At 33.6% G+C, this 216,747-nt stretch overlaps 21 protein-coding genes and 5 non-coding genes across 33 annotated transcripts in view; 14 read left to right on the forward strand and 12 right to left on the reverse strand.

The window, feature by feature from the left end:
- Window positions 1-1,980: 1,980 nt before the first annotated feature.
- Window positions 1,981-6,371, reverse strand: LOC105348011 (homeobox protein EMX1). The gene is made up of 3 exons (XM_011457272.4): window positions 5,633-6,371; window positions 4,368-4,531; window positions 1,981-2,399 (listed from the first exon to the last, which is right to left on the reverse strand). Exons 1-3 carry the CDS (start codon window positions 6,060-6,062, stop codon window positions 2,229-2,231), a joined length of 765 nt encoding a protein of 254 aa, XP_011455574.3. The 5' UTR covers window positions 6,063-6,371; the 3' UTR covers window positions 1,981-2,228.
- An 8,823-nt stretch (window positions 6,372-15,194) lies between these two features.
- Window positions 15,195-18,616, reverse strand: LOC105332249 (swi5-dependent recombination DNA repair protein 1 homolog). 2 transcript variants are annotated; one of them, XM_011434782.4, is made up of 4 exons: window positions 18,466-18,616; window positions 16,931-16,986; window positions 16,071-16,562; window positions 15,195-15,558 (listed from the first exon to the last, which is right to left on the reverse strand). In XM_011434782.4, the coding sequence occupies exons 1-4, from the start codon at window positions 18,599-18,601 to the stop codon at window positions 15,367-15,369; spliced, it is 876 nt and encodes a 291-aa protein (XP_011433084.3). In that variant the 5' UTR covers window positions 18,602-18,616; the 3' UTR covers window positions 15,195-15,366. The 2 variants fall into 2 exon arrangements, with proteins under 2 accessions (XP_011433084.3, XP_034329915.2); XM_034474024.2 differs by lacking the exon at window positions 18,466-18,616 and adding an exon at window positions 18,138-18,191 and having other exon boundaries at window positions 15,197-15,558.
- Window positions 18,617-18,745: 129 nt separating this feature from the next.
- Window positions 18,746-30,867, forward strand: LOC105332250 (armadillo-like helical domain-containing protein 3). The gene is made up of 27 exons (XM_011434783.4): window positions 18,746-18,865; window positions 19,295-19,421; window positions 19,695-19,751; window positions 20,821-20,886; window positions 21,002-21,082; window positions 21,424-21,531; window positions 21,647-21,739; window positions 21,934-22,008; window positions 22,223-22,309; window positions 22,478-22,534; window positions 22,779-22,822; window positions 23,052-23,112; window positions 23,791-23,837; window positions 25,441-25,516; window positions 25,725-25,806; window positions 25,966-26,070; window positions 26,243-26,301; window positions 26,424-26,489; window positions 26,595-26,664; window positions 26,811-26,871; window positions 27,070-27,158; window positions 27,289-27,374; window positions 27,617-27,743; window positions 28,126-28,201; window positions 28,469-28,547; window positions 28,703-28,819; window positions 29,360-30,867. Exons 2-27 carry the CDS (start codon window positions 19,296-19,298, stop codon window positions 29,447-29,449), a joined length of 2,085 nt encoding a protein of 694 aa, XP_011433085.3. The 5' UTR covers window positions 18,746-18,865; window position 19,295; the 3' UTR covers window positions 29,450-30,867.
- A 792-nt stretch (window positions 30,868-31,659) lies between these two features.
- On the reverse strand, window positions 31,660-51,155 carry LOC105332251 (man(5)GlcNAc(2)-PP-dolichol translocation protein RFT1). 2 transcript variants are annotated; one of them, XM_011434785.4, is made up of 14 exons: window positions 50,901-51,155; window positions 49,175-49,260; window positions 47,096-47,212; window positions 45,540-45,729; window positions 44,875-44,976; window positions 41,354-41,485; window positions 40,872-40,950; window positions 40,718-40,768; window positions 35,721-35,851; window positions 35,148-35,292; window positions 34,460-34,565; window positions 34,020-34,148; window positions 32,885-33,005; window positions 31,660-32,092 (listed from the first exon to the last, which is right to left on the reverse strand). In XM_011434785.4, the coding sequence occupies exons 1-14, from the start codon at window positions 50,961-50,963 to the stop codon at window positions 31,928-31,930; spliced, it is 1,617 nt and encodes a 538-aa protein (XP_011433087.3). In that variant the 5' UTR covers window positions 50,964-51,155; the 3' UTR covers window positions 31,660-31,927. The 2 variants fall into 2 exon arrangements, with proteins under 2 accessions (XP_011433087.3, XP_011433088.3); XM_011434786.4 differs by lacking the exon at window positions 35,721-35,851 and adding an exon at window positions 39,922-40,037.
- A 160-nt stretch (window positions 51,156-51,315) lies between these two features.
- Window positions 51,316-59,106, forward strand: LOC105332252 (T-complex protein 1 subunit eta). The gene is made up of 12 exons (XM_011434788.4): window positions 51,316-51,388; window positions 52,033-52,186; window positions 52,411-52,517; window positions 52,647-52,772; window positions 53,277-53,329; window positions 53,435-53,606; window positions 54,040-54,204; window positions 54,317-54,450; window positions 55,539-55,691; window positions 55,834-55,985; window positions 58,242-58,430; window positions 58,542-59,106. Exons 1-12 carry the CDS (start codon window positions 51,383-51,385, stop codon window positions 58,760-58,762), a joined length of 1,632 nt encoding a protein of 543 aa, XP_011433090.3. The 5' UTR covers window positions 51,316-51,382; the 3' UTR covers window positions 58,763-59,106.
- LOC117690574 (small nucleolar RNA SNORD35) lies at window positions 54,536-54,613 on the forward strand. The gene has a single exon (XR_004602537.1). It is a non-coding gene; the product is annotated as a small nucleolar RNA SNORD35 (small nucleolar RNA).
- LOC117690573 (small nucleolar RNA SNORD35) lies at window positions 55,290-55,368 on the forward strand. Its single transcript, XR_004602536.1, has one exon. It is a non-coding gene; the product is annotated as a small nucleolar RNA SNORD35 (small nucleolar RNA).
- Window positions 59,107-61,056: 1,950 nt separating the features above from the next.
- LOC105332253 (protein FRA10AC1 homolog) lies at window positions 61,057-69,834 on the reverse strand. The gene is made up of 13 exons (XM_011434789.4): window positions 69,689-69,834; window positions 68,704-68,762; window positions 68,180-68,266; window positions 67,953-67,998; window positions 67,725-67,801; window positions 67,482-67,559; window positions 67,149-67,233; window positions 63,975-64,020; window positions 63,635-63,748; window positions 62,591-62,633; window positions 61,688-61,788; window positions 61,344-61,449; window positions 61,057-61,120 (listed from the first exon to the last, which is right to left on the reverse strand). Exons 1-13 carry the CDS (start codon window positions 69,722-69,724, stop codon window positions 61,078-61,080), a joined length of 921 nt encoding a protein of 306 aa, XP_011433091.3. The 5' UTR covers window positions 69,725-69,834; the 3' UTR covers window positions 61,057-61,077.
- Window positions 69,835-69,849: 15 nt separating this feature from the next.
- LOC105328567 (exosome complex component CSL4) lies at window positions 69,850-72,895 on the forward strand. Its single transcript, XM_034474020.2, has 8 exons — window positions 69,850-69,994; window positions 71,417-71,538; window positions 71,671-71,742; window positions 71,972-72,060; window positions 72,280-72,313; window positions 72,436-72,486; window positions 72,590-72,671; window positions 72,759-72,895. Exons 1-8 carry the CDS (start codon window positions 69,967-69,969, stop codon window positions 72,872-72,874), a joined length of 594 nt encoding a protein of 197 aa, XP_034329911.2. The 5' UTR covers window positions 69,850-69,966; the 3' UTR covers window positions 72,875-72,895.
- Window positions 72,896-73,205: 310 nt separating this feature from the next.
- LOC105328505 (uncharacterized protein C6orf163 homolog) lies at window positions 73,206-83,405 on the reverse strand. The gene is made up of 4 exons (XM_011429416.4): window positions 83,170-83,405; window positions 82,211-82,413; window positions 76,146-76,348; window positions 73,206-74,954 (listed from the first exon to the last, which is right to left on the reverse strand). Exons 1-4 carry the CDS (start codon window positions 83,300-83,302, stop codon window positions 74,537-74,539), a joined length of 957 nt encoding a protein of 318 aa, XP_011427718.3. The 5' UTR covers window positions 83,303-83,405; the 3' UTR covers window positions 73,206-74,536.
- On the forward strand, window positions 81,769-90,272 carry LOC105328504 (peroxisome proliferator-activated receptor gamma coactivator-related protein 1). 3 transcript variants are annotated; one of them, XM_011429415.4, is made up of 11 exons: window positions 81,769-81,922; window positions 84,308-84,445; window positions 85,073-85,141; window positions 85,410-85,452; window positions 85,652-86,713; window positions 86,949-87,029; window positions 87,133-87,259; window positions 87,357-87,478; window positions 87,683-87,741; window positions 88,195-88,281; window positions 88,522-90,272. In XM_011429415.4, the coding sequence occupies exons 2-11, from the start codon at window positions 84,337-84,339 to the stop codon at window positions 88,644-88,646; spliced, it is 1,884 nt and encodes a 627-aa protein (XP_011427717.3). In that variant the 5' UTR covers window positions 81,769-81,922; window positions 84,308-84,336; the 3' UTR covers window positions 88,647-90,272. The 3 variants fall into 3 exon arrangements, with proteins under 3 accessions (XP_011427717.3, XP_011427714.3, XP_011427716.3); XM_011429412.4 differs by lacking the exon at window positions 81,769-81,922 and adding an exon at window positions 83,556-83,677; XM_011429414.4 differs by lacking the exon at window positions 81,769-81,922 and adding an exon at window positions 83,654-83,730.
- On the forward strand, window positions 84,597-84,680 carry LOC117690575 (small nucleolar RNA snR60/Z15/Z230/Z193/J17). Its single transcript, XR_004602538.1, has one exon. It is a non-coding gene; the product is annotated as a small nucleolar RNA snR60/Z15/Z230/Z193/J17 (small nucleolar RNA).
- On the forward strand, window positions 86,788-86,871 carry LOC117690576 (small nucleolar RNA snR60/Z15/Z230/Z193/J17). Its single transcript, XR_004602539.1, has one exon. It is a non-coding gene; the product is annotated as a small nucleolar RNA snR60/Z15/Z230/Z193/J17 (small nucleolar RNA).
- On the forward strand, window positions 87,524-87,607 carry LOC117690577 (small nucleolar RNA snR60/Z15/Z230/Z193/J17). The gene has a single exon (XR_004602540.1). It is a non-coding gene; the product is annotated as a small nucleolar RNA snR60/Z15/Z230/Z193/J17 (small nucleolar RNA).
- Window positions 90,273-92,151: 1,879 nt separating the features above from the next.
- LOC105328506 (sodium- and chloride-dependent transporter XTRP3B) lies at window positions 92,152-103,019 on the reverse strand. Its single transcript, XM_066069497.1, has 14 exons — window positions 102,785-103,019; window positions 100,496-100,630; window positions 98,739-98,877; window positions 98,575-98,607; window positions 98,258-98,390; window positions 97,268-97,486; window positions 96,860-96,966; window positions 96,417-96,541; window positions 96,172-96,275; window positions 95,701-95,841; window positions 94,902-94,998; window positions 94,583-94,662; window positions 93,779-93,970; window positions 92,152-93,186 (listed from the first exon to the last, which is right to left on the reverse strand). Exons 1-14 carry the CDS (start codon window positions 102,909-102,911, stop codon window positions 93,004-93,006), a joined length of 1,815 nt encoding a protein of 604 aa, XP_065925569.1. The 5' UTR covers window positions 102,912-103,019; the 3' UTR covers window positions 92,152-93,003.
- Window positions 103,020-106,405: 3,386 nt separating this feature from the next.
- On the reverse strand, window positions 106,406-122,247 carry LOC105328509 (uncharacterized). The gene is made up of 4 exons (XM_011429419.4): window positions 121,892-122,247; window positions 117,864-118,003; window positions 109,205-109,254; window positions 106,406-107,919 (listed from the first exon to the last, which is right to left on the reverse strand). The coding sequence occupies exons 1-4, from the start codon at window positions 121,969-121,971 to the stop codon at window positions 107,791-107,793; spliced, it is 399 nt and encodes a 132-aa protein (XP_011427721.2). The 5' UTR covers window positions 121,972-122,247; the 3' UTR covers window positions 106,406-107,790.
- On the forward strand, window positions 119,721-145,177 carry LOC105328508 (cytoplasmic dynein 2 intermediate chain 2). The gene is made up of 14 exons (XM_066069498.1): window positions 119,721-119,841; window positions 129,518-129,573; window positions 131,890-132,012; window positions 132,129-132,213; window positions 133,845-133,983; window positions 134,106-134,185; window positions 134,344-134,396; window positions 136,603-136,784; window positions 137,076-137,218; window positions 137,373-137,452; window positions 137,790-137,974; window positions 141,582-141,739; window positions 142,253-142,476; window positions 144,809-145,177. The coding sequence occupies exons 1-14, from the start codon at window positions 119,821-119,823 to the stop codon at window positions 144,939-144,941; spliced, it is 1,662 nt and encodes a 553-aa protein (XP_065925570.1). The 5' UTR covers window positions 119,721-119,820; the 3' UTR covers window positions 144,942-145,177.
- Window positions 145,178-149,995: 4,818 nt separating this feature from the next.
- Window positions 149,996-151,674, reverse strand: LOC136269604 (ninjurin-A-like). The gene is made up of 3 exons (XM_066069499.1): window positions 151,424-151,674; window positions 151,195-151,245; window positions 149,996-150,813 (listed from the first exon to the last, which is right to left on the reverse strand). Exons 1-3 carry the CDS (start codon window positions 151,616-151,618, stop codon window positions 150,367-150,369), a joined length of 693 nt encoding a protein of 230 aa, XP_065925571.1. The 5' UTR covers window positions 151,619-151,674; the 3' UTR covers window positions 149,996-150,366.
- A 1,768-nt stretch (window positions 151,675-153,442) lies between these two features.
- On the forward strand, window positions 153,443-157,949 carry LOC136270800 (cytoplasmic dynein 2 intermediate chain 2-like). Its single transcript, XM_066069500.1, has 3 exons — window positions 153,443-153,896; window positions 154,371-154,594; window positions 157,590-157,949. The coding sequence occupies exons 1-3, from the start codon at window positions 153,861-153,863 to the stop codon at window positions 157,720-157,722; spliced, it is 393 nt and encodes a 130-aa protein (XP_065925572.1). The 5' UTR covers window positions 153,443-153,860; the 3' UTR covers window positions 157,723-157,949.
- A 4,678-nt stretch (window positions 157,950-162,627) lies between these two features.
- Window positions 162,628-164,760, reverse strand: LOC117690298 (ninjurin-A). Of its 3 annotated transcripts, XM_066069501.1 has the most exons (4): window positions 164,466-164,750; window positions 164,228-164,281; window positions 163,827-163,880; window positions 162,628-163,446 (listed from the first exon to the last, which is right to left on the reverse strand). In XM_066069501.1, the coding sequence occupies exons 1-4, from the start codon at window positions 164,658-164,660 to the stop codon at window positions 163,000-163,002; spliced, it is 750 nt and encodes a 249-aa protein (XP_065925573.1). In that variant the 5' UTR covers window positions 164,661-164,750; the 3' UTR covers window positions 162,628-162,999. The 3 variants fall into 3 exon arrangements, with proteins under 3 accessions (XP_065925573.1, XP_065925574.1, XP_034329907.2); XM_066069502.1 differs by lacking the exon at window positions 164,228-164,281 and having other exon boundaries at window positions 164,466-164,760; XM_034474016.2 differs by lacking the exon at window positions 163,827-163,880 and having other exon boundaries at window positions 164,466-164,753.
- Window positions 164,761-167,737: 2,977 nt separating this feature from the next.
- LOC105320608 (ninjurin-1) lies at window positions 167,738-169,346 on the reverse strand. Its single transcript, XM_066069504.1, has 3 exons — window positions 169,003-169,346; window positions 168,769-168,819; window positions 167,738-168,531 (listed from the first exon to the last, which is right to left on the reverse strand). The coding sequence occupies exons 1-3, from the start codon at window positions 169,117-169,119 to the stop codon at window positions 168,085-168,087; spliced, it is 615 nt and encodes a 204-aa protein (XP_065925576.1). The 5' UTR covers window positions 169,120-169,346; the 3' UTR covers window positions 167,738-168,084.
- Window positions 169,347-176,118: 6,772 nt separating this feature from the next.
- Window positions 176,119-182,825, forward strand: LOC105320688 (cilia- and flagella-associated protein 58). Its single transcript, XM_066069503.1, has 16 exons — window positions 176,119-176,244; window positions 176,760-176,822; window positions 177,181-177,545; window positions 177,962-178,118; window positions 178,319-178,513; window positions 178,672-178,809; window positions 179,117-179,276; window positions 179,404-179,486; window positions 179,727-179,918; window positions 180,040-180,201; window positions 180,438-180,725; window positions 180,921-181,144; window positions 181,278-181,389; window positions 181,585-181,809; window positions 181,905-182,038; window positions 182,386-182,825. Exons 1-16 carry the CDS (start codon window positions 176,236-176,238, stop codon window positions 182,501-182,503), a joined length of 2,625 nt encoding a protein of 874 aa, XP_065925575.1. The 5' UTR covers window positions 176,119-176,235; the 3' UTR covers window positions 182,504-182,825.
- Window positions 182,826-184,045: 1,220 nt separating this feature from the next.
- LOC105320777 (putative transferase CAF17 homolog, mitochondrial) lies at window positions 184,046-191,412 on the reverse strand. The gene is made up of 7 exons (XM_034474000.2): window positions 191,360-191,412; window positions 190,832-191,150; window positions 186,043-186,177; window positions 185,735-185,915; window positions 185,292-185,438; window positions 184,923-185,022; window positions 184,046-184,651 (listed from the first exon to the last, which is right to left on the reverse strand). Exons 2-7 carry the CDS (start codon window positions 191,123-191,125, stop codon window positions 184,426-184,428), a joined length of 1,083 nt encoding a protein of 360 aa, XP_034329891.2. The 5' UTR covers window positions 191,126-191,150; window positions 191,360-191,412; the 3' UTR covers window positions 184,046-184,425.
- Window positions 191,413-192,813: 1,401 nt separating this feature from the next.
- Window positions 192,814-196,060, forward strand: LOC117690295 (location of vulva defective 1-like). Its single transcript, XM_034473999.2, has 4 exons — window positions 192,814-193,116; window positions 193,229-193,343; window positions 193,688-194,322; window positions 194,529-196,060. The coding sequence occupies exons 1-4, from the start codon at window positions 193,074-193,076 to the stop codon at window positions 195,632-195,634; spliced, it is 1,899 nt and encodes a 632-aa protein (XP_034329890.2). The 5' UTR covers window positions 192,814-193,073; the 3' UTR covers window positions 195,635-196,060.
- Window positions 196,061-199,641: 3,581 nt separating this feature from the next.
- Window positions 199,642-203,045, forward strand: LOC105334836 (cytochrome P450 26A1). The gene is made up of 5 exons (XM_011438466.4): window positions 199,642-199,850; window positions 200,089-200,290; window positions 201,229-201,726; window positions 201,840-202,262; window positions 202,369-203,045. Exons 1-5 carry the CDS (start codon window positions 199,735-199,737, stop codon window positions 202,720-202,722), a joined length of 1,593 nt encoding a protein of 530 aa, XP_011436768.3. The 5' UTR covers window positions 199,642-199,734; the 3' UTR covers window positions 202,723-203,045.
- A 12,751-nt stretch (window positions 203,046-215,796) lies between these two features.
- Window positions 215,797-216,747, reverse strand: part of LOC105320997 (myosin regulatory light chain B, smooth adductor muscle) — a 6,394-nt gene continuing 5,443 nt past the window's right edge. For both annotated transcript variants that reach the window (XM_066070442.1, XM_011419558.4), the window contains exons 5-8: window positions 216,661-216,747; window positions 216,370-216,448; window positions 216,188-216,236; window positions 215,797-216,042 (exon numbers count right to left, since the gene is read on the reverse strand). The exon at window positions 216,661-216,747 is cut by the window's right edge and continues 15 nt beyond it. In XM_066070442.1, the coding sequence (XP_065926514.1) occupies window positions 215,944-216,042; window positions 216,188-216,236; window positions 216,370-216,448; window positions 216,661-216,747 (314 nt within the window). In that variant the 3' untranslated portion in view covers window positions 215,797-215,943. The remainder of the gene's footprint in view (window positions 216,043-216,187; window positions 216,237-216,369; window positions 216,449-216,660) is intronic.

Consider the following 216,747-nt stretch of genomic DNA (forward strand, 5'->3'; position numbering starts at 1 on the left):
CATACAATATGATATATTCATGCGATTTAACTAAAATACAAATTATAATAAAAGAGGGATTACTAAGATTAAAAATCATATAGGCCTAGTATGTATGACTAAATACATGAAGGTTTAATAAACGCTATAAATTTAATTCCAGATGTTCTGCTTTAACGATATATTTTAAAGTATGTTTGACATTAGTGATAAACTAGAACAGTTATTGATTTGTTCAGAACAAAGAGATGTTGTTTACAACATTCCAATTTACATATAGTATAGGCTGTTTTACTGAATCATTACTAAGTCTTTTCAGTTAATTCATAACAAACAATACAAACATTTCAATAAAATGATTGCAGTGAAAGGGTTAATTGTGGTATAATCCAAGTCTGGGAAACAAGATAAATGCATGCTATAAATATCTAACATTAAGAATGCTTCATTAGAGGTTTTAGGAAACGTACCATTATTAAAATTAATTTTCTTTCAGTGATATCTGATAATGAATGTCATAGATGCAATCATTGAGTTAGATACCTAAGTTTCCCATTAAAGAATCAATTTCAATGAGAAGGCATGTTTTGTTTGTTACACCGATAAATCTAATGATTAATTAAACGTATTTATGTCTTTGCCACATACTAAGTCTTTTGAATGAATAAAAATTTTATGAGATGGAAAACTGATAGTCTCCGATATTCATATCAATTAAATTGGAGCGTAATATGATTTAATTTGTCATCGAGAACTGCCTTATTAGACCGTATAATGAGACATTTGTACTGGGGTTATTGACAGATGGATTCGGTGGCCAGTCGCGTGTAATGAGGCGAGTTAATTAATGACTACTTGCATTCTCTGCAGCCACTGAGTATTTAAATAATTCGAACATTATCAGAAAAAGCTATGATTTCATAGTTATTAGTGTTGTATTGTTTGTTTAGGTTTGGCAATATCCATGTGAATTAAATTAGTTCTCACGCCACGGAGCGATCGGTAGAGATATGGTACTTTATGCTTTTAAATGTCTGGTTTCTAAATATGACCGTTAACAGTTTTCCTCTACACGCAAAGTCACGGTAAAGACCTGAACGATAAGCGACTCAGGGGAGAACTTCCATTGCAATTTGAACTAAAAGGAGTGAAATCAACAGCTTATGAACTGTATCGTTTACTTTCGGATAAACTTATTGTGGTCTTATACCACCAAGAGCGCAGCGTGTTAAATGAATACCAAATTTAATCGCTCGAAATAGAACGATTGCTCCTAATCGTTTTGTTCTTTTAACGAAAATAGCTTCATCATTATTAAATTGAAAATGTTTTATTAGTGTAAAAGACCCCCCCCCCCCCCCCCCGTTTTTATTTTCATCACAAATTTCAAGCTATTTGTCGAAATATGTATACATGTATTATTGTGCCACTCTACTTTTTTGATTCATCTTCCAAATATTGTTTGTGTCTATTTTTCAAAAGAAAAAAATGTTGTTATTTTATAAAAATTATTCCTTGCTTATCAAAATTAAAAAATTACATATAAGGTAACAGCCTTGATTTATTTGTTGATTTAAAATAAGGCTGTTTTCATACGAAATACTGACAGTGTATTAAACTTATGATTCAAATAATTATATTTGTAGATCTAAAGTGAAAATCTTTAAAAAAAAAATTAACAAATATTGTATAATACAAAGAAAATTACATAGGAAACAAAGAATACATTATGTGATTATTAACATATGTAAATAGATATTCTGTAGTCTGCATTTCACAGGACATTTGATTTGAACATATTTTATTGCATTATATATTATAATGGGATTGGGCCCAAGTTATCAAACCTTAATTCGCCCTCTCCCTACATGTTAAACAACAAATACAATACTATTGCAAATACGTCTCAGTTTGTACTTATTACACCAGTACGTAGATATTTGATAAAGACAGGATATTGTGAATCAAAAATGAATTTTAAAAAAAAAACAAGTAGGTGAAAACATCTTATAATATTTATTGAAAATATGGTTACATCCTATTCAATATCACAACAACAAAATTTATATTGAAAACAACATCCAAAATAAGCCTCCATTACTCTTATCCGCACTAAGTTTACACCTAAAAGTCATACTTCACAAAGCATTTCAGTGATAAATGGACAACAAATCCAAAGCAATAATAGAAGAAATGAGAAAAGTAAATGCACCATATACTGCCATTGAAGCAAGCCACTCTCATTATGGTTAAACATCTATATCACTTTCCTCAGACGAAGAATCGTAGCGACAATCGCTTTTCTTCGTCACCTGATCCCTTATCACGTGACTTCTATTTTTAGAAGGGGCCATTGTCATGTCTTCTTCTGCTTTCACTCGCTTGTACTTTGTACGTCTGTTCTGAAACCATACTTTCACCTACAAAATGGAAAGAAGTTTTTAGATTTCTGTGCAAAATTGGTTGTTTTAAAGTTACTTTTGCAATTTCCTGTTACTAGAGTATTAGTATCTGATCAATATTTATTATGTTTTATGTTATGTCAAATTAGATATTTGAATACAATCCACATATTTTTTTCTGAATTTTACAATGTATTATGTATCTTGTTTGGTTTTTTTTGTGTGGTTAAGCTTCTAAATATATATATTTAATGATACTTTTCTGTTCATTTTTTTTTAACATACAGCTTATATATACCTGCATATCTAATAAGGATACAATTTGTTTTATATGTATACACAGCACTTTGCATGTCGGAATGATAAAAACTATTGTTTGTTTTGATGAAAAATATGAAAATGATACCTTAGTTAGAATTATCTTTACTTCAATCTGGGCGGTATTAGTGTTAATGTCCTTTGCCTGTTGAGTGAACCTACTATGGGTGACAGTCATTACGAAGCTAAATTGTCAGTAATGCAAAAACAAAACTCCCTAATTTGGCAAATCGTTTCTGACCTGTGGCCTCTTCTGCTTATCTGGAGTAAACTTTTATTGTTTAAGAAATCCTAAACGTGAAACACCCCACACAAGATGTCACAGGATTACATTAATACAATCCATTAGCATTGTTAGTTTACGCCTCATTTCTTCCAATCAAATGTCGAGATGAAATATACTGCGGTGTCGTGCTCATTGACAGAACCCGTATGATAGTGATCAGAAAATGACAAGTACTACATTGTTTAAACGTGCTATGTATTCCAGTCTGTTACACAAGAACAAGCATAAAAAATAAGTTTTTGCATTTATATCCATAAAAACTTTAGGATTCTTTACAAATGATGGTGTAATAGATGTTGATACACATCAGGTATAGCGAATGTTTGTACATTAAGGGACCATCGAAAAATCCACCATAATGAGGCTAAAAACATAACCAAATTTTTACCAAACGAATATGTTACAGAATAGATTTTTTTTCATTAGAAAAAAATTTAAATTTTCATGGCAAAAATTTTTTTTTTTAAATGTTGTTGCATGGCATTTACAGAAAGGATTAGGTGCAATAAAAAAGTTTACGTGACAAAAGAGACAGACGGAATTTATCATACAAATTCCATGGATCATTTTTTTTTTATATTTCATTTACAGGTAATTCACGAACGTCCTTGGGAAAAATTATTTCATAAATATAAAGCATGTATTGTCTCGAATTTTCGTATTCTTTTTTTTTCTTAGATAGATAAAGATTATACATACCATTTTGTTTTCATTTGAAATATTCAACTACATTTCGTACTTTTTTTAATTGATGAATTCATCTTATTGATTCTAACAATTTAAAATCTATTATAATTATAATCATGAGTAGTTTGTATAGGTTAATCTTTTTTGATTGACATTATTTCCTGCCTTGAAAAATTTAGAGATAAATAAAAATTGCACTTTACAAATATTAATTAATGATATCAATTTATAATCCTAATTGTATATTTTTTTCATTTATTCTACGTTTTAAAATAACAAAAATAGTACATGTATTTTGTCTTTTTTCAATAAAAGAAAAAAATGAAAAACTAATAGATTTTTGTTTTTTATTTTAAGTCCCTGAAATACATAAGTACGAATAAACAATTCCTGACGTAAAACAAATTCAGAATGGGAAAAGATATTGTAAATATTTATTAATTAACATAATTATTTGATGAAATTCTGATCAATGATAAAAATGATGTTTTATTTGAAATTTGATCTAGGTTTTATTGGACTTAGTGCAAATGATAAATGCTCATAGATATAAAATAAAACTACTATATCCATTAGACATATTTATCATTATTTTTAAATCAACAATTTCATAATATATCTGGTAAAGTATGAGCCCTGGAACGTTCCATTATGTGTCAGAGTTTAAGTGTCAATGAAAGGCAATGACATTTTACCTGCGTTTCACTGAGGCCTAATTTAAGAGCCAGTTCTTTTCTCTCTTGGCCCACCACGTAATGGTTCTTCTCAAACGCATGCTCTAACTGTAGGAGCTGTGTAGGGGAAAAAGCTGTTCTTATTCGCTTGGATTTCCGAAGATTTGGTAGCAAAAGGGACGAATCTAAATGTAATAACCAAAGTAAAGTTTTTAAAAAATTAAATTTATGTGAAAAAAAAATCAACTAAAAACCAAAAAAATTATTCCAGAAAATTACGAAGAAATAAAAAAATCAAACAATGCACACACGACAAGTTTAACATGCACAATACGGCTTTACAAATCTAGATCTCAGCTGTATTCATTTCTATATTTTTTCTCTTTTTGTGCATGTCAATCCTTTAATTTTCAAGCCGAATTGTGTCTTTATGAATCATAGCACATTGAAAAATTCGGTGAAGTAGGTTCAATTTTTTAATAACCGTCACTCTTTGATAATAGCCTTCAAACATGTTCACTTTTAACCTTTCAGTTTATTCATCAGTTCAGCCTTCTGAATAAAATGGGAATAATTGACTTCATACCTGTGTTTTTAAAAGGTAAATAGAATTATAAACTTGAGTAATTGTATTTACATGGTCAAGTTAATGAAATTATATGTTATATGTCTGGCATTTTGATACTGTTAATGCTCTGTAGAAAAAATGATGGCATTTGAGGACAAGTGAGACATTAAAGTGGCCTTGATTTGTTGATATATGAGGCAAAGGTAGAATTATTTCACTAACAAGTTTGTTGTCATTTGGGAATCTCCGTTCACATACGGCCCAATTTTTTGAGTAAGTTTAAAACTTTAAAATTCAATTCGATACTAGTATTAAAAAAGGGTGAATTCAGTCTAGCTCATATCAATGATTTTATTTTATGAATCATACTTCAACGATTCAAACCAAAGAAGTTTTCTGTTTTCTTGAAAAAAAAGAAGCTAAAATTCAAGTTCAATTTATTCACTGTAACCAACATAGTTGTATAAAAGGAACAAATATGAAAAATACACAAAAACAAGCCATCTGAGGCACATACATTGATGCATAGTACAGCATAGTACATAGCATGTGACAACGGAGAGAGAGAGAAAACGGAAAATAGGTTACATATAATTGTGCTTAACAATTTGATATAAAGGAGTAGATAGTAAGAACAGAAATGGGGAACGGACAATATCAGTAACACATGTAATAGAAATAAATGCACAGTCTTCTCAGACTTTTGACAATAACTTACCTATGAAGCGCGAGAGTGGTCCCTGACTTGGATAGCGGTACTGCCATGGAGAAAGGGGGTCGTGGTACCTAGGGGCCCCCCAATATCTCACTCGACAATGCCCTAGTTGCTCATTCTGTCTCTGCAAAAGCACTTCCCTTTGCCGCTCAGAAATAAACCCAAATGTATGCTCAGAGTCATAGTCACTTTTCCCATATGCATGAAGACTGTCATCCCTCAGGTTAAGGGTAGAGTAAGAGATCCGGTCAATTTGATTTCTCTCGAAATCAGCTCGTCCTTCTGTCACAATTTTGCCCTCTCCTTTGGGGTCTGTCTTGCACAAAGTTTCATTTTGCGTTGTATTTTCGTTGTCTTTAGGTTCTGCTACAGTCTCTTTGATGCCAAGTAGCGAATCGATGGAAAAGGGGTTCGATTTTGGAGAAATTAACATTCTCCTAAACGCGACTTGGCGGGGTCACTCGGAAAGAATAGCTTAAGAAAAGCGATCACATCATTTTATCATTTTAAAGACATATATCCGTTGTAAAATCACAATAATACGCTCATGCATCAAAAGTAACAGGAAATCGAAACTATTGGTGGAAAACACCAAGCACAAATTGACGGGTATTAATTATTATACGTTGTCAAACCCTCCGCTCCGGGTCAGCGGAGAAGGACAAAATTCGTTTGGCCCGTCGTCTCGTGTGGTTCAGATGATTTGACTAAACTGCGGGATATTAATAGTTAAAATAGTCCCTCCTTCTGAAGTTAATATGAAAGTATGGAAAACTTTGTAAAGTCGCCCATTGTAATAGACCTGGGTTATTAATTGTATACAGACACGCATGCTTTTGACATTTTCATTTAATTTTAATTGCTTGATAATTTATTGGTAAAATTATGCTTTTAAAGACTTGACATTAAAAGAATACAAATAACCCCAATGCATTCATTTTGTTCATAATAGCTTTAGGAGGGCGATCTCACAGGCCATATATTAAAGCTTAATGTGAAACCGTACCCGCCGCAAAACCTAATGTTGCCCACAATTTTAATACCCCCCTTTTACACCGGCAAGTACCTTGTAAACGAATAGGGCGATAAATTTCGCTTGAATGAAAAAAATAAACATCGTGCAACACATATCACACACTAATTCGTATCTGGTAAAAGATAATTTCCCTACGAAAGAAAAAGAAGATATAAATGTAATTATGTGTGCTCTCTTTCTTAATCGCGCGCGCGCGAGAGAGAGAGAGAGAGAGAGAGAGAGAGAGAGAGAGAGAGAGAGAGAGAGAGATGTTAATTAATAGTGTAACCTTTAACATTATGCTGAGAAATGGATGGTCATGGCCATTTTTAGACTGAACAAATCTCTTTAAGAGGAAGATCTCTGTATAAAGATACAGGGAAACAGTAAAATTTAATAAAGTTAAAATGTATGGATTTTTTCTTTACTTAACAATAGTTTAAAAATAAAACAAAACCATTAAAAAATTGAGGTAGATCTGATGGCTATTTGTTGACAAACCAGCTTCCTTAGATAAATCATTCATAGTAACATAATTAACACATATCAGTATTTTTTCTATAAAATTTTGAAAATTTACCTGTAGTTTTATGCTGATACCCAAATGATTATGTGTTAAAATGGACCAGCTAAAAAAGTGAAAAACAAAAATAATCACACTTTAAAAACACTTTTAATATAAAATCGATTATTAGGGGAAAATGAAACTTCTTAAGCGAATCTGGGGAAGGAATTAATATTTGAAAAAAAAAAAACAATGCTATTAATGAAATGGGTATTCTTTTAGAAGAAGGATATACATACTTGAACAAATATATATATATATATCCCTGACCCTTGGTTCACAGTATGCTATTGACATTTCATGCTACGGCCAGGCAAAATAAAAAAAAACCCATTATAAACTCTTGTCTTCCTTTTTTTTTTACTCTTAATTACATATGACACGAATATTGTCAACATGAATTCACGTTTCAAAACTGCACTGATACAAAGGAGAAAATGGTTTTTTTGATTTACTGTTAGTTTAGAGAGGAAATTAAGGAGATATTCCTGGTTTTGGTACACAAAGCAGTTTTTTTGTTTTGGTTTTTTTTTCGATTATTAATGTTTGTTTGTTTCTCTCTTTTTTTTTCTTTATTTTTTTTTTTGCATAAGATTGAAAGTAAGTATTCACTAATGTGATTTGGAAATTACGATCGAGAAAAAATAGATCTTCCTTGGCGGCTGGTACAATAGTATGCCCATGTACATATCATGAAGTTATTGCTAATAACGGCAAAAATACACTGTAGTGGAATGCCTTTGATATGGATACGCCTGTGATACCTATGTCGGGTTAGATGTTTCAACATTAATGGCTGTGTAAATTCAACCAGTCTTTTTATATTGGGGCACCCCGGGTCCTGATGTCAATCGATTTTAAATTACGCTAAGTATTCCAAAGTAGGGCCCGCTTTGTTTGTCTCATTGGGAAATGATTGCGGTACGAAGACTTCACTTGACACCTAAGGATCACTGCACGGTCCAAGTCAATCATTAGCCTTTGCAAGTCTTGTCGAAGAAGTCTAAAGATGGCTAACATCAAACCAATTATGTTTCCTTAAAAGAACATTAGAAACTCTAATTATCTGTCAGTCTACCGGGGCTTAATTTTCTGCAAAGTGTGGGAACTTGATCCGTAAAAACAACATGGAGTACATAGAAATTATCAAAGTCAACTACAAGTGCTGATAAATTGATAGCTTTGATGGTCGATGGTTAATATCGCATTAGTCATGTTTCTAAATAGTCCCGGCTAAATAGTGTCAAGTGCAGGCCGTGGACACTGCACAGGGGCCCGCGGAATAACAAATCGTTTGAGGAATCATGTCCACCCCCTAACGATCTCCTTGATTTGCGGCTTACAGCGACGGAGAATCGAACTTGTCTTGTTCTGTATAATATTGACGTTTTTTCCTTGACCGGAAGTGGACGCCATAAGCACGATTCTAACAGCCCAACACTTCATCTTGGTCTTATACTTAAATATTTTTAAGATTTCAAATAACAGCAATTAATTTAAAAAAACCAAGAGTTTCTTTTCAATAAGAAATGTAGAGGTTCATACAATATAAACAAAAGACTGCAGATTTTCTCGATATTAATTATGTAAATTACGCTTATTTAATTAGAATTTTACATTAAGATGACAGGATTCCTGTGATAGAGTTCAAACAAAATATATGGCCGTTATATTGGTATGGGGCGTTGGTGTTCCATAGCATATTTGGTGCATTAATCAGTCACGAAGGGGAAAGAAAAATCTAAGATTCAAAATTTGAAGAAAAAAGACACAAGAGGGTGACTAAGTGCGCTGTTTGTAATGTCCCCAAGTAAAAAATAAAGCATCTGAAGACATTAAAATTACCTTTGTTGTAAATAGGCACCCTTAACAATACAAGTGGGGAAAAAAAATTTAAAAATTACACAGCTTCATAATGATATAATTGAGGGGATTCAATGGAGCTGTGCGTGATCCGCGATTGTCAATAAACATTTAGGATGAGTTGTGTAATTTCCACGTGTGAGTTCTTTGTGTGGAGCAAATGGTATATTACAGCAATTAACTGTTACCGGCCAATAGATTACATCATTCAAAACAGAGGGAATGCCAAATCACAAATACATCTAAAACGAGCTATTAGATAATTGAGTAAATACTCAGAAACACCTCAATTGAAGTGCTGCATGAGAAGCCTATTTCAGTTTAATTGTAATTCCATTTGTTTTTCCTAAAAAAAAAAAAAATGGGGGGAGCAAGCGAGACAACTGAAACCAACATTTTTTTTTTTACAAAACAATCCCGCACAAAAGAAAAGGATTCTATAATTAATGTTTGGTGGAATTTCAATTGAAACCTTTTAAATATATTTGATTCGTTTATCAAGCAGCATTGCAAATGGTAGAAGCATTTGATGCCAATTACATGAATTAGTTCACTTCATTAAGAAGTGATGAGCTCTATTTTCAAAAATTAAAACAAATATAGAATACTTTATGACCAAGTTAATGTGTCAAACATAATTTCATTTGCTGTTCAAAGCTCATCTGCATTAAATTTTCAACTCATGATGGACCTGTTTTGTTACTTTAATTGCACACAAAATTGCAATACACTGTACATGTATTCGTCTCATGCAATGCTATACAGTACGTTAGTCTCTCTGGGTTTTGTTAACCGTTTTACTGCTTGCGTCTGTACATACCCTCTCATTTCTTTGCAGTATTAATTCGCCAGTTCGATGAAATTTGTTATATCTACTTATAATAATACAAAAGACAAATAGTGCAACATACAAAAAATATTTATCTCGTTAGTTACGATAATAGAAAGGATCTGTGGTTACAAAATAACCATCTCGTGAAAACAAGAAAACATCTCGCACAACTAATAAAACCTCGTAATTACGAGTTACCTATTTCGTTTTTACGATTTCTTCCCTCATTTTACGGAATAATCATGATATGCATACATATGATATTATGTATCTTAGATTTGGACACAATTTTAGCTCAAAATTTGAATTTTATTTTTCCAATTTTAATGTTTAGAATGATTAACATGGGTACTTTTAATGCTTCATCAAAATTAAAGTCAAATATTGAGCTATATAGTGTAGCGGCTTAGGTCAAAATTTCAGCAAGATATTTCACTTGTGGAGACAAGCACCAAATTTTGCATGAAGATTCCTTGAACATCACTTGATTAAAAATATCGTTGGCCATTCAAGTTTTGGCCTTTTTAAAGATGGTCGCCTCTTATTTCAAAATGGCGTCTTTTTCATAATGTTTTCATGATACTTAAAATATTTCCGGGTAATATTTTTATTTTCTGTGAAATTATGAAAAAGAATTTGTTGTATGATATAATTTGAGGTTCATTCCAAATATGAACATTCTGCGCATGCGTTTAAAAACATGCTGCAGTTTAGTTTTGAATGTACATGCTCTAATTGTCTGAGTAGTTGCAGCTGCAAAGAGCAATGCAAAATAATTCGGACTTGAAACATTTGCAATTCCCAGAACAACTAATATTACATCAACATTTCAGTTGTTTTTGACATGAAGCCGCAATTTGTGGTAAGGATGTCCCTTGTAACACCGAAAAACCGCAATCTTTATCCCAACCCCATCTGGAAGATGGGATGGTGTGGTTTGTCACTTACATAGCGACTGACCCAGTGTATGTTCAGCTTGCAATACAGATCTCTTAATTAGCTCTACAAGAGCAGCTCTTAAGGGATCGAGGGATGCCATTGTATGGTCGCTGCTTACGAGCAAAGAGGTCAAGGCGCGTGTCATTTACTTTATTGGCAGTGCTGGACCGAACGTAGATGATGACTACAAGTTCTTCTAGTTGATTGATTATATGTTCTGTCACACCGTCACAAGGAAAACTTAAGAAACTGAAAACCTCTGTAACGTTCTCAAACACATTCAGCATGCCATGCTTGACAGTCATTTTACCTGTCCCAACAAATGCGGAATCTGTATCACAATTCGTGTATGCATGAAAAAATGACAGTGCATTTGATCTTGGACCATGTGATCTAACAATGTCATTAATTGGTATCCATCACAAATCCAACGTTTCAGAGGTATTTAGATTCTTAAGGTTTCCTTGTGACAGTGTGACAGAACATATGATCAATTCGCAGACATCATGTACGTTCAGTCCAGCACTGCCAATAAAGTAAATGACACGCGCCTTGACCTCTTTGCTCGTAAGCAGCGACCATACAATGGCATCCCTCGATCCCTCAAGAGCTGCTCTTGCAGAGCATATTAAGAGATCTGTATTGCAAGCCGAACATAGTACATTAAGTCAGTCACTATGCAAGTGACAAACCTCACCATTCCTTCCAGATGGGGTTGGGATTAAGATTGCGGTTTTGGGATTTCACACTGGACATCCTTACCACCAATTGCGGCTTCATGTCAAGAACTACTGAATTATGTAATATTAGTTGTTCTGGGAATTGCAAATGTTTCAAGTCCGAATTATTTGCATTGCTCTTTGCAGCTGCAACTGCTCAGACGATTAGATCATGTACATTCAAAACTAAACTGCAGCATGTTTTTAAACGCATGCGCAGAATGTTCATATTTGGAATGAACCTCAAATTACATCATGCAACAAACTCTTCTTCATTATTTCACAGAAAATGAAAATATTACCCAGAAATATTTAAAATATCATAAAAACATTATGAAAAAAAAGACGCCATTTTGAAATAAGAGGCGGCCATCTTAAAAATGACCAAAACTTGAATGGCCAACGATATTTTTTAATCAAATAATGTTCAATGAACCTTCATGCAAAATTTGGTGCTTGTCTCCTCAAGTGAAATATTTCCCCCACTATCCGCTACACTAATAAGCAAGATACAGAGTTTGAAAATCTTTGTTTTGTAAAGAAATCTCGAGCTTTGTTATGGTTTACATATGTGTTTTATTGGTATAAGTCTCAATTAATTTCAATTTCTTTATTGCAAAAGACATACGTCTTATAGCACTCATAAGGTGAACATTACAAAATATAGGCAAAAAGGGACGGTCAGTACTTATAAATCTTTTAGTTTGTGTACAAACTCATTTGTTTACAGAATAATTTGTGTTTGGAGAATGACATACAGGTCACTGAAAAATATACACACAAAAATAACACATAAATATTATAAATATATTGATAGTAATAACAATTGAAATCAGCAAATGTCACAATATAGTTGTTTTTTCTGTTTATCATATTATCTATGAACAAATTGAATCAGTATACCTTGTTTGCCACCAGTCATTTGGTCAAAGAAATGGTAATTCCATACTTTACATTATTTGTAAACAAATATAAGACTCGAGCCTTGTTTACATAACAATGATTTCTTACCTCTGTATCTTTCTTAAAACTTGACTTCTAAAATTCAAATTTTGGTCAATCATTCAAAATGAGCAAATAAACCATTTTTTACATAAAAAAAAGAAAAAGAAAATTTTGATCTAAAATCGTGTCCAAGTCCCTTTAAACCATTTTGTTTATAGGAAGCCTGATATAACCCCCATGCCCTGGTAAAGGAAGGGTGGTGATACGAGGGACCCCCCCCCCTCCCGCTCCGGAAAATTCAAACATATTAAAATTTACATAGTAATATCGTAATATTACCAAAAATTGGCCTCGAAAAAATACCCCCCCCCCGACAAACACAATTATCCCTTGGACCACCCCCCCCCCCCTGGACAAATTTTCTGGATCCGCGCATGAACCCAACACTTTTGAGACTTTTTTTCTCAAATCATCAGAACTTTAACCTTACGAGATTCGAACTCACAATCCATCAGACAGGTAGGGTAATTACTAATCACAATATAAGAATAATTTGTGAATAATGGAGATAAGTCAGTTTGATATTATCTTCCTCCCCGTTAGAATTCTATCTACCCTTACCCTCCTTCGCTTTCTATTTGCCCCCCCCCCTCCTCCTCCCATCATTCTACCTGCCCATTCCTCCTCGTCATTCTATGGGCTCTCTCCTACGTACCTTGATTATACATGCCCTCTCTGTCCTGACATTCAACCTGTCCCATCTCCTTCTATTATATGTACCCGCCCCCTTTCCTCTCCCTCACTCTACCTGCCCCCCCCCCCCTCCCGTAATTCTACATGCTCCTCTCCCCTCCCCCTCCTTCCCCGTAATGCAAGCCTTATAACGCCATTTGCTCAGAAAAGATGAAAATTCCTCGAGTAGTCTAGTTTTATGTTTGTTCAAGGGTGGGCCACAATGCGGTATCAAATGTTTACATAGGAATATATACGGGAAAAAATTTGAAATCTTTCTCTCAAAATTAATTGGCCAGTTATCAGAGGTTATCAAAGCAGGGTGTGTAGACTAGACTCAAGTTAGACCAAGTTTTGGGCACGATTTGTAATGGACTTACCCGGTAGTACAAAGAGATATATAGGGGGAAACCTTTAAAAACTTCTCAAAAATGATATACCTAAATAAGTTGAAAATTTTGTGGAAACATCCTCAACAAATTAGATTCAATTAGTTCAAATCATAATCCCTGGAAGTTGAGTGTGGGGCCACCATGGGGTATCAAATTTTTACATAAGATTATATATGTATAAGCATGTGTAGGAAAAAAGCTTCCCAAGAACTTCAAGGCTGTCATTTATAATATTACTATACAAGCATAGCGTTAATTCTTAATTGTTCAAATTGTAACCGCCGGATAATTATGGGGCATCCTTTTCATTCATTTATTTCAATCTCAACATCATTGCACAATGGTACACAGAGATTATAATGATACAATATGTGGTATTTCTTACTAATTAACAATGCATGCGTAAGAGAGAGAGAGAGAGAGAGAGAGAGAGAGAGAGAGAGAGAGAGAGAGAGAGAATACACAACACAAATGTAAAGTATGGAGGTTCTAACTTCATCAGAATGGGCATTAGAAATGTTGATACGTGGTATATAATTTAACTATGCAAATCAACAAAGTTCATATTCTAGATTGTTTAAATTGTGACATTTGGACTAATATTGGGGTCCCAAATAGGAAATCAAAGTATATGATAGCAATACAGTTTAGATTTTCTTTGAATTGTTCAAACCATAGCCCTCCTAACTAATACTGCGATCTATGGAGATGTTAAAAAACATGTACCAGAAAAGTCTTTAAACACATTTTCAAGATCTTCAATGGAATACTATTATGTATTATAGCATCTTGGTATTGTTATTGTTCTGAATTGCTGAGAAACAACACTGTTGCCAAAAGTGGGATAAATGATTAATATACACGAATACCTGGATATAATCTAATTCTTTGTTGTTTATATACTCCACTTCATCATCCTGATATTTTTGTATTTAACTTTATAAAGCTGCTTTGATGAAAGTTTTGACCATTGTCCGGTGAGCGATGTGGCATCAGAGCCTTATGTTTATATAAACAAAAAATAAAAGAATTAAAACTCTGGTATCCAGGGGTTTTACAAAGATTTAGCATGTCTGCTGTGTTGTACTGAATAACAGTTTTTAACAGCATGGTTAAACAATTAATGGTACAGTATGTTAACATAACTTTTGATAATTGATTTTTTCAGAATTAATGCCGAATTTATTAAAATTATAAAAATTAAATTAAAGACTTGCATAACATTATTGATCTAGATACCGTTTATTCAAACATAATTATGTGTATTCATGAATGATAAAAGATCTCATATATATTAAACTCAAAAAGAGAACTCTTTAGATGTATGTATTTTTTAAATATAAAAATCATGCACATCATACTGGAGTCCATATTAGTATAATTACATGTAACACTACATGTACCCTAGTCATACTGAGCATTCAGTGATGATAGGTATATGAATAATTGTAGTGAAAATAAAAAAATCTACACTTTTTAAATTGCATGTAGTTTTTTCTTGGAACTATTTACTTGTACTGAATAATTTATACGTCAATCTTATCAGTCAAAAACAATAAAAACATGAAATTTTTCTTCTCAAGTAGTTGCTACTTTTCTTTATTTTTAAGCATGAAAAATAACAAATTAAAAAAAAAAACAATGCACAACAACAACAAAATGAATCAAGTCAAGTATTTCATACATAAATATAAAAAAGCTTTCTCTGCAGTGCGAGATATGACAGTGGCCATTTTCATTCTGTGTATGCAGTAAATGATTGGTCATCCTTGTTATAGCCAATCATACTGTGGTCTATGCCCAGGTGATCTATCAGCTCTGTCAGCTCGGGGTGGGGCTCAGGCATCAGGTTCAGTAGATCCACTAGCCCTTCCTGACAAACTTGGTACCACTTTCTTATCAACTCCTCCATCTTTTCAAGGTCATGCTAAAAAAAACTGAGAAAAATTAATATAAGTCTATTTCTGCAATGATATATCTATATTAAACAAATTCAACCATGTATTTAAGTTATTTAACATTAAATTACATTGTGCGTGAATGGGGGTGGGGCCAGGGTATGGGGAATTCCCCTGCCTATAATGACTTACTTACCTGGCTAATATTGCATTTCAAACACAATCTTGCTATAAGCTAGACCCCCAGACCCCTCTTCTACATGTTTATTTCTTCCTTCTACTTCAATTTCTAGAGACAACCCTAATTCTATTACATGTACCAGTATTACTGTTACTGTATTCACATATCATTGAGAACTATCTACCAATTAACAGATAAAACTACTAGTTTCTTGAACCAATTGTAATAGAATGAAATTCAAAAGCTAATTTGACAACTTGAAAACTTACAGTTCTATTGCCCTTTTTGTGAACAGGCCTTGTTAAAAGCAATACACATTAATTCAAACAATTTCAAGCAGTGGCCTGAGAAATTACAAACCTTGTTTTCATAAAACTGGACAAGTCTCAGCTTCCTCAGCACATCTTCCTTTTCCTTTATTGATGCCTGAAGCTGTTGTGTCCTTTTATCCTGCTCCTGTCTTTCACTGTCGGCAGACTCATTCATAATACTAGAGGAAGCCATCTTGTCACAGACCGGGTGATCCTGGGAAAAGTCTAATCTGTGTGGTCTAACTAATCCCGACACAGCGGTCTTGTGTCCAGAATCAGGATCAGATGTGTGCAGTTTTTTTGTGTCAACTGAACAGTATGAAGGACTAAGGAAATCCATAGATTTAGAATTCGCACTGACTGAAACTGGGCTTTGTTCTTCACCTTTTTCTTTCTCAAGAGTCTGTTTGGTGCCATGTTGCTCAGCAGTGGCTAGCAGAGGGGAGGTGAAATGTGTCCTTCTTTGTGCATTCTGTCCCATCACCGGAGAGGAATGGTATCTGCCACATCGTTTTAATCTTTCTTTCAAACCAGAGCTCATCTGAGAACATCAGTGGAAAAATCATATCATTTTTACAGATTATCTTACAAAATATAGGTAAAACATACCAAGTAGTGATAACAAATACAGTAAAACACGCTTATAACGAAGTCCGAGGGACGGGTGATTTTGCTTTGTTATAAGCATAATTCGTTATATCCGTCAAGTTTACTACAAGTAATCAGGTCACAGGGAATGAAAATCACTTTGCTGTAAGCATCAATTCATTATAAGCGTGTTCGCTATAATTATAACCGTGTTTTACGGTTACATTGTTCATTTAAGTAAAAACATTGTACATGTTACATGTACATCTGTTTATAATTGTAACATGATTATTCATAGAGGCATACATGTCAAAAGACTACCTGAGATGAGGAGCGATGTGGGGTCAAATGGTTTTCCTCTGTCATTATGTCATCTTCTGAAAAAAAGATACAATTATACAAACTGCCTGCTATGTAATTATCTACAGTATCATCATTCATCACAATTTAATTTTTTCCACTATTCTACTGTTTTTTTTCAAATTGTGCAGTTAAAGATATTGGGAAGGACTCTTTAATTTGTCAATTAAGTCTGGTATGGCAATACTGAATACAAGTTAAACTAATAAATTGGCTCCAAAATTTCCATTCTGATTGCTAATATATACTACAAATAAAGAATTAGAAAATGACCAAATTCCCTGATGCAGTAGTCTTGTGTAACAAAGCTTAGTAAGTTGAAAGCTGTACCATATGTAAAGGTAACATCCAAGACTTTTTAATTTTTTAATTGGCATGCATGTTATATATATGTATTTGCATGTTCTCCTACTTTTTGACTAATCTTTTCTTAAGCAGTATAACAATTTTTTTACATACAAATGATGTTTCAGGCCAAATGTATACCGTATTTGTTCTACACTAAACAAATGAGTGCAATTGTTTTTCACTTGACCTGTGAGCTAGATTATAGGAATATTGACAGTAGAGTCCAGAAATGAGGCCATGTTGTATTTTAAATAAAATTGATCTTTTTAAAAGATCATAAATTCAATGTACATTAATGTATGTGACTTCTGGCATGCATTTCATTTCAATCTTTTTTAAAATGTCCCATCAAGAAATGTCAGCGTAAGTTACTCCCCCCAGTGGTAAATATCATAAATAGCCTTTGTCTTCAGAAAAATGTAATCAGAAATGAACAAAAAATGACTTCCATTTGGTGGTAAAATACACGTAGGTAAACCATATAAGTGTTTGACAATCAAATAGGGGTCAAACCACCAAACAGAGCTCTGCCTAAACTGTTTCACCTGTGTTATTTTAGGCCTACAACACTTGCAAATGGCTTCGCAGTCTTATCAATAAATTCGCTCAATATTCAGTTGTGTTAAAAGTACCGGTAATATAAATTTGGGACATTGGAATTCTTAAATTCACCCGCTGACAACGAAAGCGAAAATTAAACGGGGGCGAACCTTTTCCCGCTATATACAGGTACTAGCCAATTTGAACACAAACATACGATTGACTGATTTCTCCCATCTAGAAAATCAATGCAGTCTGACATATAAAACATTATACTAACGTCATGCGTATGGCTGGTGTCACAAAACTCTCACAACATATCCTAGTATATTTGATTACATGTATGTCTGATAAATGACTACATCCATGACTATTCTCTTTTGAGAAGTGGACAGGCATAGCCTACATGCCTGTCCACTTCTCAAAAGAGATACATCCATGACATCTGTAGTATATTGTACGTGGCCATATAAATTATAGCCAGCTGATTGGTGTTTTGACCAATGCCTATTGGTGTTCGAAGATTAAACCAGAGACATAAACATGTTATTTATGTCTCTGATTAAACTCATTATGCAAAATTGTGTTTCGAAATGTATCTTTCTAACCTGTGCATTCTTCTTGAAATGTTCGATGTTGAAATCTGTTTTCATTTTTGACTTTGCCGCAAAAATCAATGTTAATATGAAACACATTCACTCCATCATGCAAGGCCTTTTTCAAAACGTTTTTCTGACGCCCCATTTTCGATGATTTTAACATCCATTAAGGGTATTAAAAACACAATTTTCAAAGTAACTTACTACATGTATCGCACAACATCACTAACTGTTTATATATTGTTTATCTTTGATTATAATTATTTTATTAGGAAATGTTCCGGAAAACGTTTTTCCGTATACAACACTTTAATTTTAGAACATCCTCCTAGACAGGAAGTTGCAGATGATGCAGACACCTAAGCCAAAGAAAATCATTTAGACTTTTGTTTTAAGGAAATTCTTATATGTAAGTTTAGTTATAAATACTCTGCTTTTAGAATAGCCTTTCTTTTACATACGCCTTCCAACCAAAAGATTAATGAGTTTATTCATGATCCAATCTATGCCTTAGAACTGTAGCATAAGACGTGTTTTGTGACTATTTAAGTTTATGATAATCATAAATACATAATTTCACACCGGCAATTGTTGTGTATAAGAAAGTTAAATCATAGGTATTTTGTAATTTGTACAAAGTCTGTACCCAATTATCAGATCATCCGCTACACTGAATCTAAATTCGACTGTAAAGGAGTACATTATTTATCAATTTATGTTAAATATCTACATACTGAAGTATAACGTTACAGAGTGAGTTATAGTTTGGAATTTTGATTTACAATTTGTCACTTAATTTCAAAGCATGTACAATTTGCAAACATTTGAATTGTTTAAGAATGAGTCAAGAGGCTATAACGGACCTTAAACGTACCCATGGACACGCAGCGCTGTTACGCAAAGGCTCCTCAAACAAAATGGCCCTGAAGGAGAAAATTGTTCAGATATATGAAGCATTCTTTCAGGTAATAGTCAATTTCTGATGTTACTTAAGGTATTGTTGTTTTATAATTTTCATTCTAAAGTTACAAATCATTACATGACAAATTAATTTTTCATTAAATATTCTTTTAACTTTAGATTGAAAATTAGTAAAGAACAAAATTTAGAATCAACACTTTTATTAAAAAAGAAACTGATTGATAGATCTGATTTTTCAGACAACTTTTTAACTTAATTTTAACGAATATGATTACATTTAATTCTGTAATATTTATTGGTTTCTTTACTGGTTATAGGGAGAGGACCCTTCTTCAGGCAACCCAAACTTCTGGGATGAATTTTTCTTGCTTAAGGTATTGTAAGCTATGTCTAAATGTTAGTTTTCATAATTTTTTTTATTGTTTACTATAGTTCTTCATCTTTTAAAATTAAGCTGTGTTGCAAAAGAATGTGATAACTTTTTTCAATATTCATGACTTTTTGTGGTAAAGACAGTATTAAAGACCAAATGTTTGGATAAACAATACTGAATATATTAACAAAAGGTTTGTTTTATGAATTATTATTCAGACAGTAATGACTTTCATGCAGACCTTGTAATATACTTGCAGATAAGGGGCTATGGGTTTTTTTTTTTATTCTGGTGCAGAGAAATTTTAACTGGCACTGAATATTTTACTGAAGTGTGGAAAATTTTTACTGCACTGGCTCCTGAACAGTGTACAAAGGCTTATGGAGAACAATTGTTTACAGTTGAATTTCTTGCATTATTTCTCTGCATAAATATATTAGAAATTGGTTGTTTTTATCTTTCTTACAAAGGACTATATATGATAAGGGCCTAAAATGGCCCCCTAAAATGAACATCATTATTTTACTATCATTCTTTGTTTTCTTAGTACAGATATGTATGTGATGTGTTTACATAATATTCATTTTGGTTCAAGTGCCCACAATTTAGAACAATGACATTGTAAAGACAACCTTTTCCCGCCATTTTTGCATTTTTAGCGTAAAACAGCTTGTTTTCAAGCAGTTTTTCCTTCCGAAAACAAAGAGCGCATTCTTGAACAAATAAAATATTTTAATCAGAGATGTATCTAGCCAAGACTAATAAGTGACAAAAAAAATTTCCTTGTTCAAGCATGCGCTTTATATTTCCCATTCGTAAATAGATAAGAAAAATTTCAATTTTTGGCTGATTTTGATTGAATTATAGAAATGGCGTCACTTCTGACGTCAGATACTGCCAGTGAGTGCAAATAGATCAAATAAATAGATGAAAAATATATGTTATATCAACTCTTCTAAAAAATTAGTTAACATTTCATTGTACCCGAAACACTTAAAAAATGGCGAATCAAGGGGGCCAAATTTAACTCTTATCATATATAGTTCTTTAATTCCTCCCTTGATTTACAGCCAAACATTCCATACATTGAAAGTGAATTTGACAAAGTCAGTGGAGAAGGACTCATGATGTTAAAGGTGAAGTATCATTTCCACAGTAAATAAATTAATGACAGAATATTTTACCTTTTGCCTACTTCGTATCTCTTTTGTGTATATGCAATAATTGTAAAACATTGTTTATTTTTTGCAGGAAAATCTGAATGCTCTGTTTTACAGAGCAGTGGAATCTTTAAAGGAAGACAATACCATCCGAGTAGTCAATGCAATTTATGTAAGTAATTAAGTCATACAAAGGACAAAGAATTATACAATATCATGAAATGATCTTAATCACTTCACTCAGATACTGGAATGCATTTTCTTGCAATGTTCATATCTTTTAACATTACATAAACTATTATTGTTAGAGTTGATACCTACTGTGCAACTATTATGCATGCAAAAATTACAGTGAGATTGTAGTACGTGCAATGAGCACGAAACAAAATACATGTATGAGAAAGCTTTGTGAAGACATATTTTAGATTATTTGACAAAAACAATAGCAAGATTAATTAGGGCAGTTATAACTTAAAACTGATTTCCCTGCTGCTGTTTTTTTTTTCTTTCCAGACAATGGCGGCATTAGTTCGTGGGGTATGTAGAAAGAATTTTGGAGATTTTGGATTTGATGTTATCAATATATTGATTGGCTTTGATGCTGCAGAAACTGTTATGCAGGTAATTGCTCCTTGATTATGGGTAAGATAGAATCATGCAGATGGATTTTTTTGTGATTTACACCTTGGGTCTGGAATCATTCATTAACATGTGTACTTCTTTTATTTTATATAAGGAATTGGTTGAAAATTTGAATCAAATCCTCAATGGAGAATATCCAACAGCTTTAAAGCAACAAGTTCTCAGATTCATTATGGTTTTAGCAACAGTAAGTGTTCAGATCTTTTGAGATAAATCTTAATTAGTAAATTGAATGAATGAATTTTGATGAGAATTGATTGATATACCTTTCTAGGAGGACTTTGAATTATACACACATTTTAAATGCTTAATATTCTTGTGCACACTGTGTGTACATGTACATGTTTTCAGTCTGTTTATATGAAATTCTTTCTTTTTTAGGCAGCTGATAACATCAGTCTGAACACTTTACTGGAGTACCTCATGATCAACAGCGTCTTCGAGTCCCTGATACAGGTATCACTATAACAGTACATTGTAGTCACTTCCTTTGAATGAAAATGGTGGTCTGAAAATTTATTTCATAAGGTTCATAAATTATGGCACAGGCCACTCTTCTGTCCTTATCATGTTTATCACCATATTGTATTGACTTTGCGAAAACCCCAACAGATTAGAAGAAAAAAATATGTCTGTGTAGATCGACTTATACATCTCCGCATTCCATTAGATTTTAGGAGATGTTAACCTGAGACAGATGCTGGGAGGTGATGCTGTGCAGGTCCTTACTCTGCTGGTGCAGTATAGGAAATATGAGGTAATCACTGAATGGTTTAATATACCTGTACCAGCCAGGGTAACTAATTTTCTCTTTTCAAGACTTTATAAGACTGTCGACCCAGATCAAATTGTCCGCATCACAAGCTGTGGGATTTGCAGTAATCAGTAACATACTTAAATTGTGCCTTTTTTACTTTTATTTCAGTCGGCAAATCCTTACATTGTTAAACTCTCCATATTGGACGACGAGTTAGCATTGACTGTGAGTATGCATGGACTAGACCATTGTCAAGTTTGGTTTTAATTTATGTAATATATTAAAGGAAACATACAACCAGATAGCTGTATTAAGTGTAAAACTGCAGTGAAATGCTCATGGTAATAGTTTTGAAACTTTTTTATTGTTCAGCGACATGAAAGTATAGTTTACATGTATATACATGTATGTAATATTCCATTTTTTATTAAAAAACACAACAACACTAAATATTTGCTGTATGTTTCAGGGTTATGCCCAAGTGGTACTGGGAGCTTTATCAGACTTTAACAGGTAGGTACATTTATATTGCACACATATTTGTTTTGTAAGTTTCTCTTGTATAAAAAAAGTTATTGTTCTTTCAATATAGTTTTAAAATAAATAATAATAAAACATAAACTTTGATGAAATAATTTGTTATTCAGTTGAAAATTTTTATTGAACAACATTGGAAATGTATGACGATATTACATGTGAAATACTTTGTTACATACCAACATGTATTTATTTTCAATTACAGGGAATACCACTGTCGTAGTACTGAGGCTCAAGCAGGCTGGTTTTCTGCATTTGCAAGCATGGTAATTAATTTTTTGTGACAAATTGTGATGAAATTATTTTATTAATTTCAGGTTGGGGATAATTTATGATTTTGATAGAGTTATTGTTAATGAAGGTTCTGTGTTGAGTCAGAAGGTACACATGCCTAGCGTAACAAGCCGGCGGCATGTCTCATGCATGGAGCATGTCCCCACCAGTCATCATGTAACAGAACCAGAAGGTTTCATTAACAAGCAATCAGTGGTGTCATTTCTGCTTATAAAATTTTTGACATTTATTTTCTCATCAGGAGGAATAATTAACATATAGGAATGCAAAATTCAATTTTTTCTGAAGAATTTTCTGTCAATCATACCAATTATGACATCAGAATACACATATTCATACAAATTAAATTATGGTTGAAAAAAGTGGCAAAATACTTGAAAAATGAGGAAAGTTCATTTAATTTTGGTCATTGAAAGATCTGTATTGGCAAAAAACCTGAACCTTGATAATGTTATATGAAAAAATCAAATTTTATTTTCTCATAAAGTTTTGATTAAGTCTAAGTTTATTGTGATTTTATTTTAATTACATTTTTATCTTTTGTTTTTAGATGTCTACTCTCTCTATAGATTACCAAAAAAATTGATTTAGAGGATGTCGAAGTCTTGGTTTTCTGACAAGGGAAGTAACTCTTAAAATTGTCTTTGTAGGTTGGAAACATGTTTGTACCAGATGAAAAGCACATCTCAGCTGTAAGGTATGCATTATTTTTATATGTATGGTGCATTTACATCTATGTACTGAAAATAACTTTTATTTGTTTTGAAGATAAACCTATGTATGCATATCTTTGACTTTAGTGTTTTTGATACATATGTACATGTATCAGTTAGTACTAAAAAATTGCTTATATCGTAGTTTTAATTGACACCCTTGGATAAAAATGAATAGGTTGATTTCATCTTAGATTTGATAACAAATACATTTACATGTATATTTAATTTCATACATAAATGAATTTTTTTTGGTGAAATTGCTTTGTATATGCATATAAATGATCCTTTAACATCTATGAATAAAAAATATATACCGGTATACGGTATTGAATACACCAGAATTGAATTGTTGGCCAGTAAACTCTGTTTTAAAGAAGAATATTCATCTGGTAGTATTTTCATCAGATTTAAACACTATCTTTCAAATAATATGAAATTACTGTATTGTTATATATAGATATATCACTCCTTAAAAATTGTAGTCTTTAAGGTAGTCCTATACTCGGCACTAAATGGGCTCAATCATTAAAAGCTTAGCTTTAAATGATAAATATACATTCTAGCAATACATATACAAAAGAAAATATGTATGTTTACGGGCTAGTTTGTTTGTTATCACCTCTCAGACGGGTGTACCCCCTTGCGAAAATTATTGACAATTATGAAATTTGCCAGACGTCCGTTTTTCCTAAAAATAATTACCAATTTTGGGAAAATTAGAATGAACATACAAAATAGAGTATAAATATTTATTTAAGCCATATCTCATCAATGATTTTGCGCAAATTTCTGTAAGTAAGTACGCTTTATGGACCTGATGTATCAAAATAGAATACAAAAAATGCAATGCTAGTATCGCGTTTGGTATTTTTTTAATTATTTTATGGACTCAAACTTAAATTCATGGTGTTTATTCTATAGATTGACATCTTAGAAAAAAGATTTGGTTAAAAAAATTATATGTTGACGGATTACTTTTCACGCTATAAGCTCTAAACCAAGTAGACCCTGACGAAAAAATCCGTAAAAATCACATTTTGCTACAGTTTTCAGCCTAGATCTGTCAACAATGCTAGATATCATTTAAACATTAATTAATTGACGATTGATTAAATTCGAAAAAGCTTCTGTCTCTAAATTTAAACCGGTTTTAGTAAAAGAAAACTTGAAGAAAAATTCGGGGGGGGGGGGGGGGGGGGGGGGGCAAAACAAAGAAGATATAAGCATACCTGAGATCCTGGTTTAATCAGAAACTTCGTTTTTCATTTAACTTTAACAGAATCGAGTTTCTCAACATTAATCATTTAAAATCCGTATTATGACGTAGTGCGATACTCGGACTACTTTAATAGTTATTTTTAAAAAAAAAAAAAAAAAAAAATAGTTATTTTTTTGGCTTTAAAATTTACAGTATTTTCAAACATTTTTAGTTTCCTCAACTCAAATATGATCAGAAATCCATCAGAGGTGCATTGCTGTTTAATATATAAAAGGAGAATACCAATTTGATAGACAGAACTTGAAGAAATTATAAAAACACTGGAAAGAAAGTATATTTAAGATCAGTTTGCTTTTTCTTTGTAGGGCGAACGATTTAGTTCTACTAGCATTGTACGAAGCCATTCACCTAAACAGAAACTTCATCACAGCTCTCACTCATGTAAGAGGTTTTAATTGATTCAATGGCACTGAATAAATATCAAAATTGACAAGATTTTATAGTTATATATCCATATTTTTTAAGACTATTTAATGGAAAGTGACTTCTTAATGATTATAAGTAAAAAAAAAAAAAAATATTATTGCATTGCTTGCATGTTTCATATAGCCGTCATCCTTTCATGTAATTTTTTTTTCAAATTTTTCAGACTCACACCCCATCAACACCGACCACACCCCCTTCCTCCCCCACGGTCCCAGTGTCCAATCCCCTTAACGACCCCGCCCCAGGTAGGAACAGAGCCATCCCATTCATCAAATGTTGTGATTGAAAGACATTTATATATTGTAATACAACATAAAAAATTAAATGCTACAGTATTAGTAAATGCTACATGTACGATGAATGGTTTGTATATTGTTGTGTTTTTCTATTAATGTCTTGCTTAGAACTGCATAAAATTGACAAAGCCCTTCTGGAACAGTCCAGTCACCCGACCAACCTATTGGTGACGTTTCTAGAGTACAGTTCCATCGTGATGCAGGATACAAAAGGTCAGGCATAAAATCTTGTACATATTTTGTTGAAAGTGAAATCTGTGTAGATGTACCGGTACTTAATATTTCAAAATGCATCATCATGATTTTTGTGTAGTTCTGTGATTTTGGTTGTATTTGCAGTAAAATAGGCGATCTAGACTCTGACAAAAATGTTTTTTCTTTTCAGATGAAACAAAACACAGCAATGCCAAACTCTGTCTAGTTATTCTAACATGCATTGCAGAGGTAAGAAAAGGGGTTTTTGACTAGATACCATTACTGATCTTTGATAATCTGAATCTTTTTTTTAAATTGTTTCATTAACACTGAAGACAAACTACTACTGAAGTTTTCATTTAAAATTTTAGGACCAGTATGCTAACTCTCTGATGCATGATGTAAACATCAATTTCCGGGTCACATTACACAGAATGGTGGGTAGATTATTTACAATGATAACAATATCATATCAAACACATGTACAAAAAATTGGGATTTCAAACAATGACAGGGCTTATCTCAAAATTCTTGACTTTCAGCCAATGAGACATCGGAAAATGAAAGTGGAAAAAGACACACCCTCTCGCCCACTTGTTTGTGCCCTATTAGGTATCAATACATACAATTATTTCAACAGTCACTTTCCACATCCAAGTAGAGGGTTAAGAATTTGCTCAAAATAACAACTGTGAATTTAAGATGGATGGAATATTGCCTATAGGGTGTTTCACTGTTTTAGTTTTAATTTGTTTCAGATTTAATGGTTGAGTTTACCATGAGTCACATGATGAAGTCATTTCCTTTAGAGCTGTACAAGTAAGTGGATCATATTTGATTTCTTATTAAAGAATAAAGCCTTGTTTATGTTGCATATTCTGTTGCAATCATTTTGTTAAAACTCTGAGATTTTCTATGAAATTTATCATATCAATTGGTTGGCATAAAGAAAACCGCACATAAAACTTGCATACCCATTACCAGTTACACCCAGTACATATGCATGTTTTTTTTTAGTCGATGTCTGGGAATCATACAGCGAGTCCTTTGTTATCAGAAGAAGTGTCGAGTTCGTCTGCAGTATCCCTGGAAAGAGCTGTGGACTGGTGTGTGTTAAAGATCTTAATTCAACTGTTATAAATGTTGGCTCAGCAATTACGCTACGTGTAATGACCTAAAAAACAATCATTTTAACATATCTCAGTTTTTAAAGTACAGTCATACATTTGTTTTCAGCTCTTATTAATCTCCTGAAGTACCTGTTGTCTAACGAGTCCAATCTCTTGAAGAAGCATAATAACATTTTTCACCTGTCATCCAAGGTAAACTTCTCTCTTGGTAAATTACATTTTGTTATCAACATTTACAAACATGTACTGGATAGTTCATACTGCTTTCTCAATACATGTTATTGTACCATATTCAAAAACTTTTTATTGGTACTATGCATGGAAAATACACATTTTCATAGAGAAAATTATGCACATTTTTGTATTTAAAAGATTTTTTTCCTTTATTCATAGAGTTCAGTGCTCTTGAAATTGAAATTCTTTCACACCTATAGGTAGTTAACATCTTCAACTTGTTCATCACCTATGGTGACACCTTTCTGCCAAATCCCAACAGCTACGATGAATTGTATTACGAGATAATCAGGATGCACCAAGTCTTTGATAATCTCTACTCCATGGGTAAGCACCATAGGAATTTTTTTGCACAACTTTAAACTAATACACTTATGAACTTTACGATGAATGAATTCAATATTATTTTATTATGAATATCTTTTAGTTACATCCTTAATGGATATAATGCTTTTAAATCCATACTCGATAACTTATTGGATAAATGCAGTTACATCCTTACTGGATGTCTTTTGGTTACACCCCTATTGGATGTCTTTTGGTTACATCCATATTGGATGTTTTGTGGTCACATCCTTATCAGAAATATTTTTAAGTTGCATGTACATCCTTATTAGTTATCTCGTAAAATACAGGTGTATTGATAAATGATAGATTTCTTGTTTCTGCATGGTCATATAATTTAAAAGTTCTGTTTGTCTTTCTACAGCATTAAGGTACACCACCAGTGATGGTGAAAGCAAAGAATCTGCTGCCCGACTAACCAATCACCTGGTCAATGTCAAGTTAGTTCAGTTTGTGTTATATTCATTTTTTTTTTTTTTTTTAAAGTGCTTTGAACATTCATAGTTAAAAAAAAAAACTGTGCAAGAAAATATCCAAATATTTACCATTTAAGTTCAACTGAAATACATGTACGGTAGTAAATATTTTGATAATTTTAAGAGCACCTGTTGGATCGGGTATAATTTGTTAAGTGTCTACATAACAGGAGTGATATTCTCAAACTGCACTTGTACAAATGTATTACTGCTTCATAACTTTCTTCTCAGGGCGATCATCAACCACTTCTCTCCCAAGGTTGACTCCTGGGCAGCAGCCAATCAGCTCTCCTCTCTCACCGAGGAACAGGTAAAACCAAGTGGTGGTTATCAACTACATTACTACTTGTACTTTAAATGTTAGATACAATATTTTTTATAAAGTATCCCTGGAAAATTTTTCTTCAATAGTTACTTGCATTTATTTGATTATATTCTGTATGGTACTTTTATCATTTGTTCAAGGTTCTTGATGTGGTGAGGGCCAACTATGACAGCCTTACACTAAAACTGCAAGACAGCTTGGATCAGTACGAGAGATACTCGGAGAAACCAAGGGAAAACGCTTTCTTTACCAATCTAGTGAGTTAAAATCTTTTCATTATAAAATTGAGGATTTTTTAAAAGTATATTGTTGTGTTATTTTCCAGATAGAATTGTTCAACAAAATGATCTTGTTATATTATATGATAATAGACTGTTGGATACCAAACGTGGAAATTGTCTATTTTTTTTTTTTCAATTAATCTTCATTTGTTGATTATACCGGTAGTTAAAACATTGAGGGTAGGAATGGGGGGAGCAAACTATGACCTAATGAACATGTTAAATGTGCATGTAATATGGTACATTATTGCTTAACTGAACATGTACTAGTAATGATCCTATTGACCTGGTACAGATGATGTTGATAAATCACTTGTAGCACATGCTCTAGTAATTATTACGAAGTTGATAATTTACAAGGATTATGATGTGCTGATTAATTACCTGTAGTACATGCTCTGTTGACTTTTGTACATTGACTATAATGTGCTGATGAATCACTTTAATGACATGCTTTAGCAATTAACTCTATAGAGCTTGTACACACGTTGTGATGTTCTGATTAATTCCCTGTAGGTGCGCGCCGTCGTGATGGATGTGAGGAAGAGTGTGAGCAACCTAAGCCAGTATCATCAGCACGTCCTACAGAGTGTGTCCGAGATGTGAGGATCCAAAAAAATGGTGGAAGATTGTCGGACTGGTGGGATTGGGCGAGATGTGAAGATCCGCACTGAAAACGGTGGATGTTTGTCGGACTTGTGGGATCGGACGGTTCAATAACAATAGCATTGTTCATTAAATATTTGTTGGGCTTCATTATGAGAGAGAGAAGGATGACTGTTTGTATTTATTTTTCTTACATCGCATTGTACATTTTTTGTGTATTGGGGTTTCAACTATCGGTGCCATATGTACCTAAAGAATTCTGTTGATGTTGGTATCAAGAAACTGTACGAATAATAGACAAAACAACTTGGAATATCATCAAAAGATGTAATAATCAATACTGTTATAAAGTACCACAATGTCAAAACTTGTTATTTTTACTGTTGTTTGTATTTAAACGAAATTTAATGGCCATTATTGCTACCAATGTTAAAGCAAAAATGTTACAACCTTTTTAACATTCTGTGTACATACATGTAGTTGTATCAATTAAAAACAATGTACATGTACATTCTAATCAATGTACTAGTCTGTACATAGTTACAATATTGGAGAATATAAGAAACATAGACATTACATATTTACCATTGGGCTTTCAAGCGGGTCTTTTCTTTTCTCTTGTGATTCCTCTTTATGATTCAGATTGTATGTGAATTGTACCTTTGATAGTAATGAAATACTAAACTGGTGTTTTCTATGAAAACTGATTCTGGATTGATAGAAAATGTTCCTTGAAAAATTCACTTTATCGGTCATTGCCTAAATAATATACCTGGGCTGCGTTCAAGATCGTAGCCGCTACATAGGGCTACGAAGTTGAACGATAAGCTAGCCTAGCCGCTACGTAGATATTTGTAGCCTAAATATTTTATGCTAAGCATCAAATTCAAGATGGCCACCTTAGTTATCACTTTATAACAAACATGAAATTCTTTTTGTCGATGTAATTAGTCTTTGTTTGAATATTTCTAACTTCAAATCTGAGACCTAGCGGTCCGTTCAATAGACGTAGATATCTACGACCTAGGGGCTAGGCTAGGTGCTATGATCTTGAACGCAGCCCTGTACTGTAGTTGTTATTTATGAAAAATAGTTCAGAGATGTTCATTGGTTTATGTATGATTTTGTTGCAATTAAGTCATAGCTGTTACAGGTTAAAATGTAAATAAATGCATGTACATGTACATGTACATTAGCATATGACTCTGTTGACTATTCATACATGCAAGTCTCATTCAGAACTGGTCAAATTATGAATGGGAAGAACTCTGTATTAAATTATGTAGATGTACATATTAAGTATTGAATCAATCTGTCTTTATTTGTTATGCATGGCAATAGGCTGTCTAAATACATGTATGCATAAATGTATTGTGATATTGAGACTGATAATATTAAACCTCAGTGCAATAGATAAAGTCTGTGGTTGTGCATGTATTTTATAAATGTTGATGAGTATAATGTCTCTATTGTTTGGTTCAAATGTTAGAAGGAAGATTAGTTGTAGATACCGTATAACGGGTAATTTTTACTGCTGTGATTGTTTACGAATTTTACTTAAAATAGGGCGATTTGAATTTTTACGCGTTATATTTTTACGAATTGGACATGTCAGTAAAATTTAAAATCATCTGTGGTAAAAAGGGGGATGATTTCACTGTAACTTTGTTACAGTTAACACACATACAACTCAGAAAATCGTTTTTCTGTTAGCTTCGTATCCCCGTCATACCGGTTGTTATTGACTGAGTCATTGAAATCTAGCTACTAATGTGGCATTATACATAGCTTTAAAAAATACTCAAGATCGACTGAATAGAAAAATCTGAACTGTTATAACCACGTGACCAAAAACACTTTAATATACCTACATATACAGCCGTCAGGGACTGAGCTGAAGGTCATGAACATTATTCTCATACGTACGATGTAGAAAATTTACGTCCGGCGTTTTAGTTACGTCTGTGAAAATTTACGCGTTTAATTTTTACGGATTTATAAAACTCGTAGAAATTAGCAGCACGTAAAAAATACCTGTTATACGGTATACATGAACATGTACAGTGTATATAGACAGGCTAAATCTAAGTAGTACAAGTCCCAGATTTTATTACCATAAAAATGTTCCATTCGGATTGATTTTGCTTATTTAAATCGACACTTTCAAAGTACATTTACTGCCGTGTTGAAGCAGGAGAGAAAAGAAAACGTTCAAAACTTAAGAGTCATTTATTAACTTTTCTCATACATGTATCCAGTTACATGTTCAGATATATTTATTACATGTATAAATTCATGTACCAGTACAATTGAATACTGGAATTCTCAACTGAGGTTTACCGGTACATGTATGAACTGACTAGATTCCCATTGGTGCCAACGACTAGCATCTCTGATATCCCGCGGGATTGACAGATACATTCCTCTTGTTTTGTACAAGTTAACTACACCAACATACGAACCTAAACATAAAATTTGTCAGTTTGTCTTTCCTATTTTGCGTCCCCATAGCCGTGTTGTCACAAATTGTACAAGTTCTCTCTCACTGATTACTATGGTTACCAGAACACACAACAGACACACTCCTCCGATGGCAATGTGTAGAAGTTTGTAAAGATTCCCACCATCACAGCAGAGGTAGTACTGTAAAGAAAGAGCATATACTGATCAGTCTTAAAATAATGCAAAACTTTACTATGGTACTGTATAAAACAGTAATGTCTGTGTTAATTTTCATCCCATTTACACCTGCTGTCATCTTCCCAAGTCGAGGGTTTCTGATCTGCTCCGCTCTACATAAACCCTTGACCAAATTGGCAGAGTCTGGCAGAGTTAGAAACCCTGTTCTCTGATTGGTCGTATTAAAGTCTGCATGACCCAATGCAATTAGAAGCGTAGTTTCAAGAATGATATTATGCATTAATCAATTTTGAGCCATTGTCAAATGAATTTGAGACAGACTAGTAATTGACTTACTGCTATTGTTTTTAGTCCGAGTGAACCCATCTCTTTATTTCAGATTCGCTTTACTATAAACAACAACATTGCTATAGATTTGTTTAACAGGCATTTTCTTATTAGTTAGAACAAGAGGTCACAAAAAGTAAAAAAATAAATGTGTACTCCCACTAGTTGGCACAATTGTAAAACCGCATGTTTTGTCTGTTCGGTCAAGGGTTTATGTAGAGCTGAGCAGATCAGAAACCCTCACACTTGGGAAAATGACCTAATGCCAACAAATCTAAAATGGAACTTTGAGTCACAACTGTGTTCGGGTGACACCTAAACTGGAGCAAAAGTGAAATCTGTGAAAATGATTCTGTATTAATCCTGTATTGTTTAATTAAAGTAGTCAATCTACACACCAATGATACATTTACTTGTTTTTAACTAATGATACATTTACCTGTTACTCTTGAGTATGAGATAACGTACCTCTGAGAATGCTGTTGTACAATAAGCAAGAGCCAGGGCTCCTAGTACAGAGAATGATGGGAGAAATCCCTTCAGTGGCTGGTAACTGCTGTCCTTGTAGAAGTTATGAATAAACCAAACACTGAAAGGGAAAAAAAGAAGTGCGCCTGAAGTAAGATTGCATGTAGTTCAAAAATACTAAGTATATACCGGTATATCCAGCAAATATTGAACTGCACAAGACAAGAAACAATTGCATACAAGAAGGTCTTTTCTACAGAAGAGTCGAAATTGATGATGTATATGTATATATTTACATTCCACATATATTTTGCATGTAAAGCTACTGCAGATATAGCACCATAACACAGACAGGGTACTAAAAGGTTAAATCACGAGTTTTAATTGTGACGTCACAAACGTTGAACGCTGATAAATACAACGTCACAAGCGAAAATCAAATATCACGCTTGTGGCTGTTACTGTGGCTCTTCCATTAATTTGAACTTACCCATAGGATAATACAGTAACTTGAGGTATAATTCGCATTTGCGTCCAAGGCAAGAAGGTAAAAAAATGTAAATATAAGCATTAAATCCTTATTTTTTGAAAGATATAGTCTCATAACTGCAACGGTGTGTGCAAACAAATTTTCATAACGCGCTAACGCGTGTTATTCAATTTGTATGCACACACCGTTGCAGTTATGAGACTATATCTTTCAAAAAATAAGGATTCAATACTTAAGTACAACGTACTAGGTAATAGAATTTCATTTTCAGTATCAATCAGGTTACATTTTCAATATCACTCAGATTACATATATTCAATATCAATCAGGTTACATATTCTAAATAAATCAGGTTACATATTCATTATCAATCAGGTTTCATCGCCAATACTGTAAATTCCTAATTAAACGCGAGGAATTAATATCCGCGTAAAATCGCGAGAAGCCGGTCTCGCGAATTCTAAAATCTCGCTTTTAATTTTGGGACACATGTAAACTACATGAAACTATGAAAAAATTTTGGTATTCGCGATTTTATGTTTTCGCGATTTGATGGTAAATCATTGAATCGTGGAATTAAGTACTCGAGTAAAATAAGGAATCTACAGTATCAATTAAGTTACATATTCAAATAAAACGGGTTACCTTTGAAGAATTCTACATCCTATATTAATGCTGTTTGCTAGAACAAATCCAACACTGCCAAAGATCTGTGTTAGGAATAGGGAAGATCCCAACAGAATGACAGAGAACAGCAGCATTTTGTGGTTATAGCTGTAAAGACATGAATTCCTTCATTAATATCTATTGGATCAATGAAATCTTTAATATATACCTATCTACAAAATTACAAGATCAGCAAACTCCTTGTTATAATGGTCACACATGTTCATAATTTTTAAAAAAAAATGTAAAATAGTGGAAAAACACAAGTGCAAACATTTTTACTATTTTCACAGGAGTTGCACATTGTTCCTAATTTGGATAATTCAAAACCATGTTTGGTCCTAAAAAATGCATGTATACAATTACCGGTAACAGAAATGATGCACATTACGATTCCCCATTTTGCAAACACTTTTTACCTATCAATTTCTTCTTTACTCATAATGGAGAAGTAGAAACACTCTGTGATGCCATTGACTGCCAGCAGCAGGACATACAGACAGTACCACCTCAGTAACAGAGGACCTGCAAAAGATGCTCCTAAACTGTAATGTTTATAGCAACACAGATACAGCAACTTATAAACATTGATAGCAACATGGAAACAGCAACACAAAATACTAGTGTAGTACATGATGGTACATTTATATAGCAAAACAGATACGGCAACTCATAATCCACAAAATACATAAAGTGTATAAGCAATTCATAAACACAATCTCGTGAACAGTAAGAAATAATTCAACCCATGAACTGCAATAGTAGCAGCAACTCATGAACAGCAGAAAAACAGAAACATGGGAATTGCAAAAGACACAGTGACTCATGAACTGCAAAATATAACGTAGAGCAACTCGTGAACTGTGATAGTTAGAGCAACTCATGAACTACCGGTACAATACATGTATATAGAGCAACTCCTGAGCTGCAATAGTAAAAGCAATTCATGGATTGCAATAGTTATAGCAACTCATGAACTGAATAGAACTTCCTGTACAGAGTTCTAAGGACTGTTACAAACAAATAGGGATTAACTGCTTCAAATAAATAATCATGTCTAGTCACCATGTCCCCTAATCATGATACTACAGATGATAAAAAACACACCAGCCCCTGAGGAGAGTAGAGATCCTCCATACAAATCGAGCGCTAGGTAGGCGTAGGGCTGACCAAACACCAGGATGATACAGCCAATCAGAGTGACTGTCTTAAGGAGATGTTGGAGTACGCTGGTCACCAACTCTATGGAGTCCTGTAATGCGGACAAATGCTCATTGAATTCCTTGTTAATAAGTCAGAAAAATTAATTCTTATGAAAACATGAACAAGTAAAAAGTTAACATCTGAACATTTAAAACAAGTGCATTTGTATATTTTCATGATACATTTGACATGTGGTAAAAAAGAGATCAGACAAAAAAAGTGAATTTTTACAATGAAAATCTAAATTTCCAATATTCAGACATCAAAATTATTTTTATTTATTTCATTATTTCATTTGCTTGTGACAATTGTCTTCTATCAAATGGACATATATGTTTCATGCCACTACAAATTAATAGTACATTTATATAATTGTGCAAGTAATTTTTCAATGCATACAAGATTTGACATAATATATGTATAATATTAATACTAATATATAATAAATCACAAAGACATTAGTCAGAACCTACATACTTTGCTTTGTAGTCGCAGACTTTGACCTCTGGTAAACAAGCTGGAGAAAAAGAGACGGCCACTCTCTTCTATTGGTTGAAAAATAAATCGGGGAGCCAGGGAGCCCAAATTGTTAATGATGTCATACACCCCTACAAACAAACATACCACTGGTCAGCATGCCACATTCTGGGAGTAAATTTAATCTGTACTGTCACAGATTCCACAGGTCAAGGGCACCTGCTGGGAACAATATCATAGCTTCCAGGATTTAGGATGCTCTATATAATGATGAGGAAAAGTAAAAGGAGGGGGGGGGGGGGGGGGGTGGGTTCTGCTATGATCTTGACCTCTTCCCTAGAAACTTGATTTTAGGTCATATAGCACATTTTTAAAAAACTGAATACATAAATAAGGCTCCTACAGAGCAATGCCCTATGTCCTATTAGTACTAAGACTAATTCTATTCACAACAAATTAAATATGAAAATCTAAATACATTTGCAAAGCAAATTGCAATCAAAGTAATAATGAAGGATGTTCTTCCTTCTATTATTGCACTCATGCATAATTTCACCAGTAAACTGGAACAAACTGTATATGTATGTACGTAATATATTCCTATTGGCCTTGCTATACAACTTTCATCTATTCTAAAACATAGGTAATCATAGATTACTAAGCTCACCGAGACGGAGCATCACCCTTATGAGACATCACCTTCATAAGAACACCTTTATCGTTTTATATGAAAATCAAACTTTATGATCTTGGATATTCATGGATTCTGTTTGACAAAATATCGTATATCATCTGATAAATTTTTTTATGATAATCATATGTTCATATGTTAATCAATTCAATGATATAAAGAATAATTAGATATGATATTGTAACGTATGATATGACATTGTATTGTGTTATACCTAATTGTATTTGATCACATAATACAATATCATAAAATATAATACAATATAGTATTATATTACAATATCATATTACATAATACATCATAACATTGAAACATGATATTATATTGTATAATATAGTATGATATTGTATTGAGTGACACTGAAACATATTTGATACATTATATGATATTATATCATATAATACAATATAATTTGATTCCAACATTGTATCTTATCAAATGATACAATATTATGTGATAAAGTAAAATATTATAAAATACATTATTATATTATACATATAGTATCATATGACACATTAATATATATTACAATATCATATAATACAATTTCATGTGATATGATAATATATTATATAAACCAATATCATATCATACAATATCGTATGATACAATATTATATAATATTACAATATCATATAATACAATTTCATGTGATGTAATTCTATATTACTGAAACCAATATCATATTATACAATATTGTATGATACAATATTATAGAATTAAAATATTGTATCATAGGATACAATATAATATTTTGCAATATCTTATGTAATTGTACCATGTGATAAAATAATATATTAAAAATACAATATAATATTATACAATATTGTATCATAATATACAATACTATACATAACAATATCATGATACAATATCATATCATAAAATATCAAAAAAATTGATACAATATCATATCATATCGTATAACTTTTTATAATATAACATATGATATCATATTATATCATATCAAACAATATTGTTTCATATCATAAAATATCATAGGAATCATGTTATATCATTTATCAACAAACACATCTATCTATCAAGCTGGTTTGAGTGAGGTAGGAGATTTCTTTAGCATCCTTGATAATGGAGATCAGGCTCTGCATCTGAAGCAACCTCTGCGTTTAATTTATAATAAAGTTAAATCAACTATGCAAGCTTTCATCTATAAAACATGTGACCTGTTCCAAAAAACTAAACCTCATCCAGCATCCGAAACCTATGGCTGAGATTCAGCATTCAAGCCCATCAGGTGCATTGGTATCATAAGACGCATCATCCATGCAAGTTTGGTGAAGTTTGGACCAGTAATAACTAAGATATCATCATCAGAGGGCACTAGCAATTAAAACCTTTACTTCCTCCAGCATCCGCAACCTATAGCTCAGATTCAGCATCCATGCCTGTCAGGTGCATCTGTATCATAAGACACACCATACATTCAAGTTTGGTGAAGTTAGGACCTGTAATAACTAAGAACTATTTTTTAGCATCCTTGATAAAGGAGATCAAGCTCTGCATCTGAAGTCACCTCTGCGATTCATTCATATTACAGTTAAATCAACTATGCAAGTTTGAAATAGTACTATCATCTATTAAACTTGTGACCTGTTCCAAAAAACTTAACTTTATCCAGCATCCGAAACCTATGGCTCACACTCAGCATTCAAGCCTGTCAGGTGCATCAGTATCATAAGACACACCATCCATGGAAGTCTGGTGAAGTAAGGACAAGTAATAACTAAGATATCATCATCAGAGGGCACCTGTTTCAAAAACTTTATTTAACCAGCTTTTAAAACCTTAACCTCCTCCAGCATCCGAAACCTATTGCTCAGATTCAGCATTCAAGCTTGTCAGGTGCATCAGTATCATAAGACGCACCATCCATACAAGTTTGGTGAAGTTAGGACCAGTAGTAACTAAGATATCATCATCAGAGGGCAACTGCAACAAAAACTTTAACCAGCTCTAAAAACCTTAACCTCTTCCAGCATCCGAAACCTATTGCTCATATTCAGCATTCAAGCTTGTCAGGTGCATTAGTATCATAAGACGCATCATTCATACAAGTTTGGTGAAGTTAGGACCAGTAGTAACTTAGATATTGCTATCAATGGGCACCTGCAACAAAAACTTTAACCTGCTCCAAAAACCTTAACCTCCTCCAGCATCCGCAACCTATAGCTCAGATTCAGCACTCAAACCTGTCTGGTGCATCAGTATCATAAGACACACCATCCATGCAAGTTTGGTGAAGTACGGACCAGCAGTAACTAAGTTATTGCTATCAAAGGGCACCTGCAACAAAAACTTTAACCTGGTCCAACAACCTTAACCTCCTCCAGCATCTGAAATTTAGGACCCAGATTCAGCATCCAAGTCTTTCAAGTCCATAAGTAGGTCCAGATGCATCATCCATGCAAGTTTGGTGAAGACAGGACAAGTAATAGCTTAGATACAGGACCTGCAACAAAAACTTTAACCAGGTCCGGACGCCGACGCCGACGCCACCGCCGACGCCGACGCCGAGGGTATAGCATAAGCTCTCCTTGACTTCGTCTCGGTGAGCTAAAAATCAAATCAAAACAAAATCAAAACATAACAAAAAAGTTCCATTGTGTTACATCTAACCTAGTTACCTCTACCAGACATGAACCAGTATATGTATCCCACTATACGATACATATTGCTTTCTGTACCAGTATACTGTGGTTTCATTTATATTCAAGGGTATCAATTTTCGTGGATTAAGTGAAAATCACAGTTTCAAGGATAGGTAAATTCGTGGCCAATGACCCTATCAATACAAAATGTTGAGAGAAATTGCACTTCGATAAACATTTAATTTCGTGAATCAACTAAACAACGAAATACACGAAAATTGGTATTCAACGAATATTGATGAAACCACAGTATGATATTCAGATATACCTGGTACTATACTGTGGAATTATTTAAATTTCTATGGGCAATTTTTGTGGAGGGGGGGGGGGGGGGGATTTGCTTATATATTTGTGGGGATCGATGTAATTTTGTGGACGCCTTAGAACGATAACTTAGTCTAAAGTGGTTTTCATCAAGGATATAAATTTGTGGGGGCGGGTTACCCACGAATACCATGGAAATTGAGCCACAATGAATTCTAATGATTCCACACTGTCTTGATTGTATTCAACATTAATTAACATCATTGTAAATGGCAGCGAATTACAAAAGAGAAGAAGTTTCAGGGAGGGGGGGCCTGCCACTCTCTTTCAAATAAAATATCATGAAGAACTGGTACACAAGTCTTTAATGCTTTTGAGTACTGAAACTAAAATAAAGTGAAGGGTCTGTGGAATACACCTATTCATTTTATAACCAGAAGTTAACTTTTAGTCTGATCAACATTTCATTTCATGACAGATTTATGCACACTGTATTGCTTCAAGAATCAAGACATTCACACAGTACAACACAGAGCGGAGTGGTCATGTTAGTGAAGCTTTGATCCGAGAGACATACAGGTGGCTGTGATTGGAGGGGCAAGCCTCGCAGGAGAGCTGGGTAGAAGAAATACTGCAGGGAGTCATCCAGTTCCCTGAACACCACGCCAGTGTTATCAATGATATCATATAAACCTGCAACGTAGACCACTCTCGTCATTCTAAGCTCATCCCTGCCACGAACATCTGCCCATTTAATAGGAGTAAGGCCAAAAATCTAATTTTTCAGTTTATCTCTAAAAAAATCCTATTAAAAATAAATTGCAGCATGCATGCAGGTATTTTATTTCACTCTGTTAAAAAATTTGAAAAAGGGGAAATACTCAATTTAATTAAAATTGACAATAGAGTTGATACAGTGCTGTAGCACAGTGACTGAGCAACTATAATCATTAAATTAAATTCATTTTAGCTATTTTGAAGTACATAATTAAGTTTCAATGATTTCTTCTGATGTTTATCAAGTCTAAAAAAATTTTTTTGGGCTATCACAATTTTAAGGTACCACAATGTATACACTTGTCTATGCATGACATTAAAAGTATGCTAATTTCATTTTAACAAATGAAAGTACATTAAAGCATTTACAAAATCGAAAAAATGCACACCATTTAAAAATGCATTTTTTATTTGTTAGAATGGCAGATAATAGATTGTCTTCCTCTGACTGCATGACAACAATATAATTTGTACCATTGATATAAAAAAATCTCCATGTACTGAATAAAGTAATAGAAGGTAAAAAACAAATGAAAATAAAAATGTTTTAGACATAACATGCATATAGATATTTACACATGCTGTACATGTATTACCTTGGTCTCCAAAGTTTAAAACTCCAAACACTGTCATCACATATTTTTCACCTGATAAAAAAAAAGCAATGAAAATATAAACATGGTTTTATCATTGTGAACATAATTATGTTACAAAATTTTTGACCTGAACGCTATACACATACAAGAATACCTTCTGTCAGTATTTGTTTGAAGATGGACTGCTTAAAGAAACTGCCAGTTAACGAAGCCAGCCGCTGATCAATAAATGGCTAAAAAGAGAACAAATAAAGATACTTTGCCTGTGTTTTACAACACATATAAACAATAAACATTTCTGTAAAAGCAGATATATTAATTTCAATATCATCAAAATCTAATTTCCTTTAAAATTTTGAAATGCAGTGTTGCCTATCTAATGTCTGGGTTTTGGTTTTTAAAAAACAAAGCTACAACAGTTACTGTAAATACAATGTACATGTTTCTTTGAAACAATCTTCAGATTATTTGAATGTTTAAATAATTATTACTACTGGTAACTGTTTTTAACCTCTTAAAAATGCCTAAATAAAGTTTCATTTTAAGAGATACACCTTACTTTTGAATTAGTATGACTTAAATTGACCATGGACAAAAAAAATAGGGGGACAATTTTTAGCCATCCAGTAGACTTACTTTATCAGGTAGGATTCTGGGAAAGAAGTCCCTGACTGACTGAAATACGAACGTCTCCTCCAGGTCCTTATTCTTAATCATCATGTAAAACACCGCGTAATATATGGCGGAGTAACTTATCGCACAAACCAGCTGAAAAAACAATCACAAAACACTGTATCACAATATCTACACAAAATTCTTATAATAACACAGACTTACTAATAAAGTTTGGAGAATTTACTCCTGAATTGGGTTTACTGAGGAGTATACATGTATCTTAAGATTTTAGTGCAGTGTATTTTAATGTGTGTTTTTGTATCATGTAGTTTTATAGTACCAATAATATACCAGTATTAATAACTGGCAAAGTTAGTAAAGTCATGTATTAGCCCTGTAATTTTTGCTCATATACCTATCATTCTTTGACTGTTGTGTCCACAGCCTCACTTCTACAAAAGGTATACCCGGTATATATACCAATACATGTAGTAGGAAAGTGAGACTGAGATCATGAGTAAGCTTGTCTAAGATGTAATAATGACAAGGTTGTAAATCTTTTCAGCTGACATCACCTTGACCTTCCACCAAGATACTGTTCAAGGTCACTGCATGTCCACACTTTACCCACGAGCACTATGTGAGTGTTAGCCAGATTGGGTCAAAAAGTGGTTTGTCTGGATAAGGATTTTTCACATGTCTTCTATGATTTCAACCTTTGACCTTAAAACTAGTTCAAGGTTAGTGTTTGAAGTATGAGCAAACAGCCCAAAAGAAGAGAATATATGTTCCAGACAAATTATGTCAAAACAGACGGACAGACTGATAGACAAACAAGGCTGAATGGTCATGGCCATTTTGTTTTTAACCAAATCAATCTCCTTTAAAAGAGCTCTTCATAAAGATATATGAAAACATTCAAACTTTATATATCTAAAGTACTATAGTATTTGGATTTTTTCCTTAATAATTCCTTATTAATTCATGGGCAAAAATATGTTATTAAAATTTTAACCCAGATCTAACGTGTAATTTGTTGACTATCCAGCTTCCTTAATACCTGCAAGTATCTGATAACTTCAGACAATGTAACAAACTTTTGACTGGTGTTCTACACAACAGAATCATTCAACAGATCAATGGAAAGTGCTTAGTCAAGCTAAGATAAATAAAGAGAAAATGAAATTAAGAAAATTTGAATGATAAAAAAATTGATTTATAAGTCTTTTTTTCAATCCTATCAATTTCATTACATCATCAGAGACACAAATTTTGTGTGATGTGTATTTGATGATGATCAGATGGTATCATCAAACCAAATGACAGAATGGCCAGCTATAACCTTGTTACATGTGATGTGGGTGTACAAATATATACAGCAGTCATTGTTTTCCCATCAGTTACACTGGGACAGCTTTTATCTAAAATTTATTTTTTCATTAATTTATGATAGTGCAATAAACTACTATGTAACCGATAAACATTCGTAACATCCCTTGTGAAACATTTATCAAAAACTCAATAATTCAATAAGTAAACCTTGAAAAAAATGCATGTCACTTTTTTTTTTAAACTTTCATATACATTGTGCTGATGTCGAATGTAATATGTTTTGATAATTTACCATTATGTAGCCCCTCCTTACCACTGGAAGTTATTGTTTTACCAAAACTAAACATACTATACATGTATTTAAACAAGAAACCCATGGGCTTTATCGGTCACCTGAGTAAATGCAGTGTGGCTGTGGCGATGTACATTTAAGTGCATTATATATAATTACAAGGCTAAAGAAATCATTTTTAAAATTCCAGGATTGTTTAAATTCTAATAAAATTTTCAAAAAATTGTAGCATACCATACAGTGACATAATTGAACAAATCTTTAGTACAAAAAAAATAACTGGTCAAAATAACACCACCCACACACATCATTAGAGGCTTTAGAGCCCTGCCCAAACACCAGTACCCCTGACCCAGGGGCATGAAATTCATAACTTTGGAAGAGGCATTCTTCCTCATCATAATTATGTCCATCTGCTTAATATTCAGGAGGAAAGGAGAAGATTTTCAAAGAATTAATGCATTTTCACTTTATAATCATTAGAGCCCTGCCCTAACACCAAAACCCCTGAACCAGGGGCCAAGAAATCAACAATTCATAAAAAGACATTCTTCCTCATTATAATTATGTACTTGTTCATAGGCTTAATACCCAGGAGCAGAGGAAAAGATTTTCAAAGAATTAATGCATTTTTACTATATAATCATTAGAGCCCCACCCTAGCACCAGAACCCCTGACCCAGGGGCCATGGAATTAACAATTTTGGAAGAGGCATTCTTCCTCATAATTACTATGTACTTAGTTCTTTTGCTTAATATCCAGGAGCAGAGGAGAATATTTTTGAAGAATTAATGCATTTTCTCTATATAATCATTAGAGCCCCGCCATAACACCAGAACCCCTGATCCAGGGGCCATGAAATTCACAATTTTAGAACAGGCATTCTTCCTCATCATAACTACAGTATGTACTTATATAATTATTAGAGCCCCATCCTAGCGCTAGAACCCCTGATCCTGGGGCCATGAATTTCACAATTTTGGTAAAGAGCTTAATGCTTATGACAATCATGCCAGCAGTTTGATTGCTTGGTGTCCAGGGGTAAAGAAGAAGATTATTTAAAGATTGCATTAATTTTGATGGTTTTAGCCCAACCCCTCAGGCCCCATAGGGGCAGAGGCCATGAATTTCACAATTGTTACTCCTCTTCACCTATAGATGCTATATGCTAAATTTGGTTGAAATTGGTTCAGTGGTTCCTGAGAAGAAGCTAAAAATGTTCAAAAGTTTCTGACCGACGAATGATGACGGACAAAAATAGCTAGCAATAGGTCACCTGAGTGACTTTGTGCCAAGTTTGGTTGCGATTAGATCAGCGATTTTGCAGAAGTAAAAAAGTGTAAAAAGTTTATAGACAGAATGATAGTTGGAAACTGGACAAAAGCGCAATTATGCTCAGGTTACTCATTTTCAAGTCAATTCAAAATATGTTTTTATTTATATACATGCATTAATTTAATTCTTTATCATGATATTCATCTCTTTTTCCCCCTACACTAACAGGTGTCTAAATATTACAGATTTTATACAAGTGTACAGAAAGCAATAAAACTTTATGGCTTTAACTCTACTGAGCCTTAAAAAATTCTAAGAATGTTACCTATATTATGTACATAATCTGAATAATAAGGTCATAGATAAAAGCATGATCAACTCAATTCTTATGGAACTTAGCAATTCTAATTGTATTTTAATCAAGATTCTTTAACCCCCGAAAATGAAACTGCTGGGATTATCATTAGGATACATCTGTTACACAGATTAAATATCAATATCAGGTTCTTTATCTTTTAAATGATAAAAATTCCACAAAAAAGAGTTAATACTTCTCTCTCTCTCTCTCTCTCTCTCTCCTCTCTCTCTCTCTCTCTCTCTCTCCTCTCTCTCTCTCTCTTTCTCTCTCTCTCCTACACTTACTTGAGCAATGCAGAAGTTTATTAAGCCCCACTGTGGAAAATAGATGACTAGGAATGCAGCAACAACACATTTCAACAGTTCTGACAATGCCACAGATACAACCTGTAATTAAAAACATATAAGCGCATCTCTGATTGTATATATCACAAATGCTTCACAAACTTATATTAATAATTATCATATAAAGCTAAGAAAAAAGATGTTTGATTTGTTGGTGGAGTAAGTAAATATATGTAACAATTAAGCTGTTCCCTGGGAGGTGGAATGTTTAAAAATTTAGTTTGTATCATGATAAGCTCTAATACATGTACAAAACCCATCTCCAAATATCCAATTTTTAAATATTCTATAAAGTTATATATATATTCGATAAATGTTCCCACATTGACTTATGAAAAAAAGTATTAAAAGGGTACTATAAATGCATGTATTGATAATCTTGCTTAGTATAACTTTATTTTCCATGAAAAATCAAAACAATTAATTTGCATGATACAAAATTAATTTTTCCAGCAGTATATCAAATCACATGCAAAATTAAAATTGCTAATCTCCAAGCAGCTAAAATATTGAAATACATGTATCAAATGGTAGTCAATTCTGTCTAAAGTATGTTCCAACCATTAGAAACATGTAATTATGAATGCTTGTAATAATTGACTTACCCTGAGTCTGTTAAACAAGTGGCACTGTCCAATAATGAAGTGGGGCCTGGCTAGTGTAGTGATTATAGTGTTCAAACAGAAGCACAAGACACCAACTCCATAGTAAGGAATGCTCTCTGGATCCGGACTCTCCAATCCATACATCCAGATAGATCCAAATATAAAACACACAACGATACTCATTGGAAACCTGAAATAGAGATAGTTAGAACATAGGCATCATACATTCAAACTCTAAACAAATTAGTTCTTGACTCATATGCTGATTAATAAATTGGGGCTGCCATGGCCAGGGTAAGTGTACAAGTACATGCAATCTGTAAGTGCAACATCCACACAACTTTGTTCCATGTAAGTTTAACCTACTGAATATAATATATACACCACAACATACACATCATTAATTCATTAAAAACCCAAAACCTATGAAGGTATTTTATTTTTAAATGTTAACATAGTAAAAGCTTTCTTTGAACAAAGTTTCAACTATATAAAGAAGGCACCGTAATGATTTCCCTCGGACCAGCATCAGGCTCCTACTATCACTTACTCACATCAGATTGACTATATATATAGCTATCACTTACGTTAGCCACATCAGATTGACTAGCTATCACTTACATTGGCCACATCAGATTGACTAGGCTATCACTTATGTTAGCCACATCAGATTGACTAGGCTAAGCTATTACTTATGTTAGCCACATCAGATTGACTAGCTATCACTTATGTAAGCCACATCAGATTGACTAGCTATCACTTACATTAGCCACAACAGGTTGACTAGTTATCATTTACGTTAGCCATATCAGATTGACTAGCTATCACTTACGTTAGCCACATCAGATTGACTAACTATCACTTACGTTAGCCACATCAGATTGACTAGCTATCACTTACATTAGCCACATCAGGTTGACTAGCTATCACTTACATTAGCCACATCAGATTGACTAACTATCACTTACGTTAGCCACATCAGATTGACTAACTATCACTTACGTTAGCCACATCAGATTGACTAACTATCACTTACGTTAGCCACATCAGGTTGACTAGTTATCACTTATGTTAGCCACATCAAATTGACTAGCTATTTATTACTTACATTAGCCACATCAGATTGACTAGCTATCACTTACATTAGCCACATCAGGTTGACTAGCTATCACTTACGTTAGCCACATCAGGTTGACTAGTTATCACTTATGTTAGCCACATCAGATTGACTAGCTATCACTTACGTTAGCCACATCAGATTGACTAGCTATCACTTACATTAGCCACATCAGGTTGACTAGCTATCACTTACATTAGCCACATCAGGTTGACTACCGGTAGTTATTACTTACGTTAGCCACATCAGATTGACTAACTATCACTTATGTTAGCCACATCAGATTGACTAACTATCACTTACGTTAGCCACATCAGATTGACTAGCTATCACTTACGTTAGCCACATCAGATTGACTAGCTATCACTTACGTTAGCCACATCAGATTGACTAGCTATCACTTACATTAGCCACATCAGATTGACTAGCTACCACTTACGTTAGCCACATTTGATTGACCACTTGTCGCCAGTCCTTGTTTTCTATCTTGCTGAGGCAGGCCTGATCGAAGGACTCGGTCGCAATGAACAGAGTGGTGGTGTATAGGAGAGTCAATCTGAGAAAACAGAATACATAACATTAAATTAATCTGTATATAAATATAACTATAGATTGACAGAAAAATGACAAAAATACCATAATTAAATACCAGTAGAAGGCATTCACACTGCCTTAAAAAAAAAACACTCGGTTAAAAGTAACGTTACTTTATTTTAATATTTCAAGAGAAGGACAAAATTTGGAGCTCATCATTAGTAAAATTATTATTCATTAATAAATTAGTTTCTTTAATTGCTCATAATATTTTAAATGCAATATGGTATTAACAATTGATAATTTATAGCATCTCAATAGATGGAGGAGCCCAGAAAAAGTCTAATGTTTAGTAAGGGTACATAAACAACAATATTTTATCTTAGGCACCTTAAAGACACAAGCTAGGGCATTACAAAATACCACATCTAACTATAGTTTAAATAATGTTGATTTTTACCCTACAAATAAAAAAATTGAGTTTTACTTTAAAAATAAGCTCGAGAATACACTGTGAAAAAAGTAATTGCTTCCAATTTTAGATAATGCAGAAGATTATATTCGTTGGTTTTTTTTCCTGCTTTGCTTTTTGTGTGGCATATGTACATCATGTATGCTATCTATCTGAATTATAACATAGCAAACTGGCAAGTTGTTTTCATCTAATAAGCTTCAATTTCTGACATTAAAATGGTTGCCTGATAAACCCGTACTGAATGACACATATTATTTAGAGAATTTCCCTTCAAGATGTAGACATGTATGCTTTTAAGAACATCTTTCAATTTGGAAGATAGATAGTTTATTTGTATGTGTGTCAAGACCTTGAACCATACTTCTGGGTTGAATAAACTTATAAAAAATGAGTGGTGTAAATTGTCATCATTTTGTTGAAGATTAATATTTTCATCCATGATTGACAACAAACTTTCTGGGCTGACTATATATACCGGTAGTAATTCAATATCAATCACTAAAATAATCACAATTACTAAATATATGTAGATATGTATTCACTGCTCAAGCTTCTAATACAAAAAAAAAACAAACCATGCGCATGATAAACAAATATATTTATGCTGGGTTTTTTTTTTAAATTCCCCCAAAACATAAAAAAACCAAAAACCAGCATTTGGGTTTTTCCAAACTTGTGATAGTGATCTCAGCTGTTTTGCCCCAAATTGCACTGATCTGCTGTCAGACTCTTAATAGTTTGATAAAACATGGGAGTTCTAAGATGCATCCTAAATACATCAGGTCATAAGTAATGTCTAACTTTATAGGACTTATATTCATATACCAGGTACTTGTAGTTACTCTCCAAACTCCCTTGCCAAAAAAAAGTCAAAGAATAGTGTGCACTTAATTAATTTGCCTCACCAGTGCCCATAGTGTAACAAGGATTTTTTTTCTGTCTTTCTGATTCATTTTCCAAATTTATAACAAAAATAGTACACTTTCAAAATGGTTTCCTTCCACAGGACATACTTAGGAGCTAAAAAAAAATTATCAAGAGTATGACCATTCTTTTATTCCATATGGATAATTTTACTGGCATATCAAACAACCATGCGAACTAAATATCAAGTTAAATGTGGGCATGTAACCTAAAAAAAATTGATATGGGTACATGGGTCCATTTCATGCTTAAATTCTCAGGTCCAGTTCAATGCCTTTAGAGTAGGCAAACACAACTTAACTATTAAAGAATGTGTAATTGTATCTTTATGTTAAATTTGTAATATTTTTTTTAATCAACTAGTTCCAAAACTGAAAAAAAAACTATTCTTTTAGTGACCATTGCCACAGTGTAAGTCTAAATATATCTATTGATAATTGTTTACTACATGAAGACACTGCGTCTGCAGGGTCAAGATTCCACAAATACCACCTGCTTAAACTGTATCATTGATGGACATGGAAAAGCTTTCTCTCTCTCTCTCACTCTCACTCTCTCTCTCTCTCTCTCTCTCTCATATATTACCTGACATTGACCACTCCTAGCAATTCCTTGGAAATATACCTCAGTACAACTCCATTCAGAATAAATGTCATCATTCGAATACATAACTGAAAAATAGGATGAATCAGTAGGTCAGGATTAGATTCATACACTACTACTCTGCAATTATTTTTGGTCAAAGTTTTTTGAATTCATATAACAGTGGTCTTACAACAGCCTCAGTTTTGTACAATTGAAATCCTGATATAATTAAAAAAAATAAACTAAAGAGGTCTACCAACATTTAATTCACTACAGACTAGGACTTCACATTTTAATTTCAAAAATGAATTATATATGAATAATTAAAAAAAAAAAATTCTTAACAAATAATCTGAATTAACGGTATTTATATTTACTATGTATAAAGTATATAAAACTATGTAGCTATAAAACGGTATTTTAATTAACGGTATTTATATTTACTATGTATAAAGTATATAAAACTATGTAGCTATAAAACATGGAGTGCTGCAGAATTTATTAGCTTATTAGCTAGGCTGTTCATAGCTGCAGAACTGTAGCTCTCCGGGAAAAAAAATATTGACAGACCGGAGAGCTACAGGGCCACCCATTGAAAAAATTGTATATTTATTGCGCAGAAAAACGTGCACTAGTTTTCGACTGATTTACCTTATTTATACGCAAATTCTGTGAAAACAATTAGTACCATTAAATTCTTCATGCAATTTACTACTGATATCGCCTCTTTATTTGCCTCAGACTTTCAACGAAACACGCTACCGACCTAGGAAAATCAAGTATGTTGAATTTACATCGAGATTGATAGTCGCCATTTTTACATGTAAACAAAGTGCACCACATGAATTTACGGGACTGGTGATGGTGTTTAAAAGAATATCCGAGGCAAGTGAACAGACGATATCAGTAGTAAATTGCATGAAGAATTTAATTTTACTAATTGTTTTCACAGAAATTGCGTATAAATTAGGTAAATCAGTCGAAAACTAGCGCACATTTTCTGCGCAATAAATATACAATTTTTTCAATGGGGGGGGCCCTGTAGCTCTCTGGTCTGTCAATATTTTTTTTCCCGGAGAGCTACAGTTCGTCAGCTAGGCTGTTCAATAAGTTTATAGAGATAATACCACATAGGTACAACACTCTATTGCAATGTACATCAATATCTTTGAAGCACATCTTTTAGCACTGAAGTGGAAAAAACCAATTCAAACTGGTTTATATATAAATAATTAGCATTGAATACAACTTGCTTTGTTATTACACTGGTTTGTGTTTTGTATCTTGAAATTTAATTCATAATCAGATGAAAACTACAGCATCCCTCATCATATATCATGGTATCATTCACAATCCCCCCTCCCCCATGATGTTTTCTATAGGTAAACTGTCAACTTGATAATTATATCATTTCTCCATTTGATCTTAGATATCAGCACTCACTTTAAAAACATACATCCCCATAGGCTATCTCTTGAAATGAGATGCATATTCGAACAAATACTTTACAGCCAAATATATATATACCATATGATGTATTTTAATTCATTAATTTAAAAAATGGTTATTAAAACTGTATAATAATTTATTTTTTAATTCAAAATATTTATTTACTGCTAAAGTAATATCAGTGTATAAATGTGTGAATTTTGAGAGAAATGTTGTTGCTAATCACTAATCTAAAACTTGCGATCGAAAGATTAATTTATAAACTGTTCATTCTCACCTGTAGGGCCATGTTATAAGTAGCCGCTCTGGCTGCACCAGCTAAAAGATCCTGTCCTTTCATTTTTTTTTTTTAAATCGTGCTTGGATAAAATTACCACAGCGTTAAAAACTACACACTATGCACCAACAATAGCCATGCAAGGTAGAGAAAATCCTTCGAATTTCCTGACATTGCTTTTCTTTGGTGAATGAACTACCAATGAATGCTGATCCAGCTGGCCGATGCCGCAACGTCGACTAAACCGAAAGTGAAACTACAGGTTTGAACCCGATCTTTAAATAAAATCAGGTAAATAATATTATTTGAACATAATGTTCTTTATAAAATAATAAAATAAAAATTAGTGAAAAATTAATTATTTTTATTCAATTTTGTGGGTTATTTCATTCATGACAATGTGCTTCAATGAAGATTTTGACATCAACAGTTACTCCCCTTTATGAAAGAACTCTTCAGTGTGTTATGGTTACCAGTCGAACATGATGGTAAGTGAAATTGTGTTGTCTTAAAATCCATCCCCATCCTCGATTAGCTTAAACTCTTTATCAAATGTGAACATTGTTCTGAACTGCATGTATTGTGATGGTTGAATGTGATCACTTATATATTAGTTTTAACCTTAGCTTAGAAAATGATTTTAATGTCTGTTTTGGAAAATATGCAAGTAATCACATGTTGTTCTGGAATGTTCAGAAAATGACTAACATGACGCTGCAATAGTTTAACAAAACTAAGAAATCTTTCTACCATAAAGAAATTTGGAAATTATTATCATATCAAATGTAACATAGTTCAGCATGCATGAATCCCCAGGAATCACAAGTTATTTTTTTAGAAAAATACTTAATAGTTATGATTTGAGCTGAAGCTGAAAAAAAAAATACATTCCAAACTGTAAAGAAATTAATGAATAAACCATACTCAAGAGCTTGTTATTTATTATTTTTGCTGCCTTCTTAATATAATGATAGGAAATGGATTTATATGCAAATATACAGAATGGGGGGGGGGGGGGGTTAATAGTATGAATTTCAGCTGCATCGAGTCTTGTTTCATTTATACTTATAAGTATATTTTTACTTCAAAACCAGGATAATAATATTTTAACTATTATTTTTTTTAATTTCAGCAACCACAGATCATCTTGCTGAAGGAAGGGACTGACTCCTCTCAGGGGGTTCCTCAGATTGTCAGCAACATCAATGCCTGTCAGTCCGTAGCTGATGCCGTCCGAACAACCCTGGGCCCAAGGGGAATGGACAAACTTATCATCAATGATCAAGGTGCATATTAGTTGGAATAGCTTAGTGTGTCTCAGACAAGCCCTTCACCACAGACTGTAGTTGCAATGAAGCAAATTGGAGTGAATATGCTCCAAACTGATTTTGAAGAAAAGAGTTCAAACTATGCTGCAAAAAAATTCAAAATGTATCTTCACAAATTTTTTTGAGCTTTTGTATTTATATATGTCCCAACATGTGACATACATGTATTCTTTGTTTTGCAGGAAAGTCCATAATATCAAATGATGGAGCCACCATTTTGAAAAATTTAGACATTGTGCATCCTGCTGCTAAAACTCTAGTAGACATAGCTAAATCTCAAGATGCTGAGGTTAGTAAATTTACTAGTTTGAATTTTCTAAATTTACACTTCTTTGATTAAAATATGAAAAGTAATAGGTCTCTTTCAGCTATGTTAAAAGGGCCAAATACATATATAAGTTTATTATTTGATTTTTAGGTTGGAGATGGTACAACATCTGTAGTTTTATTAGCTGGGGAATTTCTTAAACAATCCAAACCATTTATTGAAGAGAATGTCCATCCACAAATTGTCATTAGGGCCTTTAGGAAAGCAACAGATCTAGTAAGTTCAGATCTACATATATAATGTTACTGTAAATCCAAAGAAAAAGAAATTAATCCCTGGTTTGCAGCACAGTTCAAATTCTTGTGTGCTTTTAACTGTTTAAGACAAATTTTTGTCTTTAGAGTTAAAAGAAATACCTCTATGATTTTGGGCCTGCTTCAAAGAGGGTAAAGTAATTGAAGTCGTGAGACTGGGTTGACAAACCATGTTGACTCAGTTCGAACTCCTTTGAACACTTGCAGAGATGTGAGATTGTATTGCATCTTGCTTGTGATTTTCACCGGATTGTTATATGTTGTGTGTAATTTAATAGTCGATTCTTATCGCGATAAAGATGTTGTGGCGTATTTTCTGCTTCCAGCATGTCTCTCTACAGCTGGTTTCAATTACTTAATTCATGATTACTTACAAAAAATTCCAATGTGCTTTCTAACTTGTTACAATTCAGCAATTTGACAAAAATATCATTGCTCATTGATATTGTATTCCTATTTTCAAAAGGCTGTTCAACGAATCAAAGAAATTTCTGTCAAAGTCAAAAAAGATGATAAAGGGTAAGTAATTTGTGTAAAAGCTTGGAAGATGATTTTGAGGAAAAAATGTTTTGAGTGAGCATCTACCAGTAGTAGTTTTAATATTTTTAATATAAATATTAACAGGGAACACAGAGAGCTTCTAGAGAAGTGTGCAGCCACAACATTGAGTTCAAAGCTTGTCGCTCATCAAAAGGACTTCTTTGCAAAGATGGTAGTGGACGCTGTCATGCATCTAGATGAATTGCTTCCTTTGAACATGATTGGTGTAAAGAAAGTCACAGGAGGGGCATTAGAGGTAAGCTAGACTAATGATTGTCCAATGTTAGCTATAGTAATATTTTGAGGGAAAGAATGCAACAGATCCACCGATAAGTCAACTACAAGATTTGTTGCCTATACTTGTGGTGTTACATCAGTGGAAAATAAAGAGCTACTACCTCTTGTATCAGTCTCTGGCTGTTTTAGTCAGGATAGATATGTTAGGGGTACAGCTTTCTTCCTTGAGAGTTGGTCTTGTGCTTTTCTCTGAATTAGACCATAGCTTGTGAAGGTACACTCACATTGAGTAGATTATACTCTGTGCTATTGAAATCAAACAAGTAGTTCATACCAAGCAAGTTTTGAATATAGCTGAATAGATAGGTTACTGGTTATGAAACATTATGTGGACGAAAATTAGTTTCTTATAAGATGCATTTTCATCATTGCTGTGTATTGTTACTTTATAGGATTCCATGTTAGTTGCTGGTGTCGCTTTCAAGAAAACCTTCAGTTACGCTGGTTTTGAAATGCAACGAAAGCAGTATGAGAAACCCTTGATAGCTTTACTAAATGTGGAACTGGAGCTGAAGGCAGAGAAGGAGAATGCTGAAGTCCGAGTAGACAATGTTCAGGTAATCTATCAATACAAATGTCAAACATTGGTTGATACATGTATTAAGGTAGTGTTAACAAGAAAATGAATCAATGTACTTGTACCTACATGAAAACTCTTTATAATTTTAGGAATATCAGTCCATTGTTGATGCAGAGTGGAAAATTCTGTATGAAAAATTGGACCATGTACACAAAAGTGGAGCCAAGGTGGTGTTATCCAAGCTACCTATTGGAGATGTAGCCACGCAATATTTTGCAGACAGGTATTATTTATTTGGCGGGAGGGATTGTTATGAGCAAACACTTCTAAGGGCAAGGTTTAATAAGAATTCATTCCAAAGAGGCAGCTGCAATGATGTTCACTCACGATGGTCTTCTGAAAAATTAACTTGAAGACAATGCCTTATGGCTTTACTGAGCTTGACTGTCTTAATATTAATTGTAATATGGTTGGATGGCTTCACATGTTTGGCTGTCAATTTCAACTATTGAATCATAATTTGAAGAATGAGCAACTATAAGCATTATATAGATGATTTGTTATATCATTAGTGTAGTAACCCAATCAAGCAAACAAAGTTTACACTTGACTATTTGATATGGTATTAGATGGTACAAAACAAAACAACAATAAAGCAGCATGGTAGTTTTTCTAGACATGACAGATGTACTAATACTTTTATTTTTTGCAACTCTTGGGGTGTTGTAAAATCATTTAAGGAAATTCCTGGTGGTTCAATAATCATGGTTTTTATTGGCATTCCTTGCTTAAAAATTTATTCCTTTCACAAATCATGAAACAGTCTAACTCTTTATTCAATATTCATACAAGTAAATCCACAAAATTATTTTCCCATAATTCAGTTAAAATTTTACAGTCCTGAAAAATTGGCCCCAAAGAATTTAGATATACAGCACAATAGATAAAAGAATGCATATTTATACTGATATATTTTTGTATTGATGAGACCACACAAATGAGAGATCATATTAAAGGATTTGTAAAATTACAAGTTGTAATGAAGTGATAAAATTTTAGACAAGTATGTAAAATAATTCTAATGTTCAGTGATAAAATCATTGAATGGAATTAAGGCAACAAATGCAATGATGTTTACTCACGATGGTCTTCTGATTTGAATTCTGAAGACAATGCCTTATGGCTTTGCTGAGCATATTTGTCTGCTACATCTTTCAATGAGAACTCGTTTTTCTTAAAAAGTTCATCACAAGATTTAATTGCTACTCAATGTACAATATTTTAATTTGATAGTTCTTTGATTTCAATTGGGAAATAACTGTAGTGCACTTGTATGCTCTAATCTAACTAAATTTACTTTATGTTATATAGAGACATGTTCTGTGCTGGTCGGGTGCCAGACGAGGATCTGAAGAGAACATTGAAGGCGTGTGGAGGATCCATTCAGACCACCTGTCAGAACCTGGCCAGCAACGTGCTGGGGTCCTGTGAAAAGTTCGAGGAAATTCAAATCGGTGGAGAGAGGTAGATTCTTTTGATGTCAAAAGTGATGACTTGAAATTATTTGTAATTTGTTATTTTAGTAATGAATGCAGCATATACAGGTAATTGCCCCACTTTCAACCATCGTTGTATCATGTTGTAAACTGGTGATTCCCTACTTCAGGTACAATTTGTTCACTGGCTGTCCTCAAGCAAAAACCTGTACCATGATCCTCAGAGGTGGTGCAGAGCAGTTCATTGAGGAAACAGAAAGATCTCTTCATGATGCTATCATGATTGTCAGAAGAGCCATGAAGAATGATGCTGTTGTTGCAGGTGTGAATGTTTGAAAATTTACAATGTAATTAATTTTTAGCTCATCTGAGCTTCAATTAATTGGAATGTGGTAGCAATTTTGGACTTTCTTGTTATTGCTTCCAGCTTTCCTTCTGAAATACCAAGTGGAGTCTCTTGTTAATCTGTATGTTTTTCAAGTGCTAATAATCTTGGTGAAAGAAAGTTCTCAAGATTTATGCATGGAATGTCATTTGTTTGTGCCATTCCATCACCATATCTTTAGACAGATTAATTGTAAGCTACCATATTTTGTTAGTTTTTGTTAAAGAAAAATCATCCTCCTTGTCCATGTGTCAGTCAACACATTACTTAAGTTTTTAGTATAAAGTTTTTAAAGGAGAGTTCCTTTAATGGAGTGGTTTAGCAAACCAACCGGTACTTGTACGTTTAGGTTTCAAGGTAAAAATACACATACTAAGTTCACATTACTTTTCTTGTTTGGCAGTTATTATTTAACGCATACTTGTACTTGTAAATGTTTTAAATTGTAACTTTTATGTACTCTCCTTTTACCCTGGGTATTGATAATCGCAGTGGAAATCTGAAGATAGCAAGTGAACATTGTGTCATATGTATTTATATTTGTTTGTGTCAACAGTGTGTTTAATTACAGATGATAAAGAGTCATTGCATGGTTTAGCAAGAAGCGATGTGTATTAAAACCTGAACAACACAACACATTTCAGTGAAAATATATCATTGAAATCTTTATATTAGTAGTTGCATTAAATGCTAAGGCTTTAGGAAAACAAAGGCTTTTGTTCATATAAATAGCCAACAAGTCAATAGAAACTACATGTTTGATCCTACGTGTACTTCTTAATCTACATTTATGTTTATTCATGTACATACATGCATGTAGAAATTTGTCATTACAAAAACTGATGACATTCATAATGCAAATGTATTCCTTTGCACACTAACTTGTAGGCGTTGGTTTGCTAAACCTCACCATTATTTCATGTGATGTCTTACATTTTAAAAATCTACCATGATTTTGATGAATTTTAAACATGAGTAAAAAAAAAAAAAAAAAAAAAAAGACATATCCTGATGAGTGTCAGTAATAGGAATTCTTTTTAGTGTATACGAATACCAAATGGAGTCTCTTGTTGAACTGCATGTTTTTCAAGTGCTAAATATCTTGGTGAAAGAAAGTTCTCAAGATTTATGCTTGGAATGTCATTTGTATGTGCCATTCCATCACCATATCTTTAGACAAAACAAGTGTAAACCAACAACTTGTTAAATATTCGGGAAAAAGGAAGCCCAATACAAATCGCCTTTGTCCTTGTGTCCCTACTCCTGTTCATCCATGGGTCAATCAACACTTAAACTTTTTTGTAACACAACTACCAGAATAGTTCCTTATTATGATGAGCTCCAACATCATTTCAGTGACCACTTTTTATAAGGCCTAACAAAAAAATAGGTTTGTTTCCGCTTTCAGGATGAAAAAAATTAGGGTCGGTAGGTCGGCTTTTTTTTTTTTACTTTCACCCTGAATCTTACATTTCTCGAGCTCAACTGGAACGACATGTGCTGCCATTTGTAAATAACAAACATCTACACAACACTGATGACATCTAAATATTTGATAAAGTTCTATAAGCGTTTTTACGACTTAAATTTAGAGGACACATTAAATTCTTAAATCAGATAAAAACGAAATTTTAACAAAAAACGGATATAAACGGAAATTTACGAAAAAACTTGAAAAAAAAATTGGGGGTTGGCGGGTTTAAGTTAGGGTTGGTCGGAAAAGCGGAAACAAACCTATTTTTTGTTAGGCCTAAGAAGACTTCAATAAAAAATATTCTGCTATAATTATGACAATTTTCAAATGGGAGTAAAAATAAATTTACATTCCGATTTCAAGTGTCAATGATTCGAATTGATTTTAACTCACCTGAGCTTGAAAGCTTAAGTGAGCTCTTCTTCAGTTTCCTTATTAAATACCAAGTGGAGTCTCTTGTTTAACTGCATGTTTTTCAAGTGCTAAAAATCTTGGTGAAAGAAAGTTCTCAAGATTTATGCATGGAATGTCATTTGTATGTGCCATTCCATCACCATATCTTTAGACAAATTAAGTCATTCTTTAAGGTTGTTTTTAAAAAAGCTCAGGTGTGCGCTGGCCCATTTTGCTGCTCGTTAAGAATCTGCTTGGTGTGGTTTTCTGTTCTATGAAATGTTTTTGCAATATAATTCTCATACAATATTTACTCAAATTTGCAGGTGGAGGAGCCATCGAGATGGAACTAAGCAAGTACTTGAGGGATTACTCGAGGACCATCGCAGGGAAAGAACAACTCATGATCAGTGCAATGGCCAAAGCATTGGAAATCATTCCCAGACAGCTCTGTGATAATGCAGGCTTTGATGCTACAAATATACTAAACAAACTTCGCCAGAGCCATGCAGAAGGTAACTTTAGTTTTGAGAGACATTTCTATTGAAATTTGCATAAATGTAAGTTAATTTATCTAAATTATGTATGTGCTCATGTTATTGTGACACATTACTGTCTGTCTACAGGAGCACTATGGTCTGGTGTCAACATAATGAAGGAGGACATATGTGACAACTTTGAGGGTTTTGTGTGGGAACCAGCAGTCGTCAAAATCAACGCTATCACTGCCGCCTCGGAAGCAACGTGTCTCATCCTCTCAGTGGACGAAACCATTAAGAACCCCAAGTCTGGTGGAGACGCCCCCGGGGGTCCAGGGATGGGGCGTGGTAGGGGAAGGCCCATGTGAAGACAATCTAACCCTAGGAACAAATTATGAACAAAAGGATTCCTGTCGTTTAACTTGGCAAAGTAGATCTGCAAAGTGGTGATTTATTTCAGAAGTGTTTTCAAAATTCCTCCAAAATGACATATACAAATGGAAACGTGAAGTATTCCTGTGTTCAACTGTTCATCTCATCACTGAACATTAACAGCCCTGTTGGGCTCAGTACTTAACTCGTGTGAAATCCCCATTGTGAGAGACTGAAAATTCTGTGAGAGCTGTGATGTACATTAGATTAATGTATGAACTTTTTATTTTAATTGTGCTTTATATATTTATTATTTTGAGAATAAAATCTACTGAATATATACAGCAACTGAATTATTGTGTACCAGTATGTAAGGAAGCTCCACAGCTCTTAACATATTTGGAGTTAACCAGTGTCGTTGCATATTTGTTGTAAACTCACTGGACATATACCTCTTTCACAAAGGTTATTTTGCTAAAGTTAAAAGAACATTAAATAGATGTTAATTTAATGGTGTGGTAGGATGTGGAGAAGGTAAAGATAATCTAGTCCCAAGTTGCTGGATTTGAATCGATAAAAATTTCTTTATCCTAATTTGTGTCCCATATATATACAAACTTTCGATCAGTGATTTTATTTTTAAAATGTCTGGTGTAATTGAAGGGTTATGGTTTCAGTACAAGGAATTCAACCTGGCAGCCTAGCAGCCAACGAAATAAAATTTGATTGGGAATGAGAGGGAATGAAAATGTATTGGTAGTATACGTGCATTGTACCTGACTTAAAATCTTGCATTTTGAAATGGTAATAATGAATACTATAAAGGAAATGTTTGTGTTTAAGCTTCCTGTTATAAATCATGATACTGATGACCTCATCTAGCATGAACTGCCTTAATATGGTGTTGGCCTCTTCATAAGACAGAAGGATGCAAAGAAACATGTCAATGAAGGGAGACTAGCTTGAATAGTTCCTGGCTACTGATAGAGAATTAATGTTGGGGTTTTGTAGCATTTGTTAAAAAGGATCTTGCCATGAACCTTGTTTCTGGGCTTGTGAAGGTGGCTCACTACACTGTAAAATATTTTCTCAAATCAGCAGAAAATTACTTGATTATGATAGATATCATAATGGATAAGAAGTATTTAAGTCCAATAGGCAAAAAAATTTGCAATTTTGGATAAAAAATTACATTTTCAAAAATTTAATTCAGTTAACATAAACAATAGCTCAAGGCAGATTTGAACTCATGATCTACGGTTCAGAAGCCCAATACTTTAACCACTGAGCTACAATGATATACAACCTAACCGAACGATATAAAAAGTTTAACAAAACATTTAAATCGCCATCTTGTGACATAGCTTCTTAAAAGTGTAGTGAGGTACCTTAAAGCTGAAAACTACTTGTTAAGCCTTATTAGGGCCCTTCTTTGTAGGCACCCTACAGTAATCAGTCCATCTGTTCTTCCATTTGTCCATCCAAGATCGCTTGTCCGGAGCATATCTTCTTTCCACTTGGTCCAATCTGGCTCATACTTCACACACAGCATGCCTTTGGGTAAAGAATGTGCAGTGACCCTGAACCATGTTTCTAGGTTGAAGCTAAAGGTCATAGCAGAATTATATGAAAAATCCTCGCCCAGAGCAAATCTTTTTTATCCCTTTGGTCCAATCTGGCTCACAGAGTGCCTATGATCAAAGGGTTTACAGTTATCTTAAATGATGTTTGTAGGTCAAGTGTCATGGTAGTGTTGGATCACACTAAATTATTTTTAAGAGCACGTATATTCTAGCTCTCCACTTGGCCCTATTTGGCTCCTACTTCACATTAACAGAGCTTTTTGGATTAAGATGTGCAGTGACTTGAAAATTTGAACCAAGTCAATGTGAAGGTCATAGTGGATCTCTTAATAATCGGTTTTAGACTGTAGATTATTTCCCATTAGCTTAATCTTGCTCAGGTTGAAAAAAATGCTTGTATGTTTTTTTATAAGTTATAGGTCAAGGTCAAAGAAAAATTCTCTGAAATGCTTTTCATCCTATTGTCCATTATTTCAGTGGGGACTTTAAAGATGGTCACCATCTCAATGTTGTCTAGATTGTTATCCTTTGCCTCTATCCCTACAACTCTCTATATATAAGCCTCTTGCCTTTAAACTGTTTAAAGTATTTTAAATCTGTTGTTTATGTCCTTTTGCATCATCAATCATGATAATTAATGTGTCCACAAACTGGAACTGTACAGATTACTTCTACTACTGTAGTTTCCAGCAGAAAAAGATAATATACAAATTGCATTAATATTTTAATCATAAAAACATATCTTCAAAATAATCTTCAAATTCTTCATCCCTAAAAAAAAAGAAGATAAAATGAACTTAAATAATTAGTATACAAAAGCCAGATGTACATGTATACTTAAAAATATTCATAAGTTAATTCATAATGAAATTTCTTTTGAAAATAAAATAAAAACATATAAAACTTGAAAAGTTCTGAACACAAACATTATTTACATAACTTGATCCCATTCAATACTGCAATAATGAAGTGTGAATAGTTTATCACAAATTACCTTGATTTCTCTTCTGAGACTTTGGCTGGACCACTCCAAATGGATTTCTCATCTTCATTAGAGGTCTCTTTTTGTTTACTTGAAGAAGCTTCTGGATTGTCTTCATCTAAAATGAATTCTGTAAAATTATATTATACAATATGATTATTACTCCTTATATGCTTTACAATATCAAATAGATTGTATTTGTGTACAAGTTAAACAATTTGCAAAATGTAATCTTTTGAATTTGTAACAACTGTTGGATTGAAATGCAAAGTACACATATTTATTGTATCTGTTCAGGAACAAGCTACTTAACCATTTTTGTAAAGAGCATGTAAATTCAGCACCATGCAGTGTACCTGTATCTGGTGTGGGGCTTTCGTGGCGAGATTTGTGTTTCTTGTTCTTGGATTCACTTCGTTTGTCCCTCTTCCTTTGTTTTGGAAGAATTTCTTTCTTTCTAAAAATGCATGTAGAAAACTCATACAATGTTTTATATGAAAACCAAAAATTTTGGTGGTTTTTTTTTTTAAAGATTCAGTTCCCTATTCTTTAAAATGATTTTTTTTTTTCATTTTAATAATTAGGCTTTTGAATGAAGTAGCCATACAATTATTGTTTGGATAAATGAGTAGATTTTTTAATAGTCTAGCTGTCTTGTATAGTTACATGTAGATCTGGGCTGCGTTCAAGATAGTGGCTGCTACGTACACTCTAGCTTTTAAGTCAGACACAGTACCATCAGACCCAACCTAACACCAGAGTAAACCCCAATTAAACCCGGGTTTACTTTGGGTTTACTTTTTGAAAAGTTGGGTCCACTTGGGGTTTACTTTGGGTTTACTCGGGGTTTACTCAAGAATTGCTTTTGGGGTCAACTGTTCGCACTGAGGTGTGAAGCAGACCTGTAATTTATCTTACCATCTAACTGCTTGTAATTTCTGCCCCTTGTATACTCCGAATACACATGTAGTGTCTGCTTTCAGGGGTATACTTCTGATCGGGGTTTACTCTCTGTGTCCATTTTGGGTTTACTCTGGGTCCACTCTAGTAAATCCGGAGTAAACCAAGGGTTTAGTTGGGGTTTACTTTCTTGTTAGGTTGGGTCTGATCAGTACTGTACATGTATATAAGTCCTGTTGAATGCACTGAATGAATTAATGCTGTTAATGCTAAACTAGCATATTGTTCACAGAGCTAGGTAGCTGCCACAATCAAGCATGCAGCCCTGTACACATTCAATTGTGCAATCATTAACTTACTTGTGGTGGTAGTTTAATCTGTATGAACAATCTGGACACAGTCCTAAATAAACAGCAAGTACATGTCAATCATTCTCCAGTAAGTAAGGTACAGTAAAACACGGTCATAGCGAACACTCTTATAACGAATTGACGCTTACAGCGAAGTGAATTTCATTCCCAAAGACTCTATTTCATGTTTTAAACTTGACTGATAAAACGAATTACGCTTATAACGAAGATAATTTGCCCGTCGCTGGGACTTCGTTATAAGCGTGTTTTACTTGTACATATATTTGTTTTACATTTGCATCTCTTGCTCCATATTTCTATAATAAGTCATGAAAGAACTATATATGATAAGAGTTAAATTTGGCCCCCATAATTCACCATTTTTTAAAGTGTTATGGGTACAATAAAATGTTATGCTATAATTTAGAAGAGTTGATATAAAATATATTTTTCACATATTTGTTTGATTAATTTGCACTCACATGCAGTATATGACGTCAGAAGTGACGCTATTATATAATTTTATCAAAATCAGACGAAAATTGACATTTTTCTCATCTTTTTACGAATGGGAAATATAGAGCGCATGCTCGAACCAGGACAAATTTTTTGTCACTTATTAGGCTTGGCTAAATATATCTCTGATTAAAACATTTTGTTGGTTCAAGCATGCGCTTTATGTTTCCTGAAAGAAAAACTGCTTGAAAACAAGCTCTTTTATACTAAAATGCAAAAATGGCGGGAAAAGGTTGTCTTTACAATGCCGTATTTCTAAATTGTGGGCACTTGAATCAAAATGAACATTAGATAAAAACATTACATATATATCTGTACAAAAAAAACAAAGAATTACAGTGAAATAATGATATTCCTTTTAGGGGGCCATTTTAGGCCCATACCATATATAGTCCTTTAATGGTGAAAATCTTTAAGAACATTGAACTTGCCCAAAATATTAAATCTGAACTCGTATAAATACAGTATATGAACAATTTCAACAATGTTGAACAATTCATTCCTGTAATTCAAAACCAGTATAAATCTATAACTTACTTAATTTAACAAGTGCGTTTTTCTTTTCGCCGCCTTCAACATATGCAAAATTAACCTCCCAACTTCGCAGTCCATTCTTTTCATCACATTTTCTGTTTCCACAACTAAAATGACCTACATGTGAAAACAATTCAAAGATGATGCTTTAAAATACATTTATGATAAATACCCTTTTTTAAAAATCACAATTTTTTTTAACAAATGGAAAATTGGCTTGCAACATAAACAAGTATCATCATCATTACTTAAATGTGTCAAATAATATGGTCAAAATATAAAAAGAATTCTGCTTCTATCAATTAAATTGTACAATTAGAGAGTATGTTCACAATGTTTTTACCTTTCCCTTCAACAACTTCTTTTTCAATTCTCCACCTCATGGCAACCTGAAAAGTAGATTACAGTGTATTGAGATCCAAGAAAATACAATTAGAATTTAACTTAATTGACATCTCTGCTTTAGTTAAACTTAATTCTGCTATGACTTTGATATAGAACATGACTCAAGGTTACTGCACATCCTTTACCTGCAGGCAGTCTTTTAATAAAGTCTGAGCAAGAGAGGGCAAAATAGAAAGAAAACACTGTCCAGACGAATTTTTTTTCAAAGATCTGCTTTGAACCTAATTACTGACCAAAACAATTAGTTAAAGTTCACTACACATCCATTTCCTACAAGAAGTATGAACAAGTTTAGGCCAAGGGTAGAGCATATATGGTACAATCGCTGATTTTTCAAAGGTTTAAAGGGACATGGTCACAATTTTGGTCAAAAATTATTTTTTCTATTTTATTGTATACAATGCTTCAGTAAGGCATTTTTGATAAGCAACCAAATTTGGGTATCATTTTTTGGGTCATGAGCAAGTTACAGAGCATACAATTCTTTGCTATGTAAACAAAGCTTTTGTTTACATTTTGAACGTTGAAGTGAAAATTCCAGTTCTAGAACTAAGATTAATGTGTTAAACATTATGAACTGTTTATTTATGCTTATAAATTGAATAAGAAGATAGAAACAAGAGGCCCATGGGCCACATCGCTCACCTGAGGAACAATAGGTATAATAAAATCAGCTTAAGGGAGTCATAATTAATACAAACTATCTGGTCAATGTACAATAATACATGTAGATCCTGTATAAATAAAATCCATTTTTCCTCTGGATATTCTTATGTTTATAATTATTAGTCCCTTTTCTAACAGGATGATTTTATAGTCATATCATATGTTGAGTATTGCAGTTCTCAACAAGATCCTTAACAATAGTTTATATATGGGATATAAAGCTACATCAAACTCTGAACCTTCTTGTAAAGCCAAAGAATTGTCCTGGGGCCAAAGTCTTGACAATTATAAAGAATCATCTGGCTGATAAGTTTCTGAGAAGAAGATTTTTAAAGATTTACTCTATATATTCCTATGTTTAATTTCAACCCCCCATTGTGGCCCCATCCTACCCCCGGGGGTCATGATTTTCACAACTTTGTATCTACACTACCTGAGGATGCTTCCACACAAGTTTCAGCTTTCCTGATCTTATGGTTCATGAGAAGAAGATTTTTAAAAATTTACTCTGTATATTCCTATGTAAAAGTTCGACCCCCCATTGTGGCCCCATCCTATCGCCGGCGGTCATGATTTTCACAACTTTGAATTTACACTACCAGAGGATGCTTTCACACAAGTGTCAGCTTTCCTGGCTGATTAGTTTCTGAGAAGAAGATTTTTAAAGATTTACTCTATATATTCCTATGTTAAACTTCAACCCCCCATTGTGGCCCCACCCTACCCCCGGGGGTCATGATTTTCACAAATTTGAATCTACATTACCTGAGGATGCTTCCACACAAGTGTCAGCTTTCCTGGCTGATTAGTTTCTGAGAAGAAGATTTTTAAAGATTTACTCTATATATTCCTATGTTAAACTTCAACCCCCCATTGTGGCCCCACCCTACCCCGGGGGTCATGATTTTCACAAATTTGAATCTACATTACCTGGGGATGCTGTCACACAAGTTTCAGCTTTTCTGGCTGATTAGTTTCTGAGAAGAAGATTTTTAAAGATTTACTTTATATATTCCTATGTTAAACTTCAACCCCCCATTTTGGCCCCACCCTACCCCCGGGGGTCATGATTTTCACAACTTTGAATCTACATTACCTAAGGATGCTTCCACACAAGTGTCAGCTTTCCTGGCTGATTAGTTTCTGAGAAGAAGATTTTTAAAGATTTACTCTATATATTCCTATGTTAAACTTCAACCCCCCATTGTGGCCCCACCCTACCCCGGGGGTCATGATTTTCACAAATTTGAATCTACATTACCTGAGGATGCTTCCACACAAGTGTCAGCTTTCCTGGCTGATTAGTTACCGAGAAGAAGATTTTTAAAGATTTACTCTATATATTCCTATGTTAAACTTCGACCCCCCATTGTGGCCCCACCCTACCCTCGGGGGTCATGATTTTCACAACTTTGAATCTACATTACCTGAGGATGCTTCCACACAAGTGTCAGCTTTCCTGGCTGATTAGTTTCTGAGAAGAAGATTTTTAAAGATTTACTCTATATATTCCTATGTTAAACTTCGACCCCCCATTGTGGCCCCACCCTACCCCCGGGGGTCATGATTTTCACAACACCTGAGGATGCTTTTACATAAGTTTCAGCTTTCCTGGTCTTATGGTTCATGAGAAGAAGATTTTTGAAAATTTCTCGAAAATTTTCATAAATTCCTAATTATCTCCCTTTGCAAAAGGGCGTGATCCTTAATTTTCACAACTTTGAATCCCCTTAGGCTAAGGATGCTTTGTGTCAAGTTTGGTTAAAATTGGCCCAGTGGTTCTTGAAAAGATGGTGAAAATGTGAAAAGTTTACAGACAGACGGACAGACGGACGGACGGACAGACAGACGGACGACAGACAAAATGTGATCAGAATAGCTCACTTGAGCTTTCAGCTCGGTGAGCTAAAAACAGTTTGAAAAAGATTTTTACTGGTATATAGAACCTATGTAAACAAAAACAGGGCACGAGCCTTGTTTACATGACAAAGAAATGTGGGCCCTGTATCTTGCTTATAATTTTACGATTGACTCTAAAATTTTGGTTGATCATTACAAATGCATTCCTAAAGCATTGTAAATATTAAAAACAGAACATAAAATTTGACCAAAATCGTGACCATGCTCCTTTAAGGTCATGCATTGAACACTTTTTACCCTATGGCACTCTGTAGGGAAAGTACAAGTCAGATTGGGCATATAGGGAACAGCTAGAAAATATGCTCCATACAGTGATGTTGGACGGACTGATCGACGGAAGAACAGATTGTCACCAAAGGGCATTTGCAGAGCAAGTATCATTTCCATATAAGGTATGTACATTGACACTTTATAGTACATATAGTTTTACTATCAATTAAAGTTTGTTTCTGTTTTTTTACATCTTTTTCTAGTTATATGTGTCCTTTCACTTGTTTGTGTGTAGCCGAATACACTGTACTTGTACCTTGTTTTCCTTGTACCTGCTGAGATCTGTGATGCAGTATTCTTTGAATAACTTGTCATAGTATTTCTTTGCCAACCTTTTCTCCCTGAAATATGTATAAAACATAGCTGAGACTTGATTACACTTTCCCATCCAGGAAATGTCAACAGTTTTAACTGATTTTTTCTGCTTTAAGAATGAAACTTTGATTTTTTTTCTCATGCCTATTTTATACACTATTTGTCCCTTTAATTAACTTGTTATTCAGAAATTGTAAAACATAAAAAAATTATGCAAATGAGTTTTAGAAAATTTCTAAAACACATGCAATGTTGATTATGTCCCCTGACTCACCAAGTGTCGGCTTCTTCATCGTCCCACAGAAATTTATGGTTTTCTTTGATCACGTCCAAGTCAGTTTTGTCTTTCGAACTGCATGTATATAAAAAAAGAATATCATTTCCTTCGTTATGCAGACGTTGAATTATATATATATCTCATGTTACCTAAGTAACCCATACAACAATCTTATAGTCATAATATTTTCATATACATTTATTAATTAATCTAAAGATCTGTACATCTACCGTACATTACCTATCTCTTTTGAAGAATTTTTCTGATCCTCCATAATACTGGATGTAGTCATTGACATACTTCTTATGTCGTGTGTACTAGTCAAACTAAGGAAATTGAATGTCAGCAAACAAATGATACCATTAAAACATCATCTTACCCTATCTTTGACATGCATAAGGGTCAGCAGTTTAATAACATTGAATATGAAATGTTATGATTATATAAAGCAGGAGAAGAAAAGGATACTGCATCCATGCTAAGAATTTGCATTCTATGAATTTTGCCTTCTTCCCTGAAATGGAAAATTAAATTGTGGATGGATGGAACATCTTATTATATTATTATCAAAAGCATTCAAATGCCAATTTGTTTACAAATCAAATATTGTGTATTCATTTCTAATATATGTCATCTCTGAATATAACCACTTAAATTTTTTTTCAAGACAAAAGGTAGCTTATAAAAGCCCTTACCTGCCATACTCGTCCTCAAGTTCCCGTTTGTTTACGACTTTTTCTGTAGTTTTTGTTTGCTGTGGAATCAGGTCATACCTTGTGGATCTGCAAAGTAAACATGAAAATGCATCAAACATATATATATAGCTGCAGAACTGAACCTCTACAGGAAATTTTGGATAGACAGACAGTAGAGCTACAGTTCAATCCATACCAAAAACTATATTTTATTAGTCACGTACAGTGCACAAAAACTTGCACATGGGTTCTGACTTACATGTATTAATCTTTCATAGTATACCAAAAAATTTCTGAGACATTTTTACTTTACATGTCATTAATTTAATTGCCTCTGAATATCTTTTAAACACCCTCACCAGCCCTTAACATGATACCGTGGTTTGCTTACAGGTAAAAATGCCAGTCCATCAAGTTGAACCTGAATTTCCCATAGAGGTACAATTATGCTGCTACAAAATTTATTGTGAATTGCTTATTCAATGTTTTAAAGATAAAAGTAACTTAAAAAGCATCATTCCTACCTTTTATCCCTCTCTGCATCGGAATCAAAGTCTGAAGAATACCCTCCACCTGTGTGGATCTTTAGAAGTAAAATGACCCAAAAAAAATATATCATGAAAGTTAACCTATCAAAATTAAAGAAACTGGTGCAAGTTTCTAAAAAAAATTTATTTGTGTTATTCCTATTAAATGCCAATTAAAATCTAGTTTTTGTATGACAGTTTCACAGGTTCCAGAACTGTTTCCAATTTTCCTGAAACTATATTACTGTAAACGTATCATATTTGGCGTGTACAATATTTAGCGGAAAATAGTTTTTGAACAAGTTGGCGTGGATTGGAATTAGCGTATTCCTGAATGTGATTATTCTTATACAAATATGCATGGCATTAAGCGATGTACCTGACTTAATAGAAGCCGCATTCTGCCAAAAACGCTAAATAGAATACACAGCCAAATGTAATATGTTTACAGTATATTCAAACATGTGCAGTCATAAATACAGGGTTATCACAATCTGTGAATGAAAAAAATTGCATACTGTATAACTATTATAATCATGACATGGTTCGTCTATCATACCTATACATGTACCTATACACGTATCAACACATGTATGTCTATAATATCCTTGATGGATGTTTCTTTCTATTTTTCTTTTCATCAATAAGTTCATCAGAAAAAATGTTTGCTCGAGCAGTCTGAGTTTGCAATTTTTAAGACAGAACAAAAATGAAAGTACTTTTATTTCATTTACATAGATACCGTGCATATTTATGAGCAAAGACCCACGCATCTGTGGACAAAACAGTACCATGCAAGTGTAACTTCTAAATGGATTGTGACAATTACCAGATTACAGTAGTCTAAGATTATTGTCATCATTCGTGTGTGATAAAATGCCGTATGATTTAAATGCCAACAATACGAAAACGTTTGGAATCGATGTCAAATTTTAAAAAATCATGAAATCGTTAAGAATCTCTTGGAATGTTGTAACCATACCCGTGAGAAGTCTACGCTCTCTTGTTCCTCTGACATGTTTACAAAGGAAGTGCTTTGGGTCTAACTCATTAAATTTGATATGTTAGTACAAATTGTCCGAAACTTTTTATTTATGACAACAATCCCTTAAATATATCAAACTGATAAAAATGTACATAAAGGTATTTTCCTACACATAAAATTTGGGTTTTAACTCCATAATAAGGTCGGGAAAATTGGGTAATTCGTCATTCGTTTGCCTGTACCCCCTGTATGCAGACGAGTTCATTCATTTAAAGATGGCTGCGCCCACAATTTGTGTTCCAGGTAAAGAAGCAATACTTCATGTCAACTTAATTTTGATATGTATACGAAATAATGTTCTAGTTATCTCATAGATAATTGATTGTTTGAAAAGAATCATTTGAAGGCAAATATTTGATTATTGATGAATCCACCAGATTCATGATGTTTTTTTCTGTTCATGGGCATGGGGCCTAGAGTATTGCTTGTATGTCAAACCCGACTTGAAGGGACAGGGTCTGCTGCACAGAGTTTATAAAGAATACAAAAACATAAAATAAGGGTTTACAAAGTACTGTTTTCAAAAATACCTTTTTTCCCAAACTATACATTCATCCACTAGCATGAAAAAAAGTTCAGAAACGCCTCCTCTATTCCTTCAGTTTTTAACACACAACCAAAAATTAAAAAAAAGGATTTAATTTGCATTGCAAACAACATAAAAAGTACCCTTATGATAAGGTTGAAAAATTGTGCGAGGTTTCCTGAGTATTTTCGAATGGAGATAAGATGAAAACATTTCACATTTCCATAAGAAATCTTGGATTTTCCCCTTATGTCGTTTTCCATTGTACTCCTGAGACAGGTATCTGATGTGTATTCTTGTTGAAATTTGTCAAAAACAGTAACAGTGACAGGAACAGTAACCTGAGACAGACTGTATCCTGGTGTGATTTGTTCCGTATACTCTCACACTAAACGCTTCCCCTAATGATTTTCAACAACTTTAAAAACTCTACCATTTTCAACCTTAGACACAGCATCGAAATTCCTGCCTCGGGAAAGAACTTGGGATGTTGATCTTTGAGTGCAAAGTTCCTTTAAAAGGGGGGGGGGGAGGGGGGGTATGCAGTCATACTGGTTCAATTGCCAGCTCCAGATAGCTTAGTTTAGTTGGGAGAGCACCAGACTAGAAATACTAGAAATTCAGAAGGCATGAGTTCAAATCCTAGTCTGCTCATTCATTAATTCTCCCATACAGTTCATGTACATATACCGGTACATGTACATAAATATTATATATGATGCTATCATTAATAAAGGTTGACTGCATATTTTACATATTAAAGTGACTGGATAAAACCTGGACTAAATACATGTAGATATATACATTGTATAGCCTACTGTAAATCAAATTTGTTTCACAATGTACTAGCTAGTTATAAAGCATTTCACAACAACTTTGTCTTATCTAATAATGGAAAAACATTTGAGGACTTGTAAGTTGTTTCTGGCAAGAAATCCCAGTATGATAACTTCATAATTTTACAAGATTTATCAGATGTAAATGAATAAAAGTTCAAACACCCCATGATGAGACTCACCCGGTAGATCTGCGTATGTAGACTAATGTACATTTTCCATTCAGTAAATACCCATGTATCAGTAATGGTACACATGTAATGGGAAAGTGAAATGTGTTACACTGTACCTTTGCGTTGATAGGTCAGAGGATATGCCGCTTGGAGGAGACTTGTAAAGGAGGAAATGGAACTTACCCTAGAAATGGCTACATCTACTCAAGTCTAGCAGGGTATTTACATACTTCTGAAGGTGAAGGTGGAAAGGTAATTGCCATAGTACTATTTTGTACGTCAAGTACTATTTTTACGTGTCAATAGCTTCAATTATAGTGACTATGCTTTTTATAGTTTACAAGTTATAATAATTGTTCATGTTTTGGTTTTTTTAAATTCCAGTCCCTTATTGAAGTGAAAACACAGGAGGAGCAGAATGTTGTACCCTCAGTGGATGCCATAGTAACAACAAGGGTATTAATTTTGTGAGATTTTAAACTCATATGTAGAGAACAAAATGCAATATTGTCAAGAGAGTTATTTACTGACTTTATCAAAGCAAAGAAACAAAAAGAGAGAGAAAAAAATTAATACATGTACAATTTTCAGTTGATAATCCAATAATCTAGCAGAAAATACATGCATCAGTATTTGATTAATATAACAGCACATAAATTATGACTGCTTGCTTTATCCTTTTTAGATAACAAATGTCAACCCTAGATTCTGCAAATGTTTAATTCTAAGTGTAGGAAAGATTCCACTGAGAGAGCCATTTCGAGGTCAAATAAGGTTGGTAGAAGTGGTCCCAAACAATTGCATTAACAAGTTACCACCTAAAAATATATAAATAATTTTTCAAGCTATTATCATTATTTTTTTTTTAATGTACAATTTTAAAATTGTTTTAAAATTCAATCAAATTTGAATGTTATCACTTATTTTTTATTTTCCAAGAAGTTGGAATAGGCTAAAAGGGGCATAAATATCCATGTTTCTTTATATTTTTAGGAAAGAAGATGTTCGAGCAACAGAAAAAGACAAAGTATTTTTCTCAATATTATCACACATCCTAACATCCAGTATTACTATATAATGATATTTTAAGTTTTTTACAATACAAAGTACTGATACTCATAGCGATTCACTTTTTTCTCTGCATTCCAGGTTGAAATGTACAAGTGTTTTAGACCTGGAGATATTGTTGTCGCAAAAGTTGTATCCTTTTAATTTAAATCATAGAAAATCGAGTTCTGTATCAAAAAACTTTACAAGTTCCATGCATCTATATTTTATAAAAACATTCCTCAATTTATGATAGCTTTCACTTGGAGATGCCCATTCTTATATACTCAGTACAGCAGAAAATGAACTAGGAGTTGTCATAGCAACAAGTGAAGCAGGTGAGTTTTAGAACAAAGTTTTCAGCGTTATGTTGCTTGTATCTTTATCGATGAAATACTGTTTCTAACCGTTTTCTTTTATTTAAGGTGCTACATTGGAGCCCATCAGTTGGTGCAAGATGAAATGCCCCAAAACAATGGCAGAGGAATTTAGAAAAGTAGCCAAAGTACAGCCAAAATATGTACAATACGCAGGAACGTAATAAAAGTTATAAAAATAAAAAGTGTTCTGTCGGGTCAAACTATACCCAAAATAAAATGGTGTTAATTCTTTTATTCACCAGTCTGGTCTCATTACAAATCCAGAAAATACATGTAGAATCTGATTTATTTGGAATACATTTCAGGATTTTTAGAAAGACTGGATCGATTTACCGGTATTCCACCATTCTTTTAACTCATCAAAAACCAATTTTCAATTTTTTTGAACTAGCAAATTCAAATGGATTATGACCAAGACTTGTGAATTAAAGCATACTAAAATGAAATTATAAATGAATTTATAATAGTTTTTAAAATACCAGAGAACAAAAATTAAGAGATAAAGAGCTTTTATTGCTTTGGTGTATAAATTACATGTAGAAAATAAAACAAGTGTATAAAAAATAGTAAACCTGTGACTTATTTGATCAATGGGTTCAGTAAGGCAGGAATACATGTACATCTTGCATGCTGCAATGCTCACCAACTTGACGGTAATATTTCCTGAAGTGAACCCATGTAAATCTTGATACAAATCTTAAATTAATACATATCAAACGAAAATTCACAATCAAAAATGAAGAGGCAACATGCTGTACCAAAAAAGTTAGAATATGATTCACAATTAATGTCTCAAACTTGCATCCACATACGGCAATTATCACAAAATGAGATGACAGTAAATCAACATTCATAAAACGGGACTTAAAAGCTGTTATAGTCTTTACATCTTTTCATCTTTCCGAAAATCATGTAGTCCTCTGAATTAACATGATAGATCTGAGTGTTCATTTCTGAGTGATCTTATACCTCAGTTAACTCTTCTATGGCAATTTCAACAATAAATCAAAAAGGATAACAATTAAAACATTGTCATCTGATATACATGTATGTTTTTGATGTATCAATAAATAAATACATGAACTGTCATCATTTGTTTATCACAGCAGTATATTGATATTTAAAATATGACTAAATATGAAATATATAACAGATATATGAAAGTGACCCTATTAAGGCAATCAGCAGTTGTTTGGGGTTTTTTATATTACCCCGGTAAAAGAGCAAATGATAAAATCAAACATGTACAATGTATCTCATTAAGCATATTGTACATAAATAGACTTAAAAAATACAAAACATCATCAGACATACTTTTATAGAAAAACAATGTCAAATGTACAGGAAATCTACAAGTACATACCAGTACATTCACTTATAAACAAAGGGGAAATAAATAGACAATAAATGCAGCAAACCCTGACCAAAGACAGAAAGATACACGAGTATTATCATTATTCCTTTTCCAGCTTGATATTGTCTGATTTGTTTAAATACAGAGCTCTTGTCTTTCTTATTGAAGATAATGGGCTTAGGATCTATCTTGACCATTGATGAAAAGTAATTCATGGATAGTTGAATGAAGCAATCACAATTTAGAACAATTAACATCTTTATCAGTATCAGTTAGTAAGTTGCTCTCAAAATAATCGACACTACATTTATCCTAGACAAGACTGCTCATTAAGAATGTTTTCCCCACATTTAGACTCGATACATATTTTCTATGTAGCGTTGATTTTTAATGGATAGATCAATACTTTTTAAGGAGAAAAAAAAGACACATAACAGCAGATAGTTGAACCTCTTTCCTCAGAATGCTCCTATATGATGGTAGCCACCCTGCCGATCTCATCAATGTATATAGGTCGGGTCATGTATCCCACCTGCCCTTTGATGGACTCTGGCAAGCGATCAATAAAATCCTGAAAATCGGTTTTCGTATCGTGAAGCACATCCTCCACATTTTTCTTTGCCTTTTCTACACAGATGATCTGAAGATTTAATTTGTCTATGATATCCAGTTTCCCTTTGATTTCCTCTTTTAATCTGGCATTGATCTGCTCATATTCTTTCTTTAGTTTCTCCAGTTGTTCTGCTGCAATCTTTTTCTGCGCTACCTCCATTTCAGCCACCGCCTTTTCTCTCTCTTTATTCTTCCTCTCTTCCAGTTCTTTCAGAGCTTTCTTTTTCTCTTCTGCTGCAACCTGGATTGCTTTTTCAAATTTTTCTTGTGCAGCCCTAGTAAATAAATCAAAATGAAATGTCAATTAGCCTTGCCCCTTTTTTTCCAGTTAACTACTGTAGATTCCTTATCTATGTGATTCAATGGTTCTGCATCAAATTGCGAGAATATACTGTAATTTTTGCCCTTCTACACTTGCAAACATTTTCGCCCCGTCTTGAATTCGACTAGACAAAGTTGTGTTTAAAAAAAAATTAATTGAAGACATCAGAATTCGCCCAGTCTTAAATTCGTCCGTTAACAACGAGGGCGAAAGGGGCAAAAATAAATCGGGGGCGAATATTTCCCTTTAAACAGTAATATCGCGAATGCCGATTTTTCATCATTATTCCAAATAATTTAGATCTGTGCGAAAAATTGAAGCGAGATTTTAATATCTGCGAGATGTGTTTCTTGCGAATTTACACGTTTCTTCATTAATGAGCATTAATTACCAGTAATTAAAACAGTCAAACTACAAATACGTTAGGATTTAATAAGTATCTATCAACCCAACTGATGTCACCTTTTAAAAAATATTATCTGTCCTGTCCTGACTCTGGAAAGTGTTGAAACTTAGAGTAGGTTATTAAAAAATAATTTAATTCTGGTTATAGCGTGGCATTTGATTGGATAGAAAAATTTAGTTAAATTTGCATAACCTGGTTTGCACGTCAAAAGGCACATCACAATGCACCAACGCCAAAAATGTACTAATCCGCTTGACGTTAAGTTTGAATTTTGAACAGATTAATATCATTTCTAAAAGTAAAACGGACTCAATTTGTACATTTAAATTATAAGGAATGAACTCAATATCTACCTAAGTTATACGAGTATAACCTGGGTTGGGGCAATTTACGTTTTTTACAATCTGCTTCCCGGATTATAAAGCGTAAATTGCCCCAACCCAGGTTATACTCGTATAACTTGGGTAGACATTGAGTTCATTTCTTAAATAATTTAACTCTGGTTTTAACACGGCATTTGATTGGATAGAAAATTTTATTTAAATTTGTATAACCTGGTTTTAAAAGGTGTAACCCCTTTAACCTTTCAAAATAAAATTAAATCTTATTCTTATTCTTTTGATAATATCAGAATGGTACTTTAAATTATGAGAGGAGACGACACACGTAGATATGAAAAAGTGGCCTGGTCATTATAGGTCAATTTAAGATTTACAGAGAATGTTAACCATTCCATACTTGGCCACTTTGACAGCCTCTGCAGCAGCAATCTTTCTCTCTTCATCGCGGGCTTTTTCCACTGCCTCCACTAGCTCTTGATGAGCCTGGACCTCTGTTTTCCTCACTGCTTCTTTTAAGCGTTCTTCAGCTTCCGCTCGTTCCTGCTTGACTTGCTCAATAGCCAACTTTTGCATAGCCATCTCAACTTTGAGAGCCTCTTCCTACAAGGCATGAAAAATCAGTTACTTTTACTTTGGAAAAAAAAGTTAGTGGTTTCTAATGTTTATGTCTCATTTTCAATATATTTTGAATAATGTAAATAAAGAGTTCAACAACAATGTTGACGATTTTCAAAAATATTAAAACTTTTTAAAACTTCCAGCATTTTCTCGATCTGCATATATTACGTTATACGTTATATCAGGACTAATATGTTTTAACTGTCACGGGACACCTGTCAGTATCAATATGGATAAAAGTACAATATGGCCATCCTTATAAAAAAAACATTGTTTGCAATCGCCGCCTGGGGGGATTTTTTTTAATTTTTCAAAAATCGAAGTTTAACTTAGGTATTATTAAAAACTTGTTCTCACCATTACGCTAAGCTGTTAGACCTGTAACAATTTTAGGAAAGAAAAAAATTTGTAAATTATACTTGATTTTATTATTTATTTTGATAGGAAGTACTTCACAATATGGAGGTGTCCTATACAGACCTTGACGTACTATCTTTAAAAAGTGACATGTATTTTTTAACCTTTTGTATTTTAACCAATTCGAATGAAAAGTAACTCAGTGAAAATTGAACTGGAAATTGAGCTATATTTCCATGGACTGAACTTTATATATGGTAATGATATGATCTTCTAACTCTTAGTACACAGGAATTAATCTAGGTTTTGGGCAAAACTACCCTCTCTGGAGAAATTGGGAAAATCAACCTGGGTTCAGAGAGCCCTGTTTTGGGAAGGGGGGGGGGGGGGGGGGGGGACCAGAGGGACAAAGCTACCTGACTAAATTTCAGCATTTTAAGACTATTAAGAGTACATAAAATGCTCACACAATTCATATGCTAACATAATTTACATATTTAATCCCATTTGGAGTAGCTATAAGCACAATAAAAAGAAAAAAATTATTTGAGCTTTCTAATAGAGTAAAGGAGGAATTTTTACTTATCAAAAGGGGAAAAGAGGTCATTCATGGAAAATTTTATCCTTGGGGAAAAATACTGAAAATCGGTAGTAAATATGTCCTAGATTAATCCCTGGTACGTGTGCCACAAGAGTATGTTTGTTCAAGGGAGTCCATGACCCTGACATGACAGGTGCAGACAAAATACAGCCAGCCTCATTATAATAATTTTACATTTCACTGACATGTATCATTCTTTATAATAGTATGGTCATTGGGTACTTTTTAATTATGGCAGTAAAATAAATTTAAAGATACTAAAACTTAAATCACATGTACTATATAAGGCCTTAAAAAAAGAAGTTGTGTGTTTAGGGTAACCCGACCTAACCTACAAAAATGCCCCGATCCTACCATTTTTATATGTCTGTTTTTATCCGATTGTGAATTTTATATTATTTCTATTAAAAAATCCATTTTGAAATATGACACAAACAATATTCTTAGGATTCATGCAGAAAAAAATATGATAAAATAAAAAAAATCCCTACCTACCTAACCTAATTTCCTCATCAGTGTTACCCTAAACACACAATTTTTTTTAATAGGCCTAATGTGCACACAACATCATGATATGGACTGTGCAGTGGAAATTTCCACCGTACATGACTGCATTTGTTTACTTTGGCAAAATACAATACATGTACTTTCTGGGCATTATACCTGTTTCAATCCCTTAGGTCAGAGTACTGTTGATTATTTATTAGCAGCTGAAAAAATTACAAAACAGCTTCTATATTTTAAAGTTTCTGAATTTATTCCTACCCTATCTGACTGTCATTGCAAAATATCATGGGAAATTTTAGCCAAATTCCAACATTCTCTACCCACCAGATCAGAGGAAGGGTTGCATAAAGTCCCCATTAATTACACTTGGACAGAAGGGTCAGTTATAAGATTTCAAGACGCTCTTAATTCACCAAATATTCAATCAAAAATCAATAATTTCCTGTCCAGAGCAGATAAATGTACACATGAGAAAATATCTGAATTAATTTCTGACTTTGAAAATATTATTTTATCAGCAGCTGAACTGTCGCTCAAAAAACCAAACTTTAAGAATAAAAATAAAGTTAAAAACAAAAAATGGTTTGACGCAGACTTGGGTAAAATGCGAGCAAGAGTTGTTGCTCAAGGTAAAGTATATTGTAAATCCCCAAAGGACCCCATTATCAGAGGGCACTACTATAAATTATACAGGGAATATAACAAATTAAGGAAGATGAAATATAGAAAATTTAGAAGCGACATTATTAACAAGCTAGATTCTTTGCGGATAGATGACCCAAAACAATATTGGAAACTTGTAAATGATCTAAGGGCAGAAAAAGCTGATTCAACTAATTATCCAGTAGAACCTAATGCATGGTTAAACCATTTTAAATCTTTACATTCATCAGTGGACAAAAACTTTGAAGACAGATTTAGAGAATTAAATTTTCTACTTGCAGAAAAAGAATGTAAACATAACATATTTAATAAACTAGACAACATAATAACAAACAAAGAAATATCTGCTGCAATTTCTTCTTTGAAATGTGGAAAAGCAAAAGGGTTAGATCTTATATCGAATGAAATGTTGAAAAGTGGACACACATTTCTCATACCTTGTTTATTGAAACTATTTAATTTATGCTTTTCCTTTAGTTATTTAATACCCAGAGCAATGGGCTAAGGGATATATCACTCCTATATTCAAATCAAATGATCCCTGTGACCCAAACAATTACCGTGGAATAACTATAACAAGTAATCTTGGCGAACTTTTCAATACTATTTTGAACACCAGATTAGATAACTTCCTAAGTGAAAATAATCTAATACACCCTTGTCAGGTTGGATTCACAAAACATGCCAGAACCTCTGATCATTGTTTTATTGTTAAATGTTTAATTGATAAATATTGTAATACAAAAGAAGGTAGATTATATGCCTGCTTTATAGATTTTCATAAAGCTTTTGATAGTGTTGTTCACAATGGATTGAAACTAAAACTACTACAACATAATGTGGGAACAAAATTTTATTGTATCATTAATAATATGTATATGAAAAGTGAAGCATGTGTTAAATATGATAATTTTCTTACCTCCTCATTTCCTATCAAATTAGGGGTGCGTCAAGGAGACAATTTGAGCCCCACATTATTTAAAATGTTTATAAATGACCTGCCATCATATTTACAGGGCTGTATTGACTCTATATCATTATACTCAAAAAACATAGACTGTTTAATGTATGCTGATGACATAGTAATCTTTTCATCATCACCAGAAGGACTTCAGCAAAAATTAAATGCTTTAGAGAAATATTGTGATGACTGGGGTATGCAAGTTAATTCCAATAAAACAAAAATTATTATATTTAATAAAGCTGGGAGAACAATAAACCATAAATTTAGTTACAAAAATTTCAATATTGAATGTGTACCAAATTACAAATACTTAGGCATTCATTTCGCAGCTTCAGGGACTTTCTCACTGGCTAAGGTGGAATTACACAAAAAGGGACTGAAAGCTTATTTCAAACTACGAAAAGACTTCCTGAGTCTAAACCCCGGGATATCGACTAGCTTAAATGTATTTGACCACACTATAAAGCCAATTTTACTTTATGGCTCTGAAATACGGGGAATCTTTAACGTCAATAACATAAAAATAAAACAGTCTAATGATATACTGATACAACAATGTTATAACAGCTGAAACTCTACATCTAAAATTTTGTAAAACCATATTGGGGTTGAATAAGAAAAGTATGAACCATGCTTCACTTTCTGAACTAGGAAGATTTCCTCTACATTATGATATTGTCAATAGATTACTAAAATATTGCTACAGATTAGAAAATTTAACAACAGAGTTTCCTCTATTAAAAGATGCATTTGTATGTAGTAAAGAACTTCATTTCGCCCAAAATACAACTTGGTATTCCTCTATTGAAAAGCTACTAAACATTCTTAATATTCAAAACATTATGACATATTCTAAAAAAGACTTTGTTACTTCTTTAAAACAATCTCAGACTAAAAAATATTTGATGGATTGGCAGTACTCAAATGAAACACTTAAAGATGGCAAACTTGTTACTTATTTATTTTTGAAAACTAACTTCAGACTGGAAAAGTATTTAACTATATTAAGACCTGAATACAGAAAGCCAATCTGTAGACTGCGGATATCAGCGCATAGACTTTTTATTGAATCAGGCAGATATAATAACACACCTAGAACAGAAAGAATATGCAAAAATTGTACACTTAATAAAATTGAAGATGAAGAACATTTTCTTATCCAATGCAGCAAATTTACAAAAGAAAGAGAGGAACTATTTGATTTAATTTCATCTAAAGCAAAACATTTTACTAGTTTAGAAGATAAACAAAAATTATTTTGGATTCTAAACTGTGAAGAATTAGATATATTAAACTCTGTTGGTAAATTTTTACAAAAGGCATTGCCTTAATTTGTATTTCCTATTCAAATATTGGTTTTTTATTTTTCAATCATATGATAAACTATTTCAAATTTGTATGTGCATTTGTATCTTGACATATTTATGTATGGTGTTTATTATCATAAATATATAGAAGACACTATATTGAATGTATGGAAACATACATAATTATACATATATATATACATATATACTATTTAATTGTTCATGTCTGTCATAGTTCTTTAAATCATCCAGCTCTTTCCCTCTTGTATATGTTTATTGAATGTTTTATGTTCATTGGATGTTGTATGTCAACAGTCTTCATGTTGCCCCTTGAGGGCCCTTAATTGGTTAATAAAGAAATTGAATTGAATTGAATTGTACTTCTGAGAAGTGAATTATTCTCATTATGGATTTTGAAAATATATTGTATATGGTATTTGCAAATATAATGTAACGGATGAGAAGTTAACTAGATAAAATCTATGTGACTTCCCCTATTTGACTCAATTCAAAAAGTTTTTACAAAGTATGTTGCACAAGGTTATCTCATGGAAAATTAACAAGAAGTCCTTCAAACGGTCACTCAGCTTCACCATACCATGGTCGTTACCTGAGTTTCTTTATCTTCAGGTAAATTAGACTTTAGACACACAGATAATTTTTTGAATAAACATCTTTAGGTCAATGCATAGTAATATGGTCTGTTCATACATTCTAGATACTGACTTTATGGTTAACCTGTAGCAACTTGAATGTAGTACAGTGTTCAAGTTGATAAAAATATATATTGCGTAGCAGTATAGCCCTGGGTTTATTGAACTCATTGAGACTTAACCCAGTGAATGACAGTAAAGAATTCGGACACTGCTTCACTGACAGACGGAGCATGTAGCATCAATAATACATGTACAAAATCATGGAACTACTGACCTAGTTAATTGATAAACACCTTTATCTGATAAAACAACTTGTACTTAGTCATTCAATGAATTTGTGTAGCAAGATAGCTAGAGGAGGTGATTTTGAGGAATATTGTGGCATGAAATACAGACTGGCAAACAGACAATGATTGTCACGGCAGCAGCTGGTTACCTCTTTAAACAAGGCCTTTGGATTATGCAGTATGATTTAAAACCTATCAACAAAATTTCCGCAGGGTATGACATTGTTTAGTTTTAATTTTACTCTTAATGACAATTTATGTACTTAAAATTGCCCATGACATTAAGCTGCATCCTACCTTTCAAAATGATTGGCGCATTTTTATTTTGAATATAAATTTAACAATCTGTGTCAGCTTCAAATAAAAATATTGGTTTATAGTAAAAACATGTACAAGCATATTAAATACATGATCTTATTGCTGTTAATTATAAAGATTTTTTTAACACACATACAGTATGAATAACCAAGCATAATATTAGATGTGTATCTATATCCAATACCTTGAGTGCTTTTTCGTGCTGTCTGTTGATCTTCTTTATTGTTCTCTCCATTTCTATGGAGGACTCGTCCCTAGATTTTAATACAGCTGCAGCCTTCATTTGTTCAGCTTGGGCCCACACAGCTTGCTCTGCCTCTCTAATTGCTCTCTGTTTCTCTTCATCATACTTTTCTTGTACTCTTTTCTCTAAATCACGTCCAATTCCTGCATAAATTTAAGGTGACCGTGTATTAGAATTTTAAAACTTAACTCTTGACCAATGGTGCAGCAATTAATGCATAACTAATGGCTTTATTTACATGATTTAGACATTTACACTATTAAAAAGTGTTGATTATAAATTACTTTTTACTTATTGGTATGTATAATGACAACATGATTTATGACTGCATATTCCCTCCTTAAACTTCTCTTCTAAATGCAAATATATCAAAAGTGTTCTTTTACCTTAAATAAAAAATGAAAGTTCACAAAAAAATTTTTTGACTAGACTTGGGGCAAGTACACATTTTCTGATTATTTGTTTGTATGACACAAACTTATCAATTTAGTATAAAGGTTTTTAATTAGGCCTACATTAAAATCTTCCTTGGCTTCAAAGATGTCATCATACACAAATACATGTTTTTCATGTGTTGATAATCGATATAATCATGACTTCATGCATAGGCACCTGAATTTTTATCATTAGCTTAATAAGTCATGTATCAAAAAATTCTACCCCTACTATAAAGTGTATTTATATATGGTAGGGGTAGAAATTTTCGATATATGACTTAAATAAAAATCCAGGTGCCTGTGCTTCATACTTTTGATATTGTCTTTCAATCAACATGTCATTATATACAGAACACAATACAACATCAAATATAGTTGGCATTCATTAGTTTTACTAAATCAAATTATTATGTAGGCAATCATTTCATCTCTGCAGTGTAAATAACCTTTAAGCGTATTAACCTAAGATTTTTCGATGAGCGTGTCCCTGAATAAAAACTGGTCTTGTTTCTTCGTATCTCCTTGGTATTCCCTTATATCTCACTACACCACTCGAGGATAAAGCAGGTAAACTTAACGAAACTGGATCGGCCATTGCCACTTTTCAATTATCTTAAAATAAATATATTGTCGCTATTAATTTCCAAAACTCATGGTTTGTCTTCGAAATGGCATGCCTTACAACACAGAAGGATGTTATTGCCCATTCATAAAATAGAACCTTGTAAGAATCATTTCATTAGTTTACACTCATTTGACTTCATTTATTTGATAATTTTACTTTTTGATACAATAGGTTAACTGTCAAGTTAACAGATGATTTGGAATCAGTCGTTCAAATCACCAGAACAGATATATTGTTATCGCGGATGAATATAGTTTAGCGTGGTTTGTTGCTACTGGAGAAACCACGATTTTCGCGAGAACTCGCGAGATATTTGACGTCATTTTTCTTTGGGAACTTGCCCTGGTAAGTCAGAAATAATGGAAGGGTAGTGTTCGTCTTTATTTTGTCATTAATAGGTATGATAGATGTACGTTTTATCATTCAGTTGGTTTTTAGACTTTTGATTTTGTCGCATTTATTCTTTTTTCATGTCTCTAGTGTCATTTGTCGTACATTATTGAACAAAGATGTATTTTGAACCACGTGGCCAGTGGCCAATTTCCAAAACAATGTTTCTTTTTAAATTGTTCATTTTGAATTTGTGATCAATATTGATTCAATTATTTTCAAAAGATTTCAATGTTTTTATGTGCTGTCATTTGAGAATAGTTTCATTCTGCTTTTTATCAAGCATGATTGCAGCTTCTTGACATGCCATGCCCACGTGCACGTGGTTCATGCCATTGCATGGGCCCCTTGCTAAATGATTTGGTACTTCTATCTACATATGAAAGAAAAATCGTTAGTTTGAAATAAATTTATTTTGTTTTGACATTGAGCTTTACAGTGAACAATGTTTGCACATAATTCATAATTTATGTATCGTTTTGTTTCAGTTTTTATCATGGTTGAAAAGTATTTTTCAAAAATAAATAGTTATAAGATAAATGCAAATAAAATATATTAAACAACAGTTTCTGAATCATGTTGCAGGTAATACTCAGACACTGCCAATATTGAATATGGAGTTAGATCCAGACATTAGTTCAGCCATTAGCTTGGCAGAACTTGACTCAGACTTTCAGCCAACAGAATTTCAACTCAATTTTGACATGCCTGATTTGTTGATGGGTAAGAATAATGCATAAAGAAATATAAAAGTGTTGTAATTTTATTAAAAATTATGAAAAATTTTAAAGAATTTTCTTTTTTAAAGCTTTATATAACCTTTGAAAATTAAGTGTTATGACAATTATTAGAAATTTTAAGATATATATTGGCAGTGATGTAGATGATGAGATCATAGTTCATCAGATTTATAAGTGAAGACCACACAAATGTCTTTCGTTCCTAGCTGATACACACTGCCAAAGACAAAAAAATATTCAAATGTGGAGTGAAAACAAGTTTATGATTTCTCACCAAATTGCATTATAGGGTTTCATTCCCCATTGAAATTAAATACCATGGGATCAACTATGGCTTCTTTCTTATCATGTTTAGTAGTTTGTTTGAACAGATTGATAAATTTAAATGATTTTGTTTTAAAAACATACTATAATAATATCAATACTGACACCATGGAAATAATCAATATTTATGAAGTTGCTGAAAGCTTCACATGGAAATTTGAAACCTCTTTTTCCTTATTAAAATCATTAACCCGCAACTACCAGAATCTTGATTTGAAACAATATGAAGGAAATTAGATTACTTGATGGTTTTATCTAATGTAGCTTTTCTTTTAAATATTTTCAGAAAATGATGGTCAAGATGGTGGTATAGAAGCAGCAGATGTGAGTAGTCTTCTGGAACAGTTTGAAGAAGGTTGGTGCATTTGATTCCTCTTGTCTGTCTAACAAGTTATGTAAAAATTATTAGATACAATGTATTCAAGAACAGGTTTGCTATTCTAGAAGTCTTTAAATGATTAAGGATTTTACTATAAATTGCATAATAGACATGCATTTGAAAGATTTTAGACTTGTGAGGAATATATTAAATAAACTTGAGATTATTTTATTTTGAAAATTGATGGGTTTGTTTTAGATAAGTCTTAATTGTTTGATAATAGTTGTGAATCATTTGATTTCAGCATCAAATTCTATATCAAGCATTGATGATTTAAAGACAAACAAGTAAGAAATGATTTTCATAATTTTTTTCTACCAAGTGTATATTTCTCAAGGCATTCTTTAAATTTTAGGGGGATGACAAATTATGTAGAACTTGTGCTCAGTCATGTTTTACAGTATTGCAAAAAAGAATTTTTAAATCAAACATTTTAAAGCTTCTTCTTTCTGATGCATATAAGAGTAAAGTTATTTTAATTTTCAGTGATATAAAAATTCCTGAAAAAAATATGTTGGTGGTACCTCTGATTGAATCTCCACATAAAAAAGATGTCTTGGAGAAAATAAAATCTTCAAGTAAACGAAAATCAACTATTTTGCTGCCAATGGGAATGCCTTCAAAAAGAGGCCGTGGCCAAGCCATTGCTCTGAAACCTAGCAGCACCACTCCAAGACTGCAGAGAATACTACAGAAATCCTCTGCTGAGATCAGTCAAGATATACTACTTACAATGGAGGAATATTCCCCAAAGAAAGAAGCTGCTTGCATTTCCTCTGATATTCTATCAGAGGAGAAAAATACAGTGAACAAAAATTACTATAAGGATATCTTGGACCATGATTATTGTCAAAATGTTCCAAAATCAGAGGACAAATTACAGGCAGGTTCACCCTCACATCCAGTTGAAGTCTTAGAATTAGAGGATGGGGAAATACTGGAGGAATTTGAAAAAGAAGAAAATAATGACATCAAAAACAAGCATTGTGTTTCTCAAGCAAAAAAGAGTGAATCAAATAAACCAGGCATTTCTCAACAGAAAGGAAAGAAACAAGGTGGCAGGAACTACCGGAAGAGGGATGAGAGTCCAGTATGTGAAAAAGATGATAAATACTTTGATAAAATTCCATCCTATTACACTGCTTTATCTCTAAATGGTGCAAAACAGTCCAAATCTAAAAAGGAGAATATAGTGCCTAAAGAAAATGTCAATGGAGGTATCAGAATACAAGACTTCTTTGAGCCAAACCCAACTCCTCAAGGAGACAACACCGTTTACAGCAGGCTACCAGCCTACCATAGCTGTTTCACTAACAGTACCAAATATGACACTAACGACGTCTCTTTAGAAAGCAAGTCAAGCAGTGGTTATTCTAGTCGTAGCAGATCTCCAAACCTGAGCAGGCGATCAAGTTCAAGGTCACTCAGCAGGAGCTCAAGTAGGTCAAGGTCAAGGGACAGGAGAGGAAGGAGGAGGAAGAGGAGTGGAACATACGACTCCATCATATCAAGATCTAGGTCAAGGTCCCGAGGCTCCTCTTATTCAAGGTAACACTTTTACTCTTTTGATGACTCGTCCCATTTTCGTAACAACCTTTACAATATATTTTTTAAAATTGACAGTGATGTAGATGATGAGATCATAGTTCATCAGATTTTTAAGTGAAGACCACACAAATGTCTTTCGTTCCTAGCTGATACACACTGTTGAAAACAATGAAACTGTGTAAGAAGTTGAATGCTCATAAGTTCATTAATTTTTAAAACCATGGTTGTTTTCTAGGTCATCTCGTTCAAGGTCCAGGTCATATTCCAGGTCCAGATCATATAGATCAAGGTCAAGGTCATCATCAGTGTCTAGCAGGTAATGACTTCTCATAATGTAAAGTGTTGTCTTAATTCTCTCCTCAATGAAATGTGTATGTTTTTGGAAGAATTCTGGATTATTTTGATATCTTTTATTTCAGGTCTCGCAGCAGAAGTAGGAGCAGGAGTTACAGGAGACGCAGTAGGTCAAGAAGTAGGAGTTCAAGTATGTCTCGACGTCACGAAGAGCGACAAAGACTTAGAGAGATTGAAAGAGCCCAAAAAATGGTAGGTATTATTATAACTTCCAAAAAAAAATTCAAGTCTCCATTATGTATAAATATTAAATCCCTGGATAATTTTGTTGTCTTTGATATTATTACAGAAAGATAGAAGAATTATTTATGTTGGAAAAATTCCAAACAACTACACTAAAAAAAAATTGAGAAAAAGATTTGAATGTTTTGGAGACATTGAAGAAGTTAGCGTTCATTTCAGAGAAAGTGGGTAAGTTATTTGTTTAAGAATTTTTTGGATATTATATAAATGGCAGTGTCATAGATGATGAGATCATAGTTCATCAGATTTTTAAGTGAAGACCACACAAATGTCTTTCGTTCCTAGCTGATATGCACTGTTCAGAATCTGAAATAATACATTGACTATAAAATCTTGAAACAGTCACAATATTGTTGTTTATTTTTATTCTAGGGACAACTATGGCTTTGTGACATTTGCATACACTTGTGATGCTTATGCAGCAGTAGAAAGTAAGTTTTAATTGCAGTTGGTTAGTGCTATGGTTATAACTTGAACTAGCAAACAATACCTTTCTGATGCACCAAAGCATAAATTTTTTTCCAATTCTGAACCAGAAAATTTCATTTATATAACTGCTAATAAGCAGAATGCTGTGAAATTGTTGGTTTCTTATTGTAAAACAATAATTGAGTTGACTTTATATTTTCCCTTGTCTATTAGAAAGCGTGTTATAGAGATTGCATTATAGACAGTATAGCGGCATGTGATATTTTACGAGGATAAATATGAAACAAATGGAAAAAATGAAAAGTCAATATTTTGATGTGTAAAATAATGAATATTAATATAATGAATATTTTTTTAAACTAAGAGGTAATGATTGTTAAATGAATAATAATACAATTCCAATTTATTTCATGGCAATGTTAATGAATTTATTTGAAAACTTGCTGTAATTTCAGAAGGCAATCAGGTACCTGGTGAACAAGAGTTTGACCTTTGTTTCGGAGGCCGAAGGCAATTTTGTAAAACGGAATATGCTGATCTAGGTAAAGAGATAGTTGCAGTTTTCTTTAAATCAAAAAATCAGCATTCGTTTTCTGGAAGCTTTCACATGGATAACATACTATTGGCTATAGATTCTACACTAACCTTATACAAAGCAACAGCATTGAATTATGCTTTAGAAGCTTTACATAGAATTCTCAGTGAAATAAAAGCATTACTGTTTGTACATCTAATCTGTTTTCATGAGGTTATACAATTGTTTTCTTTTTAAAAATTTGTAGATGGAAATAATGAAATAATTGAAGAGTATTACCCACTTGTGAAGAAAAGTGATCCATTGGATTTTGACTCTCTTCTCCAACTCGCAAGGAAACAAGCAGAAGATAAAAAAAAGAAAAATGTTTGACGAAAACGCACATGTTAAACTCGTGATGTTCTCAAAAGCCAAGTCTTTCAAAAACAAATTGACAGTTAAATTTATCAGGGAAGTAGGTCGTTGTGTTGTATTACAATGTACTTTCAAGAGATCTTTGGTAGTTGATGTCTCAAAGACGGTTGCAAAGAACTCTGTCCTACTTGAGCAAGTGTTGTGTGAAATGTTATGCTTCATGAAGTGGAATTCATTAGGTGCTCAAATATGAAACGCTTACAACATTTATAATGCAGTTATTTGATAAATACATGTGGTGGGATTTTGTTGACATGTGATGATACAAAGGGTCATGCACTGTTCATATGTACAGTACCGCGGTATACAGGGAGAGTAAAATCACTTTGTTATAATTCAGTCTCCCAACCAAGTTTGGAGACTGCATGATTTTTGTCACTTTTTTTGTTGGTCCACTCAGAAAACCATTTTCAATTTAGTGCACTTGACATTTGTTTTGTTTATTGTTTTTCCAATCTTGAATTTTGATTAACTGTTACGTGACTTTGGACCCATCAGTCATTTTCATCATACACGGGTCTGCCTTTGATCTATTCTTACAACATCAGGTATACATAAACCCTGTGTGAATGTTTTTCATTAGAGATTGTTATGTTATAGGGTGGTGTTTGTCTTTTGTTCTGAAGAAATAGCTGACTTTTAAAGTAAAAATTTGGATGTGTCTTCATTCCGTGATTCATTGCTTTTGTACATCCTGAATTCCCAGCAATTGTTAATTATTTTCTCCAACATGCTTACAGATATTGTAGTGCCTAATTATTATCCATATTTCTTTGCCTTGTACAAAAATAGTGCTTGACAGATCCTGTGTTCTAAGGAAAGTTAAAGGGTATCGTGAAGGTACAATTTGTGCAGATTTATTCCATATTTTGTATAGTGAGGGTGTTAAAAACTTAGTAAGGACTAATTTTGAACAAAGTTTCATCATCATTATCATATGAGGAAATATAAGAACTTTGAAAGTTTTCAGTGAACATACTTGTTGGGCATGTAATCTTTTTGTTTCAATTTGATAAACATATCTAATATTAAGTAAGCTCTAAAACTTGAGGGAAACCCTCAATCTTTTGTACAGTTTTCCAATTGTGTAAATTGATTGCTTATTATTACAATGACTAGTTCTCTTTTATTTGTTTATTATTAAGCATATTGTCAAGATTTCTTCCTCCAAAGAATTTGAGTCGGTGATGATTTTTTTACAATTTATAAGATGAAGACTTGAATATTTTTTATTTCATAAACCTTGTTTCTAACCAGTAAAATCACTATATTGTCAAATGATCATTTGGCTCTTCAAGTTCTTAAAGCATTTTATTTTTTCTGTATCATTGTTCACACCTTTAATATCTGTATTCATTATTAATGCCAATGGTATGTCTCCCTCTGTACAAGTATTTATAACCTTGTCAATATTAACATTTGTGAGTAATTGTTAGTTTTGTATATACTACGGTTATACGTACATGTACATGTGTAACAAAACCATCCAGTTTTCTTGTATCATGCCAGGATGCAAATTCTTGTCTGCACTGCATTTTTTTTTGTGCAATATCCGAGATGAAATAAAACTTAACAAAAACTTAATGATTATTCAATTTTGTCTTCTCACCTGATGGCAGTTATTGACCCAACGATGTCAAAGATTTATATATCGGTTAATGCTATAGTGATGTTATGTAAAATGTGTACTGTATCAAAAACCTAGGATCGTATTAGAATCTGTTGATTTGGTACAGAATTGAACTGCTTGACAAATTAAGCAGTTTAAATTATTACGGGAAGTTGTCTATCACCGAGTAGTAAAATAATGTGAAACTTTATCAGAAGTAAAGTTATCTTTTTATAATTGACTGCTTTATATATTTGAAAGATTGTTATTGACTAAAATGAAAAGGTCGGCTAAATCTATGTTGATTTATGGCTATGCCTATGGGCCACATCGCTCACCTGAGCAACAATAGCCATTTAATAAGATATCAGATATATGGATTCAGATCTAAACAAAACATCTGGACAATGAAGTAAAATACTTGTTCCTGTATAAAAAGTTTTCAAACTTTTCTATTAATGTTCTTATGTTAATCATAGAACCTTTTAAAGACGGGATGATTTCGTAGTCATATCACATATTGAGTATTGCAGTTCACAAGAAGACTTAAACAATTGTTCATATATCTATAAACCTACATCAAATTTTGAGCCCCTGTTAGGGCCCTAAAATTTTCCAAGGACCACAGTCAAAGCAGTTGAGAAATCAATCAAAAATATGGCAAGATGCTCACATATATAAGACTTAGTAAATATACCAAGTACATATATTATAGCATTTAAGTTTTTGAAACTAATGAGAATTTTTTTCCTATGTGAAAATTGGATCCCCAACCCCAGAAGATCGCGATTTTGATTATCTTGAATCTACACAATCTATGGATGCTTTCACCAAGTCATAGCTTTTCTAGACGATTGGTTTTTTTTAAATGGGATTTTTAAAGGTTTTTTTTTTTTTTTTTTAGATATTTTTATGTAAAAAGTGACCCCCTTATCGTGACCCAACCCAACCCAAGGATCATGATTTGAACAAACTTGAAACTACCATACCAGACAAATGACAACTTTTATGGCCAAATGAATTTTTATACATATTCATAAGTAAAAATTTAAGCCTCCTTTGTAGCCACAACCTACCTCTGGTAATCGTGATTTGAACAAACTTAAATCTACACTACCATATGTTGCTTCAAGTTACAGCTTTATTGGTCAATTGGTTTTTGAAAAGAAGATTTTCAAAGATTTTTCTCTGTATATTTCAATGGAAAAGAATCGACCCCGCCCTCCCATTGTGGCCCCACCCTACCCCAAGGGATCATGATTTGAAATAACTTGAATTTACACTACCAGAGGATACTTCCAAACAATTGACAGTTTTTCTGGCTCATTGGTTTTTGCATCGTCGGATACCCACGGGTGATCGCGTCTTTTACTTATCACCCGTGGGTATCCGACGATGTGGTTTTTGAAAAGATTTTTTTTCTATCTATTCCTTTGTAAAACTTCGACCCCCCCCCCCCCCCCCCATTGGGACCCTACCTAGTACCTACCCCCGAGGATTATGCTTTGAATAAACTTGAATCTACATTACCTGAGAATAATTTCAAACAAGTTTCAGCTTTTTTGGCCAAATAGTTTTTGAGAAGATTTTTTTTAATACCAACAATTTTTCAAACATTTTTTAGTTATTTCTCATTGAAACAGGGCATGTCCCTTCATTTAACAAACTTGAATCCCCTTCACCCAATAATGCTTTGTGCCAAGTTTGGTTTAAATTGCCTAGTGGTTCTGAAGATGTCGACAATGTAAAAAGTTTATAGACGGAAGGACTGACTGACGCCGGACAAAAAGTGATCAGAAAAGCTCACTTGAGCTTTCAGCTCAGGTGAGCTATAAAATAAAAAAAAAAACAAGATTGATGAGATAAAGATTTCATAACTTGTATATATATCCATTGCAATGGCATTTTCTCACAAGACAAAACATTTACTGAAGCTTTTAGTTAGACTTGCTTAGGTCTCTGTTGTTTTAATGTTTTATATTTCTTACAACTTTTAACGTTGTTCAGAAATTTGAAAGTTCTGCCATACTCAAATGGCATTAAACACGTTTGACATCATTGTAGGTATTTTAAAAGAATGTGTTATTAAATAGAGAGACTTGCAAGTCTAGCTTTTAGTTCATATCGGAAAATACAAGGAGCAAAGAGATCAACGTCTAAGCAACAACCGCACAGCCATGACAGAGAAACGAAATGTATCAATAAAATTTGTGCGATATACAGTCTCCATTTACAAGCTTTAATGAATGTGTCTGTAACAGTTTAAAATCTAATCTAAGTACTCAGTATTACAACTAACTCCTTTCTCCTACAACACTCTCCAGCCATCGCCTCGAGCCACGACCAGGAGTCTGCATAGCTCTCTCCTACTAGATGGTAAGGATCGTACAAATTAGCCGTGGTTTGCGACGATGGTTTTTTTTGCTGAATGACGTAAATACCCGTGCTTTTGTAACCAGCATATCAAAATAAAATCAACACAACCGTAATTAATGTAAAAGAGGAGTTACCCAAAGATACACAAATCAACCCGTACAAGAATCTTCATTATATGAAAACTCGCTTTCTTTTGCAATACACACATAACCAGTCGAACTTGCATGTTTGCTATGAAAGAAAATTGCAAACGATTTGGTCAACGTTTGTAAATCGAAATTCCAAAGCCCATTTATGATAATACAAAAAAGAATTGGAATGGAACGTTTATTACACTTTGACTAAATCTGAGGACAGGTCTTGGTTGTCGATCACAACTTCTGTCTCTATTTTTGACAACGTGACGTCACTGTTGGATTTTGACGACGTTGTTTGTGGCGTTTTGTCCGATACGTCATATTCACTGCTGTCTGCCGTTTGTAGACTGTCCGATTTCAGTGCCCGTATGCATCTCTAAATGGAAAGAAAATTAACAAATTAAATTTACAACTATAATACCTTGAAGTTATTCAAGTTAATCACACGCCCCTTTACCGGCCCTTCATGGTTACAGATATAGGTAACTACCAAAAACAAGCGTTGAATTTTTTTTTTCAATATACAGGTGTAAATTAATTAATGTGTTTGTTTAACCTATACGTATACATCATTTACATGTGCTAATGTCGGTAACTTATAACTACACTAATCGTAAAACAATGAATCATGGGATTTTTGTCCGTCCATCTGAGATCCGGTATAAAACGTGTAAGGAAACTAGATTATTTAACCTTATGTAACTAATGCTTTAATCAGGAGACAACGTTAAGGAGACTGAATGATCAATAAATCGACCACTAGTCCTTCCAAACATTTTAAAATATGATTTGTTGAGCTATAAACTATAATTATTTAGTAAAGAAACAATCCACACATTTTATCTATTTTCCTATATTTTCAAATTCAACTCTTCATCTAAAGAAGAGCAAAATAGTCTAAAAATGGCATCGACCATCAAACACAATTAATTTGTACGGAAGCAGAAAAAACAATGGTAGATAGATACCTCGGTAAACGAGCCCTTCTCGGTGTAGACGGCGTGGAAAGCCCCCAGTATGAAACCAAAGATGACGGGCCCGACGGCTACAAACCACCCCAAGCACTGTCTGTCGTCACTGGCGACCCCCTCAGCTTTAGGGTCCCTAATGGTGGCGGGGAATGGGTACACGTACACAGCAAAGTAATAGATCAGCATGGCCTACAAACAGGAAAAAAATAATTCTAATTAATTAATTAAGTAACAATTTGATAGATCATCATGACCAGTGCAAAATAAATGTAAAGGCTCTTATTGTATGAACAAACTCAATTAAAAAACAACATTGCCTACAAATTAATGGTAAAAATTGCCAAGACCTCAATAATATCAAACTGTCGTATCAATTAAATACGAGTAACGGGTCATATTTTGCACTCCATGCCAGCAATTAAAATGCAAGTACATTATAATTAATAACAACCGTGTATTGTATGTATAAAAGATTTACATGTAACAGAAACAGGAGTTATATAATTATATTTACATTTATCAGTGTCTTTGCATGTGTACGTTTGATTTTGTACGATACAGTCTAATAAATTCAAATGCATATAATTTGGGCGCAAGCGGGGTTTGCTTTTTTATATTTAAATATTTTATCGTACAATTTCTGAAAATTATCAAATCTATCATAAAGCCCTTCGGGCTTTTTTTGGATTTGATCACGCCCCGACCGAAATTATCACCTCATAATAACCAAAGAATGATTCCTTATTCCTTAAATAAAAAAAAATCAGAAAGCGTATAGTAAATGTTGACTCCGTGACTGACCGCTATAACAAGAGAGGAGGCTCCGTACCACAGACTCATCAGGGCGCGCTCCAGCAGCAGGTACATCAGGTTCTGTTTGACTGCAAGGATACACGATATAGGTCTGTACAATACTGAATATTCTATGGTGTTATATGTATTGTTAATATGTCTGTGGTGTTAATTTTAGAAAGGGTTAATTTTGTGGATGCTTAATATTGTGGTTATACCGACTGCGCATAGCCAATGACTGTGGGGACAATATGGTTTTATCCTGTTATACATATTGTTTATATTATTTATACTGACTATAGCGGTTGATTATATAATCAATACTGACTGTAGCCGATGACTGTGGGGACGATACTGACGATGATCACCGTGAAGATCAGACGGTCCAGGTAACTGTTGACCAGCATGTACAGGTAAACGCCGCTCTGGAAAACCATACAGGTAGCAAACAATGAAAACCATACAGGTAGCAAACCATACAGGTATCAAAAACCATACAGGTAGCAAACAATGAAACTTAGTGACCTGCTTGCTTACTCTACCACCAATATTGTCTAAATGCGCATGGGGGTTTTTTCTACTAGTAATTTGCATTATTATAATATGATATGAACTATGCAATTACTGCACAAAACTATTGTATTTTTGCAAAAGCCCTTCGAAATGTTTTGGCTGGAAATACGCATGCTCAAAATAACTACAACATTTGTTCATAGAAAAAAAATGCACTACAATGAATTTGCATAATGGTCAACATTGCTAGCAAAAGATTATACACGTGCTATAAAATTATTCATCACAAATTTTGAAAGATGTTATGCAATTTCGTATCTGCTATGATATTAGCTTATCTTTGTGATATTAGATCTGTAACTCCGGGTCTGAAATTTTGTTTTGAATTTTTTCAGACCAGGAGCTACAGACATGCAGCTATTATATGTAATACCACGAAGTTTATACTGTAGAAAACAATTAAAGCAAGGAGAAAATCAATCAGTCCCTTTCTAAACCCGTTTTTCTGTTACTAACACACAACTGCTATAGCTTTCTTTTCTTTTTTTAATGGATAAGTTTGTTTTTATTTATACAAACCGTAAAAAAATACGAAACTACTAAGTCAAACATACCTGGAAACTGTATGGAATGCACAATATGAAAGAGAGGAAGGACAGTATTGCCACCAACGTAGACCTTCTCCGGAAGAACTGCAGTATACAGGTGGGCAGAGAACACAGCAGGGCCTCCCAAATCACCGTCAGATGCAGCACCTGCGTGATTCCGTCAAAACAGTATTACATATACTATAGTATATTGTTGGGAAAAATTACATAATGATCCTCTGTATTGTAGTATTTTTTTTTATGACATGAGTTTTAAAAAATCTGTAAATTTATATAGAATATAAATACGCAACAGGGTTAATTCTGATATCAAGTCATTTTTCACAAGCTTTTTCATTCAATTTTATCATCAACATTTTGATGAAGTTTTGTGTGTGTGTGTGTGTGTGTCCAGTGACATTTTTTTTCTAAACATCTTTTCGATTTGCAGAAGTAGAAAATTGTTTCAAAATTAATGAGAAAAAAGCAATAAAATACCATGTGGAGTATCCCTAGGAGATACACTCCTAAGTACAGGCACATTGCAATGCCGGGCACGTGACGGATTTTACCAAACATTCCCAGAAGAAGGAGACCCAAACCTAGAAACAAATCAACAGAAGTTGTACAATGTTTGGCCATAGTCATTTATGAATAATTCAATACATAGATATTTCGCTTTATCTGAAAAATATTATATCATAAAAGTATCTGAAATATTTTTAGAAGTGATTCTTTATTACCCGGTTTCAGTTTTTCTCCGTATTCAAACATGCCATAGTTTGAATTAGTGGAAATGAAAGGAATGAAAGCAATACCGAACACCACAGGTACCAAGCCGTATACAAGGAATAGGATCACGTTAGCCCTGGGAGACGAGAGGAAGAAAAACTAATAATGTTTGTCTTATAAATGATTTAAGAAAGTAAATACATGTAAAGCATACCAATCCGGCAGAATGATTCATAATTCATATGAGGTTTTGATAATATGGATCAGACAAAAACGCACTGTGTATTGGTTGGTGGGAGGGTAAAAAGACGGTCGTATCAGTAAGCAAGAATTCTTGCACATAAAATGCCATATTTATTTTCCATATTTTCTTTGTCAAAACGTATTCTTTAGTGCTTAAAGAAAAAGAGACTTTTGTAAAAGAAGCTCTCTATAAGTTTTCATACGCACTTACCTTACAATCGTGGTTTTGTTGTTGTAGAGATGGGCGCCGATGGTAGGGAGGACCCCAGACCACAGCCCCAGGGAATAGATGTGCAGAATCAATGCATTCATCCAGGGCTGAAAAAACGCAGAGCAATATAAAACTGGAACAAAGTAAGAAGGAGAATCAACTTTCGAATATTTCCGGAACCTTGCGCAAGATTCTCCAACTTCCTATATTTCAATAGTAAATTATATGGACACTGACTGTCCCGTATTTGATTGTTTAGACAAGGAAATTACGGCAAAGGAAATAGAAGTTTGTATTCACAAACTCAAAACAAACAAAAGTGCAGGGAACGACCAGCTAATTAACGAATATTTTTCCGAATTTCAACTTTTGTTTCCTAACCGTCGTGACTTCTTCTCCTGAGATTACCTGGGGTGAGTAGAGTTTGGCCAGGGACAGGCTCCACACCCCCAATTCTTGATCTTCCTGTTCCTCGTCGATGTTTTTTTCGTGGTAAGAGAACGAACCATTGACCTCCACAAGACTCCCAAATGGCTCAGAGGGGGCCACCGGAGGAGGGGCCACCCAACCATAAACGAGCACCACTAGCAGAAGAATCAAAGCCGTGGGCGATAGGACGAATGCCAGCTGTAATAAAGTGGGCGACATAATAAAGGATAGCTGTAACAGAGTTGGCGATATGATAAGGACCAGCTGAAATAAAATGGGCGACATAATAAAGAATAGCTGTAATAGAGTGGGCGATATGATAAGGACCAGCTGTAATGGAGTGGGCAATATACTGAAGGATAGCTGTTATAATGTAGGTGATATTATAAAGACCAGCAGTAATAAAGTGGGCGATATAATTAGGGATAGCTGTAATAGAGTGGACGATATGATAAAGGTCAGCTGTAATAAAGTGGGCGATATGATTAAGAATAGCTGTAATAGAGTTGGCGATATGATAATAAATAATGTAATAAAGTGGGCGATATAATAAAGGCCAACTGTAACAAAGTGGGCGATATAATTAATGATAGCTGTAATAGAGTAGGCGATATCATAAAGGGTGGGCAATTTGATAAAGGTCATATGTAATACTAGTAGTTTGGCCGATAGGCTAAAGACCAGCTACAGTAGAGTGTACATCAATGAATGGAGAGAACTTTTAATATACACCTTGTTTAAGAAGTCAGACTGTGGAGTAAAATGTTTCAGATGTCTATTTATAGCATTTTTTCAATAGAGATATCTAATTAAATATGTAATGTGCGTGTATATTTCTATTCTATCATTCTTGATTGATTCATTTTAAAATGCAAATGATATACATGTAGTATTTTTATCGTACGGGTAGTTTTTAAAAGTAAATATGCATTGCACATTGACGCGTATCCTCTGCATTTTTTTTTTTACCTTGTTCATAAACGAAGGTTCTTTAGCAGTGCACATGAAGAGTAGAAACCACGTGACCAGTAGGGCAATGGCCAAATACCACACCATGTTACCTTCCTCGGACAGTCCATCGGAAATCTGGAGAAAATACTCCCTGCAATGAGAGCAAATGATTTGAGTGACTTCATGTTTTTCAGGGGAAAAATACACAATTTTTTTTCTTCAGTAAAACGTCATGAAAAAAACAATCTAGCGTATTGTACAAATATTGACAATTAAGAATGATAAACTTCCGCATGATGTAGAATATGTTTGTATTTTAAGAAACAAAATCTTACTTGAAGAATACAATTGGCCTCTGGTGACCAGACCTAAAGGAATAAGACACGGGTGAAATTTGCAAAAATTAAATAAATTTTAATGAAACATTCCTGTTACAAAGCAAACAAAATTAATTTAAAGAACAAAATCACAATGAGAAACCGAGCTGCGAAATCCATACATTTCCGAGTGGTTTGGGTGAGAAGATTCGTCATACGGGGAAAAGAAGGAGGCGAAGGCATAGTAGAGACAGTAGCTGAGTTCTAGACTGCCCGTCAGGCTCCTGATGTAGGAGAGGATCAGGATGGTTATAGCACAGCCTGTAAAATATCGGGGGTGAAGATGGTTATAGCACAGCCTGTAAAATATCGGGGGTGAAGATGGTTATAGCACAGCCTGTAAAATATCGGGGGTAAAGATGGTTATAGCACAGCCTGTAAAATATCGGGGGTAAAGATGGTTATAGCACAGCCTGTAAAATATCGGGGGTGAAGATGGTTATAGCACAGCCTGTAAAATATCAGGAGTGAAGATGGTTATAGCACAGCTTGTAAAATATCGGGGGTGAAGATGGTTATAGCACAGCCTGTAAAATATCGGGGGTGAAGATGGTTATAGCACAGCCTGTAAAATATCGGGGTGAAGATGGTTATAGCACAGCCTGTAAAATATCGGGGTGAAGATTGTTATAGCACAGCCTGTAAAATATCGGGGGTGAAGATGGTTATAGCACAGCCTGTAAAATATCGGGGGTGAAGATGGTTATAGCACAGCCTGTAAAATATCGGGGGTTAAATTGCTAATTGCACAGCCTGTAAAATATCGGGGGTAAAGATGGTTATAGCACAGCCTGTAAAATATCGGGGGTAAAGATGGTTATAGCACAGCCTGTAAAATATCGGGGGTAAAGATGTTATAGTATAGCCTGTAAAATATCGGGGGTTAAATTGCTTATTGCACAGCCTGTAAAATATGGGGGGTAAAGATGTTATAGCACAGCCTGTAAAATATCGGGGGTTAAATTGCTTATTGCACAGCCTGTAAATTATCAAGGGTGACGACAAAATGCCAAGCTAAAAACCGTTTCTTGTTGACGGCTAATGCGTTTCTGTCCTATTTTACGTTAACTCTGCAATGAAAAAGCCATTATGTGAATACTTTTTGAAGAGATAAAAGGAGTTTTGTTTTTCTTCGTAGATGACATTGCTAATGAGATCTTTAATGATAGCAGTTTGTTTTCACAAATTGAAGATAAAAGGCGTGTAACAGGACGTTGATAAACGATTTTCCTTTCCACCGACATTGTGACGTATCGTGACAGGAACCGGTTGTCCTTTACATTTTTCCCGAAGAAAATCAATGAAATTATGACACATAGAAACACGGAAACATAAGCTGGATGTCAAATATTCTAATCCACAATACAATACTGGTATAAATCAAATTACCGAACGTCTTTTGAGAAGGATATCTTTTATACTGAACATCTAGATGTCGTGGAGAATATCTTTAAACAAGCCTCCATGGGATCACTGCATTTCTGAATGCATTCATTATTCAATTATTCACATTGATTCTGAAGTGGAGTCGTAGTTTACTTATGCAAAAACTTAATTGGCTGCATTGTACATGTTGAAGAAATCGATCGTTCTGTGAACAGAATGCATGAGGAAGATGATTTTAAAATCACCTAGACGACATGGTTTTTTCTTTCGATTTCTTCGATTATGCTCACCATTTTCTAACTACTGAGTACCCAATTTCTAGAAAGCAAAAAAAAAATCATTACACGTATAAAGTAAAAGGATGAAATGATTAAAAAACCTGGCAGAACACCGATTTCAACAAGATTACCTAAAATGCATGACTTATTTGCTCAAACGCTACAAAACGAAATTACTCTGAGGTTTCAAGTTCAAGGAATATTTTATGGTTTACCTTTCAGAATGGGTACAAGCAAACTGTAGATGCCGAGGATATTCTGCCGATAGATGGCGCCGAGCTTTATTTGGACGTAGCAGATTGGTACACAGAAAGAGAGCAGTATGATGTAATGAGCCAGAAGGTACGTCACTACAAGGAAAACGTAACGCAACGTTAGACATTCTACGTGAACATAACGAGATGTTCGCAACCAGAGAGAGAGAGAGAGAGAGAGAGAGAGAGAGAGAGAGAGAGAGAGAGAGAGAGAGAGAGGCACCAGCTCAGCAATGTGATAGAAGCATACTTTTTTCATTCGCATAATCAATGATAAAAGTGTTTTAATTAGTACATGCATACCAATATCGCAAAAGTCCATTTGTAACAAACCTCTGCCCGCTTAAGGTTAAAGCAGGGGCATTGTCTGCAATTGCTGAACAAGTTAGAAGGATGTTTGGGAGATTTTTTTTTTTACAATATACCGCTGACGAACTTTTTAAGTTTTTGAAATAATCAAAACTGTATTAACATCAGTATCACATTGACCTACATGTACCTATTTGTAACTTTATGATGAAATAGGCCTGTGATTAACTGTTGACCAAATCATTAACTCGGAAAATTCACTCAACAGTCATCGAGATATCATTGGCTGACGGTAGAAAAATATTAACTTTGCTTTGATTTTGACAGTCATAAAAATTTTCACTTGTCGAAACAGCAGACAACGCCTGCAGAACACCCATTATATTTTTCAGCCGCCGGTCACCTTTTTTTTAATATGAGAGAGACCTCAGGGTATACCGACGTTCGAGTCGTGTCTTTTACCCCCCCCCCCCCCCCCGGCCCTCCTTCGTTGAGCAATAAGTACTCAGAAGGACGGTATGCTGAAATAAAAATAAGTAGCGCGTTGAGTGTCTTCATTCTGTCATGCTGATGAAATAATTACGTTATTACGCGGACATTTTTGTTAGAACAGTTCCGGACGTGCTTGCTTCAATCCAAAATTCTGGTAATGACGCTCAAAGTTGGGTCTATTACATAATTAAACTGTCTGCATTGGAAATGCCAAATGATGGCTGGGTTTGATAATAAAACATTGACATTAAGGTTCTGAGAAACAGACAATAGTGATTTAAAATGCATTAAACCAATACTCACTAGATGAGGGATGAAGCTATGCGTTTAACAGTCAAAGATCTGAATAACAAGATGAATTGCAAAGATATGGTGCTAACTTCAAGATATCAACAGTTTTCTCTTCCAGCGTCTTTACCAAATATACAAGTATTTATGCCCGCGACTGGGGATTTTTAGATATCGCACATAATTATACTGATTTTGATAATACTTACAGTATATGTATTTACTAGTATACTCGGCAACATGTCATGTAAAGCAATATCTAATTACCGGTAGATATTAATTAAATAAAACTTAGTGCATGTATACAAGATAAAACTATTTTTTGAAATATATATATATATATATATATATATATATATATATATATATATATATATATATATATATATATATATATATATATATATGCCTTTCATTTTATTATTTATCCAGAATTATTTCATTGGATAAGATTTAAATTAAGGTGGCTCACTACACCTAGACTTATACTTTTTAAGACACTGCGTCACAAGATGGCGATTTAAATGTTTTGTTAAACTGTTTATATCGTTCAATTGGGTTGTAAATCGTCGTAGCTCTGTGGTTAAATTATTGGGCTTCTGAACCGCAGATCATGAAATCGAATCCGCCTGGAGCTTTTGTTCATGTTTACTGAATTAAATTTTCGAAAATTTAATTTACATGCATCCAAAGTTGCACATTTTTTTTACCTATTTGACTTAAATACTTATTAATTGTATCCATTATGATATTTATCGTAATCAAGTAATTTTCTGCTGATTTGAGAAAATATTTCAAGGTGTAGTGAGCTACCTTATTTCAATTTCAAAGCAACTTATTTGAATACTAAAAGAAAGATTCTCCATTATTCTCCATTAATTTTTATGACCATATATTTTAATCATTTTCATTGAGATTTTGAATTGAAGCTTTTTCCAAGAGCAATAACAATTCACAGTTTCAAGATAAAATACAATATGCTTAAATAACTCGAAAACAATCAGCGGAGACGAATTAATAACCTATCGATTTTGCGACAAGAATAAATGATTCAGCATCAGCGATGACTAAGTCTCCAATCTCTCTGAAACAACACCGATTTATAATCAAGCACGGCAAAGTACAAACAAAAAACCACCCTCAAGTGCATGTCCAACTTACCTGAGTATTTCACCAGGTAATATGGAAGCGAAATACTAGCATGTAAACCGATGGAATAAAAGCAAACCATGCCATAATTGAAGGTGTTCCATTTCGGTATCCCTGGTCCATTCGGAGCGGCTTCCATGATCTCTTGTCTCTCCTTCTGTTCAGATAAAAATAGATACTGAAGCTGTGGAGCATGGGAGCCGTAATGAGCCGTTCTCCGCAGGCATCTGACGGTGTCGCCAGGATTAAACTTTTATATGGAAAATCGAACAAATCTTTGTTAAAATGCCTCACAGAGCGCGATCCACAACTCTCTCTTTCTCTTTTAACATTTTCGAATGGTTGGATGAAGAAAGGTATATTATGCTAATTTGAGAAACACTTTGCTTTTGAAAATGATATTTAAAAAATTTGAAAATTGAAATTCATTCTGAGGGTATCGTTTGCCTGCATTTTGATGGTACGATTTGCCTTTTAGAATGAGAAGTATCTATGAAATGTTTGTTCAGACAATGGAAAGAATATTACCGATTTTCTCTGAAAACAGACAAACTCTTTTTAACACAGGTTTGTTATAATCAGTATAGATTGGAACTTCGTGTATTTTTAGGAGGGGGTGGGTGGGGTAAGGAACCCTTTTAAAAAATTCTAAAATCCAAAATGAATTATATGTCTGTATTGCAAAATTCTTATAACCGTGTACCACAATAACACTGAAAATAAACCCGCTATTTCACTGTAATTTATCGTTATATACGGGAATGCTAACACAGCAAACAGTGCTTGCATGCCAGTGGGTGCTGTTCTTATATTAGATATGGCCTTTCGTTAAATCTAATTGCATTATCAAAACGGAAAAAAACAATCGAGCACTCCCGATGCCTTTTTATTGATGATATCAATATAGTAATATATTTATGGTTTTAATTCACAATCACGAAGATACATCCGTAATGTGATGCTTTAAACGTGACAACAAATCGATTGAAGCACTGTTCACATTTCTTTGAAAAATAGAGTTACACTTCTTGATCTATGTATTTGTCGAAAACAATTCCGCCACAGTTCGTTTATACCAAACTCTCAAATTTCGGCGAGACGTAAGGAATCATGGGAAGTATGCGGTTTAGGATGGCAAGTTGTACAATATTGTAAAACTTATTCTTCACTTGGTGATCTTTTTTTTTTAAACATTCTTGATTCAGATGAAGTCGATATCTGGAGGCCTTAAAATCAGTCAGAGGATTTTTTTTTCCTTAAAACTATTTTGGTCATAATTTCTCAAGTTGCGCGAGTTTACTTACTAATATATTAATAGTTACTTCTTTTAATAAGACCAGTACGTGAGTATAACCTATTCAGCAGTCCACTTTTACTATGCGGAAATGTTACAGCTCATTTAAATAATACTGTTAATAGTTATATCAATTATAAGAAAACAATTAAATTGGTTAAACCATTTAAAGATAAAAAACTTTTAAACGTTTGTAAATATACTTAAGACATACCATCGATCTCTACTGGTCGCCTAAGTTTTGGTTAAATTGTCCTTTATAGCTAAGCACTCTTCTATAGTTACGGACATAAAGAAAATACTCAAGTTCTACTCAAGTTATGTTTTAGAAATAAGTACATGTATTACCGTTTACGTTACGAGCCACAGCTGTATAATTCAATTTCTATTGAAAGCTTTAAAAACATCATATTAACAAGAAATTAATATTTGACGATTGTCTCAACACAACGTGTGTTAAATGAATTTTGGAAACACACACAATACTTTCATTTATACATGTGCCCTACTTTCATCAATATTTATGATTTAAAATTGTAGCATTTCAAGTTAACTGATGACGCAGGCGAGTACAGTACTGACATAATGTAAGCATATTTCATCGTGTTGTCAGCATATATATAACCAATGTATAATTATTTATTTTCAATTTTTACTAATTCTCATCCATTAGTAATTTAATGTTCCTACATTTATGCATTTGATATCGTACATGCATCGTATAAATCGAGGGAACATAAAAATTATATAGGAATAAAACGTACGGCAATGTTATTGAATTTGCTTTTCACATGATAGCACAGGGGCCAAGCCCGTTTTAACATTAATTATTTATGGTTACATTGAAATTAATGTTAAAACGGGCTTGGCCCCTGTGCATTATAGAACCATTTAAATTTTAATAAGACCTTGGACTTTCGGTAGGATGTAACTATCTTTTTCGTTCGTCAAAACAGTATTAAAAAAACGCTGGTTTCAAGTGAAGTATACACAGATTGCATAGTCTTAGCTAAAAAGCCAGACAAATCTTGTTGATTTCAAAGAGCCATGGCTAGGTGACTAGCGATAAAATAGACACACCTACGTCACAGTGCTGTTTGACAAAACTACCAAAAGTCCAAGCTCCTGTTAAAACGGTTCTATCAAAAGTATAACACTAATTACTGCATTTGCAAATCCCTTCAGTTTGAGGAATGTTGAATCACGGGACAAAAACATTCGTTGAGCTTATCAAAAAAGTCTATATTTTTTGTGTAATCCTGGTTTTTGTGTAATCCTTGTTCAATGACGTTGTCAGGAAATAATTTTTGTTTTAGTAAAAATCGAATTAAAAATCATTTTTTTAAATTTCTTCAAAAAGATTGAACATATTTATTAGTGCGTTAACTGGAACAACATTACTTATGGTCCATTTATGTTTTTGTTCTTTTCTGGGCGAATCAACCCATAACCTCTAAAAAATTAGCCTTTCAGTATAGGTATGAATATTTATATTCATATTTTAAGACATCGCAGTCGATCATGAAAAGAAACTATGCATTTGCCAATGTCAATGATTTTCTCTCAGAGTTGTGATTCTTGATTTACTAGCGATTCATAGGCTGTTGGTTAGGCTGTCCACAGTTAATTCGATGTTTAACGGCACCCGCGCGCGTACATGTAGGTTTAAAGGTAATCTTCGGTTGAAAAAATAAAATAAACCCCAATTTTCAATTTTATTTTTTCTATTTTGATTTAACTTTTTTTGCAACTGAATTACTGCAATCTGTAGAAACATGAAATTTTTAGGGTACATTATGGATAAAACAATGGATACCAATTAAATGTATATAACTGGCGGGGAAATAAAACTCAACGTGTAGCTTGCATGCTCATTGTATATGTGTGAATGTAATTTATTAAAATCATATGTTTAAAAAATTTGTTTAATTTGATTTCATAGCTCTTCCTCGTTGGTTTGGTATTTTGAAGATGACGTTAAACGTTAAAAAAATTACTTTGTGCAGCCTAATAGGTGGTAAATATTTTTTTTTATGTAACAGTGTTACCTGTAGCCTAGAAATACACTTTAAGCTTCGGACTTCTACAATGCAACCACTAGTGTTTCATCCAAAGATTCTTCAGTACTGATATGTAATCAATGGAATACAATTGTTGTCTTTCTTTCGCATGCATATGAGCAATCTTTTCTACTGCAGAGTACGTGTACTTTGCATAGCCAGTCTCTATGCAAGCAAGGTCGGAATTTCTCTTCTGATGGAAATTCATTAACAGACTTTGAGGTTTAACTTATCAGTGCTCGTGTTAATTATTCGCAAACAAAAGAACAACTCCAGATGCTATATATAATAACTTTTAATTACGTAACAGTAAATTACAAAAAGAAAACCAAGTTCAGCTAGCCCGAGTACATGTGTACCGGGATCATAAAGTGGGATTGCCTATGGAACTGTTTTCATTACGTTTTATGATCACATATTGTATTGGTGTTAAAACCTTGGCACTTAAAGAGTCACGCAGTGTTATGATCCTACGATCAAGAGGTGTAATATGATTATTAAACTTGGGAGAGAAAACGATAATTATGCGAAAATAAAGGGTACATGAAAATAGTTCCTCGGCGGCATCATATTTACAATGATCTCTAACAATGATTTATAAAACGTCAAAGTTCGCCTCCACAATTTATGCAAAACTTGTCCACCCTCTTCTCTCTCTTAACCTCAAAACTTGACTTTGGATAATTAAATTGCCATTTTCTAAAAACATGATGCTAAAATACATGTATTTCAAACTTTAAAAAAAATGATGATTTTAAAGACCTCAATATAACATGAAGGAGGTGGTGTTATATTTTCTACCTTCCAAGCTTAAGAGTAGTTCACGTGAGAATATATTAAACAAAACTTGGGGAAAGAAGACTATTAATTAAAGACTAAAAATTGCAGATAAAAGATAAGCTTCAACACTAAGAAATTCAATTCAGTTATATACATGAATTTTGGTGACCATACAATCTTCAAAAAAATTTAAATTACATTCAACTACAGATAAAATAAAACAGATTTGTTACTTATTGCCTCTATATTTATTCTGAATATACAAAACTAAAGCACAAATGGTTAAATACATTCAAAAAGAAATAAAATTTCATTTCTTTTTAAAAAAGAAAAATGAATGAAAAAAGATTTTGAAAAACACAACAGCAAAATGATTGGATTATATAATGTTTTGAAAAAAAAATATGAAATCTAAGTTTTTTTTCGATGCTTATTTGCAAATAAGACTGACTATAATGTACTTTTTCTCCAAGCTACACGTAAAACTAGCAGTTATAGAATAAAGATTAAAATCATATACGCCACGTTTTATTTCTCGTAGTTTCTTAATTAATATATCCCCCTTTTGTTAATCAATTTAGAAAAAGCTTTGATCAGCAGCAAAATACATGACCGATTATACATGTATATATACAAAAAAAAAAAAAAAAAAAATAACTAACTTACATCATCATGGTCCCCAATATACAGAAATCAAATCGGTCTAGTGTTACGTCAGAATTATAAAAACAAAATGTTTTTTAATTTCCCTCAAGTATCCTTTAAAAAGCAAAATTTTCAAAATTTGAAATCAATGAGTTGATATTACGTCTTTTCATAGTTATCACAGATTGCGGGAAAAAGTTTTAAGTATCTCTATGGCTCTTTTGATAAAATTTCTTTTATCAGTTGGGTACCAGCATTCCGTCGACGGTCAGGGTGTTGGGGGCGCCGTCACGTGTCACAATGCGCCCCTTATGTCCATTCATTGCAAAATCGTACGTGCAGCTGCAATCTTCCTCCGCAAATGTTTCCTAAAAATGAAAAAAAAAATACAAAATCAACAATTTGACCATAAAGCTTAATATAATCGTCCCAAAGTAGTCAGTTTAAAAAAAAAAGATTGAGTGTTTAACAGCCTTTGAAAAGATCAGAACAAACGCAATTTAAGTCACGGGGTGATAGGGTTTCATATTGACAACTTGGCAATGCATGTTTTTTTAATGTGATATCATAGAAATATAGTTTGTTTTTGTATCATTTAAACCTAAATTGGTGTGATTTTCAAAATAATATCAATGTCAAGCAATTAACATTTGAAAATTGACCCAAATGACTTTCCAAAACTTGCACACGCCCATTTCAGGCCACATGCCAATAATCGGTTTATTGAACCTTTGAACGGAATTTGATTGTTATGTTATATCTAAGACAAAGCCACTATAGAAAAAATGTAAATATTTTGGGATTAATCGAAACTTTAGCTACAATGAGAGCAAGTCAGACTTTTTCCATCATTCGACACCCCTCGGATTTTAACGTCGCTTACAGGTTTTTTGTTAAATTGATGTTCGAATAAGCCGAGGTATACCGCGTGATCCTTCCATGTGAGGAACTATTGGCTGTTTATTCTATGTACGGTACTGTTCGAAAGTATTTATCATGTATATTTTTTCTGCTATGCTCGCTACCGCATAAACAGCCAATGAAAACATTTTTGTTTCATAGATATCTCTGAACCGAAGGAAAAGTAAAATATAACCAAATATTTGCTACATTTACTTGAAAAATGATGATTAGATTCTTTGATATTATCAGTTGTCTAAAAACAAAATATAGTAATAAAAATGCCAAAGAAACTTAGTTAGTCAGACGATATCTTTCATATACGATTACTTTCTAAAAAGAATTGTATGCAATGCTTCATAATATGACACTCCGGCAAATTTCCTGCCGCCAAGAGCTGGCCTAAACTTGAAAACATGCTTAATAGGAAATGGCTCACTCTTAACAATACGTGTCAAAAGTGAGCATACAAATTCTATCCAATTGTTATTAGCTACCATGCAAGTTTAGACTAAAAAATAATCATTTTTTGTTTTCAGTAACTGCAGAGCAAAAGCAGAAAGTTAAATCACTATTGATTTTTATTTCTTTCAGGGGACATGGTAACAAATGAAACCGATATATTATTTAGCGCAGGGTATGGATTTTATGCATCTGAATCCTGCTTGCCGAAGAAAAGGCCAGGAAAATTATACTAAAACGTTTTCCGCAAAGTTGACAGAGACCCCTAGGGGCTGTGTGGTGTTTACTTACCATAGCGTCCATTTTTTCTCCATTGCAGAACACCTCACCAGTGTACATTCCTGAAAATAAACAATTTGAATGTACTTTTTGGTCAGAGAATTTAAACGATACTCCTAGCGATAGAGTAGCATTCCTCATACACACTTTTCTCTCTCTTATGATATACAATATACTTGTACATGTTAAATCTTTTGCAGGTTCACAATAATTATTTACTGTAAATCGATACATAATAATATTTTTACTCACATATCCATACATGTTTTATCTAATTTAATTACCACAACCCCCCCCCCCTCCCCCCCCCCCCCAAAAAAAAAACCCAAAAACAAAACAAAACAAAACAAACAAACAAACAAAAAAACACGTTTAAAAGTTAAAAGTTAGGATTTCCCTCCCCCCCATAAAGTTAGGATACCCCCCCCCCCCCCCAATATACCGTGGAATCATTTAAATTCGTGGGGGCCAATTTTCGTGGATTGTGTGTTTTTTGCTTTTTCGTTGGGGTGAAAATTCGTGGGTGCGTCCGTTTTCAGTTTCAGTAACGAATATAACTCTTCCTAAATTTGTTTTCGTTGAGGATGTAAATTCGTGGCGGAGGGCTACCCACAAATACCACGAAAATTGAGCCACCACGAATTCTAATGATTCCACAGTAAGAGAAATTAATTCTCGAGTACAGGTATTTCGTACAATGATGGCATATCATTAAACTGGATTGATCTGCCTGTTTGATATATTAGTAATTAAGAGCTGAATAAAACTAATGAAGTGCATTTCCATCAATATCATATCGGATATTTTCTGCCTGGCTTCACAAACATTGCCAACTAAGAGATCGTTATAGTTCATAGTGTTAGTGCAGAAAAGTCCCCAGATTTATTATCTTCAGTCTTGGACATTTAATATAAAACAAAAGTTTGCTGTAACCCCCATTTCTTTTTACACAGTAATATTCAATTGACTCGTTTACCACACGTAGTTTCAAAGTCAGGAAGTTTAGGTTTAAATCAGTTTAATATGCCAGACTCGTTCGACTCAAACATTCTCGTAATCAGAACATACAAGAAAAAATAAAAGGTTGAATACCTGTATGTTTATAAAATAACGTAATAGTTCCGACAGCAAACGAGATGATTTCTTTCATAACTATCACACCCCTGCGAATGTTATTGTCATTCAAATTTTAGACCACGTGGTTTTATTTGACCCTTTCAGTTTCGCAGTTAAAATCGTACCTCGTGTATAAAGTCTATTTCACAGTATCTAGGTTCTTATAGTCAAATATAAAATCTAGAGGTTTATTGATTTTAAACTTTATCTTCATTAATTGGTGAATAAAATGTGTTCTAGAAATAAATGTGACTATACAAAAATTAGTTTTTGTCTGCTGTTGCAACAACTAACATGCATAAAAGAGATCCCTCCTGAGGATTAATTTTCGATCCGCGCCTGACCTAGTAATAACATCAATAGTAAAACAGACTATACCATTTTATGCAGAATGTTCCTTGAAAATGGCTCGATATACTAAGTTTTAATGCAAAACAGACACCCATTATTTTTTTTAAAACATGGTATTGCGCACCACAAGCATCAAACATGGCTATGATTTTATTAAGCAACCCAATGTTTATATTTTCAACCACTCTACACGTGTTTGAACACGAACGATAACTCTGTTCTGAATATTATCGTTTAATATAAATAACTGCTAGATGATAAAATAAGACATACATCTTGAAAGCTTTTCCCGTTTTAACATAAATCAAAGTAGGATATGATATGAAAAACGACCAGTACTTACGTATTTTGAGAATATTATCCGAACACTTATACTTCCGCTCGAAATTTCACAGGAACTGAACAAATATCGGTGAAGTCTCGTGAACTTTCATTCGAGCACCTCAGGATTTATTACTTACTTAGCAACGATAAAGGAAACATTCCGAACACATTCGCAGGGGTGTATCAGTCATAACCACAATTTTTGGGGTTAATTACCAAGATCTTGCACGTTATACGTTTTCGTTGGTTATGCAATGAGAACAATCAGGTTCCAAAGATCCCAAAACCTGACTGATTTTTTGGATTATATCTTTATTGTGGTGACCGTACAGGTCACGTGATATATACACGTACGTACATGTACTTTTACAAATCTTTGGGAGTGAGTACAACTTCTCCGGTAAATCCGCTTCCATTTTGTGTATATTATTATTCTCATGAAAATAAAGGTTTTTTGAACATGGACACTTTTTATCTAAATAGTTGAATGTGTAAAAAACAATATCTGCATTTCTGCATGGAGATAGTGATTTTATCATAATACAGTGTACACGTATCTGCAGTATTGGTTAGGATTTTGATTCTCCCACTGCTGCGCTGCATTTGGCCTTTTTAATATGATTATGAAGTGCACTGTCATTTTTTTTTTATTCGGGGGGGGGGGGGGTTGGTCTCCAATCTATAGGACCCGGAAGGACTGCCTCCCTTTTGTAATGTGCACAAACAGGTTTATTCAAATCGATATAATTCCGAGGTATTCAAGTTTGTACTAAACATTACATTATTTATTTGGTAGACATGAACACTTGGTTTAACATTTAATTTTATTATCATTTTAAATCAAAATTGTCATGAATTTCATTATAATGTGTATTCAATTTTAATTCCCCGGATGTTTTTCATTGTCAAGGAAAATAAAAGAAAACCCCAAACGCAATCAGTAGTTATTCTTAGCTCTTTGAAAGTGGAAAAAATGGTTATTTTTGTCTGATCAAATAGCAGCCCTAATGAGGCGACATTTGACTTTTGTTGACATTTCCGTGAAAAATCAACATACCACCTGCAATTAGGAGCGAGAAGGTGGTTTTGAAACAAGCTTTTACAAATAATATTCTCCCTACAGTTTATCGACTGGGTTAAATTGATAATGGACTTCGGTGGAATCTAAACATTTTTTGTCATTTACATCAAGAATATATGTTGATGTTTTGGGTTTTTTTTTCCCAAACAGATCTTTCTACAATTGATTCCTTAGATTTATTCTTTAATCTTTAATCTTTATTTTATTTATCAATGTCGTAGCATTTGCAAATTGTGATCTACAAATTCTGAATAGCACAACAATTTTATCATCATTCCCGTAGGTGATGCAATAAACGTGCACATTCAACAATTTTTGAAAAACGAAGGTTCTCTTCTACGCCAACAAATATCCTTAAATAAGACTTAAATTTTGAAAGGTTACTGTTAACGAGCAATTGCTAAGTTTAATAGTTGCGAACTACTATATGTTTCATTAATGATATTCAACTCTAAATTACATAGAAGCTAAAGTTTCTTATTGCCTCCAAAGTTAGGTTATGCTAGGGAGAGGGAAAAAAAATCATTTATTGATTACAATTTACCGATTCTAAGCAAAACAAGTTTCTTGAACGTTAAGAACTGTAAATATTATCTCGTGAAACGATGCTGTTGTTCAGGGTAAAATTCCTATCGTAAACAAATATTATACAGTTTACACCCTGCATGAGATTAGACTCCCCGGCGTCGGTACATTTCAGTGTACACAGAATTCCCCCACACGATACCCATTTTATATGATCGACTCATTTTATTTTCTTTGGTATTCATGTAACTTTATTCAAATAGTTTCCTCAATGTTGTCTTCTAGCGGGTCAGAATTTGGAGAGAGAGAGAGAGAGAGAGAGAGAGAGAGACACGTGTATAGTATTATAGTATATAGTATATATAGTACAGAAGAATAAAGTAATAATGGCAATTATGACATCTCGTACCGTTATTTTAATGTGACGTCATTATCAGGACACCAACGCTTCTCTCTAAAAAGAGAGAGAGAGAGACAGACAGAGAGAGAGAGAGAGAGACAGACAGAGAGTGAGAGAGAGAGAGAGAGAGAGAGAGAGAGAGAGAGAGAGAGAGTAGAGCTGAATGTTCTTGCGCTAGTTATCGGATTGTATTGCGACATTACTACAGCAATGATATCCTAGTAGTGCCTTTCGTGACAGAATGTACAGTAAACAAACAAATGACAGATTTACAGCTATATTGTATTATCACTGGTAAAATACAAAGCAATTATAAATGTTTGAAGAGGCATTTAAACATGACATTCAATACAGGTCTAATCACTTTAACAATACGCTGTTGCCAATCGATATTACATTCTAAAAGATCCCGGAAATCGATATCATAAAAACAATCTTCGTAGGTTATGTTTCAACATCTAACATCTAAGACTGTTTGTGTTTATTTGAATGACTAAAGTTTACATTGGGGTTATGTTTCAATTCAATATAACGATTTTAATTCCTAAAAACAGTTTTGAAGTCAGCGGACAAAATTGTTGAATTCGATTTTTTTTTCGTCTATAGAATTGTTATTGTTCAACGTAAAAACGCACTCACTGTAAAATCATTAAAAACGGATTTTCTGTATGTCGAATTCTGGATAATGATTCGGTTCAGACATGGACACAATATCATTGCATCTTCAAACAATCGACCGGGGAATGGTAGCAATGTCCACGCAAATAGCTGTGAAGAATTCCAATATCCTATATCAGGAACCGAATCTCGCTTCTTGCCAGTAATACACTTTACATTAAACCCTCTGTTTATACAACGATCAAAATCGATTGGCATATTGCGCTTACATAGCCTTTTTTCTCTCCACAAACGTGAGTTCCTTTTCAATTGCTGATAACCGCAACATAGAGCGATCTTCTGATTATCAGGGCTCCAAACAGATCAAATCTAGTGCTTTAGTGAGTCTCATTCAAGAGGGACATTTGGGTGTTGCATTTGCATCTACTAGCCCATAGTTTTTTTTTAATAGACGTAGAGCGTTGTATCAATTTTATTAGACATCCTGTTGACGTGATGATAAGCTGAATCCTCTATGGTACAACATAGAGTTTTGATTCTAAGAAAAAAAATCTGATAACATAACACATTTATTGATAAAGTCGATAGGAAGATTGACCAACCACATAAAAGTGATGTTTATCGAGGCTTAAGGCCGAGGTGAATGTATCACTTCGATAAGTTTGTTAAACAAAATTAATCATTAGTAATACATTGTTCCATGAAACAAGTGACAGTCTAATCGACAAGAATTTTAGAAAGGCAGGATAGAGGAGTGATAATAATCAAATCTAACAGCTGGGGTGAATCTATCACTTCTTTTGGGTTGTAAAGTGATGTTATTAACATTATAATTATTATTAATGTTATTAATGTTATTAACGTTTAAATTATTTAAAATTAAGTGAAAAGTTGGGTTTTGCAAACCTCTGTTGTTTTATGGGCAAAAAAAAAATCTAGCAAGTTTTCATTCTCTTATTAGTATTTAATTTATACGTAACCATTTTAATAATTTTGTACATATTTTATCATTGACACAAGCAAAAATTGCGAAGTATCAAATGATGTGTGACACGTCGTTTTAATCAATCATAAGCACAGAATTTGTTCACCCATTTTATCATTGAATGTCGGTTAGTGCGATAAAATAAATGAAGGCCAAGTCTTAACTTTAATAACAAGATAATTTTTAATTGATAGTGATTCTATTCCGCTGACGCGTGATGTAGACGGTTACTTAAGTTTTGCAATTACATTTTGTCTCATACACAAATAAATTATGCAAGTTAATTTAATGAGTTGCTATTGTTTGCCAGATAGCGAACACCAACACCCCCCCCCCCCCCCCCCCAACCCACCCACAGCTCCATACACCTATGCATTGTTCATGAATTTGATCCATCACTCAGACGTGGTGAAGTTTTTTATTTTTATTTCGATTGCAACTCTTTTAAAACATCGACAAAAAACATATCTACATGTTCGTTTTTCCAAAATTTTGTGGTGGAATTGTCATGTTGTAAATTTTGAATTTACTGGATGGGTGTAAATACAAAATAGTTGTCCTGTTGTAAATTTTGTATTTACACCCACTCAGTAAATTAATTTACAACATGACATGACAGAATTATTATGTTCATTCTTATTATATATATGTTTGGAGTAACCGTCAAAAAAAAAATTATAATTTTTTTATTTATTTATCTATTTGCAAGCTCGTGAAATGAAATTTACGATTTTTTCCTGATGCATTTTGATTTTGACCGCCTGATCAATACCGTTATCTTAAAACGTCATCAATATTTAAACTATTTGATTGAATAAACTTTTATGCAAGTTGGCAAAAGAAAAAAATATCCATGATGTAAAGAAATTGGATTGAATAATTTAATAAATGAAACAAATGCATTTCTTTTATCAAATAAAAATAAGAGTTTTTCAGAATATCAATTGATTAGGAAATGTGTATACTTTCCGTGATGGTACCGTAATAAAAACCCTGGAGCGGAACGAGCAAAAAATTGAACTTTAGTGTTAAGTTTGATACTCCAATTAAATATACTAGGTCGTAGTATTCCATAATCAATACGATGATTAATAAAACGAGTGATGTCGATGATTTAAAAAAAAAATAGTCAATGCCATGCATTACAAGCTGAGAGAGAGAGAGAGAGAGAGAGAGAGAGAGAGAGAGAGAGAGAGAGAGAGAGAGAGAGAGAGAGAGATTTTTTTCTGAATTATTTGATCCCGAAAATCTATATTCTCGGAGAGTAATTGTTCCTTGTATATAACAAATATTAAGCTAAGGGTACTCGGTTTATTAAACCAATGACATTCATTGTCCATTTCATGCGCTCATTTACAGAAGGTGCGTGTTGTGTAAACAATTGTTTGTAAGACCATTATAAAAATCCAATCATTAAATCTCATCCAAATTATGCTGACAGTGCGATTTTGTTTTAAAACAGACTTAAAAAAAAGATGCCAATGCTTTAAATTTTATTCTTCAAAGATCAAAGAATAAAATGAATATAAAATCGATTTATCAGGCAAGGACTTTCAACCTTTGGGTTGAATGGCGGTGTCATTGAAAAACAAAGTTAATACAAAGGCCATAAACTGATAAACATTTAAGTATAGTCAAAAACTTTATATTTTTTTATTATTATCATTTTTTTTTATGTACATGAATAACAAATGACAAAAGGTCGCACCTTGGTTTAATTTAAATCATACCAAATAACAACGGAAATTTCATTAACAGTATATAAACAAATTATTACAACATTACATTTTATTTACATTAAAAATTTTGACTCAACTTCTTTCTCTGTTAACAGTTTTGGGATCGAGTTATATCACGTTAAAATTGTTACTTTGAGTCTATTCTCGCTTTATACTTTTTTGGGTAAAATTATATCAATTAAAATTTTGACTTTAAAGTCTACTATCAGTGGTTTTGGACCCAGGAGATATACATGATAAATAGACCAGTGGGATGTTCTGGTTGTGCTTGGAGCACCGACCGTCCTGGATTTTGTCGGGTTAAACCGATCCACAACATCAAAAATTCAACACAGTGACAACGCATGTTCTCAATCGGGATCTCTGTCCATAAAATTAACATATTCTCCGCATTAATCAACATTTCGAAAATTTAAGCCCATGAATATTTATGAAAATAATCGCAACCACCTATAGAGCCATCTCAGCTTCCAATTGAAAATAAAAACTAATGAAACACCATACAAAAATGATGAAATTTTGTTTTACCGTCAATATTACAGCTCAGTTAGAATTTATTTTTTAAACATTCCGATTCTCCAAAGAGAAAGGTTCATGCCCAAAAGTTGACAGCAACAATTTAGTGATGTTGCAATACAATTGTTCATTAGTATTTGAGAATGGGGTGACTGTAATATATACAATGTATAATTAATGCAGTGGTCCTGAAATCCCCAGTTTGAAAATAAAAGATAATTTGATGTGTTTTAAATAAGTTTTTTTTACATAAAGCATAAATAAATAAGTGGATAACTCTTTTACGTAAATCTAAAAAATATCAACTTTTTTTTAATTTTCCGTCTCAATTGTTAAGAAAATAATGAAAGACACAAGATTTTGTTAATTAGAAACGCGTCTTGCAAAATCCCAAAATGAACATGCAAGGTTTTACCACCGATATGTTTAAATACTGAGATCTGCTCGTACATATACTTGAGCGATAAACAACAACTGCTTATATATTACACTATTCTTATGACAATTTGTATCAGAAAGCATGTGCTCTTGAAAGGAGATTTGGGGAGCTAGAACTGACGGCTATTTTTTTAAAGGAAATATTTAAAGCTTTACAAATATGAACTCTTTTCGTATTGAAAAAAAATCTTTGCTTTCATACGCTACCATGGTCAATTGGATTGGTTTATTGTATCAATATTTTTCAATACTTTTGATGAAAATGGAAGCATGTGTTTCATGGTTTATATTTTGTTGGAATCGTTTGTTATTAAATTTGAAAAAAACCATAAAAATTATATAAATATAGATTTTGTTTGATATTTAAAGACCAATGAAATATTGTCATTTTCCAGATAGTTAATTAAAAAAAACCCAGAAGAAATTGGATACATGTTAGTTATACGAACTAAATTGTACGATACATACCCGATACATTGTATTTCATGGTTAAAATTAGTTTGAATCATTTTTTTCATGTCAGAGAAATTTATTTGCGCCTAAAAAAAAAAACAATCGTGAAATTGTTTAGTACATACTGAAGGAAATGTTGAAGGTTTCTTCAGAAATCATGAAGTTCCACACTGTGGTATCATGACATTCGGTATGCATCGAGGGCATTCCTTGGTCCGCCTGGTAAGCCAGCATCCGGGCTTCTTTGGCCTCACGCCTAGCTTTCCTATCAAAAAAAAGTAAAGAAATTAAGGTAGAAACCAAAATATAAAAACTACAAAATTGAAATAATTTTTCATTTAAGTTTGCATATGATATGACCAAGCACTATCTAAAAATAGCTGACCAAGTTTCGGTTGTAAAATTTTTTACCGATAATTTTTGTATACGTATGCGTAAGGCCTAACTTGTATTTATTAAAAAGTATCCAAGAAAAACATATACTTATTTACTGTTAAACATTTCCACATAAAAAAGAAATATCAACCTAACGGAGCTTTTATCACCCTAACAGATATTCGACGTTTACATTCATCTTAAGTAGCCTTATTCATGTGAACCTTCTTGACCCCCACCTATCCCCCTTCTCCGGGAATTCACTGAGCATTATCGCCATCTAAATTTATCCACGGTCATCAGTGGTTATATTATGCCACTATATAAGAGCAACTCTACTTGTTTGTTTCCGGAATTTTGGAAAAAGTTTCCAAGTGTTAATAAGCTTTGTTACAAAGACTGTAAAAGTTTAGTTTTAATTTATCTTATGTGATTTTAAGATTATGCTATCAACGATTAACAATTATATTAAAATCATCTCACTCCTTCAAAGAGTTATTCTACGATGCAAATTTATCTATGAAATAAGTGCGGAGGTCTGCACCACTTAACATGCATCCGCAGTGGGTGACGACACACAGGGGAGTTAATTTAAAAATCAACCCCCAAAAACCCCCAATGGTTGTGAAATAGAGAGAATTTATGTTGGCAGTTTAAATGTGCTGCTGCCCGATCCATTAAAGTTGTTTACTGTTGGTAGCTATCCTTTATTTGAGCAAAAGTGTTTATGTAAAATGTATACATTTATGGCGGAGGCAACATATTCTATTCATCGTTAAATTTTTCTCTTCATTACATATTGGCTTCTGCAATAGGTAATGGTTATTTTGTTTTAACAGAAGTTGAAACTCCGATACTCATGAATAACTGATGCCTGATGTGTAAGGTCTCATATAAAGCTTGTCTCCATTACACATCAACAAATATCCCGGGGGTTCCATTGCTGATCGAACCATATCTAATCATCCTTCTCGCCCTCATTTCATTGAAAATATTTAAAGTCAATGCAGCTAAAAAGAATTTGAATTGTTTAAAATGAGTTTTGAATTTCGTGTGATCATTTATACAAGCACCAATATTTTGACCGAAGGAAAATTTTACAAATTGTATCAACAAATTTTGGAAAGACACTCTTTAATATTTAAAATTGCTGAAAATTTAAATTTATAACCCACCACTTCCCCTTTGTAAAGCAGCTGTATTGCTCAGAAACTAAAATTGAATCAACCGAAAATCTTTACTTCTGGCTAAATAGCTGTTCCTGTGTATGATATCGGTGCAGTGGAAATAATGCGTCTGTATTATCTAATATAAACAATAATCAGCCGAACATTTCTCTAATGATTTCACATTTGCTTACAGCGAAAGAGATGATAAGTTTATTAACTCGAGCTCTTTCCTGACACCGACTCTATGACGTCATCGGCCGCAAAAATTCCGGTTGCGTTCCAAAGTGTTTTCTTTGATACATTTTTTTGATATACATATAATAATGTCGTCTGCGCTCGACTTCCCTTTTATTGTTGCTTATCAAACACATATTTTGACTTCATTTGCAATGTGTTGTAGAGCTCTAGGATAGTAGCATTATATTTGGTAGGGCTCGTTGAATTCGCTGTCCCGGACTGTTTGAAGACTAACAACATACCTAACAGATGGGTCACCGGAATTTGATCAGATCATTGCTTCTCGCAGAAAAAAAAGAAGATGCATTGCCAATTCTTATCAGTAAGTAATTGAATAAACCTTCATAAACAATTACACGCACAACATTGATTTCTCTTAATATACCTCTGGGAATCAGTGATTGAAATCTGATTTTTTGTTTGGTTTCAAATCTGATTGTACATGTACCTTTGAAGTACAATGTTATTAACTAAAGCAGTAAAACAAAGGAACAGAAGTAATATGCAGGCTTGATTTTCATGCAATCTCAAGGAGGCTGGATAGTAAACAAATTACCCATCATACCTGTCTTCCACTTTTGAATATGATATTTTTTGGTCACGAACTGTTATTTGTTAAATAAGAAATCCAAATGTTATTGCTTTGAATTTGAACATTTATCTATATCTTGATACAGATCGCTCCGTCTAATGGAGGTAAACCTAGATTACAAATGGCCACGACCGTAAAGCCCCCTTAATATGTTTAGCTTAATATATGGTGTATCTACTACCTAGTGCATATACATGTATTTAAATTACTGACGATTTTGTTAATATTCAATTGCGCTCTCATTCTAATTTTTTTTCAGTTAAAAGATATGACTAACCTTCACCTCTTTAACTGCATATTGAATACTTGTATGTATGCTATCTTTAACAGACTGTTTCTATTCACAAAGACACTGATTTTCTGATCAAAACGTCAAGGATAGAATTTATCCATAAGACAGTTTTACACTTTCCCTTTTCCCTTCCTATAAAGTCCTTTCCTTTACACAATGCCTCCCCTCCTCCCAACCCTCACCAGAGGATGTTTATTAAACTTTTATTTCGCCTTTGTGTATATCCATCATGAGTTTACCTTCGTTTAGTTAGTAGAAGACTTTATAATTTTGTAATTTGGTGTCATAAATGTATGCTCAGGGAGGGGTTACAATAACTCATTATAGGTGACAATTTTTTTTTCAATTTGGCTCATGAATATATGTGCCTGCACTTGTATCATAAAATACATGTATATTATTCATCTAAATGTTTTGAAACAAAAGCTGGTGATTTTTCATGTTTCCTTGTAATGCGTGTTATATTTTTAATCAATGATGCTGTAGAAACCAGGTTCATTCGTGCTCGCTGGTACATTAAAAAGTTATTCAGAAAATGTTCATGAAGTATCTATAATTCATAATGTGAGTGATTTGGTCAATTTAACTGTCATCCATCAAATCAATCATTTAATCTCAAATGTTGAACAAATAAGGAGAATTGGCATAGAATCTTTACTTAAATTATTCCATGAGTCCATTGACGATAATTCACACTGATTATAAACTACTGGTAAAAGGCCATTATTTTGTGCTCTCGTCTTATTTTTTAACATAAAAATCCATATCATATCTGGTCATGTTAATTCCACAAAGCATGGACAGTGGAATGCATGAGAGAGAGAGAGAGAGATAGAGAGAGAGAGAGAGAGAAATGAGAGAGAGAGAAATGGAGGGCGATGTGCGCGTTACTCCCACAAAGTAGAATAATGAATAATGATACAGTTTGTCAGTAAGTGATCCGCGTGTCTCCTCTACAGTACGTCATTGACAGTCAGAACCCACCATTCTTGTTATTACCACGTCTGGTTTCAATTTATCACATCAGTAAGAGCGTTCATCTTTTCTTTTTTTTTTGAAAGCAAAACAAAAATACCGCGCCAATGGTTCCTTTTTATATATGTATATGTATATATACATGCATTTATAAACACTTGTTATGAAACATGTATATTAGCTTCAAAGAGCTTTATCGTTCAAAATCTAGAGTAGTATTTTGATGTGTTTGGTTTTCCTAATATTCATAAATTACCTACCAACCATATCGTAAAATACTCGCATATAATATTTTTTTCCTTTCTGTAATTGTGACAGACGATGGAAGAATATTCTATAATCCAACGAAAATATACGTTCTGTGAGGGTTCAAATTTGTAAACGAGTGAAAAAGGAAAGGTTTCACCATCAATCTTAAAATTCACAGAGCAGTTAACAACACACGCGAGCTCGCCCTAGCGAATCCCGTCAGTAATACTTCATATTTTCAATGAAAACAAAAATAGAACTTACTTATCTTCTGCTTTCTTCTTGAGGGCCTTCTCGATGGCATTTTGCTTACTTTTTCTACAGGCTGTGAGGAGCACCGACATTTTGAATACGGATCGAGTTGGGTATAAATGCTAACTTCCAAGGACTCCAAAAAAACCGCCAGAAAATCCAATATGTTTGTTTAACGTCTTTCTAGTAGAATTAATATATCCTCTGCGCTTCTGATCCCGGTATTCATATATTTAATACTGAGGCAGGACCCATTGATTCACTTCGCCTCCCGTTGCTAGGCAACCGAATCGACGAGCAGGTAGATCGATTTTGGTCGTGTTCTACCTATGTCGAGTTTTAAAAGATCATTTCTATTAGTGTTCGATTGCAGCTTCTCTCTGTGTTTACATGTATTCACTGGATATTGAATATTTATAAGACGACAAACATTATGTGTATTTGGCGGGTTTGTCAAGATGTTCTGCACAATGATATACAAAAGAAGGTCTTTTCAATACACAAAAAATGTCTATCGAAGAACATGCTACGATGAAATATTTTTACAATGCAGGGAAAAAAAATCAATCATCAACGCTCTTGCAGGTCCCAGCGCAAAGTCGGTCTTTTCAATGCAAGCACTGACCGTTAAACACACTGGTCATTGTTTCTGAATACGGACATCTGTGCTATTCAAACATATATTAATTGTATCTATTGGAAAAGAAACATTGAGAATAAATGGCATAGTTAATGTAATTAATAAGAATAAATACTAAGTAACATTTTATTCTTTTCTTTCCCAGTCCACACCCGGTTTTTTTCCTCTATCATTTTTATTTCACATAGGTCTGAATTTCAGTTAAATCTAAAGAATGCAAGCATTCTAATTGCATTTTTACATAGTGATTAGAAAATTATTGTTTTTTTTGTAATTTTAATTTTTTTTTTTGGGCAAAGTTAAAGAAAAAAAGAATGGAAAACATAAAGAACTTAAAACTGGTTATATAAGAGGATATCTGTTTTATTTTGTTGCTTATCAAAAATTATGAATTTTAAGATAAACAATGAGACATGGGTATAAAATGTTATAAAATGAATTCATATCATTGTCATGACAAAACTTTCCTTTATAAATTATCAGGATAATGAAAAATCATTCGTTTTCCTTTCAGGAATTCTTATCTTCAAACTTATGTTACCACTTGCATTCTAATATATCTACATGTATATGAATTATACAGATTTTCTGACTTTCCATTCATTTCATCTTGTTAGCCAAAGAACAAACACCATGACAATTTGAAATCGCTTTTCCACATATGTATTGTTGTTAAATTAAAAACAAATATGTTGTATCAAGACTTATACCTGTATATAAATTGTGTGATTATTTTACGAGAATGATTACAGCGCAAAGAAAGTTACATGCAAACATACTGTTGAAATCTTCAACTAAAACTTATGACCACCAAGATCTGGAGCATTGTGTAACTGTTTTGCTCTACTTCTTTTTTCTTTCTAGTATACTCGTATATCTAGTACTCCTCCCACTTAAACTTTCAACTATGCACATCTTGCAATTTGGATGCCATACTTCATGTTCAAGGTTTGAGGACCATTTCAGTATTAATCATATTTATCGAGTTCAAAGTCAAACTTGTCATTGCATGTAAATTGCTTACTGTTTACTGTGGCCATGCTATGGGGCATTCATCTTAAGTGTTTGAAGTGGAATTAAATTTTTATCTATACAAAACCGATGGCCAGTCTCAATAATGGGGATTGTTTTAAATATATATGGACAAGGTCATGTTTGCCGAGGAATCCATAATCCCGAAGCTGTGCTTGGAATTGACTTCTTCATCAAAGCCGAAGCGTCGAGATAAGCTTCCGCCCGAAAGCATTCTTTACGATCGATTGATCGGGTACTTTTCAATGACCTTGATAAATTTCTCAAATGCTGGGCTAGATTTTGATAAAACTGATAAAGTAGTAAAGCTATATTCCATATGAAAAAACAGATGACTCATGATTCTAACATATGAAAGTCAATGGCGTCTAAATTAGATGATTTTCACGTGGGGTTTATTTTAAGCCGATTTTTAAAACTGTTTCGTCGGTATCCTTTCTTTTAACAGTTAAAAAAAAATCTATATCCCTAGCCTCGAAGAAGGAGCTGCGATCAAAGTGTCCATCTTGGTAACACGAACTTGAAAAATCCTATAATTCTAAAAATTGAAAACAATATCGATTTGGTCAGATCGACTTGAAAATACATGCACAAACATTTTACTGATGCACAAAAGAAGTAAAAAAATTACCCTTATTTTGTTATGCACTTTAAGACTTTGTCTTCAAAAAAGACTTATGTCACTTTTTTTGGGGTCTTGATTCTCAGTATGATTGTTCGTCCTGTTACATTTTTTTCCTGTCTGTTACTGCGGAGTCACTACTGTTAGGAGTACATATTTTGTTTTAGAATGCTCTGATGCAACTGTTTATTTTCCTTATCAGAACAGAATGTTATGGGATTTTGCCAAGTTTTGATATGTTTCCTTTGAATCTGTATTAAAACATAACACTTTGTGCTTGTGTTTTATCCTAGCATAAAGTACTCATTATTTAAAGTATTCATTTGCTAAAAATTATTGTTTTTTGCATGTTATAATATTTTATTTTAGTTTTTAAAACAACAAATTTGTTTGAAAGTAGTAAAAATTTCAAATTTTACATTTCTTTCTATGAAAGTAACAGGATGGACATAATAATTGGGTTGACATATCAATTGACAATTTTTACATTATACTATTATTTTCTTTTCTATATCTGGTTGCTTTTCTGTAGGTCATTGTTGTGTAATTGAAATAAAGTTGAGAAAATAGTGTTATTTCGCAATTACTTTTCAGAAAAATGTCATTTTGAAAATAGACATTTTTTGAAAATGATCCTACCACCACAATTTTAATAATTTTACTCTATATACTGCCTGGTATGTTACATTATTATTGTTGTTTTAAAACACTGTACTTAAAAATCGAATGCAATGTAGCATACACAAAAACTATACATAACATATTGAATATTGAAAACCAAATGCAGCTGCAAAAATAATTTGGTCCTTTGAATTTTGAGAACTTAGATATGCTGTTGAACTTTTTTTTTTTAAATTTGAATTGTTGAAGTTGGTATACAATAATCAATAAAGAAAAAGTATTCATCTTATCAGTGTACGTGCTGCATTGTAAAAGATCCGACTTTTTTGCACATTGAATCGAATTCTAATTATTTCGCTCGAGCTATCATGGCTTCTATTGAATTATTCAAATGAATGCACCACTTGGTGGTACTCATTGTTCAAAAACGCCTCACCGTAAAGTTTTAATTATCTACTTGAAAGCACTACATGTACTTTCACCTTGAATTTGTTCTCTTGAAATTCCAATGGATTGTTTTAGTTTCAATGTCGTAAAATATTACAGAAAGTGTTTTTTTAACAATACTCAAAATTATTAAGGTGGCATGGGACACCTCCACATTGTGACGTACTTCTGATCAAAATAAACAATAAAATCAAGCTTGTTCTTTCCCAAAACTGTTACTTAACAGCGTAGCGCAAAGGGTCAGAGGGTTAACTACGAATCTGTAAGTTATGAGTTCCTATCCCACTGGAGTTTTAAAAATGTTTTTATCTTTCCAAAAAATTTCAAAACATATTTTCGGTCAAATATTGTAAAATTTGAAAATCATATGCATCTTTCAGATATGTATATCAAAAGTCAATCTCTTGACAAGTTTATCTTTGTAAAGAGTCGTGACATACACGGTGACACGTAACAAAGCTTCTTCTCTAGATCTTGCATCTTGTGGATTTGTATTTTTTTTTTCAAAAGATTTGTTTTTGGGTAATTTTTTTGCAAGGATTGGATACTTTAGATTATATAAATATGCCATAAAAAGATAATTTAAAGAAAAAAATAAGTTAAGTCCCGGGAATGTAGATACTTGGGGGGAGAGGGATGAAAGGGGGGGCGGTCCTGTCCTCAAGCACCTGTGCAACAGACAGGGAAATTCTGTCTCAAGATGGACAATGTAGTCAAAGTACTGGAAAATAATCTTTGTAGTCAATAAACAAGGACATCTTTTAGTTGACACTGAAGTCAAAAGACACAGAAATTTTATCTCTGGATTGTGTTTGTAGTCAATAGACAGCGAAAATTCTAGTCAATAGACAGAAAATTGTATCTTTTAATGGACTTAGTAGTCATTGAAATGAGCATTAATGTTTTGATATAGCTGTAATCAATTGGCAGTGAAGTGAAATTCTATTTCTTGATAGAAATTAGAGACAAGAAACTGAAGAAAAAAAATTGTCTTTGGAAAGACTCTGTAGACAATAGACATCATTATTTGTATATTGTAGTCAACAGTCAGGCAATATTTAAAAATTATTCTCTGGACATGCTTATGGGCTAGAAGACTTCAAACTCTGGATATACACTAAAGGCATTACACATGAAAATTTTACCTTTGGTGACTTTATAGTCATTAGGCAGAAAAATACTACCTCTGGGTAGTTTTTTGTAGTCAATAGTCAGCTTATTCAATATCTGGATAGTATTTGTAGTCAAAACGAAGGAAAATTCTATATCTAAATGTTATTTTTACTCAATAGTAAAAGAAAGTAATTCTCCAGACGATTTTGACATATCATTTTATTCATGTACTTATTTGAAAATCTGTAAAATGGTTAAGTACGTGTAAAGATTATGGGTTCTGGAATTTCATGGCTAAGACATCTGGCTTGCTTCCCCTTCGAAAAACAAAACCATGATGTTTTGTCGTTGACATTCTTAGCAACGAGAACAATCATGTTCACTTTGTAAAACACACACACACACACTGAACTATTTATTGGGTATTTACAAAAAGGGAAAATTAAAAACAGGATCACAGGACAACAAATTTTGTGTCGAAATAATCAATTTCTTGTTTTAAGTTATTTTTTAGAGGCCCGATCCTTGGTCCAAGTGTGTTCAATGATAACCAAGTATAAAATGTAATTACGGGGGTCTAGGTAATGAATAGAGATACATGTACTTTTGATATAGGTTGTCATTAGCATCAGATAGAACTATTTCTCAAGCGTTTTTGCGACTACACAAGTTCTATGATGCCTTACAATTACGAAAGAACTTTTTCCTGAGCTCATTACATTTTCATGAATTTGCTACTTTGTCAACAGACTAGACAAGGAAGGCAAAAACTCGGTCGTTTTTTTTTTCTCGACATCTTTAGCCAGAAGATCAATCTCTGAAAATAAAGAATTTGTCTCTGATATGTAGGCGAAGTTTAATGATATTTTAAAAGGTCTTTTGGTAAAAGTACGGACTAGGCTTTGGTTTCTTTCTTGTCTTAAAGGGAGTTGGACACGATTTGAGATCATACATTTTATTTTTATTTTTTATGTATAAAATGGTTTACTGGTGCATTTTAAATGATTGACCAAAATATTGAATGTTAAAGTCAAGTTACAAGCAAGATACAGAGGTAAGAATTTGTTGTTATGTAAACAAAGCTCGAATCTTATAGTTGTTTATAAAATACTCTGTATCTTGCTTATAACTTGATATCTGACTTTCAAATTTTGACATAGTATTAAAACCTTCTATATTTATCAGTATAAACATTAAAAATGGAAAAATAAAATTTGAAAATTTTAAGTCAAATCGTGTCCAAGTCCCTTTACATAACATATACGTAAAGGTGTATTAACACTCTGATGCCTTCATCTACGTAAAATTCAAAACACACGACAATTATTAAGCCAAGTAATGTACATGCACTGGTAATTGTTGCTGTGAACGCATACTTCATCAGATATATGTGAACAATGGACATAATGTATATAGATAAGCGAAAATAATCATTCAATCACTGCGACTATAATTCAAAAACGGAATTTCTTTAGCCCTTGATACGATGTTATTGAGGGCAGAAGTGGGCTTTTTGTAATGCGCATGATGAGCTCTCAGATATAGAAAGGTCAACTTTTCATGCGCACTTGTAGTCCCCTCGAGGAGATGAATTTATCTTAGAAATCTTTGGTACGAATTTAACGACCATTGCGACTAGGCAAGTACAATGCCTCAATGCCTTGTTTCAAGCGGCCCGATTCGACACACATGCAGAGAAACAGTTTGATAACATTTGCATGCTTCTAAAGGACATGCATATCTTGCTGGCTAAATGGGACGATCGAACTCCAGGAAGCTTTCAACAAGCGTCTACGTCAGTCCCAATAAAAAGCACCGACCTCAGTGAAAACACGGCGGGGGTGGCCAGCCAAAAATGGATTTTTACTCAAATTCTATCTTGATCAAACAAACACGAAGGCACTAGCCAGCATTCATCCGAATTGCACTACGTGGTGTTCAGATGCCTTTGTACGCTTTTATGATACGCCAATGTGTGGCACTGTTAATTAGTCAAAGGCTTTTTAAATTATTCAAAGGACTTAAAGAACTTGACATATGAACGTATAGACAACATGTCAATTGTTGTATACCTGTACTAGCATATAGGTGTAGATAAAAAAGTAATTTAATAAGTAGACCAGGCGCGTACGTATGGTCTCCCACCCCGTAACCCCCCCCCCCCCCCCCCTTCCCCAAATGACGTGCAATCCAGCGCTTTTTTTGGCAGACGACTTTCTTATTTCCTCATAATGTTATTTTTGACTACTACCCCCTCCCTGAACATAATAATGTAAATGACGATGAAAGTGTAAATATTAAAGTCAGAATACTAGTCCATTATTAGATTATATTCCTCTCCAAATCTCCACCGCCCGGTTAGGAGTTTAAGGGTTGTTGAAGAATTTATTTCATATTTTTAACAACTTGTGAGATGTTTTGAAGAAGGTCTCTCTCTCTCTCTCTCTCTCTCTCTCTCTCTCTCTCTCTCTCTCTCTCTCTCTCTCTCTCTCTCTCTCTCTCGCTTTAAAAAACAAAGTTACATGTCTATTAAGGAAGTTGATCATGAATTAACGAGAGTTTGATTCAATATTTGTTTTAACGAATGTTCAAAACACTTCAGAAACTTTTTCAAATTGCATCATTTTTATCAAACCGAGCAAATTATATTTGAACGATAGCAAGTGTGTGTTTTTTAAAATTTGTTTCTACTTTTTCAACGCAGCTGCAGCTGATAAGTCCTTTATAAATTAAGGATTAAAAAACGAGCATTTAATTGGATGAAAACACCCGGAAGCACATGTTAATTGCCTTCATTGAAAGCCAGTCTTAATGGTAGATTAAATGTAGATTATACTGGTCAATAAAATGTCGTTATCCATTCTACTACTTAATAACATCTCTCTCTCTCTCTCTCTCTCTTTTCTCTCTCTCTCTTTCTCTCTCTCTCTCTCTCTCTCTCTCTCTCTCATTCATGTTCAAGATTTTTTTGTCTGTATCAAATTTTGGGGAGAAAAAACCCTTTATCTTATGTGTTAAAGGTTAACATTTTCAAAGCAAATTTTTATATTTATAGACATTTTTGCATTGTAAACCAGCTAGGCAAACATGTAATAACTTTGGTAATGCCTGGATAACTTAAACTCTTTTTGAATTCAATTCACGAATCAATCTTATCTTGTAGAAGGCACAAATCAGTTCCAAACTGTTAAGCTTCCAGGGCCGGATCCAGGATTCAAAGTAAGAGGGACGCGAGTTTTAGGCAGGGGGTCCAGGGGCCGCCTTGAAGCCTTGAAGTCGGGGGCTAAGCTCTTGCGCGGTCCATGGGGCGAAGCTCCTGGATTCTAAAGATTTTGTAAAGTGAAAATGAAGTTTTCAAAATAAGACTTTTGTTATGTTTTTGTCCCTGATTATAATTAAAAATAATAAAATTACAAATTTTTAAAGTTTGTAGATATATGCCCACGAAAGCTAATAAATTCTAGAGATTTTGTAGGGTAAAAATGAAGTCCTGAAATTCTGACTTTTGTACTTGTGATTATACTTAAAAGTAATAAAGTTATTCTCAATTTTTTTCCAAGGTTTGTAAATTTGAGAATTACAGTCATCCTATCAAAACCTCTCGTCTTGCAGAAATATTAGAAATTTTCCTACGAATGACTGTAAATTAATCAGTTTTAAAAAAAATCAGGTTCAGTCGGGCGATTTAAATGAAATTTAAAAAAGATGACTATAATAAACAGTCGTTAAAACACTAACTAGTATAACCAATGACTTAAAGGTGGGTGACTGGTCACATTTAAAAGAGCGCAACTAAAGTGGGTTTTTTTTTTTTTTGTACGCTACACCATTAAACACACGTTCGGATTTTGCTCATAATATACACCATTGAAATCAGTCTAATGTAGAAAAATGAAGACCCACAATATTGATTGTACACAAGGAGTTTGATTTAACTATAATTTGACAATTTTATGTTGTTATACTTTCATGTTAAATACTGAAATCTGATTGGTTAAGACGCAGTTAATAATATTTACTATTACCCTCAGCGTTAGCAACGCACTTGGCAACGGGTAACATTAAAAAATGTTACATGCGCGAAAATTATGCGCGTACGGTTCGCTGTAGAATTCACGTTATTCCTATATAAAAGCAGTAAAATTTTCTTAAAAATTTTAAAAAAGACATTCAGTATAACAAAATAAATAGTGCCTGTTTGGGAGGATAACAGTTGAAATTGACACCCCTCGAAAACCATTGTCAACCTCCGCTTCGCGTCGGTTGACAATGGTTTTCTCGGGGTGTCAATTTCAACTGTTACCCTCCCAAACAGGCACTATTTATATAATGTCGCACGACGGGTCCCCCCCCCCTCCCCCTGAATCCATCACTGTCTTCATGATGCATGTACCATACGCTTAACATGTTCAGCTAGGTTGATTCTGTGACAAGGGAGGGAACCTTTTATTCAACCGTCATATTTTTAAGTATCAAAGCGCAAGAGCTCTTCATATTATCAAACCGAACATTTTCTGCACTATATACCACTACGGACGGGAAAGTCTATAAATTTTTTTCATTGCAAAATATTCGGATAAAATGTTATTTAATTGTTACCTATCTCATCAGTTAACATCAAAACAGGGCACACGATACGGGAAAAAAAAATCCCCAAATATTTAACTCTACATACAGGGGCGTCATTCACAAACTGATTTTATGCATGACAACATTCTAAACAACGACAATGACATTTTCAGGAAATATCATAATTCCCCATAGTATAAAATATAATGATATTAAACAGTTACATATATTCATTTACTTCTGCAATACGTACCGATCTTTTCATTTTTTATTCATGTGAGATTAATTTTTTATCCTTTACAAATCAAAATGCAAAGATAGTATTAATTTCACTACTGGCAGATAAGGTTAATAATTTTCGTAAGACAGCTTAACTTTGTATTGAATATTTACAGTTTGTATAAAAGAGTATATTTATTTTCAGGAGCTTGTATCCTATCTAGGCCGAGAAAGCACGTTTATCTTGTTTCTTGCAAGTCCATCCTGTAGTACATTAACATTAGAACCATTTTAACAGGAGCTTGGAATTTGGGTAGGTTTGCCACAGAGCATTGTGACGTAGGCCTGTCTATTTCATTGCTGGCCACTCAGCTATGGCTCTTCGAAATCCGAACAAGATTTGTCAGTTTTGCTTTTGAGCTAAGATTACGCAATCTGTGTATATTTCACCAGAAACCAGCGTCAAATTTAACTTGTTTTGACGCAAGAAAAAAGATAGTTACAGTCCAAGGTTTTGTTAATTAAAATGGTTCTATCATCATTATTTGGTGTAAACTTGCCTGTGCGGGGGAGGGGGCACATATGCATGTAGGATATCAAGTACATGTAGTCCGCGCTAAAAAATGTAATGTATATTACAGCCCATCCAACCGTCTCCATACGTCAATCTATTTCATAATAATATAAAAATAACATGTAAATCAGAAAAGAGACATAAGCATGATAAATGTCTATCTCTATGGTAAGGGTATTTGTGTTCGGGATCGAGATTACTGAAATCACTAACAACATTCCTAACGTAAACAACAAGATGTTTGCCGACATAACACTAGAATCCGTAACGTTTAAATCTAATTGGAAGAAAGAAAGGTAAAACTGAATAATTAATAGTGATTTAAGGAATTGGTTATTATGAAAATACCTTTGTGTTTCAAAATTTCGAAGTTTTTCTAATTTATTTCTTCGTTTTCTGTACCCACATGTAGATCCCTTGCTAGCAGTGGATGTCAAACTTCTGAGCTGGTTGTGGAAGAAGTTGCATGTCAGTCAGTTAAATACAAATCTGTGAAGGTAAAATACACCCCCTCTTTATCATCTGGTTTTTGTGACGGCAAACTTTTAAGATATACATTACTTAAACAGTTAAAATGAAAATGATCTACATTTTGTGTCTATAAATATCATGTGTATTAAATCTTGGGGAGTTTAGGATGTCAATAACTCAGTTATACTATTAAAATAAGAGAACACTAAATGGCAATTTAATGTATCAAAATGATATGAAAGATATGAATCATCACTGTCATCAGAGTTGGGGTCAATTACTTTAAAAAGTAATTATAATTACTTTCAAATACATTGGCAATTTTATCAATTACTTGCAATTACAATTACATTGATTTTTTAAAATGTAATTAATTACTCTCAATTACTTTGATAAATGTAATTAATTACATTTCAAATACTTTAGTTTAATTTTTTAAAGTCTTGAGAACATATACATATATTAACAGCATTTAGATATACAGAGCTTTATGTACGGTTATGTTTTTAAAGGTTGTATAGTTCAGTTCAGATCAGATTTCTTGAAAATTTCTAGAAAAATTTTCTTTAACATTAAATTTATTAAGTACCGTTGAGTTCATTTTTGGTTCTGAATAATATTTTCTCTATAGTGAATTAACTTTTATTCACATATCAAAACTGTGTTTATTCAGAAAGTACAACTTTTGGCAGTACAGCATATCAGTATATAGATAATATTATAATTGCTATAATTCACAAGAATGAGATATTTTGACTCTGTTCTAAAATCAATGGGGGTTCTTGGGCATTAGAGGAGTTCACACCTCCACAAAATTAGATCTTTACCTATTGCCCTGGGCAGTGTGTTATGCTGTATAAACATATGAAACATTATGGGACATTTAATTATTGTATAAACAAAAGTCCATGCAAAACATGTATAAAATCTATTTATCATTTTAGGACACCTTTTTTATATTTTAAACTTGGAAAAAAAGTAATTGAGATGTAATTGAAAAGTAATTGAAAATACACAATATTTTTGGAATGTATTTAAATACATTCAATTACTTGTAATTGAAGACAGACTCAATTGCAAATTACTTTTAATTACTTTGAAAAATGTAATTAATTACACTCAATTACTAATACTTTTTTCAGTTACCCCATCCCTGACTGTCATCTTATATCACTTGTGTCTGTCTGTTAGTACGTTTCTGGGGCATAGCGACAAAACATACCATTATATTAACATTTATGTAATTCAAAGGAGAAAATGAAACACTCTCTGATATTTTGTTGACTGATTTTTTTTTTTCGTCTTACTGACAAAATGAACTGATTTTTGGATGGTTACATTATCATATATAAGGAAGCTAACTGAAAAGCATTAAATAAAAGGAAGAAAAGAACAAATTGTTACCATAATAAGTAAAAAAATAAGTTTTTGAAAAAAACGCCAGTACATTACATGAAATAAGCATATTTTTTGTGTTACAACAAGTCTACATCGATTAGTTGATGATAATCATTCATTTATGTGATTGAATGTGTCTTTTGTACTGCATGCTTGTTTTGTATTCGAAGCAACTAAAACAAAATATACATTATACCAGTATTCAAGTTTTTACAAATTACAGATTAATGATCGATCTTACAATTTCTGTTTTTTCAAGACTCAAACAGAAGATGACAGTGATAAGTTCTCAGGCTTTGCAGACGACAACTCTGGACACCTTTTCGAGTTTTTACGGAGAGTTGAGCCAGCCATGCATAAACAGCTAGAAATGAACGTCAAGAGTCATGCTTTTGACGGTATGTTGGGCTCTTCTTCCTAATTTAACACAATAATTATCTGAATTGCTTACTGAATTTACATACATACAATTTTAAAACTGTCTGCTTTACATACATACAATTTTAAAACTGTCTGCTAGATTACGAGGTGACCTGGGACGAGGGTTCCTCCACAATGTCTTCTATCCACAAACTCACAAATGCTGCTCATGATGGACAGGTAAGGGACACGTGCATGTATTAATTAGGATATTATTAAAAAGGCAGTGTTAACAACGCAGATTTTATAATGGGATAAGGATGAGAGTCTGTATATATTTTGATCTTGTTTTAATTTGAAAAAATCTTGACAATAAAAGATTGCCTCCTTTTGTTTAGTTTCAGATTACTGGACTGTCTTGGAACTCAACTGGAGCAGTCATTGCAGCTTCGTATCCTTTGAGTCATTAACACAGTATATCAAATGACATTTATTGTCTATTTTAAAAATACATTTATTTAGTTGTTCTGGAGTATGTTTTGAGAACATTCAACTTTTCTGTAAGGCAGCTAAAAGATGTTCAAAATTCCAATTCAGATTGTCAACAATGTTATTTGATATCTACCAGAGTTGGGGTCAATTACTTTGAAAAGTAATTAATTACTTTCAAATACATTGACAATTTTATCAATTACTTGCAATTACAATTACATTGATTTTTTAAAATGTAATTAATTACTCTCAATTACTTTGATAAATGTAATTAATTACATTTCAATTACTTTACTTTTATTTTTTTAAATCTTGAGAACATATACATATATTAACAACATTAAGATATACAGGGCTTTATGTGCGGTTATTTTCTTAAAGGTTGTATAGTTCGGTTCAGATCAGATTTCTTGAAAATTTTCTCTAACATTAAATTCATTAAGTACCATTGAGTTCATTTTTTGTTCTGAATAATATTTTCTCTATAGTGAATTTATTTTTATTCACATATTAAAACTATGTTTATTGTGAAAGTACAATTTTTGGCAGTACAGCATATCAGTATATAAATAATAATTGCTATAATTCACAAGAATGAGAAATTTTGATTCCCTTGAGTCTAAAATCAGTTCAGTCTAAAATCAATTGGGGTTCTTGGGTATTGGAGGAGTTCACACCTCCACAAAATTAGATCTTTACCTATTGCTCTGGGCAGTGTGTCATACTGTAAAAACATACATGTATGAAACATTATGGGACATTTAATTATTGTATAAACAAAAGTCCATGCCAAACATGTATAAAATCTATTTATCATTATAAGACACCTTTATTATATCTTAAACTTGGAGAAAAGTAATTGAGATGTAATTGAAAAGTAATTGTAAATACACAATATTTTTGGAATGTATTTAAATACATTCAATTACTTGTAATTGAAGACAGACTCAATTACCAATTACTTTCAATTACTTTGAAAAATGTAATTAATTACACTCAATTACAAATACTTTTTTCAATTACCCCATCCCTGATATCTACTGTACACAGGGTTATAAAAATTTTCCCCATTTTGAATATACTGTAGACATATTTTTTTCCACGGGATCATAATTCTGCGGAATCACAATATCAATTTAATCCGCGGGTAAAAATTTACGCGGATTCTTTGAACGAAAAAAAAATCATTTGAATAACTATTATTAAATAAAGTTCTGAGCGATTTTCATTACCTAGAATTTGTCAAACTTTGGACTTAAATTGTAAGAACTGTTCACAGTGAACAGTAATTATTGGTTGTGCACTGGTCGGTAGTCATTAGTTAGCCATCAAGATGTTACGACGCTGGCTAAAATCGTCTGAAACACCATTAATGATTTAATCTTTATTAACTGTCAATTTATGGGTTCTCATGTCCTTTAAATTATGAGTTGATCAGTTTAATCAATTAAAAATCAGAGCACAAAGGGATCTAAAAATTGCAGTAAAAACACGGGTCTTGGCGTATAGTTAATTGGGTCATTGAAAGACAGACCCGCTTGGGGCTATTTGTCGTCTGACACGTGCCGTTATCTCAAGCTTGGAGAGGTTTAAATTTCATGTAAGTAAATTTACAGAAAATTCAAATCTTTAGGAGATTAAATTATAAATTATGTGAATTATCTATGCAATTTGTTTGACAGATTGCATAGATAAAAACGATATACATTGGGTACACGCATATGCAAGTGTTCTATAATGTAGTAACTTCCGATTACTAGTATCCTTATTCATGTAATGCAATTCAAAAATGCACTTTAAGTACACTGGGAAAAAATTCCGCGGAAAATTTGTGCCCGTGTTCATAGCGTAAATAAATACCACGTGGACAAAAGTACTTCTACAGTATCCTAACACAGTTGTGGTTTAGGAGAAGAAGCTTTTAGTTTTCAAGTATCCCCATTTTGATTTACCCACTCTTAATTAGGGCAAGTAGGGCAAACATTTCTTTGAATACAGTGTGTTTTGTTACATTGGATCTAAAAGAAAGATGGTTTCATAATTTCTATATTCTTGAGGAGTCTGCCTTTTTGGTTTGACTTTGCTATATTCATTTCCATCTTAGTAAAAAAAATAGCGTGTTGTTGTTATTCTGTATTCAGCATTGCTTTCCTTACCTAACCGAGCTATGGACGGTTTGACCATGAGGACTGGTGTACCCACAAGACGTCATTGTGTACTTGGAATTTAGAGCGCCGAAACCTGGACGAAAACAAGCCAGACACAGTGCTGGAGGTGTCGAGTTGTCTGATGTGTACCGCCTTCCACCCCTCTAACCCCGCCCTCATTGCCGGGGGCACCTACAATGGTGAGGGATGGACATCTGTCACATTGTAGATATCTGAAATCTTCATGTCAGAAAAAAATTGTGTGAATTATGCTTAATATATAAAAATCAACTGAAATTTGGAAAATTCTCTAATTTTAAATGTATATAAATAATACTGTAGCATGTTTTTACAGCAACACCTCTTTCTAAATTTAAAACTTAAATTGTACCAGGTTTTGCCTTGATAAGAATTGATAATCTTATCAAAATATTCCAAGCTTTTTTATTCAATGAGTCTTTATGATATCACACCTTCAATATTTTTTTCAGGTGTGGTAATTGTGTGGGATTTAAGTCGAGAAGATGACATGGTGTTAACATCATCTGGTATTGGAGACGACTCGCACCGGGAACCAGTTTCTAAGGTTATATGGGTACCAGACACATCATCTGTCAAAAAGAACAAATATTTGGTAAGATTGATACAGAGGCAGAGTATTTTTTTTTTCAAAATTGCTTAAAAATTCACCCATTTTCTTCTTGAATTCAGATGGAATTCTGAACTCCCTGAAAAAATTACATTTGATTCGATCCAACTTCATAAACAATGGATGCTTGTGGTTTCAGCTTGTCAGTGTTAGCAGTGATGGTAAAATGCTTGTGTGGAAAATGGACAGAAAGACCAAACAAATAGAACTACATGATGGGTATGAGTTTTTCCTACATTTTCTTTCAGACCTCTAATAGATACCTAAATTATCTCAAAACATAACTATACTGTAGAAGCACATATTTTCGTTGTGTCGAAAATTTGTTGTTTTTTAACCAAATAAAATTCTGTTGGCATTCAATTTCCTCATATCATAATCTCTTTGTATTCATTAATACTTAGGTTAAAAATTCGTCATGGATTTAATTTCGTTGATTTTTATTGCCAACGAAAATAATGAAACTAAATCCTCAACGAATATTTCTGCTTCAGCAGAATTGCTGCTGAATTTTATGATCGTCAACAGAAATCACATGAATTAATTTTTTTGCCAGATTTGTTCTGATGAACATGAACCTCCCCACACAGTTACGTAAATCTCGAACCATGCGAGGAGACAAGGAAGTGGGTGTCACTTGTATATCGTACAACAACGAAAACAAGGACAGTTTTATCATTGGTTCAGAGCCGGGGGCGGTGTTTAAATGTTCCATGTCAGCAAACGGGGAGCAACCTGCAGGTATAAAGAGTGGACAGCTTTTTCTTTCACTTTTACCCTTTTTCTTCCTTTTCTATTTCTTTTTGAGTTCTTTCTCTTTGGGTTCTGTTTCTGGGTCTCTCTCTCTCTCTCTCTACTTCTCTTTTTTCCCTTTTATCTCTCATTCTTTAATTGCGCATGTACAATATAGATTACCTTTCTTTTGATATGCTTTGAATTAATCTACACACACTTTTATAAAAGATCAAATCAAAAGTGTTTGAATGAAGAAAATTTTAAGTTGCCGATAATCTTAGAGTAGAGAAACCATTAACCCTTTCTGAAGAGAGGTGTCTATATAATGTTTAGATGGCGGTGAAACATATAGAATCAGGGATGGTAAGGATGCAATGTTCACACCAACATGTATTTAACTTAGAATGTATCACAACATGCGCGGATCCAGAAATTGTTTTCTCCAAAGGGGTGGAGGTGGGGGGTCCAAGTGATATCTAATTTTGCAAAGGGGGGATGGGGGGGGGGGTGAGTGTGAGGTATCTTTTTAGTAATTTTACTATGTAAATTTAAGAATGAATTTTCCAGTGGGGGATTCGGACCTCCCTCCCCCACCCAGATCCGTGCATGTGCCATATTATTCATATGAGTGATTGTATTGTAGTGTATAGATGTATATTTGATAATGAGAGAACTGCTTTGATGTAAATAATACTGTACCTGTACCTGTTGTTAGAATTAGAACATTTGTACATACCTCATTAAAGAAGCAAGTTTAAATTCTAAAAAAAAAAATGAGTTTAGATTAAGAAAAAATTAGGTGGGTGGGGGAAATAGATAGCTTCTTTTTAGGAAAAGAAAACTGTTTTGAAATAATAGAAAAAATCAAGAAAATTGTTGAATATGAGTTGACTAAGTACTAGATAAAAAATTTCAAATATCTGCATTAGATCCAACACTGAAACATGCACTTATAAATCATTTTAATCTTGCTTCCTTATATGTATGTTACAAAGACTTTCAGCATATATTTGTGTACTATATTGGTGTTTATGATAACTTAAGTAATTTGTGTGTACATGTTTATATAATATTGTAAATTTATCTGAAGAACTTGATTCATCATCCCTTTTTATTTTAAAGTTTCAGGCACTTTTCTTTATTAAAAATATACAGAATTTTCTCACATATTGTAATGTGACATGACCAGCGATGTTTTCCTTTAATGTTGTCTGTACAATAACTAAATTACAGAATACTTTTTAAAGGGTGGTCCTTATGCAAATGACCAAAACTGTACAATAACTAAATTTTAGAACGCTTTTTTAAAGGGCGGTCCTTATGCAAATGACCAAAACTGTACAATAACTAAAATAAATAACACTTTTTTCAGGGAAAAACCATTTTATTTTTAGAAATAAACAAACCAGCAATGACAAATGAAAATAAATGATTTAAAAAAAAAAAGCCTATGGTTTAACAAAATTTATAGTTATAGTGATTAAAATTATGTGACTTTTTTGAGGTCATAAGAACAGCAAAATTTTTATTTTATAAAATGAATTTTTTAACCAAGGCTTCACTAATTAATAGGAAAATAGGTGTAAGGTAGACAAAAAACGTTGTACATGTACATACATGTATCTATTTAGGAATTTACATTACAAAAATTTCTGCCTTTAGGGCACGGTTTATAATTAAATGCCTAAATTAATATTTAGGTTCTCGGTTATGATGCAAATTCATCATCTAAATGTACATTTTGTTAACTCGTTATAACTATAATGAATTATGGATTCAGAATAGTATATTGACAGATCCCTATAGGACTTAGCTGTAACAAATTTTAATAGTGTTGGTGTATGTATTTCTGGTGATGGAAAGTATTTTGCTTTTACATGTAGAGGTCACAGCTTGACTTCAGATGCGTCCAATTAACTATGGTTGTGCAAATCTAACATACATTGTGCCTAAGTACATGTATGAAGCTCTGCTTTTGTTCCATGTTCCATCTAACCTCTGACTCTTAAGCCATCTTTTCATTCATTTGATCAACAATTTTCATTTGATTAATTAGTTTAGGAAAAGGGGAAATGCACATATACATGTATACTGTGGTTTCATTAATATTCAAGGGCATCATTTTTTGTGGATAAAGTAAAAGTCACAGTTTCAAGGATATGTAATTTCGTGGCCAATGACCCTATCAATACAAAGTTTCAATAGAAATTGCACTTCAATGAACACTTAATTTCGTGGATCAATTTAATAACGAAATCTACAAAAAATTGGTATTCATTGAATATTGATGAAACCACAGTATGTAGGAATAAGGAATGAAGTTTGTATTTCAGCATAGTTTTCTATATTGGGTTTTTTGTTATGCATTTCATTTCACTTAAGATTTTCTGATTCTCAGCCTCAAAGTATTTTTTTCATCATAACAATGTTATTTATCCTTCAAACTTTATAAATAAAATAAAATAAAAATAAAAATTTGTTATGGTAAATATGAATTTTGCGAAGTTATTGCAATTTTGGCCACAATGGATGTAATGGAATAAATATACAGGTTGAGATCAAATTAGAAAAAAAGGTTGTATGGGTGCATCTGTGGCTTGAACCCCATTACCATTATGTGGTAGGTCTCCGTGGAGCTACTAGGCCAAGCAGTACGTTGAATAGCTGTGGGTAATATTAACACTACAAGACTTATTAAATTTGTCTATATAAAAGGCAGTTTTATGGTATGAATAAAAAAAATTCCAGATAATTTAGAGTTATCGTACGTTGCTGAGGATCGGAGATCGTTAACATGCAACTCTTTTGATGAATTGTTTAAATGTATCTGCATTATTCCTGTTGACTTAGTGTCTACAAGGAATTTATTGAGCCTCTCTCATCACGGCATTAGGTAAATGATTTATTGAAAAAAGGAAGAGGAGGAGGTTCTGCAAAGTTTATTCAATACTGTAGATTCCTAATTAAATGCGAGGAATTGATTTCTGCGTAAAATTGCGAGAGGTAATCCTTGTGAATTTAAAAATCTCGCTTTTATTTTTAACACAGTTTTGAACTATAGAAAACTATAACAAAAAATTGCTGATCACGATTTTACATTCTCGCTATTTGATACAAAACAGCGGAATTAAGTACTCGCATAGAATAAGGAATTTTAATACAGTAAAGCACCTTAAACCATGACTAGAGAGGCTCAAGTAAAGCAATGTAAAGTCAAAGTGAATAAAAGTTAGTTTACAGTGAACCAAATTTATTTCATGATGACTATACTCTGCAATTTACTTGTGATGAATTGGTCTGTGAGGACTAATTTTTATGACTGAGCATAAATATATAAATACATGTACAAGCTATATGAGATGACTCATTCACAGCAAGAAATATTGGGAATAAGGAAGATCTCACAAGTTTCCTACAAATTTCTTGCTTGCAAAAAATAGGTGGTTTTCCTGGAAGTAAAATATTTAAAAAGTTTGATGCAAATAACTTGATCTCAAAAAAGGCTTGGCAAATTTTCAAGAAATATCAAGATGGTATTTGCTGAGCAGAGTTTCATATTTAAAAAAAATTCTTATTTATATTATAAATTGTTTTGTTGTCTTATTTTTTGTAGGCAATATAATTTCATCCATTCAGTTGAAATCCCCAGTGACCTTTACGTATGCCCACCATTATGGACCGGTGTATTCTGCAGAGTTCTCTCCCTTTCACAGGAACGCTTTCCTGACTAGTTCCATGGATCAAACACTACGACTGTACAGCATGCTACAGGTATCTCTATACCTGATCCCTTTTACAATGCACAATTGACTCCATTCTCCAAATCCTTCTCAATGTTTTAGAATTGACCTTTAGATTTATAGACCATATGGATTACTTGGTGACAAAATTGCTATTTTAACTACTGTCAAACAATAGTTTACATTGATTCAGAAGTTTATGGGACCTGAAGATTTATTTCAAATATTAATATTAGCATGTGCCATAAGTTACTGTGGAATCATTAGATTTCGTGGTGGCTCAATTTTCATGGAATTCGTGGGTACCTTTCATCCACGAATTAACATCCCCCACGAATTAATAAATTAGGGCTATAAAGTCATATTCCTTTTGTATGTATACGAAAATACACGAAATTATGTCCCCCCGTAAAATTTAAGCAATCCACGTAAAATGGCCCCCACGAAATTCAATGATTCCACAGTATATATAGAGTACTGTTCGGAAAAAAAGATGTTTCAAAATTTTATGCAGGAATGAATTCACTGTATTCACTTTATTCAGAAACAACCCATCATGACTTTAGAGCCCGGTGAGGGGGTTATCTACTCAACGAAGTGGTCCTTCAGCCGGCCCGCATTGTTTGCTGCCACCACCGACACCGGCCTGTTGTTACTGTACGACCTGACCCAGAACCAGCCGGTCCCTGTCTATAAGCTGGAGGCTGGGGGACTGATGGGGAACAATGCCAGGGCACCTGTCCTCACCTGTCAGTTCAACCAACATCAGTAAGTATGATTATCAGTCCAACCAACATTAGCAATACAATTATCAGTCCAACCAACATCAATAAGTACAATTATCAGTCCAACCAACATCAGTAAGTACAATTATCTGTCCAACCAACATCAGTGAGTTCAATTATCAACCAACCAACATTAGCAAGTACAATTATCAGTCCAACCAACATCAGTGAGTACAATTATTAGTTCAACCAACATTAGCAAGTACAATTATCAACCAACCAACATCAGTGAGTACAATTATCAGTTCAACCAACATCAGTAAGTAAAATTATCTGTCCAACCAACATCAGTGAGTACAATTATCAGTTCAACCAACATCAGTGAGTACAATTATCAGTCCAACCAACATCAGTAAGTACAATTATCAGTCCAACCAACAATAGCAAGTACAATTATCAGTCCAACCAACATCAGTGAGTACAATTATCAGTCCAACCAACATCAGTAAGTACAATTATCAGTCCAACCAACATCAGTAATTACAATGATCAGTCCAACCAACATCAGTGGGTGCAATTATTAGTTCAACCAACATCAATGAGTTCAATTATCTGTTCAACCAACATCAGTAAGTACAATGATCAGTTCAACCAACATTAGCAATACAATTATCAGTCCAACCAACATCAGTAAGTACAATTATCAGTCAACCAACATTAGCAAGTACAATTATCAGTCCAAGCAACACCAATGAGTTCAATTATCAGTTCAAACAACATCACTGAGTAGAATTATCTGTTCAATCAACATCAATGAGTACAATTATAAGTCCAACCAACATCAGTGAGTACAATTATCAGTCCAACTTTATACAAATGCTTTCATAGACTGTTACTGAAGTGGCATCGCATTCTATAATAATTAAAAAACTATTTTATCAATTAATATACCATCTGTATAGATACATTGAAATGGATTGAAAACAGGCAGGATGCCAATACATAATTTATTTTCTCCATAAACAATCTGTAAAAATTATGCAAATTTCTTTGTCTTCTTATTCTTTTAGTAGTGTATAATAGAAATACAGATACAGTTTATCCTCTTGATACAACAGCAGTATCAAGTGTTACCAGATTTTGATCCTTCTAAATTTATCTTGGTATTTTTTCTTCCTTAATGTCACATATATGTATCCAATTCACCCACTCATATCTGATAATGATGAAGCAACACTGCAGCAAACTGATGGACATCTATTCAGATTTTCTATCTACTTTTTCAATCGACCAATAAAATTTAGAATAGATGAACAGATAGTCATTTTCAAAATAGTTTTTTTTTCTGGTACTGAGCTATGTTTCTGATTATTAAATTGTACTTAACTGTGTATAGTTTGAACACAGCTGATATTTTTAATAGTGACTTTTTGATGATGATTTGATTTTAGCAAAATTACACCCCATGAAATGGTGTTGTAAAATGATCTATTTTTAGGATTGTTTAGAATTTGTGTCTCACTGACACATCTAGTTTAGTATGTAAAAATGTAGCTGGAGATCTGCAACTCTTCAGTAAAATTCGGGTTGACATGCCGTATCAACCTGAATTTTACCATAGAGTTGCAGATCTGCAGCAAGTAATAATTCGTTGCGTTTCTTTTGAGAGACTTGAAAAAGGGTAGGTTTTTTTAAAAAAAAATCCGATCTTTAAGATGCATAAAGTCACGAGAACACCAACTTGTATAATTTACTACTTATCCAAAATAGGGATAAAAATGTCTCGAAATTAGTTTTTGGTCTAGTGGTCCAGTGAACATGAAATCAGCATTTTTACTGGATCAGCTATTTGCATAACTTAAATATAAGACATGCAAAATAAAACAGACCTTCTTCAAAACAACAAAGTAATTTTTTATTTCATCAGTGATTGTACTTACATGTGTATATGTGGTTTCAGTCTGTTTTAGGTGGTTATGATTAAAATACTTTCACCGGTTTAAAATTTTCAAATTGTACCTTAGTTAACTCAAAAATACATTGTAAACATTTTTGGAAACGTAAACATTCTAAAAGCCTCAGCGGAATTCCAACTCATGACCGATCCATAGTGAACCCTCTAATTCACTGCGCTACGCTGTTAGAAAACAGTTTTGGGAAAGAAACTACATGTATTTATAAAATTATATTTTATTTTACTGTTTTATTTCGATGAATAATTCGTCACAACATGGAGATGTCCCATATATATATACCACCTTAAAATTGTAATCGCACTTGCAGTTGCTATGGTTACTGCTGAAGTATATTAAAAAACTTATTACCCCTGTAAAAATTGTGGTTTCAATAAACCGTAAGAATGATTTTCGTTTCAGAAACAATCTGATCGCCACCGGTGATGCCATGGGGTGTATTCAAGTGTTCCGAATCAGTGACAGCCTCAAAACGCCGCTGTCACGTGACCTGGAGATTCTGGGAGATTTAGTAGACATCACTACCGAGTCCTAGCTCCTTCTCAGCAGAGTTCTGTGATATTGATTGATTAAAATCCGTCCTCTCAACTAAATTATTTGTAGTTGGATATTTTGAAAATTTGATGAAAAAAAAAACAATCAACAACCAAAACACATGTCGTCCATTACGTGAAAACATGCGGTTTTGATCGCAGAATGAAGGGTCAGAAATGTAATAGCTGCGCGTTGTGCCTCTCAGTAAATAGCTATTGAAATAAAAATTTACCTTGTTTTGTTGGTTTTTTTTACTTCAATGGCGTAGATCTATATTAAAAGAAAATCATACATCTGAATTGACACAGAATATGATTTATAGTCATAAATAATAATTAAAATTATCAATTAATTGTAATAAATATCGTATGTAGAATTGTGACTTCTATATGATCAATTGAGTTCCAAATTTTATTCTGCGTTCGTCTCTGAACTGATTGCCCCTAATATAAGAAAAAAATGTGTAAGTATAGTCATGCAAGTTTATAATTAATGTCTATCTCTTCAAGAAAGTGGTTTTCTGAAATCTCCTTTTAAGAGTTTTTGACGGACGTGCCTATACTGATTCATTCACTTGTCTGAACCAAGGATCCCTATTATCAACGTCACCATCTAGGTCAAGTACTCTTTTTCATTCATAAGGCAAAATTTACATCTACCAAGTGTTATTTCCTCTGTTTTTTTACGGAAACTTATGGTTAATTCATTGCTCTATATTTACATTTTCCAGTATCTTTGCCCGATAACCCAGAACTTCAAATGACGCCAAATTGAGGCGCTAGCGGGGTTTGCTTATTTATGTATAAATCCTACGATGGTTTAAAATTATATAAGTAATATGGAATGATTCTTTTGATATTATGAGGTGATAATTTCGGTCGGGGCGTGATCAAATCTATCATAGCCCTTCGGGCTTTATTGGATTTAATCACGCCCCGACCAAAATTATCACCTTATAATACTCCAAGAGTCATTCCTTAAATAGAAACAGCCAGACTCAAATCTACACGCCCCATTAGTCGAAATGTACAGCAGCTGAAACTGACATGAAACTGACAGGACTGAAATTGACACGCCCTGTTTATCGATTGGTAGAAACCTACAGCGACTTAAGAAAAATCACGGACTGCACGATATAGTCGTGATGATGTCGGACTTGAAGTCTCACAGGAGACGATTTGGCTGTTTCTTTTAGCTAACGTACTTCTGTACAGTAACAGTAATTTATTGAATTTTAATAACTTTTCATAATCATGTTAATATAAACAACAGAATGCTTTCTTTGATGATTCATGCGGGTTATGAAGGTAGCGATTATTGCAGAAAAAATTACATAACCCACTTTATAAAAAAGCTTCCAAATGTGTAGCATAAATGTCTTGGGACAGACTAAAGTATAGGAAAATCGTGAATGTAGACATAGTATAATCAGGTTATGTAATGCGTTTAAACAAGGAGGGTTAATATTTCAACAAACATTTCTCTCAAATTTACATATGAACAATTAAATTATGATAATGTTTTTAGGTCACCTGAGTAAACTCAGGTGACCTATTGATATCCGTTTTCGTCCGTCGTCGTGCGACGTGCGTCGTGCGTTAACAATTTTACATTTTTTACTTCTTCTTAAAAACTAGAGGGCCAATTGTTAAGAGGAATCCAAATTCGTGGATCTACCACCCCCCGGGCACCACAAGTGGGGCCAAATATGCAAAATTTTTCTTCTCTACTCCCACACATGTGAGGAAAAAACTGGTTGCATGGTTATGATGTCCATGAAGCCCTCTACCAAAATTGTGAAATTCGTGGCCCCAGGGTCAGGGGTTCTGGCTCTAGGGTGGGGCCAATATGGCCATATAGTAAAAAAGTATTAAATCTTAGAAAATGTTCTTCTCTACTCCCATATATATTTGTTAAATAATGAATGCATGATTATGATGTCCATGAAGCCCTCTACCAAAATTGTGAAATTCGTGGCCCCAGGGTCAGGGGTTCTGGCTCTAGGGAGGGGCCAATATGGCCATATAGTAAAAATGTATTAAATCTTAGAAAATCTTCTTCTCTACTCCCATATATATTTGTTAAAAACTAAATGCATGATAATGATGTCCATGAAGCCCTCTACCAATTTTGTGAAATTCATGACCCCTGTGTCAGGGGTTCTGGATCTAGGGTTGGGCCAATATGGCCATATAGTAAAATTGTATTAAATCTTTAAAAAAATTCTTCTTTACTCCCAATCATGTGGGCAAAAAACTGAATACATGGTTATGATGTCCACTAACTCCTCTACCAAAATTGTGAAATTCATAGCCCCTGGGTCAGGGGTTCAGGACATGGAGGGGGCAATATGGCAATATAGTGTTAATGCATATAATGTTTTAAAATCTTCTTCTCTATTCTCACACATCTGTATGAAAAACTGACTTCATAATTATGTTTACCAGGAAGTCCTCTACTAAAATTTTAAATTTAAAGAAACATGGGTTTTGACTCTAGGACAGGGCCAAAATGGATGTATAGGTGTTAATGCACATAATGTATAAAAATTATCTTTTTTATACCCATACACCTGAAAGGAAAACTGAATTCATGATTTTGTAGACCAGGTCTTTAAGTTTTTCGCCAAAATTATAGGTTTCATAGTTCCTTTTGAAAGATTTCAGGCAGGGAGATGGTCGTCATTACAAATTTATAATTTTTCTACTCCAGAATGAAACCCAGTTATATAAGGAATAAGGAATCATTCTTTGAGTATTATGAGGTGATAATTTTGGTCGGGGCGTGATCAAATCCAATAAAGCCCGAAGGGCTTTATGATAGATTTAATCACGCCCCGACCGAAATTATCACCTCATAATATTCAAAGAATGATTCCTTATTACTTATATTTATATAATTTTAGGCCATCGTACGATCAAATCTTTAAATATAAATAAGCAAATCCCGCCGGCGCCTCAATTTGGCTTCATTTGTATTATGGGTTATATAGTACAAAATCGATACGTAGTGTTATCACAGACAAAGACACTGGATAATGTAAATATATGAATATATGAGACTCCTCGACAAGTTTGTGTATGGGTTATATGCTACTCAGGTGACCGTAAATGCCTATTTGCCTCTTGTTTATATTAGGCTGCCCCCCCCCCCCCGCCCCCCTTCAACGTTCAAAAAGAATGCTACATGCCTGTAACGAAAATGTTAGCTGAAATACTAGCACCCTTGATAATTAATCCATATTTTAAACATACTTTTTTTACAGATTGTTTGCTAATACCGGTATTGATACGATGTACAATGGGCAAACTAGTGAATGAAAAACGCAGATGATATTGTGATCAAATAAAAAAGCGAATGCATATATACACTTTCAGATGCAAGTAAATTAGCGCATTAAAATCTGGATATCTAGCAAGCTTTTTCGAATAAACCAACTGTGTGATTTTTGAGTGAATGTCTATGGGAGACCGTCTGCTTAAAGGGAGCGTAATGGAAAGAGCTTTCCTCGTCGTATAACGCACGGATTATATATAATTATCTAACGAACTAATTAATGGATCGTGTTATCACTAAGGAATACTAAATGGTATCTCTGAGTCCCAGTTTATTCATCTTTTTAATTTTTTTAATTTTTTTTTTTTTTTTGGGGGGGGGGGGGGGGGGCTACATCCTTGCAGGCAATATTAGGCCAAAGTGTTTACTGTTGCGAGATCTATGTTAAGGTTTTAAGCAATCTTTGTATCTAAACAGCACCTTAAATATAGCATTTTTCAATTAGTTCAAACATAAATAGTTTCAAATGAAAAAAACAACAACAACCAGTTGTTTTATTTTGGTAACAAAGGTAATATTTATTATCTTTTGAGAAGTGGACAGGCGTAGAATCATGATCAAACTTCATTCTGCACAATCAGTGCTTTCACACAAGTTTCAGTTTCTATTTCGGCCGAATACTTTTCCAGAAGATTTTTCTAAATATAATGTAAAAATTAATGTAATGTAAAAATTTAACAACAACCACTCCCCCCCCCCCCCCCCAAATTGTATTCCCACCATAACCCGGGGATCATGATTTGAACAAACTTGAATGGACACTACCTGAGGGTGTTTCCACACAATTTTGAGCTTTTCTGGCCGAATGGTTTTTGAGAAAAAAAATTTTCAAAGATGTTCTCTATTATATATTCCAATGTAAAAATTCATCCCCCATTGTAACCCCCCCCCCCCCGGAACCTTGATTTGAACAAACTTAAACCTATACTATTTAAGGATGTTTCTACACATATGCAAGCATTTCTTGTCTCAATGTTTTTGAAAAGAATATTTTTTATTAAGATTTTTTCTACATTCCTATGCAATATATAATATATATTAACCCCCCCCCCCCCAATTGTGGCTCACCCTACCACTGGGGACAATGATTTGAACAAACTTGAACCTAACCTACCTGATGAAGCTTCCACGCAATTTTGAGCATTTCTGGACAAACTGTTATAGAAAAGAAGTTTTTTTTTTAAAAATACCAAGAAATTTTCAATAATTCTAAATTATCTCCCCTTTCAAAAGGGCATGACCCTACATTAAAATCAAACTTAATTACTGATAGTGTACATCAGTACGTGATAAAAGAAATAGCCAAATGGTCCCTTTGGGATTCGAGTCTGACATCATCATGATTATTTCGTGCAGTCCGTGGTTTTTCTTTGGTCACTGAAGGTTTCGTCCAATCGATAAACGGGGCGTGTATATACAGTCTGGCTGTTTCTATTGAGCTATAGAGAGAATCATACTCGGTGGATGTAAATATTTTTTTTTTAATGACAGCTTTTTAATTCTGTACAGTGCTTATTTCAATCGTTTAAACTGTTGCATTAAAATTTTCTATACAGTTACATAGTTACCCTCGATGTGATCATGATGGCGAAAAGGTTTTTTGTTTTTTTTAGAAAAACAGGATGTTGACACTTTTGACTTATTGGACAATTAGGAGAAGTTGTGTTCACTTGACTTACAGCTCGCCATTTTAACTTCCTTGTTAAAAAAAACCTATAGTTTTATCTATAATTTGTATTTATTGAAAACTTAACAATAATTTACAATAACTTACAACAAAAAAAAGACAAACAATAATTCACAAGTAAAAAAGATTAAAAACCTATTTTATAAAAATAATGTTCCATTACATAGTCCTCTTTTCGCTTGCGTGCATTACATGATGCATGGCCTACCAAACATTTTCTTCTTGATGATTTGTCTTCGTCAAGTACAAGTTTTCGATAATTGGTTTATACAATTCACTAAATAGATTAAATGTATTCAATATTGAAAACAAATCAGAATGTTGCAAAAAACATTTTGATGTGACATAATGATACGATATAATGATATAATACAGTGATATAAAAGTTGTTGCTTTCCCAAAATTACTTGTTGTTGTCTGTCAAACCTAGTCCTGCGATTGCAACGTTCAAAATAATTAACAAATACATACAAAACATGCTGACCTCGTCATACCACTCAACACACTCACACCACGCACAAAGACACGTGACCCCTCGTGGATTACTTGACCTAGACACCGGCGTGCCCGCTGCATTTTCAACATCCCTTTGGTGTTCCAATTCGGCTCTTCTTTCTTTTCGCCATCTTTGAATCATAAGAAGTCCAAACACTATATGCGAGAAAAGCGACAACCCGATCATGATCAATAGAGGTATGAAGAATTTGTTTCCATGGTCTCCGTCCAATACCGCGCGTAGTTGGGAGATGTTTGCCGCCATCAGTGATGCGTCGCAGAGTCCTCGAACGATGTTTTGTCTGTCAGTGAAAACATTTTTTGAAGACCCGTTGTTGTTTGGGGCATCGGGTTCCTACAATCATGAAAAGCAATGCTAGTACGGTTTATGCTTTTGAAGCAGTATGAAAACACAATTTTTTGTTTTGAATTTAAAAAAAAAATGAATTCTGAATTCTTCTTGCACATTTGAATGACAAACTAGTAGATTTCAAATTTGTTATTAATAAAATTATTAATTGTATATCTGCTCTGACGTTTTCGCCACTAATTTCTCATCTCTTGACCACATTTTACTTTTAAAGAGCAATTTTCATTGATATCGGGCTCCGAAAAATACGTTCCCAGTACACAAAACATGCTATAAATTTTGCCAACCGTTTTCTCGTGTGATATTTTATTTAAGCAAAGGAAAATATAGTTATTCATATAAAAATTCATAGAAAAATGGACTTACATCGAAACCTTGAAAACGTCTGAAGTCTACTTCGTCCGAATTGTTCTGCATCTTTGATTAAAAAGAAAGAATATTTAGTTATTGAGAACAACTCTTCGCGCACGAACTCCAGCCTTTAAAATATTTTGAGCGGATAAAAATATTTTGGCCAAAAAAAAGCTTCTGTTTTTGTTTTTTTTTACACATTTCAGGAAATCTCAATTTTTTTTTTTTCAGATTGAATACGTACATTCAAGGTAGTCGGCCTAGCAGCAGGGTTGACAATTATATCGATTTCATCCATTCCATTCCTGTTGTCATCGATTGTACCCGCCATTCCATCCCTGTTGTCATCGATTGTACCCGCCATTCCATCCCTGTTGTCAGTGCCATCCTGGTCATTGGGAATATCCTCTAATGGTACTATCTCATTGCCGGCAGTCATCTCGTCTGTTAAGTTAATGTGCGAGTTAGGTCTTCCTTGTCGGATAGTCTTTATATATATATATATATATAGAAGATATATTCAGGAAACTCCAAAGACTTGATCAAATGTGTGGGTTTTCCTAATCTGCTTATAATGAGGTCGAATACAACTCACGCGTCACTACAATTATGCGCTCTGGAGATTTTCTGAATAATTTTTCAACAATACATAGTATTTCTTTCAGAAATGAGAATATCATTTCTTTAACAGCCATATTATAGATGACACGGCTTATGATAAGGGTTAGCTGCAGAACTGTAGCTCTCCGGGAAGAAAATATTGACAGACCGGACTGTCAATATTTTTTTTCCCGGAGAGCTACAGTTCTGCAGCTAGATTAGGGTTGTCCATATTTCTGATACACTGTACAATAACTAAATTTTAGAACGCTTTTTTAAAGGGCAGTCCTTATGCAAATGACCAAAACTGTACAATAACTAAAATAAATAACACTTTTTTCAGAGTTTAGAAATAAACAAACCAGCAATGACAAATGAAAATAAATGATTAAAAAAAAGCCTATGGTTTAACAAAATTTATAGTTTATATAGTGATTAAAATTATGTGACTTTTTTGAGGTCATAAGAACAGCAAAATTTTTATTTTATAAAATGAATTTTTTAACCAAGGCTTCACTAATTTACAGGAAAATAGGTGTAAGGTAGACAAAAAACGTTGTACATGTACATACATGTATCTATTTAGGAATTTACATTACAAAAATTTCTGCCTTTAGGGCACGGTTTATAATTAAATGCTTAAATTAATATTTAGGTTCTCGGTTATGATGCAAATTCATCATCTAAATGTACATTTTGTTAACTCGTTATAACTATAATGAATTATGGATTCAGAATAGTATATTGACAGATCCCTATAGGACTTAGCTGTAACAAGTTTTAATAGTGTTGATGAATGTATTTCTGGTGATGGAAAGTATTTTGCTTTTACACATAGAGGTCACAGCTTGTCTTCAGATGCCTCTAATTAACCATGGTTGTGCAAATCTAACATACATTGTGCAAAGAACATGTATTAAGCTCTGCTTTTGTTCCATGTTCCTTCTAACCTCTGACTCTTAAGCCATCTTTTCATTCATTTGATCAACAATTTTCATTTGATTAATTTGTTTAGGAAAAGGGGAAATGCACATATACATGTATACTGTGGTTTCATTAATATTCAAGGGTATCATTTTTCGTGGATAAAGTGAAAGTCACAGTTTCAAGGATACGTAAATTCGTGGCCAATGACCCTATCAATACAAAGTTTTAAAGAAATTGCACTTCAATGAACACTTTATTTCGTGGATCAATTTAATAACAAAATCCACAAAAATTGGTATTCAATGAATATTGATGAAACCACAGTATGTAGGAATAAGGAATGAAGTTTGTATTTCAGCATAGTTTTCTATATTGGGTTTTTTGTTACGCATTTCATTTCACTTAAGGTTTTCTGATTCTCAGCCTCAAAGTATTTTTTTCATCATAACAATGTTATTTATCCTTCAAACTTTATAAATAAAACAAAAATAAAAAATTGTTATGGTAACCATGCAGGCACAATGGATATAATGGAATAGATATACAGGAACATAGAATATATACATAGAATAAGGAATTTTAATACAGTAAATCACCTTAAACCATGACTAGAGAGGCTCAAGTAAAGCAATGTAAAGTCAAATGAATAAAAGTTAGTTTACAGTGAACCAAATTTATTTCATGATGACTTTACTCTGCAATTTACTTGTGATGAATTGGTCTGTGAGGACTAATTTTTATGACTGAACATAAATATATAAATACATGTACAAGATATATGAGATGACTCATTCACAGCAAGAAATATTGGGAATAAGGAAGATCTCACAAGTTTCCTACAAATTTCTTGCTGGCAAAAATAGGTGGTTTTCCTGGAAGTAAAATATTTAAGAAGTTTGATGCAAATAACTCGATCTAAAAAAAGGCGTGGCAAATTTTCAAGAAATATCAAGATGGTATTTGCTGAGCAGAGTTTCATATTTAAAAAAATCTTATTTATATTATAAATTGTTTTGTTGTCTTTTTTTGTAGGCAATATAATTTCATCCATTCAGTTGAAATCCCCAGTGACCTTTACGTATGCCCACCATTATGGACCGGTGTATTCTGCAGAGTTCTCTCCCTTTCACAGGAACGCTTTCCTGACTAGTTCCATGGATCAAACACTACGACTGTACAGCATGCTACAGGTATCTCTATACCTAATCCCTTTTACAATGCACAATTGACTCCATTCTCCAAATCCTTCTCAATATTTTAGAATTGACCTTTAGATTTATAGACCAAATGGATTACTTGGTGAAAAAATTGCTATTTTAACTACTGTCAAACAATAGTTTACATTGATTCAGAAGTTTATGGGACCTGAAGATTTATTTCAAATATTAATATTAGCATGTGCCATAAGTTACTGTGGAATCATTAGATTTCGTGGTGGCTCAATTTTCCCCCATGAATTAATAAATTAGGGCTATAAAGTCATATTCCTTTTGTATGTATACGAAAATACACGAAATTACGTCCCCCCGTAAAATTTAAGCAATCCACGAAAAATGGCCCCCACGAATTTCAATGATTCCACAGTATATATAGAGTGCTGTTTGGAAAAAAAGATGTTTCAAAATGTTATGCAGGAATCAATTCGCTGTATTCACTTTATTCAGAAACAACCCATCATGACTTTAGAGCCCGGTGAGGGGGTTATCTACTCAACGAAGTGGTCCTTCAGCCGACCCGCATTGTTTGCTGCCACCACCGACACCGGCCTGTTGTTACTGTACGACCTGACCCAGAACCAGCCGGTTCCCGTCTATAAGCTGGAGGCTTGGGGACTGATGGGGAACAATGCCAGGGCACCTGTCCTCACCTGTCAGTTCAACCAACATCAGTAAGTATGATTATCAGTCCAACCAACATCAGTGAGTGCAATTATTAGTTCAACCAACATCAATGAGTTCAATTATCTCTTTAACCAACATCAGTAAGTACAATTATCAGTCCAACCAACATCAGTAAGTACAATTATCAGTTCAACCAACATCAGTAAGTACAATTATCTGTCCAACTAATATCAGTGAGTATAATTATCAGTCCAACCAACATCAATTAGTACAATTATCAACCAACCAACATCAGTAAGTAAAATTATCAGTCCAACCAACATCAGTAAGTACAATTATCAGTTCAACCAACATCAGTAAGTACAATTATCTGTCCAACTAATATCAGTGAGTACAATTATCAGTCCAACCAACATCAGTGAGTACAATTATTAGTTCAATCAACATCAATGAGTTCAATTATCTCTTTAACCAACATCAGTCAGTACAATTATCAGTCAACCAACATCAATGAGATCAATTATCTCTTTAACCAACATCAGTCAGTACAATTATCAGTCCAACCAACATCAGTAAGTACAATTATCAGTTCAACCAACATCAGTAAGTACAATTATCTGTCCAACTAATATCAGTGAGTACAATTATCAGTCCAACCAACATCAGTGAGTACAATTATTAGTTCAACCAACATCAATGAGTTCAATTATCTCTTTAACCAACATCAGTCAGTACAATTATCAGTCAACCAACATCAGTGAGTACAATTATCTCTTTAACCAACATCAGTAAGTACAATTATCAGTCCAACCAACATCAGTAAGTACAATTATCAGTTCAACCAACATCAGTGAGTACAATTATCTCTTTAACCAACATCAGTGAGTACAACTATCAGTTCAACCAACATCAGTGAGTACAATTATCTCTTTAACCAACATCAGTGAGTACAATTATCAGTCCAATCAACATCAATTAGTACAATTATCAGTCAACCAACACCAATGAGTTCAATTATCAGTTCAAACAACATCACTGAGTAGAATTATCTGTTCAATCAACATCAATGAGTACAATTATCAGTCAACCAACATCACTGAGTACAATTATCAGTCCAACCAACATCACTGAGTAGAATTATCTGTCCAAGCAACATCAGTGAGTACAATTATCAGTCAACCAACATGAATGAGTACAATTATAAGTCCAACCATCATCAGTGAGTACAATTATTAGTTCAACCAACATCAATGAGTTCAATTATCTCTTTAACCAACATCAGTCAGTACAATTATCAGTCAACCAACATCAATGAGTTCAATTATCTCTTTAACCAACATCAGTGAGTACAATTATCAGTCAACCAACATGAATGAGTACAATTATAAGTCCAACCAACATCAGTGAGTACAATTATCATTTCAAACAACATGAATGAGTACAATTATAAGTCCAACCATCATCAGTGAGTACAATTATCAGTCCAACTTTATACAAATGCTTTCATAGACTGTGACTGAAGTGGCATCGCATTCTATAATAATTAAAAAACTTTTTTATTAATTGATATACCATATGTATAGATACATTGAAATGGATTGAAAACAGTCAGGATGCCAATACATAATTTATTTTCTCCATAAACAATCTGTAAAAATTATGCAACTTTCTTTGTCTTCTTATTCATTTAGTAGTGTATAATTGAAATACAGATACAGTTTATCCTCTGGATACAACAGCAGTATCAAGTTACCAGATTTTGATCCTTCTAAATTTATCTTGGTATTTTTTCTTCCTTAATGTCACATATATGTATCCAATTCACCCACTCATATCTGATAATGATGAAGCAACACTGCAGCAAACTGATGGACATCTATTTAGATTTTCTATCTACTTTTTCAATCGTCCAATAAAATTTAGAATAGATGAACAGATAGTCATTTTCAAAATAGTTTTTTTGTGGTACTGAGCTATGTTTGTCAAAGGAAAGTTCTGATTATTAAATTGTACTTAACTGTGCATTGTTTGAACACGGCTGAAATTTTTAATAGTTACTTTTTGATGATGATTTGATTCTAGCAAAATTACAGCCCATGAAATGGTGTTGTAAAATGATCTATTTTAAGGATTGTTTAGAATTTGTGTCTCACTGACACATCTAGTTTAGTATGTAAAAATGTACATGTAGGTGGAGATCTGCAACTCTTCAGTAAAATTCGGGTTGACATGCCGTATCAACCCGAATTTTACCATAGAGTTGCAGATCTGCAGCAAGTATTAATTCGTTGCGTTTCTTTAAGAGACTTGAAAAAGGGTAGGGTTTTTAAAAAAAATCCGATCTTTAAGATGCATAAAGTCACGAGAACACCAACTTGTATAATTTACTACTTATCCAAAATAGGGATAAAAATGTCTCGAAATTAGTTTTTGGTCTAGTGGTCCAGTGAATATGAAATCAGCATTTTTACTGGATCAGCTATTTGCATAACTTAAATATAAGACATGCAAAATAAAACAGACCTTCTTCAAAACAACAATTTTTTATTTCAGCAGTGATTGTACTTACATGTGTATATGTGGTTCAGTCTGTTTTAGGTGGTATGGGCCATCTGTCGACATTAATGTGGATTAAAGTACCGGTACATTATGATTAAAATACTTTCACCGGTTTAAAATTTTCAAATTGTACCATAGTTAACTCAAAAATACATCGTAAACATTTTTGGAAACGTAGACATTTTAAAAGCCTCAGCGGAATTCCAACTCATGACCGATCCATAGTGAACTTTCTAATTCACTGCGCTACGCTGTTAGAAAACAGTTTTGGGAAAAAAACTACATGTATTTATTAAATTATATTTTATTTAACTGTTTTATTTCGATGGATAATACGTCACAACATGGAGATGTCCCATATACCACCTTAAAATTGTAATCGCACTTGCAGTTGCTATGGTTACTGCTGAAGTATATTAAAAAACTTATTACCCCTGTAAAAATTGTGGTTTCAATAAACCGTTTGAATGGTTTTCATTTCAGAAACAACTTGATCGCCACCGGTGATGCTACGGGGTGTATTCAAGTGTTCCGAATCAGTGACAGCCTTAAAACGCCGCTGTCACGTGACCTGGAGATTCTGGGAGATTTAGTAGACATCACTACCGAGTCCTAGCTCCTTCTAAGCAGAGTACTGTGATATTGATTGATTAAAATCCGTCCTCTCAACTCAATTATTTGTAGTTGGATTTTTTGAAAAATTGATAAAAAAAAAACCCAATCAACCAAAACATATGTCGTCCATTACGTGAAAACACGCGGTTTTGATCGCAGAATGAAGGGTCAGAAATGTAATAGCTGCGTTGTGCCTCTCAGTAAAATAGCTATTAAAATAAAATTTACGATATTTTGTCGTTTTTAACCGGTTTTTCCGGTTATTAAAATGGTGAATATGGCGGGCGGCTGCCAAAAGGGTACCCTCATTGTACGGATAACTCCTCCTATAGTTTTCAAGATAGGAAGTTGTTCTTTTGCAGATTAATTGTACATATATCAGAGGTGTGTATATTGCTAAGATTTTGATTTCCGATAATTTATCGAAAACATACTAGCTTTTGAACTTCGTCATTTTTGGCAAAATATTGCAGATAGGGTACCCTCATTGTACGGATAACTCCTCCTACAGTTCTCAAGATAGGAAGTTGTTCTTTTGCAGATCAATTTTACATATATCAGAGGTGTTGCATATAGTGTACTCCATTTCACTGGATACGGGTTGACATGGATTATGGATACAGTTCACATAAAAGAAAACCCGGTTTGCTGTCACATTGACACATTCTGGATCTAGGGTTGGGCCAATATGGCCATATAGTAAAATTGTATTAAATCTTTTAAAAAATTCTTCTTTACTCCCAATCATGTGGGCAAAAATCTGAATACATGGTTATGATGTCTACTAACTCCTCTACCTAAATTGTGAAATTCAAGGCCCCTGGGTCAGGGGTTCAGGGCATGGAGGGGGCAATATGGCAATATAGTGTTAATGCATATAATGTTTTAAAATCTTCTTCTCTATTCTCACACATCTGTATGAAAAACTGACTTCATAATTATGTTTACCAGGAAGTCCTCTACTAAAATTTTAAATTTAAAGAAGCATTGGTTTTGACTCTAGGACAGGGCCAAAATGGATGTATAGGTGTTAATGCACATAATGTTTAAAAATTATCTTTTTTATACCCATACACCTGAAAGGAAAACTGAATTCATGAAATTGTAGACCAGATCTTTAAGTTTTTCGCCAAAATTATAGGTTTCATAGTTCCTTTTGAAAGATTTCAGGCAGGGAGATGGTCGTCATTACAAATTTATAATTCTTCTACTCCAGAATGAAACCCAGTTATATGAACATATGAGACTCCTCGACAAGTTTGTGTATGGGTTATATGCTACTCAGGTGACCGTAAATGCCTATTTGCCTCTTGTTTATATTAAGCTGCCCCCCCCCCGCCCCCCTTCAACTTTCAAAAAGAATGCTACATGCCTGTAACGAAAATGTTAGCTGAAATACTAGCACCCTTGATAATTAATCCATATTTTAAACATACTTTTTTTACAGATTGTTTGCTAATACCGGTATTGATACGATGTACAATGGGCAAACTAGTGAATGAAAAACGCAGATGATATTGTGATCAAATAAAAAAGCGAATGCATATATACACTTTCAGATGCAAGTAAGTTAGCGCATTAAAATCTGGATATCTAGCAGGCTTTTTCGAATTAACCAACTGTGTGATTTTTGAGTGAATGTCTATGGGAGACCGTCTGCTTAAAGGCAGTGTAATGGAAAGAGCTTTCCTCGTCGTATAACGCACGGATTATATATAATTATCTAACGAACTAATTAATGGATCGTGTTATCACTAAGGAATACTAAATGGTATCTCTGAGTCCCAGTTTATTCATCTTTTTAATTTTTTTAATTTTTTTTTTTTTTTTTTTTGGGGGGGGGGGGCTACATCCTTGCAGGCAATATTAGGCCAAAGTGTTTACTGTTGCGAGATCTATGTTAAGGTTTTAAGCAATCTTTGTAACTAAACAGCACCTTAAATATAGCATTTTTCAATTAGTTCAAACATAAATAGTTTCAAATGAAAAAAACTCCAACCAGTTGTTTTATTTTGGCAACAAAGGTAATATTTTATTCTCTTTTGAGAAGTGGACAGGCGTAGACTATGCCTGTCCACTTCTCAAAAGATAATAACAGCTATAGATCTATGAGTTTGGTTCAATAATAACTTCTATGGTATTTAAAAAATACGAAAAAATAATTTGAAATAATTTTTCATAGAAGCATTCTGTAGATGTTGATATGCCCCCAATGTTTTTTTTCATATAATTTGAAAATTAATCATATAATTAATTCAAAATTTTACATGTTTTAAATTAGACAAGAGGCCGAGGGATTACATCGCTTACCTGAGCAACAATAGCCATAATTCTGATTGAATGAGCATAATAGTATTCAATTCGATATATCTTGACAATTAAGTATAGCATATCTAACACAGATATTAAAAATTCCGCCAATTTTTATCCACATATTGCAAAACCCCTTTTGTTGTTTTAGAGTTTTCTTTAATCCCATTTTTAACCATTCCCTCTTTGTGGCGCCACTTTTCTCCGGGGAATCATGACCAAACTTCATTCTGCACAATCTGTGCTTTCACACAAGTTTCAGTTTCTATTTCGGCCGAATGCTTTTCCAGAAGATTTTTCTAAATATAATGTAAAAATTAATGTAATGTAAAAATTTAACAACTACCCCCCCCCCCCCCCAATTGTATTCCCACCATAACCCGGGGATCAACCCGGTTGAACAAACTTGAATCGACACTACCTGAGGGTGTTACCACACAATTTTGAGCTTTCCTGGCCTAATGGTTTTTGAGAAGAAGTTTTTTTCAAATATGTACTCTATATATTCCAATGTAAAAATTCATCCCCCATTGTGCCCCCCCCCCCCCAGAAACCTTAATTTGAACAAACTTAAATCTACACTATTTAAAGATGCATCTACACATATGTAAGCTTTTCTTGACTCATTGTTCTTGAAAAGAAGATTTTTTATAGAGATTTTTTTCTACATTCCTATGTAATATATATACCCCCCCCCCCCCCATTGTGGCTCACCCTACCACCGGGGACAATAATATGATTTTTGAAAAATACCAAGAAATTTTCAATAATTCTAAATTATCTCCCCTTTCAAAAGGGCGTGACCCTACATTAAAATAAACTTGAATTCCCTTCACCCAGTAATGCTTTGTTCTTAGTTTTGTTGAAATCGGCTCGGTGGTTCTGGAGAAGAAGATAAATATGTGAAAAGTTTACAACAACAACGACAACAACGATAGACAACGGGCAAATCTTGACGTTCAGAAAAGCTCGAAAGCCTTCGGCACAGGTGAGCTAGTAATCTTTGGTCTCCGATACCATGGCAACGACAGCTTTTAGCAACATTTTTTTTTATCTAGCTACATGTACTTATTACATCAATATGTATCATTGTATGCAATATAAAGTTATTTGGTGACTATGCGTGCCGAAACACCTAAATACAATTTTGATTTTTTACAAAGAATTGATGTTTAAAAAACTAAATTTTGATTAAAGTACATGAAGTAAATGAAGCAGCCTATTAGAATTTATTTATCATCATATTATATTATATATTTTAGTGCTTCTGTAAATATGACTGCACGATTAGTATAGCGGACTATATGTTATATTTACATTCAACAAGTATTATTCCTTCTATTTCTTACGGACACTTATAGTTAGTTCATAGCTCTATAGAAACAGCCAGACTGAAATCTACACGCCCCGTTTATCGATTGGTCGAAATCTCATCGGCTGAAACTGACAAGAAAATGACAGGACAGATATTGACACGCCCAGTTTATCGATTGGTCCAAACCTACAGCGACCTAGAAAAAATCACGGACTGCACGAATTAATCATGACGATGTCAGAGTCAAAGTCTCACAGGAGACGATTTGGCTGTTTCTTTCAGCTAACGTACCGTACGTAAACAGTAATTTAGTAAATTTTACTTACTTTTCATAATCAATTTATTAATTAGCTAAAAGAAAGATGTTAATATAAACAATAAAATGCTTTCTTTGATGATTCATTCCGGTTATGAATGTAGCGATCATTGCAGAAAGAAATAGCATAACCCGCTAACACGGGTTATGTATTTTTTCTGCAATGTCGTTACCTTCATATCCCGATTTAATCACCAAAGAAAGCATTTTATTGTTTAAGTAAATGAATAAAAACCATAGAACAAATTCAGTAGATTCATTGTAGGTTAATTTAAACAATAAAATGCTTTCTTTGGTGATTCATGATGGATATGGCGGTTGCGACATTGCTGAAAAAATATAAATCCGCGTTAGCGGGTTATGTAATTTTTTTCCTGCAATTATCGCTACCTTCATGACCCACATGAATCATCAAAGAAAGCATTTTGTTGTTTATATTTACATCTTTCTTTTAACAAATTAATCAATTGATTGTAAAAAGTAACTGAAACTCACTTAATTACTGATAGTGTACATCAGTACGTTATATAAGAAATAGCCAAATCGTCTCCTTTGGGATTCGAGTCTGACATCATCATGATTATTTCGTGCAGTCCGTGGTTTTTCTTTGGTCACTGAAGGTTTCGTCCAATCGATAAACGGGGCGTGTATATTTCAGTCTGGCTGTTTCTATTGAGCTATAGAGAGAGTCATACTCGGTGGATGTAAATTTTTTTTTTTAATGACAGCTTTTTAATTCTGTACAGTGCTTATTTCAATCGTTTAAACTGTTGCATTAAAACTTTCTATACAGTTACATAGTTACCCTCGATGTGATCATGATGGCGAAAAGGTTTTTTTTTAGTTTTTTTTTTTAGACAAAACAGGATGTTGACACTTTTGACTTATTGGACAATTAGGAGAAGTTGTGTTCACTTGACTTACAGCTCGCCATTTTAACTTCCTTGTTAAAAAAAACCCTATAGTTTTATCTATAATTTGTATTTATTGAAAACTTAACAATAATTTACAATAACTTACAACAAAAAAAAGACAAACAATAATTCACAAGTAAAAAAGATTAAAAACATATTTTATAAAAATAATGTTCCATTACATAGTCCTCTTTTCGCTTGCGTGCATTACATGATGCATGGCCTACCAAACATTTTCTTTTTGATGTGATTGTCTTCGTCAAGTACAAGTTTTCGATAATTGGTTTATACAATTCACTAAATAGATTAAATGTATTCAATATTGAAAACAAATCAGAATGTTGAAAGAAACATTTTGATATGACATAATGATACGATATAATGATATAATACAGTGATATAAAAGTTGTTGCTTTCCCAAAATTACTTGTTGTTGTCTGTCAAACCTAGTCCTGCGATTGCAACGTTCAAAATAATCACGAAATACATACAATACATGCTGACTTCGTCATACCACTCAACTTTCCCACACCACGCACAAAGACACGTGACCCCTCGTGGATTACTTGCCCTAGACACCGGCGTGCCCACTGCTTTTTCAACATCCCTTTGGTGTTCCAATTCGGCTTTCCTTTCTTTTCGCCATCTTTGAATCATAAGCAATCCAAACGTTATATGCGAGAAAAGCGACAACCCAATCATGATCAGTAGAGGTATGAAGTATTTGTTCCCCGGGTCTCCATCCAATACCGCGCGTAGTTGGGAGATGTTTGCCGCCATCAGTGATGCGTCGCAGAGTCCTCGAACGATGTTTTGTCTGTCAGTGAAAACATTTTTTGAAGACCCGTTGTTGTTTGGGGCATCGGGTTCCTACAATCATGAAAAGCAATGCTAGTACAGTTTATGCTTTTGAAGCAGTATGAAAACACAATTTTTTGTTTTGAATTTTAAAAAATATGAATTCTGAATTCTTCTTGCACATTTGAATGACAAACTAGTAGATTTCAAATTTGTTATTAATAAAATTATTAATTGTATATCTGCTCTGACGTTTTCGCCACTAATTTCTCATCTCTTGACCACATTTCACTTTTAAAGAGCAATTTTCATTGATATCGGGCTCCGAAAAATACGTTCCCAGTACACAATACATGCTATAAATTTTGCCAACCGCTTTCCCGTGTGATATTTTATTCAAGCAAAAGAAAATATAATTATACATATAAAAATTCATAGAAAAATGGACTTACATCTAAACCTTGATCAACAGATCTGAAGTCTATTTCGTCCGAATTGTTCCTCATCTTTGATTAGAAAGAAAAAAATGTTTAGTTATTGAGAACAACTCTTCGTGCACAAACTCCAGCCTTTCTTCTTGCACATTTGAATGACAAACTAGTAGATTTCAAATTTGTTATTAATAAAATTATTAATTGTATATCTGCTCTGACGTTTTCGCCACTAATTTCTCATCTCTTGACCACATTTCACTTTTAAAGAGCAATTTTCATTGATATCGGGCTCCGAAAAATACGTTCCCAGTACACAAAACATGCTATAAATTTTGCCAACCGCTTTCCCGTGTGATATTTTATTCAAGCAAAAGAAAATATAATTATACATATAAAAATTCATAGAAAAATGGACTTACATCTAAACCTCGATCAACAGATCTGAAGTCTATTTCGTCCGAATTGTTCCTCATCTTTGATTAGAAAGAAAAAAAATGTTTAGTTATTGAGAACAACTCTTCGTGCACAAACTCCAGCCTTTAAAATATTTTGAGCGGAAACAAATATTTTGGCCAAAAAAAAGCTTCTTTTTTTTTTTTTTTTTTTTTTTTTACACATTTCAGGAAATCTCAATTTTTTTTCAGATTGAATACGTACATTCAAGGTAGTCGGCCTAGCAGCAGGGTTGACAATTATATCGATTTCATCCATTCCATTCCTGTTGTCATCGATTGTACCCGCCATTCCATCCCTGTTGTCATCGATTGTACCCGCCATTCCATCCCTGTTGTCAGTGCCATCCTGGTCATTGGGAATATCCTCTAATGGTACTATCTCATTGCCGGTAGTCATCTCGTCTGTTAAGTTAATGTGCGAGTTAGGTCTTCCTTGTCGGCTAGTCTTTCTATTATATAGAAGATATATTCAGGAAACTCCAAACACTTGATCGCATGTGTGGGTTTTCCTAATCTGCTTATAATGAGGTCGAATACAACTCACGCGTCACAATTATGCGCTCTGAGGATTTTCTGAATCATTTTTCAACAATATTAGTTTTTCATTCAGAAATGAGAATATCATTTCTTTAACAGCCATATTATAGATGACACGGCTTATAATAAGGGTTGTCCATATTTCTGATATATTGATGCCGAGTTGTTGAACAATGCGAATGTCATATAGTATAAACGGATGATATGCATAAATGCCTGCAACATAGACATATTTAAATGAAAACTTATTTATACAAGATCGTTTTAGCTGAATTCCGATCGGAGGGTTAGTTTTGGTAACGCTTGTTAATGCTTACATTGCGACATGTTTTATCGATCATTGATTTGAAAAAATATTGACGAGTGACGAATACTTTAGTCTCTAAAATTTTTGGTTTGTATTACATCAAATTTTTTTTTTTCTCGACTTCGATATATAGCAGAAATATGGACAACCCTTATTGTAAGCCGTGACATCTGTACTTATCTAAGCATTTAAAAACAAAGTGATACCTATCTTCAACGTCCAACTCACAGGGGCCAAGCCCGTTTTAAATAACATTAATTTCAATGTAACCATAAATAAATTAATGTTAAAACGGGCTTGGCCCCCGTGGTCCAACTTACAAAAAAAATACATCTTTGCAATTTAGGTAACTGAGTAAGTCTTTCCTTCTCTATCATTAATGAATGCGCACTTAATCTATATCTTGTATTTAACTGAATATTATGGTGTGCCGATGGGGCCACTTCGACCTTCGCACTTTCGTCTTTAGGTCGAGGTGCGAAGATGCGAAGGCGAAAGTGCGAAGGTGCGACGGCAAAGGAGCGAAGATGCGACGGCGAAGATGCGAAGGCGAACGTGAGAAGTTGCGAAGGCGAAGAAGCGATACTACTATCGCTCCTTCGCCATCGCAACTTCGCACACTCGCCTTCGCATCTTCGGGCTTTCGCCTTCGCTTTTTACAATTGTGGAGCTCTCTATCGTTTAAAGACAATTTTAGCTGTATAATAGGACATCTGAGGCAGACGATAAACTTTTTAGAATTTATTTTCAACAGACTGCGCAGATCCATAATATTTCTAGAGGGGGGGGGGGTCCGATGGATAATTATATTTGTCGGGGGGGGGGAGGGGGTCCGAGACATATTTTGGAGTTTTTATTATATATAATTAATAAAATTAAATGTTCCGGGGGGATGGGATCCGGGCCCTCTTTCCCCCATTACTGTGTGAAGTTATTAATAAATGAATTTTTGGGGGGGGGGGCGGACCCCCCTCTCCCGTCTAGATCCATACACGAGCAAGGAGTGTCGCATAATGAAATTAGAATGTTACTTTGTTTGATCCACGGTAAACAGACAGCTGGTAAGTGACAGGAGTCTGGAAGTGCATATGTATACATTATGGCGGACATTACATTTTTTGTGGAGTATATAATGATTAGGCATAGCCAGCACTGGTAAACATATATATCACATGTACACAGTAAAATATTTGTAAACATTCATAGTAAGCACAATGGCCTAGCGCATGCGTACCAATAATATCATGGATTAATCGGAAAACCTTGGCGAATACGGTGCCTGCATCACCCAGCCTCTTTACGGTAATTTATTGACCACCCAGCCTCTTTACGGTAATATGTTGACTGCCCAGCCTCTTTACGGTAATTTGTTGATCACCCAGCCTCTTTACGGTAATTTGTTGACCACCCAGCCTCTTTACGGTAATTTGTTGACTGCCCAGCCTCTTTATGGTAGTTTGTTGATCACTCAGCCTCTTTACGGTAATTTGTTGATCACCCAGCCTCTTTACGGTCATATGTTGACTGCCCAGCCTCTTTACGGTAATTTGTTGATCACCCAGCCTCTTTACGGTAATTTGTTGATCACCCAGCCTCTTTACGGTAATTTGTTGACCACCCAGCCTCTTTACGGTAATTTGTTGACTGCCCAGCCTCTTTATGGTAATTTGTTGACCACCCAGCCTCTTTACGGTAATTTGTTGACTGCCCAGCCTCTTTATGGTAATTTGTTGATCACCCAGCCTCTTTACGGTAATTTGCCAAAATAACATAGAAGAGAACAGAACCTGTCCTTTGGCCACCATTCGTGAGGAAGCTGGTGTATCTTTGTCATTTTGATTAATGTGCAAATTTCTCATAAAAGTCTCTGAGAGCCACCAATACTATACTATAGTGATAGTACTACACGAATAAACTCGGTTAACTTATTAGTCGTCATCTAGGCTGGTAATGTATAGCCGATGCCAGGAAACTCCATAATGAGTGTGTCAAGATTTTTACCTTAACTACTGTGGTTTCATCAATATTCGTTGAATACCAATTTTCGTGGATTTCGTTGTTAAGTTGATCCACGAAATTAAATGTTCATTGAAGTTCAATTTCAACTAACATTTTGTATTTATAGGATCACTGGCCACGGAATTAGGTATCCTTGAAACTGTGGTTTTCAGAAAATCCACGAAAATTGATACCCACGAAAATTAATGAAACCACAATAATATCCAAAGTACTTTGTACATTGTCATATTGGTCCTTTGGTTTATCGCAAATTTAAAGAAATGCAACAGTTTAACTATGTGTTTCACAGGTGCTTGAGGACAGGATCGATTGCCCAATTACCTAAAGCAAATATTTTAAAAAAATCAGACCCTCTACATATATAATAAAATTATTATTATGTATTATGTAATTGTATTATATGTACAGAGGGTCTGATTTTTTTTCCAAAATGTCTGTTTTTTGTTATTTTGGGCAAAGGATGAAATAATTAGATTAGAAATATGTCAAAAAAGGATAATTTAATAAAAAAGAAAAATAAAGTCCCGGGGGATTATATATTGGGGGGGGGGGGGGCGATCCTGTCCTCAAGCACCTGTGATGCGTTTAATTACTAGTAATACAAAGAACACTTCGACTTTATCTAATCTTTATTTTTTTACATTCACAATTGTATAAAACAAAATACAAACACGTATGAAGAGATTTACCCCTTACATAATTCTTATCTTTCTCTTTTCCTATTATAAGGAAAATAGGAAAAGATTAGAATTATGTAAAGAGATATAATATGAGAAAAAAAGATATATATAACATCAGGTGCCTGTTTTTACTATCTGTACTGTAAAAATGTTTTATTGTATTGCATAATTTCTCTTTTTATTTTCCACATATGTATAGTTTGTATTTGTATTTGATAGTATTTGTGTTATATAATTGTAAGTGTGTTTTGTTTTACATGTAGTTGTTTTTCCAAAAACTACTGGCTGTCCCTTAATCCTAGTACTGCGATCACAACATTCAAAACAATAACAAAAAACACAATGAATATACTGATCTCATCGTACCACTCAACAGTCGCACACCATTCGCACGCACAGACGATCCCTCGGGGGTCGCTTGCAATCGTATTGGGCCCTTGCGAGTCCAACTCTTCGGCTTTCTTCATATGTTCCAAGTGGGCTTTCCTTGCTTTTCGCCACCTTTGAATCATTATAAGACCAAACCCTATGTGTAAGATCAAAGACAGTCCAATCAAGACCAGTAGAGGGGTGAAGAATCTGTATGCCGGGTCCCCGTCCAATACCGCGCGTAGCTGAGACACGTTTGCCGCCATTAGTGATGCGTCGCAGAACCCTCGAACGATGTTTTGTCTGTCAGCGAAAACATTTCCAGAAGGATTGTTGTTGCTAGTGCCATCTGTGTCCTAGAATTACAAAAAACCAAGATGGGTAAAACTTATTCTTTTCAAGAAAATGAGACCCGAGTTGGTCCGAATCAATTAAACGCTTTGTATACAAAAACAAACAAACAAACCAGCTATCTAACTATGGAACCGTTGCTAACTAGTTGGTATACAAATACATTGATAAACATGTACATGTTTTCTGAGCATAAGGAAAAAGAACAAGTTAGAATTCATGATATTTTACAAAATGCTTACGCCATTGGTTAAAACATCTTTGAAATCTGTTCTGTCTTGAGAATCGTTCACCTAAAATAGAATTTTTTTAAAATTTTTTGAGACAAGGTATTTACCTATGATTTCAGGGCTTTGGAAAAAAAACCCACGATGGATGACGAGAATCCACAGTGGCATATGGAATTAATATTCAATGTATCTTAAGATTGCAGAATGTAGAACGTGATTGATTTTAATGGCATACGTTTGACTTACTGGTATAGCAGCTGAAGTGACAACCATTTCGTTGGTACATGTACCAGTCAGACTGTCTTTGTCATTTGGACTCATCTCTAACGAAACAGTCTGTTCGGAGCTGTTGCCGGGAGACATATCAACTTATTCTGTGCAAATAAAGCCTTCCGTGTCCAGCTTTTAAGGCCACTGTTAACACGGAAACTCCGAAACACTTTATATAATCACTAGATGTAAACGAAAGTGGGTTTTTTTAGGTTAATTTTTAAATTATGATACATCAAGTTCAATAGCAAGCAATGTATGCAGACCTATTTTATTTTCTTTAAAAAATTTACACACACAAACACAAATACAGCCCTCCCTCCCCCCATATGGAGAGAGAGAGAGAGAGAGAGAGAGAGAGAGAGAGAGAGAGAGAGAGAGAGAGAGAGAGAGAGAGTTGAATAGGTATAATTCAATTTTAAGTAATGACTGCACATATTACTAGATTGGATTTTAAAAAGTAGTTGTTCAAAGTACAGTGACAGTTTTCTGTCACGCAAAAGTACTTGTACATGTATTTTCTATTGTTTCTAGGGTAATTAACAAAAATTCTCACGAGAATCGTGAACAATACATTCGTCTTGTAAAAAACTCTGAAACTCCATGCAAGGGGTCTCACCTCCCATCTCACATTATTTTGAAGTACCATGATCATTGAAAAATGCATGGGTGTTTGACAATCGACGTATAATTCATTACATTTTTTCGCATAATTCAGACACAATGACCGTTTCCATGTTCAATTTTACAATAATTAGCAAAAAAAAAATTGTTCATGCTATTATATTGGTCACTACATTTATAAAATTTAAATAATTGTTCGTCGGGAGAGTCCGCGTGGAATTTTTTTTCTCAAAATTTCGTATGTAAAACTACACAGTTTCCACCGATCCCCAAATATTCCAAGAGGAATAATCTTCAAAAATATAGAATAAGACTTTTAAAATTTTTCAATATGAACGTTTTAAATTACTAGTATAAGTATTTGTTCATATTTGTTATATATTTCAAAATTGGACTTCAAATCATCTGATTAAACTCCATGGTTAGATCCGGTTTCGTTATTACTGGACAATATGGAACTACTTGTACAGTTTACATATCACGGGGTTTTCAACAAAAAAAAATGAAATTAATAATGAGTGTATGTTAAAGTATATACATAAATATGTGCAATGTATATGACGAAAGAGTCAGATCAAAATTGTACTGCACGACACATTGACGTGTGCACTAAATGTGCATCCGTAAACATTTTTTTTTCTTTCCTGGAAATGATCATGCAGTGTATGCATGCACATGATTATGGCAAAAAGGATAAACATCAATGTACATGTACTTCCTTTTTTGTCGTGTTGTGTTTGTTATTTTCTTGGAATTGGTGGGAGAGGGGGGGGGGCTTTTAAAATTTCTTTCAGGTGTTTTTGTTTGTGTTTTATGAGTTTTTCTCTTTGTGGAGATGGATGTATTGTTGGCTTAAATATGATATACTTTTTGTAGAGAAATCGGCGTTAAATTGAACCACCATAGCTTTGAACAAAATAAAACATGTTGATTAAACAATATAGTGAATTAGAAATACTATATCAAAAAGATTCTATAGGAATTCTATAGGATATTTATTACGTATTGACTTTTTTTTTACTGAAAAAGGGTGTCTTTGTCTTCCTCTTCTTCTGTGTATTTTACTTTGACGTCCCAGTACATATTGTACTTTATTTTCAAGAAACGTCACAAACATTTGCTGGTTTTTTGGTGGTTTTTTTTCAATTTTAAACATACATGATTGTATCCATGCACCAAAAACATTTATTTTAATTACAGAGCAGTAATATACACAAGATGAATTTTGCCAACCGTCCCATTAACGTCATCGTTTTCTGATGACGTCAGCGGCGAGACAACGTTAATGGAAAGCGCCCATAGGGTGCTTTCCCGGCATCGCCTGATTTGCCGGTGTTGCCTTCGTCGCCGATTTTGGAAATTGCGTCGCCGGAGTAAGGCAGAATAATGACGTCAATTTTCGACGTAGAATAATGGCCCCCGGTTTCAGTCCGTTCCTACATAATGAACACAGATGCGCATCATTTACTTTAACATAAAATTGCCATTGAAACTGTTTACCTAAAGAATTAAATCCATAATGAGAACTACATGGAAATGCTCTTTCTTTTCATTTTTTCTTTAAAGGAAGTGAACATGAAAAAATTATCAAGGGCTCAAATTTGTCTGTTTGATGTGTATAATGATATCTGAAAACCGTTTAGACAGATCTTTCCTCAGTAAAAAGATAAACCACTTAGAATAACTAATTCTTGCAATCCATGAGCGCTGCCATATTGTTAAAATCATTACCTCCCTGCTGGGTTATCTCTAAGCATCTAAGAGAGGGCAGCACTGATGCTGCCGTCAGTGAGACACATTGCATTTTTACACACGTGTAGTAACAGGGATAAAATGCCATCATCAAAATGTGAATGGAAACTTGAAAGGAATGTAAAGAGTTGTCATTTTAAACAGTGTTTATGGAGGAAGATTTTGGATCTCAGAATGATGCATTCCCACCAGCAGTTAATGTGACATGTAACTAAAATGGAATGTCCGTGAATCAGTGTTATTATGACCTATTTTTTCTTGCACTCGGGAATTTCTTGTTTATGAGTTTGAACATTATGTGTGCTACATAAATGAGCACACAAGGTGCATTGCACAGCATCCTGACTTTTAAAAAGTGTCTTAGTCCTGTTATTCTTCTGACAGCATAAACAGAACTGGTGTACATATCATCAAGATCTTATGTATAAAAAAAAACAAATCAGAAAAATTTCCAGGGCATTGAAATAAAAAGTAACGGTAAGAAACCCCACATGGAAAATGGAATTACAATTCTATATTAATTTAAATTGAAATCTAAAAACAGCATTTTATTTATGTAAACACTAACTGCCACATGCATCTCCGTATAAACATCTGGAATGTGATGGTCTTATATTTCACAAATTAATTTATCTATATTCATTTTTTGTACATATCATAAATAGTTATCTGTGGTTCATTTATAGAAATGTACTAAATCCTTGTCTTCTCATGACAGTACACAAAATTTTTCTTCACATCAAGGCATAATTTTTCTCCTCAACTTTTATCAACTCTGTACATAAACACTGGCCTAGTTCCAACATTGACCCAGTCACCAGCAGCAATGTGGCTTATCTACGTCAGAGAACAGATGCATGCTGGGGAATAATGGATTACCTCCATAAACATTTCACTGAGAGTGTTAAATTGATAAAATCTCTTGATAGAAATAAACAAACAGGTAACAGGCCTCATTTTTAAGTTTCAAAAGGCTTTTATAATTTATTAAGCAACAATTATTTTTTTCATGTTCACTTCCTTTAAATCTAATATATTCGATCAGTGTTTATTATCTATTTAAGATATAAAACTATAGTCAGGTACTCTTCAAACAAATACTCTGAAAAATATAGCTCTTTTTGTATTTGGCAAATAAAAATTTAAATGTTTAGAAATCGATGTGCATGTATATGTAATACGTAGAGAAAACAATTATATTAACGTAATATGATTTTTTGGCAAAAAAAAAAAAATCCTTTTTACCAGAAATGTAAAAGTGATGTATTCCCACGCTACCTGCCTCCTAAGTCTTTTTAAAGAAAATATAGGTCATTCTTCGATGGACAATTTTTCACCAGTGGATATTAATTGCTTACATGTATATCATTACAACAATTAATTACATCCAAGAGAGAGAGAGAGAGAGAGAGAGAGAGAGAGAGAGAGAGAGCGCTTTTTTTCAAATAATAAAGCTACTAGTGTATAAAATGTTGTAAATATTATTCATGGTAAAATAACAAATACGTATACTGTTCAGCAGATTTCTAGTTTTCATCTCCAGTGCAGCGTATGTCGACGAATGAAGGGATCTAACTGTTAATAATCAATTAGTCTCAATGAAAGTTTGTTTTCTACGGATATGAAAAACTATGTACGGCAATTTATGACAAGTTCGATGTTGTTGTGCTGTTAAAGTAAATCCACCCTCCTGTGACGTTATACATTTTACATAAACCATGAATTCATTAAAATTCTTGCAAGTAGATTTGTAATTTCTAAGTTATTATAGGTGCACATCAAAAACTCAAATCATTGTTTACTTGGAGATATTTAATAAGCGTTTTTCATCCTTATATTCGACATAATTCAATAAAGACAAAGGGAAATAACTCTTTTCTATTTTTTCTCTAAGTGATATATATCTAAATGCTATAATTTTTCTAATGTAAACAATTTTTTCTCTTTTTTTTTAATTAATTTTAGTTTTCTGGCATAGTAAGCAATTAAATTTAAATAGATAAACAAGTATCCATCCACTTTTATTTAATTTTTAAACAAGAAAAAGTATGATTTTTAGATGATCATTTCAGCCTTTGGTTTTTATTACCTTGCATCTTAAATAGTATGGATGCATATATATTTTATTTATTTTTTGATGAAATTCAAGTCCAATAAGTTAAAAAAAGTTAAATTTTTAACTTTGAACCCATAATTCTATAAATACTGAGTTACCTTAACTTCAAAATCAGCTAAGCAGAGTGAAAAATAAAGTAATTTAAAAGTCAAATATATTAGATATGGGGTAACCTTTAAGATTATCTACGGCGGGGGTCATTTTAATGGGGGACATATTTCTCTTTATGTTCAACATGAAGAAAAATGACTCCAGTGTCACTACTTTCCATTTCTTTAGAAAAATCAAATTATTGTACACCGGGGCGGGGGGGGGGGGGGGGACATTATTCTACGTCGAAAAATGACCCCGGTCATTATTTTACGGGGGTAATTATTCTTATTTACACCTGCAAGCGATTTGGGCAACGCTTTTTACCATTGCAGGTTTGGGAACAACATGCACAGCGTCTAGGTTATTATTAGGTTATAATATTCTACAAAACCTGAATTTCTGTTGCCCTAGTTTGTCCTACTTCATTGAAATACATCAAAACTGCAAATAGCCTAAAATTCCGGTCCAAATTACACACACACACACACACACACACACATAAAAAAGGGGGGGGGCATGAAAAAATTAAAAATCAAAATCTATGAAACAGGTTAAAAAATTAAAAAATTAATGCTGTCAAGCAATTTATCGTACACAGATTTCATTGTTCAAACTATCTCAAAGAGTAAAGGAATGGATATCTGTAGTTTCTGCTGCGTTCGCCCAAACGTTCGCACCGCCGGCAAAACATTTTTAAAATTATTCATAAAATGTAGATATATCTGCGTGCTATTATGGAAATTATTATATTTATGGTGAGAGAATGGTTTCATTACATTTATTTGTGTGAGCAAATCAGAACATGGCAAAGGTCTAATTTTCTTCTTTCGTTTTATAGAATTTGTATTCAGGACTCTTTAGAGCTTATTGTCAGACGATAATTTTGCCTTTGCGATTGATAATCGAAAAGTATACGAAAGAGAGTCTTGGTAAAATGGGTAGGCAAACCCGGGCCGGGGCAAAATAAAAGCCGGGGCAGATCGATATTTTTCAATTTTGTTTGCTAATAATAAACCAATCTCATTGAAATTTTCAAGATATGTTCCCAATTGATATAACTGTGTTCGCTGTAAATATTTCTGCACAACATTGTATTTTAAGAAATTTATCGACGATTGTTGATTTTCAAGTTGGTAAAATGGGTAGGCAAACCCGGGTCGACATTTTTCGGTTTTGTGGACTTATTTAAGAAAACATTGTGAACATTTCACGTTTAATTCCGGTAAAACATATGAAATACTGATAAGAAATAGGCTTTTGTTGAACGGAAAATAATTATTCTTCGATTAATAACCGTGTTTAAGAAAAACCGGGTCACTAAAACCGGATCCGATCACCCGGGACAAACTTGATAATTCCGAAATAGTTGCGTGTCTATGTTATCCCACATGATTTTATTTATGTTAATTTGTAATAAAGATCATAGATACTGTGTCTAGCTTTAATATTATTTTATTAATCACACACAAGCCCAAATGTAAGCTGCTTGATCAATTAACAACTGATTCATCTCATTATGATTATTAGCTAAAAGTGATGCAAGCACTGGATACTAGGGCGTCGTGGTTATCACGATAAGAACAGTACTAAGTCTTGCTTACAAAATAAACGAAAACAAAAAAAACAAAAACAAAACCAGCATGCTTATTCGTTCATATAATCACAGCTCTTTGAAATAATTAGTGCTATATACAATTTACAAAATACAAATTTTAAGGAAAAAAAATAGTGCTTTTAATATTTTCTTTAAATATTTATTAAAGGTTAAATAAATGTGTAACACCAAACAATACTTACCTTTTCAATTTAATAAATTAGGCTCTAATGAGGATACCTCTTTGTGGTTAGAGCTGAGCGATGTCACAATATTTGTGAAAGCTAACATCCTCATAATTTCGGAATTTTTAAGTTTGTCCCGGGTGATCGGATCCGGTTTTAGTGACCCGGTTTTTCTTAAAAACTGTTATTAATTGAAGAATTTTTACTTTCCGTTCAATAAATGACTATTTTTTATTAGTATATTAAATGGTTTACCGGAATTAAACGTGAAATATTCACTTTTTTCTTAATCAAGTCCACAAAACCGTAAAATGTCGACCCGGGTTTGCCTACCCATTTTACCAACTTGAAAATCAATAATCGTCGATAAATTTCTTAATATACATTGTTTTGCAGAAATATTTACAGCGAATATTCTTATACTAATTGTTGACATGTCCTGAAAATTTCAAAGAGATTGGTTGAGTATTAACAAAGAAAATTGAAAAATATCGATCTGCCCCGGCTTTTATTTTGCCCCGGCCCGGGTTTGCCTACCCATTTTACCAAGACTCTACGAAAGAGTTAATCATATTCTTTATCGCAGATTTTCGATTTTCGCGTTTCCCCGGAAGAACTCGAAAAACACCATTATTTTAAAAATTATTTCAAATACTGATCATGATAATATTTCTTATCATATAGTTTATTTAGTAAGTAGGTCAAATGAAAAGAAAATCTCATTATTATTATTTTACGTACGTGCGGCTATTTTACAGTTGTCCTTAGTTACATGACCGTAAATAGGACACACAGACAGACGTAGAGGCCGCTGCATATAACATTAGCTTCACTAAGCCGTCGAAATGGCCGAGGTATTTTTATTTATTTCTATTTGCATCATGTTTTATGTAGCAGTATTTTGTAATTTCTTGAATTAATACGCCAAATAATGATATTGTGTTTAAATTGACTGCTTTGATGGCGAAAAGACAATTTTGTTTACGTGTTGCTATGCATGAAGACGAGAAAAATTTTATTGTATTTTGCCTTGTTTTAATATATTTTACTCCATCAGCATGAGGTTTTATAACTCAATCCGTAAATCTTATTCTTAGCCATAAGCATGTTATTTTAAATGAAAGATACATATAAGTGACATGCAGACAGTTCGATCATAATTTTACGATAATTCATAGGCTACATGAACATGACTTCACACATCCATATAGATTTTCTCTTTCTATCTTTAAGTGAGTTTTTTGCTAGCATATAAGTTGATATAACATTTCATAATTGTTTCTTATAGTAATAATTTCATGCAAATTGTGTATATGTTATGTACTTCACTTAAAACTTCATGTAAAAAAGTATTCAATTTTTGATGCAGGAAAAGGCTAAAGGTGGGATGGATGACAGTGCATTCGAATCCCTTGAAAAGGACTTCAAAGAGGTATAATTCTTATCACTGATAAAGTAAATCAAACATACAGTATACATACATGTACAAAGCCAAGCTGTTTTTAAATGACGAAAGACCTTGTATTTCATGCATATTAAAAGAATGATTGAAACAATAAATCAATGAGAAAAATAATACAAATACCAGATTGAATATTTTATATAGACTGATTCAAAATCAACTAAGTTTATCTTATTTTTATTGTAATTTTCTAGTAATGGGAGATTGACCATTTTGTATAAAAATACAATAATATATTTCTTATTAAACTTGTTTTTTGAATAAAGATTAATTTCTTGTGAGGTGAAGTTTTTGACAGACTTATATATTCTGTTTCTTTTCTATAAAGGTGCTTGAACAACTAAAAGGAGATAAAACACTTGACAAATTTCGTCAGGAATATGAAAAACTCCACAAAGCTCTCAAAAAAAGTCACGAGAGTGAGAAACGTTTGATGCAAAAAACCAGGGAGTTAAATGCAGAAATAACAGCTAACTCTGCTAAAGTAGCTACAGCCCTGAAACTATCTCAGGAAGATCAGAACCAGATACAGTCATTGAAGAAAGAAATTGAGAAAGCATGGAAGACTAGAGATGCTGCCTATGAGAAGGAGACAAGAGCAAGGGAGACAATTCAGCAGCTGAAGATGGAAATAGCCAATCTGAGCAAACTTGTAGAGCAAGGTGCTGGACTTACAATGGGACAAGAACACAGGTAAAAGATTACAGATAAAACATCTATCTAAAGGGTCTTAATTACCGTTAAGTGAATAAGAATTGGTATACTGTTGCACCTATGAAGCATATTCCATGTATGTTAATATAAATTCAAAGTAAGTCTTTAAAATAAAAATATTATTTTAAAAAATGCAATTGAAGACTTGATATATATATTATGTATTGTAAATTGATATAAATATTACCTTCTCATGTTGTACGCAAATCCAACCTAATTTTTCAATCTTCTACATCTCACTGTATTCGCCAAATATATGATGTGCATGTATGTCATTGTATAATTTTTTGGTTTAGTAAAACATCTTGCAAATTAAAATTATCAAGACCAAGTACAAACGTACATTGTGAAAAAGTTGCTTATAAATTTACTAATATGCATATATTTTTTTCTAGTGTCAATGAGCTATTGAAAATGAAGGAAGAGCTAACAAAGGAGAGAGATGAGCAGCTGAACGACATTGTTAAACTGCGGGAGTCCCTTGCTCAGGCAACGTCACAGCAGCAGAAGTTGGAATCTGATAAGAAAGAATGTGAAGAGAAAATCCAAGAGGTAATTAAAGTACTTGTATTCAACATTTAAAAAAAAAAATAGTCCTAACCAATGCAAAGAGACATATAGTAGTTACAAATCCTTGATAATAGATTGCTCTTAAGCAATTTCCTTTCTGTCTTTTAAAGTCAAAGTGAAAATTGTTTCTTTTATTCCAAAAATATCACAGAAACATCTATACATTATTTATTAAATTTCAGCTCAACCAAGAAATTCAGGTGAAGAACAATGAAGCTCAGCGTGAGAGCAGGAAGAAGGACAAGATGGAGAGAGAGCTGAAACAGGCCAAAGCCGATCTGGACGCCAAGACTGGAGAGATTAAGAACCTGCAGGGCCGTGTTGAGAACTACAAGGGTGACATCTCTAAACTAGAGCAGCAAATGAAAGAACAAAAGGTGGGTCTCCTATCAGATTTTGTTATTGACTATTTCTTCAGTTAAGAACAAAAGACCTATTTGCATACTCATTTTATATGTTCTTTAGAAATAGAATGTATGATAAATTTTTTCATATGAGATACATTTATTATATGGATGGTTTTCTTTTTTGACAGATTTTGAATGAGAGAACTATTAAGGATGCTGACATCTTACATACTCGGTTTGCCAAGCTTCAGTCAGACTTTGAGAGTCAGCTGATTACCACAGATCAGCTGACCGCTGAAAACCAGGCCAGAGTCACAGAGCTTAAGGTACTCCTAAAAAGCATTGTCACTGCATGATTTATTTTTTTTTCTGGAACTATAAGAAAATATACAGTTGAACTTTATATTGCAAACCGTAATATTTGGATCCCCACTGATGTTAAACTCTGATAATTAAGGAAGTCCTTATCACTTTAAATGCTCGGATATATAATCTGGAAGATATTTTTTGGTCCCTTGAAGTTTGAGATAAAAAAGCTGGATTAAGTCTTAGAAAGTCAGAGCTCTTTTGAGATTTTTATTTTTTATTCATTTCTCATTTTTGGTTATATATTGTGTTGTGATATAATTATAGCAAAAAGAGGATGAGGTTAACCAGCTTAAAGGGGAGACTCAGCGACTGAACAAAATGAGGGAAACCATTCAAAGGAAACTTCGGCAGGTGGAGGAGAATAAGTCAGATGTCGAGCAGCAGAGGGAGACTCTCAAAAGTCAGATCATTGGCTTGGAGAGAGGTAATGCAGTTTGTAATGCAATGTTTGATTTTAATTAATATATTGTCACTTTTCATTAAAAATTTCTATCTATGAATTAAGTAAGACAGAATTCAGAAATGCATATGTGTTTGACTCTCTTCTACAGAGCTGGAAGCTGCCAAGAAACAAGCAGAGGCTGACAAGAAAACTATTGATGATAGAACAAGGGAACGGGACATTCTGCAAAAGGTTTGATCCTAAGTAGATATCTTGAGGTCAATTTATAGATCAAGGAAATTCAGGCAATGACTTAGAAACCTGCTATTCTCCCCTTCTTTCTAAAAGGTGTTTTTTGCAAAAGGTTTGATCCTAAGTAGATAGCTTGAGGTCAATTTATAGATCAAGGAAATTCAGGCAATGACTTAGAAACCTGCTGTTCTCCCCTTCTTCCTAAAAGGTGTTTTTTAACATTATGGTTATTTTGTACAGAGCATGCTGAAAGCAGCCAGTGCCACTCAGAAGCAGATTCATCTTGTCCGCCTTCATGAGCAGTCCAAGAAGAACCTGGAGCAAGACATTCAGAACTACAGGGAGGAGGCCCAGAAACAGAGGAAGATCATCTACCAGCTGGAGAAGGAGAGAGATCGCTACATCAATGAGGCCAGCGATCTCACGCAAAGGGTATGCAGTTTTACAATTGGTGACCAAAAAAATCATTCAAAGTTCATGCTTCCTAAACAACATTTAATATTGACTTAGATAAAGGAACATTTTATTAGATGCACCTTTGTTTTCTGTACAGGTTCTCTCACATATGGAAGATGTCAAGGTTCGTGAGATGCAGATTTTCGATTACAAAAAGAAGATTGCTGAGGCAGATACCAAACTGAGGCAGCAGCAGAACTTGTATGAGGCTGTACGAAGTGACAGGAACTTGTACAGCAAAAACCTCATCGAGTCTCAGGTAGGTTTGTTTTCATTATTGTTCAATAAATTAAAACAATCTAAATGTATTTGAATGGAATATTATGGTCATGTTTTGGTGAATCATATTCAGAGATTCAGACTTTATAGAAACGGTTGATCTCCAAGACGGAGAAAGTGTTGAACGAGAGCTTTTAATTTAAAAAAAAAACAAACAAAATGTATCAGAATTATTATAAAAAGATCATTTAAAAATGTTTGTTCAATCAAATTTAGGATGAGATTACCGAGATGAAGAGGAAGCTGAAGATCATGAACCATCAGATCGATCAATTGAAGGAGGAGATTCAGGCCAAGGAGAATGCCCTCCTCAAGGAGCACTTTGAGCATCAGCGTGTAGAGAAGGACAAAGAAAACCTCAAGTCCGAGTTGAACCGCCTCAAACAGCAAGCGCAGGAGAGCAAGGCATACATTGAGGCGCAGGAGGCTGAGGAGAGGAAGCTGCTGAAGATTATTGCTGAGGCGGATGCTGAGCGAGTCAGACAGAAGAAGGAGCTCGATCAGGTACACACCACAAAGTTACAATTGAACCTGGGTATTTGAATCAATATGCTAATCAGTACATAAAAACAATTTATTCTCGTCCAAAGCTGTAAATTTTTATACTTACTGGTTTGTACCGTATTATTTATGTACAGATTAAATTTCTTCTATATTCTACATATTTTAATAAGTGAAAAAAAAAATTGACAATTACAGGTGATCAGCGAGAGAGATATTCTTGGAACACAGTTGGTTAGGAGAAATGATGAATTGGCTCTTCTGTACGAGAAGATCAAAATCCAACAGTCCACACTGAATAAGGGAGAGATTCAGTATAACCAGAGATTGGAGGATATCAGAGTGCTCAAACTCGAGATCAAGAAACTCAGACGGGCAAACGCCATTTTGGAGAAGAGGGTAGCCAATGTAAAGGATCTCAGGTAACTCAAATATATACAGTTTGAGGCAGAAAAAGATTTGATGTCAGTTGAGTTGTATTTTGGGAATTCTAAAGTGGTTGCCAGGAAAGTTAGAAGTTAACATGTGTTGCATATTGACTCATTTCCTTTGCAGACTCGAGGTATACCACATTCAGAGAGAGTTGCTGAGGGAGAGAACTCGATGCAAGGCCCTGGAGGAAGAGTTAGAGAATCCTATGAACATCCACAGGTGGAGAAAACTAGAGGTAAGTATTCTAATTAACTTGTCCTCTAATTTCTTACTTTTGTTAACAGCACGCTGTTATTAAGCGCAAATCAAACAGTAGATAAATGGGTGAGGAAAATATGAAGAAATTAGGAATATTCCCATTGTTATGGTTACTTGCACAGAGAGTAACTATAAGAAAACTTGATCATTGTGACTTTACATTGATTTGCAGGGAAGTGACCCAAGCACCTATGAGATGATTCAGAAGATTCAGACTCTACAGAAACGATTGATCTCCAAAACAGAGGAAGTCGTGGAGAAAGAGCTACTGATCCAAGAGAAAGAGAAACTCTATTTAGAACTGAAGCACATCTTGGCACGACAGCCTGGCCCAGAGGTTGCTGAACAGCTTACGATTTACCAGCAGACGCTCAAGGAAAAAACGAAACAAATGAAGGTAATGCCGTCTTGAATTTTTTTTTTTAAATAGCTGTAGTAGACTTTAAATTTTTCAAGATTTCAGATTTTAATTTGGGTTGTTTGTTTTTCCAGTCTATGGCATCGGAATTAAATATGTACGAATCACAAGTCAATGAATACAAGTACGAAATCGAGAGAATAGCTAGAGAACTACAAGAAGTCAAGAAGAAATATTTCATGCAGAAAAAGAAAGAACAACAAACAAAGTAAGGATGTGGACATTTTCTTTAAGAGTGCTTCATCACTTTATACATGTTATGATGTATATACTGTTAATTTCTTATGTTACGCAAGTACTTAATTCCGCGATCCCGCTGTTTTGTATCAAATCGTGAGAATATAAAGTCGCAAACACAGAACATTTATCCATATTTATTATAGTTCCCAACTCTCAGAAAATAGAGACGAGATTTTAAAATCCGCGACGGGTGCTTCTCGCGATTTTAAGCGGATATAAATTACTCGCGTTTAATTAGGAATTTACAGTATGCACAATTGAAAATAAAATGCATAAGAAAAATTTCATGTACATTAATTTCTTCTGCTTTTATAGAGAAAGAGAGAGGGCGTTAGCACAAGCGGGGGCCCCTGTTATTCAACCCCAGAGAACAGATGGGCCCCGATTCACAGGAGGGGGATTCAACCTAAAGTCTACTAAAACAGCCGCTTGATCAGAGCTCAGTCTAAAAATAGCAGATCCAGCATTTCTGTGATTCATCGATCCAACAATTTCTTCCTTTCCTCACCCTAAAATATCCAGTTATCAACGCTTTATTTTTTGGACTCTGCAAGACAAAATCTGATATTATTCTACTTTTTACTTACATGTATGTTTAGAGCAAATAAAAGATGAAGTTTAATATTTATGAAAAGAAGAATATGTTATGAAAGCTTTCACTTATTGGGAACTTTTCTTTAGGCTTATATCTGTGATTATTTGTTGTTTTTATGTGAGTTTATATCACAAATTTTAATAAACATGATGAATTCTTATTTTTCATTGTTTTTTCATTGATCTAAGACACATTTTACAACATGAATTGCCACCAAAATTGACATTAGTTATTGGTATACCATATACATGTATCTAGGGTGGTTTTTCATATGTCACAAAATTTGCAAAAATGGGGAAATCTGTAATTCTTCTTTTTATTTGTGTAAGTTATTTTGGCATTTTAAACAGTTTTAATACTTGTAACAAAAAATGCCAGAAATAGTTCCTGTGTAATATGTATTTTGCAGTATATGAAGTGATCATGAAAAAAGCAGAAAAATAACCAGATATATGGTATACATATTACATATATTTCATCTCAACCTTTCAAAATTGTCTTGATTTGAAAAATGTCTCTTATTGTAAAAGGCAATTCTAATACTTTATTGAGTGTATTATTGGCATTGAATGTAATTTCGTACATAGTCTTAAAAAGTAATGTAAACCAAATTTTATTCTTGTGCTGAAAATTTTCTTAAGCATTATCATGGCAAATATTTCATTATGTTGCATATTGCATTAATTTTTCTCTTATTTCTTAAACTTTATCAACATTGACTAATTGGCAAAAACTTGCCACTGTAAACCAATTGCTGGTCAATATCAGTATAATGTCACCATTAATAAAATTGTTTTACAGTTTATCATTGGTAAATATCGGTTAATATTCCCTATGAATAGACGTTTGGCAAGTTTCATATTATGTAATAAAATTTGCAAAATTAAAATGTTCACATGGTTAAAATGACAGTCCTGGTTATTGTACATAAGAGGATGGGAAATATGATGGACAGACTGATTTTAAAACCAGCCCCACTGTCACCAAACTTCAAATTGCTGAACTCAGTCTTAAAAGAAAAGTGCATGAAATTGAGGTCAAAACTTTGCCTAGAGGCTAAGTATTGACTCGCAGAAAGTTGGAGACAGTAGGGCCCAACCCCCTGAATTCTCCTAGTACAAACTGAGCTATCTGATGTCAGCAATCAAACAGGTCTAACTTGTGATCAATGTGTCTTCAATAAACACTTTTCTTATCACATACAGTATAGCAAAGGATTTATATGTGTACAGGTGCATGTACCCTAGGACTAATTAAAATTAGACCTAAAAAGGTAAACAATTCAGGACAAAGGCATTACATGTATATTAATTAGAGACTATAAGAAAAAAAAGAAAAAACACAATTGAAAGTTTTTGAATTTCAGTATCAAGAGATTTTTATTTCGGTAAATGTTCTCGATATAAATATCAGTAGATAAATTATCATGAAATTATCTAAATAACTGTTGTCAAAATTTGGATCATGATGAAATTAAATAAGAAATTAACAACAGTAATTGGATTTTAGCCTATTGATTCATATAAAATAGGGTACATCATACATTTCCCTTGAATAAGTTGTGTTTAATAATAATATCCTGAAATGTCAAAACTGTTCTTATTCATTTCATTATTGGCATTCATTCACTCAAAAAAAAGCTAAATAAATAGAGTATTAAATCGATCAAGAAATCATATGACAGGCATCACTTTACTTTACAAAATATGCTGTCAACTCTTCAATTTCAACATGCAAGGAGCCACACAAAATTATCACGGTTATTGTTGCACAGTTATCTCCCCTTCTTGTGGCCACCAGCTTGGAATATGAGCCTTCACACTGTATAAATGTCCGTCTGATGAAGGAATCACCAGCCTCTTTTTCATTTCGGCCAATCTAATCAGTCCTAATCCAAACCTATCCACCGAATTCCTGTACTTTCCAGCATTTTTTTTAGTATCCTCTGTTTCTATGGTGACTCCTGATTGTATGTTTTCTGGTACCCTATAAAAAAAATGATATGATTAAACAAATTTTATTTACATTTAAATACTTTAATTATTTGTAAAAAAAAAAAAAAAAAAAGTAAGAATTATCATGCATTTTCTATATTGAAAATATTCTTTAAATATTAACTACTCGAAAAAAAGGGTTTCATATTTAAATTGCAAAATTAATTTTGAAAAAAAATACTCTTCACCTATCATACATCATAAATATACATAGAGTTTTATTTTGGGAGATTCCAGTTAATCTATAAAAACATAATAAACACCTTTCGAACTCTATGGGAGCCAGTCGTTTCCTGATGACTCCCGTGTGATAAGAGCGGGCAGTCAGCTCCTGACCAATGTAACAGCCCTTGGTAAAACTCACTGCAGTCAAAATTGTTACAAAATTATACCTCAATACTTTTTATCTTCATGAGCACATCATTACATTTTTTTAACACCTGAGAGTACAATATATACATTTATGCCCCCCCCCCATACCAATAATTCAATTACAATGTACAAGTATTGAATCTTCAGTTAACTGATACCATAGTAGAACTAAAGTCATAAAAAGAAAAACAATTAATACATGTAGCTGTTGGTAAAATTTCGGTCAATAATAGCATAAATAAAAAGAAAAGTTCGTTAACCTCCATCATGGAAGACCAGGTTACTCTCCAGTGGCAGACAGTTTCCTGGGGGTAGGTCCACAGTCCCCTCTGGTAGCCCCACTTTGTATCTCTGTATGTGGTACTCCCTCTCCTCCCTGGTTTCTATCTCGCAACCTGGGTCTATTGCTGAAAATATCATTAAGGGAATATATCAGCTAGATCTTAATTCATACAAAACACAAATGTTTTCATAAATTGTATGAATTTTGTTTAATATGCACATTCAGGAAATAAATTCAATTAAAAAAGCTACCGAATTTATACAAATATTAACTAAGTGGGAACATTTTACACATTTTAAATTGCCAATATTCATCATATTGTAAGCATCACAACATAATCAACTTTCGTAGAATAAAAATGACATTCAAAACACAATAAAATTTGTCAGGTCATTCAAAACTCATTCATCTGCTTCGTACCTGCAAGAACTTCAGACCCATCTCTTGCTACAATTCTCCAACCAAACTGTTCTAATCGTGGATCAGGATGTGCCAGAGTGACCTCCCCTTGTTTAAATGGCAGCCATAACCTCTTTCCTAACTCTTCTGATGGGAGAGCTGCAAAGGTCCTGTATTCATCACTTACTTCAGTTATATCAACCTGCAAAAAAGAGTCCAATTTAATCAGATAAAAATTTCATAATTGATGTAGCAAAAAATCAAAGTAAAAAAAATTACAACAGACCAAAGTTTAAAAATTTCTTTATGACTTCTATCAGTTTACTTACCTTTTTTCTAATTTTGTATTTTTTAAAAAGTGAAATAACTTCTTTCGACACTTCATGGTCACATTCTATCAGAACACATGAAGTCTCATTGTCAAGATTTTTTTTGTATATTATCATATCATACAGCACTCTGCCCTAAAAAAAGAACAAGATGCACATGTATAATTCATAAAGTTTGATGCACATTAAGCTTGGTAGTGAGTATCTTTATTTACCGGTAGTTTTTGTTAGCTTATATCTTGTAAATGACCTACACATAGTGATGTTAGAACCTTTAAACAAGAGCTTGGACTTTGGGTAGTTGTGTCAAACAGCAATGTGACTTAGGCCTGTCTATTTCATTGCTGGCCACTTAGCGATGGCTCTTTGAAATCAACGAGATTTGTCTGGCTTTTGAGCTAAAACTACGTAATCGGTGCATATTTCGCTTGAAACCGCGACACTATTTTTAACTTGTTTTGACGCAAGAAATAGATAGCTTCGTCCAACCGAAAGTCCAAGGTCTTGTTAAAATGGTTCTAAATGTATCTAAAAAGAAAATTTAAGAAAGGTACTTTCATATATCATTGAAGATGTAGTGAAGAACATTATTCAACCATCATGCAAGGTGCATTGTTTTGTCTGTTTCATATATTATATCGATGTGATTAGATGATGTATATTTTTTTTTAGTTTAAATCATATCAATTTCCATACCTGTTAACCTTTCAAAGCTGCTATGTGCGAGAATCTCCACCTTACCAACTTGGCTAAGGGGGAGATTTTGCGTAAACGACGTTTTTTTTCACGTGAAATGCAAATATATATTAAACATAGGTAATCACAGATTACAAAGCTCACCGAGACGAGACATCACCCTTATGAGACTTCACCTTTATGAGACCACCTTTATCATATTAAATGAAAATCATACTTTATGATCTTGGATATTCATGGATTCTGTTTTGACACAATATCGTATATCATTTGTTAAAAATGATAATCATATGTTCATATGTTAATCAATACAATAATATCAAATTAAATATTGCATCCTATCATATTTATAACAGATATAATATAATACAATAAAATACCATAATAAACAATGATGAGATATGATATTGTAACGTATGATATGACATTGTATTGTGTTATACATTATTGTATTTGATCACATAATACAATATCATAATATATAAAACAATATAGTATTATATTACAATATCATATTACATAATACATCATAACATTGAAACATATGATATTATATTGTATAATATAGTATAATATTGTATGATACTGTATCATTTTTGATACATAATATGATATTGTATCATATGATACAATATAATTTATTACAACATTGTATCATATCAAATGATACAATATTATGTGATAAAGTAAAATATTATATAATACAATATCATATTATACATATTGTATCATATGATACAATAATATATTTAACAATATCATACAATACAATTTCATGTGAAGTGATAATATATCATATCATAAACGAATATCATATTATACAATATTGTATGATACGATATTATAAAATATTACAGTATCATATTATACAATTTCATGTGATATAATTGTATATTACAGAAACTTATATCATATTATACAATATCGTATGATACAATATTATAGAATATACAATATTGTATCATAGGATACAATATTATATTTTGCAATATCTTATGTAATAGTATCATGTGATAAAATAATAAATTAATAATACAATATAATATTATACAATATTGTATCATAATATACAATACTATACATAAAGATATCATGATACAATATCATAACATAAAATATTAAATTTTTTTTATATAATATCATATTGTATCATATAACTTTTTATAATATTACATATGATATTATATTGTATCATATTAAACAATATTGTTTTATAACATACAATACTTTATCATAGGAATCATGTTATATCATTTATCAACAAACACATCTATCTATCGAGCAGGTTTGAGTGAGGTAGGAGATTTCTTTAGCATCCTTGATAATGGAGATCAGGCTCTGCATCTGAAGCAACCTCTGCGTTTCATTTAAAATATAGTTAAATCAACTATGCAAGCTATCATCTATAAATTAAACATGTGACCTGTTCCAAAAAAAACTAAACCTCATCCAGCATCCGAAACCTATGGCTCAGATTCAGCATTCAAGCCTGTCAGGTGCATCAGTATACATAAGACGCATCTCCATGCAAGTTTGGTGAAGTTCAGACCAGTAATAACTAAGATATCATCATCAGAGGGCACTAGCAATTAAAACCTTAACCTGCTCCAGCATCAGCAACCTATGGCTCAGATTCAACATCCATGCCTGTCAGGTGCATCTGTATCATAAGACACACCATCCATTCAAGTTTGGTGAAGTTAGGACCTGTAATAACTAAGATATATTTTTTAGCATCCTTGATAATGGAGATCAAGCTCTGCAACTGAAGCTTCCTCTGTGATTCATTCATATTACAGATTAATCAACTATGCAAGTTTGAAATAGTACTATTATCTATCAAACATGTGACCTGTTCCAAAAAACTTAACCATATCCAGCATCTGAAACCTATGGCTCAGACTCAGCATTCAAGCCTGTCAGGTGCATCAGTATCATAAGACGCACCATCCATGGAAGTCTGGTGAAGTTAGGACAAGTAATAACCAAGATATAATCATCAGAGGGCACCTGTTTCAAAAACTTTTACCAGATCCAAAAACCTTAACCTCCACCAGCATCCGAAACCTATGGCTCAGATTCAGCATTCAAGCCTGTCTGGTGCATCAGTATCATAAGATGCACCATCCATGGAAGTCTGGTAAGTTAAGACAAGTAGTAACTAAGATATAATCATCAGAGGGCACCTGCAACAAAAACTTTAACCAGCTCTAAAAACCTTAACCTCCTTCAGCATCTGTAACCTATAGCTCAGATTCAGCACCCAAGCCTGCCTGGTGCATCAGTATTATAAGACACACCATCCATGCAAGTTTGGTGAAGTACGGACCAGCAGTAACTTAGATATTTCTATCAAAGGGCACCTGCAACAAAAACTTTAACCTGCTTCAAAAACCTTAACCTCCTCCAGCATCCGAAACCTATAGCTCAGATTCAGCACTCAAGCCTGTCGGGTGCATCAGTATCATAAGACACACCATCCATGCAAGTTTGGTGAAGTTAGGACCTGCAGTAACTTAGATATTGCTATCAAAGGGCACCTGCAACAAAAACTTTAACCTGGTCCAACAACCTTAACCTCCTCCAGCATCTGAAATTTAGGACTCAGATTCAGCATCCAAGTCTTTCAGGTCCATAAGTAGGTCCAGATGCATCATCCATGCAAGTTTGGTGAAGATAGGACAAGTAATAGCTTAGATACAGGACCTGCAACAAAAACTTTAACCAGGTCCGGACGCCGACGCCGACGCCGACACCGACGCCAACGCCGAGGGTATAGCATAAGCTCCCCCTGACTTCGTCTCGGTGAGCTAAAAACTGTTAGATACCTTATTTTACCACTGTAATTAATGCTTTTGCAATCATTTTAAATTTTATTATTCTAAGACTACCAGTGTGCAATTACAACTTGTGTTGCTGTACATGTTCAGAAAACTATTATTTTGTGTGCATGGTACAATACAAGAAGTCAATAGTGCCACTTTTTATATTAAGTCTTCTTATTGTTCAGTATTGAACCATCACTGCATGCTGACATCTAGGGTAGACACAGAAAATTTATTTTGCGTATTTTGAATTTGCAGTGAAACCCAGTTAAGAAAATACCAGTAAATAATATTCATTAAAATTATATTTTTTGCCTTATATATAGGATAGGTTTTTAATTCACAAAACAACATGTATTTCTCCAGTATCATTTAAAAATGATCTCTGTTTTAATGTCTATAGCATCTCTGTAATCATAGTACCGGTACTAAACTCTTGTGAAATGCTTTTACACTTTTTCCTCGAGCTTCACTTTTATCGGTAGCTTATATAAACACTCAGTGTTCCAAACTCACTTTGATTTTTACCGATTGTGCTGGCCAGACAGAATTAGTCACGACTCACTGCACGTGGCTTGGGTGCTTTACCTGTGCACCTGTTAAGTGACACCACTGGCTGTGTATTGTTTTCTTTGGTGTTACAGAGTAAAATCAAGATGTTTTAAGCTTTCACTTATTTTTTTATAAGGCCTATGCATAACTAAATACGTAACTGATTTAAGTCAAAACCAGAAGTAATCGTAAAAAGTAAACTGGACTATAACATGTCATACTATGATCACGGTAGAGAGTACTTGGATGGATGTTGATATATTCATGCTACACTGCACCTTTTTGAGCTCAAAATCAGAGAAAAACCAGCAGTGGTTGTTGAAATTTGCATGTAAAGATTCAGAATTGGGGGGGGGGGGGTATGGGGAAGACAAATACGATTGCGGGAGAAATTTGTCTCCCGCGCGGGAGATAATTTGGATGCGGGAGATCTTAGATTTTTAGGCCGTTTTGCGGGAGTCTCCCGCGCAATGCGGGAGGGTTAACAGGTATGCAATTTCAAATCAAATCAATAAATTTTCAAATCTCAGCAAGATCGATTCGCTGAGACTTAAAAATTTTGACTGTACATGTATGTCTCCTTGGAAAAGACTTCAGTCAAAATTTTCTGTCCTGGTAAATCTCACTGCGATTAGAAATTTACATAAATGCTCTGAATATAAATATTATAGATCAAAGTGTGTGTGTTTTAAATGGATATATAGATGGCACCATACTTGAGAATTTAACATCATGGTATAAATCGACTCCCTCTCCCCACTCAGCAGGAATACATCATTGGTGACTAGTCCTTGTAAAAATGGAAACACATCAGCTCCTTGTAATCTGACCATGCCCCGACTCTTTATATTATAAAGCTTCCATGATTTCCATTCCTGGTAGGTTCTTGTTTCCCTCCCTGGGAAACTGATACCGTCTCCATTGTTTGTTTCAACCTTGTGACAGCGACATAAGATGGATATAGGCCTTCTCTGTATTATTGTTAGCCAGTTTGTTTTGAGAAGCCTCATTTTACATTGTATCTGTAGTTAATTTCTAAAAGGTAAATCATAAATCATAGACAGGTGTTCGTGCATGCATACCAAAGAAAAATATACTGTCGTGAAAATGTCGTGAAATGAAAGCACACAAGCAAAACATTTGAAAATTAGCAAAAATTGCATATTGTGTAGACTATATAAGTGATACCTTTAAAAAAATTAATTGATAACTCATAGAATTAAATATTAGCGGATTTAGCCTACCTAACTGTGGCTAACATTAATCCGAATAGATCAAGAAAAACTGGAAACAAAATGCGAGTCCTAAAATTCAAAATTGAACTCGTACAGAATTCAAAATTCCGTAAATTTATTCAGTTTCCCCCCACATCACATTGAGAAGTTTGTGACAGATATTTCTGCCCCCCCCCCCCCCCCTCACCTTTTTATTTTTGCATTGAGATGGTAAGGGTTGAGATTGAACGTTAACCTCCCCCGTGCAAAAGAATAAGAAAAAAAAAACTATTCCCGTTTGCACACCAAAAGGATAGGAAACATGTTCTTATGTTCTTTCAACTACATTGTAACTATATATTAATAGTATACTATACTATTTATAGTCCGTCGCCTGAGAGAGAGAGAGAGAGAGAGAGAGAGAGAGAGAGAGAGAGAGAGAGAGAGAGAGAGAGACAGACAGACAGACAGACAGACAGACAGACAGACAGACAGATACACATAATAGACAGACAGACAGACGAACAAACAGACTATGCCAGAGCAAAAAGACTACAACTTAGCGTTGAAAAATTACACTAAGTATCTATACGGTCTATTTTTACGAAAGCCCATTTAGCGCGATATAACGCGAAACTTGTGCAAATAAACGCGTATATAACTTTCGCGAACAAACGCGAAACTTTCGCGATATAACGCAAAACTTTCGCGAAAGTTTCGCGTTACATTCGCGTATAAACGCGACACTATAAATAAATGATGTCATATTTCATACAAATACCCTAATGATTTTTAAAATGGTGGAAATAATTCAACCAGATCAGTGCAAAATTACCACCAGGTCACATTAAATATCTTTTCCGATAAAATACAAATATTTCAATAAGAATTAAATCCACGTTCTTCAAACCAACGTAATCCATTTTGAATTTCTTCTTCTTTATTCACTAATATTTTTTATTTTAATTTATTAACGTAATTTACAATTCTCCATACGTCTTCCTTACGCCTGTGAATTTCAAATACATTACATTCGAGGCAATTAAGACACTTTTTGTCTAATAATTACGTCTGAAAATATGATTTTTATATAATATTTTTATATTATATTATATAGATTTTCTAATCAAACATGAATGCAAAATGGTCATAATCAAACTTTAATCGGGGTTAGTTTCTTCACCCCCCCCCCCCTTTCCTCCTTTTACATAAAAGAAAAATGCCGTGACAAAAGATTAAAATTTACAAATCAATTACTGAAAAATATTTCGAGACTGTCTGTATTTACATGTATAGGACATTCCTAAAAGATATGCTTCGCGCGGATTGATTTTTATAAGTAAAAATTCTAAAAAGCAACCACATATTGTCATAGCGAAGTAATTGTAAATATTCAATCAATAACTGTTAAAATACCACTATTCTATTTTCAAGCAAGAGTAATATATTGTTATTGTTATTAGCATATATATAGTTCAGGATTTAATTGATTATCAGTGTTTATCTTTGGTGCCAACAAATGGCACTTAAAAGCCCAATGTGGAAAGGAGATTCTTAAAACTGAGCAAACATTTTTTGGAATTACTCTACTTTTTCACATTGTTTAAACCCATTTTCGGGTGGGCTTTTCTTTTGACAGACATTTACATACCAGCTTCATCTTCTACGGTAAAAGCGCATTTCAAAATCATCACACATGAGGGCATTTCTTTGAGAAGTTTATTAGATCCAGTGGAAAGGAATTATGACAATACGAGCATTAATAATTTCAAATTTCCTGGCATTTTGTGAGTTGAAATCTTTAAATTTTAAGTCAAATTCCAAATGTTCTTATCTATCAATATGTCTAATATCTATCTCCATATAAATCTATCTCTAGCTTTGATTCTTTTATTGCAGGTGTCATAGCAAATCCAAGAAAAAATGAGCTTAACAACTCCAAGAAAAGCGTGGAACCGACCGTGTTTTGGCCCATACTCAGATCCCGACACAACATCACCGACCCACAGTACAGGTAAAACATTCTCGTAGTCTCTAGCACCGAGGTTCAGTGGTAATAATATTGTCATTTGCAAAAAAAAAATATATTGTCATGTACATAATTCAATTCTCAAAAGTTTTGTAATAGAAAGTACATTGTATTTGTTTTAAGAGCTAGTATAGTAGATAGAATTATACTGATTATCATATAAGGGAATAGCCGTCAAGTTAGTACTTTTAGGGCTATTAGGTGGCCATAGTACTGTTGTTACGGGTTCAAATCTTCCTACTGGTGGCCGTTTTTCTTTGTGAGACCATAAAACCGAAATTAAGTTTGAATCTATCATGTGTCAGGGTTTTCCTCCCTTTTTCTTTCAGTGTGGCTTTCCTTCACTCTGTCACTATGGTAACGAACCCGCCAACTTCTCTCCCATATCCAATACACTTTTTGAAGTTCTCGGGTACTTCCGACTCTTTTGCTGAGGCTCCTTGGGATGTGAACAGTTTTTCGACCAACACTTCAATGGCAATCCTGTTATATCTATATTTCGAAGAACCAATGCAAAATGCAACTTTAATCCAGTTTGAAGGTAACAGTGGCGGATTTGAACTGATGTTGGAAAGCGGCATTTTGAAAGCTCGGTTTCACTCCCTTGATGGAACAAAATTTGAACACAGTGCCCCAGAATTCGACCTTAAAGCCCACGAGTGGCATTTTGTTGGCGCCGAGTACAACCACCTATGGGATCCCGACGACCAGTTTGATTTGCTGTATGTCAGCGAGTCTGCATTCAATGCGACAGCCCATGTCTCCACACTTCGTAATGTCGGTAACATTCCAGATATCGATATCAGTGGATGTCTGCGCATTGGGAAAAACTTTAACGGAGATATGGCGTTTCATGGGTATATGTCATGCCTTCAGTTTTATGAAGTCTCGGTTTACCACCCGAAGGAAATTCTCAAGATCGACCTGTTTTTAAAATGTGACCCCAACCTATGGACGATGGACTGTGAGTTTGTATATGATTTTTGAATTTTTATATTTATTTATGTTCTCACAAACTGAAACAATAACTTAACAATGCATGTAATATAAGTTGAATTTATTACCTGATTACATGAATGGCCAAGTTGTATTGATACACTAGTTTCAATGCTAATAGGACTTAATTTGTTAATGTGAGCAGATAAATGAGGTCTGGTTACAATTTTTCAGGGGACACAACAGCAGATTTTATTCCAGAAGCATCTCCTTTTTGCGTGTCAGATGTTACAACTACACAGCAAATGACACCAACTGAGCATTTCTCAGCATCAACGACAGAGTACGGATCAACAATTCGGCAGTTCACTACACAACCTGTAACAACATTCGAACAATCAACCATATTGGACATGTCAACGATACGGACTGGAACAACTGACAAACAATCAACGACGCAGTCTGGATCAACAGTCAAGCTGTCCACGACAAAGCCCGAGTCGACAGTCGAGCAACTGTCGACAAGACAAGAGTCGACAGTCGATCATCTGTCGACAAAGCATGGATCGACGGGGCATCAAGAAACTACGACTCTGTCTGGATCGACAGTCGAGGTATTAACGACAAAGCCGGGGTCCGCAGATGTACAATTGACGACAGATCCATTAGTTCCGGGGTCCACAGTCGAGCAACACAGCACTAGACATGGGTCGACGGTACAGCAATTTACGACGAAGACTGGATCATCTGTCAAGCAACCATACACATATTCTGAATCGACAGTTCAACAATTCACTACAGATTCGGGGTCGACGGTCGATCAACAAACGACAAAACACGGAATGACGGTAGATCAGATTACGACAGGGTATGGGTCACCTGCCAAACATCTAACAACCTTGCCTGGATCGAAATTCGAACGAACCACGGCAAATGCAAAGTCGACAGTCGAGAATCTCACATCGCATTCTGGGTCGACAGTCGAACAATTCACAACACAATCTGGGATGAAATTCGGGTCAGGATCGGGATCGACAATTTCGCAATCAAATATTTCCTCCACAGCAGCAAAACCAACCCTTTGGTCCTTTGAGTCCCCTTTAGAACGCTGCGTTCGATTTGAAAAACTGTCGAGCAATCGAGCAATCAAGGTTGCAGATTTAGGTATGTACACGTTTACAACGATGTCGGAATGTGTATATCAATGTCTTACAAATGACATGTGTTTGGCTATTTCCGTTGAATACGTTAGTGGTTCCATTCTGTGCTCAACCAGTTCCGATTACTCCAGCACAGTGTTCGCTTCTGGACACGAAACTTATTACCGATTTTATATGTAAAAATCTAGTTTTGCTGTGTATTGACAAGACTATATATGAAGGTTAATTACCATCTTTTCTGAAAAATATTAGGATATATACATGTACGTAGAATACATCAATAATTTTATTTTGGTATATAACGTGTTGTTGAGTTGTGACGTCGTACAATATGATGCCATCCTTTTCTGTGACTTTCTGGCACTCATTCAAAACCCCACTTACTAGTATGTTGGAAATATTTTATTTATGATATAGAAAGAATATGGAATTGTTGTAAACGCATGAAAAATGTTAATCCGAAAGAAATCAAGAATAATATTTATTTTGAATAAAGTGGTATGCAAAGACGATTTAAACAAACTTAGTACAGCTAAGAGGTTCAAGGGGCAATGCACTGTACCTATCATTAAAATGAACGGTGAGAGAGAGAGAGAGAGAGAGAGAGAGAGAGAGAGAGAGAGAGAGAGAGAGAGAGAGAGAGAGAGAGATGCTGTCAATTTTGTATAATTTACACTCACCAGTAAAATCAAAATTTAGAACATGACAAAATGATAACATTGAAATTAGCGAAAAGATTCAATATAATGTTTAAAATGTGTTTACTTTCAACTTATATGTAACATATTGTTAAGGCGGTTTAAAGTGTTTCGATAAAATACAAACATACAAAAATATATTTTGTAGCGAAAAACAATCGTAGACTTTAAAAAAGTTGTTTGTTGAGGACACTTTGTAAACAATTAAATTCTTCCCTCGTTGTGTAAATCCATCCATCTTAACTTTTGTGTCTCAAGACATTTTTAGATGTTTTTTATGTTTGATGTGAACGAATGAATACCACACCACTAATAAATACTTAGATCGATTACTTACGATGTATAAACATTAGATCAATTCATACATCAATGATTTGCTAAATAATTAAACACAACATAGATACGGTGGATTTAAACAAAAAACAACAAAATTTGTCCGTATAAAAATCATCACTTGCATAGAGGGGAAAGAATTTAGCCCCTTAATCAATGTACGATATGAATGTGATTGTAATAAGGGGCATGCAAACTTTATAGGATATCGTATGTATTTAGTTTCGTTTCATCAATCTGATGTATTGTATACTGCCAAAGTTCCCTTTTTATGGGTTATTTTCACGAACAAAGACTACGTTCCTCTTCAATCTTTTCAATAGGGGAAAACCACAAAACGCTGTCCAGGTGTGGTCAAGAAGTTGACCTGTGTGCCTGGTCAGCCACGCCGTGTCATAACAAGCTCTGTAGGGGGTCACACGTTCTATAGCGACCCCTCGCTCCCTCCCAAAACCGTAGCAGAAGTTTCACCTCATCCTAACCTGACGACCGATGAATGAATCCCACGTTCCATTCATAAAAATATTTGGCCTGAGAGACTCCGAATCCCTGACCACGCGATGACCAATCCGGGCAGACTATTTGTGTAATTGGTCAGGCTAAGAGAGGGTCCCCCGGGGCGGTGGGCCGTATAAAAGAAGTAAGGTTAACCTCTAAATGTGATTTGTGAAGAAAGAGAAAAAAAGATGTGTGGGTTTTTTTCGTGTCATTACGTAAATGTAACCCCACTTTCACCTCTTGTGTGTATTTAAATATCTATCTATGTATACCAATCTTATGTTGTACCCAACGTCAACAAATTATTTTCGGCCCCGTGAAAACCCTTAATGAAGTTGTTTACCTTAAACTACGCTCGTAAACAAGAGTATTTACGAAAATTCTCACCAGTTCTCCTTATGTAATTAGATGAATTACCTATTGTGGGAATAGTAGATATTAGAGGGCATGACCTTTTGCACTGTATAAGTTATCTGTTAAACAGTGGACTTTAAACTGTAGTAGCATTAGATTATATTTAATTTTATAAATAGAAAAAAATACCCTAATAAATTCTTTAAATACGATTTATGAATTGAGCCCAAGTTCTTTAATTTAATAGGTAATCATTTCAAGCATTTTTAAAGGAATTTGCTCTCTCTCTCTCTCTCTCTCTCTCTCTCTCTCTCTCTCTCTCTCTCTCTCTCTCTCTCTCTCTCTCTCTCTCAAATGATGCGAAATTCTGCTACCTTAATAATTTTAGTAGGACAAAAATTTTGAATACAAGTGACTGTTATAAAGTTATATTTTTCATGTTGTGTTTTTGTACCTGTATGATAATTTTGAATTCTTTTAGTAACACTTTCACCAAAAAAAGGTATAAATTTCCATACCAATGAATTCTCTTTCAATGAATATTAGGCTTAAAAATTGAAATTTCTGAATCGATATACAAGTGTTTTGCACAAAGAAATTATCGTGAATAAAAAGTATGTACGTGGTGATCAAATGCAATAAAGCCCAAAACGAATAATGATAGACTTGATCATCCCGATCGTATTTGATCGCCTCATAATATTCAAATAATGATTCCTTATTATATATATCATTTCGTTTAATTATGCAAACCTCGCTTGAGCCCACAATACTTGTAATGTATTGGACTATATGTTACAAGTGTTATCACATACAAAGACAATGGGAAGTCAAATTTTAAAATATGTTCATTTGTAATTCTTAAAAGACGTTCTACTACTTATTGTATAATAAAATTAATAATTTGAAATGACAATTTTTATATGCAGTTTTTGTTTTGTTTTATTGTATGCTTTTTGCGTGTTGGACAAACATATGAATTGGTCTGAGACTATTTACACACCGAGAGAAAAAGTAGGTGTGAAGAAATTTTGTGTCAATGATCAGGATGAATGCGGCTCCGTGCCATTTTGTCATATACATGTAAGTGCCCAAAGAATTATTTCTGCTAACATTTTTCCCTCATATAAAACGGTCTATGTAGATAAAGTATACTTATTTCTCCTTTATCTATTTTGGGCAGGTCATGTGTTGGCGTGTCCCTTATATTATTGTTTCTGACCATCGAAGGACCTTCTCCTCAAACAGTGAGTATACATGACCTATATACTGAGTGTTTATCTGTGTGCGCCAGGTGGACTTTCGAGCGTTTATAACTGACCCTTCCACCGGAGTCCATGTGACCTCGCATTACGCAAAACCTTCCGGTGACAATTGAGGTCAGATAACAAATTTATATCACTTCGAGAGAGAAATTAAATTTCTTTCTCATAATCATTTTAGTTTTCATTTAAAATTAAATTCTGCTGACTCTGAATTTTTTCCTTGCTTTTTTTTCATAAATATATTTTATTTTACAATCACATGCAGTACCTTTTTCCTTTCCATCATTTTTCTTTCCCTTCAATTTATTTAACTTCCAAAAGAAAATTATCTTAAAATTAGAAATAAACTAATTTTAATTTTAAAGATTTCTTAGGCCATAAGATAAACTGAAGCCTGAAATGACCCCGTAACATAAAAGCAAAGAGCCCCAAGGCGCTATTTTTCATTCCTTGTTATCAGATTTATCAGTTTCACTCGTGTCCGAAATATTTGGCGGGAAAATCACAGATATCAATGAAAAATCGGCCGTCCCCAGCGTAAGGTCACGGGGTCACTTAGCGCTGGACCGAACCCCATCACTCGTGGTCAAGGGGCCAAACAAAGGTCGATTTCCTAGGTATTTGGAGAGAAAAAAACATGGGCCCGATGTCTATCTTCATTTTTATCATATTTAATGAATCATTATTCTTTATTTCTCAACTCTTTTATTTGATATTACAATATTTTTTAATTTTTTCTAAAACTTAAAAACTCGATAATCAACTCAAAATTTACACATACACGAGTCGAAAGTTTTAAATTTCTTAAATAAACAAAATCATTACGATTTTTTTTATTAAACACTATAATCAAAACTTTAAAAGAAAAATTTGATTCACTAAAAAAGAGCTAATAAATCTTGCTAGTGGGTACGAAAATCGCACAAATTACAATAGAGCCAGGAATGCGGAATGAGGAAGCCCACCCCTGCGGCCTCTACGGTGATTGTTTGTGACCGAGGTCTGCGCTCAACTGTTGTTACGTGGTGCTGATTGTTAAAAAGAGCCAACTGGTCGGTCAATTGGACACTTGTATATAAACGCCTTAGCACTCTGTTAGTGCCAGAGCTGGTATCCTTCACCTGAGCAAGTCATGGGGACGACCGAGTGGCGCTGGCTCAACACAAGTACTGGCCCTGATGTCCTGTGCCCCTCCAACGCAAGCTGTCAAGTTCTTTTTCTGAAAGATGCTAAATCAGCTGAATTACAGTGAGTGTGATTTTTTCAGAAAAATAAAAAAAAAATATATTATTGACGGTTATTTTATTTTAAAAAAATTATTGAAATTTTTATCCATTTTTTTAGTCTAATTTTTTTCTTTAGATTGCTCTGATTTTACTTTCAAAGGGTAAATTTGATTGTGCATTTTATGAATGAAAAAGAAAATGTTGTGTTTAGCTGTTTTGATTTTAATATTTCTATGATTTTTTTTCTTCATTTGTTTCAGATACGTATCTTTGTATCTGCTATTTAGGCGCCTGACGTACATTGTATACCCATCAATCATATCATGGCTTCTCGTCCTGCTTTGTTGCAAATTCTGGAAATCCTACGTTTGTTTAAATAAAGATCCCTCCTCTCAAAGACCATTACCCCCGGGGGACCTAGGCTTGCCATTCATTGGAGAAACTTTATCGTTTTTATTCCTTGTAAGTACAATTTTCTTGAACCTGTATGTGTGAAGGCCACTAGTATTTGCATTGGTCGTTCTTACGTAATGTGCTTATGTTTTCTTTAAAGACATTTAAAGGATTAGGAAATTTCTTTTTATCCATACAGAGCATGACCCGGTTTAAATTCCGACAGGGGTATAAAGGTTCAAAACATCACAAGGCAAATATTGTCTTCCAGTAATGAGGTCATTATTCAAACAGTCGACTTGCGTCATCGAATCCTTTATTTACGGCGGAATTGCGTAATAAACTATTCCCGTTTGAAGTTCGATTAAATTATTGAAAGATTTGAAACGAAAATTCAAAATTCATGAATGATTTGATATGCTGATTTATTTACAAAAATGCTTGTAAAGTAAGGTTTTTCTTAAAAATCAAAAACGTCCCGATTAAACTTTATGATAGTATTTCAAGACTAATCAATCGATACGAGGAGTATTTGCTTTAATTTCACCAACTACATTGACATTTTATCTGGAATATATACGAGTAAGTAGTAGTTATGTAGAGTAAATACAATTTCCCTCAGTTCGGGATAAAAGTTACATAACGCGCCCCAAATAACTAAGGACACTGATAGGTACTAAAATCGATGCCCTATATCTATACGAGAGTATCAGCAACTCTCGCAATAGACTTAACTTATGAAATACCATTACAATTCTCTTACAAGATAACGAAGAAAATTCTATAAACTACACCCCTCTCTCTCTCTCCTCTCTCTCTCTCTCTCTCTCTCTCTCTCTCTCGTAAGTAGTTCAGTAAGATAATATTTACTCATCTCTCTATCCTTCTTGCTCTCGTAAGTAGGTAAGATAAGTACGTTAAGTAATTACTTGATACTATAATACCTTATCAAATGAGATACACTCTTAGGCTAATATCTCAGCGATTCGTGTTTTTGTTAATTTCAGGGGAGGAAATTTTTTGACAGAAGACGCGAGCAATATGGCAGTGTTTTCAAAACGCATATTCTCGGCAAGCCAACGGTCCGAATCATCGGAGCCGAAAACGCCCGAAAGATCTTGATGAACGAAAATTCCCTGGTGGAGTCTCAATGGCCGAGGAGCATTCAGATGTTGTTGGGAGAAGGGAGTCTGACGCTTGCGGCGGGGAAGGTGCACACCATCAGGAAGAGAGCCATCTTGAGAGCCTTCACCTACGACGCTTTGAGCGGTTACGCTGTTTTGACGCAAGAAATCATCAGAAAATATATCAACAAATGGTGTTCACAGAGAAACGTAATGGGCTACAAGGAGTTCCGGAGTCTAGCATTCGAGCTGTCTTGTCGGGTCCTACTTGGGTTTGAAATGAACAAAGACGAACACGGTCGTCTGCTGGATGCGTTTGAAACATTCATGTCAAGCCTCTTCAGCATTCCAATACGAATCCCCGGTCTCGGGTTAGATAAGGTTAGTATATATATGTACTTGTGATTTATAATGATATTTTTTAAGGCAAAGCTTGAACAGTTCATGATTTCAGTTGACATATTCATAGAGGTATTTTCATACTTTCGTTGCAGGGAATGAAGGCCAGAGAAACCATGTTGAAAAAGATCAAAGCAATCATATTACAAAAGCAGAATGGACGTTCTAGCACCGGGTCAACGGACGCCTTGAGTCTGATGATGGGAATTGAAGGCAAAGAGAAGTTAGAGATGGAAGAAGCAAAAGACGTAGCTCTGGAGCTAATGTTCGCCGGCCACGAGACAACGTCAAGCGCCGCGAGCACGTTGATCCTCAACATAGCCAGAAATCCCGAAGTCCTTTTTAAGATCACGGAAGAATTAGCTTCAAACGGGTTGCTAGACGACAGAGGATCTGTGCTGGATCTCGGACGAATCAATAAGTTAAAATACGTAAGGAATGTAGTCAAAGAAGCGCTGCGAATTTCGCCTCCGATTGGAGGAGGCTACAGAAAGGCACTCCATACATTTGAGATAGAGGTAAGAATTTTATTGTGAAATCAGGGGGAAAATGTCTTCTAGAGCTTGTCGATATCTTTTGAATAATTTTGAAAAACGTTATAATACGTTTGTTCTTGATTTCCAGGGTTATCAAATACCGAGAGGGTGGAGTATTGTGTACAGCATTCGAGATTCTCACGAGACCAGTCCTGTCGTTGACAAACCGGAAGTCTTTAATCCTGAAAGGTGGTCAGGTGTTCAAATCGATGACCGAGAGCATTACTTTCCGTTTGGGGGAGGAAAGAAGGGCTGTGCAGGGAGAGAATTTGCGATGCTTATGTTAAAGGTTTTCGTCATAGAAATTTGCCGAAGTTCTTGCTGGGAAGTTCCAAATCTAAATCCCAAGATAAAATTCCTTCCTGTTCCACACCCTGCTGACAATTTGCCTATGGTTTTTCAGAAATTGGAAGGAAATCGGTTAAGAGCCTCGACATTGTAACATGAAGACCATGACCAATCAAAGTCTTTTAGACTCTTAACGACAGAGATTCCTGATATTTGCAGTTCTGAAATACTCATTGTTATAGATATATGTATTTTTTTTTAACATGAGAATGGGGAATTGTAGGGGGGCATGAAATCCATGAATGTTCTGCACGAACTACCTCAGACTGAATTTTTGTACGTAGAATTTTTAGTTTTATTGTAAGTTATTACGTGAAGTGTGTGTTACCGGTTTTAACATTTATGCTCAGGTTCGTCTAATGCAATATTTATTCACGTGTTTGTTTTGAATAGAACGAATAAATACAACTTGCTAATAAGTAAAAGTTACGATTGTTGTCTATCCAAAATTATTAGATAGAAAGTAGTGATGGGCAATACCGGCATGCGCGGATCTAGAGGGGGGGGGGGGGTCGGGGGGTCCCGACCCCCCCTGGAAAATGAAAATTTATTAAATTTACATTGTAAAATTATCGCGAAAATATGCCTCGGACCCCCCCTGGCAAACACAATTATCCTTCGGACCCCCCCTGGAAAAATTTTCTGGATCCGCGCATGATACCGGGAATGAATCAAGTTTCAAGGAACAGAGCTCAAATTCACTCTGTAATATCTTTTTAGCGTTATCGACCTCTGTCGCTAATTTTATATGTCCGATTTGTTAGTTTTCAATATGAGTAAAATTCATTCTTGTCTTAAAGAAAAGGTTCATAGTTGCGATATATAGGACCTTCTGATCTTTGAACCACGTAAGTTCTCTATTTTTGTCGTCATGATTTCCACCGCTATAAATGATAACTATTTTAACAGAACAATGATGACCTTAATAAACTAGATTCTAGATTCTCTTCTAAAATCAAAGTTATAAACATGTTTTGATTAAATGAACAAATAACAGAATATTTTGAAGAAAATGGAATATTTTGTGAATAAATGCCGAAACGCATGCATGCTTTTTTATGATATTCAGCATACAGCTTGATTTCTAATCCAGTTCAAAAATAGAACAATACGGCATTAATCGCATTCTTTAAATGATGGAATTATGTTTGGATAAGCAATATTTTAAAGGTTAAGAGTTTACGTGTCTTATTCAAATCGTTCGTAAGATCTTTAATGGAAATAAAAACTTAAATCCTAAGATGGCCCAGAGAGAAAAAAATACGGCCTTGAACTACACTACACAGGTATTCAGGTAAAAGTTGTTGATGAGGAATGTTTCAAGTGTTTGGGGGGGTCGGGGTGGAGGGTGCCAGATTGAGAATCATCACCACCTTCATTAACTCTTGATCTCAACTCCATGTACGTGTTTGATTAATATTCAAATTATGCAAAGGTTTTGGAAGAAAAAGTTCAAAGGCGATAAAAAAGAGATGGGTGAAATCATGATTGGACGGAGAGAGGAATGGTGCGGTTTTCACTGCCCACTGTTCTGGGGCCCTTGAACAAAGGACAGGAAGAGACATGAATACCCAGGGATGACCAGCCTGTCTCTTGGGGGAGGGCCGGCCATTGTATATATAGTGTCCGGAGCAAAGCCAAGTCAAAAGGTCAAAATTATCCCAACCTACATAAAAACGTCCGCCGCACTTGTTCACATCAAAAACAACAGATTTTGTTATTCTCATTACAACTTCAAGTTATAACAATATATCGCTAATTTGCGATTTTATCCAAATTGACAAAACAAAACAAAAACACAAAAAAAACATGAATAAAGAAAGATGTATGTGTATTGCCAACCATCAAAAACAATGACAGCGTTTGTTTCGCAAGTGGTGAACGAGGGGTCACGGTCCTATTTTTATACAATCACTGTTGACAGGGGTCAAAGGATCTCACCTCATCGTTACGCATTCGTAACAAAAAAAATCGCCAAAAACAGGGTCAGCTTCAATAATCCGTATCGAGGTGACCCCGTTTGGTGAAAGGTTCCACGTGCTAGGTCAATATCGACCCCGACAATAAAGTAATTAAAGTACCTGCTTGTTAAGAATTGCCACTGCCATTAAGCACAATTAAAATTATCAACCGCAAAAAAAGGGAAGAAAAATCTAAGCCATTACGAGAAAGCATTTTCGTTTGAAACAAAATGATTATCAACAAACTTCAATATATTTTGAATACGTTGATATTTTACGTACAGTGGAAAGTTTTAATTGAAATTATTTGAATTGTAATACACACATTTCACTTAATGCACCGACTGAATCTGATGTCGTAAAGAGGGCTTCTATCTGTTTTTCCCATTTCCAGCACCGGTCATGACCCTTATTGGTTACACCTGTCATGAAGAAAAGTGGGACAGCTCGGGTTTTGGTAACCTTCATCAGGCACTAAAATCTGAGGACGAGGCTGCATTTTGCATAACTTTTAACTGAAAAAGGGGCGGTGGTCAATTCCATCAATCTGATTAAAATCTATAGTGGTATTTAAAATAAATGAATAAATATATAAGTTAGGAAATTAAGATGAAGCAAGATTGTATGTTACACAGATACAGGATAAGATCACAAGGCATATATATAGCTCACTATTTGTATAAAACTTGTCAAAGATTTTCCTACATATTATTCTTTTTTAAAACAAAGCTCGCTTTAACAGCTAGATTTTAAAATATACAATGTCAGGGTTAGTCTAATTTAGTTTATCATAGGAATTTAATAGCATAGTATAGAAATATTTTATTTGAAAAAAATATACATATAAGTATATAACTGCATATGGATTGAACAGCAGACAAAAATAGCCTATATTTATAGTTCGCTCCATCAGTTTTTTCTTGTATATTTTTGAAATATATATTTCTGACAGCTTAATTCCTTTGTATACACAAATTCTCAAAATATACTCGAGAGACGTATGCCCAATCTCATCGGAAAGGCCCTGAAACAGAATCGATTACCATTGTTTACAAGTATATATGATGTATATACATGTATATTTACGTTGTTTGAATTCTTAAAGTACATACCCTATTTCATTTTTTAATTAATTTAACATTTTAATATTATGGTACAAAATAAATATATACAAATCGTCAAATCCCCCTATAAAACAAAACAAAAAAGCAATTTTAATCAATTTTATCAATACTTTTTCTTCATTACATCTATTCATCGGCGCGTTAGAATTAACAATGACACGTCACCTTTCTACCGTTTGCTATAATTAAATTCATCATCATCGCTCAGTACACGTATAATCTATACAAGTATGAATGAGGTGATAGTACGATGCAGGCTTCTGATATAATACCATTTATTAATATTTTCATGCAATACTCAAATATGAGACTTATGAGAAATGGTAAACGACATTATTGTTAAACCGCTTAAAAGTTCCATAAGCTAGTATAATTTTCATTTTACTATTTGCGTAAAATTGTGATGTTGCTCAATCGAAGAGAGACAACTCGATAGAATCCAAGATCGCCGATGATCATGGTTCTGCACGTGCAGTCGCGGTCCTTGGTGAAACCAGAGACATAAATAACATTTATTATGTTATGTATGTTATTATGTTATTTATGTCTCTGGTAAAACCATTGAAGTTTATAGGAACCACCATAGTATCTAGAGCTTCTTGTGTGAAATAAATACATGGTACATGGTTAATGAGATGGTGTCAAATGGCTTCTTAAATTAATAGTGGAAACTTAAAATTTCAAGACTTAATGATAATGATAAAAGACTGAGAGTTGGCATTGTCAGCTGCGAAATCACCTTAATTATTAGTTTGTCATCATGACAAAAAAAAAGTTCAATAAGACTATGTGATATAGACTTATTTACAATGTCAATTTTATGTCCTACAAGGAAAACCTCTTCTTATGTTTTAGTAATGAAAAGAAATCTGTAATTTTCTCAACTTTTCATGTTAATTTTAAGTTAACCCTCCGACGAAATTCATTTTATATTGAAGGTGCAAACCGGTTCGGGTAAGCATTGTAAATATTATTGATCATGCTCATTCTATTTATACTTCTTTTACTTTTACTGGTATTTCAAGTTTTTCATTTTTGCTTGGTTTAGTTAGGTATTCCACCTAGTATAAATTTTAAAAATATTTTGTTCAACCTTTTATGGAATCCGAAGCTTGTCCAACAGAGCGGGTGTTTGGGAGCGCTCGCCAAATTTCCCATATATACATGTACCTGCAACACAGAGTTTGGCGAATGCTCACTCTGCTGAACAAGCCTCCGGATGGGGCCGGGAAGTTTGCTATCCTGTTCCATACACAATTCACAGCCTTTGTTCTGTACCCATTTATCAAATGTGTGCAAAACGGGAACACACCGTTCCATACCATTGTCTTATTTTATCTGTGCTGTTGATGAGATTAAGACATATCGGTTGCGAAATGTTAAAAAATTAACATTATTTCATTGTTTTCAACGTTTTCAATCAATTTATTTATCTGGGTGAACGCTTATAGAACTTTTGTTAAGTGTTTAAAATGGACATTGCTACCTTAGGCTATACACCATCTTTGACAATTATTTTTGGAGGTGCGTCCGAATCAAAAGAAAAAAAGAAATTAAAATGACCTCTTAAAGTGATAAATTGTTTTAAATTTGACTCGAAATGAATTATGAAGTTAAACTTGATTTGATATTGGATATAATAACAAGTCCCCGATAATTATAAATAGATCAAGTTATTTTGCAATAGCCAAAAATTGAAAAATTGGCGGCATCCTTTGATGTTAGTATTATATACCGAATGCCGATGGAATAGCGTTTTTATTAATAAGATTCTTGGGGTGTATCTTTGTTGATTGCAGCATGGAATTCAAGTATTTTTGTAATGTCGTACATATTATCATGATATGCAGTTAACTGTGAGGATTTTGCATGCATGTTGATGCTATCAAGTGTAATTTCTTTCTGATCATCTATTGATCTTGATTATATTTTTGTAATTGTTATCCTTCACTGTATTCCAGTATCTCATTTTTTTTTTACATGGAGAAAATTTCCAGAGATATTTTTTCTCATGCACATACGTGCACAATACATATTATACATGTATCTGCCCGGCCTGTCTCTTCTTCATTTACCGCTAATATCCATTTAGTTGTATTTTGTATTTGATTTGAATATATCTTATTTAATAAATAAACATGACTGAATTTGTTGTGTTCTTCTAAGATTCCCGCCCAGTTCATTATACAAACATGATCTAGATGAATTAACTCTAAGCCCAGTAAAAATTCCTGCAGCCTCTATACCTGTACCTTTCCAAGCACAAAAGCAAAACAAATTTTTATAAAGGAATTTCTATCTATGACATATTTCAATGATCTAAGTATATATTCAGCCGCTTACAGGCATTTTCATGTATATTTGTTACTATCATCCCAGATTAATTTATTTCAATCTCAAAACCACATCGTCCTCTGGTTCTCATTACATTAGAATTAGGTTTGTTACAGATTTTCGTTCACCAATTTTTTTTTTCAGTTTTCTTCAGAAACTTCACAATATAAACTTGCTAACCAATGTCCAGTAGTTTCAATACTTTCATTATTATTATTTTAAGAGACCAATTAAAGATTTATCCAGAAAATACATTCAGAAATAAGCTTATTATTTATTTTTTACTTGACATAAATTAATTGCAAAAGAATATCGCGTAATACCTGTGCTTTTGTTGATTGTGCACAGTTTTTGATACTGTTTAGAAGAGTCTTTGGTACAAATTATTTTAAAGTGTCAATGGGGAACATTTAATTACAAAAAAGATTTGATTTTCATTTAAACATATTTTTTTTGGAATACTTTAGGTATACAAATTGAAATCAAATATAAATGGGAACAGCGCTTCTGGTGAATGTTGGGTTTCGACAAGGGGACAATCTATCATCTTTTTTTTTTCGCATATGAAACTATATATCTAACTAAACAGGGAATCGGTAGTATAGAGATTTTATATAAAATCGACGCCTATCTAATTCATTCTTTAGACTTCATCTAAAAGTTGTCTTAAGATGAATTTGCTTGCTACTATACTATACTATTTGTATACAGATGTTAAAATACTCAATCCGCTACCTCGAGTTATTTACAAAATACATGCATCAATTAAATACAATGTACATGTAAATTATACTGCAAAACGTGTTAACTCCATGATTATGTCCACAAAACTAAAATTGTCATATTTTCGATGGAACAGCTCTTTAAGTATTTATGATCTCAGATTTTTGGCTAGATTCATTTTAGAGAGTCATTGCATGGATATGAAAGATGATGTTTTGAAACTGTTGATATGACGTGTATGCCAGTGATAATTGAAATATAATTATGAAATATGATTATGAATAGTATTATGCATTTAAAGGTATTCCCAATATTTGCTGTATCGGTGCACATAAATGGTCTATACACACGCTTCTTCAATCCCATTTATTATCCATGCAAGAACCAACGCCCCTCATGTTATGTACAATTTTTTTTGCTTTACATTAAAACTACAAGGATAAATTATCTTGTAAAATTTTTAAGTAAGCCACCACCTTCATTTCAACCATCAATTTCTCAGATTATTTGAATTTATGTATGTATATTACATAATAAAGAAAAGGAAAAAATAAGTAAAAAGTTACGTATGTCGTTTTCCAACTTGACATTTCGATCTTGATTGGTGCTATGGAATCCTAGCAATGCATGGTTATCAACATGCAATCATTATTGCACAATTTACTCTAAAGAAATATTTTCTGTGTAAAAATGTTATCCTATCTACACAAACTCTGAAAAAAATCATTATATTCTGAGAGATATCATTGTTTTTAGCCCTTATATCAAGGTGGTAATACTATATATTAAGGTTTTTCAGTAACTTTATGGTTGTTTTATTATACTAGTATTTTACACACAGCTAGTTAGTCTTAGTTAAAACAGAATTTTTCAAGTTTGAATTTTAAAATCGACAATTTTTCTAAAATAATATTTTGAGATAAATTGCTATCTTAAATGTACATGACTGGGTGTTTTCTTATCATCATATGAATAAAACACATTTCTCTGTCGAATTCACCCATATTGGGTAAAACGCGGTAGTTTTAATGTGTTTTTAATTTTTCAACCTGAAAAGCAACATTAAGGTATCTCGATCCTCACGTTTTGATTTCTTTGCACAGATGATCATTACATTTAAAATGAATACAATTTTATTTATTTAATCATCACAGAAAGATTATTATTTTATATATAATAACACAACATTCATAAAGAAAATCCATCTGAATTCAAGAAACAAACAAGTTTTCGGGGGAACTTTTTTTGTGCAGAAGGTTTGGTTTTTTTAGACAAAAATGACAGAAAAATGCAATTTTATGAATTTTCAATATACTTTTCTTTTTATTCTACTTTAATTGATATTCACATTTTTAACATTTGATTATTTTATAGGTTCTGTGTGACATGAACAAGATTAAATCTTGAAAGAGTGATAAACGTCTAGCATAAACTAATCAAAATATATAGAAAATGTCTGAATTTTTTTTTTTTCGTAATCCCTCTATTCAGTGTGACCATTGTGCATAATTAAAAACAATATTCGAAAAAAAAGTTTGCTTAATCAAAAATACTGACAACAATTAAACCCTAATCAGACTAAAATTGCATTTTAGGTGCAAAAAGGTCAAATTAAATGGGCCATAATTAAGAGGGATGAACACTGACACTCCCCCCCCCCCCCCCCCTTATTATCTTTGCATTTTGTAAGTATGTTTTGTCTACAGATTTCAGTGATATACTTCTCAAGAAATTCTTGATACAACAACATTGAGGGGTGGGATACCTTAACACCAAACTTTCATTATACATAAAAGGTGATCAATATGTTTTATTTTAATTCCTCTTTTTATTGAATTAGTAAACAGAATTGTTACAACGTTATAAATATTATTCTTAAGTCCAACAGAAGGTATGTTAACTCAACCAGTGTAACAAATTTCATGTGCACCTGGTTTGAAAGGAAGATTTGTACTCCACCAGATGTTATACGTCCATGAATTGGATTAAAAGTTCGACACAAATCAAACTTTTCTGGAATAGAATTTAAAAAAAAATAAAAAGGTCAACAACCTTTTTTTTTTCGAAACAATGGCAAGGTATGTTCACCATTGTTTGGACAAGTTGTAATATAGAATATACTATCCGCTCTTCTCTATTAATTTTTTGACTTTAGGTGCATGCTGGAGGTTGTAGTATAACAAACAATAGTAGATCCCTTTGACGACGGACACCTACTTATCAGATTTTTATAAAAAGAAAATTACTTAACTCTTTATTGAAAAGATTAACATATGAAGATGGTAAAATCGCGACAATAAAACCATGATAATTATAAAATGCATAAACTTAATATGAAAAAATGTAACTAAATTAGAAAGTACTTGTATTAGACATAGTACTACAATGTACCGTTACTCGGAATATATATAGAAATAAATCTGAGTTACAATAATTGGAAAGTGTAAAAATTCGCTCAACTTCTATATCCTCCCCGGGCTGACCTAAATTCGGCCATCGGTCGATAACCCCGATCTTTTTTCGTCGACTCTGTGGACTATTTACCTTTAATTCCCCCTTTCGTTAACGCTGACCAGACGGCTTTATATAATGACCGGTCACGTGATGTCTGAAAAATCTGTAAACGGCCAGAACAGGAACTGAAGAGATCCGACAGACCTATCCATGAGAGAACCGACCGATTCCGATGGAAAGAAGATTCCTGCTAGACAAAATATCCCGGTTTGTCTCGCGGAATGTCTCTTCAACGCAGATGGTCTCTCTCCACCATTGGACGGAGATCGGTGAGTGTGCTTAGGGCAATCTGTGGCTAGACCCGGCCGAACTTTAAAGAATATAGATTTTAAATTGTCTATAGTGGTGTTTATTTTCTTGCTGAGAATGTATGGGGAAGTGACGTAGACTTGTAAGTTCGTTTAATAAATGAGGGTGTCATGTTGTTGTCAGGGTTTGTATATGTACATATGTACATATGTGCGGATTAAAATGCTGACTCGACATTTTCCGGTGAACAACTCCAACCAGTAACGATGATCATTAAGATACATTGTATGAGAGAGAGAGAGAGAGAGAGAGAGAGAGAGAGAGAGAAAAAAAGAGAGAGAGAGAGAGAGAGAGAGAGAGAGAGAGAGAGAGATGTACACTTACCTGGCATATAATAAGATTGTCTCTACAATTTAATTCTCTTTTGTGTGTATTTTAGAACTTTGTAAATAGAAATCATACATTCAAGTACTTACTTTATTAAATTAAGCCATCTTTGTTTAATGATAGAAATGTTTGAAATTATAAAATAAATTTTCTGGTATTTTTTAATTGATTTAATGAAAAGAAATTATAATGTACTTACATGCAAGATGTCATTGTTTATAAACACCATGCTGGAATTTTATTTCAGTACCAAGGTTGCATTTGCGCATCTGTCCAACTAAAAGGTTTTGTTCAGATCCTATTATTGATTGTGCACTAAATTGTGCAATAATGACTGCATGCTGATAACCATTGAATTTATATTGAAAGAAATACTTTTTAATTCCAATAGAAAATTATATATGTCTTAGAGAAAAAATATTTAATTTCATAGAAAATTCTTTTATTCAGGTAAAGATAACACCTGATGGTTATAATTTCTTTTTGCAATGGGTTTTTTGGAAAACGCACCTAAGACGGGTGCAAAAATGCCACCGTGGTACCTGCTGATTTCTAAATATTCGGCAAAGTGTTAATTTTAATTCAAATTTTACCCATTTTTAACAATCAAATTAATTGTTAAGTCCATCCTCTTGTCATAAAACTTTATGAGCTGTATTAGCTTAAACTAAATCTGCCATTGATTCCATACGTAAATATTAAGCCTATAGCGCATACATTATATATGATATATCGGATGGATTGTGTTGATCTGTCTTATTGAATGATACTAGTATTTGAAAGAAGCCAAGATACATTGTATATATACATCTTATATACGTCTTTCTTACACAGGTTACAACGCCGCCTTTTGGACCATCGTGCTGTTGTCTGCCACCGACTTCGTCCGACTTGTCCTGTGCTCGCTTTGTGTGGCGTTGTCGGCCGCGCTCATCCTCGTGATTCTACTAACGATTTTCAACAAATCGGAACTCAACATTAGTGAATACATATTTTTCGCCTTCTGGGGAATATTTTCATATTTTACAAACTGTTCGATACGCATGCCCACTTCAGAGGATGTGACGTATGGCTCTCAAATATTTTCACCGGAAGCTGGTTCTCTTCGCTATTTTGCCATATCCTTAATCATAGCTAGTGAAAAAGACTGTGGATATTTTGCAGTATGGTTATTAGCTGTTATGGCTGCATCAGTTTTACTGAATTATCTCCATATTCAGATGCATTCAACCCAACTGGAAGGAATTCCGAATGAATACAGCGCAGGAGCGCTGTCTAAAGTATTGTCATGTTCTCTTTTGTTTCTGGTCCTCATTACCTCTTATATCCACTGCTCTTCAAAACCATTCTTCATCATTATTTTGTTAATGACATTTTTTCGGATAAATATTGTGATAAAATTGGTCGAAAAGAAAATCAAACACCAAGATAACTATGACTTGTGTGGTAGAATGGAAGTTTTCTACTTTATATTGTCATTTTGTTGCGTAGGGGCTTACATATATATTGTCAAATTTACGCACCTGCATTTGTTTTCAGTACAGGTTTTATTTCTTTCCATTGAAACCGTGTTTTACCTTTATACAATTTTGAGACAATTGTGGATTTTAAGAAGCGATCGACACAATTTTTGGAAAAACACGACAGCCATTCCAAAGTCTAAAAGGGGCGAACAGTGTCCAGTGTGCTTGGCAGACATCTGGACAGGAAGGGTGACGTCATGTGGTCACGTGTTCCACTCTGGATGTCTCGCTCGTTGCCTTAACCAGTCGTCTGTCTGCCCTATGTGCAGAAGTAACATTGGTGCCGTCACGAAAAGTCGCTAAAATTAGCCTCGAATTATCTGTATGTGCCATGTTAGTTTGACACTGCAATATATATTTGTATTAAAATTGTTATAAGTTGATGAAAATCTGTTGTTCACTTATGTTATATATGTTTATATATGGCTTTAAAACAAGAAAAAATATTACCTTTTGATGAAAAACATTATTTATATTGTAATGCACATTTGAAATATTTTTGACAGATCCATCAGAACAGTAGGATGCCTTTTTTTCCTCTTTTTTTTCTTTAGAATTTTCCCCCGAGCCATGATCTTGTTTACAAAACTTCATTACAATCCCCGCTCTACGGTGCTCCGAGTAGTTCGCAGCGTGCTTCAAGGTCAAACTTTTCTGTACGATTGCTTTTGCCAATGCAGACCATTACACATCTTCAAGCATATGTTAAGCTCACTGCTGAAGTTTTAGAAAAACGGTTCATATTCGAACAATAATGCACCTCTTTGACTTTAAACAAAATAATTGAGGATAAAGTACCAATTAATCAATATAATATTGCAATATTATTACCTATGCCTCTTGTTATTAAAGTGGCCGGTCTCTAAATGTTTCATTACGCTAGTTATAACATTTCAGAAAATATGAGTGAAGTTCTTAATCAGATACTGTAATGTGGTTTCTACTTTTTGGTACAGAATGCAGATACTTTATGTGATAATCACCTTATGTTATTACTGAGGCTCATTCGAATTCATTTGCTTATCAAACAGTTAAGTACATCCCAACTGAATTTCTGATTCCTTTTGAAGAAATTAAAACGATGTACGTTTATTTGTAGCTAAAGGGGGCGAATCCAAGTACATATAGGAATTATATAATAGCATACTCCTGGAGATAACAGACGGATAACCACGTGATCTGTTACTTGTTAATTGCAAAACGTGATTCTCTTTTTTTTTTAGGCATTACATAATGAAAACACCTTCATAAACCTTTTAGTTTTTCGTTTCCACTAAACTTTCATCTTTGTTAATTTAGTAACACTAGTCAAATAGATCGGATGATCTTGAGTGCACCAAATACATGTATCCCAAAATGCAACTCTACTTGCAAGAGGAAACATTACAAGAAGACAAAGAGGTTGACTCTGTGCACAGAGGTTTATTCGTACAATAATTGGTTACATTGGGAACAATCCACCCAGGTAGTTAGCATAAACGGCGGCCATGCCAACATATCACATAAGACAGCGTCCCCATAGGGCGAGTTCAGAAACCTCGACAATTATTGTCCCTAGTTCATCAACTGAGCCCTAGAGGGCGTAGCGGGGCTGGCATGACTTCCGCTGTAGATCAAGTACTTGTCTACAAACTGGCCAGAGGTTGTCGGTCACGCGCTAAGTCAATAAATATTCATCTGGAGTAACAATTATAAATAAATGAATACTTAAATAAATTTTTAAAAACTTTGTTCCAATGTGAATGAATATACGACAGGTCATATTAACGAAAGAAATAAATACAATCACTTTCATAAATCACATAACACAGGGAGCAAACACAGCCTCCGCATATATAAACCTCCCACCCAACAAAACACATACAGTGCAGAAGTATATTTATCTATTATTAGATTACTCTAAATCTTTGGTACTAATGGGATATGCTAACACTGTATGAGAAACGAATACAAATGACAGGTGTTCTAAATTTGGCAGTAGTAGTACAGGCTGCCACGGATCAAATATCAAACGATTCATCCCAAGCCAACAGAAAAGACGGAGGCGAGATACTTATCAGATGTCACTCTCTATATACATGCAACAATCAAGATGGTTTCCGAAATGCACAACTAGCCGCCTCCTAGCAACAGACACGCTCTGCTGAAGATGGGGAGTGCTTCCTATAACTAGAGCCCGGGGAGCAGCGCCAGCAAGTGTGTCTTACATAATAATGGAATGGTAGTGCTCTTTGGCTTGAGAAAAACCGTAATTTTTAAAAACAGATTTTAAAGAAAGGAAGAAAATAAAATATAAATAAATACAAAAAAAATTTCCACCCCTTTGTTTCAAAATGAGTCTTCAACTGCTGTCCATTGGTATAAATAATTTATTGTCCTTTCTTGACACGCTGACACGTGATCTTAAAAGTCGTATACGTCACATTCACGGAGATTAAAGTTCGTTAATTCTTTTTGAGGGGTGATGGATGAGTTGAGTCGACTAAAAGTTCGAATGTTATTATGCCTCCTCTGAGCTGCTACCCTTAATGATTCCTACAAACTTTTCGTAATCTAACTTTCCTCCTTCAATGGGGGCTTCTTTGAATGTCTGTCTCATCTGTATCAGAAAAACAAATTCAAGTGATTAGTAATAGAAAAATGCGCTCATGCATTTTAAGAAGTTGAAATTGAAGTTTTCATTAATAGTTGAAGATTTATCTTTTTTATAGAGTGGTTATCAAAAAATTATAACATAACATTACCTCATCTTTTGTGAAGTTGTCTCCCATGTTTTCTAATAAGTCCTTGATGCTGAAAATAATTAAAAGATTTAGTCAATTGGTGTTCCATAGAATTCATTATACCGTAATGTCATTCAAAACTACGTACTCTGCGAAGCATTCATTAACTCTCGTACCATCATTTACAAGCTAGGTACACTTACTATTCTTCTGGAATTTTGCCCTTTCCGTCTTTGTCAAACATGGCAAAAGCATTCCTTAAGGAGTCCTCAGGGTCGGTACCTGTTGATGGACAGAAAGAAAGCAGCTTTAGCAACGAGTTTGGCATGCATGGTTTCATACAATGAAGTTTATCGCTGATAGTATCTCATTCAAAAGTTGTTTTATTACAGGAAACAGTTATTGGTATTTGAAATTTATGAAAATTTATGAAAAATTAAGTCTACAATGTATAACTATTACTTAATCACCGATTGATTGATTGATTGACTTACCGCCGAGTTTGTCGCTGAAGAGGGAGAGGAACATGGTGAAGTTGAGGGGTCCGGGGGCCTCGGCCAACATTTCTTTCAGAGTTTTGT

This window comes from Magallana gigas, chromosome 8 (assembly GCF_963853765.1).
Source record: "Magallana gigas chromosome 8, xbMagGiga1.1, whole genome shotgun sequence".
Classification (NCBI taxonomy): domain Eukaryota; kingdom Metazoa; phylum Mollusca; class Bivalvia; order Ostreida; family Ostreidae; genus Magallana; species Magallana gigas.

Bases quoted from the DNA above. Each gene is read 5' to 3' on its own strand.
- LOC105348011 (XM_011457272.4), bottom strand. From the start codon at position 6,062: ATGTTAATTTCTCCAAAATCGAACCCCTTTTCCATCGATTCGCTACTT. The intron at 4,532-5,632 runs GTAAGTTATTGT...TATTACATTTAG, and splicing joins ACCACTCTCGCGCTTCATAG to ATTCGTCCCTTTTGCTACCA. The intron at 2,400-4,367 runs GTAAAATGTCAT...TCCATTTTGTAG, and splicing joins TAGGCCTCAGTGAAACGCAG to GTGAAAGTATGGTTTCAGAA.
- LOC105332249 (XM_011434782.4), bottom strand. From the start codon at position 18,601: ATGGGGCGTCAGAAAAACGTTTTGAAAAAGGCCTTGCATGATGGAGTG. The intron at 16,987-18,465 runs GTTAGAAAGATA...TCTTTTTTTCAG, and splicing joins ATTTCAAGAAGAATGCACAG to AAGATGACATAATGACAGAG. The intron at 15,559-16,070 runs GTTTGTAATTTC...AGTTTTTTTTAG, and splicing joins TCCAGTTTTATGAAAACAAG to CATGACCTTGAAAAGATGGA.
- LOC105332250 (XM_011434783.4), top strand. From the start codon at position 19,296: ATGAGTCAAGAGGCTATAACGGACCTTAAACGTACCCATGGACACGCA. The intron at 22,310-22,477 runs GTAATCACTGAA...CTTTTATTTCAG, and splicing joins TGCAGTATAGGAAATATGAG to TCGGCAAATCCTTACATTGT. The intron at 26,872-27,069 runs GTAAGTGGATCA...GTTTTTTTTTAG, and splicing joins TTTCCTTTAGAGCTGTACAA to TCGATGTCTGGGAATCATAC.
- LOC105332251 (XM_011434785.4), bottom strand. From the start codon at position 50,963: ATGAAAGGACAGGATCTTTTAGCTGGTGCAGCCAGAGCGGCTACTTAT. The intron at 45,730-47,095 runs GTAAGTGGTAGC...TCTCTATTTCAG, and splicing joins GTCAATCAAATGTGGCTAAC to GTTTCCAATGAGTATCGTTG. The intron at 33,006-34,019 runs GTAACCCGTTTT...TTTCCCTTTCAG, and splicing joins GGATGTAGAATTCTTCAAAG to TGTTTGGTTTATTCATAACT.
- LOC105332252 (XM_011434788.4), top strand. The intron at 55,692-55,833 runs GTAGATTCTTTT...TCCCTACTTCAG, and splicing joins ATTCAAATCGGTGGAGAGAG to GTACAATTTGTTCACTGGCT. The intron at 58,431-58,541 runs GTAACTTTAGTT...GTCTGTCTACAG, and splicing joins TCGCCAGAGCCATGCAGAAG to GAGCACTATGGTCTGGTGTC.
- LOC105332253 (XM_011434789.4), bottom strand. From the start codon at position 69,724: ATGTCAGAGGAACAAGAGAGCGTAGACTTCTCACGG. The intron at 68,763-69,688 runs GTATGGTTACAA...TTACTTCTAAAG, and splicing joins AGAGCGTAGACTTCTCACGG to ATCCACACAGGTGGAGGGTA. The intron at 62,634-63,634 runs GTAAGTTATAGA...CTGTTTATTTAG, and splicing joins AAACGCACTTGTTAAATTAA to GACTGTGTCCAGATTGTTCA.
- LOC105328567 (XM_034474020.2), top strand. From the start codon at position 69,967: ATGGCTGCGCCCACAATTTGTGTTCCAG. The intron at 69,995-71,416 runs GTAAAGAAGCAA...TTGCGTTGATAG, and splicing joins GCCCACAATTTGTGTTCCAG to GTCAGAGGATATGCCGCTTG. The intron at 72,672-72,758 runs GTGAGTTTTAGA...CTTTTATTTAAG, and splicing joins CATAGCAACAAGTGAAGCAG to GTGCTACATTGGAGCCCATC.
- LOC105328505 (XM_011429416.4), bottom strand. From the start codon at position 83,302: ATGGCCGATCCAGTTTCGTTAAGTTTACCTGCTTTATCCTCGAGTGGT. The intron at 82,414-83,169 runs GTTAATACGCTT...AAATTTATGCAG, and splicing joins CGCTCATCGAAAAATCTTAG to GAATTGGACGTGATTTAGAG. The intron at 74,955-76,145 runs GTATGGAATGGT...TTTATTTACTAG, and splicing joins GAGGCTGTCAAAGTGGCCAA to GGCTGCACAAGAAAAATTTG.
- LOC105328504 (XM_011429415.4), top strand. From the start codon at position 84,337: ATGGAGTTAGATCCAGACATTAGTTCAGCCATTAGCTTGGCAGAACTT. The intron at 84,446-85,072 runs GTAAGAATAATG...AAATATTTTCAG, and splicing joins CATGCCTGATTTGTTGATGG to AAAATGATGGTCAAGATGGT. The intron at 88,282-88,521 runs GTAAAGAGATAG...AAAAATTTGTAG, and splicing joins AACGGAATATGCTGATCTAG to ATGGAAATAATGAAATAATT.
- LOC105328506 (XM_066069497.1), bottom strand. From the start codon at position 102,911: ATGGAAGCCGCTCCGAATGGACCAGGGATACCGAAATGGAACACCTTC. The intron at 100,631-102,784 runs GTAAGTTGGACA...TTTTCCTTGTAG, and splicing joins TTACCTGGTGAAATACTCAG to TGACGTACCTTCTGGCTCAT. The intron at 93,971-94,582 runs GTCAGTCACGGA...TCCTGTTTGTAG, and splicing joins CCTCCTCTCTTGTTATAGCG to GCCATGCTGATCTATTACTT.
- LOC105328508 (XM_066069498.1), top strand. From the start codon at position 119,821: ATGCATTGCCAATTCTTATCA. The intron at 119,842-129,517 runs GTAAGTAATTGA...CTTATCTTGTAG, and splicing joins TGCATTGCCAATTCTTATCA to AAGGCACAAATCAGTTCCAA. The intron at 137,219-137,372 runs GTAAGATTGATA...TTGTGGTTTCAG, and splicing joins TCAAAAAGAACAAATATTTG to CTTGTCAGTGTTAGCAGTGA.
- LOC105328509 (XM_011429419.4), bottom strand. From the start codon at position 121,971: ATGTCGGTGCTCCTCACAGCCTGTAGAAAAAGTAAGCAAAATGCCATC. The intron at 118,004-121,891 runs GTAAGTTCTATT...TTTTTTTGATAG, and splicing joins AAGAAGAAAGCAGAAGATAA to GAAAGCTAGGCGTGAGGCCA. The intron at 109,255-117,863 runs GTATGTACTAAA...GTTTATTTTCAG, and splicing joins AACCTTCAACATTTCCTTCA to GAATGTACACTGGTGAGGTG.
- LOC136269604 (XM_066069499.1), bottom strand. From the start codon at position 151,618: ATGACTGCCGGCAATGAGATAGTACCATTAGAGGATATTCCCAATGAC. The intron at 151,246-151,423 runs GTACGTATTCAA...TTTTAATCAAAG, and splicing joins CTAGGCCGACTACCTTGAAT to ATGCAGAACAATTCGGACGA. The intron at 150,814-151,194 runs GTAAGTCCATTT...TCATGATTGTAG, and splicing joins GACGTTTTCAAGGTTTCGAT to GAACCCGATGCCCCAAACAA.
- LOC136270800 (XM_066069500.1), top strand. From the start codon at position 153,861: ATGGATCAAACACTACGACTGTACAGCATGCTACAG. The intron at 153,897-154,370 runs GTATCTCTATAC...CACTTTATTCAG, and splicing joins GACTGTACAGCATGCTACAG to AAACAACCCATCATGACTTT. The intron at 154,595-157,589 runs GTAAGTATGATT...TTTTCATTTCAG, and splicing joins TGTCAGTTCAACCAACATCA to AAACAACTTGATCGCCACCG.
- LOC117690298 (XM_066069501.1), bottom strand. From the start codon at position 164,660: ATGACTACCGGCAATGAGATAGTACCATTAGAGGATATTCCCAATGAC. The intron at 163,881-164,227 runs GTAAGTCCATTT...TTCTAATCAAAG, and splicing joins CTGTTGATCGAGGTTTAGAT to ATGAGGAACAATTCGGACGA. The intron at 163,447-163,826 runs GTAAGTCCATTT...TCATGATTGTAG, and splicing joins CTGTTGATCAAGGTTTAGAT to GAACCCGATGCCCCAAACAA.
- LOC105320608 (XM_066069504.1), bottom strand. From the start codon at position 169,119: ATGTCTCCCGGCAACAGCTCCGAACAGACTGTTTCGTTAGAGATGAGT. The intron at 168,820-169,002 runs GTAAGTCAAACG...ATTCTATTTTAG, and splicing joins TCACTTCAGCTGCTATACCA to GTGAACGATTCTCAAGACAG. The intron at 168,532-168,768 runs GTAAGCATTTTG...TTGTAATTCTAG, and splicing joins AAGATGTTTTAACCAATGGC to GACACAGATGGCACTAGCAA.
- LOC105320688 (XM_066069503.1), top strand. The intron at 178,514-178,671 runs GTGGGTCTCCTA...CTTTTTTGACAG, and splicing joins AGCAAATGAAAGAACAAAAG to ATTTTGAATGAGAGAACTAT. The intron at 182,039-182,385 runs GTAAGGATGTGG...CTGCTTTTATAG, and splicing joins AAGAAAGAACAACAAACAAA to AGAAAGAGAGAGGGCGTTAG.
- LOC105320777 (XM_034474000.2), bottom strand. From the start codon at position 191,125: ATGAGGCTTCTCAAAACAAACTGGCTAACAATAATACAGAGAAGGCCT. The intron at 185,916-186,042 runs GTAAGTAAACTG...TCTTTTTTGCAG, and splicing joins AATACAAAATTAGAAAAAAG to GTTGATATAACTGAAGTAAG. The intron at 185,023-185,291 runs GTTAACGAACTT...TTTTGACTGCAG, and splicing joins CCTGGTCTTCCATGATGGAG to TGAGTTTTACCAAGGGCTGT.
- LOC117690295 (XM_034473999.2), top strand. From the start codon at position 193,074: ATGACAATACGAGCATTAATAATTTCAAATTTCCTGGCATTTT. The intron at 193,117-193,228 runs GTGAGTTGAAAT...CTTTTATTGCAG, and splicing joins TTCAAATTTCCTGGCATTTT to GTGTCATAGCAAATCCAAGA. The intron at 193,344-193,687 runs GTAAAACATTCT...TTTTTCTTTCAG, and splicing joins ATCACCGACCCACAGTACAG to TGTGGCTTTCCTTCACTCTG.
- LOC105334836 (XM_011438466.4), top strand. From the start codon at position 199,735: ATGGGGACGACCGAGTGGCGCTGGCTCAACACAAGTACTGGCCCTGAT. The intron at 200,291-201,228 runs GTAAGTACAATT...TGTTAATTTCAG, and splicing joins CTTTATCGTTTTTATTCCTT to GGGAGGAAATTTTTTGACAG. The intron at 201,727-201,839 runs GTTAGTATATAT...CTTTCGTTGCAG, and splicing joins CCGGTCTCGGGTTAGATAAG to GGAATGAAGGCCAGAGAAAC.